Raw genomic sequence first — 264,032 nt, 5'->3', positions numbered from 1 at the left:
GAAAATGGTTGTGCTGTCTCCTCTAATAGAATTTAAGCTCTTTGAGAATAGGCAGGGGCTGTTTCATTGTCCCCTTTGTATTCCTGATGCCATGATGAGGGCACACCATGCTGGGCAGTTCTGTGCCAGTGTCTTTCATGTCATATAATCGATTCTAAAGTTCTTAATAGAGAGCTTGAGAGTTCTTGTATTGCCTTTTCTGACCACCTTGTGAATGCTTGCCCTGTGTGAGTCCTTGATTAAATTTTTTGGGGCAAGTATACATTTGACATTAGAACACTATGGCATTAGTCTGCCTCATACACTTACTAGCTGTGTGACTCTAGACAAGTCACAGAATTTCAGAATCAGAATTTGCCAGTTGGAAGAGATCTTAGCAGCCATCCAACCCAAATCATACACAGATTCCCATATAAGATACCTTGACAAATTCAGAATACTATTCATGAAAAATTCAAAGGAGCACAATAACAAGCATTTATTAAGTACATTAAAGATAAGATGTTATATTATATACATTATATATATATATATATATGTATATATATATATATATATATATTTATAAATAAATAAATAAACAAAACAAAAAATAAGATAAGCCACCATGTAAATGGCTTAGTGGCTAATGTTAATGAGATTTCAACTCAAAAAGATGTGTATTTAAATCTTGCTTCAGATGTGTGACCCTGGAAAGTCAGTTTCCTCTTTGATAAAATGGGTGCTTTAATTATCATCTATCTCACAGGATATATGGAGTGTTCATGGAGGACCGTCACCTCTGGGATAAGGACTGATGAGCCCTTTTCAAGACTCATCTACCTTTGGTGTCTTTCATTATGACCTGTAACTTCAAGAAGCAGTCACATCACAGTGAAACTGATTCTGCATATCGGCTAAACCAGATAGAGGGTAACTAATGGACATCAAAGCCACCAGTAAGTAAAGAGAATGTCTACTCCAAACATGTGAAGATTTCCCCTGGTGCAATGGTAGGAGGAGAATAATTTGGTCCAATGGCCTCGAAGGTGGTTGAAACAGGTGCTGTGAAGTGCTTAGAGTTTGGTCAGACATTGAAGACGCCAAGGTCTTCCACTGCATCCTGGACCATCATCCCAGTCATGTTGTTGGCCCTCTACAAAAATGAGAGCTGAACAACAACTTCACAGCATTTTCGAGAGGCTCAAATGAGCCTCTTTTCAACACATGAAGTACCAGCTATTATGATGATAGTTGATTAATTGCCATGACTGGGCGTTCTCAAGCCAGGATTTCTCTTTGGAATAGTTAATAACAAAGAGAGCGTGTTCAACTTGGCCCACATTTCCTGGCAAAGCAATTCAGGCTCAAGGTTAGTTTTCTTGAAGAAAGATGTCCTGCATATTGTCTTCTCTCTCTCTTTTTGCAAGGCAATTGGGATTAAGTGACTTGCCCAGGGTCACACAGCTAATAAGTGTTAAGTGTCTGAGGCTGGATTTAAATTCAAGTTTTACTGCCTCCAGGGCCGCAGCTCTATCCACTGTGCCACTAGCTGCCCTGATGTCCTGCATTTTCAAAGTCACCACTGCAGTCCCACATTGGCGGAGAGCTCTCTGCACCCAGGGGGTTGGAGCTGGGGGCAGGAGGCTACGAGATCTCCGGCAACATATCAATAATCTAGAAATCAGGAACGAAGGGCAGGGGACAGCAAACCAGCAGCCACCCGGCAGCAGAGCTCCGCCTATTTCATCCGAGCTGGAGACAATGAAGTCTTCCTGCAAACCAATCAACAGCCAAGCAGCATGTTCCCCAAACCCAGGCAGAAGCCCACAGCAAAACTCTTCATGCAGACCTGACAAGAAGAGGAGAGATGGGGGAGGAGAATGAGAAGGCAGGGAAGGCGGAGGAGGAGGAGGAGGAGGAGGAGGGGGGGGGAAAGAGGGGAGAGGAGAAAGGGGAGGAGGGGGGGAAAAGAGAGGAGGATAGGGAGGGAGAAAGAGGGGAAAGAAGAGGAGAAGGAGGAGGAAAAGGAGAAGGAGGAGGAAGAGAGTCTAATGTGAGAGTACTTTCCTCTAAAGTGATTAATCAATCCCTTTCATGTAGAGATACTTCTTGGGATCATAATTAGAGGTGACTTTTAAAAGTCCTCAAGTCTAACATCTCCATTTATAAAAGAAGACAATGAGACCAGAGACATGAAATGATTTGCCCAGTTACTAGGCAGGAAGTTTCAAGAGGATCCTAGATCAAAGGTTTGGAGTTGGCCAGGACCTTGGACACCTTCCAGCCCAATCCCCTCGTTTTACACTGAAGAAACTGAGGCTCAAAGTGCTTAAGAATCTTACCCAGGGTCATCATAGCTAATTACTATTAAATAACTTGCCCAAGGTTATATAGCTAATAAGTTTTTGAAATGAAATTCAAACTTAGTTTGTTGTGACTCCATGTCCAGTGCCCAGTGCCATAATGCTTCCCAAGTCTAATTTAGTCCTCTCATTAAAAAATTATGCACACACACAGAGACATAGAAACACAGAGAGAGACAGAGACAGAGGGAAAGACAGAAAGACAGAGAGATAGAGACAGAGAGAGACACAGAGAGACACACAGAGACAGACAGAGACACAGAGAGACAGAGACAGAGAAAGAGACAGAGACAGAGAGACAGAGAGAGAGACAGAGAGAGATAGAGAGAGAGACAGAGACAGAGACAGACAGAGAGAGAGAAACAGAAAGACAGAGACAGAGAGACAGAGACAGACAGAGACAGAGACAAAGAGAGAAAGAAACAGAGACAGAGACAGAGACAGAGAGAAACACAGAGACAGAGACACAGAGAGACAGAGAGAGACAAAGAGACAGAGAAAGAGAGAGAAACAGAGAGAGACACAGAGAGACACACACAGAGAGAAACACAGAGACAGAGACACAGAGAGACAGAGACAGAGAAAGAGACAGAGAGAGAGAGACAGAGAGAGAGACAGAGAGAGACAGAGAGAGAGAGAGAGAGAGAGAGAGAGAGAGAGACAGAGACAGAGAGAGAGACAGAGACAGAGAGACAGAGAGAGAGACAGAGAGAGATAGAGAGACAGAGAGAGATAGAGAGAGAGACAGAGACAGAGAGAGAAACAGAAAGACAGAGACAGAGAAACAGAGAGGGAGACAGAGACAGACAGAGACAAAGAGAGAGAGAAAAAACAGAGAGACAGAGACAGAGGCAGAGAGAGACAGAGAGGCAGAGAGAGACAGAGACAGAGAGACAGAGACAGAGACAGGCAGAGAGACAGAGAGACACAGAGAGAGAGAGAGAGAAAGAGAGAGAGAGAGAGATTGTGTTTTTGTATTATCTTCCTTTCCAAACCTCTCTCTCCTATTCCTCTCTTGCCCAAAAAGCCATCTCTTGTAACAAAGAATGAAAAGAAAGAGGAAGAAGAGTAATTGAGAAAACTGTGTAACACCTCAACTATCTTACAATAAGTGTAGCATCTGTAGCACCTCCCCTCCATTAAAAAAAATCATTTGACAGATGAGGAGACTAAAGTCCCCAAATTATTTGCCTAAGGTCATCTCTGTTGTCCCTGTCAGAGGTAAGATTAGAAACCAATTCCTTGGGTTTCAAAGGCAGCATTCTTCCTCACTGTATCTCAATGAAGTTTTATGGATCATGAAGTCCAACTTTCTCATTTGACAGGGGAAGAAACTGAGCCTTGACAAGTGAAATGACTTGCCTAGAGTCACAAAGTAAGAGTTGGAATAGCAATTCAAATCCAGATTCCCTGGCCCTATCTATTAATTAAAATGATTTTTTCCCCCCTGAAGCTGGGGTTAAGTGACTTGCCCAGGGTCACACAGCTAGGACGTGTTAAGTGTCTAAGACCAGATTTGAACTCAGGTCCTCCTGAATTCAGGGCTGGTGCTCTATCCACTGCGCCACCTAGCTGCCCCCTAAAATGATCTTAAAAGAACCTTAAAACCTCCAAACCTTTGATCTATGAGAGGGAGTCATGGAAGTGATTATTATCTCCATTTGATAGATGAAGGCTCAGAGAAATGAAGTGGGATTGCCACCTCCCAATAACCTGACTTCGTGCTTTAAGTCCACACATGGGTGAGTTGGTCCCGCTGGGCTGACTCTCCTTCTGCAGCTCCCTCTCATTCGAATCATTGCCCCAGATTGAGAAGGTTCAGGTCCTCCTTGCTATTAGCCCCAAGGTCCAAATCTTAGAGCTCTCTGTTGGACTTTCTCTCCTCCTGCATTTCCTGCCCTTCCTGGATATCAATATTGCTATGTCCCTCCTTTCCTCCATTTCGAACCAAGATCCCCCGGAATCCTAGGGTGACAATTAGATACCCACACATTTCTGTATTCACGTATGCATATATGGGTACATGTACAAGTAGCTGGTGCAGTGGATACAACACTGATCTGTCCATCAAAAAACCATTTATTTAGTACCCACTGTATGTCAGGCATTGTTAATAAGTGTCTGAAGCTAAATTTGAACTCAGGTCTTCCTGACTCCAGGGGCTTGGTGCTCTGTCCACTGTAGAAAAGAAAAAAAAAAACAACAACAAACAAACAAACAAACAAAAAACAGTCTCTACCCTTAAAAGACTTACATTCTAATGGAGGAAAAAACATAAATCAAAGTATGCAAGATACATATAGAATCGGTGGCTAGTCGTTTTAGAGGAGAAGGCACTAGCGGCCGGGAGACCAGAAAATGCCTCTTCCAGGAGGTACCACTTAAAGTGAGTCTTTAATGAAAACAGAGAATCTCAGAGGCAATGGTTAGAAGGGTAAGCCCTCCCAGCCAATGGAAAGCTTGGAGATGGGAGATGGATCAACCCGTGTGATAAATAAGAGGTAAACCAGTATGGATGGATTACAGCTTCAGTGGAGGAGATCGCAGAGATAGGAAGTTGACCAGCTTGTGTCTGGATGTCAAAGGAATGGATGTTTTATCTTGAAGGCAATAGGGAGTCCCTGGAGTTTATTGAATAAAGGTTGTTCAATAACTATTTTCCGGTATTTCTGTTGGGTTGTCACTTCAAGATTTCAGGGATCTGGAGTGTCCTTAGAGTGGAGAGACCCTCCACCAACACAGATATTGCTCCTCTATGGCTCAATGGAGAGAATGGCGAATTGCCATGGCTAGGAAATTCAGGCTGCAGCCCACATGGTCACAAATCTCCCTAGACTTAGCCAGGTTGGCCCTTGGCTGATAGACACACACTTCATCACTGGCATGTGTTTGAAGCCCTCCCATGATGCTATGTCAGAATGTGGTAGTCTGGAAGAAAAACACTTGTTTGGCAGCCCAACCCTCATTCTCTGTCTCTATCTCTATCTGGCTCTGGTTCTCATTCTGTCAATAAAAATCTTTAATTAAAATTATTGTCAACTCTCAATCAATACTCCATTCATTTTCTTTTTAAAAATTAAATGTTTTATTGAGAATTAAATCCTGAAGATCAATACAATTATCTAAATTTGTTTAGTAACTATTTGGTTAAATTAATTTTAATGAATTAAATATCAACTTTTCCCTATCCCTCATGCTTTCCCCCCTTTTAAAAACAAGTCACATCGTCAATAAACAACAAAACTAGATTCAAAAACATGTCTTCTGACTACTCACCACCAGCACCACACTGCCTAGGACTCGTTGCTCCTTCTGAATTGATGATAGAGAAGCCAATTAGCCCACTTTAACCCCTCCCTATAGGACATTCGCCCCTCTTAAGAATCTGAGCTCCCCTGTTATGTTTGACTAGTCCTGATGTTCCTGCATCAAATTGGAAGAGAGGGAACAGCTGGTATAACCTGGGTCACCGATCCAGAGGGAGCCACCTCCAAGATCATCATTCCCCTTCCTCTTTCTCTGGCTAAATCAAGATTGTTCCTGATCCCTTCTGAAGTACTATTGGGTCCTTGCCTCTCAGGCTGTGATAATCCTGATGTTTCCAGTTCCCTCTTCCCTTTCTCCTTCCTCCCACCTCCAGTGACAAGTGCTTTCCTTTGCCTAGTGCCAGTAATAAAGACCTGCTGCTCTTAGCATCACTGCTCTGTTCTGCCTTGTCTGTGGCTGAGTCCCTTCAGGATAGAAAAGGGTTTTTCTGTGACATTTTCCTTGTTCCAACTGAATAAATTTTGGTCCATATGATCCAACAGCTCTCATTTTACAGGGAAGGAAACAGACCCAGAGCGGCTAAGTGAGAGAGGAATCACGGTGAAGACTAATTCTGGAGTCAGTGGAGCTGGATTCAAATTCTGCCACTGATGCTTAAAGCAAATCACCTCTCTGAGCCTCGGTTTCCCCATTTGTAAAATGAGATGGACTTAGACCAAAAGCTCTTTCCAGCTCTAAACCAGGAGATTTATGATCCTAAGACTCTCAGATATGAAGCAAACCTTCCCAAAGTAAGGAGTCAGGCGGAATGGAGCAGATTTCTGTGGAGACTATTGTTTCTGTGGACGTTCACAAAATCTAGGGGCAGCTAGGTGGCACAGTGGATAGAGCACCAGCCTTGAATTCAGGAGGACCTGAGTTCAAATCTGGTCTCAGACACTTAACACTTCCTAGCTGTGTGACCCTGGGCAAGTCACTTAACCCTAGCCTGGGGGGGGTGGGAATCTGTGAAAAAGATCACAGGACCATAGGTGGTTCAGAGGATTTGATGGAGAAAAAGTCATTTAGGGAAGAAGGGCATAACTCCAGGAGAAAACCATTGTGAAATAAATATAAAGCAAGGAGAAAATAGAAGGAATTTGGAGAGGCACAGGTGAGGAGGGCCTGAGAGACAGCCAAGACAAAGACCTGGAGAAGGAAAATGAAATATCAAATGTGAGGAAAAGCTGAATAGACCTCAGAATGCATGACTGGAAAATTTTAAAAGGGCCAGGTTGCAAAAAGCTTTAACAACAAATCAACATGCAATTATTAAACACCTACTATGTGCCAAGCACTGTGCTAAATATTGGGGATTCAAAGCAAGGCGAAACAAATCAATCCCTGCCAACAAAGAGCTCACATTCTAATGGGAAAGGGAGAAGACGACGTGCGATTGCAAATAACTATGTGCATGCAATATTTATACAGAGAAGTCTGTGATCCCAGAGTTAATAGGAAGCCACTGGAGTTTATTGACATGGGACTTGCGTTTGAGGAAAATTCATGGCAAGGACTAGCTCTGGGGGCTCAGTACTGAGGCTGGGGGGAGGGGTTCCGGAGCAACGTGAAGTCCCAGATGGATGTGTGAGGGAGGGCAGGTCAGAAATCAAATTCTCTCCCTGATTCAGAAATCCCCCCACTCTGACCCAGAAGCCCCCACGGCCAGATTAAATCACTCCAGCAGGACAAAATCCTTTTTTTTTTTTTTTTTTTTTTTTTTTTTGGTCTTTTCCAGGTTCTTCCCAGTGCAGGATCTAAGCTGATACTCTTAGTCTCCAGGAGAGGCTGAATGAAAGGTTGCAGTCTTATCAGCTTTCCTCCTCCCTTGTCTGGGAATGGGAGGAGGCAGGAGGGAGTCCACCTTCTGTCTGTTTTTCCTTTCCCACCCCCACCCCTAGTCTAACTGCCCCCTCCCCCAACTCCACCCCTCACCTGGGCTCCCCGCCCCTCCCCCCACGCCGGTCCAGGCAGGCTGGGAGAACAAAGGGGTGGCGGGGGAAGGGCTGCCTGGGCTGCAGCTGCCAGGCCCACCAAGATCGGGCGAGGGAGTGAGCCAAAGGCCGGGCATGCTGGCTGCTGCCGGCTGGCAACATGAATATTTCATCCTCCGAGAAGCGCTGGGCTCTCAGATCTGATGCCCTCCCCTGGGGTTGGGGGACAACAAAGGAGAGAAGAGAGACAGAAAGATGCAAGGGAGGGGGGGCAGTGTGTGTGTTGCGGGGAGGTTTGCAAGGTTTCTGTCTGTCTGTTCTTTGAAAGGAGCTGCCGAGGATCGGATGGAGGCCTGGCACCTGAACCCTGAAAACATGAGCCTGGAATTTCCTTGGAGTTTAGAACAGTTCAGAGGAAAAGCAGAGGCAGAGTAAGCAACCCAGCCCCGGAGAGGGAGGGCTAAGATCTTGGGCCCAGAGGCTCTGGGATACCAAAGGGCAAGTCTGAGATGGGTCTTGTCATTGCCCCCTTTAACTCCATCAGTCACCCTTCCCATCGGTCCTTTCATCTCCCTCTCAGCCCTCAATGGCCTCTCCCCCCAAAATTCCCATCTCCTGCAGTCCATGAAAGCAATCTGGTGGCGATTTGGACAGCTCCTAAAAGTCCTGCTAATGCTGCTGCTGCTGCAGGAACCTGCCCAGATTGATGAGAGGAAATCGAACCTTCTATCCTATTCCTCCTGGACACGAGCCTCCCATGACTTCTTGTTTTCTTCCCATTCCCAACTTGTGCACAGAAGAGACTCTTTAGGGCAGTGTGTGTCTGGGTATAATCTGTTAAGTCAACCATCTGTCTCTCCTGTATGCACCTATCAGGATTGCACTTCCTCTGACTGGCTGTCATTGTGACCTTGGACAGGTCCCCATCCCTGGTTTCCTTCTCTGTTAAGAGAGGAGGCTCTCAAAGAGCCCTTTAGTAGCTCTGGATCTGTGATCCTTCGATGCTTAGAACTGAAAAACCTTAATCTGCTTTCCATATCTATAAAACGAGAGATTGGACTACATGACCCCTCAAATACTTCCCAGGTCCAAAATCCGATCATCTTAAGTGTGTCTATTTCAGACTGTGAGGATTTCCCCAAGGATGGGGAACAAAGCCGTACAATTCTCTTTGTACAATGCCTTACCCAGCACCAGCTGCGATATAAAGCCCAGGAAAATTCTCTCCCCTTGGAGAGAATAACAATCCTGAAGGGACCAGGGATGGTGGCGAAGGTGGCCAGAGGAGTAGTTCTGTTGATGTCAACACTGAGAAGAGTGATGGAGGGAAGTGCTGGTAGGGATGGAGACGGAGAAAGGAATCATGGGGGTGGAAGATGGAGGTGGAAATGTTGGCAATGATGATGCTGGGGAAGGACTAGTGGACAAGTGGAAAGCACATTGAAACAGTGGGAGTTCTGACCTCAACATCCACTGGCTCTTTGACATTATTGAGCCTGTTTACACTTATAAAATAGGGATAATAATATCTGCAGATAAATAGATTTTAAAGATATTTTAACATAATCTTCATGTGCAAACATATCCCCCTTCCCCTAGCCAGTGAGCCATCCCTTGTCACAAGTATTTAAAAAAATAATAATAATTCAGCCAAACCATCAGACATGTAAATGCAATGCCTCATACCCATGATCTCCCATTTCTGCAAAGAGACTGGTATTTATAGTTGAATTTAACAAACATTTATTAAGTCCTTACTCTGTGTCCTATGCTTGGTTCTGGGCTTGCAAAGAGGGAAAAACTCTTAGTCCCCTCCCAGGATGTGGGGGAAAAAAGCATTTTGTAACTTTGAACATCTAGGTGGAGCTGCAGTGGACAGCATGCAACACCTGGCTTCCGGAGACCTGAGTTCGAATACAGCCTCAGACATTTACTAGCTGGATCACCCTGGGCAAATCCTTCACTCTGTTTGCCTTAGTTTTCTCATATGTAAAAGGATCTGGGAAAAAAAATGTAAAACTACTCCAGTATTTTTGCAAAGACAATCCCAAATGGGGTCATAAAAAATCAAACATGACGGAAAATGACTGAGAAACAACAACAAAAGCCTCAGAATCCTGTAAACTTAAAATAGGTGTGTGACCTGAATATTAAAGATTACATCATTTTTAAGAATTAGAAAATTAGAAAAAAATAAAAATTTAAAAATTAGAAAAGCTCCAAATCATGTGTGGGTAGGGAATGACTTCTTGATCAAACAAGGTCTAGAAGAAAGAACAAAAGATAAAACATAGTTTTGGATATATAAAATTGACAAGTTTTAGCGCCAACAAATTAATGCAACAAGAATATGAAACAATATGTCAGGGAATTGAGTCAAATATTTCCACTAATGGTCTAGTGTCCAAGATATATAGGTAACTAATAAATTTATATAAGACCAAAGCCATTCCCTTCTAGATAAGTGATCAAAGAAAATGAATAAACAGCAAACAAAAATTACAAAATACCAACAGTCACACGAAACATTGTTTCTAATACTAATTATAACAGAAATAATAGTAACAACAATTTTGAGATTTTATCCCACTTCCAGAAAGTTGGCGAGAATAACTAAAGATGGGAATAGACAATGTTGGAAGGTCTTTGGAAAGACAGAACACTGGTGCACTATTGGTGGAGCTGTTCACAGCCTAAACATTGTGGAAAAAGATTTTGAAATAGACTTTAAAAGTGCCCAGAGAGCCTACCATCAAGTATGGACTCCCAAGGAGGTCAATTATTTTTTTAATGTCCCTATATGCACCAAACTATTTATAGCAGCACTTTTGCAATAGCAAAGTAATTATTTATCTATTTGGGGAACGTTTAAATGAGTTGTACATGAATGTAAAGCAATATTGCTACATAAGTATAAGTAAGATATGATGAATGCAGATAAGTAGGAGGTGACATATGAACTGAGACAAAGCAAAGTAAGAACTAGGAAAACAATATACACAAGCACGTAAATAAACCAACAAAACAATCACAACTGATTATTGTGGAATTATAAGGAATCCCAATAAGAGATATATGAAGATACTTTCCCTCCTCCTTTGAAGAAATAGGAAATTCTGGGTAGGAACCATTACATATAATGTCAAACTTTTTAAAGGTGTTAGATTTGTTGAATTCTTTTTTTCTTATTTGTTTTAAGGAATGACTCTTTGAGGAGAGAAGGGGAGAAGGATATACTTTGGGATTTTCAGCTGAAATAAAAACAGAACCTATTAAATACAATTTTATTTTTAAAAAAAGCAATTTTCAAGATGTTATCAGTCAACCTGTATTTTAACAAAACCCTTCTCTGGAGACTCTACAAGTGTCCCTCCAACACCTTTCTGAAACAGCATTCTGTACTCTAAGCTCTAATTAGAAAGTGTTTCTTTATGTCAAGACCAAATGTGTTTCTCTTTAATTTTGATTTTAGTTCTGTCCAAATAGAATCTAATCCTCCTTCAACATGATGGTCTTCAAATACTTGAAGACAATAATCATGTGCCCCATTTACCCCTTCAAATCTCTTTTCCAGCTCAAACATCTCAGGTTCCTTGAGCTACTACTATTTTCAGTTCCATTTTTTCTGAGCTCCAAATCTGCACCTTTGAGTAATCATGTGATTTCTCCACTTGGCTGTCTCACCACCACTTAAAATTCAATATCCCAAACTGAACTTAATATCTTTCCCCCTAAACTTTATCCTTCTGGTTTCACTGTTTCTGCTGATGGTTCCAAAATTTACCTAGTCTTCCAAATAGCCAACATTGGTATGATATTTTCCCATCTATCACTTGTTAAATCCAATCAGTTATAATACTTTGTCAAATCTCTTGCCACGATGTCTCTACCTTTCTATTCCTGCTGCCATCTTGTTAGCTCTCATTACAAGGCATCTGAATACAGTGATAGTCTCCTGAAATACTTGTTTGATCTCTAGTCTTTCTTTCAAATCTATCTTTCATATATGACTGCCATTGTAATCTTACTTAAACATATCATTCTTCTACTAAAAATTCTCTTTATGATATTCATTGCATGGATTCCTATTTGTTCACTTTATATTTATGATGTATGCGTTCATTCATCATGCATATACCTACATGTGTATATATCCATTGCCTCTTCATTAGAATATACACTCCTTGCCGGTAAGAATTGTTTCATTCTCTTTATTTGTAGCCCCAGTGCCCAGCAAAGTCCCTGGCACATATTAGGTGCCTAATAAATGCTTGTTGATTGATTGAGTCAAATTTCTCCACAATCTAGTCTCATCCTCCTTTCTAGCATTTCTCCCATTCACATGCTCCAACTAAAAGGAACTATTCTCCCTCCCTTAAACTTGACTTGTATTTTCCCATGTTTGTGTTTTCATTCACTTTGTTCCCTGGAATGTCTTCAGTTCGCCCTTTTGCCTGTTGGATTTCTACTCAACCTATGAAATCCAACTCAAACATCACATCATATATGAAACCTTCCCTGATTCCTTCCTTGTTACTATGTGTTTATGTAATCTATGTAATTATGTGTAATGCCTCCCATATTGATGGATTTATGTTTCAAGGTCATGACCACCCTATGTTCTAAATCAAAAGAAAGGGGGAGATGTTAGGTTCTTACTAAGTGCTAAGCCGGTACTTGACAATTTTCTAGTTCCAGCCTTTATTGAGAGTTTTACTTGTGAATTCCTGGGGAAGAGCTTGGATGCTTAGGAAGAGCAAGTTCATTGGTTGAAGTAATTTTTCCCAGAAGCCTTTGCATTATCCCACGCCCATTCTCTAGGAGGATAAAAGAGGGCGGCACTCCAGAGAGAGAGAGTGTCTTGTTTGGACCAGACTTGAGGCGGCTCTCTGGAGGAAGAAGTCTCTCCTCTAGACCAGAGAATGATCAGCAGCTTCTGGAGACAACAGCACGTTACACTTCCTTTTCCTCAAAAAGTAATTATTGTCCCCCTTGGCCTTCCTACAACATTTTGGCCTATATTCATACTTATCAGGAAGAGTTGTATATTATAATTTTGTCCTACCCTCCAATGGATTATGAACTCTAGGAACATGTGCCTATTTTATTGAAAATGTGTTCTCCCCCAGTGGCTCTGCACATAGTAGATGCTTAATGAATATTTGTTATACAGAGAACAGTGAGGTTTGGATTGCTGAAGAAAGAAGGACAAAGGATGCCAGTTTCCCTAGTTCCAGTCAGTTCCTTTCAAGTCTTGCTCCTGAGATAATTTTCATTGACCAGACACCACAATATTTGAAAGTCAATTCCTCACCACTGTTCAATCCAGCTCCTTCACAGTTTGCTAAGTAGAATTCCCCAAATGATTTTCAGGGACCCAGGCTAGCAACCAAGAATAGTAATTAAAAGGAAGAGTTTATATTTTACAGAGGAGTTTAGTTAAAAAACAGACTTTCATTTCATTTCAACAGGATTCTCTGGTTAGCAAGTTAGATGGAGCTTGTTGGAGTGTGGCCTGAAATCATAATAGAGCTAAATAGTACCAGGAACGATGACCTAAAAGAGCTGATAAACTCTATCTTCTTATGGGAGGAAGAAGCCACAGAGCAGATGAAGAGTGAAAGATGATAATAATAGAAAATGAGAGCAATTCAGTGGAGAAAAGATCTCACCAGAGGATTCCACTAGCTCTTTTACGGATCAAGCAATAGCGCCAGAGGCAAAGTTGATCTTGAGTGGGTATTCTTCTTTGGAAATGTGAATTCTCTGATTTTATGGAACTTTCAGCCATATGTTCCCTAGAAACCTATATCCCTTCTCTCACTATTGTCAACCTATAAAAGAGTATATTCTGTTTGTGTATGGGGAAATCTTTTTTGCTGCTTTTTTGTTGTTGTTATATTGCTTAATTAAATGTCTTTTTTTTAAACTAATGTGTCCTCTGACTGACTAGTCTTTTGTTAAAAGCCCACATCAATGGGGGCTTATGACTTATGGTTTTGAGCAGATGAGCTTTACAATGTGCCTAAATGTGGAGTATCTTCCAGAAGACCCACACACAATTATGGAGATCCACAAAGTGCTGCATTTGTTGAAGCTCTTGTATTGCAAGATACAAGATTTTTTTCCCCTGAGACTGGGGTTAAGTGACTTGCCCAAGGTCACACAGCTAGGAAGTGTTAAGTGTCTGAGATCAGATTTGAACTCGGGTCCTCCTGAATTCAAGGTGGTGCTCTATCCACTGTGCCACCTAGCTGCCCCTCAAGATACAAAACTTTTATTTTAATATTTTATCCTTGTCTGATTGGACAGCACAACTTTTGGTATGTTTTTTACAGATGCAATCCGTTGCTTTGAAATAATTATGTATTACTGCGGGTCAAGGTTAAACAACATTGTTGTTTATAGGTATTATGGCTGTGTTGAGACAACTAGCACTATGGATGTTCAGCCATTGGGAAAATGGTAGGGATGGACCTTCATTGAAGATCTGGGAGTATTTAATGATGATTAAGGGATTGAAAATATTTTGGTAATACCGAGATTAAATGGGGAGAAATATTTGGCACTGTTTGTGGCAAAACTTGATCTGTATTATACAAACAATCTGAAACAGAGTTATATATTAGCATCCGTAAAGAGATAAGTGTTGTTGATGGCTGGAAACCAGTTAGTAAATCCACTACAGTGGATTAGGACATAATAAGAAGGTTCAAGGCAGTCGTAAGAAAGAAACATGGACTGAACATAAATGGAGGATCGTAGTAGGGCAGGTGGCACTTACAACTCAGATTGTGGTAGTGAGTGTTAGGGATAGAGAAAAGACCACCAGCTTAAAAATACAAACTGTGTGGTCTTAGACAAAGCTTGTGACCCCAGGGTCTCAGTTTCCTCATCAAATGAAAGTCTTATTCTCTGAAGTCCCTTTCAGCTGTAGGTCTGTATTACTAGGATTCTAATACATAAAAATATGGTCATCTTTAAGGAAAAATTGCTGCCCACCAAATGAAAAACTTTTTGAATTCTGATTAGTTTGCAACATTAGACTATCTATGCCAATGGCAGGAAATCAATGCAGAGAAATGGAGGAACTAAAGGAAACTCTCAGGGGACCCACTTTTGATCTCCTAAGCTCCATGAAATTGCCATGGCCCAAGGTCATGGTGCTGAAGTTCTTGGGAAGCCTGGGGGTATGTATGCAGGAGAAATCCTGGTCCAATTTTTCCATACCTTTCAACTGGAGAGAGTGAATCCTTCCACTGGCTTAGGGGTGGAAAGGCTAGTCCAGAGAGTGGTAGTCAAAGGATTTATTGATACAAAATCAATGAGTGGTCTCAGACAGGCTCACATAGCTAGTAGGCTGGTGTATGTCGGAGATGGATTAGGGGGACATCTATCGCTCCTTGATCAGCAAGGATGATTCCCTGAGTATGTGGAGTGAAAAGATATTTAAGGCAAAAATGAAAGTCAGAGAGAGGTTAGAAATGAACAAAACCCGCCCTAACTTGGTCTCATGCAGAGACCACTGAGATCAAAAGAAAGTCTCCCATAGACCACCTCGCCCTCCATATAGAAGCCTAAGGCAAATCTATGGGGGTATGGAAACAGTGGGCAGCCATGATTCTCCCAGAGCAACAAAGAATATGTGTGGAGGGTGTGTGTGAAGAGGGATGTGCATATGGGGGAGCAGAATTAGAGATCAATATTGGCTGCTTAGTTCTCATGGCTCATCAGTTTGCCTTTTCTATTGGGAGGAGAACAGCCGTTCCTTCAATCCAGTCCCAAAGTTACAAGAAGCCATTTAGAGGGTTGAAGGAAGAGAGGGGCTTAGAGTGGAGCCACTTCCTTTTGAAGTGTCTCTGGAGGGCTGGCTCTTCCTATTCAATGGTTATTATGGAAATATTTTGTCAAGTGGCAAGAGGGCTGAGTCACACATGAAGTAGCCAATGTATCTGTCATTTGCAAAGCATCAGGGTACTCCTCAGTGACGAGTGAGGGTGTCCTAGCATGGGGAGCCGTCTGTTCAGATATATGGAAGCAAGGGAGGCCAGAAAGAGATGGGGAAAGTTGTTGGATAAAAGTAGAAGCAAAGTGCAAGAAGGCAGGAAACAGATTGAAGCCAGACTATTCAAAATTCTCTCAGAAATTGGAAGAAATCTAGTGTTTACCTGCTCCTAAAGATGGCAAGTTTGGTCATCAGGATAGAGAATAATACATTAAGGTTCAATATTACCTATCGTCAAGTAAAATCCAATTTCATGATTACTTCTTCCTCATAATTAAGCACCCACTAAGTGACTAAAATTGTAAGGCTTTAGGAGATTAAATGAGGGAGAGACCATCATAGGTTGAAGTCCTCAAGGCAGCTCCTTGGAAGAGATGAGAAAACAGCTGCAGTTAGTAAAGGATTAGGGTTTGGGAGATCAAAAAAAAAAAAAGAAAAGAAAAACAGGGATAGACAGAGACAGAAAAAAGAGAGACAGAAACAGAGGGATACAGAGAAATTGGGAGACCTAGATAGACATATTAATAGAGACAAAGAAAGAGATAGAAAAAGGGAGATAGAGAAACAGAGAGGAAGAAGGATACAGACAGAAGCAAAGGGAGATAAAAACAGAGAAGAGATACAGAAACAACAGAAAGATGCAGAGAGACTAGGGGAGGGGAAACAGAGAGAGAGAGAAGCAGAGACAGAGACAGAGAGACAAAGAGAGAGACAGAAAAGGTAAAATGTATAGGATCAAAAGATTTGGAAGTTAAAGGGGCTTTAGAAATTTCTTTTTTTAAAAAATCTTTTTTTAAAGAGAGTACTAAAGCCTAGATCACTATGGTTACTTAACTTACTTCATGTCATTCAGGGAATAAGTTAGTTGGAACCTAGGTTTCCCAACTTCAAATTCAGCATTCTCTCCACCTGGTTGACATCAGGAATAGCAATGCTCTCCCCTGAATTCTAGCTGGGTACCTCCAGCTGCCTGGGTAGAGGATCGTTGTGCTAGATTTTGGGTTTTTGAGTTGAGTCTGTGGAAATTTGTAAATCTAGGAATCTAAATGGGTAAAAATCATCTTTGTTTTCACTCATCTCTAATTGCAATTCAATATTGCTTTCAATTATGAATTTAAAAAAATTATTCTGAGGAATTTGTAGGTTTCACCAGACCACCAAAGGGGTTCATAATTCCAAAGGCTTAAAACCTTGCTCTAGAGTCAGCCTCAGAGGTTATCTCTCTTAATATTTTATGAGTAAGGAAACTGAGGCCTTGGGAAATTAAGCAGCTTCTTCAAGTGTCTTTGGCAGGATTCAAATCCAGGACTTCTAACTGCAAAGCTGATGCTGACTTTGCCTCATCTCTACCTGCTTTATCTATCTTTGAGGGAAACATAGCATCTTCACCTTTTTCAGCTTCTCTCTACCATTACTATTTCCTCTCCTATTCATTTGTTTCCATCTTTTTTTCTCTTTTTCCATCTCTCTCTGATCTTTCTTTTTTCTCCCTCCTTGAACCTACCCCAGTATTATGTTCATTGATGATACTCAATTTATGCCTATGACTGACTCTCTTTGAGGGTCTTTCTATGCATTTTCCTGCTCGAGTGCACACACACACACACACACACACACACACACACACACACACTGCCTAATGAGGGTCTCCTCTTTATTTCACTTTCTTTCCTTCTCTCCCAACCCCTCCCCCTCCATCCACACCACCCGACACCATACAACTGTTTCTATAGAGGCTGGGAAATTGTCCCTCGTGACAGATCGACCTTGAAACAGCTGTTTAATAAAATATGAGATCAGGAGGAGACAGCCGGCAACCAGTCCTCCCTCTCCTCCCTGCCTTTCCTTCCTCTCTCTTCTTCAGCCAGAACAGGAAGCCACCAGCCCCAGAGACAGTGTCGTCGTTGTTGCTATTGTTCAATCATTTAGTTGTGTCCAATTCTTTGACTCCATATGAGGTTTTCTTGGCAGAGATACTGCAGGGGTTTACCATTTCCTTCTCCAGTGGGTTAAGGCAAATGGAAGCTAAGTAACTTGCCCAGCATCACACAGTAAGTGTCTGAGGCCAGATTTGCATTAAGGTCCTCTTGACTCAAGGTTCAGAACTCTAACCACTGAGTTACCTAGCTGCCCAGAGGTAGTAGGAGCTTCATAAATCCAGGCTTCTCCCAAACTTCTAGACTAAAGTTTGATATCGGGAGGAAATTGCCCTTATCTCATAGTAATGCTGGAAGCCTTGCCAACAGCAACACATTTCTTAGGGCTCAGGATTTTTTTAGATTAAATCCCCTTTGAGTAGAGAATAATATGAGGTGTAAGGAGGCAGAAAGTGTGCCATAATCAGCCCCTAACCCTACATTAGAATTTGAGATTCAGAGTTGGAGGGTATATCAGACACTAACTGGTCAATTCTTCTCATCTTACAGGTGTTAAAAGATTTGTCAGAAGATAATTTGAACCCAGTTCTCCTGATTCCAGGGCCACCAATAAGAAAACTGAAGCTCAGAGAAGGGAAAGCCTATATTACAGTATATTTCCATTAGGAAAAAAAAGTGGAAGAAGAAGAAGATGAGAGGAGGAGGAGGAGGGAAGAAAGAAAAGGTGGATGAGGAAGAAGAGGAGGAGGAGGAAGAGGAAAAAAGGAGAAAGAGGAGATAGAGAAAAAGAAGGAGGAGGAGGAGAAAAAGGAGGAGGAGGAAGAAAAGAAAGAGGAGAAGAGGAAGAAGAAGAAGTGAAAGAAAGAAAAAGAAAGAAAGAAAGAAAGAAAGAAAGAAAGAAAGAAAGAAAGAAAGAAAGAAAGAAAGAAAGAAACAAAGAAGGAAGGAAGGAAGGAAGGAAGGAAGGAAGGAAGAAAGAAAGAAAGAAAGGAAGGAAGGAAGGAAGGAAGGAAGGAAGGAAGGAAGGAAGGAAGGAAGGAAGGAAGGAAGGAAGGAAGGAAGAAAAAGAAAGAAGAGGAGGAGGAGAAGGAGGAAGAAGAAAAGGAGGAGAAGGAAAGGCTAAAATAATATGTTTGAAGTCCTTCTCCAAACAGCCCAGCATCCATAAACTCAGACCATAAACAGAAACCTTTCCTCTGCACCTTTCTGGTAACTTTTCAGCAAGAATAAGTTTATTAGATACAACACTGGAGAGAACACTGAAATTGGGATTAGGAACCTCCTTTTTGAGTTCAGGCTCTGCTACTTACTTGCTATGTGACTTTCAGCAAGTCCTTAGTGAGTTCTTTATATAGCCTATTAAAGAAAGAATACCCTAAGATAGGGGCAGCTGGATGGCACAGTGGATAGAGTGATGGGCATGGAGTTACCAAGACTCATCTTCCTGAGTTCAAATATGTACTCAGACACTTCTAGCTGTGTGACCGTGGACAAGTCACTGGACTTTATTTACCTCAGTTTCCTTATCTGAAAAATGAGCCAGCAAAGAAAATGGTAAACTACTCCAGGAGCTTTGCTAGAAAAACCCTAAATGGAGTAATGAAGAGTCAGAAATGGCTGAACAGCTATAGTACAAACTTTACTTTCTTCCTTGAATTTCTGTGGCACTTGAATCCCATTCATTCATTAATCCTTAATACAGATAGCTTTGTTTCAACATCTCTGTTTCTTCAGATTCAATATGGGTGTTAGAGGACCATAGATATATAGTTCGAAGGGACCTTCAAGACCATTGAGGAAATCTCTCCCATTTTATAAATAAGCAAATGGGGATTAGCAAGTGAAGTGACTTACCAAAGATTTCACAGAAAGTGAATAGAAGAGTGATTTGAACCTTGCTCTCCACCAGTATTCCAGTATTCTCTCCACCAGTAATCCAGTATTCTGCAATGAATGCCATCTCTCCCTATCTCAATCAAGCTCTTTGAAGGCAGGCACCATGTTTTGTCCTTCTCTTCCTTACATGGGAAGTAGGTCTTAAGATGTGTTTGGTCAATGAATGAATATTTTTTAAAAGTATACAGAATTACACCAGGAACTGACCAGGGAGACAAAGGGCAATCTCCTCTCTAGGATCCTTGCTTCTTATTCCAGTTCATATTGGCCAATCATCATGTCTCTGGAGCAAGGATTCCTTTAAGTTGGAACCAGGGAATAGGGCTAGGAGAGTGGGGAGGGCTCAAAATAGAGTCGGAGTCTGGGTGGAGGTAGAGAAGGAACTGAATGAGGATATAATCCAGACAAGGAGATTAAAGGCAAGAATTTAGGTTCAAAACTTTCTTCACAGTTCATTGCTGAAAACAGACAGCATCACTTTTCAAAAAGATGCTAGAAAGTAATTCTAGTCGAATGTTCCTCTTTCTTTAAGATTTGTATGCACTAAGGTTAAAAACCTTTGAATGAAAAAGCTAGAATGTTTATTAAAGACGTACCATGTGCTAGGCGCTGTCCTAGGTGCTAAGGAGAGAAAGAAAATGATTCTATCTCTGCCCTCAAGGAACTGATCTTTTACTGAGAAGGAAAGTTGGTACACAGACACATGTACTGTAGAGGTTGAAGGCAGCATGAAGTACTTTTAAAGTACTAAAAGTCAGGAAGAAGATGGACAACCTTAAGCAGAAGACTGTGAAAGAAGGATAAATGCTGTGATGGAGGACAGGGGAAAAACAGTCAAGAAGAGGAAAGAGGAGGAAAGACAAGAACTAAAGCTGAAGCCATGGTTGGGAAGTAGGAGGGCCAAGACTGAGGGTTGTATCTGCACCCCTATCCCAGCTGCCGTGCCCTGGAGCCATCATCATACCGACCCTGCCCTAGTTATGCCACTACCTATACCCATCTCCTTCCACTTGGATGCTGATCTTGCCTGATTGTTGTTCTGTACTCCCTGCTCTTGCTGTTCACTCCCAGGGGAACCCTTTCAACCTGTCACTGGCCCTGATACCTGAGCTAGATGAAGCATGAGAGAGAGACAGAGACAGAAAGAGAGGCAAGACAGAGACAGAGAGAGAGACAGACAGGCAGAGAGAGAGATAGACAGAGACACAGACAGAGACAGTACAGAGGCAGGGACAGACAAAGAAAAACAGAAACAGAGAAAGACAAGGAGGCAGAGAAAGAGAGAGAGAGAGAGAGACAAAGAAGAGAGAGAGAGAGAGAAGAGAGAGAGAGAGAGAGAGAGAGAGAGAGAGAGAGAGAGAGAGAGAGAGAGAGAGAGAGAGAGAAGGCTTAAAGAGGTTTCACCTGGTTGCTAGGTGTGTTTTAACTAAAAAAAAGCACAAAGAATTGTGTATGGATAAGAGAGACAGAGGGAGGGAGGAAGAGAAACAGAGACACAGGGAGAGGGGGGAGAAAGAGATGAGAGTTGATATGAGAGAAAATAAAAATGGAAGAAAAAAGAGTGAATGAGAAAGAGGGGAAATGAAAAATAAGAGGAGTAAAATACTAAGAATTGGAGAGAAAATGAGAGAATGAGAAAAGAGAAACAATGAAAGTAGGAATAAAACAGAGAAGGGTGAAAGAGAATAAGATAAATGGAATGAAACATAATTAGAAAGATAGCTGAGAAGAAATCTGAGAGACAAAGCCAGAGAAAGGAAAGTAGGTTAAAATTGAGAGAAGGTGGACGAAAGAGAGAATGAAAGGGGAAAAAAGATGAGAGAAAGGGAATAAGAAAGAATTATAAAGAGTAGTGAGAAAGAAAAAGTAGAAAAAGAGTATATGAGAGGAAAATAGATATGTAGGGAGAGAGAAAGGGAAAAACAGAGACAGAGAGAGAGGAGAGAAAGGAGAAAAAAAGGAGGGAGGGAAGGGGGAGAGAGAGAGAGAAACAGAAGCAAAAGCAGAGAGAGAGGAGGAGAAAGGAGAGAGGAAGAAGAGAGGAAGGAAGAGAGAGGGAGGGAGGGAGGGGGAGAGAGAGAGAGAGAGAGAGAGAGAGAGAGAGAGAGAGAGAGACAGAGAGACAGAGACAGAGAGAGAGACAGAGACAGAGAGAGAGAGAGAGAGAGAGAGAGAGAGAGAGAGAGAGAGAGAGACAGAGACAGAGAGACAGAGACAGAGAGAGAGACAGAGACAGAGAGAGAGAGAGAGAGAGAGAGAGAGAGAGAGAGATACAGAGGTGAAGAGAGAAGAGAAACAGAAACAGAAAACAGAGAGGGACTGAGAGAAGGGAAGAGAGAGACAGAGAGAGCAAGCTTTCAGGCAGGTGCTGAGGCCCAGATGTCAGACTGATACTGCCAGTGATGCTCTGCCCCAGTTTCTCTTCCTCTGCTGTCAAGCTGTCAACTGAAAAGATCCAGTTCACCTGAGCTGAGCGTGCACCCACTCTACACATGTATTCACAGACACATATATGTGCACCTACAGACTTAGAGGGACCGAAATACAGATTCACAGTTACTGACTTATGCAAACACAATGGAATGCACACACACACACACACACACACACACACACCAGCACCCAAAGCCCCAGAAATCCAGAGGGTGGAGAATTGGGTCACCAACTCAGGTTGCTAAAACCTGCCCCTCCTCCTCCACGAGGCCTGCCCTGACTGCTCCAGCCCACGCTGACTGAGTCCCCCCTCCTCTGAACTGAGAATCCATAATTGGAGCAATAACTCAAAGTCATTTTAATGTGTGCAAAGTAAATAATCCAGTAAAGGACAAAAAGCCCCAGATAAGTTGCCAGTGATGTATGATTGCCTTTTCTAGGGCGGTAAATCAAGTCAGTTTCAATTGAATTCAGCAAGTCTCTCCCAAGTGATCCCTGGGTGGTGGGCCCTAGGCTCAGTGGGGTTAGTGGGATAGAGATGGAGAGAATAAGGAGACACTCTAGCCTTTTTGCTTATATTTCGACCAAATGAAACCTATGGAAACAAACAAAACAGCTAAGTTTGGGATTTTCAGACCCGCTCCCACCACAAGTTATTACCAGGGAAACTGGCAATGAGATTAATCTCAGCTTTGGGAGGAAAGGCTGAGAGGCAAAAGGAGGTAACTGGACTAGAAATCTATGGGTCCAAATTCTAGACCTCAGTCTCAGTTTTCTCAACTGTCAAATACACTCATGCTATCAGTCTTACAGGGTTTCGTCTGGGAAAGAATTAACTGAGCTGGTCATGTCTTCTGAGCTTATATGAGACCATTGAGCTAGTTGGGATCAGGGATTCAAATAGATGAGAAGTTTGGAGAGAAGTGCTCCAATCTAAGCCTTGAGAAGGAATCACTTGCAGAGGAATAAAAGCATTTCAGTCCCAACCTCAGACTCCTCAGACTCTATTCCCCTTGATCAGAAGGGAACTTCAGATAACTGGATTTAGTTCGCGCCCTAGGCATCTTAGCATGTACCTGGGACAGCTGGCAATATGTTCCTCCAGAAAGACTGGAGGAAGATTCAACATCCTATAAAGAACCCAGAAAAAAAACCAGGGTAACTATACATGACAAGAGGGAACAACTTAGGACTCTAGTGAAAAGATTTACAAAAGCTATGAGTTGTGCATTTTCTATATATACTCTCTAAGCTTGAGGCCATGTTTCTCTGGGCTCTGTATGTGGTTATAGAAGAATGGACCACATACTTTTAGAGGAATGTTTTTTTTAACTAACTGTTCTTATTATATCACCGTAGTAAATATCCCTTCCTAAAAATTATTTGTTTGACTAATTGTTACCAACAGAAAATCATGGTGGGAAGCATAACAGTGGGGGCTCATGAACATTAGATATTCAATCCTCATACTACCCAAGGGAAACAGTAAATATCCTTCTCTGAGTATTAGACTTGTAAGTTCAAATAAGGGTTAGGAAGGTAAATCCAGAGCTTAATTGTGCTACATTATGTATGTGGTTTTGGGTTAGATACTTCCCCTTGGGGGGGATTGGGGCAAAAGCAGTTTGAACTAGATTGTTTAAAAAAATTTTTTTTATATTATGCTATTATTCCCTCCACTTACCCAACCAGCCATTCTGCTTACTATGCCGTATCATTTACTGTATAAATATAGTTCCTATAGAAAATTAGTGCCCTGTTTAGTGATATGTTACAATGAATGACTAGGATTGATAGGAATATGAGACAACATCAAGAAGGACCTTTTAAGTGGTTTCAATTCCATGAAACTTTCTTTTAAAAAAAAAAGTGACCACTATTTACATGGAACATTCTATACACCTAGTTCTCTCTCCCCCTCAACCTTTCTATTGAAAGGAGAGAGGTGTTCTTCCCCTTCTCCATGGCCAAGATTGGTCATTATAATTTTATAGTGTCAGTTTTATTTTCTTGTTCTTTTTATTTACATTATCAACTTAGTATACATTTTTCTGCTTCTGTTTATTCCCCGGTTCCTTTGAATTCTTTGTTTTTTTGTTTGTTTGTTTCTTATGTTTTAATAATATTCAAAAAGGGGAGACTTGCTAGGGGATCAGTACAAAAGGTTCAGGGTAGAGAAGCCCAGAACATCAAAAAATGAATAGATCTAGCTTCAGTCTTTGGAGCTCAGCATTGAAGAGAGGAGACAGGATGATGGAGGGAGGTAGTTTGGTGTTGTGGGGAGAGAGTGTCTGAGGATACGTACGGTGTAGCCCTGAGCAACTCTATGATCCTATGTGTGACCTTGATCATTTAACTTCATGAGAGGTTTCCCCATCTGTAAAATGAAGGAGTTGGATTAAATAATCTTTGAGATTCTTTCCAGAATAATAATCCTACAATATATCTGTTCTGTGATGTGATGAGGGACCCCAGAATGCCCCAGATCTTCACCATTAGAAACTCTGAGGTTTAGCACCGCTCTCTCTCTGGGTTCAACTTTTAAAGTGTAAACAATTCTGGGAGAGATCCCATTTTCATCACTCATCATTCAGTGAGAACAAGGTTATCAGATACTCTCCAACTGCCAGGAAGACATTGTGGAAGGTGCTGAGCTAAAGAGAAGAAGGGGGTAAAGAGAGAGAGCAAACAAGGACAAGCTTCTTTGGCTTTTTGGGAAGGTCTGGGCCTTGTTTTCTTGGCTTTCTGCCCTGTCCCTTTCCCAGTTACAGCTGGCCTGGCCTATTTGCAATACTTAATGTCTCTGGACAGTCCTTTGGAAGGGAGGAAACAGCACTGGACAGAAGGACAGAGCAGCTGTCTTCGGCTTCTGACCACAGCAGGGTTTCTCAATCCAGGACAAATAAAGAAAGAATAATGAAAATTGCTCCAACAGCTTTGCTGGAGATGGCTAGAGGAGCAAGGGAGTCTCTAGGGGAATTGAGAGGAAGGGAAGAAGGGAAGAAAGGGATATTGGCCCAAGAGGTAGAGGTGGGGGAAAGGGAGGCAGAAGAATGTGGGGATGAAAAAGCATAGAAGTCTTGAAAGTATGATGACAGAGCCACAGGGGGTGGAGGAAGGGAGGGGACATCCTTCCAGTCATTTACCTCCTCTTTTTCCAAATCCCCCTCTTCAAATCCTTCCTTCAGTAAGATGGCAGGAGAGGCATTGTACCATTCTCCTCTAGTACACGTCTGGAAGCAGAGGCTTGGGAAGAAAATATCCAGCCTGGATCTAGAAATTCTTCTCTGACCTTTTCCCACTTCTCTCTTTTTCTTCATTAGCTGTGGGGATGGGAAGGACCAAGTTCTTCGGTTTCAGGTGAGGACTCAGACCTGGAGACTATCGACCTAGTCCTAGACCCACTTGTCTTCACCCTCCAAGCATTCATCCCCATTCCACTGTGAGCAATTATCCCATAAAGAGGTGAATCCAAAGATGAAGCTGGGCAGGTGTAAGATTAATCCAGATTTGAAATTTACATTTCAACAGGCATAATCTTAAATAAAGTGGGTACAAGTTTATTACTGCTCAGAATCTTGATTTAAATAAGACATAAGAAAACAGGAAATTCATAGTACAAAAGTAACAAACACAAGTAACAAACACAGTGGCCATTATAACAAACAAACAACATACAGCATACATCATCGCCACTCAGAGGAAGCGCCAATATCTGAATTCCTTGGCTAAGAGGATGGTCACAGCTATTCAGAGTCTCTAGTGGAAGTCATTGCTATGCAAGGTGTCCAAGTACTTTCTAGCCCAAATTCTCAAAGTCCCTTTTCACTGAGGAGTTTTTATAGGCTGAGAACAAAGAAGACACTATGCTAAGTATTCTCATTTGATACATGACTCTTGAGACATAGCAGCCTCCCACGCACAGGATGCTCCATCACAAGAGGCCCACCAAGGAGAATATTTGTTCATTCCTTTAGGAGGATCATGTTTACTCCAGGAACTGGCCAAGTTTCCTGGATAAACACAGGCCTGCAATGAAGAATATTCATTAATTAAGGCACCAAAGGATGGCTGACCCTTCTTGTATTCTTCCTTGGCATTCCATCAGATAACTGCATGTCTGTTCTCATGTTGTCAGAAAAAAAAATAAATTCCACAAAAGACATGGCTGAGACTTATTTAAGATTCCTTTCTCACTAGGATTCCTTACAGCAGGGTAAATCCCAAAGGTTTAGTTTCTGGGCTAAGAGTGGTTGGTTAAGGGATAGGAGCCAATAATTTTGAAAATGAGTAAAAATTTCTCCAGAATCCAATCAATTACTTATTAGGCAACTATGATGTGCCAGGTACTATGCCAAGGAAAACACAAACAAAAATCAGTCTCTGACCTCCATGAGCTTCCTTTTGGAGAATGGATCCCTCAGTATCTTCCCAGACAACAATTTAAAATGCTCCCAATCCCTAGGGTGTGAGCTAACTATAAGAGGAAGGACCCATGTCTGAGTATTTTGGGGGCATTCAGAAATCCAGGTAGGAGAATGAAAGGGGAAGAGAAAGAGGGAAAAGAGAAAAGAGAATGAAGAACAAAGGAAGAGGGGGAGAAGAAAGATCCTGGAAGCCACTCCCTTTGTTCTTCTCATCTCCTTTCAGAATCCCACCCTGCCCTCTGCTTCCACCCAAAAGCAATCTTAGTTTCTTAAGAATCTGAACGGTGTTATCTTAAACCTTTGTCTGTGTCCAGTACCTGATACAGTGATATGCACTCATAAATGTTCTTGAGCTGAGAAATGAGAGACTGGAAGAGACAAGAAAAGAGAAAGAAAAAGGGGATAAGATAGAGTGATAGAAGCAAAGAGAAAGGAGTTAAAAAAAAAAGAGAGAAAAGAGACAGGAGAAAGGGAGATAGATGAGGTTGTATAGAGATGAGACTGAGAAAATAATAAATGGAAAACAAAGGAAAAGGTGAAGGGGAGGTGATAGAGGAGAGAGATCTAAGAGGACAAGAAGAAAAGCAGAAGAGAGGCGGAGGGAGGAGGAAAGAAAGGAGAAGAGAAGAGAAAGATGAAGGAAGACAATAGCTTGAAGGAAATCAGGAGAAGCATGAAGGCTGAAGGAATTGAAAGTCTGTTGGGAGAAAGACAAATCCTCTAAGCTCCCCCTCTGTTTCCCTTACTTCCCTCAATCCAGAGTACTTTTTACAATTGACTTGAGAGGAGAGAAAGGTTACTGAACCTGCCTTGTTGGTTGCCCTGGGGATGTCTGTTTGTTTCTGCAGGGAAAGGTAATATTGGGAGCTATCTTTTGACAGGAAGCTCAAATCCCTGTGATAAACCAATGAGAGCAAAGTGAAGACCCAGAGATGTTCCATCTCCCTTACCCCCACCCCTGGGCTAACCATGGTTTCCAGCCAGGGAGGGGGGAGGTAGCTTCCAATTTTCTAAACCCAAGTTCCTCTTTTTTCAATCCTATCCAGCTTTCAAGAGCCAGATCAGTCTTTCCCTTTGTTTCTGGTGAATGGCCAGAAAGTTATTTTGAGTCTGCATCATTCAGGACTTTGAATACTAGACCAAAATTTGAACCCAGATCCTTTGTCCCTGGAGTCATTATTCCCAGTGCTGCAGGAGCTCTTACTCAAGATGAACTTATTGGCAAACATCTGCTTTGGGCCTCTGAGGCTTATCTAAGCAATACTACAGTGGAGTTTCACAATAAATGAATTAAAATCTTTATTAACCATTTAATAATCAAACAATCAAGCACTAATCTAAAGCTGGAGGTCTGTAAACAACACTGAGATGGTTGCTACTTTCATGGAGCTTACATTCCAATGGGAGAGAGGACACATAGTAGAGGGGAGCGGTAGCCGGGGAAGGGAGTTTGGTCTAGGAAGCCACAAGGATAATTGAGGTGAATGGATATTAACATAATTAGCATCCACTTATTAATGCCTAATGCTATGCCAGAGACAGTTTATATTGCTAATTAATAATGTTTTCCCCAAAAAATTGTTGGGTAGACATCCTCACTCTTTCTAAACCAGTTACTCTCTCCTTTCGGTGAAATTCAATTAACAAACATTTATTTAGTTCCTTAATTAGTGTGCTAAGGACTGAGGATAAAGCAAAGATAAGAAGGGGGGAGGTCAGGAAATAGTCTCCATTCTCAAAGATCTAACTTCCCCACTGAAAGAATACATCATGGAACTGGAGAAGTAAATATAAGAGAATTTGAGGAAAGGATCAAGATGGCACCCAAACAGACTTGAGGGAAGTGAAGAGTCCAAAGGGAAAAAGGAATAAGCATTAATAAAGTGCCTACTATGCACCAGTACTTTACAAGTATGAAATCGTTTAAGCTTCACAACTCTATTAACAAGGTGGCATTTCTATGTTTGAAGTAACTGAGGCAAAACATGGTTAAGGGATTTGTTCAGGACCGTAGAGGCTGGATTTGAATTCAGATTTCTTGACTGTGAACTCAGTACTCTATTCACCTTGATATGTAGCTACTGAGTAAAGAAGCATCAAAGACAGCTTATATAAAGGCCTGGATGGGCGGGAGAGAGGAATTTCCCAAATTTGGGGAATGGCTATTACACTCATCTAGATAGAATATAGAGAGATGCAAAATCAGCCTGGAAAGGGGAGCTAGAGTCAGATTCCTGATCTGAAGATTGACATTGCCAGACCTACGACTTAGGGAAACTATTTAGGGAGTTGTGTGGTGAGGAGAGAGGCTGGAAGCAGGACACTAATTAGCAGGCTAGTGCAATAATCCAAAGAGAGATGATAAGGTCCCGAAGTTGAATAGTAATTGTGAAGAGAAAGAAGACGATAGGAGGGATGTGATCCAAATGTGATTGAAAAGTCTTGGAGAATTTGGAATAAAGGGATGGAGAAAAGGAAGGCGTCAAGAATGGTTATGAGGTTGGGAACCTGGGTAACTGAAAAACAATCTTTAGCAAAAGTGGAAAAGCATGGAGGATGGTGGTAAGGTGGAAGACAATTGGGGACTGTTGAGTTTGAGATATCTGTGGGGCATTCAAGTAGTGATATCCAGTTGACTGGAAATAAAGCTTTGGTCATTATCTGTGTTGAGGTGACACTGGAAAAGATGGCAATTCATGAGATTATTATGGGAGGGAACAAAGAAAAAGAATAGAATAAGACTCAGGGAAAAGCCTTGCAGGAAAAACATGGATGAGTGGATGACAATGCAGTTAATGAGTGTATCTGAACACATCGAGAGGGAGCTAAAGGACCAATGTCAAGGAAACCTAGAGAAGAGAGAGGATTCAAGGGGGAGGGGTGGTCAGTGGTGTCAAAGTTTGCAGAATTTGGATAATTAAGAGGTAACTTTGGAGTTAGCCTTGGGCTTTAAAAGGATTGAAGATTAAGTAAGAGATGAAGAGATGGAGGTAACAAATGTATTCATGACTTTTTCTAGAAGTTTGTTAATGGGGAAAGGAAAAATAAGCAAGGCCCATCATTTGACACGGGGGGAGCTAGGTTAGATCACAAAACTGGAATACTCAGATACTTAATAGTTGGGTGATCTTGGGCAAGTCTCAATTTCCTCATCTGTAAAATGAGCTGGAGAAGGAAATGGCAAGCTACTTCAATATCTCTGCCAAGAAAACCCCAAATGGGGTCACAAAAAGTCAGACAGGACTGAAAAGTGGCTGAACAACATACCTTGAAATGATGGAAGGGGCCAGCAATAGTTTTAAAACTGTTAATGATGATATTTGTTTTTGATAGCATAGTCATTTGATCCATTCTGACATCTTCCCAGAATCCTCCCCTCTATCATAGTCATTTGCTGATATCACTGTGTCCCAACCTTCAACCCTCAGGGTTGAGCCCTCTTGTAAAAAAGAAAAATAGTCAAGCTAAACTAAAGGTCAGACTTCACATAACATCATCAGGGCACTTAGTACACGATGGATGACCATGACCAGTGCTGGTTCTTCGCTGAGAGAAAAGGGAAGAAGATGAGGGATTGATTGGGCTCAAAAAGAGAGGGGAAAGTTTGGAATTGTCCTTGTAGAGAATGTGATTGAGTCAAGAAGGAAGAATAAAGGGATTGTCATATGACAGTGAAGAACCAATTGAATTAGGAAACCTAAATCTGTAGTGGATCCGGTTTGCCTAGCTCTGTGACTTCCACAGGAGCAGAGAAGGATGCTGGGGCAGCCAAAATCTCACCTTGTGAAGACTAAGAAGTAGGAGAGGGGCAAGAGATTCAAGGATATATATCTAGTGGAACTGATCAACTATAGATTTAAGAGTGAGATCAGAGCAGCTGTGATGGAAGAGAAGGAGGGGAGAAGGACTGGAGGGGATTAGGAGACCTATTTTGAAGCGACTAAGTATGAGCTGGAGGATGGCAGGGATGGCAGGAAAACTCTGGATGGAGAGATACAGATGAGGGAGAGCTTTTCAAAGGAAGAGGTTGCTGGTTTACAGTAAGAAATATGCCTTCCTCTCTTCCTGGTCCAGGGACCAGAGGGAATCATCACCCTCTGCTGGAGGTCACCAGTATCTTACAGAGGGACTCCAGAAGGCCACAAGCTCACCCATGGAGAGCTAAAAATGATCCTCTAGCCCAAACCCCTCATCTTTACACATCAAGGAACTGAGTCCCAGACAGGTTAAGTAATTTCCCTAAGATCACACAGGTGATAAGCGTCAGAGCATTTAAATGTGCATTGAACCCTGCTGCCTCGTGGACACTTCAAGGTGACAGACTTTAGAACAAAGGGAAGTTTGTTAACAACAATGTTCAAGAGCACTTGCATTATCATAAGGGGCTTCTGGGAAACCAAAAAATCTAGTAGATACTAAGAAATAAATCTCTAATGTGAAATTTTAGGGATCAGTGAGGAAGATGTCTGGGGGCAGGAGAGCTGTCCAATGTTCTTTATATCAAACTACTCTTACCCCACCATCAGTCATCACTTTCTCCAGCCCCAGGAGGAGAGAGGGAAAGATTCTGAGCAGAGACCCCATCAGGGAAGGTCAGGGTGAGGGAAAGCATCACAATAGGAAAACCCAAAGGAACAGAAAATCGAGGATTAATAAAAGGATGGGGGTGATGGTGAAGGAAGCTCACAACCATTTATATATTGTGCTCTTTCTTCTTTTCCATCCACTGAAATGTTAGCATTTGCCAATGAGCATTTACTTCCCAATAGAAATCTGCGACGCCATTGTCCAGTAAGGAACTTCTCCCAGTGCAAATCAGCACCTTCTGTACAAAATAGAAGCTTAAGCATAATGATGATATGTCAATTGACTTGACCAGGATCACACAGCCAACACATGTTAGAGCCAGGACTTCCTGACTTCCCCCACAACTCTCTCCACTATACTTTGCTGTCTCTCATAAAAACGATATTTTTTATGAAGAATGAAATAACAAAGAATAAAACAAAAGAAAACGAGGGGCTGTGGACAGGCTCCCTTTTCTCAAGGTGCTACTAAAGGCTCTTGGAAAACCCTAAAATCAGGACAAGGGACAGGGACTGACTGAGCCAGGGTGTGTGCTCCCACACAAAGAGGCAAGTTTCTGTCACCCTCTGGCAGGATGGGCACATGCTAGCTCAGACCTTTGTCTGCACACGTGCGTTCAGGACCATCACAAACCCATCCCTGGACTAGAGAAAACCTCGAATCCCAACAAAGAGGGAGAATGGGCAGACACACCCAGAAAATCCTTTCACTCACCTCCCAGCAGTCCCCAGTGGGGCCCACAGGGCTTCAGACCTCGGCCACAAACACATCCCCCCAACAACACACACACACACATTGCTACGGCAGCCCTTGCACACCAGCCAGAAGAGAAGCTCAGAAACACAGGGTGTCCCTGGAGCGCTCACACACTCTCCAACACACTCACCAACGCACTATAAATAATGGATCATTGAACATCACCCAAAAAAGCCCCTGCAGTGCTGACAGCAGCAAGGCGGCCTCCGCTTTCTGACCCTGCCTTTAATTACTCCTCTAGGGACCTGAAAGAGGTTGATTTAGCATCCTGCAGCAAAGGCTGCGGCAGATAGAAACCTCCGGGCTGGGGCTCAGCCCAAGGCCTGCCCTGACCCACCTGTTTGTTGAAAATAATAATCAAATCACTTTATACTAATATCATATAATAGCAATAATTAAATCATCTTATACTGATCATATAATAGCTAGCATTTCTATTATGTCCTAAGTTTGCAAAGCACTTCGTGCGTCTTATCAAAATTTAATCCTCACTATAAACCTTTAAATTTCAAATCATTTTACGGATAATGACACGGCACTTAAATATCGGAGGCAGAATTCAAACTCGGGGCTTCCTTGCCAGGTCTAGGCCTCTAGTTCACTATATTACCCAGGTATCTTTTCTTTCCTTTGCCATTATTCAATTTTTATTTATTTATTTGTTTGTTTGTTTATTTATTTATTTTTTTTATTAAAAGGTTGGAGCAAAAACTGTTATGCTTGCCATTATTCAATTCTTTTTTTTATTAATTTTTATAATTATAACATTTTCTTTGGCAGTACATATGGATAGGTAATTTTTTTTACAACATTATCCCTTGTACTCCCTTCTGTTCCAAGTTTTTTCCCTCCTTCCTTCCACCCCCTCCCCTGGATGGCAGGCATTCCCATACATATTAAATATCTTATAGTATATTCAATTCTTAGTTCTAGAGAGGTGGGAAATCTGCTTCCCTCCTATGTATTTACCACCTATAATCTCAGCTCTTTCTCCCTCCCTTTCCATCCCACTGATCCTCAGATTGGGAAAAGTTCCCAGCCTCAAACCCTTTCAGGAGCTCAAGCCACGACCGCTCGGCCCTGGTCACAGATTCCCAGGCCAGGTATAAACAAAGAGCGAGTCTCTTTCCACCTGGATTTTTGTTGGGGAGTGAGACTAGTAAATCAGGTTTAAAGTATTCCAAATTTCTGGGTTGACAGGAACACTCCTATCTATTTTACGATTTATTGGTGGTTGATTTTTTTCTTCCTATGGTTGAAAATTAGCTACAGTCCAAAGGGACTCAGCTGGCTTCCTGATAGATGAAGAGCAGGCTATTGGTTGGAGATGAGGATAGACAGTGAGTGTGTGTGTGTGTGTGTGTGTGTGTGTGTGTGTGTGTGTGTGTGTGTGGCTTGGGAAGAGAAATCTAAATTAACTTGCAAGCATGCTCCTTTAATTCTGTGAGGAAGCAGGACCCTTCCAGCCTAGAGGGAATCACAGCCAAGTTTGGGTCAAGGGAACAGTAGCTGGACAGATTGGCTTAGAACCTAAGCACCAGCTAGGCTGGGAGTGGGGAGCATCTTTCAATCACTCCATCAACAAGCAATTTTAAAGCACCCATAATACATCATGCACTGTGCTAAGCACCGAAGATACAAATCCCAAAGTGAAGCCATCTTTTTTTTTTTTCAAACGAAAAGATCTTTAAACAACATCCAAATAAAGTGACAAAAAAAGAATTCCTCCTTTTCCCTTCCTACCCCATAAACATAGGGCAGCTAGGTGGTACAGTGGATAGGGCAGAGAGCTTGGAGCCTGGAAGCCCTGAGTTCAAATCTAGCTCCAGACTCTTACTAGATATGTGACCTTGGTTTCTTCAACTGTAGAAGGGGGATCATTTTAACACCCACCTCCCAGGATTGTTGTGAGGATAAAATGAGATAATATTTGTAGAATGCTTAGGACAGTGCCTAGCACATAGACAGTGAATGAATGCTTGTTCCCTTCTCTTCCACCCGCCCCATGTGGGGGCCCATAGCATCAGTGAGTGAGAGCATATGGTCAGAGAACATATATTCCCATGTGTGTGTGTGTGTGTGTGTGTGTGTGTGTGTGTATAAACCTGGAATACATATGGAAGATTCGCATTAAGGAAGTCCTTTAATTGGAGCACATGTGTAGAGGATACACACACACACACACATATATGAGACACATGTGATCCTGGCACATCCATGAGCAAACCAAGTTGCATTTTAGTGCCATTAATCAATCTTCTGATGTCATCAATCACATTGCCTTCTGTCGTTTGGTGATGGACATCAACTCTCTGATTTCCACTGGGCTCCTTGTCTCTGCTGAGGGCATCATCTCTGAGCTAGAAGGCACATCTCCGCACTGGGTATCATCCGGGTTTCTCTCATCTCGGAGCTGCTCTCTGCTACCATTTACTGGGTTTCAGTTCTTCAGGGTCTTTTTCCCATCTATTAAAGTGTAATGGCCGGAAAGCCTCTCCCTGACAAGGGAGTGCTTGACTGCTCTAGGAGCCCCCACATCTAACTAGAGAGCCAGCAAAGGTCAGCTGGAATACTTCAGGATCAATAAATCCATTGCTTTAACTTCTGAGGACTCGTGTTGATCTGAAATAGTCTCTACAACTAAAGGTCTTAGGGTTAGGAAATGCCTTGAAACTACCTTTTTAACCCTTCATGAGAATCCTGTGTCTTTCCCCATTTGAGGGATTTTTTTTAAAGCTTTTTATTTTTCAAACCATATATGTGGACAATTCTTCAACATTAGCCCTTGCAAAACCTTGTGTTCCAATTTTCCCCCCTTCCCCAGGTTCTCCCCTAGATGGCAAGTAGTCCAATATCTGTTAAATACATTAGAAATATATGTTAAATCTAATATATGCATATATATTTATAGTTATCATGATGCACAAGAGAAAAAGTGAAGCAAAATAACATGCAAGCAAACAACAAAAAGAATGAGAATGTATGTTGTGGTCCACACTCAGTTCCCACAATCCTCTCTGGGTACAGATGGCTCTCTTCATCACTGCACAATTGGAACTGATTTGAATCCTCTCCTTGTTGAAGAGAGCCACATCCATCAGAATCACCATATAGTTTGTTATTGCTGTGTACAATGATCTCCTTGTTCTGCTCACTTCACTTAGCATCAGTTCATGTAAATCATCCTGATGATTGTTTCTCACTAAACAATAATATTCCATAACATCCATAGACCATGACTTACTCAGCCATCCTCCAAATGACGGGCATCACTCAGTTTCCAGTTTCTCGCCACTACAAAGAGGGCTGCCACAAACATTTTGGCACACGTGGCTCCCTTTCTTGAGGGACTTTTTTAAACACAGAAGCATCATATAGAGACTGGAGCAATGAAGGTCCTTTCACTCTCCAAAGCCTCTCTGAAGAGGAATAAAAGCAAGTGAAAATTGAAGAACTCAATTTCCCCTTCCCTTCATGGCCCAACATCTCACATTTCTGTCCTTATGTATATTTGTCAACAACTAAGAAGCCTTGCCTTGTATTCTAGATAGAAATACTTATTTCCCACAGAGTCTACCACTTGGTCATACATCATAGTATTGTTCTCTCATTGTTTCTAAGGAGTGACTTTTATCTCTCGGATAGATTGTGCACTCCTCAGTGGCAGGGATTGTGTTGTATTTCCCTGTTTTTCCCATGACATCTAGCACAAGGCTGGACACAAATCAAGGGAGAGGGAGGGAAAAGGGAGAGGAAGGGAAAAGGGTGATACCTGTTTTTTGGTTTTTTTGGGGGGGGAGAGGGTTGGGGGGTTAAGTGACTTGCCCAGGGTCACACAGCTAGGAAGTAAGTGTCTGAGACTAGATTTGCACTCAGGTCCTCCAGACTTCAGGGCTGGTGCTCTATCCACCTAGCTGCCCCTCATTAACTATTTTCTGACATCTCCATAGCTAGAGAGCCAAAAAAATGAAAACTGCATCCTTCCTCTCTCCAAATAGCAGGATGGGGCCTGATACCTAATACTCCAAAGGGCCAGGCTCCCCTTTAACTCATCCTGTGGCCCCTCTGGACCCCTGACTTCCTTTTCTGGGTCTCTGTTTTCACACTTGTAAAATGAAAACAATTATTTCTTGCTTGCTACTTCCCCTTAGTGGCAGGGATTATGTTGTATTTCCCTGTTTTTCCCATGACAGCTAGCACAAGGCTGGACACAAATCAAGGGAGAGGGAGGGAAAAGGGTGTTACCTGTTTGGTTTTTTTTTGGGGGGGAGAGGGTTGGGGGGTTAAGTGACTTGCCCAGGATCACACAGCTAGGAAGTAAAGACTAGATTTGCACTCAGATCCTCCAGACTTCAGGGCTGGTGCTCTATCCACCTAACTGCCCCTCATTAACTGTTTTCTGACATCTCCATAGCTAGAGAGCCAAAAAAAAAAAAAAAAGAAAACTGCATCCTTCCTCTCTCCAAATAGCAGGATGGGGCCTGATACCTAATACTTCTCCAAAAGGGCCAGACTCCCCTTTAACTCATCCTGTGGCCCCTCTGGGACCCCGACTTCCTTCTCTGGGTCTATTTTCCCACTTGTAAAATGAAAACAATTATTTCTTGTGCTTGCTACCTCCCCTTGAGAACTAGAAGATGACAGAAACAAAGGGAACAGGAAATCCCTTGCCTAAATCTCCCTACTCTAAAGGGTTCATGGCAACGTCACCTAAGCTGAATTTTTATTTGGGGTGAACTGAGCAGCCCCAGAGCCTGCCTGATTGGGAGAAGGGAGGGGGGGCAGGTTAGAGACCAGGAACTGGGAGATCACAGAACTCTGAGGCATCTAGATGAGGACATTGTTAAGTGGTTGTTCAGGATCACATAGAAAGCATCCGAGTTAGAATTTGAACACAGGTCTTCCGGGCCACCAATAGGAGAAGCCACTGAGCCACTGAGCCTGGCGGGAGACACCGTCCTGGGCAGGGAGCGCCCTCAGTTCGGGGGACAGATGCCAGGCTGGTCTGCTCATTATAGCAGATCGGAGCTGTCACAACGGGGTTCTTCTCCAGACATCAAGGAGCGCCATCGCTGACTGGGGCGGTGTCAGTGGGAGTAGCCCCATAGAAATGCACTTTCTATCAGGCAAACTGATCCCATTAGGATGTTCCTTGGGACGTGGCCAGGGAGGGGGCCCTTCCAAAGCTTGACCAGATTTCCTCTGAGCTCGGGGGCTCATTAGACTGCAGCAGTTCACTGACTGGTCCCCTGAAGAGAAAGGAGAATTTCTAATAACTCCCCTTTCCTCTCAGGAGGGCAGCCCCCCGTTCCCTGGTTAACCTAATTACATGGGGCTCGAGCTTGGGATGAAAGCTATTCTCCAGCCAGGCTGGAAGAATATTAAATCTGCAGGAGGCCAGAGGGAGATGAGGGTGGCGAAGTTATTTTTAGACAATGAGGCCATGGCTGCTGGTGCTGTTTTGAAGTCTAGCTCTCGGGCTGCTGGGGAGGGGAGGCGGCGCAGGAGAAGCTTTAAAAGGGGAAGACTTGGAAGGGGGACCGTGCCGGTCAGCACTACCCCCCAAGCAGACATGGTCCAGGAACAAAGGAGGTGGAAGAGAGAACACGCTTCTTTGCTGGATTCTTCTAGGTGAGGGGAAGTCTCACTGCCACGTCTCCTTCTGCTGATTCCTCCTCCCAAAAAAAGATGGATAGAGCCCCCCACCCGACCTGAGATCCCATGGCACCTGTGTGCTGTGATGGAGGCAAATCACGCCCCATCCGAATTTCTTTTCTCTCCATCCTTTTCTCCCATCCCATCCCTTACGCACCTTAACAGGAAAGTAGAAGGAAGAAAAAGTCAGATTCTCAAAAGCTTAGTACAGTGGGAACGGCCCTGAGAGTAGCAGATCCAAGTTCAAATCTCACATCTGAAACTCCCCGAGACAACCTCCCTGAACCTCAGTTTCCCCCTTTGTAAAATGAGGGGATTGGACAAGATGCCCCTCAAGGTCCTTTCTAGCTCTCCACTCGATTCTCAGTTTGCAGACACAGTGACTCCATCTCCTGTTTCCTTTCCCTCTTCCCCTGCTGTTCTCAATAGGACAGGAGGGGCTCCTTTCCCATAAGGAGGCGGAAGCAGGGGTGGAAGGGAAAGAGCAATTATTAAACACCTACTAGATGCTGGCACTCTGTGAGATCCAAAGTTCCTCCCTGTTCCATTGTGAGAAGCAAGCCCTCATCCAATCAAATATAAATTAGACACAAATTGATTGGGGCTGGGAAAAGCTCGAATATGAAAAACAAATGAACAGAACAACAGAGAAGTGAAGAATGGGGATGGGATCTATGCAGCTCACATTTTCAGATTTGAAGTAAGGAGTGAAAGCAGATAGACCCATTGCTGGGTGAGGAAAACCATCGAGTGAGTTGTCTGGGACAGAGGAGAGGGGGTCAGATTTAGAGTCAAAAGTCCTGGTTTCAAATCCTATTTCCAAGGATTACTCGGCCTCTCCCTGCCTCCCTTTCTTAGAGGTTTCGCTGAAGGTCTCACCTGGGGAGGGACGGGGGTTCTCCCCTTTCCCCTTCCTTTGCCCTCTATTCTGTCTCCCAGTCACCCCTTCTCCCAAGCAACCCTCTTGTCCTGGAGGATGGAACAGCACAGAGCTCACATCCCCGATCCATCCGTCCCTGGACATCTCTCAAGGCTTCCTGTGTAAAGTTCTGTTGTCTCTCAATTATAATCCTTCTCTGGGAGGAGGTTTCTTTTCTGCATAATCTTTCCCTCTGTGTGCAGGTTTTTTGGGAGGCTTCTGGAGCCTTCCCCTCCGAAAGTGTGGGATTGCTGGACTTGCAAATCCACGGGACCGCTCTTCAGACTCAATGTTGCCTCTTTTTATCCTCCCAGAGAATGGGCTTGTGAGGACTCCTACAGCCAATTACAATTGAGGATTACGATTGAGAGAAGACAGAACATTCTATCCCTGGGCCTTGAGAGCACAGTTACTGTCCCAACCTGGCTGGAGGCAGCAGGAGAGGCCAAGGTTCAAGAGCAAGAATACCCAGTCATATCCTTGGGCCCAGAGTCTATCCCAGCTCAAGAGCAGGAACCCCAGTCAGCTAATCCAACCTCTTCTTTTCACAAATGAGGAAACTGAGGTAAACAGGGGGAAGTGACTTGCCCAGGATCACACAGCTAGTAGTCAGTGTCCGAGGCTGGTTTTCTACTCAGTTCTCCACATCACTAATCTACAACAATGGAGGTGATTTCATCTCTCTCTCCTTCCCCCCCCCCAGAAGCCATTGCTGTGAGAGAGAGGGCCAGGTTGGCATGAGGAATGATTATTACAAATCCACACTCTGCCACATTCTCCAGCAAAGTTAAGTGTCACTTAAAATCTCGGTCTCAGCAGGGAGCGGCAAGATCGTGTGATGATCACTTTCGTTCCTCTCAGCAATAGTGATCCAAGACAATTCCCCTAGACTTGGGGTGGAAAATGCCGTCCGAATTCAGAGAAAGAACCATGGAGACCGAATGTGGATCAAAGCCTATGATTTTCACCTTTTGTTTTATTCTTTTTCATGAATTTTTCCCTTTTAATTTTTCTTTTCCAGCATGACCCAGATGGAAATGTTCAAAATGATCACACATGTATAACCTACATCAGGTTGCTTGCTGAGACCAAAAAAAAAAAAAAAATCGCAGCTCAAAATCTTACAAAAATGAATGTTGAAATCCATTTTCACATCATTTAGAAAAATAATATGCTACTAAAATTAAAAAAAATTATTTTAAGTTGCAGGTGGGTTGCTGATCTGCCTGAAGGGGAGGGGAGAGGATGGTCCACACTCAAGAATTCCTGGAACTAATTAATTTATGTCATTTCAACCTCACAGGTAGTACAAATATTGTTGCCATTTTACAGATAAGGAAACTGAGGTGCAGAGAAGTGAATTATCCAAGGCGATACAGACAATGTGAGAAGAGACCTCTCTCCAGAGCAAGCGTGGGACCCTCCAAAAATGGAGACCGAGGCAGCCTCTTAAAGGGCCAGCCACGAGGCCATTGTCTCTGCTGGAAGGGAGACTGCAGCCCCTCTCTATTGTTCTGGGGCCAGCTGTCCTCTCCCACAGGCAGAGGCTGGAGGACTGACTGAATCTCAGCTGCTCTCTGCCCTAGGCTGGCCAGGCCACTGCTAATGAGGAGGAGGGAAGGGCAGAGACCTGGGGAGGGGAGGGAGGACAAGGCACAGACTTGGGATGTCCAGCCTGGCTCTTTGCTGGATTCAGCATCAGTCCTGAGCTGCTGGGAACATGGGGTGGGGGAGTATACAAGCCAGCCGAGAGCTCCTAAGTGGGTTAATTAAGGAGAACCTTCTGGGGCCCTCGGTAATTAGTAATGGGAGCCATCCTGAAAACCCACATCTGGAGCCCAGAGAAGAGCACGTCACCAGAGTGGGGCCTGCGGCGGAGGCTGTATTCAGGACCGGCGTGGAGGGGCTCGAATCCAGCCCCCCTCAGGAAGGCCAGGCAAGTCAAGTCAGCCATGGACCCATTGCCCGCCTCCCTGAGACCATGTCAGGGACGTCACCCTCCCCCCAAATTTACCACTGGCAGGCCTGTTTGCCAGCAAGTTTGGAGTGAGTCCATCATTCTATTGAGCCAAAGGCTGAGGCTGGTAATTACCTCAATGGAGAAATGTGCTTTGGTTTTTGTTTGTTTGTTTGTTTTTTAGGGGGGAAATCTGAGTAGCCATATGCTTTATCTTTCTTTTTCGTTCTCTCCCCCTCTTTTCTTTCTTTCTTGTTATCTATTTTTAGTGAGGAAATTGGGTTTAAGTGACTTGTCCAAGGTCACACAGCTATCGGAGGCTGGATTTGAACTCATTTCCTCCTGATTCCATAGCCAGCACTCCACTTGGCTGTCCTGTGACCATATGCTTTAAAAATTAGGTTGCCAGCCTAGGTTTCTGATGTCCAATGGTCCTATAGCTCTTGTTGCCCTTGAAAAGAGTAGGGATATTAATAATGATAATATAACACCTACTATGTGCTAGGTTCTTTGCAAGGATTACCCCATCTGTCACCGGGAGGCAGGTGCTATTATTATCCCTATTTATAGTTGAGGCAACTGAAGTAAGCAGCGATTAAGTGACCTGCCAAGACCAGAGAGTTAGTAAGCATCCCAGGATCATGGTTCTAGAATTGAAAGGGATTTTAGAATTATCATTTTCTTTTCTTTTTTAAAATTTTATTTATAATTTTTTGACATTATATATGCATGAGTAATTTTTTTTGTAACATTATCCCCTCCCTCCCTCTACTCCCTCCCCTTGATGACAGGCAATCCCATACATTTTACATGTGTTACAGTATAACCCAGATACAATATATGTGTGTAAATATCAATCATTTTCTTTTACAGAAAACTAATTTGAAAAAATGTTTAATATGATTGAACACGTATAGTTTATCATCTTGGGGAGAGAGGGAAAAGAGGAAAAAAATTGGAATTCAAAATCTTATAAAAATAAATGTTATGGGGGGGGGGAAATCTTTCAAAAAGGAAAAGAATAAAAAAGAAAACTCAGGTCCAGGAAGGTTAAGTGCCTTGAAGGGTGATGGAGAGGGAGGGAGGAGGATGGATGGGGCTCACCAAGCTAGTAAGGATCAGAATTTGAACCCAGGACCTGTGCAATTTCCCATTCTCCCATCTCCTATCGCCACGTTCTAGTCAAAGATTAAGGACAAGCAGAATAAAAGATGCTACCTAATGAATGAATAAATGAGTAGGGGAATCCTGGCTTTCCCAAATCCGGCTCCTTAATGGCTTCATCCCCAGTTTCTAGGCTCACTGACCAGGCCATTCCCTCCCTCCTTCCCTCCCTTGGTGAGTGAGAGAGAACCTCCTCGGCCCCATCCATCAGCCCCTTCTCCTTCAGCCACAAGCCTTCAGCACCCTCTCCTGGCCCCTCGAGGAGTCGCTGGGAGATACTTGGCAGCTGTGAAAGGAAAGGCCTTTTCGGGACCCAGGCTGATAACTGGGGTCTTTGTGTCACCGATAACCGCTCTGGGTCCTCGCCAAGCTACAAACCATTCGCCCCCTGCCCTTGTCTCAGCAGAAAGGGACTCAATTCCCTGCATGCCTTCTAATTATCCAACTTGGCTACGTCTGTGTCCATCACCGAAGCTGCAATTATTTTGCAGGACACGCTGTTTCACCATCTAATTATCCTGATTGCCAGAAAGCCATTTCGGCAACGTTTCCGCAGCAATCCTCGGCTTTGTTCCCTACCAGCGGGTCCTACTGTACACACGGCTTCCTCTTGATTTTTCCTAGCAAGGTTCACGGGTCATTGGTCTCAAGTCACAAATGCAGGATATTCAACCCAACTGGTTTGGGACCTTTCCCAGAGGAAGGTGGAGGCTGTAGTTAGTTTGGGGAGGTTGAAAAAGGTAGTGGGAGGGACAGCTGGGTGGTGCAGTGGATAGAGCACCAGCCCTGAATTCAGGAGGACCCGAGTTCAAATCTGGTCTCAGACACTTAACACTTCCTAGCGGTGTGACCCTGGGCAAGTCACTTAACCCCAGCCTCAGAGGGGGGAAGAAAAAAAAAAAAGGTAGTGGGGGCTGGAGAGTTTGGGGATCACAACTGAGGATGGAAAGGTCAGAGGTTTGTTTATTTTAAGGATGCTACCAAATGAATGAATAAACGAGTAGGTGAATGAAATGAATGAAAGTGCATTTAATGAGCCCTTACTATGTCCCAGGGACGGTGCCATGTTCTGGAGATACAAATACAAAGGGAAGCAGTTTCTGACCTCAGAACACTTCAAATCCAATCATGTGGAGGGGGTGATGATGAAGGCAGGGAGTTTTGGTCTAGGAAAGGCATAAAGCTGAAGAATGGAAAGATTGTTCTTGTTTTATTAGGAATCATTATATAATAACAATATTTAGGTATTTCCCCCATTTGGGGGCAGCTGGCTGGCACAGTGAATAGAACACTAGGAAAACTTGGCTTTGAACCTGGCTTCAGACACTTACTAGCTGAGTGATCCTGCGCAAGTCACTTCACTCTGCCTCAGTGAGATAAAGGAAACAGCAAACTCTGTAGAATGAGGAGGTTGGACGGAATGCTTTTAAGGTCCCTTCCAGCTCTAAATCTATGATCTTGTCATGGAAAGTGGAGGGGTGGGGCCTGGGGATCCATGGCAGGAAAGACACATGAGGACTGACTGGCGAGAGCACGAATTAAGCAATGGACAACCCTCAGGCCCCAATGGACAGAGATTGCAATCTCTATCCCCATACCCATTATTGGGGGGGGGGGATGACTACTCTGGTCCTGACAATTTACCAGGTTAATTTCCCACTAATCCCCCAAGTCCCAAGTCAGCCGGGATGATCTGTTTGTTCCTCAGCAGCAGGTGGCAGCCTCATTTCCAAAACTCGGGGCAAAGGCCAAAGCCATGCCCCTTACCCAAAAGCTGCTTTGCGCTTCCGTTTTAAGTCTTTACTCATCGACCCTTCTTCTCCAGGAGGGGCCCTTTTCTCCCTTGAGTTGCCCGACACTCCTCAGCTCTATTTCTGCCTCTTCTCTGCCGGCCTTCCCTCTGGACAGCCCATAAAGGGCACTGACCTCCAGTGGGTTAGAAGCTCCCGTGGAAGCCCCATCCGTGCCGTTCAGCAGGAGTTGAAGGAATTGTCCCTCTCTTTCTCAGTGGGATCACCTTCCTGCCCTACGCTGCAAACCGGGACGACCACCTGTCTGACCCCCAGCTCTGTAGTGCGTCCCCCACTTTTTCACAGAGCTTGCTGATGTCACACACTCCACCCAAGCTAACAGAGGCGGCTTTGGACGCGCCCACCTTCTGTGTCTGAGATCAGCCTGAGAGCAGACACAGTGGGCTATCAGAATGGCTTGGGCGTGCGGGGACAACTGGTGTTGCGGCTTAGTTTTTTCCATCCAAAATGGCTCAACACGGGACAGTGGAGAAAGTTGTGACATCACTGAGGAAGTCACAGGCTCTCATTGCACTAAACTCCCCTTCACAGGCCTGGCAGCCCAGCCCCACTGGCTGAAGCCCTCTTGGCTTTCTGGCCCACTTATCCACCCAAGTCCTCCTTTCTTATTGATGTAGGTGCAAACTGTCCCCCTTCACCAGCTTCTCGCACCCTTTATTCACTCAACATTGTTTAAGCATTTCCTTCTTTATTGGATAGCTTGTCCCAGTTGACTGGAATATTGGGGAATAGTGGGAACACAGACTGGCAGGTCAGGACAAGTCTTTTCTGACTCTCCCCAGCTGCCAGTGCCACCTCCCCCCAAAAACATACCTTGCCCGTTTTCCACATGCACGGGTCCACGGCATCTCCCCGCCAGAATACCGAGGGCATTGTCTCTGTGCCCCCAGCACCTGGCACGGTGCCCGACACTCGGCCGGCTTGCTTGACTTTAATTCTGAGGCTCATGAAGACCTCCATGAAAAGAACTTCCGTCCTCTCTTCTTTCCCGGGGCCTCACACATCAAAGGAATTTTTATCCTAAACCCCATTAGGGTCAGAAAATCCCTTCTTTGAGAGCCCAATCAGAATATTAGATTCTCCCTGTCTTTCTGGAGGCAGCAGTGGAAAGCTCCCATTATGACGGAGGCTCAGGAGGGGGGGAGCTTAATCCTTCTGCCTCCCCTCGCCAATGGGCTACCGCGTTCCCTTTATGTGCCGGGGGCCTTGGTCACCAACTAATTAGATTGCATGGAACAGGAGGCCAGCTGCCATGCTCCTGTGGAACCCAACACGACTTCCACATCGAGGTTTCTCTGTCCTCCCCACCTGCAGCTAAATAAAGCAATCCAGGGCTGCCAGAGCGTGGGTACTGTCGGTGAATGCCCAAGGCGGCGGCAGCGACCAAGGAGCATAAATGAGTCCGGGCAGCAGTGGGGGATGAGGTAAGGAAACTTCATCCCCGCCACAGCCCTGCCATTTTCTGAGAACTGGGGACCAGCAGCGGAGATGAGCCTTTCCTGCCTCCTTGGATGAAGACGACGTCCCCAGCTCTGAAAACCACAATCAACTCTACCCTTGATCCCGGACAGGGAGTGTCCCCATGGGATCTTATTTAGCGTCTGTCCATAACTTTCCTTACCAAGGTGCTCCTCCCACCCTTGTTACCACACAGGTTGTCTGAGAGCAGCAACTATCTTAGCCTCTGAATTTTTATCCCCAGTGCTTAGAACCCCAAGACTGAAGCCTGGAAGGAACCCCAGATTATCAAATATTAAATATTAACTGTTTTCTGTCACAGCCTGTGGTCTTCACTGAATCATGGACAAATTCTCATAATCACATTAGAATGTTAAGCTTCCTGGGAACAGGAATTATCTTTTTCTATTTGTGCAGTAAGTGTTTAATAAATGTATTTTTATACTCATTCGAAAAACATAGGATTGAGGGAAATTAATTTTGCTGGGATAAAGTACTTTAAAAAAAAAAAAAAAGACACTGACTCCTAGCTAAAAGTCCCTTGTCTACAATGACCCCTTCATTTTAATAGATGAAGAAACTAAGACCTAGAAAACTAATTCAGGAATCGAGGCCAAATGATACAGAACCACAGAATTTGGGCTGGCGAAGGACCTTGGAGCAGTGCAAGCTCTCTTCTTTAAGACATACAGGCCTTCGCCAGAGGTGCCATTCTGAGTCTCAGACTGTGGTAATACCGTGGCCGTTTCCCTTCTGTCTGAAGCATCACAGAGCGACGCTCACTGCCACCCTCCCTGATCATCACCATGGCCCGTAAGGGCTCACCAGAGGGGTTCCTGAGGACCCCAGGCCTTTCCTTCTCCTTAGGTCCAGCTAACTTCCTGATTTCAAGGTCGGTTCCTGGGTTGGCGTATTCTCAGGGATGCCGTGCCAAGGACCATCAGGAAAGCACCAATTTGGGAAGAACTGGATCGGCCCCAGGAGAACAGAAGGCGGCACGGGAGGTGTACGAGCACCCGCTTCCAATGCTGCCCCACCAGACCGAGTCCCCCATGACCAGTGCAGGTGGGCCGACTGTTGCCCCAGGGAGGAGTGAAATGGGAGCCTGCGGTACTTACTGAGAAGCCCCCACAGGATGCTCACCCTCCGAGGGTCAACGGCTAGAAGAAGGCCACCAGCCCTACCCCAATTCTGAAGAGCTTCTAGAGAAGGGCGCTGGGATGTCTGAATCCTGAGCGGGTCTTGGGGATGGGGGGCAGAGCAAAGAAGGCTCAGAGAAGGAACCACAGGGGAAAAAAGATGGCGGCTTTATTGAAGTGCCAACATACCAATTGACAAAATTCCTTAATACAATCGCTCTCCTCAGAGAAGACGCACTGCTTAAGAAACAACTTTCAAGTGACATGATACTTTAATAAATTAAGGAAATGGATTCCTCTTTTCACAGGACCGTTTTCTCACTTCATATTCTTCACAAAATCCTCTCCTTTCTTGATGGAAGCCTTCAGCTCGGGAATAGCCTCAGCAACCATCTTCTGCTCAAAAGGGGAGAGCTTGCCGATGCCCAGGTTCTTCTCGATGCCTTTTTTCTGTAAAGGAAAAGAAATAATTCTGGGAATTTCAGCAATTGAGCTACTACATCCAGCACTCCTCCACACCCCACGTCTGGGCCACAAAGCAAGGGCAGCAACCTCAGAATGGGATTCAAATACAACGGGGAAAGGTTTAACAAACCACAAGAAAACACAGCTCTTCATACTATGGGGTTTTCTAAATCAGAATGATGCCCCCTAGGGGAGGCGTTTCATGGTCCCTTTTCTATTTGGGTTTGACGCCCCCCTAGCCTGACCCCCACAGATATCAGCTGTAACCTCCCAAATCCCCCCCAGAGCAGAGCTTGCACTTCTTCCCTTCTTTCCAACACTAAGTAGATGACTAAGGAATGAAACTGAGCCACTTATTGCTAATTATTGTATTTACACGGCATGGTATATACAGAATGACACTCTGGAGGCTTGGCAATGCCATCCCACTGTACAGACAGGGAAACTGAGCTTCAGAAAGATTTAAGTGTTGACGGCTGGGAAGTGTTGGGACCAAAACCTCAGATTTCATTCTTTTCTCTTAATTAGACTTCATGCTGAAAACGAAAAAGCACTGACTTCTGCCCTCCTGTTTCGTGCCAAACGGGGCCTTCTGACAGAAGTCTGCTTTAGTAGGAGACCCGCTCCTGCTACATCTCAGCAGTCCTAGAGTTTGTGGAGGCCCAGGCGTCCCGGCTGCTTGAAGCTCTGCATAAAGAGCAGCTGGGACAGGGCAGCCTCACCTGTCCGGGGCCCTGAGGAATCCAGAGACCAGGGCACGGGGGAGGGGGAAGAATGGGGACCTGGAAGTGCGGGCTCCCCACCAGCAGTGGTCCAGATCTCAGAGCTCTCAAGAACTTAGGAGGTCCCTAAGCTAGACAGCCTGGCTCGGCAGGCGGCGGGTTCTCAGAGGTCTGCAAGTGAACACTGACTGCTTGTAAATGGCGGCCATGAGGCCGAACAAAGCACTGACATGTCCTTCTGGAAGGAGCTGGGCGGGGGATGACCCAAGACCCCTTCCTGATGCTACAGCACTTACACAAAGGGCTGCCGGGGGGGGGGGGGGGGGGGGGCTTTCTACTTCCAGGAAAAACAGGGGACCTTGTTTTAGCCACACCCTTCAGCCTAAGATCCTCAGGGATCAGGAACCGCTACCATTATCACACAAGGCAGAAGCTCTGCCGGACAGCGGGCCCATTTCCCGAGTCCCCAGAAACATACCCCGAGCAGCAAGGGCGTGGAAAAGTAGGTGCACTCTGTCTCTTCTGATCTGACAAAGGAGCACTCCACGACTCCCTCCTTCCCATTCATTGCATCCACAATAGAGAACACAAATCTGGCGCCGGCATAGGCCATGGACAGGGTAGCAGAACCTAGAGGATAAAATCAGGTTGGTGAGTCTGCCCAAGTCTTAATGCTCAATGGCTGAACGGCAGCACGGACTTTCAATTCCGTGGCTCCCTTTATTATCTGGTGCTTCCACTAGCCCCCATCAAGTGTCCCGAGCCATAAGCAAGCTCACTTGCCGTGGCACAGACGAGCGGAGCCCATGCCAGGGACCACCGCCATGCTGCCCGTGCCAGGGACCTCCACCACGCTGCCCGCAAGAACCCACCTGCTCCAGCTTTGGCTTTGACGACCTCCGTTCCGGCCTCCTGGATCCTTCCTGTCAGGGTTTTCAGCTGATCCTCAGGAAAATCCACCTTGGGTGTGCACTGGAAAGCAGAGGGGGGGTGGGTGATGCTACACAAGCGCTCATGTCTCTCAGAGCAGCAGACTCTGAGCTTCACCAGCACTGCCCACCCCTCAGGACACAGGGCACAACTGCCGTGACTTAGGTTTCTGAGAGTGCGGTAGAACTGGGACACATTCAGCCTGTGGCCCATCTCTAGACTTAACCAGGCTGGGGTCACAGTCCTACAGGCCATCCCAGGCCTTCCCCAACCCTCCACATGAGAGCTGGTGCCGGCCGGCTCAAGGTTCTGTGTCACAATCAGAGTAAGAAGACTTTATTGGGAGAACAGTCTTTATCAAGATAAAAAAAAGTCTTCCAATGATTCATTTATCCTGGGCTTCCTGGAGCTTCTGATAAGCCAGCTAGATGGCACAGCAGATAGAATGCTGGGCTTGGAGCCAGGAAGGCTAATCTTCCCAAGTTCAATTCTGGCCTCAAACACTTACTAGCTGGGTGACCCTGGGCAAGTCACTTCACCCTGCCTGCCTCAGTTTCCTCATCTGTAAAATGAGCTGGAGAAGGAAATAGCAAACCATTTTGGTAGCTTTGTCAAGAAAACCCTAAATGGGGTGAGAGAAATTAATATTGCATTAATAATGATTAATTTGTGACCCACTCTTTCCCTTTTCCCTTTCTTTTCTATTAAGAACTGATTTCTAAAAAGGTCAGTCAATCTCTATTTAGAACAGAGGGAGGAACCTTTGCCTGGAGGAGAAACCCTCTGGTCTTTGATCTGCTCCATCACAGTTTAGGGCAACCCAGCTCAAGAAGAATAAACTAAGTCCAAGGAAAAGAGCTCAGACCAGATGCCCTGTGGCTATAGAAACTCAATACCAAGCCATTATTTCATCAGGAGGAGCCAAAAACCTTGAGCCCACTTCCTCGTTAAATCACTAAATGTCCACTAAGCAGGGGTGAGTTCCCTTTCAGAAGGGATTTCAGGTGCTTCAGGATCTCCATTAGGAAGAGAAACCATCAATTTATTGATCACGAGCTAGCCTAATTAACAAACCAATTACAAATTACCCAGAAACTCTTTCCAGGGTTTCCTTAGTCATGGGTGTCATGAAGACTAAGCATGACTGAAAGGACTCCACAACAGGCCCCGCCTTCTAGCTCAGCTAGAAGTACAGCCCACAGACCCTTCTCTCCCACCTGTACCCAGGCAGCCATGCCCCCTTGGCAAGTGCTGTAAAGTGTTCCATATTTAGGTCTAACCAAGGCAGATTCACTGGCAAGCCTCATCACTGACACTCAGCCCAGAGCTGGCCCTGGAAGCTCAGGGCAGAAAGGACGTGGACTTTCAATCTCCCCCCTGACACTGGTTTGAGTCGGGGCAGCTCCCTCATCTCCCTGAGCCCACTTTCTCATCCACCAAAAAGGGGTGGGGAGAGGGACCCCAGGCAGCTTGGGGACCTGTCTGGTAACTCCCTTCACCTACTTCCTTTTGCTCATCTTTAAGTGTGTGGATGGACCACATGGTCTCTGAGGCTTCTTCACATTCTAGACCCAAGAACCATGATCCCTTTAGAGCATGGTCAGGAAATGGCTTTGTCAAGAGTACACTTTTTAGAGGCCGGGAGCAGATCCCTGCCAGGGAGCACATACCTGAGAGATCAGGGGGATGATGGTCTTCCCTGCATGGCCTCCAATGACGGGGACGTTGACTCGAGCTGGATCTAGGCCCTGCCAGAGTTTAAGGCTCAGTTAATTTCTAACCAGATGTTCCACATGACCTTTCCTGCAAGCCTTCTCTCCTCATCCTGATAACATCGTGGCCCCCAAACCCACAAAGCTTTATCAAAAACAAACTCAGAAGATAAAGAGCCAGGTCACAAAGCTCAGGCTGTACTACCTACAAAAGCTGGCTGGAGGTGCATGAAAGAAATTGACTTTAAGGGTTCATAATCTGTGAACTTTTTTTTTTTTTTTTTGAAATACGGTTGATAATATTTAATATGTATGGGAATGCCCGCCACCTAGGGGAGGGGGTGGAGGGAAGGAGGGGAAAATTCGGAACAGAAGGGAGTACCAGGGATAATGTTGTAAAAAATTACCTATGCGTATGTACTGTCAAAAAATGTTATAATTATAAAATAAAAAAATTTTTTTTTAAATAAAATAAAATAAAATACGGTTGATAGCCACATTTCATTATAATTGGTTTCCTCTGGAATCCGATATATTTTATTTTATACATGCAGGGACATGATTTGGAGAAGGGAAGCAGAGTTTTCACCAGAAGCCAATGGAGCCCACAACAGGCAAAAGGCCGAGAAGCCGGCTCACTCGGACCAATAAAGGTTTAAGAAAGGTTGTCTGATGCACCTGTCACCCGCCACATGGTCAGCTGGGAAAGGTTGCCCAGGCAGCCAGGAAACATGGGTGTCATGCGATACTTGCTCTGCAAAGGGCTTTGAGCTCAGCACATTTCCCTAAGCTCCAGGGCTCTCCAATACAAGCTGCCCTCGCCCGCGGCAGAGACAAGGATGACATGCAGCTCACTAGAGCTTTTGGATGCATTAGGTTAAAGTTACATGGACAAAGAGCTGTGAAATGAGCCTCCTTAATCCTCAAAGAGCCGGTGTGACCAAGGACACCAGTCGCTATTGAAGACTCCCTAAATCTGGCTAAGAGAAACGCTGGGGTGGTCGGAGCTCATGTAAGCCTTACCTTCAGTTCTGCCACAAAAGTATTTGCTCTGACGATATCCAGGGTTGTGACCCCAAAGATTTTGTTGGGGTTGTACACGCCTTGTTTCTTAAAAACTTCAGATGTGATCGGGATGGTAGAATTGACCTGGGAGGGGGAACAGACAAGACGTCACTTCCCCATTTCAGAGATGGGGGTGGGGGGGCAGTGACAAACCCTCCCGCCAGGTACCGACCAGCAAACCACCAAGTTCATCTGCTCTTAAAGCCCAAGGGGCCACATCTCTCCATGTCACACTAAAGAGAACATGCTTTGGCACAATGGGGGGCTTGTTCCAAAGCCTGAACTACTGGTGATAGGGCTGATAACCTGAGGCGCAACCTCAGATACATTTCATGGCCTCTAGAAAACTAATAGTGTCTTCATTGTAAGCTACTCGGTCTGGGTGAGTCTGAAGCTGTGGACACCACCCCAAAGCACAGCCGGGCCTTTCAAAGGCCAGCAGCTACGTGGGAAATCCTGCTAGCGAGTCCAATCCAGATCCTCAAGGAGAAATAACTTTATATAAGAGGCTGGGAAAAGAGCAAGCACCCACCATCAAGAAGCATGAGAACCACCTTTAACTACTAGATAAAGGCTGCTTTCCTTCGCTGGGCACCTTACTGTGATAAAATCCAAACTTAGCCCAAGCACTGCAAAGAGCAGAAAGCTCCTGCTCCACAAGTATCCTGGGGAAAGATATCCACATGTGCCTGGAGGCTACAGTGGGGATGAGTAGGGGCCAATCACACAGACTATTTCCACCAACAAGTCAAGGGCATCAGGGGACGGATGGGCTAAAGAGTAACGGCTAAGTATCTGGAGGAAGACCAGACAGTAACCACAGAAGGTAACCAAGAGATCTAGGAGAGAGAAAAAAGGCTGTGTGATATTGAAGGAAGAAAACCACCTAAGATAAGACCTATTATAGATGATCAAAGAATTAAAGGGAGTCTAATGCCGTAGAGAGCTGGATAAGCCAGTCTTCATTTATGGAAACTGAGTAAATGTTAGAAAACCCATTTCAAGTACCGACTCATACTGCCACATATGTCAAGCCTTCATACAGCATAAGCCCCGATATCGGAGACTTCAGAGATAGCTAGGAGCCCGCCATTGAGAGACACAGAGGGAAAAGAGCGCAGCTAAGAGACCACAACCCCGAGCAACTCCATCAGTTAAGACAAGCAAGAGCAAGAAGACTGCTGAAGGACGATGGATTACACCCTGGTCTTACTTCATCTAAGTTAAGACACACAAGCTTTCATCTTTTAGTAAACTGAAGGGTGACAACACTAAGTTAGCTGGAATCACCTTCTGGTCCTGCTTAACTCAAGATACAATCTGTTTATGTTTTTGTCAAAATAAAACTGAATTCCAAGAGAAACAAGCTCCAAAATAAAGACAATACCCAAGAGTGCCCCTCTGTGAAAGGCCTACTAAGGGACGGTGCTCACCGGGTTTGCAATAATACAGATCATGGCTTCTGGGCAATGCTTGGCACAGGCAGCAGCCAGAGTAGCTACGATTGTAGCATTGGTGTTGAAAAGGTCGTCACGAGTCATTCCTGGAAGCAAGCAAAGGAAATGGGAATCACTTCTCCTCCTCCCATTGCTGCCATCCCGGGTCCAAGTTTGGCCCTGAGGCGAGTGGGGAGGCCGTGCTGGGGGCTCAGGCAACAGCTCTACCAGACATACCTGGCTTTCTGGGGACTCCAGCAGGAATCACGACAACGTCACAGCCTTTCAAGCAATCTGGCAGCTGCTCGGGTCCCATGTAACCTAGAAAAAACACAGTTCACCGACTCAAAAAGATGCTAGCTTCTACAGGGAAAGGAAACGGGGCAAAATTCCAACAGACTCAAATATTTCAAATGAGAAAAGCGTTCGTGTTTTTACACATGGATCCCACTTAATGTTGTTTCCCAATAGTCTTTTAAGACGTTGGCACCTGCTCCATCCTATCATCCCCAACAGTGTGGCTCCAGCCTGCCCGCTTTCAACTTCTCTGTGCCAGACCAGCTCATTCTTCCTTCCCCTTTTACCTGCCTCCCCAGAAAGAGATGGGGAAAGGGGGCAAAGAGGAAGGCATCTTCTAGGACACTCTCTGCCTCTGGTGAGTAGCTTCTTTGCCTACCCATTCTTTGACAGAGTGACCGACCAATGTTACAGTATAATGTGGGTCACCAACAGCCCAGTTATTATTATTATTAACACAGATGAGGAAATTAAAAATGACCAGCAATTGGAAGATTTGCGATGCGAAATCAATTCTGATTTCAAATCAGATGTTGTTTAAAAAAAAAAAAAAAAAAAAAAATCTCAACTGTCTCCTGAGAGGCATCTATCAGCAAGCTTGCAATGGACCCAAATCTCTAAAGTCAATCATCAACAAAAATTTATTATAAAAGTCCCAGAAAGGGATGATTGGGGCTGCTTGGACTCTAACGAATTTTTCAGATCATAAGTTTTAGGAAATTAGCACAACTAGAATACGACAAAATATTTTTTAGACATTTCTGTTCAATGAGATTTCTGCCTGTTAAAACTCAAGATGGTACAAGTATCTTAAAAGTCTAAATCCATATTAACGATGAAGCTTTAGAATCATATATGTCTGATTAAAACTAAAAATAACCCACTAAAAATAGACTTAGAGCAACTCAAGTTCTGACTCGGAAGTAAAAGGATCGTTCTTTCATTCAAAATAGAAGCCAAGCACAGATTTTGTGGGCTTGCTGGCCGTACCTTTTACATTTGCTCTGGTCTCAATGTGGCTCAAATCAGCTGCTACGCCCGGGGTATGGGCAATGTCGTAGAGTGTTAGCCGGCTCACCAAAGGGCTATTCTTCAGGAGCAGCGAAAGGGGCTGTCCAATTCCTCCGGAAGCACCTAGCACAGCAACTTTTGCATTATTCTAGAACAAGGAAAAAGAAAAAGACAATGTCAACAGATTAACAGAAGGCACAAAAATCCTATAGTCGTCTGGCATGACATTCTGCAGAAAAACCCAACATTCAGGAAATGTAGGATAGCCAACTTCATTCATTAGAAAACTTTTTTGGTGCAAAGTCTTGTCAGAAAAAGAGTTGTTTTAAATAGTATCTGTCATGATCATCAAATAAATGGCTCAGTGGGATAGAGCATTGAAAAAGCCTGGGTACAGATCTAGCTGTGTGATTCTGGCCAAGTCACTTAATCCTGTTTGCCTCAGTTTCCTTATTTGTAAAATGAGATGGAGAAGGAAATGGCTAACCTGCTCTAGGATTTTTGCCTGGAAAGCCCCAAAGGGGGTTAACAAAGAGTAGGATGTGACTAAAATTATTAACACCTTCACCCCCAGTCTTGCTCAACTTGACAGTGTTTCAGTAGCATACCCAATAATTTCCATTCAATCTGGTGGTAGAAGTCTTATTGTTGATCCATAACCCAAACTGACCACTGCCCAACTACATCTATAGCGAGACAAGCCTAAGAGCCCTGGGGTCAGCAGGTCCTGACCCCCCTTTCTCCTCACATATCCTTCCCCTGCTTACAGTCTAGCCTCAATGGCCACAGTCCAGGGAAACATTCTCTTGTGAAGATGGGGCCTGGTAATTTCCTCTATTGAACCCCAACATCAGAAAAAGAAATGGCTTCATCAATGGAAATGACATTGTACCACCTGCTTTGTCAGTGTTTGTCAGAGGTTTAATTTGTACTTGAAACACAACCTATTAAATATAGAGAATCTGAACTGCTTGCAAACAGGGATGTTTTGCTTTCTATTTGTATCTCCAGTGCTCAACATAGACTGAGCCTTAAACAAATGCCTTTTTCTTTTATTCCTTCATTCATCTCCAACTAAAAACCTATCGATCAGAAACTTAAATTAAGACCAACCCCTCTGAGACAATTCTACTCCATGACAGAAGTCATTAGAGAATCGTTCTTTAGTCAACGGAGTATAAAAAGGCTTTCCACCACCAAGGCTACGCTGCACTTCCTCACCATTTCACTAATCTAACAGGTCTCAACCCACAGAATCTCCACCTGGATGATCTCAGAAGAAAAGTGAGTCTTACCTCCTTAAGGTAAGGAAGCAAATACATTTTGGTGTCTATACAATAAAAAATGAAATAAGAATCCCACAATGAGAACCCGCTAACTCAAGCTAACTGAGGCCATCTTCGCTCCAGTCTATACCTTCTTGTCAGCCACTGGAAGGACTAGGAAGGTGCCTGAAAATAAAACAAAACTAAACTTGATATGGAGACTGTTGTTAGTAAAGGGAAATCTCCCTTTTCTGGATGTAAATCATCCGCCTCTTATGTTTGAGAAGCTCGGTGACTTCCCAGGTTTCCACAATGAATTCTTCCTGCCCCCAAGGCCAGCTGCCTCTCCCGTGCCCAGCTGCTCACCCAGAGACAAGTGGCCAGAGGAACTAAGTCAAGGCAGAAAATCGGGACAGAAGTACAACTGGGCTAGTTCTGGCTGGGCGGTGCGGCCTTCTCCCTCGTTCACCATGGGCAAGCATGAAGGCCGATCAACAAGCACCGATTAAGGAGTCCCTGAGAGTAAGGCAGGCGCGGCCAGAGTGTTTGTCCTCAAGGAGCAGCCCCTGAAGTGGGAGTCCCCTGCATGGAAAGGACAATCACCTGAGGATCCGAGCAGGCTTCCCAGAGGGCAGGAGCTCTGGACTGAGAGGGAAATGGGAAAGTAGAAAGAGTGGGCGATCTGCGATTAGAGAATTTGGGTTCAAATTCCAGGTTCTGCTTTTTATTCTACTTAGAAATATTATAAAACCAGCTGCTTACACGAGGTTGAGTCAGAGGACTTAGTTGCAATTCTGCTAGTTCTCCTGCTCTCTCTGGGTCAATCGACTCAACAGTAAATTGAGGGGGCTGGGTCATGTGGCCAACAGGCCAGTGAAGGGAGAGACCATTCCACACGTGGGCACGGAGGTGGGAGATCAGGGCTGGCGTGGCTGAACTAGGATGAGGTGGAGTGTGGCGTGAAATAACTCCACAAAGGCCGGATGGTCTAGGGGAAGGTGAGCTTTAAGACACATGCAGGGGAGGAGTGTGCACTTTGGCCTAGAGCTAAAGGCCCAGAATGGGCCAGTGACTTGTCCAGCCTGACACAAGCACTTAAGTGACAACCAGGATTTGCACCCAGGCCGTCATTCTAATATCACCAAACTGTTTCTTGCAGTCAGCCAGAGCAGATGAGTTCCTGCTCCACCATGGTCAGGCTCAGAGGATACAAGTTCTATTATTCCTATTTTTCAGATGAGAAAACCGAGCCCTAACATGGAAGGGTCAGAAAGATGATTCAAAAACAAGGTTCTCACTTATTTCTAATTGGCTGAAAACATTCTCTTTCTTCACCTGCATCCTCAAGAACCAAGATTGTGGGTAGAGCCTGTTCCCCTCTTATAAACGCTTTATTACGTCAGAGTTTCAAAGTGATCTCCATTGACAATAGTGAACATCAAGGATATTTTGTCTGGCCCAGTGGCAGACGTGCAACTGCAGACTCAAGGACAGTAGTGTGGGGCCAAGGGGTTTGTGGGAGGCAAGTACAACAGACTGCCAGCCCTGTTCTCTAGCCATATCACCATTTCCTCTCTATTGCCGTTAATCAAGGAAGGGCAAACTGAGGTGACATCATCTTTCAAGTCCAAGAATTATCATTCCTGACCTCACCCCAAGAAAGAATGTGACTGGTCCGAGGTCCCACAGCTGGGGCCTGAACCTGGGACTTCTGCCCCCAAGTCACTGTCCTCCCCACTTTATTCTAGTTTCCCTATTACTGAATGTAAAAGACTTTGCTGAATGCAACACTGACGTGTCGTTTAGAATCCATACTTCACAGAAGCTATCTGGCAAATCCCCTAACAATAATGCACTTTCTTAACTAAGAGGCAAAGTTTAACAGGATTCCAAGGAATTAATGAATGAAGGAGGATGGATTAAACAAGAAAAGTCAAATTTCTAAGCTATAAATACTGGGGAGTAAAACAGAAATCCAGACAATCTCTGCCCTCAAGGACTTGCACTCTAATTGGGGGAGCCGATAAAGTTCAGTTGTCAGGAAGATGTAAAATCCTAAAGACCTAAGGATGCAGGAACGAGGTCCTTGGGTTACTTAGTTAAGATGACAGTGCAATGAGATGCAAGCACACAGACAGGACACTCCATCTCACAGAGGTTTCACTCTCATTCAAGCCTTGCGAGCAGCCAAGCGAAAGACAGTTGGAGACTAGGGCACAACCAACTGGGCCAATGCTTCCCGTGGGACCTCCAGGTGCCTCCTGGGAAACACAAGGGCAGGAGGGAGGGAAAGATACTGGAGAGGGGGGCCGGTCTCCCTCAGCGATAGCAACACCCTGGAGACAGAGATGTGTATATACCTATGTATGTACTCTGCCACCTGCCAAACTTAATATGGCCTTTAAAAGCTTTATTAAGTTTGGCAGGCAGAGGAAGGATAGTTTGTAGCCAGTCTCATGCATTTCAACTTGGCAAACATTATTAAGAAAAGTGATCCGGGAGCTGCAGGAGCACACTCCTCGATGCCAGTTACATGTTCAGAGTCCCCATTTACATTCTGAAAGGGCAGAACCAGGAGCTGCGACTTGCTTATTGAGAAGAGAACGTTTTTTATTCTTCAACTCTCATTTACATTTAAGGAAGTCCCAAAATGGGCCAAATCCTACCCACCCCTTAGGTCCAAACACAAGCTCGCGGTGAGTTCTCTCCTCTTCAAGGATCATTAGGCTAACTGATTTTCCTAGTTCCATATTATTTTTCCGGGTCCTCCTCCTCCTCCAGTGGTCCTTTCTTTCAGTTACGAGGTTCCTCACTAGAGCAGACCCTCAACCACTCTCTGATTTACTATTCATCTGCCAGGCGTGTTGGTCTCTGGTTTCTGTATTACCAGAATTTGCCTGGGGGTCTTCATCTCTTCCCTCACCCTTAGGACTTATTAGAACAGCCCTATCCCAAGTAGTGGGAGCCAAGCAAAAGACTAACTTGGGGAGGCGGGGGTGGGAGGGTTACGGGGAGAGTCCCCGTGTCTGGAAGGTGACGGGAGGTCTCCAGGACGACACCCTTTGAACCTTCACAACTGCCCCCTTCGGAAGCTACAGCATTAGACATGGAGCCGAATTCTGACATCCCTTCGTTTCCTCATGTACAAGACGCCCAGAGTGGCCGACGACTTGCCTGCTTCCAGCTGCAGTAAAAGCCAGGGAAAATGCTGGTGTTGGTGCAAGAAAGGGAGGGTGAGTATTAGCAGCAGCTCTTTGGAATGGCGGCCAAAACCTGGACACAAAGGGGATGCCCATCCACGGGGTAACGGCTATAAGGGTGCTGTAGCACAAAGACTTCAGAAAGCCCTGGAAGAGTCGGAGACGGACACCCAGTGCTGCACGCGGTGACAGCCCCCACCCCGGGATGAAGAACCGGGAAGGGCTCCGCTGTGCTCAGCACGGACACAAGGCGGATCCCCAAGGATCAGAGAACTGAGAATTTCTCACTACAGACCCAGCGAACTTCCTCTGCCTCGGACAGTGTCTTCCCGCACAAATGACTGACAGGGAGATGTTTTACACGCCGGCACCCGCACAATCTGCCTCTGGAAAGAGGGGTGAGGAGGAGGGGTAAAACTCGGACCTCAAAAAGGGTAAAAATTGCTTTTGCGTGGAACTGAGGAAGAAATAAAATGTTACTTGTATTTCCAAAAACTTTATTTATTTAATTTTTACAAAAACTTTATGCATGGGTCATTTGCAAAGCCTTTTGTTCCAACTTTCCCCTCCTTCCCCGCCCCCTCCCCCAGGTGCAAGTTACATTTGCACGTGTTTTTTAAAGCCCTGGGTTCAAATCCTTCTGGTGCTCTATCCCGGGGCCGAGGGCCCGGTGGCGCCTCGGAACTTTCCTAAGAGGTGACGCGGCCTCGTCCCCCGGACACCTTCCCGCCGTCTCCCTCGGAGAGGACGGTCCGGCGAGGCCCCGGGAGGGGCCCGCCTCCATTTTGAGGACGGGCCCGGCGCGCCACGCGCCCACCTTCCCCAGGGCCAGGGGGCGGGCACTGCACGACTTCCTAAAGTGGCTCTCCCCTCCCCGGGCCCAGTTCCCTTCCGGGCGGAGGGCTCTCTCCCCACTCCAGCTCCACTACTTTGAAATCCCCTCCCCCTCCCTACGCCCCCAGCTCCCTGTCAGTCATCCCGTGACCTTAAGAAGCTGCCGGCTCTCCGGGCTTCAGTCTCCCCCTCCGTAAAGGGCGAGGCGGGTCCGCGCGGCCTCCGCCTCCCAGCCCGGCAGGGGGCTCGGGCCTTACCTGCGCCGAGGTGCTCAGGCCGCGGCGGAGGGCGCTGCCGACGGGGCGGGCGAAGGAGGACAGCATGTCGGAGCGGACGGAGGGCTCGGGTTCGGCGCCGGGTAGGAAAAGAGCCGGTGACTCCAACGACCTCCAGCACGCACGCAACACGCAGGCACGCAATCACGCAGTAGCCCCGTTAGGCTCCCGGAATCCAACCCCGCGAGATTTGACGCCATCTCCGGGCCACGCCTCCTTTCAAACCCGACCAGTCTGAACCATGTCTAATCTCGCGAGATCAGCCTTCAAATCCCGCAAGAGTTCTGCTTTCTTGTTCTCCGCCTTTCTGCTTGCCAAGGTTGAAAGGGACGCCGCGAAGGGGATTCAAATCACGCGAGAGTTGGAAGGCGTGGTAGGATTTGGGCCCTGCCACTTTCGGCTGTATGGTCCTTAGCAACCGGTTGCTGGCGGAAACGGAGGAAGAAGCACTGTCAGAGGTGGAGGCAGGACTGAGGAAGAAGGGAGGGAGGGAGGGAGGGAGAGCCTGGGAATTACTGGCAATAACAAAAATAGTAATAACAATAACGTATTAGCTATAACGATGATGAGGATGGCAATGATAATAATAATAAATCGCCATGAAGAGTACAAAGATGGCCGGGGCCCATGCACTGTCCCTGGGCGGAGCAGGGTCCAGAGTCGGGCTGGCCAGGGGCAGTGACCGAGGTCCCTTCAGGCCCAGCGGGGCTCGCCGCAGAATCGGTTCCCCCGTTATTTTAAATCTCATGCATTTAAAGACACGAGGCTGGGAAGAAGTCCTTAGGCCAGAAGGGCTGGACACCCAAGGACAGCCCTGAAGGGTTGCCTAGAGCCCTGCCAAGTTTTACTGTTCTTAATCTAAGTCAGCCAGGATACTAGAGAGAGGACTTGAACCCACATCCTCTCAGCTTCCACGACAATTCTCTATTACACCATCGCTTTGGGTAACTAAGAAACCGTAACTGACAAGAGGTAACTAATAAAAGGTGATTAAAAGGGCCATCCCTTCATGGTAACTAACCAAGAGGTAACTAAGAAACTGTAACTGACAAGAGGGTAACTAATAAAAGGTGATTAAAAGGGCCATGTACCGTCAAGTACCGCATGGAGAGCGGCACAATATCCTGCCCGCATAACTCCTTCCACAAGACATTCCCACATCGACAATCACTTACAGAGACACAACATTAATGTAACCTGGTGAAATGGAGCATGTGCTGAGGCCCCCCCCCCCATTGTAGTATGTAGATTTTAATTTACCTGGACTCAACTGGAATGTTTGCTAGGAGAGCGCTTTTTGTTTATTTTTGAAGATTTACTAAGTGGGAGTAAATCCCGGTTTCAAAACCAGCACATGCTCCATTGCACAATCAGTTTCATTCACCAACAATGGAGCATGAGCTAGTTTTGAAATCAGGATAAACTGCCACTTACTACCTGTGTGAAATGACCTCTGGAGCCTTCGGTTTCCTTGTGTGTAAAGATGAGGATGAAAGTCCCTTTTAACTTCAAATCTCTGCCTCTGTTAGTGTGTGTGTGTGTGTGTGTGTGTGTGTGTGTGTGTGTGTGTGTGTGTATACATATCCTCTTAGGATATAGGACTAATTAGTCAATAAAGCATTTTTAAGTCCCAGGCCCTATGCTAGACCCCGAAGATAAAATGACCAAAAAGTAAAACAAACTTCTGAAGAAGCTTACATTACATAGAGAACTCTTAAGACATTTTAGTTTCATTCAGTTTGTGTTAATTAAAAAAGATATAACCTCTCTAAACTTAAATTTAGATGGCAGATGAAGTATTAAAAAGTCAAAATGTTCTGCAATAAAAGAATTAGAAATAGTGATCTTGACTTCTCATAAACCTGGCCTTTGTTTATTTTTTATTGTCTTGGTGAATAAGGATTTTTTTAATCTTTTTTTTATTGGTGCCTTTTGTTGTTATGCCTCATCAATATCCAAACATATCCCCTCTCTTTCCCCAATGCAAATATTAGAATAGAAAAAAGGAAAAAGAAGTTTAACAAAATCAATATCTTGACTATGTCTGATAGTAGTAGTCCTCAAATTTTTTAAATAGGGGCCAGTTCCCTGTCCCTCAGACTGTTGGAGGGCCGGACTATAGTAAAAACAAAAGCTCACACTCTGTCTCCGCCCCTCAGCCCATCTGCCATAACCCGGTGGGCCCCATCTGGCCCACGGAGCCGTAGCTTGAGAACCCCTGGATGCAATAAGTGGAATAAGATTTTAATAAAACTGAATTAGATTTGGATAAATGGCTTAAAAATATAATTTGTCATTTAATCTGGAGCCTCAATTGGCTTTCTGATCATTCTATAATATATCTAGCCATACATATATATATGTACTATATAGTATATATGTATACCATGCATACATACATATATATACTATATACACATATACATATAAGAATATTATGTGCATAGAACAAGTTGTTCAGTCATTTTTCAGTCTTGTCCAACTCTTCATGAACTCATTTGGAGTCTCATTGGTAAACATACTGGAGGGGTTTTGCTATTTCTTTCTGTAGTTCATTTGACAGATGAGGAAACCAAGGCAAACAGGAGTAAGTGACTTGCTCAAGGTCACATAGCTAATAAGTGAGGCCAAATTTGAATTCAGGAAGATGAGTCTTCATGCTTCCAAACCCAGTATTTTATCCACTGTTCCATTTGGCTGCCCCATAGTACAAGTGCATTTTGCTTAACATTTTTTGAAATCTTTATTCTTCACTGAAGATGCTGCATTATAAGTTTTTGACATTGTTTTTTATGAACATTCAGATGATTCTTTGCATATCTAAATAACTTAAGCACACATTACTTCCTAGAAATGATTTTAATAGTATTTATTTTTTCCAAATACATGCAAAGGTAGTTTTCAACATTCACTTTTGCAAAACCTTGTATTCCAGATTTTTTTTTTCCCTCTCCTCCCCTCTCCCCTTTCCTCAAGACAGCAATCTGATACAGGTTAAACAAGTTCAATTCTTCTAAACATATTCCCATATTCGTCATGCTATGCAAGTAAAATCAGATCAAAAATTTAAAAAATCACAAGGAAAAAACAAGCAAACAACAATAAGAAAGTTGAAAATACTATGCTTTGATCCACATTAAGTCTCCATAGTTCTCTGGATGCAGATGGTTCTCTCCATCACAAGTCTTGAATCACCTCATTGTTGAAAAGAGCCAAGTCTATCACAGTTGATCATCACATAATCTTGTTGTGTGTAATGTTCTCTTGGTTCTGTTCACTTCATTATCAGTTCATGTAAGTCTCTCCAGGCTTTTCTGAAATCATCCTCCTCATCATTTCTTACAGAACAATAATAGTTTATTACATTCACATACCATAACTTATTCAACCATTCCCCAACTGAGGGGCATCCACTCAGCTTCCAGTTCCTTGCCATTACAAAAAGAGCTGCTGCAAATATTCTTGCACATGTGGGGCCTTTTCCCCTTTTGATGGCCTCTTTGGGGTACAGCCCCAATAAAGGCACTGCTGGATGATAAGATATGCAGTTTTATCGCTCTTTAGACATAGTTCTAAATTGTTCTCCAGAATTATTGAATTGTAAATGACTTTTTTTAAGATGAAAAGAAAGAATATTTATAGAAGTTCCTTATTGTCCCTTCCCAATAGAATGGCTGGATTCCTTTTGTGTGAACCAACAACACTTTACAACATCCTGAATCAGGAAGCAAAGCATTCTAGATTAGCAGAGCCCAACTATCTCTACTTACTAGGTAAGTTAGATATTACTTTCCTATTCATTTGTTGTATAGGATGTCATTAAATATCTTGTACATGTGGGGTTCTACACATGCCCATGCTGTGGAGAATGAATTCAGAGATGGATAAAACCAGGTGCAATAATTTCTCTTCCCTGTCCAGCCTGAGCAAAGAGAGTAGAGTGGTGAAGGAACAGGTCTGGCCATAAGCTATGATAGAGATGTGTCAAGAGAGTGGTGCTGTAAATTGAGCTGGCCCAGTAGCCTGGTCTGGGCGATACAGTCTGTAAAGGTTACATGTCTGAGTGAAAGGCTAGAAGCAAGTGGGAAGTTTCTGGAGACAAGAATCAGTCCTCCTGAAGTGTTGAGCAGGTCGGTCTCGGAGGCAGAATATGGTATTGTCAGGCTCCACAGTGGGAAGCTGTTAAGTCTGGGCCAGCTCTTTAGAGGCCCCAGGATTAGCCAGAGTCAGGATAAGTAAAAGCATAGTCTCCTTAGGGGGAGAAGCAGGCAAACTTCCAGGAGTTTTGCCAAAGATCTCTTCTCAATTCTGGAGCCCAAACTCTCCACCTTCCTCCTCCTCCTCCTGCCCAAGTGAGTCTCTGGCCTCTGTTACCCCACCCTCTAATCCTTGCCTACAATTATCTTAACCCCAAACATTGAGCCAACACCAATGGTGAGAAGGGCCATTTTCCCAAATATATGCTAATAGAATCATTGTCAAATAGGCAATTAATGCCTTAAATGCTCAGTTGTTTGATTCAAGTACACCTTTTAAGAGTTTCAGCCTTTTACCGGAAGCAAAGGAAGACGGGCCATACTTAGATAAAAATCCAAAAAAGCCGGGTTTAAGTTCATGCAAAAGGTATATTTTTCTAGTTTGTTTTAAATCACAGGGGATTTGAGAAATCTCTATGAATCTTGGTTTTCGAAATGAATTTTACTTGTCAACCTGATGAGGTTTAGATTTGGGGTACCCAAATGAAATTAGGGTTACTGGTGGTCAGGGAGTTAAATGAGATCTAGTGGCGGTGCAAGGGTAGGGAATTTTGGGGAACTCCCTTTTGGCAGTGCAAGATCTTCGGTAAAGGAATTTAGAGACCTGAAAACCTAGATTGATAAAAGAGGTTTATGTTAGATTTCTTACAAGGTGCTAAGTCAGTTGTCTAATTTAGCATGGTACTTAACAGTTCTCTAGTTCAGAGTTCACACCTTTCACACCTATAAAAGAGCATATAAAAGGACAAGCCCACTGGAAGCTCCAGGAGATTCAGAGTGAAGATTCATTTTCCAACTTCCACCTTGGTGCTGGATGGAGACATTCGGACAAGAGCTCTCGGGAACCAAGGAGAGAGGAAGGTCTCCAGAAAACTAGCTGAGCCCCAAGTGAAGGAGATAAGATTTTGGATGAGACAATAAGGCAGTTGGACTTTTAACTCCTGGCTGCATTTGGGGTGATTAAACTGAACTGAAACTAAGGCTGCCTTCAGAAGCTCCCCAAGGGATCTGCTCCCAGAGAACGATTACAATTTAGAGAAGAGAACATTACAGGTTTATTATGGGGATTGGAAGTAAGGTTAAAGTCTGGTTAAGGACATAGGGGAGGATAAAGAGAAGATAGCACTGGAACCAGTATTCAGTGGGCAGAGACCCTTGGCATGCCAAGCATAGGGCTGGCATGTTGGAAACCTCTGCAAAGAGAGGGTTTTAGTTTGGCTCTTTTTATAATGAGAGACTTAGCTAAAGGGGGCCCGTGGGTAGAGTCCCAAGTTGGCTCAGATCCAGTGGGGCCTGGGACAAGCCTGGATCTCCTAATGGAATTCAAAGGGGTACTTTTGACTAGGATTTGTGAATCAAAGGCACAGGCTTAATGCATCAGCCAGGAGGGGCTGGGAGTAATCTGAATCACAAATCAATCTGAAAGGATCACAAATCAGTTTCTTAAAGGTACCTCTTCCAGCCACTGCTTGCTTGCATTTCCTAAATGGGAAACAGTAGACTTTGCAGGGCAGTAGCTATATTACAATTTATATTTTGATAAGACATACAACAGTGACAAAGTAGAGTATTGTTGATGTAAAAGTTACATTGATGTATTATTGATTTCCCACAATACATGGGACCAAAAGAGCCAAGAATCATTGGGGTAAATTTCTCATCTATTCTCTCGCTAAGTGCGTGAATGTGAACTCTTTCCACAATGATGTAATCTAGTTTGGGAAGATTTTTTTTTCCCCAAGCACTAGAGGTATTGCAATGTAGTGTGAGAGGTATAGAAAGCTAAGAGATGGAGAGGCTATAACTTAAAAGGGGCAACAGGCATGGTAGTCTCAGGTAGAGAGAGTCATTCTGGGAAGTCAACACTTATCTAGAGTCCCAACCAAAAGAAGTCATCATTCTCTAGCTTTCTGTGCCAAGAGAAGTGTTTGATCAATTGCTGTGTTAAGATTGAAAGGGCAATGATTAAGATAAACAGCTTTGAACTCCTTATTTTCAACCCTGGAACAGGGTGTGATCTGGCCATTGCTTCCTTTGAGGAAATGGAGGATTAATTAGAAAGTTAAAGAGAACCTTTCAGGATACATTTGGAGTACCTGCCAGGATAAAACATTCATTGATTTTTTTGTTTTAATTAAATTGCTTGTGCTCTGATTTCATGTATTACTTACTATAGACAGGTACATTGGTGAGGGCTCTGTAGACTGAAATAGATGATGGTTTTAACAGTATCATGAACTGGATATAGCCATGTCTTATTGGGACCCATTTGGGATCCATTTCTTTTCTTTTTTTTTAATTGAATGAGTCTAGTTTGGTCAAGCAAAGGTTTCCTGCTCTAGAACTTCAGAGCTGCTCTAGAATACTTTTTATTTTATTTTATTTTTATTTCTAGGCTTTAATTTGATAGCAAAATTTAACAGTACAACTCTTATAGACCAGACCAGTTGTTTTAAATAATTGTTATACTGTTGAATGCCAAAAAGTCAGTGGAGTTTTGCTGAAGTGACCTTGTGGAATTCTCATTCTAAATTACATTCTTGAATTATGGAATAAGCACCATGTTTATTCAGCCAGGAGAACATTTGTGCAGAACCATAGATTGGTCTCCATTGAGTACTGACACCTGACTGGGCCTTTTAGGGGGATAGAAAGTACTGCTTAAGGGAAATGAGAATAGCTAGAGTGTGTCAACTGCCTGAAAATGTAGAAAATTCCAGTATCTCTAAGGAGAATCCTGTGATTGGGACAATTTGAGAAGTAGGTATTGAACTCTCTGATGCTAACCAAGAGATGATAAGACATTTTAAATCCTTTTTGGTGAGAGAAAGATGAATTGGGAATTTATAGAAGAGCCTCCTGGGGGAAGTTGCCGTTCATGATTCGGCGGCTGTCCCCTCTTCAACATCTAGGAGTTCAGTGTCCACACCATCAGTGACCTTGTGAGTATAATTAGTCATGAAGGGCTTTTGTCACAAAGACCTCATGCCCGCTGCCCAGGAGGGGAACTGATTGAATGTGGGGCTTGGCAGGAATGAAGTGATTTATATCCCATGCAGAGGGTGAAGGTGGGAGATTGCCCAACAGCAAAAGGACAGGGATGGGCGAAGGATGCGGTTGTGTTGCTGGCCAGCCCCATGATTGGCTGTTGGAATGAGGCCAGGATCCTTCCACCCTTTGGAGAGTAGATCACCCGCCCCTAGAGTTCATGCTGAGGCCCTCACTTGGGATACCACTCTTGTGGAAGTCAAGAACTGTGACACAAACATATCATTTGTCCTAAATGTAGCTTGTTTTTACTCATATTATTGTTTTTAAAAAGTTTCTTTGGGGAGGAAGAGTCACAGAATGATAATGGTCCTCAAATCTAACCCCCTCATTCTATTGAGGAAGCTGAGGGCCATCCCCAGTCTCATCTAGCTTGTTAATGATAGGCCCAGAAGAACAGTAAACCTAAACCTTCTAATTCCTTGTCCAACAAGAACCAGGCTCCAGAAGGGTTTATTTCAGAGACAGTTTGGAAAAGTTGCAGGAAATAAATTGTGTGATGGTGAGAATGGAGGGGAGAGTTGAAACCTGGGGACCATCTCATAGAGATTCAAGCCCACTGCTTGATGGGAGGGATTCAGAGTGATCTCCCTCAACAAGAAAAGGTTAAGGCAGGCAAAAGCCAGCAGAGGAGCAAATTCATGAGAGGGTTTTCACTTTTTGCATCGAGGTGTCCTGAATTCTGATGTAGGTGAAGAAAGAAGAATATTGTGAATTCACTTCCATTCTACAAGCATCTCTTCCATTTAAGGAAACAAGCATATACTCTGTATTTTTTTTTTTAAGGAAAATGTAAACAGTCCCTGCCCTCAAGAAGCTTACACTCTGCTGAGGGAAAACCCTATGTCCACCGAGGGCAAAAGTCCCACTTTCTGGGGAGACAAACACTAGTGAATGGGATTAATGCAGGTGTAGCCCCCCTTTAAGATTCCTTTTCTGATCTCCAACTTCCTTTGGGACTGACCTTTGATTTACAAGATCTGGTCAAAACCACCCTTTTGTATTCCAAGGGGAGAGATCTGGATCTGAGCCAGTTTGGGCTGGACCCAGTCCCCATTCTAATGATCTGCTCAGGTAGCCCAACCCCCACCTGGTGGGTTCTGGCCCTCTAGGAATCATCCTGGAACTCCACCCTAGGCCCCTTCAAGCAAATAAAAGAGCCAAACTGGAATCATCTCTTGGCAAAGAGTTGAAACATGCAAGCAACATGCTTTGCATAACAGACTCTCTGTCTGCATTTCTTCCTCTATCTAATACCTTTAACTAACCAGACTTTTACCTTACTTCCAAACCCTACAATAAACCTCTTTTTATCAATCTAGGTTTTGGGTCTGTAAACTCATTTACAGGGGACTCTTTCTCTCGTGCCGCCACTAGACCTCATTTAACTTTGTATCCTTGCGCCGAATCCAAAGGGGTTGCAGGGGAGCTCCATTTGACTCCCTGTACCCCGAACCTGCCACTAGACCTCACTTAATCCTAATTTTATTTAGGTATCCCTTATGTAGACCTTAACTTTTTGGTTATACCTCAGGAGGATCCAGAAAGGCCTCATGTAGGAGGTGGTATTTGGTGCTTGAGTGAGGATTCTGATCCCCAGGGATGCGAGTGACAACGGACAGTGTTCTAGGCTAAAGAGTGTGTAGCACAAACAGCACAAAACCATTCCACCGGGAGAGCTGATGCCGAAGGCTCCAGCTCTCCAGGGTCAACCTCAGTGACTGCTTACCTGCTTTCTGTTTTCAGATGTCCGAACCAAGCGAGAGTATGATGAAAGCCACATCATCACAGCTCAGAGGATGAAACAGGTACTTTGTGGGCTGCATGATCTGACCTTGGTAGCCAGCCCTGGGTCTCCCTTTGTTTCTCCTCTCCCTTCTTATCATACCATCCTGGACAGACACCGCCCCACCTCAAGGCTTGAAATCAGAGCTGCTGCCCCACCTCACACAACTCCAGGAGCCTCAGTTTCCTCATCTATAAAATGGATACTACTTCTGTTATTTCCCTTAATACATTCTGTTCCAGTCAGACCAGCCTGAATATAATATCTCTGCCTTCCCTGTTTAGAACACACTTCTCTCTCAGTCATTTCTTAGAATCCTTAGCTTCCTTCATTTCACAAGCTCAGATGTCATCTCCTACTCAGAGTTTCTATCTTATCCCCCCACCAAAGTTGTCAATGATCTTTCCCTCTTGAAAATAAATAATTTTGTATAGACTTCTATCTATTTAGCTTGTTTCCTCCTCAGTAGAATGTCAGCCCACTGAGGACAGGAACTATTTCTTTTTTGTTTTTTAATCTCAAGGACCTAGCTCAGCCTTCCCCTCAATGCTTATGGGATTGGATTGAATTGAATTGAATTGGGATGATCTTAAAATATTGTTAGGAAATAATGGAAGTAAAGTGCTTTGTAACCACAAAGCAAATGTCAAATAATTTACTTCTAATAAGAGAGATGAATAGGAAGCTAGAAGGACAGGCACCATTGACATTTTTTTGGTGCTTCCATATTTGATTTACTAGTAAGTCTTTCACACCATTAATGATAAATTACAACATTGGAGATGAAGAAAAAAATTGTTCCCAAGGACAATCTCAGCTGAAGGCACAAGTGGGGAATTTTTCTACCTTCTCCATTTGCTGCTGGAGTTGTTTAACATTTAAGGTGATATCATGAGTGCGTTCTATCAATTTCTTTTCCTAGTTTGGGACAGAGGTCACAAAGGACTTTCGCAAACATAGTTAGCCTTTTTTTCCTTTAAATGTAGAATTGATCAGAATAAACAAAACAAAGCCAGGACCAAAGAACAAACACGACGACTACTAAAATGTCATCATACTTGCTTTCTTAATGTTTTACTTACCTGTTTCAGGCTTACTATTTATTATACTTATTTTTCATGTATATATTCATATATATGTACACTGTCATCAATAGAATATAACATCCTTGAGAACAGGGACTTTCATTTTTGAGGACAGGTTTCTCATTTTTAAACACAGGGACTCTCATTTTTGAAGATGGGGACTCATTTTTAAAGACAGGTTCTTTCATTTTTGAAGACGGGTCCTCTCGTTTTTGAGAACAGGGACTCTCATTTTTGTTTTTAAGAGAAAGAGGTTGTGATCTCACCCCCTATGGCAATCCCAGATATAGTCAACCAGATAAAATTATAATATGTGAGCAAGATGAGTTTAAGTATGAGTTGTGAGCATCTCAAGAAGGGATTTCAAATTAGCTAAAGGAATTTCAGCAGGTTGCTAAGCCAGTGGAGCAGGATTCCTAGAAGCAAAATTGCAGACCAGGGCCCTGAAAGAGAATCACTTTTGGAAGCATTTGGAGTTAAGTGACTTGTCCAGAGCCACATAGATAATAAGTATCAAGTATCTGAAGCTGGTTAAAAAAATCAGGTCTTTGTGACTCTTGGAGAGTTTCTTCTCGGTCTCCTTTATTGGGGGGATGTCACTTTATCCATGTAAGAGCAGAGAAATCCCAAAGACAGAGGGATGTGGAAGGCAGACACTTAAGAATGCCAGATGTGGGCTCCAGGAAGAATGTCTAGTGCCAGGATCCAGGAGCTTTCCTTGTGCTGCATGAATATCTCACCACTCCAAGATTGAACCCAGTCTTCCCACAGACACCATTTTATTTATGGGAAAATGTGCTCCGAGATTTTTGGGGAAATAATACCAACAATCCTTGCTAAGTGTGTGTGATGAATGCTTTTGAAGAGAGTCTTCTAGCTATTTGTAGAAATCACACAACACAAGTGTGTGATGTTGGAAGTCCAGCCTCCCGGGGTTACTCCCAAACTCTAAATATAGGGGAACCCAACATGCCAGTGAAGTTTGGGAGAATAGGGCTACACACACACACACACACACACACACACACACACACACACACACACACACGTGTATATATATCCACATATAGACACATAAACATCAATCAGGTTAAGCTCCTTGAGGACAAAAACTATTTTGTTTTTTGTTCTTTTTATCCTCAGCACTTAGTATAGTGCCTGACATGTAGTAGGTACTTGATGAATGTTTGTTGATGGATTAAATAGTCAGAGAATAGGGCACATGGGAGCATTCTGGGGCTTTGTATCACGTGTTGAAACAAGACTTGTCAATGACATTTTTAAAAGCAGAGTTGAAAGAAAGGCCGTGGTTTACCCTAGCTATTTGATGCTCTTCACTGACTTTATTTTCATCTCCCTCATCTTTCATGAAATTGGCTTTGTAAGTCTGCCTCCTGTCCCACTCCCTTTGCTCAGTCCCTGACCCATCCCCAGCTTTCCAAATGTCTGGGTAGAAGAAGAGTTTGAGAGCAGGGCCAGTGATGGTGGTCCACCACTTATGGAAAGGAAGAGAAAAGGAAAGAATTGGAGCTCTACAGCGTGGGCTCCTTTTCTCCCATTCTGACAAAGTTGAATGGTGGCACCAACCATAATTAGATGGCCCAGTAGATAGAGGGCTTGACCTGAGTTCAAATGTGGCCTCAGAAACTTCCTGACACAGAGACTCTGAGGAAGTCACTTTACCTTTATTTGCCTCAGTTCCTCATCTGTAAAATGGGGGTCCAGTGGAGAAGGAAATGAACACTTACTCCAATGTCTTTGCCGAGAAAACCCCATGGACAAACCCAAGGTGTTATGAAGAGTGGAAGGGATTGATTGACTGAACAAGCACAGCCAAGCCACCCCACCCACCTACCCAGAAGAAGGTAGAATCCTTGAAGTCCCTGGGAGGCAAGAAGGGCAGTGTCCTTGTCATTGACACAGCTCCAGCACTTACCTTAGCTCCCTCCCCATGGACACTCAGTAATTAAAAAGTGCCATCCTTCCCTTGCTTTCCCAACAAAATCTCTTTTCTTTTGAACCTACTTCCTTTTAATATCTGATGAAGACAAAACTCATTCATCTTTACTCTTTATCCATCACCAGCATTTCTTAAATATAAGACACACAGATTTTATACAAAGAAGTTACCCAGAAGGCATAGGGGAGATAAGTCTCCAAAGGGCTACATTGTAAAACTGATCACTAGGTACAAGTTTCAGGAGACTTGGTTTTGGAGAAGAATTTTCTAATAATTAGAGCTATTTGAAAATGAAATACCTGCCTTCTGAGGCCATGAGTTCTTTGGCACTCGAAGTGTGACAAGCAATTACCAGATATATTGTTAGAGGTCATTTCTGTGTTAGTTGGGGAGTTAAACAGGGTGATTGCTCAGGTCTCTTTCACTTATAGGGCCCTATCATGAATGCCACGAGCCATCCTAAGGTGACTGCTCATCTTGCAATACCTTTGATTAAGGCCTTCCAAAGCAATCTGAACAGCACATGAATTTATCAGCCCAGGAATAGGGCCGCGCCATTAGTTCCTTTCCAGGACTCCATAATGTTACCCTGCTAACCTCCTTTTCTTGTTGCTTTGTTAGAATGGAGGTGAATATGTTATTCCAGAGTCAATGGATCTGGAGTGTGTGAAATACTGCATTGTGTATGATGGAGCCACCGACTCCTTGGATGTGAAATTTGAACTCACTCTCAGAGAGATGACTGAAAGTGATGATGAAGAAGGTGGGTCTGCACAGCCCCCTTGTTGACATTCAGAAGAAGGGGGCGAGAGGCAGATAAAAATGAGGGCTGAAAAATCACTGTGACTTCTGTGTTTACTGCAACTCTGGGCTTAGAGAAGGTGGCCTGAAGGCCTGGGCCAAGTCTCTGCCAGGGCCGACATCAGTGTCCTGGGTCTGGGAACTCTGGGCAGGTGTCTCTTCTAGTCCTAGGTCTATGTATGTATTCCTAAGTCATTTAACTTTTCTGGACCTTACTATAAAATGAGATTGAATTAGATGACTTCTTGGAAGCCTTCCACCTCTCTTAGAAATTAAATTCTTTTCATTATGAATTAGAAAATCATTATTAAAGATGAATCTGTCCATATACAGTGGCCAGAAAATGATACACAAAACCAAAAAGCCATTGCATGCAACTTGTGGCAGTATTGACATTGCCCTGCTTGTCCATGGTCCCCTCTGAATTCCGCTCCCATCTCTTCCATATTTTTGTAATGTTTCACTGGCACTCTTTTCTTTATTTCTCTCTTTTTATTACTATTTTACCCCACCCAGTTCTCCCCATAACTTTTTCTACCCTTGTTTATAATGAAAGTATAGTCAAACAAAATAAATTGGTGATGTAATAGTATCTCATCTGTAATCCATCACTTATCTACTACAAAATAGGAAGTGTGATTTATCATCATTCTTCCAGAGATATGATTAGTTATTTCATTGACTAGAGGTCTCATCTCTTTCCATCTGGCTTTATCATTTATGTTATCATTTAGATTGTTTTCTTGGTTCTGCTCCCTTTACATTAGTATATAAGTTTTCCCAGATTTCTCTCTTTTCCATCCTTTCTTATAAAGCAATAATATTTTTATACAAGACAATTCCCAGATTAATGGGCATCCACTTTGTTTCCAGTTCTTTGCTATCGAAACAGAAGTGCCACTGTAAGCATTTTTGTACCCCTAGGTCCTTTCCTTTTTACTTTGATGTATTAGGGGCCCATTCTTCGTTTTCCTGAGTCACAGGGTGTGCAGAGCTGAATGATGCTCAGGTCATGTTCCAAACCACTTTCCAGAATGTCTAGACCAGTCCACTGTCCACCAGCAGCCATGTCTTCTCATAATTCCTTCAGCTGCTGTCTTGTTTTTATCCTCTTTGCCAGTTAGAAAATTATCAAGTGAACCCACAGAGTTGTCTTAATTTGCATTTCCCTTATTGGTGGTCCTTTAAAAGCATTTTTCATATGGGTTGGGTTTGTTTGTTTGTTTTGATAGTTTGAATTTCTTCCTTTGGGAAACTTTGTATCCTTTGACCATTCATCTACTAGAGAAGGACTTTTGGCCTTTTGATGTTTACATCAATTCTTTATGGTCTTGGAGCCAACCTTCATCAGGGAAATTTGCTGCAAAGATTTTTTTTACCCTTGTGAATTATTTCCCTTTTAACTGCATTGCTTTTGTTTGTGCAAAAGCTTTTCAGTTTTGTGTAATCAGAACTGTCAACTTTATCTCTGTGATCCTCTCTATCCTTTGTTTGGCTAAGAATTCTTCTGTTATCCAAAGGTATGTAAGGAATCTCCTTCCATGCTCTTCTTTTTTGTGTGTGACATGACCCTGTATGTCTAGGACCTTACCGCTGCAAGAATTAGGGTTAAGCGAAGCTTTATTTCCCCCAAACTGCTTTGCAGTTTTACTTCTCTTGATTTTCAATCCTGTACCCCCGGCCTCAGACACCTACTTGCTGTATGGGCCTGGACAAGTCACTTATTCTTGTCTGCCTCAGTTTCCTCAAATGTAAATGAGCTGGAGAAGGAAGTGGCAAACTGTTTGCTCCAGTATCTTTGCCAAGAAAAATCACAAATGAGGGCACACAGAGGCAGGCGTGAGTGAAAAACCACTCACCAACAACGAACTTTAATAAAACCTCTTCCTCCTGTGTCTTTGTCTGTGAAGGACACTCTACCCTGCTAGTCTCCTTTGATTCTCACCTCTTCCAGACCGATCGAGTCATCTCCAACCCACCTCCAAGGCTCTTCTGTGGCCACCCTCCTCATTCAGACTCTTATTACCACAGCCAATGGACTATGGCTCTAGCCGCTAGTCAGGCTCTGTACTCCCTCCCAAAATGGTCTTTCTTATGCAGAACTCTACCCCTGCTATCTCTGGGATGAAATAGAAATTCCTCAATACGGGGGCATCAAAAGCCTTTGGCAGTCTTGGGCGGCCTGTGGAGGACAATTGCTGGTTTCCAGGCAAACCGGTCAAACCAGGCCTTCACCAGCTCACAGTTCACGTTTTTGTCCCAGCACTGGTTGAGGAGCTAGGAGCTGGAGACCGGCTCCTCAGGGCTTCTGTTGTAAAAGTTAACAGTCTTTACGGGCCTGAGTCTGCCCAGCAGTGCTGTTTGGGGCCCCCATCTCTGCCTGCAGCCACCTGGCCAGGGGTTGCCCAATCCCCCACCCCTGCCAGTGCAGCTGGAGCACGTGGACAGTGATCCTTTGGTGCAGGTGCCAGCCTGGGGCCATGACTCCCCTCCACCCCACCCCTCTAATTTTCCTTTCCTCACTTGAAGGAACATTGGAATAGAGGGCAGCCCAGTCTGTTGGGAAGTGCGGAGCCACTCAGGCCTCGGATTTATAGATACCATTTTTACACAAACAGCTGACATTCCGGGGTTGTCCTTTCATTGATGGATTAAGTCAGTAGGCCTCCCTTTTTAATTTCTCTAGAAAAGTTAAGCAGTAACAGTTCTCCAGCCTAAAACTCTTTCCAGATTTTCTCTTTTATAAAGTGAGCTCAGCAAAAGCCAGGGGCTTTCTGAGGGAAATAGATTAAGAGTGCTAAGTACATTTACCTTCCCCACCAAGGGAGAATCCTTTTTATTTGAAGGGGAGGCACCTTCTCCCCGGGCTGCCTCAGTTCAGAAGAGATTCTGATAAAGGGCTCTGTAGTGGTCCTGGAGGAAGGAGAAGGTGATTTGGTTGCTCAATCCTTCTGAATGTTAACTCAGAACTGTATTGTTTCTGTCTTGATTTCCTTCCCTAGATTTCTATAAATGTTACCTAGAATTATGTTGGATGGGCGTAGGGAAACAGCCATTTTTGAAATCTCTGTAAGCCAGAAATAAGAGAAGCCTAAACAAAATGAAATTAAGTCATTTCTAGCAGACATGTGCCCAAAGGCAGAGCATATATGGTTTTCTCTTCAACACTGCCCTCTGATCCCTGAAATTATGTGACCAAATAAAAGAAATACATAATCAAATCCCTGGCCAGTTTGGTGGGGCAACAGAGAGGGCACAGAATCAGGAAGACAAAAGTTCAAGCCCATCATCTGACACATACTAGCTGTGAGAAAATTAGTTAATTTCTGTTTGCCTCAGTTTCCTTAACTGGCGCATAGTTGGCACAGTAATAAATGCTTACTGCCTTCTATAATAATTATGTACCTTATTAAAAATGGGTCAGATATACTTTGTGGTTAAATTGTATTTGATTGTAACACTGAATCATTCATATACACTCAGTCTTTTTTAGCTATTTTAAAATTTATTATCACTCACACATGAACCAATTGAACAATAAAAAGAAAATCAAAACCAAAAATCCTCAGAACCAGTTTGTGTGGCCCAGTAAAATAAATCCCTACATTGACATATCCAAAAATGTCCGCCTTGTTCTGCATCCTGAGGTCAGACCTCTGTCAGGAAGCCGGTGAGTTGTTCTCTCCTGAGCCTTCGCTTTGTATTGGTCAGATTTTTTTTTCCTTTGGCTTGACTTTAAAATGTTGTCTTTTCATAAATCATTCTCCTGGTTCTGCTCATGTTGCTCTGCATCAGTTCATAGGAGTCCCCCAATTTCCTCCAACATCATTCATTTCATCCTTTCTTGTGTCCACTGCATTCACATAGGATTATTAGTTTTGTCATTTCCTAGTGGGGGGCACCCCTTAGTTTCCAGTTTGGGAGCTACTATAGAAAATGAGACTAGAAATATTTTTGGTCATGTAGGTCCTTTTCTTCTTCCTTTGATCTCTTTAGGTTAGTAATAACATTTACATGTGCAGTTTTACAGTGCACTTTTCAACTATTTTATGCTCACGTGGGAGGAAACTGAGGCAGGCAGAGATTAAGTGACTCATCAAGGCTGGGCAGTGAGTAAGAGGCCAGATTTGACCCACTGTGGCACTGTCAGAGGCTTCCAGAAATAGGCCTCTTAGGAGCTGTGTGGGCCCAGGACAGTAATCAGGAAGGCCCCACTGGGCCCGGTTTTTCCGCAGCAGGCTGCCTTACACATTCCCTATTCCCTCTCTTTCTTCTTTACCAGGCTACCCGATGCCAGGTAGAACCTCAGAGTTGCTTGAGTTTGCATTTAGCTCCTTACGTAGGCTCAGGCTTTATAGCTTAGGGCTCTTGGATCACCCTCCCCTATTTGTGACCTGTACAAGAATGGGGTAAAATCGGGTGGAATTGATTCTTGCTTTGGGTCTTTGTTCATTCAGACAATGTTGTGATGGGGGCTGCCATAGAGGGTGCCAAGGTCTTGGCAGAGCACACGCGCCACCCTGTCTACATCCTGAATGGAGGTTACGAGCGGTTCTCAGCTTGCTATCATTTCTTCAGGACTCAGAAGATTTTCTCAATGCCTCAGGTAAGGTCGGAACGGGGGAGCTTTCCCATAATAAGCTAGTTCTTAGAATCAGAAGTTTTGCATCCCAAGTCAGTATACCTGGGTTCGAGCCCCAGTTTTGTTACCTGGGTGACCTCACTTCTTAGCTTCCTCCTTGGAAAGTGTGGGGGCTGGATGAGGTGGCCTCCAAGCCCTTCTTCCTCCAAATCTATAAAGATCCAGGGGATCTTGTCATTAATGGTACAGAGGAAACCAAGCTCTCCAGAGCAGAAGGGGTTTGACATGGGAGTCAAGACCAGAGCTGGGGCAGAGAATGCCGAGGTCTTTATAAACATCTCAGTGGAGGGGCTTGGTTATGGTGGTGGTTATGGGGCTTTTCCCCTTGTCTCGGTCATCGTGTTCCCTAATTGGAGCCATCTGACATAGCGTCATCCTTTTGAGGATATCATTACAAGAGAGGGGCTTTTCCAGTAGCGATGCTTTGGGGCCAGTGGAAGCTTTGTGCTTGGGACCACTTTATCCTCGCCTTTGGCAGACGGGGAGCAGGGATTTAAAAGGGGCTCCTCAGATGAGGGAGATGCACCAGCCTGTGCTGACAACCATAGACCCTTTATGGCTAAATGTACTCTGGCACTGGGGATACAAAGAGGAAAGTGGGGTGCTCCCGATCACAGTCTAATAGAGAGGACACAGCTGCAGTCAGGCAGAAAAGCCCCATGATCCTTAGGGTGCAGCAGATCCTGAAGAAGAAGGGTTAGTCCACTGGTAAAATCCTATCATTTTCTTATGCTGAGCCACTGCATAGGGCCAAGGCCTTTGGGAACAAGACCTTTCCTCAGTGGGTCCTCAGTGGCTATGGTCCTACAGGAGTAGGTCCAGGCTGCATTTCCACAGGGCAATTTCTCAGAATAATGGCTGAGGACACTGGGCTGAAAATATGGCTATTCCCAAGGCTCCAGGGCTATCTCCACTAAGATCTGAGGGGGAGAGCAGTCGTTGTGGTGGTGATTTGGCTTGCCTGACCCTGGAATGGTAGCTAGTTGGCAGTTGGTGGGGATGGCTGGCTCCTATTCCACAGGAGTCACTTTATTTAAATACCCATCTATCTGTTTATTCTTTTACTCATATTTATTAGTATATATGCATATATATATATATATTTGTGTATGTATGTATTTTTGGTACATTGATAACTGCATAACTTAATAGAAAACACTTGAGGAAAAAAGAAGGGGAGCAAAGGTCATCATGAGCTGCATCCAACCCCTAAACTGGAGCAGAAGTTGACAAATCTACCAGAGCAGCAGTGTACAAGCCCTAACGGCAGCAGTCCCACTTCCACAGGAGAAACAAGGCAGAGAAAGAATACAGGCAGGGTGTGGCCAGAGGGCCTGCGGGCCCACAAGGGGCTTCTCCTAGGATTTGGCTAATAGTGACACAAGTTCTCAATATGTAACATCGGGGTCCTTTGCTCTCCATGTCTCACAGCAGCTCAGAGATGTCCAAGAGGGTTGGTTTTCTCCAATATATGCCTGATTCTGCCTCTGATGTCATGGGTAGAGGCGTCAGTAAGGTTGCATGGGAAATGGAGTTCAAAAAAGATCCCAAACATCATTCATGTGTAGAACCTAAGATCTGTACATGAGACATGTGTGCATGGGTGTATATATATGCATGTATGCCTATGTGTTCATGAGTGTGCATATAAACACATCTGTAGGTTTTACTTGATTCATGCATTTTGCATCCACTTTGTTTTGTAAGTGTGAATGGCTGAAGTAAACTTCTGTAATGTAACATCAAAAGTAAATATAACAAAATTAAAAAGATCAGATGGGATTCAAATAAAAAATATGAGAAGATACCCCATTGTGGTCTGAAGCCAAGAAAGATCTTTGATACAGATTGGAGCCTTCTAGACAATGAAGACGGGAAGATTGAAACTAGGAAATACCTGTGCAGGGATGTGATTGTAAATGTTTAAAAACCAGCTTTCTGAAAAAAAAAAATATATGACATATTTTTAAGCTTAACCTACATCATTAACATTTTCTGTCACTTTAAGTTTAGACCAATGGTCCTCAAACTTTTTAAATAGGGGGCCAGTTCACTGTCCCTCAGACTGTGGGAGGGCCGGACTAGAGTAAAAACAAAAGCTCACACTCTGTCTCTGCTCCTCACCCCATGTGCCATAACCCGGCGGGGGCATAAACGTTCTCAGTGGGCCACATCTGGCCAGCAGGCCGTAGTTTGATAACCCTTGGTTTGACTATCTGCAAAGTAGTAAATTAAGCCCCAAGTTAATAGTTTTTGATGATTTTTCAAGGTGTAAGTGGAAATTGGAAATTTTAAAAATCTGTTCTCTCTGTGAAAGATACCATCTAGGGGTTAGAATGATTATGCAACAAGCTAGCCAGTAACCAGGATAGTTTGCCAAGTCAAGAGTCCAGAAGCAAAAGAGGTGGTTCCAAGACCAGGCAATAAGCAGAGATTTGTATTGGAAATAAACATTAGTTAAGCCAATCTGCTATAGGCAACTGCCCTTTGGGTACTTCCTCCCCAGCCTTCTTAATTCTCTGAGGATGGACAGCTTCCCTGGCCATTCTATGGCTTTCTTTTGGTCTCTGAGCTACTGAAGATAGGTTTAAGGGTTTTCTTACAAGAGACAGGCTCAAGCACTGAGAAGAAAGGAGATATTCATCTAGAGTACCACCTCACACTTATTAGATTGGTTAAAATAACATGAAAAAATAACTGTTGGAGAGGGTGTGGAACACTAATGCATTGTTGGTGGAGTTGAGGAATGATCCAACCAATCTAGAGAGCAATTTGGAGCTATGCTCAAAGGTGTATAAACACTGCATACCCTGTGATCAAACAGTCTCAAAAAAAGGGAAAAGGATCCATATGTGCAAAAATGTTTGTGGCAGCTCTTTTTGTAGTGACAAATTGGAAACTGAGTTGGTGAATGGCTGAATAAGTTATGTAATGGAATATTACTGTTATATAAGAAATGAGCAGACTGATTTCAGAAAAGCCTAAAAAGACTTACATGAATTGATGCTAAGTGAAGTGAACGGAACCAGAAGTACATTGTACACAATAACAATATGTGATGATCAACTATGATGGACTTGGCTTTTTTCAACATTGCGGTGACTCAAGGCAATTCCGAAAGACTTGGAATGGAAAATGCCAGCTGTATCCTTAGAGAAATTTATGAATGTGGATCGTAGCATAGTATTTTCATCTATTTTTGCTCATTTTTTCCTTTCTCCTGTTTTTTTTTTCCCTTTTGGTCTAATCTTTCTTGTATAAATGAAGAATACAGAAAAATGTTTAAAAGGATTATACATATTTAACCTATATCAAATTGCCTGCTGCCTTGGTAAGGGGAAGGTAAAGGAGGGAGAGAGAAAAATTTGGAACACAAAGTCTTACAAAAATGAATGTGGAAAACTATATGTGTATTTAGAAAAATAAAATACTATTGAGGAAAAAATAAAAATTAGTTTCAAATAAAAAGCGTTTTTCTGTTAAGTTTCATGAAAACAAATGGAAAGACTGTGGTTCACTAACAAGTCAGTCCTTTCCTTCTCCCTCTACAGGAGCTGGATGCATTTGAGCCATATCCTATAGAGATAGTGCCTGGGGAAGTCTACCTGGGAACTTCTGCACAGGCTTGCAGTTCTCAAATTCATAAACATCTGAAAATCAAAGCTCATGTCAATGTCTGCTTTGAAACAACACCCTTGTAAGTAATGGGACTTCTGTGTGCTTGGTGGGAAACTGAGTCTTTTAAATTTATAACATGATTAGCAAAATATGCATATGCCCCTCAGAATTACAGAATCTAAGAGTTTCAAAGCCTTAGAGAACTCATTTAGCACAACTTCATCCCTAGTGCAGTACGTTGAGGTCATCTGAAGAGGCATCAGTGAATAAACATTTATTTATTGTTTATTAACAATTTGTTGATTGAGGTTTGCATTTGACAGTAAAGCTTTTTTGTAACATCATTTTGCCAAGGCCAAATATCCATAGAATTGACTGATGCCCATTGGTATATCCCCTGTCTAGATTTAAAAAAAAAAAAGAAAGAAAGAAAATTGGTCAATTTGTTAAATAATTCATTCAATCTAATTTTCTAAATTCCTTCTCTTACTAAGAAAACTCAGGAGAGTTATACTCAATCTATAATCCAGATATCAATTTCAGTTAGCACATATGTTCATATCTTTTCAAAAGCTGCAATTCTGTCCTGAAACTCATCCTCCCTGGGATTTTTAGCACTGGACAATTCCCTCAGTTGGTATTACTTGTAATTATAATAGCCTAGGGAAACACTTTAATCCAATTAATGGTACTTTTGTTGGTATCCAGAGAGCTTCAAGGGAAGTGTGGATTTAATTTTTTCTCTCTCCATTGTCATGTTTGAAATATTACACCTGTCTCTCAATGAGATGTGGACTCTACTATAGTTTTACGGGAGCAATTTTGAAAGATCCAATTTAATAATAGGAAGCAGACTCATCAATTGGAAAGCTTTCCCCCTCTAGTTAAAGTATAGTATCCTTCTAAAAGGCATTATTAGAAAAGAGAAGTGTTGGACTGAACTTTCTAAATCTTACCATATAAATATATAATCTTCTAAAAATGTTTTTGAAATCATTTCTGGAGGCCTTCAAAACAAAATATGCCAAATAAAGAGTGTCCCAAAAGTCTTAGTGTGATTTAAAGCTTATTAAAGCTAAAGAAGGAAAAGAAAGAAAGAAAGAAAGGGAAGAAGGAAGGGAAGTAAAGAAAAAAGGAAAGAAAGAAGGAAGGGAAGTAAAGAAAAAAGGAAAGAAAGAAGGAAGGAAGGAAGGAAAGAAAGAAAGAAAAGAAAGAAAGAGAAAGAAAGAAAAAAAGAAAGAAGGAAAGAGAAAGAAAGAAAGAAAAAGAAAGCAAGAAAGAAAAGGAAAGAAAAAGAAAGAAAAAAAAGAAAGAAAGAAAGAGAAAAAAGAAATGAAGGAAGGAAGAAAGAAAAGGAAGGAAGGAAAGAAGAGAAAGAAAGGAATGAAGAAAGAAAGAAAAAAGGAAGAAAGGAAGTTTTGTGAAAGCTGTAAATTGCATTAAGATTTTTGAGATACTTGGTATAGCTTAGCCTTTTCATGCTTACTCAGGTAGGTCAATCAAAAGTTATCTACCTAAGTTGAGCTCCATTGAAGCTCATGATGCTGTCAAGGTCCCAGACATGTATAATTTTTTTAGTTCTTGAGTTACCAAGATGGGAGGAGAGAGATAAAAATACTAAAAATCATAACTGGAATTTTAGATTTCTATAGTGCTTTCTATTTATCATCTCACTGGATTTTTACAATAACCCTGCGAGTTGTGCTGTAAGGTGTTATAATTGCCTATGAAAAGTTATGGGATCACCTGGCCAGTGTCAGAAGTGGGGTAGGAGGCCAAATCTTCCTGATCCCAAATCTGGAAGGCTTTATGGCAGAGGTGGCATCTGAGTTAGGCTTTAAGAGTTAAGGATACAAGAAGCAGAAGTTTATTGAGAAAATATGGAAGCGTGAAAGACCCAATGTGTCCAGGAGCCAGTAACTCTCCTCCCCGCCTGCCCGTGTCCTGTCTCTCAGAGGCTAGACTGTAACCCCTGCAAAGAAAGGATTAGGTATGCCTTGAATCTCCTGTGTCTGGCCCTGAAGGACCTCACAGACCTAGGCGGACTCCCTCCCATTTTATTTGGGGAGCTAGAGGAAGCACAGCATTGGTCAGAGTGCCCTGTCCGTGGTTACTCAGTAATAAGTGACTGAGTCAGGATTTGAATTTAGGTTTTCTGAAGTCAGATTCTTTGGTCTTTTCATAAAAAAAAAAAAAAAGTTTGCTGAGCTGAATTGGTTGTAATGAAGAGACTGTAGAGATTATGATCAGCTGTGGCTAAAGAGAAGAGGTTACGACCATAGTCTATGCCCAGAACGTGGGAAAATTGTTGTTCCGGTTATGGATCTCCTGGAAGCCAGTAAGGCATGTGCTAAAAGGTGGGCAAAGTTTCAAGACCAGCTGGTCCCCATCCTGAATGGGGGTGGCCTGCCCCTGCCCCCACTGCCACATGAGAAGAAGGTTCTCCCACCAAAATCTGTGGCTCCATTGGACAGTTCAGCAGCAGAAACAGATACGGTTTTATCTGTGGGAATGACATTAAAGATGAGTTTTTATGTTAGGATGATCTCCCCTCTCTACTCCAGCCAGACTGAAATATCTACTAACCAAACTTGTGCATCTTCCAGTTTTGCCTAACAATAAGTGAATATGATGAGGATCAGGCTGGTGGTGGGCAGCAGGTCAGTTCTGTGGCCATTGCTTCTGTACCTTCAGCCTGAGGACTTCTCAGGAAGAGTTCCCTATTCCTCTCCCTTCCTGATTTCTACTCCCTGCTGTGGCCTGTGTGAAGCTGGGCCTCAGGGCAGAAGTACAGCTGCCGCTCTAAGACACTGTCCCCTTGAAAGAGTCCCCCATGGATATGAACAGACAATTCTCAGATGATGAAATTGAAACTATTTCCACTCATATGAAAGTGTGTTCCAAATCACTACTGATCAGAGAAATGGAAATTAAGACAACTCTGAGATACCACTACACACCTGTCAGATTGGCTAAGATGACAGGAACAAATAATGATGAATGTTGGAGGGGATGTGGGAAAACTGGGACACTGATGCATCGTTGGTGGAGTTGTGAAAGAATCCAGCCATTCTGGAGAGCAATCTGGAATTATGCCCAAAAAGTTGTCAAACTGTGCATACCCTTTGACCCAGCATTGCTGTTATTGGGATTATATCCCAAAGAAATACTAAAGAGGGGAAAGGGACCTGTATGTGCCAAAATGTTTGTGGCAGCCCTTTTCATAGTGGCTAGAAACTGGAAGATGAATGGATGTCCATCAGTTGGAGAATGGTTGGGTAAATTGTGGTATATGAAGGTTATGGAATATTATTGCTCTGTAAGAAATGACCAGCAGGAGGAATACAGAGAGGCCTGGAGAGACTTAAATCAACTGATGCTGAGTGAAATGAGCAGAACCAGAAGATCACTGTACACTTCAACAACAATACTGTATGAGGATGTATTCTGATGGAAGTGGAAATCTTCAACATAAAGAAGAGCCAACTCACTTCTAGTTGTTCAATGATGGACAGAAATAACTACACCCAGAGAAGGAACACTGGGAAGTGAATGGAAATTGTTAGCACTACTGTCTATCTACCCAGGTTACTTATACCTTCGGAAGCTAATACTTAACGTGCAACAAGAAAATGGTATTTACACACATATATTGTATCTAGGTTATATTGTAACACATGTAAAATGTATGGGATTACCTGCCATCGGGGGGATGGAGTGGAGGGAGGGAGGGGATAATTTGGAAAAATGAATAAAAAAAAAAAAAAAAAAAGAAAGAAAGAGTCCCCCATGTCGACCATATCTGAATCAAAGAAAATAAGCTTAAAAAGTGCTTGATTAAGTTAATAAGCATTTAGTAAGTACCAAACAATATGCCAGATACCATTCTTGTTCTCAAGAAATAAATGGGGTGGTGGGGGGGAACATGCAAACAACTTATATATAAGATAATAACAATAATAGTTATATTATTATATTATAATATATTATGTTATAAAATAACATAATAGTATTTATGTGCACTTTAGGGTTGCCAGAGCACTTTACAAGTATTATCTCATTTGATCCTCACAGCAACTCAGCAGGTTAGGGGCTATTAACTGCATTTTCCAAGGAGGAAATGGAGGCAAACCTGAGTTGAGGAGCTTGCACAAAGTTGCACAACTAGTAAAGTGTCTGAGGTCCAGATTTGAAATCAAATCTTATTGGCTCCAGGCCTATCATTCCATCTATTGCCCCACCCAGCTGGAGATAATCTCAGAGGGAAGACACTAGTGATAAGGGGGATCAGTTAATGACAAGGTGTGTCACAAAGTCCATACTCAAAGCTCTTGCATCTTATTCATAGGAAAGACCTTCTCTCTCATTCACAGCCTGCTTGCTCTTTCACTTCTTTATAAAATACTACAATCTCCAAAGCCTGCCGGTTCCCCATAAGCCAGTTGAGAGACAGACCTAGGACCCAACAACGCCAAGATGACCTACATACGTTGTGTAAACCATCATCAGGGGAAAATGTAATTGTGAGAAGAGCTAGGCTGGTCCTATAACCAGACTGAGGGAGTGAAGAATGGCAGGCTGGTCAGAGGCAACCTAAAACAACTCCAAGGCCTAAAGGCAGGCCTCCAGCACATTGGACAGCTCCTCTTTGAAGGCTCTTTGATGGGGAATGAAGATAAATATTAAAGACAGCAAGGGATGGTGTGGCAGGTGAAAGGGGAAATCCAGTGGAATTTGGCCTCTGGGAGACAATCCTCCACAAAGAAGTCTCAAAGAGAAAAGGGAGTTTTTCTGAAAGACTTTTCCTGGGAATCACAGTGCTGAGTCAACCTGTCTGGCTCCACCAGAAACCGGTGGATGAAAGATGAAATGGCTGAGGAAACAAAGGTCCCAGCTTCTGAGCATATTGATTTACTAAGCAATGAGGGCCAATAACATAATAGATTGGGACCAGACCGCCTCAGCTTGGCACCGGACCCCTAATCCAGGGAGAGACAGATGTTTATGCATTAAGAGAAAATAATGAACAGGCTATACACCTGGATACAAGATTAGGCAACCTGATTTCTAAATGGAGGCAAGATTAGGGGCTTTTTGAGTTGGGAGAGGAAGAGTGAACAGGTGTAGTTCACTGAGGTGTCCCACTCCCCTCCCCCAAGAATCCAATCAAAGAAACAAGGAAATAGCAGCTGATCGACCAGTACAGGGCCAGTTTCCAGGTAAAATATATGGGTTGCTTGAGATGTATAATTGTGAGAAAACTCTTTGAATCTATCTTGGGATCTGCCTGGCTTTCTGGTCAGCGTAAGTTAAGTCCTTAATGAAGGGGTCTCTAAGCAACAAGTAGAGGTGGTCCAACTTCCCAGTCATGCAGGGCCAGGTTGAAACCATGCAGTAAAGTTTTTATACAAGACAGAAATTGGAGCAGACCCATTATTGAATAGAGAGGGAACTGAGTGGCTCCAGAGTTGTCACTAGGTGGAGGCAGTATGGTTTACCAGTTTCCACAATGACAAGTGAGGGATTGGGGTTGTAATCTGCACCTTCTGAAGGGGAAAACTTAAGCACTTGTGTTAAAGGGATACCCTGTCTGCCAACCAGAAAACCCAACTATCGAAAAGAATTCATTCTGTAAGGGTTCTGAGGACAGAAGTTTTGCCATATCTTAACAATCATCATGAAAGGAACGGCAGTGTGGTGGGTGGGGTAGATTGCTAGATTTATAGGAAGGAGGACTAGGGTTCAAACTTTGCCTCTGACCCATGATTCTGTAACTACTGGATGATGACTGTTAGTTCCAACAACTTTCTGTGACTATAAACTGAGTTGTGTCAGTCATCAGTCAAATCCCCTAACGTCTCCCAGTGTCAGGGAAAGAGCTCTGGGATCCAAGTCCATATCCTCCCTCTAACACTTCATGAGTGGCCTTGAACAAGTTCCTTCAACTTTCAGGGCCTCAGTTTCTTCATCTGTCAAATAAGTGGGTAGACTAGATGTCCTCTTTCCACTTCCTTATGGTTCTAAATCTTGCTTCTATGATCCACAGTAATAAAGAATTAGGGAGTTCTAAGTAGTCATTGTAGCCTTAGCAAGCCAAAAGCTGGGTTCCAGTTCCCCACTAGGATTTACATTGTGGTTCCACGTCATTCATCGGGCATATCTGACAATAGCAACCTAAGCTCTCCAAAGGCTCCCTGGGGAAGTGATGGGAGGGTGTTGGATGTTCCCTTCCAGTCCCTCCTGAGAGATGCAGTGATTTTCATACTCAACAGATATTTCTCACTGGCTCAAAGGTTTTGAAAAAAGTAAAAGCCAATTCCCCGCAACATTGTTTTGTGGAGATTTTCCTCTTAACCAGTCGTGAAAGTCTGAAGGTGGATTTAAAAAAAAAAAAAAAAAGAACCTAAATTAGATTCTGCCCACACAATAGCTTTGTGAGCTTAGGAAACTCAATTTCTGGGCCTCAGTTTCCCCCTCTGGAAAATAGAGATGACAATCCCTCCCATATTTCCTAGGTTTGTTGAATGAGAGTGTAGGTGGAAGTCAGCACTATGGGAATGAGTATTGCGAACTAAGAGCCAATTCTGGGCCCACTTTTTAATTCCTTGGCCCATCTAAACCTACCAGGAAGCCAAGGAGTTGACCTGGTGATTTTTCTTCGTCTGTCAGGGTCCTTGGCCAGGGAGGGAGTTGTGAAGAATTTGCTGTGGGAGGGCAGAAGATGAGAGATCTGAGTCAGCTTCCTAAGCCTCCTAATTAAACCACAATCCCTGCCCTCCAGTTATAGCAGAGACGAGAGGGCAGGAGGCAGATGCTTCTGGCTCTCTCTGGCTGTACAAGTCACGTCCAGGGGTCTGCCTACCGTGGAAGCAGATGCTTTCATAAGGGCCGATGATGCTGGTGAGATGAAGCAGAGAGGCCGCCGGAGACCCTCAGACTGACCCCAGGAAGGAATGACTGAGTTAACAGACTGGACAGAAGGTGGGGATCGGCTGTTCTCTGCCTGCAGAGACTTGGATAAGAGAAAACAGAGTTATGTGCAGCGGGAGGCGTTTGTCCATGGAGGTCAGGGTACAAGAACGGTCCCGGGCTTTCCCATCTCTTCTCACCTCAATGGAAATCTGAGAAGTGCTGGAAGCGGCCCCCAGAGGTGGGGGGACAAACGGAAGGGGATTTGTGAGATAGCACTGGACACTGAAGCACAGTGCACAAGGATGTGAAGAGAGCTTCCCCCTGGGAGACTTTTCTTCTTCCATGACCCTGGACCAAGGCTTCTGGCGACCACACAGGGCACAGAAAAGGGACAGCCTCCGGGATGGGACTGAGTGCTGGAGACCCAACTTCGGCTTAAATCGAGGTGCTCAGCGGCTGCTTTTCGGGCCTCCACTTCCAGAAGAGCAGTCATAACTGAGACGGGGGATTGTGGATGACTCTGAGAGTCCATGAGCTGATGACCAGGAGCCAAGGCAAGGGGCCCAGACCAGGAGTCAATATCCTTCTGAATCTCCCTGGTGCCTGGAGACGAAGAGGAGAGGGCCTGGCACCCACCGAATATCACCTCGGCTAGTGAGCTGCGGGCGAAGAGAGCCCTCCCCTCTTTTACCCTGGGGGCCCAGACATTAAGTCTTCCTTAATCCTCTCCACAACCTGTGGAAATAAGCGAATCGGCACTAGACTTCCCTTCACTGTCACTATCTTCAATAAATTGTATGTTCAGTCAACCACCAGACATTTATTAAGCGCCTACTGTGTGCCAGACATTCGGGGGACACAGACAAAGGCTAAAGATGGCCTCTTTCCTCAAGGACATCACACTTAAATGAGAGGAGAAAACAAGTCAATATATACCATCATATACCAGCCATACCCCGGCTAACTAGGAAATAATCCTAGGAGAGAAGGCCATAGAATTGGGAAAGACTTCTTATAGAATGTGGGACTGACCTGGGATTCCAAGTGGGCTGAGGAGATTCCAGATTCAGGTTTGGGGGGAGATCTGTAGATTTCCAATTTTTAATCTCATCCCCTAGTGTAAATTCCAAACCATTCAGGGAAATGGCCTGAATACTTTCAGGCTGAGCTCCCTCTAGTGGCCACTGTGGAGACGGCAGCCTTTTGGAAGATGACCATGTTACACCAGAGCAGCAGCAGTGGCTACTGGGAGAGTGGCTCCTGGTCTGGAGATTCTATTTGCTGAATAAGTGAACAGCGTGGGCTCACACTGTCTTCCTCCAGCAGGGAAGTGCCCGGGAATCCCGAGGCAAGGCGCTTCCTTTCCACGGGGAGCCTTACGCACGCGTATTTGTTGTTATATATACGTATATATTATACGTTATACGTATATGTTATATACGTACGCGTATTTGTTGTTATTTTTCAGCTGCATGTGACTCTCTGTGATCCCATTGGAGGTTTTCTTGGCAAAGGTAGTGGAGTTAATGGAGTGCTTGGCCATTTTCTCCTCCAACTCATTTGACAGGAAAGGAAACGGAGGCAAACAGGGTTAAGTGACTTGCCCAGGGTCACCCAGATAGTGAGTGTCTGAGGCCGGATTTGAACTCAGGAAGAGGAGACTTCCTGATTTCAGGCCCGGGATTCTATCCACCCTATTCCTAGCTGCCCAGATACACATATAAGTAGATATAAAAGTATGTCTGTCTTTACAAGTACATAATAAGTAGTTACAAAATATATCCATGTATACAAGTAAATACAGCTTCTGAAAGGATCCGGGAAAGGCTCATGTTGGAGGATCATCCAAGCTGAGCTTTGGAGGAGACCAGGGGTTGGTTCTAAGAGGTCAGAGGTGAGGAGGGGCTGCTTCTAGACTGGAGGCAGAGCCTGGACAAAGGTGGGGAGATTGCAGATGTGGAGCATGAAGGAATGTCAGGGAGCCCGGGTGCACCAAGCCTGGAAAGCTGAGCAGAAGCGCCACTCGCAGGGCTCTGAATGCCGGGCAGACAAGTTTGCTCGGAGGCCGTGGGGAGAGGAGTCACTGAGTGAGAGAATGAAGACGTATAACGAGGAGTCCCTTTCTATAGCAAGGCTCCAAACAAAACTTACATCTCGGTGACCAGTTTGTCCTACTCACCTTCCCCAGACCATCTCAGGGGCCTGTCATGGGTCCACAGGGAAAGTTCTGCTTTCAGGTGCTTGTTAAATGATCCACAAAATAGACTACTCCATTTGCTTAGAGATTCTCTGTCGGAGAGGGGCAGCTAGGTGGCGCAGTGGATAGAGCACCAGCCTTGAATTCAGGAGGACCCGAGTTCAAATCTCGTCTCAGACACTTAACACTTCCTAGCTGTGTGACCCTGGGCAAGTCACTTAACCCCAGCCTCAGGGGAAAAAAAAAAAAAAAAGATTCTCTATCCAAGGTCCAAGAACTAGGGTGGTCAGGCCAAAGCCAGGGAAAGTACCAGTGGAGCCATCCCACTGTACTATGCCCCAAATAAAGGGCATAAGGAAATATACCTCTCTGATCCAACCACCAATATTTATAGGAAAAACAACTATAACTGATGGAGGGATTATATTCAATTGTATTGTTGTAGAACCAGAAGGGACCCAGAGGTCGTAACAGATGGGGAAGCTGAGACTCAGAAAGGTTAAGCCATCTCTTCAGCTCACACAGCCCGGGAGAATCAAAGATTGGATTTTAATTCAGCTTTCTACCTCCAAGCTCAGTGCCCACTTTACCACAAATGCACCTTGTTCCTGCCCAAAAACATTCAGTTTTGACCCATTGCCTCTCAGGAGCTTAACTTGATATTCAAAGCTCTCTACAATCTGGACCTAACTGAGCCTCTCTGGCCTTCCAGTCCATCATGTCCCTCTCAGTCCTGCTAGGGCCATTCTCTGTTCACCAAACCCATCCAGCAGTTCCCATGTCTCATGCTCCCCAGTTGAAATTGCTCTCAGTTCTGACCCCATTGCCAAATCTAGTGATCTCTTATTAGTCATCTTGCTCCATCTTTTGGTAACATTGCACTTCTCCCTCTTCCATCTTGTCTCTTCCCTTGATTTTGTTTTCACTCTTCCCTTCTGGTCTTCCTCCTACCTCTCTGATGCTCCTGTCTCTTTTCTAGTTCCCCTTCCTTCTCCCACTTTGAGTCTGTCTCACCCACCTCTTTTTCTTTCTTGGCTAACTTCCTAATTTCTTTGTTTCTCTTAATGGTGCCCATCAAATCTGCCATCAAAATCCCCAAGACATTTTTGATTCCCCCTCCCCCACCTCTGTTTCCTCCGTATGTCCAGCAGCCTGCTTCCTGCATCTCCCTATTGTGGCTTTCCATGTTTTGGAGTAAAACGGAATGTGTTTGAATAGCTCCATCATGTCCACAAAGCACCAGCTTTAGGATGATCGCTGTGCTGAATTGTCAAGTTGACTTTCCTGATAACAGCTGAGCAATGCAACACTGTGAGCAGGTACTAAATTTGGAGCTAGGGGTCCTGATTTTGAATCCCTTCTGTCACTTCCCGCTTATTTTGAACAAGTCACAATCTTTCTGAGCCTCAGTTATCTTATCTGAAAAAGAAGTGAGTTGAATTAAATCTCCCCGTGGTTGTTTCTAGTTGTAATCTGTGGCCCTAAACTGCTGAGCTGAAATAAAGCTGTTTGCTATGTAAAACATTACTCAGATCAAAATCTTGAATATAAATCACTTTATATTCAAAAGGCCACATCCCACTCTTTTCCTGTCCACATTATGCTTTCTGAAGTCAACTTCTCCTTCCCCCTCTTCAAATATTACTCAAATTATCAATCTAAATTATAATCTGTCTGGTATAACCCTACGTGTGCTCAGTCCAAGCTCCAGGGAGTAAGCTCATCTATCTGTCCACCTAATAATGATCGACTTGTACTTTGATATCAGTTCATTTCTTTGTTACTCTGCCCTGCTCCCTGCTGCTTTGGCATTTCTTCGGCCTTCTGGAGTATGGACAGTCTCTTCCCGTTGATGTCTAGTAAAACCATGCCAGGGAAGCATTCTGTGTCTTATACATCAACAGATAAAATATTTGGAGAAAAATAAACTAGTCATTTCTAAAGATAAATGAAAACTAGCAATTTCTTTGTTCACTCATGAGTAACTCTTCATAATCCCCTTTGTATTTTCTGGACAAGAAACTAGAGTAACTTGCCATTTCCTTCTCTTGCTCATTTTCCAGATGAGGAGACTGAGGCAAAAGGGGGTTAAATGACTTGCCCAGGATCACACAGCTAGTTTGTGTCTGAGGTCAGATTTGCATTCAGGTCCTCCTGACTCTAGGGCCCTACACTCTGTACATTACAGTACCATATTGCTGCCTGAAATTCTAGCAAAAGGGCCCAGTTGCTATTCAAGACTTCAGATATCTTTGATCCTGTCTTTTCTTTCTCCTGGCTTCAGCTGGTCAACTCTGCTGACATAACCACTGTCAAGTCCTGTCCATTATTCACTTGTAATCCTTCCTCTTTACTTTCAGTGCTATCATGTTCAGACTCCCACCATCTTTTTCCGCCTGGCTTAATATAGCACCCTTCTGACTGATCTCTTTACCTCCACTTCTTCTCTTTATAACCTAATAGTTCAAAATGCTGTCAGAGTAATCTCTCTCATACACAGGGCTGATCCCCATTATAGCCCTGTTCAAAGCCCCCTTTTTTTTGGCTTTCCACTTACTTCAGAATAAAAGGCCTTGACTGGTACTTAAGGCCCTTTACCAGTTAGCTTTAACCTATTGGACTAGATCAGAAGAAAACAAAAAAAGTTATTATAGAGAGTCAAGTCCAAAGACAAACGAGGCGCTAGGAAGCTAGGGGAATCTAGAGGCCCTTGTTGAGTTAAAAGTCAGCCTGAATAAAGCACATCCATGCTTGAAACACCTGCCAGATGTGATGGCAGGGCTCTGTCAGCAATCAGTAAAAGGCCACAGGAATGGTAGCTGGGCCATGGGACTAGAAAGGGCCAGTGCTGAACTCATGCTTCAAAAAAGAAAAAAGAAAAAAAAAAAGAAAAAAAGAATAGAATTTGGCAGCCATAATTTGGTAAGCTTAACCTCAGCTCTTGGAAAGATTCTAGAAGGTATTATCAAATGGGGTCATTTGTGAACAACTCTTCAATGGTAGACATTTAAAAAAGGAAACGCCAGCATGATTTAATCAAGAATGAGTCAAACCAGACTAACTTTATTTCCTTTTTTGGACAGGTCATTAGCCTCCAAAAAGACTTCAACAAGCTAGATCTAGGAGACCAAGAGCATGACATTTAATAGAGATAAATATAAAGGCGTACACTCAAGTGCAGACGTACACATGCAGGATGATGGAGACACAGCCAGCTAGCATCTCAGTGAAGATGATCTGGGATTTCAGTACAGTGATTCTAAATGCTCAGACTGTCAGCAGGGTGATCATAGCAACCAAAAGTCGTATTCAATCTTGGTCAACCTTGAGTGTGATGGGATGTGAAACCCTCACAGATCACATAGAGAGTGTTATATTCAGTTCTGGTGCCATATATTGGGAAGGAGGTTGATCATGTGGAACATATTCAGAGAAGGAGAACCAGGAGGATGATGGGGGTCAAGACCATGCCATAGTAAGATGGGAGAAAAAAAGGCTTGGGAAATGGGAGATAGGAGATTGAGTTATCTTTCAGATCCTATGAGATGAGGAAGAGGGACTTAATCTGTTTTGATTGATCCCCCCAAGTTTAAGAAAGAAAAAGTTTCAGAGAAACATATTTTGTTAAGTAAAGGAAAAACTGTGTCACAGTTGCTTGAATTGAAGGAGAATGAGCTGACTTGAATTGTAGTCACCACAGTTCAGTGGAGAGAGAGAGAGATCAACTGTGGAGCCAGAGAACAAGCTCTGACTTCTCCTAGCAGGTAATTTCTTGGCCCTGGGCTGCAGTTTCTTCAGCTATCACTGAAGAGGTTAGACTCATCGACTACCAAGGACTCTTCTAGATCCCAGGAAGCAAAGGTTGGATGACCCTCTTGTTAAAGAGAAATTCCTGAACAGCTCTGGTCACTGAGGTCTCTTCCAGCTCCGAGACTCTGTGGTTTGACAACTTTTTAGCTTGAATGAATGTATGTCCTCAGCTCTTCAGCCATTCTGAACACCTCACTGGTCTCCAGTTTTGTTCTGATCTCTCTCACTTCTTGTCCTTGTGCATGTAAGGAAACATAGTGGATAAAAGATGAACCTGAGTTCAAATCCAGCTTCAGACACTTAACTAACTATGGGATTCTGAGCAAATCATTTAACCACTGCCCGCTTTAATTTCCTCATCTGTAAAATGGGATAATAGCATTTGTCTCCCACGATTGTTGGAAGGAACAAATGAGATATTTATAAAGCACTTTACAAATTCTTCAGTGTTATATGAAAGGTTGCTATTGTTATGATCGTTGTGTTGCCCACTGTCAGTAGAATGTGCTGACTTCTCTCGCTATTGGCATCCTTTCACTGCCCAGCTCATATCCCATTTGCTCTAGGAAGTCTTTCTGGATCCCTCAGCTAATTTTTCTTAGCAAGTCATCCCTTTCTAGCTGATATTATAGTTGCCTGGATATTCAGAGGGTCCCAAAAATCTTAGTGCAATTTGAAAGCTTTTAAAACTATTCAGAGGGGGCAGCTGGGTGGCACAGTGGATAGGGCACCAGCCCTGAAGTCAGGAGGACCTGAGTTCAAATATGGCCTCATAACACTTGTAGCTCTGTGACCCTGGATAAGTCAATTAACCTCAATTGTCTCAGAAAAAAAATATAGCTAAAACTATACAGAGACTTGTGGATCACCCTGTAGATCTCACTGTATTCCCTATGTCTAGCCCAGTGCCATACAGACACGAAACTCGTGGTGATTATTGAAATAACCTTGAAATAATCATTGGAATCCGGACCCTCCAGAGCCCAAGTCAAAAAGCAGCCTCTCTTTGTTGACACATGTGAATGTCCCTTTTTTGAATTCCCATTACACTTGGGACTGTTCCTCTCTCAGGCACTCTCACACTCTTTGTAATATTATTTTAACTTACATATAATCTTCTCTCCCTTCTATTAGACTGTGTGAGAACACAGCCCTTCCCGTTCAGCCTTAGATCAGGGGTTCTTGCCGTGGGATCCACAGTCCATGAATAGATTTTAGGGAGTCTATGAATTTGTTATTGTTGTTTTGATATTTTGGTTACTTTATTTCAATAGAATTGGGTTTTTTGTGTGTGATCTTATATATTTTATGCATTTAAAAAGATGATTCTTAGAAGGGGTCCAGAGACTTCACCAGCCTGCCTAAGGGGTCCAGAATCCAAGATTGCTGAAGAACCTGAGCTAGATAGATGGTGAGACAGACAGACAAACATATGCTAAGTGTTGCAGTTACAAATAAAACCAAACTGGTCCCTCTCCTCAAGGACATAAGACAAGACATAAAGAAGAGTTGGGAAGCTGCTTGGAGAAGAGCCCTGGAGAAGGAGGAAGAGGTCAGACAGGACTGAACGTGCCTGAACTCCTTCCTAAATTAGGGATCTCAGGGAAGGAAAGGAGAAAGGGCCCAGACAAGAGGTTTCTCCAGGGCGATGTGGTGATGGGTGAGGAGAAACAGGAGTCAATGGATCAATCAGTATTCAGTAAGGGCCTACTATGTGCAAAATACTATGCTAAGCTAAGAGTCCAGAGCAGAAGTCCACATCCTATCTACATTTTGCAGGGGATGGGGGCAGGAGGGAATGAGGGGATAGGGGAGTAAGACCGGACCCATGATCTCATTGGCAAAGGAAACTCAGGGAGAAAAAACTGCCACTGCAGCCTGCCTCCTGCAGTCTAGAGCATCGTGCAGCTTCTGGGGCCCAGGACAGTCTCCCTCTGAGAGCAGCTTTCTCTTCTAGAAACCACGCTGCCTCTCCCATGCGGCCAGAGTGCGGCCGAACTTACAGTTGCTGACCCCCTTCCTGTGTGTATCTACTTTAGCTTTCAGGGCGATAAGAATAAACTTCTTCAAATAGAAGTGACGGACTCCCCCGAAGAGGATCTTTTGTCTCACTTCCGGCATACCTCTCACTTCATAGGTAAGCATGGCCATGCTTGGGGGGCCCACAAGCAGAGAGAAGTCATTCAGGGGAGCAGTGTGCTCTCTGGCTGTGGTGGATGTGGCCTCCGACACAGCAGATGAGGAGTGTCAGCGTATCAGAAGGCCGGAGGCCGTGTCCCTAGGCTTCCCTTCACTAGGTCCCCAGTGGTTCTCCTTGATGGATAAGCTCCCTTTTCCCATTCTTGGAAAAAGACTGATCAAGGAATCTCTTCAATGGAGTGCAGCTGGAGGGAGGTATATCAGATAGATTGAATGTGATGGGCCCGGGAGGGGGGAGTAGCCACTGAGCACCTGGTACCCATAATTCAGGCAGTGCTTTGCCAGGGACGCAGAGCCAGTGTTACGAGAGCATGTTCAGCAGCACGTCTGGGTCCGTGAGCAGCACCTGCCATATGACAAGTGTCAGAGAATCATGAGGAGGGAAAGTCATGACCTGTCCGCCCCAAGGCTGGAGAGCACCCCCCCCCAGTCCTTGGTGCCCTGCTCCCTCTCCCTCTTCCCCATCCCTGAGTCTTCAGGGTTGCTGTTGGTTCTGAAATAGTTTCCTCTAAGGTAAAGTGGTTGACTCCTGTCTTCCTGCTCTTTGCATATGTCTTGCACAAATGCACCACAAGAGGAGGCAAAAGAATGAAAATACATAGGGAAAGAGAGAAAGAGTCTTTTAAATGGGTCCCCCCTTTCACAGGGGCTTAGGGCAAACAAAAGAGAACAACTGAGCTATATTTCATGTACAGCAGCTAGGAAAACAGCAGTTAAACTACCAGGCCTGGAGTCAGCAAGACCTGAGTTCAAATCCAGCCTCAGATACCTCCTAGCTGTGTGACTGTGGGCAAGTCACCTCACCCCGTCTACCTCAGCTTCCTCATTAGTCAAATGACTTGGAGAAGGAAATGGCCAAGAAAACCTTAAAAGACTCATGAAGAGTCAGGTAAGACTGAAAACAAGAAGTGACCCAAGTCCCAAAGCCCTTTGAAATGATACTCTGCTCATTGGTGGAAGTCAGTCCCCCATGTAAGGAGCAGGATAGAGCTGACAAGAGTGGAGAGAAGACAGTTCCCTCTCTTGGTCTCTTCTGCAGCCTCAAGATCATCTTTTTCTTTCTTTTTTGAAATTGTATTTTCTTGGGGCAGCTGGGTGGTGCAGTAGATAGAGCACCAGCCCTGAAGTCAGAAGGACCTGAGTTCAAATGGCCTGGCTGTGTGACCTTGGGCAAGTCACTTAACCCCAAATATCTCAGCCCCAAAAAAAAGAGAGAGAGAGAGAAAAATTGTATTTTACTTTCCCCCCAATTACATATCAATTAAATTTTTAGCTCATTTTTAGAAGATTTTGAGTTCCAAAAATTTGCTCCCTCTCTCCCCTCCCCTCCCACTTCTGAAAATTTGACATAGATTAAACACATGTTATCAGCATAACATGTCCATATTGGTCATAGTTTTGAAAGAAGAAACAAATCAAAAGGGAAAAAAGCACAAAAAAGAATAAAGTTAAATGAAAAAAGTCTGCTTCACTCTGTATCCTGAGTCCATCAACTCTTTCTCTGGATGTGGAGAGCATTTTCCTTCCTGAAGCTTTGGTACTTGTCTTGAATCACTGTGTTCTTGAGAAGAGCAGAGTCATTCAGAGGTGATCGGGGCACAGTCTTGCTGTTACTGTGTACAGTGATCTCCTGGTTCTGCTCATTCCACTCAGCATCATTTCATGTAAGTCTTTCCAGGTTTTTCTGAAATCCATTCACTCATCATTTCTTAGAGCACAAAACATTACATTTATATATCATAGCTAGTTGAGCCATTCCCCACTTGTGCCTCATCCTCTTAATTTCCAATAGTTTGCCTCCACAAAAGATGTACTATGAATATTTTTGCATGTGTAGGGCCTTTTCCCTTTTTTATGATCTCTTTGTAGTGGTATTGCTGGATCAAAGGGCAGGCCATGTACAGTTTCATTGCCCTTTGGGCATAGCTCCAAGGTGCTCTCCAGAATGGTTGAATCAGTTTACAACTCCACAGCACATTAGTGTCCCAATTTTCCCACATCCTCTCCAACATTTTCCTTTTTTGTCATATTAACCCATCTGATGGGTATGAGGTGAGATGTTTTAATTTGCATCAGAAAGCCAAGTTACAATGTCAGACTATAAAAGATCTGCTCATTCTATAGCTCCTTCCTAACTCCTTTTTAGGGTTAGCCCATATATGTACTTCTAAAGTTCGCAAGGTCACTTAGACTTGCTCTCATAGGCTAATCCATTCCCATTAAGCTATGAAACAATATGGTTCTTTTCTTCTTGTGCAAAGATGATGGCAAAGAGTTGGAAAAGAATTATACAGTGTATAGAAAATATGTAAAGATTGCAAGATAACTTTATTCAATATCAATATTAGTAAATATAGTATTGGAGAACCTGAGTTATATTCATCCTGACATTCTTGATATAAAATAAACCAGAAGGCAGAAACAAATATCATCAAAATGGTAGGACTGGTCACAGGTGGGTTTTTTTTTTATTTTTTTTTTCACTATTTTTTTTATTTTTATAATTATAACATTTTCTTTGACAGTACATATGCATAGGCATTTTTTTTTACAACATTATCCCTTGTACTCTCTTCTGTTCTGAGTTTTTCCCCTCCTTCCCTCCACCCCCTCCCCTAGATGGCAGGCATTCCCATACATATTAAATATCTTATAGTATATCCTAGTGGGTTTTTTTTTAAATCAAACTTGACTAGTTTTTAATTTTCTGTTTCCACAACAGAATGGAATTATGTACTTTGAGAAATATGTGTTCAAACAGAAATGTATATAAGAGACAGAGAAAAACATATGTATATATATATATATATGTATGTATATATGAATATAGGAAAAGTAACTAAAAAGTAAAACAAATATTATACATATAAATCTATTATTATATTACAATACAAAATTGTAGGACATCATATTGTACCAAAATGATGTTCTGTTCAAAGGTACATATTTAGTTCCCACCCCAATGTGGCCATAAAATCATTGTACCAGATCTTCTCCCTCAGGGAAATCATTTTTAGGTAAAGTCATTTAGGTTTTGGGGCAGCTTGGTGGCACAGTGGATAAAGCACCAGCCCTGAAGTCAGGAGGATCTGAGTTCAAATTTGACATCAGACACTTAACACTTCCTAGCTGTGTGACCCTGGGCAAGTCACTTAACCCCAGTTGCCACAGCAAAAAAAAAAAAAAAAAAAAAAAAAAAAAAAAAAATATATATATATATATATATATATATATATATATATATATATATATATATAATTTGTTTCAAGTATCAAATGCTGGTGTAAAATCAGTGTCAAAAAACCCTGAAGTAACATAATTCGAAGAGGAGGATGTGGATGATTTTCGTTTTAAATCATTTTCACAAATAACTAGAAACTTGCTCATTTCATAGAAGTATCAATAGAAGTGGGCAATTTCCCTCCTCACCACAGGCAGTTCATCAGTCATTCACTCACCCAACAAGCGTTTGTTATGAGAAGATACCCAAACCAATAGTTGATATATAATAATCATACACATATTTTGTCAACTTTCATAACCCACAATGACCAAGTAAATAGTTGACACCTATGATCTGTATAGGTGGTTCTTGTGAGACAAATAAAGTGATTGGTTAGAGTTGATTTTATTGTGTACCAAAGGCAAGAAGAAATATTCTTTTGGAGGACATGTGTTCATCTTGTATAGCAGTGCTCGTGACAGGGATTTGAAAAGAAAACCACTATAAAATTAATTGCAGGTTAGGCACTTTCATCTGTAACAAAGGATAAGAGAAGAATTTATATCAAGGATTCGGTCACACTCTTCCCTATTAAATTAAAAAAAAAACAACTTTGTTTAGTGAGAATAGGTAAGGATAGTAATGAACACACTGGAAAATATGCAATCGCATTTTAAGTGATGTGAATGACTCATTACTTCTATGAGGGTCATCTCTCATCAGCTGATGGGACCCAGACCACCAATTTGTTAAGAGCAAATTTTGAAATTAATACAAGGCTTAGAGAATACATATAAGGGACAAACAAGAAAAAGAAAACTGAGGAAAAGATGTAGCATCATCCATCTGGACCCCTGCTGCATCGGACTCTACAGACTCTTCCTGGATGTTTCCTTCTCACTGGGTTTTGGTGATGTGGCTATCATCTTATACTCTTCCTATCCATTTGACTGCTCATTTTCAGTTTCCTTTGATGACTCGCATTGAGGAAATCACATGTAATATTTCATTCCTATAGACTCCTACTTTTTCAAAAGAATGGGGGTGGATGTTGGACTTTATCAAGGATTGTTGAGATTATCTCATTGATTATCAAACTTGTTGAACTCAAACCAGCCTCCTAATTTCCCTCTATAAACACAAAACCTTTAAGGAGCTGAAGATGCAGTTCAATGCTGGGCTCTACACTTTTTTTTTTTTTTTTTTTTTTTTTTTTTTTTTTTTTGCTATTTTTGCCTGGAAGCTCCCGGTCTTCAGCTAAAAAGCTTGTTTGGGTGTTCAGGTTCTAGAGACAGGGCCATTTGACAGGCAGAGGTCTTTAGCCAGACCTCCGGCACTTACCTTGAATTCATAAAATTCATGTAGGGTATCCTAAGCTCTGGCAGAGCTTAGATTTTAAGTATCACATGCTTTCAGCTTTTGCCCATCACTCAGCCCCCTGAACTTATCATTGAAGTGGATGCTAAACAAGTGTAGGCCCCTCCTCTCCACATCATCTGCTCATCAGAGAGGAATCACAATAGAATTCGTTATGGGGAAAGTTCATAGGCCATTTCTCAGGATGGAAAGGAAATGCCATTTCTCAGAATCAACACAGATCATCCATTCATTTCATTCAACAAAGACTCTCTCTGCTTAATAAATACAATGCTAAGTTCTTAAAAAAAAAAAAAAAAAAGGTACAAAGTTTAGATAAGATATCATTCTCTCTTGGAGCTGATAGCCTCAGAGACTGATAAGACTGTGGGAGGACCGTGGTTCAATTCTGCCTCTGATATTTGATACTTATGTGACCTTGGATAAACTGGGCCTCAGTTTCCTGCACTGTAAAATGAAGGGATTGAATTAGATGGTTTCTGATGTCTTTTTTCATCTCTAGATATATTTTCCCATCAGGCTCTAATCATACATGTACATGACATGGGAAGGACAATTTGCAAAACCAAAGTGAATGAAATTCAACTAACAACTTTTGTTTGTTTGTTTCAGATGCCCATGTTAGCCATGGCTCTGTCATCCTCGTTTTCTCTACTTTGGGAATAAGTCGAGGTTCTACAGTGATTTTGGCTTATCTCATGCATCGGAATAGAGAATCCTTAAGGGTATGTAGACCCACATGGCTTTTTTCTTCCTTCATTTCCTTGGAGTACAGGCTGGGCATCTATGGACCTTCAAAGAGATAATGGAGCTAAAGCACTTTGCAAATCTTAAATAGATGTAATAATGATGATAATGATCACCACCAAATTATATTATTACCCTCTAGGACTGGGACAACTCCTACTCATGAGCCTCCCAGTAATCTCATGCTGAGCTTAAGCAGTGTTTGTAGGGCAATACAGGGGTGTGCTGATAAATGTTTAAATCAGGCTTTCAGAATAAAAAAATACATGCACACGCTTCATTTAATCTGCATAATTAATACTTTCCTAAGCCTAGATAATCCATAAAACTAGGAACCAAGCTAGTTTCTCAGATGCATTTGATCACACTGAAATTTTTAAATTGATTCTTCACAAGCTGGCTCCAGCATACCCCTATGTTGACATCTATCTCATTATCTATTTCATTTTTATCTGTGTTTGCTATATACCTGACTTCAGTCTGTTGATTCTGCCAATCAGGCCGGTCAATCAGGTCCATAGCAAGCACAGATAGAAATGATATAAGATCTTATTGTATCTTAGTCCAACACTTTTTCTTCATGAAATCAGAGGAACAAGAAAATTACTTAAAAGATTGGGAAAATTCTCTCTTCCCCAAACTAGCTAAAATCTATATAACTATAGACTCATGTAACTCCTGGTTCACAATACTGTGTGGGTAAGGTTCACTCAGGATGAATAAAGTTTGGGTCCTTCTGATGTGTTTACTTTTATCATCTAGCCAAAGGATATATTAGTTCAAGCAAAAGATAGTAAATATCATATTAAATAAATTTTCTTTAAAACATATATATATATATATATATATATATATATATGCAAGGGGAGTATCGCACAATCACCATTCAGAATGCACATACAAAGAATATCTGCCTAAGATACATTTGACCAGATTAATGCCCCAGTTCTTGCCAAGATTACCTCTCTGGGTGTGTCATCTCTGAAGGACAGGGCTCCAGGGGGTTGTTTGCTGTTATCTTGGTCATTGAGCTTTTCTCAGTTAGCATTTTCTTATCTTCTCTTGAGGGTCAGTAGCCAGCTATCACTGTTTCCATCTGCTAGGATGTACTGACTAGAAAGCCCCTCCCCAATAAAAGCTAGCTCTTTAGTCTTGGATAGAAGCTGTGAGAGGCCATATCCAATTAAAGGGGAACTAAATAAAAGCTAGGCTAGGTACCCTTCCACAATTTTTTTTTTTTCCTGAGGCTGGGGTTAAGAGACTTGCCCAGGGTCACACAGCCAGGAAGTGTTAAGTGTCTGAGACCAGATTTGAACTCAGGTCCTCCTGAATTCAAGGCTGGTGCTCTATCCACTGTACCACCTAGCTGCCCCCTTCTGCAAAAATGTAAATGGTTTTTAACCTCTGTTGAAGGCTAAGTCATAGTCCTTGAAACCAAACAAGTGTCTGACTTAGAGTTGGAAATTTCTGATACTTCCCACTTAAGCCCTTAAGGGGGGGAGATGGTGCCTCCAAAATCCATTTTAAAGGTTTATGTCAAAAATATCCACAAAAACTTTGTGGAAGGTAGGAGAGCAAAGCCCACTTTCCTCCCAAGATCTTTTCTGGGTTGACAAGCAAATGAATTTAAAGCTAAACAAAGCAATTATGGCTATTGTCCTTTACAATTCAGGCCCATATTCCTGACTTTATTATACATATAATATCAGCAAATTCAACGTAGAGTTGTTATATGTTGGACAGTGAAAAACTCCATGGTCCTCCTACTTAGTCTGAATCTTAGTCACTGTATCACACATTAGGAAAGACATGTCAGTCCAACCCATTGGAACATGAGCCCTTGTCTCGGCAATCATGGGATAAAGTTTGTCTATTAAACAATAGCATCTGTTGATTTGCTACTTTGAAGTCTTTTTTGACTCTGCCCTCCTCAGCCCATGGCTAGTAACTGTCTCCCTTGAGATTACTTTGTATTGACTTCTTGGGAACATGTAGAATCCTCCCACCCCAGGCCTGTTACCAAGAATCAAAGAAACAGAGGAGCATGGGATGTGGGCTGACCCCTTAGGACACTGCTCAGTCGCCAGCCTAGCACAAGATAGTCAACTCAGTGTCTCTCTGACTGCAAGAAAAAAAGGACCCAGGAAAATCTGAAATATCAAAATTCCACCTCCTGGCAATGTTTCAGTGCCCCGTGCTGAATGCCAAGGGGGCAGGCGAGAGAGGAGGAAGGGGAAAGGAAGGAGGAAAAGCCTCTTATTAAGCATTTATTGTGTTGCACGGTGCCAACCTTTGGGGATACAAATAGAAAAGTAATACGGTTGTATTCTGAATGAGCATATTCTATTTGGGAAGGTAACACACATATAGATGATTTCATCTGCCCAGTAGAAAAGCCATGAGGACTCATGAACTGGACTAAAGACACAAAGACTTTCTTAGATCAGCCACATTCAAAACAGTTATAGAAAAGGACTTCCTACGGCTTTTTGTCAACATATTCTCAGCTCCAAGTCACAAAATAAATCAACCAATATAAGGCAAAAGCAAAAACCAAAAAACTTTACCCTTTAACCTAGAGTAGATGAAATAAGAGACAATTTGTGAAGTTGCTGATGTCTAAAGAGGGGAAAGGTTCAGAAATTGAAACCACTGGAAATCCAAATTTTGGAAATTATATATTAAAACCAAACAGATGACAAAAACAAAACTAGTGTCTTTTGAAAAGGAGAAGAGCATACTTAGAATTTCAAAGAGCTATTCTTCAGCATAACCATTAAATCTAACTAAAAGATCTGAGGTACCAAAACAGAATAATCGCATGAAAATTTCCTATGTCACCATGAGTGAATGCATTTTTCCATAAAAGAATATGAACATTTGAGGACAGCGCAACAGTATATGTGCAGTAGACATTGCTATGGATAAGGCTAAGGAGGACATTCAATGCCATCAAGAAATGCTGGTAGAGGCAAGATAAACAGCACTGTGGCATTAGCAATTTGAGAGACTCCTGGAGGTCTGGAAATGGGCTTTGGAAAATTAGGTTCCTATATATTATATTCACATATGTTATATGTTCACATATGTAATTCATACATGTGGTAGAAAACATGAAGGCGGTACTGCCCAAATCAGGTAACATGAAAGTAATCTACAAAATGGATCTTGGAAAATAAAAGTATAACAGAAATTCTGTATTTTTTAAATTAGAAATAGAAAGAAAAAAAAGTTAAGGTGATACAAGGAGTCAAAGCTAGGATAAATAATCCAATATTAAGTGAAAAACTTTTCCTACAGTAAATGTAGAGAGATTCCTTCCCCTCCTCCCCAAGAAGGAGTAGGGAAAGCATTTCTAATTTCCAAATGGTCCCAAGAACTCAATACCACAAAACATTATCAAATGATCAACAGAAATCATGTGAAGGGAATTGACAAACTCCAGGTGTTCTGCTCTCCTGCAATGGGGTAAAGGGCAGGAGAGATCTGGGGCTATGGCTCATGTACATGACAGCAATCTCTGATTGACTAGCAAATGACTATCTTCACCAACAGAAAGCATCCCATTCATTCCCAGAAGATGAGATGACCAGAGAGCTCCCCAAACACAGAGGGGGTTCCAGAAGTCTTGGTGCAGCCCTATGCTTTTAGAGATCAGTGTTGGCCATTAGCATGTTTGTGTTTTTTATGCAAAGCATATACAGTTTTTAATCCCTCAAATCTCTAACACTTAAAAAAGAACCATATATTGACTAAAGAGCAAAAGGGGTTAGGTCCAGGTGACAACAAGAGAAACTCTCTACTTGGTAGTATTGAATTAGCTGTCCCAAAGGGCCATAACATCTGCCTTTGACTCTGTCTCACACTCATGGCTTGTTCATGTCATGCCTGTGACTTGTCCACTTACTGGGATTAAGCAAAATAAATCCAATTACGGCAATAGCACTAAAGAGCACTTGATATGCATACTGGAAAACTAGTTTGTATTTAAAACAAGCTAATAATAATAACAACATAATAGCACAACATAATAATAATAATACATAATATATAATAACACCAAGAGTAATTGATAGGGGCAGCTAGGTGGCGCAGTGGATAGAGCACCAGCCCTAAAGTCAGGAGGACCCAAGTTCAAATATGGTCTCAGACACTTAACACCTCCTAGAAGTGTGACCCTGGACAAGTCATTTAACCCCAACCTCAGGGAAAAAAAAAAAAAGTAATTGATATAAATCATGACTTATCTTCAGAGAAAACCTATTATGGTTCTGCCTGAAATCACTCTTCAATAGAAGTAAGCCAGAGTTCCAAATCAAAGAGAGAGAGTCAAGCCCAGACATCTTATTAATCATTTGAATGACATAGAGAAGGTCAATTTTTAAGACTTCACCAAAGAGCTTCTTCCTTTTGGAAATTCCTTCTCCAACAATATCAAAAGAGTATTTGGACTCAACCAGTATAATGTCCTTAAGGTATGCTGAGGAAAAGTAGGCACTGAAAGCTTTGAGCTTGAATTTGGAAGTCACATTGAACCAAATGAATAAAGATAACATAGACACATAACTGAACATAAAGGAAATGGAAGCCTAAATATCCAAGAGATTTATTGGCAGCCTGAAATCATCAAACCTGAATGGAAAGTTTATAGAATGAGAACTCACCAATGGCAGTCTTATTGTCTATTTTCAGAAGTATAAAATAGCTTATAACAGATTTGAAAAGTAGCCTAGAAAAAATCCATCCAATATTCCTGAAACATGGGTTCTTGCACTGTGAGTGGTCTATAGGGAAAAAAAATGAATATTATCAAAAAGAAGGAAGCAGATTAATAACAGTTTTTAAAAAATCGAAATCAGAAATATTTTTGGAATAAGCAGACATCAAACCCTGCACAGTAGTTAAGACTAATAATTGGGGAGTCAGCTAGGTGGCATGGTGGATAGAGCATCAGCCTTGAATTCAGGAGGACCTGAGTTCAAATCTAACCTCACACACTTAACACTTCCTAGCTGTGTGACCCTGGGCAAGTCACTTAACCCCAGCCTCAGGGGGAAAAAAAAAAAAAAAGACTAATAGTAGGGTTTCTCTCAGAAAACTGAAAATGGTTTACCTCTGGATAGAGCCTGTAGAATGGCTGGGTTCCAAGAATGGACTCAAGAGACATTGCTTGGGAAATGTCTACATATTGATAAACATGGAGCAAATGACTTTTTTTTTTGGAAATGAGGGACTTTGGATGACAACACCAGACCATCAACCAGAGATTACAAAGAAATATTCTTTAAGGAGTCCAGACTTAGTGATCAAGGTTAATTTTGCAAAGAAATGTCAGAAACACTTAACTCCAGGCTATCATTATCACCTATGGAATACTTAGAATACTTAGTAAGATGTGACCTGTGGCAAGAATCAGATCAGAAACCTGCTAACTTTCACAGACTGACAGATTTTAAAATAACAGCTAACTCAAACAGTAAACTTGTACAGAAACTGAACCCGTTTTGTTGTTAGTCATTTCTGGTCATGTCTAACTCTTCAAGAGAGCTTTGGCACTGATGCTATTTCCTTCTCACTGAGGCAAATAACTTGCCTGGGGTCATATAATAAATGTCTGAGGCCAGATAATAAACTTCCTGATTTCCTGGGCCACCTATCTGCCCTCACTGAACCCTCATCATAGGTCAAACTGGTGCCCATAATTGCCTGTACATTATATTGACCCATAGAAATTTTGAATATTGTTCTTTTTTAAATTTTTAAAAAAATTTTATTTTTTTTATTATTGCTTTTTTATTTACAAAATATATGTGTGGGCAATTTTTCAGCATTGACAGAATTTTGTTCGAAATTTTTTGTTCCAATTTTTTCCCACCTACTCCCCACCCCCTTCCCCAAATGGCAGGTAGATCAATACATGTTAAATATATTAAAGTATATGTTAAATACAAAATATGTATGAATGTCCAAACAGTTATTTTGCTGCACAAAAAGAATCGGATTTTGAAACAGTGTACGATTAACCAGTGAAGGAAATTAGAAATGCAGGCGGACAAAAATAGAGGGATTGGGAATTCTATGTAGTTTGAACATTGTTTTTAAGGGATGTCACCTTACCAGAACTTTATAATCTCAACAAAGTAGGATGTCAAAATTATATGGAAACAGGTTACCCATTATATTTGTTATTCCGGTTACTACTGGAGTTGTATCAGAGATGCTTTGCATGGGCCTACAGAGGAAGAGATTGTATCCAAATATGGTTATTCAACTGCAAAAAAAAAAAAAAAAAAAAAAAAAAAAGAAAGCATTTATTGTATCTGCATGTAAAGTAGTTCACAGAACATTTAATATAAAAGAATAATTTCAGGACACCAACTTGTCCCAGGACCATTTGTTATTGAAAAAGATGAAAAGAATAAGAAGCTTGATAGCTACTATCAGAAGAAAAAAAAAATAAAACAGGTTACATGTTTACTTTTGAAAAGGCTTTTCCAAAAGAAAATGCTTTTCCAGAAAGAAAGACTTTTCCAAAAGAAATACCTTTTGGGGAAAAAAAAAAAACAAAAAACCAGCCCTTAATTCACAAAGGCCTTTCCCAAGCACGTCATACCACTGGGGTTTGTCAAATGGAAGTCAAAATGATTTGTTCTTGGATGGAACTCCTTAAGATCCAAGGATGGAATCAAAATGCCTTTCGTGGGTGACATCTGCATGAACTCTGAACTCGAGCAACAAGATGTTAAAAAAAAAAGCAGCAGTCAACAAATGATTGCTGCTGAGTGAAGTGAGCAGAGCTAGCAGAACAAGTTATGCGATAACAACATCAGGAAGACAATAAAGCCCTTGAAAGAACTCTGGCCAATGTAACGGCCATCTGTGATTCCAGGTGACCAAGGAAGGCGCACACTGCACACTTTGTGAAAGGTGATGGATTGAAGATGCAGAGCAAGACATGGCCAGGGTGGGGATGTGCCTTGTTTACACATGTATATTTGTTGCAAAGATTTTTTTTTCCTCTTAAATTGGGGTAGGGGAAGGAATTTGAGAGGGAAAGGAAATAAATGCTTGTTAATTGAATAAAAAGCGAAAGATTGAAAACAAATATTAGCAGGGAATATTATCTCACTGGTTCTAACAGAGGAGGATATTATCACAAGCTGCTCCACCCTCTTGATAAAAACTTGGCTTTCTTCTTCCTGTATTTGCAGAGAGCCTGGATTCATGTGCAGAACTGTAAAAACAACATTCGACCTAACAGAGGCTTTGTGAAGCAGCTGGTGGAATGGGAGAAAGTGATCCATGGAGCTCCTGTCACTGACATTTCGGATCCTCTTTACTGACCCTTCCCCGAAGCTTCCCAGAAAAACAAAGCCTTCTATTTCTTCACTTCAGCTGAGGTCCACTCTTTGACCAGCTTGGGCCAGGACGGAGGGAGGGGATGCTTGTGGTTTACCTCCTCATCCTTGGATTCCAGAATTTCCAAGTGGTTTTGGCTTCCAAGCAGTGGTTAGGATCAGATGATCTCTCAGATCGCTTCCATTTCCCAGTCTTATGATGTGAATCTTCATGTATTTGCATCCTTGGCCCAACTAGAACACATCTGAAAATGGCTCTCCAACCTGACTGAAAAGGTGTCCTGTCCCTCAGTCCCACCCCCACCCCACCCCCGACCGAGCCAAAGTCAAAATTTATACTTTCATAACAATTAGGTGGATACCCTTTAGTTCCTTGCACTGAAGGGATACACCAGGGCACACGCAGCTTATCCCATGCATCAATGAAGCTCCAAGGATCCTGAAGCTTCCTGACCTATGGGACCCAGCACAGCCCAAGGCTGACCCAAGAGTTTCAGCAGTGATTTGGAACTTTGGAGTTGGAGTGGGGGAGATTGGATTTGGAAAAACAAATATTCTTCCAAGAGTGCTCTCCACCAACCAAAATCCAACCATTTCTGAATCTCCCAAGCTTTGAAGCCTCAATGATTACCCAGATTCCAAATAGGAGAGGGAGGAGGAGGAGGGATCAAATGTTATCAGTCCTCAGGACAACCACAAGCTTCTGCCTGTGGATCCTGACCAATGAGAACCACTCCTTCAGTGAGCCCAGAGCTAGGGGTCTCCAGAAGCATCTCATTATTCCCAGTTCACTTTTCCCTGCTGCCTGCCTTGGTTATCTCTGCTGCTCACAGAAAGATGCCCACATTTCTAGAGCTGTTAGAACTCGACATAATCTCCTAGGGTTTGATTTAAGTTCCTTTAGACCATAGTAGATTCCTCTGATGGCCAGTGGTTAATATAAGGGATCAGTTGTATTATGGAAAGACTACTGGGTCTAGATTCAAACCGGGCTTCTGCTACTTGACAGGGGACTACAGGCAAGTCACTTAATCCCCTGAGCTGAAGGGTCTCCATCTGTAAATAAGAGAGCTAAGCTGCACATTTTTTGCAATCAAAATTTTATGAAATAACCTCAGAGAAGATCGGCACAGAGAATATCCCATTTTATGAGGAAACTGAAAAGGAAAAGGTAAAGACGGTGACAACGGTCATAGCCAGGTCATTCCTGACTGCATGTCTGGCATTCTTTCGACCCTACAAATCTGCCTCTCAGAAGAAACAGTGATAATCCAAAACATAGAGAATTTAGGATATTTAAGACCTTATCTGAGGGACAGAGGAGCAGTGGGAAGAGACAAGCCCTGCCTTTGGCTTACACTGGCTGAATGACTGTGGACGAGTCACAGTGACCTTTCAGGGCAAGCAATTCTCTAAGACTGTATGCTGCAAAGCAGTCACTGAATTATATGAGAGTTTGTCCACTGAGAGTTCCCTATAATGAATCGTAGATCCATTCAAAATAAACTTACTGAAGCAGCCACTAGCTGTTGTACAATTAAGGCCTTTCTGTACTTCCCAGATCTCGGGTATCAGAGATGGATGTGTGGAGGTGGAGATGGGGAGGGATGGGGAGAGCACAGGAATCCCTCATAAAAGTCAACTTCCGAAAGGAACCCGACATGCACATTTGGAGACCATATTCCTTTATGGCTTCTGGAATGCATCTTCTGATTGGAAGAGATGCAGAGAAGATTAGGACTCTTGGGGGCCTCCAGGTTTCCTCTTGGGGCAAGCAGGCAGGGACCCCAAGACAAGCTGTTACATGCATGTGGCAAAATGGCCCAAAACCAGAGGGTATGCGCTGCTTGTGGTCAGCAGGGTTTTACTCCCATTAACCTTGAGGAATTCTTTACCTTTTGGGGGGGCCCCAGGCCCTCTGGTGAAGTCTGTAGACCCTGTCTCAGATGTTTTTAAATGAGTAAAATAAAAATAGGATTATAAAGGATGCCTATTATGTTGAAATAGTGATCAAATTTTTTTTTTTAATTCATGAACCTCCATGTTAAAAACACCTGCTTTAGACAACGTTTGGTGGCACTCCTCTGTCCCTAGAAAGGTTTGTGGGTGGGTCTGTCCCCAGAGAAAGGATAGAAAGGGGAGAAAGAATCAAGTCCACAAGCTTTTGCTTGTTGGGCAGTGTGCTAAACTCTAGGGCTACAAATACAAGCAAAAAGATAATTTCTGTTCTCCAAGGAGGGCTGGAAGGTGGGACATAGTGATGGAGTCTGGAGAATTGGAAACAAAAGACCTAAGAGCCGTTGATGAGAACTCATCAGTGAAAGAAAGGAGCCTTGAGGTTCCAGAGTGGAAAAGCTCTGGCTGATGAGGGTGACCAAGCAAAGAGTGAGACATTTGCTCTAGTGGCACTGGTCTGTTCAGTCCTTCAGCTCTAAGTATGCTAGTGACACTGTGAACTTGATGCAGCATTTTGGAGAGTAATCTGGAAATAAGCCCAAAGAGTTATAAAACTGCCTATACCCTTTGACCCACCAATACCACTGTAAGGGCTGTTTCCCAAGAGGATTATGGAAAAAGGAAAAGGAACTTTGTTGTATGTTCTAAAATATAGGAGCTCTCTTTGTGGTGGCAAAGAATTGGAAATGGAGGGAATGCCCAGCATTTGGGGAATGGCTGAATAAGATTGGATATAGGATTGTGATGGAATACTATTTCACTGTAAGAAATGAGCTGGACTGTCTATCTACCCAGGTTACTTATACCTTCGTAATCTAATACTTAACGTGCAACAAGAAAATTGGATTTACATATGTTGTATCTAGGTTACACTGTAACACATGTAAAATGTATAGGATTGCCTGTCATCTAGGGGAGGGAATAGAGGGAGAGGGGAAAATTTGGAAAAATGAATACAAGGGATAATGTTATAAAAAAATTACTCATGCATATATAATGTCAAAAATTTTATAATAAAGTGACTTTGTTTTCAATAAAAAAAAAAAGAAATGAGCTGGGTGATTTTAGAGAAAGGTGTATAAAATAATGAAAAGTGAAATGAACAATACCAAGAGAATATTGTATGCAATAACAGCAATATTATTTGCAGAAGAATTGTAAATGACTTATGAAGGAAAATACTATCCACCTCTAAAAGAACTGATAAATGGAAATAATATGGTTTTATACATATACACATGCATGTGTGTGTGTATGTGTGTGTGTGTGTGTATGTGTTTTGGTGGTCTCTAGTAGGATGGGTAGGAAGATAGTTGGATTTTAAAATGCAACAAAAACAATATTTAAAAAGATATGATACAAGTGAAAAAAATGTAACAGCCCTTTTTATAGTAGCAAGGAACTGGAAACTGAGTAGATGCCCATCAGTTGGGGAATGGCTAAATTATAGTACATGAATGTGATGGAATAGTATTTTCTATGAAATAAGCAGGTTGATTTCCAAAAATCCTGGAAAGACACGAGCTGATGCTAAGTAGAACCTCGTACACAGCCACAATAAAATGTGATGATCTTGGCTCTTCTCAACAATGAAGTGATTCAAAGCAATTCCAGTAGACTTGTGATGGAAAAAGAGGACTATGAAGACTGAATGTGGATCACAACATAGTATTTTCACCTTTTTTGTTGTTTGCTTGTTCTTATTTCCCCTTTTGATCTGATTTTTCTTGTGCAGCATGATGTACGTGGAAATGTGTTTAGAAGAATTGCACATGTGTAATTTAGATCGGATTAATTGCTATCTAGGGGAGAGGGAAGGTGGGGAAGGAGGGAGACAAATTTGGAACACAAAGTTTTGCAAGGATGGATGTTGGAAACTTTGTATTTTGAAAAATAAACTATTAAAACATTATGGGGGGAAGATGTGATCATTTACTTTTGACTTCTCTTTGGTGTAAAGGGCTGAAACTCTTGAGTTAATGCACTGAAGTCGGATAATTGAGCACTTGAGGCTAATTACCGATTGGACAATATAAGAATATGCTTGGAAAATGGCCCTTCCCACTATCCTGTGCTGGCCCAACCGTTTGGTGTATGCGGAGAGGAGGGACAAGGGGATGGAGTGAGACTAGCCAGGCACTTCTGGGCGGAAGAAAGAGGTGAGGTCGAGGAGATTCTGACTTCTCCGCTAAGGACCAAGAACAAAGACCAAGGACTTTTGCCTATCCTGATCCCTCTGATTCTAAGGTATCCAGGGAGCTAACACGGTCTCCACACTTTGAGAGCAGGTTGGGAAGCCCCTACAAGTGGAAGCCAAACCCATTCTGATAAATTGTTTCTATGAGAGCTAACATAAGCCTCCAATTTTAGATACAGACTCAGAAAGTTGGGAAGGAATCGAGGAGGGCTTCAAGGACTTAGAAGGACCTATGGAAGTCTTCCACTATTCTGGTTTCCCCCAGGGAGGGGAGACAGAAGGAACCCTAAGACTCGATTTCAAGACCCATTCACTCTGTGATGGGCGGAGTCTCAGGACCTGTTAAGGCAAGATGGAGTCTAGTGAAATCAACAAACATTTACTTGTTGAGCACGTCCTGTGCCAGACGCCAAGTTAAACTGCTAGAGATAGAGATGGGCAGAAGACAGCTGCTGTTCTCCCGGGCTCACCCCAGCGAAGCTGTTTTCTCAGTCACATCCAACGTTTCCTGAGTTTAATCCATTCACTGCCGGTCCTATCGCTCCTTATGACCAAAGGAAAGGGAAGGCCGCTAGTCAAATAGGAAACAGCGCAGCACCTCCTCTGTCCCAACGCCTTTATTGAGTTCTTTCAGCCTCATCCAGCTCTCTCGTGAGCCCACGTGAGGTGTTCTCGGCGAGACAGCAGAGAGGTTTGCCTGCGGTTCATGCTCCATCCATCCATTTCACAGATGAGGAAACTGAGGCAGAGCTAAGTGACTTGCCCAAGGTCACACAACTAGGAAACATCTGGAACTCGGGAGGATGAGTCTTTCTGACCGCCTCACCACCTAGCGGCCCAGACAGGCTCTAGACCAGGTAAATCGGAGCTGATGAGAGAAAGTGCTAGAATTAAGGGGAGTGGGGCGTTCTTGTAGAAGGGGGACTTTAGCTGGGATTTGAAGGAAGCCAGAAAAACCGAGATTGGATTGGAGAGGAGACCAAGGGCAGCGAGGGGCCCGAAGGCCGGCGGGAGTGTTCTCATTGATGCTGGGAGGCTGGGGGATGGGGGCGCCGGCGTGGTCAGAGACCGCGGAGGAGCCTGGTTTGATGGAGGACGGGTGGAACGGGGAGGCCCGGCGGGGCTACTGCTGCTCCAGGAGAGAGGCCGAGGAAGATGACGGCACTTGCCCTTCCGGGGCGTGGGGGCGCGGAGGGAACAAGCTCTGCACAGTTGTTGGAGCACTCTACAAGCATCCTGGTTTTAACCTCCAAACGCCCTTGGGAGGTAGGGGCTATCACCCCCATTTCACAGATAGAAACTGAGGCAGAGAGGCGTTAGGTGAGCTGCCCGGGGTCCCCACCGGGGTCCCGCGTGGTCTTCCCGGCTGCCCTTCCCGGGTGAGCCGCCGAGGCTTCGAGAGCGGCACCGGCCGCGGCAGGTGAGTCCGGCCGGGGCGGGAACCCCGCCTCCCCGCTTGCTTGGGCTGGGGTCCAGGTCGCGTGCGCAGGAGGCGCGTGGGCGGGGTCCGCTGCAGGGTTTGGGTCCGAGGGGAGCAGGGGATTAGTCCAGGCCGGGCACTTCCCTCCTCCTCAGGCTCAGCCCCAGGAAAGCATCCCTGCAGGCTCCGCCGCCGGCGGGCGGGGGCAGGGGCGGGCCTGCACGTGCGCCCCGCCTCCCCGGACCCGGGCCCGGATTGGCCCAGGCGGCGGGGGCGGGGCCTCCGGGCTCGAGGCCCCGCCCCCTCCCATTGGCCAGCGGCGGCGGCGGCGGACCCCGGAAGTGGACGGCGGGGACGGCGGCGGCGCCGGCGGCGGGAGCGGGAGCGGCGGCTGGAGAAGAGGGCGAGGGGCGCGGGGCTCAGCGGGCGCGGGGAGCGGCGGGGCCGTCATGGAGGGGCCCCCCGCCCCCTCGGTGAGCGCCTGCCTGCGGGACTGGGACGAACTGCAGCAGGACTTCCAGAGCATCCAGGTGAGTGGTCGGGGCCCGCCCCTGCAGCCGATTGGCAGAACCGGGCAGGTGCGGGCCGCGATTGGGCGGCGCGGGCTGTCCGTCCCGGGGGTCGGGACCCTCCGCAGCTGCCCGCGGGCTTCCGCCGGCCGGGCGCACAAGAGGGGGAGCTGCCGCGTGGAGGGAGGGAGCCCGGGGGGAGTGAGGGGGAGCGCGGGCCGCCGAGGTCCCTGCCCGGCTCCCCGCCCGTCCGGCTGGGAACGCCCCAGTATGTGGGGTGACGGACCCCGAGAGCCACGGCTGGCGGGACCATCGCACGTGACGGAGGAGGAAACTGAGGCCCGGGGAGGGGGCACCTGCCCAAGGTCACCTGGGAGCGAAGCCGAGAGCTCCGACCAACTCCTCGGCGGCTCTGTGCCCGCGGGGGAGTCCGGAGTTCCTGCTGCGCCCCCCTCCCCCCCTACCTTTCCGGCCTTTGTAGTTAGTTGCGGCCCCCCTCCCGCGCGCACGCAGGCGCTCCTTGGGCAGCACGGCGGGGGGCGCCCCTCGGGGCGGGCCAGGCTTGTCCCTCAGCCCCCCCCAGGCCGGCTGGGGCCCCGGGGAGATTTCCAAGTTGTGGCTCTTCGCTGGGACGCCGGCTGGGTCGCCACCTCCTCCGCCCTCCTCGGAAACTTGGTTTCTGACACACTTGGATGGCCCGGGCTGCGAGCTAACCTTCCCCGCGCGTCCTTCCTGACCCACTACCGGGCGCCGCGCCAAGTAGCCATTGGCCAGCTCCACAGCCCTGGCACGGGGCCAGAAACCCGGGGAGGCGGCCTCGAGGGCCCCCGGCCATCCGGCTGTCCCCTCGCCAGTGCCTTACCCCCGCTGCCAGCCGCCCACCGGAGAGCCTCCCGCCAGCTGCGGGCGCAGCGCCCCCCTCCCCGGCGCTCCCTGAGTGCTCCTTGCCCCGAGTTTCCGTCCTGACCCCTGCCCGCGATGTACCCACTTGCATTTGGGTGTGGCTGGACGCAGAGACATGGAGGCTCTCCAATGGAGGGCTGGTTTTGTCGGGTCCGCTACCCCGGCACCCAAGAGAGTTTCCTCACACTGCCCATTTCCCAATCCCAGGAACCGAGAGTCTCTTCTGAGTCCCACCTCCAAGGGCAAAGGGCCCCGCGGCAGGAAATTGGGTGAAGGTCACCCAGGGCCCGTGCCCAGGGTACGCCGGGGCTCAGCCTCCGATGTGGCCCGAGGACCGAAGGTTGGCCAGCTTGGCCCCAAGGGCCGGGAGCGCTGCAGAAGAGCCCGAAAGCTTGCTTCCCCAGCTGTCCGTCCTGCCCCAGCTCCCCCCATTCCCTAAAAGCCAGGGCACCGGGGCCCTAGAAGTGGTGGGAGGGGAGGCCACGGGCCGAAAGCCGCCATCGGCGCTCCTCGTGGCCTAGCTGGCACCGGCCCTCTCACTCGCCATGGTAGGGGAAGGCCCACTGGGCACTGGAGGGGCACCTAAAGGAAGAAGCTTCTTTTTCATCCACAACCCCTGGTTGTGTTGACAGAAGACACGCCCCCTGCCCGCCCCTCCCCCAACTTGTCTGCCCTGAAATCATTAGCTCTTTCAAACTTGGGGCAGAATAGGCAGGGGTATCCCCGCTGCTGGGAGGCTGGCAGGGACTCTAGCTCAGTGACAGGAGGCACACCGGGATGGCTTCCTCTGGATCCCTGGATCGCCCGGCCAATGGGAGGAGCTGTCTCCTTGGAGGAGGTGGCCCTCTTGGCCAATGGGCTGGTTTCCATGTTACTCAGCACAGACAGATTTGAGATGCAGGAGGCCAGACAAGGGGCAGAGATTTGTGTTTACACCATCTGGAAGGGGAGAGGTGCCCCGTGGGTCAGTGGGCTGCTGCCATCCATGGGGGGATGCCCCCTTCTGCCCGCCCTGAGATCCCTTGTTTTGTGCTTGCCCGGGTTTCCAGTGCGCCCCCCCCCCCCCCAAGGAAGTGGCGGGAGAAGTCTGTGCTCCTGAGTTCAGTGAAATGGCCACGGGGACTCCTCTCACTCAAAAAGGGCCAAGGGCCCTTTGCCCGCGGGCTGGGACTCCTGGAAGAGTTTCTCCATTACTGGCATTGGTGAACGGTCAGCATGGCGATGGTGGGCCAGCGAAAGCCGTCACCCAAACTGGGGAGCCTCCATGTTTCTGGAGGCTCAGGCTCCTTTTCCCCTACCCTGGAAGGCCACCTTCTCCTCCAGCAGCACCTCCTCCCTCTGGTGGCCAAAGGGGATGTTGCTTGATGCTCCACAGTGGGCATGGGAACCACCTTGGGGCCCGCCCATCTAAAGCAGCTTAGCCAGGATGGTTGTGGCTTGATGTGATCCTTCTGGGCACCAGATGTCTGCAGCCCTCCGCCCCTGGTTCAGGAGGGTCCTTCGGGAACCTTCCCCTTTCACCTCACCCGTGGTCCCCGAGCCTCATCATGGCTTCTCCCTTGCCCGCAGGAGACCCACCGAGAGTACCGCCTGCAGCTTGAGGCCTTGACCAAGCTGCAGAGTAGCTGCTCTACCTCCATTGCCCGGCAGAAGAAGAAGCTCAAAGAGTTAGCCTTGACCCTGAAGAAGTACGTGCTGGGGGTATTGGGGGTCACCAGCCCACTGATCCATGGGGAGAGGGAGAGCAATGGAACCTGCGGCCGCCAGCCCTTGGGAGGGCCAGGGGCCTCTGGGGCTCCAGAATTGGCCTTCCTAAGGCCAGGCCGGGCCAGGGCAGGCACAAAGAACCAGCTGTGGCTGGGCAAGGCTAGGCAGCCTGACCTGGCTGTTTGCTCATCTGTAAAATAGGAAATGTTGGCCCAGAACAGAGAGGGCTAAGTGACGTCCAGCGCCTTGAGAAACCTGAAGCCAGCTTGGAGGTCCTGAGCTGGTTGGGGTGTTCTGCTGTAGCAGCAGCAGCCCTTTGGGCTGGGGTAGGGTGGAGTGCTGAGGTAAAGCTCCTGCCTTTCCAGGCCCTGGGATGGCCAGAGCTTCTCCGGCAGCTGGGCCAGTCCCTCTTTTCCCACCATGCCCTGCAGATGCAAAGCCTCCATTCCATCCGACAAGGAGGAGATGCTGCAAGAGATTGAGAACCTTATCAAAGAGCGTCAGGGGATCTTCTTTGACATGGAGGCTTATTTGCCCAAGAAAAATGGGTGAGGAGACGGGCCGGTGCCAGACAAGCGGCTCCTCCATAGTGTGGGCCGCTCTGGGCTCAGCCGGCTGCTGGGGATGAGGGGGGTTTCTTGGAACCCTCTTCATCCAGACTCAGGGCTGGGCCGCCAGAGGGGAGGGAAGAGGATGGCTCCCATGTCCTGAAGGGCCCTAGGGTTGGAGGACATGACCAGGGCCTCCTCACCCCACTCCTCCTCGTCTCTCCCTCCAGGATCTACCTGAGTCTCGTCCTGGGAAGCGTCAACGTCACCCTCCTCAGCAAGCAGGCTAAGTAATCTTTCCCAGCCCCGGGTGCCTCTCCTCCCCTTCCCTGCCCCCGCTCCCTAGCCCCCTCGGTAGCTGGCCTTGGGGTCCGGTTCTGCTGCTCCCACCTAGTGGCTGAGCAAACCCCTCACCCTTTCTGGGTCTCCATGTCCCCCATGTGAAATGATGCTCTTTCCAGCTCCAACTGAGCAGCACAGGCTTGGGAGGGCATCCAGGCGTCCCAGCCCATCCCCGGGGCCACCCCCCGATGGGGGGCTCAGCCTGGTGTGAGACTCAGGGAGTGTGGCCTGACCTCCTGCCCGCAGGTTTGCCTACAAGGACGAATATGAGAAGTTCAAGCTTTATCTCACCATCATCCTCATCATCATCTCCTTCACCTGCCGCTTCCTCCTCAATTCCAGGTGGGCCCTTGGACGGCACTGGGCGGACTGAAAACTTCTGGGGCTGATGGGTGGGGCCGGGGAACTCCTGCTCCCAGGTTCCCACTCCTGTCCCCACTGCCCCAAGTTGCAGTTCCTCTTTGTCATCCTCAGGGTGACAGATGCAACTTTCAACTTCCTGTTGGTATGGTACTACTGCACGCTGACCATCCGGGAAAGCATCCTCATCAACAATGGGTCCCGGTGAGCTCCCCCAAACACACCTGTGGCCTGGCCCGTCTCCCCTGGGGGGGGGGGCAGTGTGTGTACAACTTCCTTTCCTCCCATGCCCTCAGTGGAATCCCTTTATGAGGAGGGTGGGAGTGGGAATGATCCTGCCCTGTCACCAGGAGCAGCTGGAAGGGTGGGGGAGGTGGAGGGGCAGGAAGGCTTCTGGGAAGGGAAGTAGAGCCCTCCCTCTCCCCTGTCTCAGGATCAAAGGCTGGTGGGTGTTTCATCATTACATCTCTACGTTCCTGTCTGGAGTCATGCTGACATGGTGAGCCCCATTTCTCAGCTCCATCCTCGCCTCCCCCGGAGCCCACACAGATGCTCTCAGCCACAGGTGTCAGCCAGTGGGGAGTTCTGGGGCCTCTCATCTGGAGCTCACGTTTTATAGAAAGAGACGGGTGAAGAGAAGAGGGGGTGAGCTGCAGCCCCGGGTCCCGGCACTCACACCCTGAACCTGGGGTCACAGGAAGAGGAAGGGGAGACTCCTCCTCACAGCTTCTCTTCCTGTCCCCAGGCCTGATGGACTCATGTACCAGAAGTTTCGAAACCAGTTCTTGTCCTTTTCTATGTACCAGAGTGAGTCTCAGATTGTGGATCCACTTCCAGCAAAGGCCTTCCCTGCCCCTTATCACCACCTCTGGGATGGCCTTGGGGATTGCCTTACCACTTGCTCCTTGGGGTGTTGAGGGAGGCCTGGGGCTGGGGTGAAGGGTAATGACCCTTGGCCCTCCTAAGTGGGAAAGGGCTCAGAAAAGGAGCCTTCCCCCATCTCTGGCTCTCCTCTGGAAGGGCCTCCTTAACAGGGCCTCCCTCGGCCTTCTCCGGCAGGCTTTGTACAGTTCCTCCAATACTACTACCAGAGCGGCTGCCTGTACCGCCTGCGGGCCCTGGGCGAGAGGCACAACATGGACCTCACTGTGGGTGAGTGGAGCCTCTCCTTCGTCCCGGGAAGGGGCGGGGAGAGCTCTGGCTCCCAGCAACCTTCACCCTGGGACTCTGCTCCTAATGCTGGCTCTCCTTTCCTTTGCTCCTTCTGCCAGAGGGCTTCCAGTCCTGGATGTGGAGGGGTCTCACCTTCCTTCTCCCCTTCCTCTTCTTTGGCCACGTGAGTTTGCAGGCCCCTTACTCTCCTGCTCCCTGGTGCCCCTAATGCTAGGCCCAAAGCTGGGAAAATCCAGGACACCCCCCGGACAGCCAGGACCCCTTTTGAGGGGCAGCCCTGGCCAAGGCTTCTTCCTGGGATCAGGCCCAGCCCTGCCATGAGCCTCAAATTCGTTTTATCCTTTAGTTTTGGCAACTGTTTAACGCGGTGACCCTGTTCCAGCTGGCCCGGGAGCCCCAGTGTAAGGAGTGGCAGGTGAGTGCTGCCCAGGGAGGCAGGGAAGACCACCTCGGTGCCCAGTGAGAGGGCTGACATCTGCCATCCTGCCCTTTTCCCTCCAGGTGCTCATGTGTGGCCTCCCTTTCCTGTTCCTCTTCCTCGGTAACTTCTTCACTACTCTCAGGGTGGTTCACCAGAAATTCCACAGCCAACACGGAAACAAGAAGGACTGATGCCGGGGCCAGGCGCGGGACGAGCTCTGCCCCGATCCCTCAGCCTTGCCTTGAGCTGAGACCATGGCAGCCGCCACTTTCTCTCCTTGCCCAGAAAAATCGGTGACTGGCTGAGCCCCAGGAGCTGTCCCTCCTCCATCCCACCCCCAGTCAGTCACCTGCCCAAGCCAGTGGGCCACAGGGACGATGGATTGTTGGGTAAGGGCAGGTACCCTACCTGAACTGGGATCCTCTGCCCGAAGCCAGCTCCCACTCCCTAAGTGAACCCTGCACTTGTGGGGTCCAAGGAAAAATCCTCCCATTCCCCCCGGTTCCTCTTGTTCCGGGCCCCCCACCTCATACCCTCAGGCCCTTTGTGAGCCTCGGTGCTGAAGCTATGGCAGTGAGAAGCGTGGCCATAATAAAGGGATTGGTGGGGGCCGGAGGTGGCTGGAGTGGAAGCCTTTTCTTACTGGCCCCAAGGGCAGTTCTGTGAAAGCATTGCCCAGAGCTGCTGGTGGTCACACCCCAAGGTGGGCCTGCTCATCCCCAGCCACAGGTACAGGGCCTGCCACAGGCAGCCCTTGGGGAGCTGGAGACATTCTCCCAGCAGCTGGATGGGAGGCCTGGGCTTGCAAGGAACATCTCCCAGACTCCTCTGGGTTCAGCACATCATTGGATGGAACCAGTAAATTCTCAGGAGGGAGGGGCCACTAGGGAAATTTTGCCTGTTTTCACAGTGAACAAATTGACACAAGGCTATTTGGTACAATTTTCACATTTAATATCGGGGAGACAATATCACTAACAAAGTCCTCTGGGAACCCTATTCACATGGGGAGGAACAGCTGGTCTGGATGAGGTTCTAGAACTCACTCAAGCAAAAACTGCTCACACAATTACAAGCTACTCCAAGGGCAGATACAGAAAAAAAAAAATTTTATTCCAAGATCAAAGAATATTTCAAAATAATTATTTACACTCATTGGACATTCTGGGGGTCGCACCCAGCGCTCTCCTTCCAAAGACTGCTTCCTGGTTGGGCCCATGCCAACGGGAAGGAGACTCGGGGAACAGGAGGAAGGGGGAGCCATGGAGGCATGGGAGGGTGTGCGAGGGCCACAGGCCCAGGCTTTGAGACTGCTCCCTCCTCTCCTACTCTTTGAGCAGCAGCTTTCAAGGCCTTGGCCAAAGGCCACAGGACACCGACACCCCCCCCACTGGGGGGGAAAGAGGTGGGCATTTTGGCACAGGAGAGCCCTGGCCGGAGGCACCCTGGACTCCAGGCACTGGGGAAGGGACCGACTGGTCCCTTAACTCCTCTTCCACAAGGAAGGGGAGCAGGGCTCCCCGCTCTAATCCCAGTAGCACTTGGGAACTGAGGTAGAGGGCCCTGGGTTGGGGATGGGAGGCAGGCTTGGCCTGACCCCCAGCCCCTCACTCGATCCCAAACTCCTGACCTCAAGAGCCAGGAAGCAGCCGAGTGGTCCCCATGCCTCTCTGGGGCATGGAAAGGGTGACCATGGTGGCCAATGGGGCAGGCTTCCCCCAGAACCCCCCTCCCCCACGGCCAGGCCAAGTGGAAACAACCTAGTAAGAGTGAGAAGGCAGAGAAAAGGGCTGATTACAGAACAACGGGCTGGGCCGAGGCCGCCCCTGACCCTTGCCCTCTCAGTCCCCAGGGCGGCCCGGGCGCCCCTAGCTCCACACATCCAGGGAGTAGCGGCCCTTCGCCATCAGCTTCTTGATGAAGTCCACGGCCTGGGACTGGCTCATGCCCCCGAACTCGGCGGCGATCTCACACAGCACGTTCTGCACGTCCCGGGCCATGTTCCGGGCATCCCTGGAGGCCGAAGTCCAAGGGGGTTAGACAGGGAGGCCGTTCCCCGAGGCCCCTCCCCCTGCAGAGACCCCCAGTCCCGCCCGCCCCCACTCACCCACACACGTAGATGTGCCCGCTGCCCTCCTGGATCAGTTTCCAGAGATGCTCCTTGTTCTGCTTCATCAGGTGCTGCACGTAAACCTGGGGGGGGGGGGGGGGGGCGGGGCGGGTTGGGGGCCGGCTCAGCCTCGGGCTCGCGGCCCCGCCTCCCTCCCCGCAGCTCCGCCCCCTCCCGCTCGCGGCCTCACCTTCTGGGCCTGCTCTCGGGAGAAGGCCACGTGGAGCTGGGAGAGGACTCCGTCCTTGTGGAAGCGCGCCAGCTCCTCCCGGTACAAGTAGTCCTCCTCCTCCCGGCGGCAGCCGTAGTACAGCACGGTCTCCCCCACTTCCTTACCTGGGGACACGGAGAGGGGGGTGAGCGCGGGAGGGGGAGGGGAGGGGCCCGAGCCCGGGAGGGGGAGGGGCCGGGGGCCCGCCTTACCCTGCTCTTTCAGCCATGCCCGCTCCTGGATGAAGCCCATGAAGGGGGCGATGCCGGTGCCCGGGCCGATCATGATGACGGGCGTGGTGGGCTTGAAGGGCAGTCGGAACTGTGATTTGCGCACATACATGGGCACGGTGGCCTTGTGCCCGTTCTCCTGGGCGGGCTCCTTGGCCCGGAGCCAGTTGGTGGCCACGCCCTTGTTGATCCGGCCCGCCTTGGTCTCGTACTCCACCACCACGGCACAGATGTGAATGGAGTGGGGGTGAACCTGGAGGGGCGGCAGCGAGGGGGCCGTCAGGGGGCGAGGGCCCCGGCCCTTGGCTAGGAATCTGCTACTTTGAGTAGACGGAGGCCCGGGCCCTTCCCTCCTGTAGCACTTCCCTCCCGCTGAAAGGAGGCGGCAGAGCAGCAATCACTGCTCCCCTAACTGCCCAGGGCACCCCCCGCTCCCCACCCCCCATCTCTAACCAGCTTTCACATGGACCCCCACGTGGGAACACAGCCACCCTCAGAGTTCAGAGCCCCCTTCGGCCTCTTCTGGGCCTCTCTGCCTCCAGGCTACCCTCCACACTGGCCAGAAGCATCTTCTTCCACTCCAGGCCCGCCCCCATACGTCCCCTTCCTCCTTTGGCCTTTAAAACCCTTCACCTCCCAGGCCGGGCTGAGCAGCCTGCAGACCACCCCCTCCCCCGTGGGCCCTTCTGCCTTTCCTGATTGCCCCATCCCAGCAGCCGCCTCCCAAGGGGCCCCAGGTGAGAATGGAGGCCAGACGCCCTCGCAGGTCATTCCATCCCTCTCATGCTCCAGGAGCTGGGGGAAGGTGCCGCTGGCCCAAGAAAAACACTTGTGATCGGGCAAGGGCATCCCCTAGAGGCGCTTCCGCCACTTTACTTTTAAGAAGCCAGGAGTGAAGGGCAGGGCAGCCATGGAGGGCTTCACTGGCCCAGATGCCAAGGAGCTCCGTGCCTTCTGACTTAGGCCCAGCCCAAAGGATTATCTTGGGGGGGGATGGCACTGGGCTCCCCGCATCCACCTCTCCCCTCCTCCTCTGCTGCCCTCCGGACAGCAGTGTCCCTGGACACTGATTGGCTGCCCAAGAGTTGGGGCACTGGGTCGGGCCACTTCTGAAGGGGCAAGAAAATGAAGCAAGAGGCGCTGGGAGCGGGGCCAGGGCAGTGCTAAAATCTGAGGCATCTGAGGCTCTCTGTGCAGCCCCTCACCTGGAGAGGGAGCCACCACTAGTATTCCTGTCATTCCCATTTTACAGATTAGGAAGGGGCTCTCTGCTGAGCAATATTGACTGTTAGGGGAGCGGACCTTCGGGGGACCTCGGCTTCCTGTGCGGGGCTGCGGAGACCCCTCTCAAACCCACCTTGGAGGAGGAGGCGATGGAGTAGTAGCGGGCCTGCAGGCGGGGCAGCAGCTCACACAGGTGGTCAATGGGGGGCCGGAGAGAGGGGTAGTCCTGAAGAATGGCCAGGATGTTCCTCCTGGCTTCCACGACCCAGCTCAGGTACAGCTCCTACAGAGGGAAGCGAGAGAAAGACCGACGGTGAAGCTACCAGTGGGACCAAGGCAGCGGGGGAATGAGCCGGGCCCGGGGAAAGGGCTCACCTTGCCCTCGCCTGACGAGGACGCCATCTTGCGGAGTTGCTCCTGTTCGGCCGGCTCCCCAGCGTACTGTGCCAGCTCATAGAGGACGTTGGTTCGGGGGGGATTGGTGATGTCCAGGTAGTAGGTGAGCGCCGTGCGGTAAGTGGTGGGACAGGGGAATGGATGCTTCTTGTTGGACTCCTCTGCAAGGCAGACAGGCAACTGACTGGGGGATGCACATCTGAGCCTGTGAGCACCTGAGTTTGTGTGCACCTGCCTGTACACACCTGGGCCTGTGCACACCTGGGCCTGTGCACACCTGAGCCTGTGACCTCTCCCAGATCAGCCTAATCAGGATCTGGCCAAAACCAAGGCCCTTAAGAGCCCTGGGCACTGGGGAAAGATGGAGGCTGGCTTACCCAGCATGTGTGCACACATCTATGCGCTCATTCACATATGTACTCATACACCTGCTATGGATACACTCACAAACACACACTGCCCCCCCCCCAACCATACCACAATGACCCGGCACCTGACTACCCCGCAGCTCTGCTACAAAGCCCACCCTGGAATAAAGTAACCCCCGGTTTTCTCAGCCTCTGTCCCCAAACCGGTCACTCCCTCTGCTCTCCGTCACCTCTCTCCTTACGCAGTGGAAAACTTCTGGGGATCTGGGGGGATCCTCAGGGTCTAAGAGAACAGCCTTCGCCTGCCCAGGTTAGCGGCCCAACAATTGAGCCAATAAGGAAAGTAGAAATGGAGGCTGGAGAATGCCTGTGACTTGAAGTAATCACTTTCCATCTCGGGGCCTTGGGTCTCTCTGATCAATTAGGAAGCTCAGTCCCAAAGGGCTTCTGAGTCAGCAACACACTTTTAGGAACAGGCTGAAAAATCCCTATAAAACCCCACGGGGGGGCCTGGCCCAGGCTGTTTATGGGCTTCCCCAAAGCAGTTCTGTGATGTCTCACAAAGGGGGAGACGTGGGAGGCGAGCCCGGCCAGCTGGCCGCCGGGGAGGGCAGACTCACCATCCAGGTTGTTCAGAGACATGACCACATCCAGGTCGGCACCCAGGATCTCTCCGAGCTGGTTAACAATCGATGTATCGTTGGCCGGGTACACAGCAACATGGTCCCCGGACTCATACCTGGAGATGGAAAGCAAAGTTACAGGCCTAGACTTCGACCTGGCTAGGACTCCCACAGTCACCTATGAATCACCCATTCGTGTTTTCAGATGAGAAACAGGCCCAGCAGCGCAATGGCTGTGTGAGGTCCTCTGACTGGTAAGAACCCCGATCCAGCCCGTTTCTGTGCGGTGCATTTGGGCTGCCTGGGGTGGGGCAGGAGGGCCCACCTGCTCCAGAAGGCCCAGGGGAGTCGGGCTCTCCTACCTGATTTTGGAGTTTGAGATGTCTAGCTCCAGATGCATGAGATGGCGTTCTCCTCCCTGGTTCAGCTTCCGATTTGTGGTCACGGTAGCCAGGAAAGGATTCTTGGCATCGAAAGGCCTGCGAAGGAGAACTCTGTTGGCATTCAGATGTCCTGAAGCACGAGGACATGGCAGGGATGCTAGAGGCCGTGACCCACATGGAACCTGAGGGAACGGCCAATGATCCCTCTGGGCCTCGTCCAGGGCAGCACCAACCACAGGCCAGAGCCAGGGTTGACTGCAAACGCCGGGATTCTTGGGCCAGCCCAATCCATGCCAAGGTGGCTCCGCTCTCCCCCCTCAGGCAGGTGCTCTGGACAAACTCAGTGGCAGCTCACGCTTATGTTGCCCACTTAAGGCCTGTTCCTCAGTGGGAGGGGGAACAAATGAAGGTCCGAGGTCCTCAGAGAAAAAGCTTACTTAGTCCTAGGCACCCGGAGGCAACACCTGTCAGACTCTGAGCCCGAGACCCTGATCTTTTCCCTCTGCTTTGGGGAGGATGGGGAGAGGGTGGGCAGTCACAGGCTCATAAAAAACCAATTTCCTTGCTATGGGGCCAAGTCTTCTTCCCTCTTGTGGATGCAAAGTGGGGGAGTGCACAGAGTTCGGGGCCTGGAAAATCGAGTTTAAATCCGACCTCAGGCACTTAAGAGTTGTGTGACACAGGGTCAAGTCATTTGCCTCAGTTTTCTCATCTGCAAAATGGGTGCTATTGTTATAGCATCTACCTGCCAGAAATGTTGTGAGGAGTCAATGAGATCCCATTTCCCAGGGCTTAGCTTGGGCCTCATATATCCAAGACTCTGAATAAATGCTTCTTTCCTTCCTTCCTTCTCTCTCTCCGAACCCACTCCACTTCCTCTCCATGGAGCTCAGTTTGGAGGGGAGTGCCTATCCCCCAAAAGAGTGAATCTCCTACCAATTCTCCTTTTAGTTTGGGGGAAAAATCTACTCCATAGAAAGGCTTTTTCAAAACCCAAATAAGAATAACCAAAATACTAGTGACTGAACTGCAATATCCCTTTCATAATCAAACTGAGTGCTCTTCTGTCCCATTGGGTAATGACTAGGTGGAGGCAGCAGCAAAAGGGCTCAGTCAGCAATCCCTTGGAAGGGGCCGGGCACCTGAGAGGTCAGAGGGCAGGCCTTGTAGTCCTGGCTGCGGCCTATGCTCTGAACCCAGCTGTCCTCGCTTTGTAGACTCCAAAGTTCATCCCAGGCCAGCTGCCTCTGCAGAGGGGAGGGTAGCGTGACGTGCTGCCGTGTCAGTAATTCGGCACGGACACGGAGTCCAAGAACAAGAACATTTTTAGCAGATGAATGTTTTGATCAGACTGTGATTAGGAAACCAACTCCCTTAACACAGATCTTTGCCCCTGCTATCATTTGCTGGACTCCACTCAAACTCTTTAGGGACATAATTCCAGGTACAAGGGGTTGCCCTGATCTCACACACACAGACTGCAATTAATGGGACTTTGAACCTGGAAAGAAAAAAAGACCATGGGGCATGTGACTTACTGTTGCACTGGGCCACAGGCCCACGGTCAGAACCCCTGAACCAAACCCTTCATGTTCACCAGAGGATTCTTAGTCTTTCTTACACTTGATGAGCATCCCTCCTCCAGGTCCCCACTGCCTCCCAGTGAGGGAGGAATAAACGTGAACCTGGGACAGAAGGGACTTGGGGGTCTTTCACAGAAAGACACGTGGGTGCAGATGTGATCATTTCCAAAGGCAGAAGCTGAAAGGGTTTCAATGTAAATAGAGGTTATCTTTCCTTGACCATTTGGGCTGGCTAGGAAAGAGACAAATGCCTTAGTTTGGGGGCTTCTGGGAAGTGCTCGTTCACGTGTACACACTTAACTGCACAGACATGCACGTGCAGCCCGAGGTCAGGCAGAGCGTTAGGGGCAGTCCCCTTCCCCGCCGCTTCCAGGCCACCGCCTTGCCCTGACTTACGGTTTCTGGTTCTCATAGCTCTTCAGGCGGCCCATTTCCCCAGTGTACACTTTGTTCATGTTTTCATCAGTGTGAACCACCAGCTCGTACTGACGAATGCTGAAAGGCAGGATTGAAAAGTCGGTGAGCTGGGTCCACGACCCTGCCCGAACTCCAACAGAACCAGATATTTGGGTGAGAGAAGCTAGGGGCTGGGCAAGCCCATTGAGGCTTTGGGGTCTACTCAAGAAGAAAGCACATGTGAGGCAAAAGAGGAATTCCCATGTGCAAAAAACAAATACCAGTAAACACGAGGTTGAGGGCCGAGGACTTGCGGAAAAAGTGAAAGCTGGTGGAATCAACGGCCTGCAGCTTCCTTTAAAAATAAGACAAGGCTTAATGTAAAAGAAAAGGGGAAAAAAGTTTGACATTCAAAATGTGGAGGCCATTATCCCAAATAGTTAAGGCCAAAGCCCAATAGGTAAGTGGTCAATGGGCATGAACTGTTCTCAAAACAAGTGCAGGTGATGAAGAAGGGCATAAAAAAACTAGCCCCCCCCCAAAGTGGCTCCTACCACAGGGCAGTCTCTGCAGTAGTATCTGAGGAGCTGCAGAAAGCTGGGCCCGCTGTGACCTCCTGGCTCCTCACTCTCAAAAGCAACGTCAATACTGACCATGGGGAAGAGAGGACTGGAACCCAGAGGGGCCCCCTGAGTGGGTTTTCCCTTTGTTACCAGGGCATGCTCCCTTGGAAAGAGGGGAAGGGGAGAAGGCAAGGGGATGAATCCTGTGATGGAAGATAGGAGGAGGCAAGGGGCTCGCAAGGTCTGGAGCCAGGAGAGCTTGGAGTTTTCATGTGGGGAAAGCCACACAAAGTGGTGTGGCCCAGATCACTGGTGATCAACGAAAGGCTGACGTTTAATCGGGATCTTCCCAACTGAGTGCTGCTGCCCCGGGGGGGGGGGGGGGGGGGGGGGGTCTCAGGGAGACACTGGCAGCAGATGAAATCTGGAGCCTCCAAACCCAGAGGCCATTCTACAGGAGGAGCTGGCAGAAGCAGCGCTGCCTGGGGGAGGAGCTACCCGCCAGGAGCCAGACAATTCCCCCTTCACTGCTCCGGTCCTCCCAGAGAAAGGGCCTGGAGGCCTCCTCCCAAGTCCCAGGCTCACTGCTGAGGGGCTCTCCAAACCATGCAAGAAATCGCTTCAGAGGACAAGGAGGCCGGTCATTTGAGGCCAGGCCTTAGTCATAGCCTGCTTAGATTTTAATAGTCTCTCACAATACCTGGATTTCAAAACAGTTTTGTCTTCATGGACGACCCTAAGAGAGCCATGCTGACTGCAGCAGGGAGATGGATGGGGAACTGCCGGGGATGGGGACTAACGGAGCCATGTTAACATGGTGGAGGGCACTGGGCCGTGTCCACGTCGTCACTAACGATGAAATGCGCATTCATAGTTCAGAAGACACAGGGAAGAATGGCTCTCATCAGATGACACAATGTTTAAAAAACCCCAAAGAACTTGCAAAAGCTCCCTTCGGAGCATTTGGGAGTGACCCCAAATGAAAGAGGTTTAACAGGGTCACCTGGGACATCATGTATATCTGGGACATGCATATTTGAAAAAAAATCTGGGCAGCCGGGTGGCGCAGTGGATAGAGCCCCAGCCCTGAATTCAGGAGGACCCGAGTTCAAATCTGGTCTCAGACACTTAACACTTCCTGGCTGTGTGATCCTGGGTAAGGTATTTAACCCCAATTGCTTCAGCCAAAAAAAGAAAAAGAAAAAAATTTCACAGCATAAACAGAGGTTGGAGGCAAAACTCTGGCTTTCCTGTATGTGGTTCATGCCAAAAAGAGGTCAAAGGCCCTTACGCCCTCTTAAGCCTTATGATGGTATCCCTGGTCACTGTGAGGAGGACCTGGGTACAGCGGGACCGTGGGATTATGGGATCAGGCCATGGGGGATCAAGAGACTGTAGGATCAGGTTGTGGTGGGATCCACCACAGGATCATGGGACCATCGTGTCTAGAACAAACAAGCTGACAGTCCTCTGGACTCTGCACTGGCCAAAGGCCATCTGGAATGCTGTATTTGGTTCTGGGAACATCTGGAGAAACAATGACAGAGCGTCCCAGCAGAGGGCGATCAGAAAGGGAGGAGCCCAGGGTTAATGAGGGGCAGCTGCTGAAGGCAGCGAAGCAGGGATGTGGCAAAGGCTGAGGCAGCAGGACCTCTGGGAAGTGGGAGGGCAGACACTCTTGCCTCAGAGAAGCGGGGACTGGGCTAAATTCCATGAGGCCCTTTCCTTCTAGGGCTTCCTGGGAGTGATCCGCTCCTGCCCAGGGGGTGACCCGCTCAAGGACAATGGGGCGCGAGAAAAGGATCTGGTTTTCTTTAAGGGCTTGAACTGTTCATACTGGGGATATTTTAAGAATACAGACCAGCGTGGGCAGGGACAAAAAGGTGTCTCCCCAGGCCTGTGGGAGGCCCACGCTCTCAGCGCTTCTCTCGGACCCAGGCTCACCCCATCAAAGTCTTTCCAGGCTGAGCAGAACCACAGGCCCGGAGAAGCCCAAAACATAACCAGGCAAAGTCTTGGTGCTGACCAATGGCCCCTGAATCCGGGGCCTGACACTGTGCCACAAAAGATGAAAGGAGAACCCACTTCCCAGGGCTGATCCTTGCTGTCCCAACTGTCCCGGCCCTCTCGCTGTCCCATCCTGTGGTATGTACCAGGCTCTGCGTCTTGTGCCCATACCTACCTGGACTCCTCCCCAGTAGCTTCCACTCCAAAATGTTCACAAACGGCTGGCCAAAACTGCTCTCTCCAGGTGATAAAATCTTCCTCCAAGCTGTGAAAAAGCCAGAGACAAAAGAAAAAGGTCATTGCCAAGGAAAGGGAGAGGAGAAAGACAAGGGAGGGAGGAGGGAAGAAAGATGGGAAGGAATGGAGAGAAAAGGAAGAAAGGAGAGAGTATGAGAGGAAGGGGAAGGGAAGGAGAGAGGTCTTGGGCTGCCAGGCTCTGTTCCACAAAGACACCAGACTAAGGACAGCAGGTTAAAGGGCTGTAGGAAGCCACATTTACTTTTGTTGCTGTTGTTGTTTTTTAACAGAACAACAAAATAATCTGAGGCAATGATAGCAAAGACCAAAGGAGAAAAAACATGGAGGGCTTTTGTCTCGGCAGCCCAAAGAGCGCTGCCCAGGTTGGCGGTTACTTCCCAGTTCTTGGTCTGCCCAGATAAAAGAGGCAGCTGGTGGCTATGCTCAAGCCTCCACTTTCCCGTCAAAATCTCTGGCTCTCAGAAAGCCAAGAAGAAGGGAGGGAGAGGGGGAAGCCCTTAGGAGGAGGAGACCACCCTGAAGCAGACAAGAGACCCTGAAGCACGCCACTAGTAGCGGAGCTAGTGCCCACCCTCACGGGTTCCCACTCCTAAGAAGGCTCCTATCTCGGCCAGGCCCAGGCCACAGGCTTCCCCGAGCTCACTCACTTCCCATCATCATCTCCCAGGCCGAGTTCAAATATTCGCTGAGCCCCCAGCTGGTCCAGCCTGTTGTCCACATATTTCCCCATCGCGTTGAAGTGTTCATAGGTCTTGTTCCCAAGACCAAACACCTGCAGAAAGGAAAAGGAGCAATAATGCCTCATCCTGGCGCCATCTTGGTTTTGTGGGAAAAGATGGATGGCGGTTAAGGGTGGACTTCAACCAGTAGCTCAGGCCCTTTCCAATCTGAACCTCCATGATAAGATTCTGGGCTATGACCTAACATATCTGGACTGATAAGACCAGCCTATCATGTCTGTGTGAAACTTAATGGAAGAGGAAATGAATCATCATGGAGATCACTTTGGGTCCCACCCAACTTGACCAGGAATTTAGAGTTGAAGGCAGGACCATAACACATGCTTTGCTTCCCAGGAGTCCCTGGATCAGAGCAGAGAAAAGGTGGTTCCTACTTTGCTTGCCCTCCAACTGTTTCCACAGTAACTGAAGTATCCCTTGCGGCTTGAAGCCCAGCCCCCTTGTAGTGCTCCTCCTCCTGCAGGTCTCATGTCCCAGGGAACCCCTCTTCTCTCGGGACCTCCAGAGTCTATGAGCTGACAGGATCATAGAAGCCCAGCCCCTCCCTCCCCAGGGTCCCAACACTAAGCGTCTGTACCAGCTGGAGTGAAACCTTGCACAACTTTGACTTGTTCCCCCCATGACCTGAGAGGCTTCTTTTTGCCTTCAATTCAAAATGGACCATGTTCTAAAATACAATCCAAGGGAGCTACAGGAGAGGCTGCTCCAGGTGCCCCTCCAGAAGCTCCCCAAGATCAAGAGCCTGCTGTAAACAAACTTCTCACTGGCTTTTCTTCTTCCCTTCCCCCGGCCCTCTATGATGTCCCTCTCACCTATGGTGGGTGACTCCCTCCAGGAGGAAACAGATAGGGTACCACTCAGCTCCTTTCCAGGCACTGGCCTAAGCTACAGGAAGGACCTCAGAGCCCCTTCTGCCTACTGTCCATCAATGACAAGGGAATGAGAAGCAATTACCTTCCAAACAATGATGGCCAGCTGTGGTGGGACAAGGCCCAGCAGCCTATGCCTGGCACACAGAGCCAAGGGTCCTAGAGCACCTCAGATCCAGCTCAAAAGCCCTCGGGGAATCATGGGAATGAAGGGGCAGACAACTCACCGCAAATCTGACACCAGAGAGATCCGCATCTGTCTCTTGCAGCCAATCATAGAAGTCCTGAGCATTGTCTGTGGGGTCTCCCTCACCATAGGTGGCCATGCAGAACACGGCCAGGGAATTGTCTATTTCTGGAAGACTGCTCAAATCCGCCTAAGAAAGGAAGAAGAGTCAGAGCCAGGAGGAAAGCACAACTCTCGCCCAGTCCATACCCCTACCAACTGAGAGAGGAAAGAGTCTACATCCAAAGGAATGACGCCCTCCAAAGCAGTCACCTCAGAAGGCCAGACACTCACTCGGAGGATGCTGAGCCCTCTCCCAGAATTCCTCCCACAGCCAGTTTTTTGGTTCACACAAGAAAGGCCATTTTGAATGCAGGTTATCAGCATCCTGAGCTCAGCAGACCTGGTTCCTCCTAATGTCTGGCTCAAAATCCAAAAGACTGACTTTCAACCTGGCCAGCACCGAGAATACTCAAAGCGAGGTTCTGAGAGCAGGGATTCTGAACCAGGTCTGACAATATACTGTCAGAGACAAGCTGATCTGATGCCGACTCAAAATGGAGGGAGACGGAGAAAACCGCAGGTATAATGATCCAATGGGCCCCTGAGGAGAGCGATGGATGTGAGACACAGGGGAGAGGGGCTTAGCAATGCAGAGGAAACGATGATGATGAAAGAGGCAGAAATGACACTTGTGGCTTCGTAGGTTAATAGAAGAATGACATATATATTGGCACTAAATCCAGCGATGTGGGGAGCCTATGGGAAAGAGGCTGATAGGTTCCGGCAGGTGTGATCCCTGAGACTGGATGGGTGCCTAGAAAACTTCTGGGAAACGGGACAGGCTAACGGAACAAGCCTGCAGACCGGAGACAGGCCCTCTGCTATGGAAATCTATAAAGGGCAAGGAGCAAGCACAGCAGAAAACATGAGGAGGAGATGGTAGGAAAGAGAAAAAGCTCCTGTTTTCAGCAGAGACCAGTCAGCCCAGAGAACACTGGAGCTCATGAAGAAGACAAAAGTGGCTAGAGGCAGGTGGCAGGTGTGATAGAGATGACAACCACCTAGAAGCTACAGCCGTGACTCAGAGCACTTTTAGGGACATAAGATGCTTTTCTTGCTCAGTAGCTCTTTACTAAAAGCAAAGCACCTGATAAACTTTCTGACTTGCCTTGCTCAGAAGAGAGCCAGCCTCACCTGGGCTGAAGTTCTCCTCGGGCCCATCCTGGGCAAGTCATTGGTCCCTCAGAGTCCCAAGCCGCTCTCTGTAAGTAGAAGTTCTGAGAAGGTGCCAAGCTGCACTGGTGAAGGGAACTTCCTTCCCCGAGAGTTCTCTTATCTCAGAGGCCCTCTACCTGGCTAAGGGACTTTCCTCTTTCAGAAGGCTGAGGAAGCCGAAGGAACGCCACCCAGGGCTGTGGTGCCCACCCCTCTCTTTAGAGCTCATGACGCTTAAAGGAGGATGCACTGGGCACAATCTCAGTAGAAGCCTAGATTTTAAGAAAATTAATTTAATAGTTTTCAGAAAAATTGTTCAATGAATATGAACAAATTTTTTTTTTTTTTAAAGGAGAACTGCACATGTTAAACTTCATTCAGACTGTTTGCTGTCTTGGAGAGGGAGAAAAATTTGGAACACAAGACTTTGCAAAGGTGAATGTTGAAAACTATCTTTGCATTTTATTTGGAAAAATAAAATACTATTAAAACAACAATAAAAAAGAAGTTGTCCAAGACCCCATGACCTGAAATTAAAAAAAAAAAAAAAAAAATTCAAAGCTTCTCAAGAGCCATGGGAAGCACTTATGAATGAAATCCTACTGTTCAAGTAAAGAAGGAAGGGGCAGGGGGAGGGGGGGGGGGGAAGGGGAGAAGAGGAAGAGGAGAGTGGGGATAGCTAAGTGGTGCAGTGGACAGAGCACCAGCCCTGAAGTCAGGAAGACCTGAGTTCAAATCTGGCCTCACACACTTAACATTTCCTAGCTGTGTGACCCTGGGCAAGTCACTTAACCCAATTGCCTCAGCAAAAATAAATAAATATAAATAAAGAAGAAAGGGGAAAGTGCCTAGAAAAAATAAATATAAATAAAGAAGAAAGGGGAAAGTGCCTAGAAAATCTGATGTGGCTGCAAGAAGAGTCCTTTCAGAAACATGGTTTTGATCTGATTTGACTTTTTAAAAAAATTATTCTTTTTAGTTCCATATTTTCTCTCTTCTTCCTTCCCCCATTGAGAAGGCAAAAAAAATGCAATCTTCATACCTATGAAGTCGTGTAAAATATTTCCATGTTTGCCATGTTGCCCCCAAAAAAAAGGTGTGGGGGAGGAGCAAAAAAAAGAAATAAAAACCATCTGCTTCCATTTGCACTCAGAATCCACCCGCTCTCTGGAGAGGGATAGCATTTTTCATGAGGAGTTCTTTGGAATTATTGTGGATCGTTGTTTAATCAGCGGCTAAAACTTAGTTTCACAGTTGATCCTGTTATGATATTGCTGTTACTATAAAGACTATTCTCTTGGTTCTGCTCAATTCACTCTTCCTAATCTAGGTCTTCCCAGATTTTTCTGAAACCACCCCCCTTTGCCATTTCTCATAGCACAATAGGATTCCATCACAAACATTTGCCACAGCTTGTTCGGCGATTCTCCAATGAATGGAGAAGCATCCCTTCAGTTTCCAATTCTTTGCCACTAGAAAAAAAAGAGCTGCTATATCTTGGTACATATGGGTCAGCAAGGTGGCTCAGCAGATAGAGCCCTGGGCCTGGAGTCACAAAGACCACACTTTAAGTGCAGCCTCAGACACTTACTAATCATGGGAGCCTAAGGAAGCCACTTAACTACTGATCACCTTCAGACCCTCAAGAAGAAAATGGCGAACTATTCCAGTGTCTTTGCCAAGAAAACTCCATGGGCACACTGGCTACCGTGGTCTACAAGATCATGAAGAGTTGGATGTGGTTGAACAACATGAAGTCTTTACCTTTTTCTTTGAAGTCTTGGGGAAATCCAGATTTTAAAGAAGACACATATGAAAGATGACAGGATTTTTTGCTTTTGTTTTTGAAGAGTGCCATGGTTCTCTAAGAATAGGTAGGAATATTCTAGAGAGTATTATAAACTGAGGTGAGCAAAAAAGGATTAGGAACAAAAATGGGCTTTTGTGAGCATTTAGAAAGCAGAATGGCGATTGATCACTGTGGTTCCATAAGAACAAGTCATGTTAGACCAACCTCATTTCCTTTTCGGAAAGGATTATTAGAATATAAATTTAAAAATTTCCACAGATCCTACTTGGTTTGATTTCAGAAAAATCTAACAAAGTTGCTTATATTATTGACAGGATCAAAAGGCCGGTAGTGAATAGTTACACAGACTTCGAACCAATTAAACAATGATATCCAAAAAACGATCAGCAATGACAACTCCCAGGGAGAAAAATAAGGAGCAGAAAGGAGAGACCAATATTATATGTGGACCAAAGGGCATAAGTTAATGAAATTTAAGGATAATGTAAAACTGGTATTATAAAATGAAACACTGGCTGACAGAATAAGGATTTTAAAAGCTCTCAACAGGCTACAATTATGAGCCAAAGCTAATAATTTTAAATTGAATAGGGATAAGGTCATCTTACCCTATTGCCAAGAGCTGTGGGAAAATGAAAATATGTTCTCAGAGAAAGAAGACAGGAGAAGTCCTCCTCTGGTAAGGAAGAAATATTGCTGATGTCTATTATCTACTGGAACTGATATTAAAAAGGACATTTCCTTCCTTCTTCCCTTCCTCCTTTCTTTCTTCCCCACTTCATCTTTTCTTCCTTCCTCCCTCCTTCCCTTCCTTCATCTCTCCTTTATTTCTTTCCTCCCATGTTTTCTTCCTTCCTCCCTTCCATCCTTTCTCCCTTTCTCCCTCCTTCCCTTCCTTCATCTCATCTTTTCTTCCTTCCTCCCTTCCATCCTTTCTCCCTCCTTCCCTTCCTTCCTCTCATCTTTTCTTCCTTCCTCCCTTCCATCCTTTCTATATTTATTCAGCACCTACTGTGTATCTAGCCCTAAGCTGGGGATAAAAATGCCTTAAGAGACCCTCTACCTTCGAGGAGTTTAAAATTGAGTTGAGCAGCAGTAAGGAGACCAGTCTGCCAGGACAATGTATTTGTGCTTGGTAGTCATGGCAGCTAAAGCCACAAGAGTGGGCTAGGCCAGAAGGAGCACAAAGCTAAGGAAGTTAGATGTGCCTCTGGGAGCGGGTGGGGGCCTCTTCAGGTTTCTGGGCAAGGGAAGGCACATGATCAGGAATGTGTCTGGAAGATTCATTTGACAGCGATAGTCTTAGACTCTTAAATATATTCAGAAATCTGAAAAAATAATGGCAAATGAATATGACATAATGCTATTTATTATGCCATAAGAAGTGATGAAAGGGGGGGTTTCAGAGAAAACTGGCAAGACCTGTATGCATCGAGCAGAAGCAGGAAAACAATTTATACAATAACAGTAAGCTCAAGACAAAAGCTTTGAAAGATTTCTGAACTAGAATTTGAATACAGATGAAAACAAACTTTTTTTGGGAGGGGGAGGGGTCGTCCTGTTTTTCCTTTCACAACCTAACATGGAAATACATTTTGCCTGACTGCACATGAATAATCAATATCAAATTGTTTGCCTTCTCATTGAGCTGAGAGGGAAGGGAGGGGGAGTATTTGGAAATTTTTAATTTTGTAAAAATTGTTATAAGGATGTTGAAATTTCTATATAGTTGGAAAAAAAAGATTAAAAAGAAAGAACAATTTCAGAACTCCGATCAATCCCAATCACTATACCAGAATACTGATGATGAAGAATGCTTCCAACTTCTGGGCAAAAAGGATATGGACTCAAGGTACAGAATAACAAATACATTTGGAGCACGGCCAATGGGGGGATGTTGGGGTATTTGTTACAGAGGCCTCCCTCCCCCACAGTGGGGGCCTAGGCTGTTACCCCCTCCTTTTTCCACCTCCACTCCCCCCCCAAAAAAGAAGGAATCACAATTGTAAAGAGGACAGTTGAGAAATTTACAGATTGAACTGATCATACACTAAGGAAAAACAAACTACAAAAAGAGACTCAGATTTCTTCATAATCTTCTTCTGCTCTCCACATGTGGGAAACAGAATAAAAGCTGCCTGGCAGACCTCCCCTTGTGGGCAGCTTCCCCATCCAGAGGCTGCAGGCCGAGGGCAAAGAGCATGCGTGGGATTCGGAGGGGAGGACCAAGGCTCAGATTCAGCTGTGACTGTCACAGGTTTGGGGCCTTCCAGTTCTCTGTCCTCTAGCTCCTCCTGGTACAAACTTAGGCTTGTCTAGCTTCCACTGCTTCCCCTCGGGCTGGGAGTGGGACATCTCAGCCTCCTCCCCCAACCTTATTGGAAACCTTCACGGAGACCATGCAGACAAGAGCTGATGGCTCTCCTTGGTTTCCTCTGCTCTAGCTATTGGGCAAAATGCTATGCTGCTCACTTCCTGGGCCCTTTCAACACGGAGAGTGCCAAAGCCCAGGCACCGAGGGGTGACAAGAATGCTTCCTTGGCCTTCCAGTGCAATTCTGGTCCTTTGAGCATTAAGGGGATTTGTCCTTAATGTTCTCATGAATGAGAAAGGTTTTATGCTAAAAAGGAAAACAATTAAAAACCCATCCTTCTGTTTCTTAGTCTCACCCTCTGGAGCTCACTAAGGCCCATGGCTGTTCTCCCGAGACCTTAGCATGCAAGGCCCCCCTGTTCATTTTCAAAGAATCTGGTCATGGGTTGAAGGCGAGGCTGTTGCTCAGCTTACCAAGTCATACTCTTCGGGGTCCGCAGCCATGCCCCGCATTCCATAACGGTGGGCGTCTTTGGAGAGCCGGTTAGCAAATTCTTCAGCTGTGCCCGTCTGGGAGCCATAAAACACAACGATGTTCCTACCCTTTGGGAAGGCACATGAACACATATTAGACAGAAAGCCAACGGGACAATCCCTGACCATTAACTGAGGATTAAGCAAAGACTAATGGGAACAGTTCAGGCACTGAGGAACACCCTCTTTCCCTTCTCTCCTCATGTTCTCCCCCAAATCACCAAGGAAATGAAGTACTCTTGTGTGAGAGAACTAAGCCACACAAAAGCAGTCAAGTGTGTAAGCAAAGAACCTATCAAAAAATCTCCAACAACAACAAAATTCCCCCGGCTTAATGAGCTGAGCAATTATGTGGAGACTCAGAGGAGAGGAAGTCAGCTAAATAAAATGGAGAACACCAAAAGACACAACACAAGCTCCAAGCTTAGCATGAGGGCCACTGGGAGGCAAAATGTCACTAAACCTGTCTCCCCATCTGCTGAAGACAGTCCCTAACAGAGACCACACTCAACCTTTCCTTGAGCTTTCTCCTAGCATAGCAAATACCCAAAAAGGTCTAAATTAAAAATCAAGAAACAAAAGAAAGAAGTCTTACCGTTTTCTTCATCTTCTCCACAAAGCTACTTTCTTTGACAGATGAGGTTCTGAAAAAAGACAAATTTTAACAATAAGCATAGGATGAATTACCAAATCCTCAGTTCATCCTTGTATTTGCTGTCCTTTCCAATTGGTTAGCGTTGAGAGAGACACAGTATTCAGTTAGTCACTGAACATTTATTAAGCACTTAGTATGTACCAGTCATTGTGGACTAGGGATACAAAGAAAGGCAAGAGACAATGTCTGCTCTCAAGGAGTCCACAATCTAATAGAACTCTCACAGAGTATCCAGAATGAAGAACTTGCTAGTCTGTTGCTCATTTCTCTGACCGAGCTACATCTGGGCCTCCATGTTCACAAGTGAACTTCACACTTTATGAAGATGATCAACAACCTGGCCCCCATTCAGGCAAGTGGCCAGGATGGTGGGAGGACCAAGCCATGCAAGGGTCAATTTAAGGAATGGCGGTACTCAGATTGGAGAAGAAGTGATTCAAGCAGGGCATCAGGGCTATCATGTGGAAGGAGATGGAAGAGGCTGGTTCTGCTTGGTTCTAGTGGGTAGATTGAGGGGCAAATTGTTGAAGTAGCACGTAGAGTCAATGTAAAGAAGAGCTTCCTTGCTCCCAAGAGTAGCTAACAAAAGATGTCCAAGAGTGAAGTAAGTGTCCTTTATCCCTATTAGAGAGGGGAGTCATCAGACACCCAAGGCTGGGTCCAGCCCCCCATCCTGTTTCAGCCTCTGTTTTTCCTATAATTCAATTCACTGACAAAGATCTGAGAGAAACATGGGTTTGATCACTTTAACATTCCATGAAAACTCCAACAATCAAAAGTGATGTAAAAAACAAAGTAAAAGCCCAACACTTTTAGGAAGAGGAAAAAGAGGCAAGGTACAAACTCATGTTCATAACCATGACTCAAGGACATCAGGAAGACATTAAATTATGTTCATTAAATTATACTGAAAAATGGAGGCAGCGAGGTGGTGCAGTGGATAGAGCACCAGCCTTGAATTCAGGAGGACCGGAGTTCAAATCTGCCAAATCTGCGCTCGGACACTTAACACTTCCTAGCTGTGTGACCCTGGGCAAGTCACTTAACCCCAGACTCAGGGGGGAAAAAAAAGAAAAAAAAAAGATTATACTGAAAAAAAGAGGTAAGTATGAAGTTTAACCAACACAAGGGTTATTTTTTCCCCACAGAACCACAGAATTGAAGAATCTGAATGGGCCTGGTTCTCTAATCCAATCTCCCACCCAAAGCTAGAATTGTCATTATCATATTATACATGGTCTTCTAGCTTAAACCTTCCCAAAGACCAAGAACTCATTATCTCACAAAGCAATCTAACCAGTTCCATTTTTCTCAAGCTTTCCAGTAAAAAGGTATTTCTTCTGATCCCAAACTTCCCTCCCTAGGACTTCCTACTTTTGCTTCCTGGGGCCATTCAGAAAAAGATGAGTACTTCTGTAACATGACAGATGCTCTAAGAGAGAAGCCACATCTCCACCTAATTTCTCTTTTCTTCAAGGGCAAGTTCCTCTGATTCCCTTGCTGCCCAAGTCTTTCCATCATTCCCTTAATAAGACAGACTTTCAAGGCACCATCCCACCATCCTACTCTCAACACATTCCAAATTGCAGCCCATTTTGACAAGTGGGGACCAGAAGGTATTCCTCCTAACTCATCTGACAGTCCACTAATAATCTAACAGAAGTGCTCTTCTTTCTGGATTTGTGAACTGCACACAGCTTACTCGAGTCCAATAGGACCAATAAGTGCTAGCGTGGTTAGCACCTTTTCTACCTTGATGTGCCCTGATCCCGGGGTCTTTCAGTGCCTCAGTGCCTCCTCCAGCCTCAGGTTTTGCGAGTTGAAGGAGGATATGAAATGGTAGCTCTTGTGGTTATCACCCACCAAAGACTTCCTGGTAACCTAACTCAGCACAAAATCAGTGCTCTACCTGCCATAAAGGGCAGAATTCTCTGGCAGTGCTGGAGGCTCCTTTTTTTTTTGCAGGAACTAATGTATAAAGAGTATATATATTTGTAAAGCACTTAGCATAAGTGATTTGTAATTGTAATTGTTGTTAGTTTTCCTCCTCCTCCTCCTCCTCCTCCTCCTCCTCCTCCTCCTCCTCCTCCTCTTCCTCTTAGATAAGGTTCATTTGGCATAATTTGTTCTTGGGGAAGCCACTGACATCTTGCGATCATCACTCTGTGAGTATTCATGTGGAATGCCTCATCCTCAGATACCAACGCTGCAAAGTCCGACGCTGGTCCACTCACAAAGTGATTCTTTGCTGGGTCATCATAATTTCCAAATTAAAAGGGTCTAAATTAAGAAGGTTCAAATGTTGATTTCCTATAATTAAGAGAGCAGTGAGGAGATGATGCAGTAGAGACATCTGAAGGCAGTCCATCCTCTAGCCAGCAGTCCTCAAACTTTGGGATCCAGGTTGCATTAATGGGAAGGTGAATAAGAAGCTAAGACTACAGATTTGGTCTTTGAAAGAGACAGTTAAGCTCCTTTCTGTTTCCAGACCAACAGAAGTGTGTTTCATAAGGCAAATTGGGGGCAAAATGGCAGACAGCTCAGCCCAAATCCATTTTCCAAGCTAGGGGGGGGAAACAAAACACTATTGGTATGCTCTGAGTCAATTGGCAGCATCATTTTCATAAACAAAGGCCTGAACATGAATTAGTGACCTAAAGTAAATTAGTTTCTCCGCTTAAAGAGAAAGGATAAAAACTCGTTATTCCTTAAACTCTCCAATTTCATATTCTCCACTGGAGCTCCCAGGGAAGAAAATCAGAAGGAGAAAGACAAAGTTTCCAAAGTGACGGGTCCTAATCTCACATTTTTCAAATAAATCTTATAAACATGGAAAAAATAGGATACAGTCCCCAAGAGAATATGGATGCTAGTCTAGAAACTCTGACTCCATTCATGAGGGGATAATTATAGGGACACAAATAGACTCCAAGTCTCCAAAGTGAAATGCCGACATTTTTTTCAATAAGATTAGCAGCTATCAATGCTATTTTAAGGTTTTTAGATTTAAGTAACTCTACAAAATCCCCAGAGAGGAAAAGAGAGGACATTATCCAGTGCGGAAACACTTACTCACTAAGCTTTGCTCAACTGGATAGTATCCAGGGAATCAAATGCTGCAGATCTGTGGAAGCATGATGCAAGGTCCCAGTGGCCATTTTTCTCTCAGCACTGGAGATGGCAGGGAGAATTGGGATTGCTCTCCATTTTTTCCTATATGCTCATTTCTGTACTAGCTTGGGATCCTGCCAATGTCATCAAAAACTGACATCGTTTCCGATGTCACCATTTCTGTGAAAGGTACAATTTCCCTGGAGATCCAGGCTTGAAAGCTTGAGGCCAGCTTTGATTTTTCTCTTTTCCTCACCCTTCCAAACATCTGGTCGGACACCAAAAACCTGTGAATTTTTCCTTTAAAAGGTTCTGATAAAGGCCTCATCTCCAAAATATACAGAGTGACTTTAATTTATAAGAAATCAAGCCATTCTCCAATTGATAAATGGTCAAAGGATATGAACAGACAATTTTCAGATGATGAAATTAAAACTATTTCCACTCATATGAAAGAGTGTTCCAAATCACTATTGATCAGAGAAATGCAAATTAAGACAACTCTGAGGTATCATTACACACCTGTCAGATTGGCTAAAATGACAGGAACAAATAACGTGAATGTTGGAGGGGCTGTAGGAAAACTGGGACACTGATGCATTGTTGGTGGAGTTGTGAAAGAATCCAACCATTCTGGAGAGCAATCTGGAATTATGCCCAAAAAGTTATCAAAATGTGCATACCCTTTGACCCAGCCATACTACTACTGGGCTTATACCCCAAGGAACTACTAGAGAAGGGAAAGGGTCCTGTATGTGCCAAAATGTTTGTGGCAGCCCTTTTCATAGTGGCTAGAAGCTGGAAGATGAATGGATGTCCATCAATTGGAGAATGGTTGGGTAAACTATGGTATATGAATGTTATGGAATATTACTGTTCTATAAGAAATGACCAACAGGAGAAATACAGAGAGGCTTGGAGAGACTTACATCAACTGATGCTGAGTGAAACAAGCAGAACCAGAAGATCATTATACACTTCAACAATGATACTGTACGAGGATGTATGCTGATGGAAGTGGATTTCTTCAACATAGAGAAGAGCTAATCCAATTCCAATTGATTAATGATGGACAGAACCAGCTACATCCAGAAAAGGACTGGGAAATGAATGTAAACTGTTATTTTTACCTTCTGAATCCAATTCTTCCTGTGCAACAAAAAAATTCGGTTCTACACACATATATTGTATCTAAATTATACTGTAATATATTTAACATATATAAGACTGCTTGCCATCAGGGGGAGGGGGTTGGGGGAGGAAGGGAAAAAATCTGAATAGAAGTAAGTGCAAGGGATAATGTTGTAAAAAAAATTACCCATGCATATGTACTGTCAAAAAATGTTATAATTATAAAATAAAATAAAAAATTAAAAAAAAAAAAAAAAAAAAAAAAAGAATTTTTCCTTTAAAATATCCTATTTCTAGTCACCTCTTTCTTTCAATTTCCACGATTACAACCTTGGTTTATGCACTCGGCTTCCATTCCGAATTGTTGAAATGACCTCAGGCATTTTCTTATCTTCCGCCTTCATGGCACCAAGGGCCTAGACAATGGTGGCCTAAGTCATCTGCCAGCAGAGTCTGGATCTCAATGCTTTTAAATTTAATTCAATAATGAATGAAAATGGCCCCTGTCCTTAGTCAGTTTATATACACACACACATATGGAAAGAAAAAGGAATTGCATTGATTTATGGATATGGAAACTGCCTTTTTATTATGGCATGGTTGTACTAAAAAGGTCCTTTCAAATTCAAGTCAACAAACACTTTTTAAGTACCTACTATGTACTAGGCACAAGGGGAAGATGGAGCATAAGACATGACTAGAATCAACTGGACATTAAGCTGACGATGTCTGAAGCTGAGAGAGGTTCAGGGTCACACTTGGCCAGGGTTAAGAGAAGCACAGAATGGCTGCTGAGTCTTCCCTACCCCCTATTCACCTTTAACCTCCACCCAGAGGAAGACTATGGAAGTTGACTGCTAGCATGGTTAGCACCTTTTCTATCTAGATGCGCCCTGACCCCTGGGTCTTTCAGTCCCTCAGCCTCCAGCCTCCAGCCTCAGGTTTTGCATATTGAGGGAGGATATGAAATGGTTAACACTTGTGATTATCATCCACCAAAGACTTCCTGGTAACCTAACACAAAATCAGTGTTCTCTTGCCATACAGGGCAGAATTCTCCAGCATTAGAAACAGATAAAGGTAATATGAAAAAGGGACCCTTGAAAATTCCCTGAGTATTATACGAGACAGTCCCCTCATTCCAGCTTTAAACAAGCAGCTCATCTTATAGCAGTCAAGGTGAAGCAAGTTCCCTGCACTCCAATAGGTCCAATTTCTGGGTTTACCACCATCGAGCACAGGTAACATTCAGCACAGCAAAGGCCCTGTCCACTTAAAACAACTTCAAGGAAAGAGAACAAAGTACTTTAAGCAAAAAGAGGATTCCTTCGGGGAGGTCACCCTAGTGAATGGAGCTTTTCCTTTTTTTTTTTTTTTTTTCCCTTGAGACTGGGGTTAAGTGACTTACCCAGGGTCACACAGCTAGGAAGCATTAAATGAATGGAGCTTTTAAATGCGACTCATCATTCCTACAAAAACACACAGGGAGAATCCTGGCAAGCAGTTCTCGGGGAGCTGAACTCAGAAGGGTCTGCTTTACACACTTCAGCTCCAAGGGTGAGCACATCATTCTTTTGGGGTCCGAGGTGGCCATACTGTGGTGACTGCCCTCCAATGAACATGGGCACTTTGTCTGTGACACAGTCTTAGAGAAAGTGGCTCAAGAACACTGAGAAGTTCAGTGATTACCCAGGATATCTAGGACCCAGGTCTCCTAAGCTCAAGACTAGCTCATAGTCACTATAGATAACACACTGTCTCTCATTGTTAGATCCAAGAAAAAAAGTTCAGAAGGAACAGAAGAATAAGAAAACTCCTTGTTCCCATCTTGTTAAAAGTTTATATATAATACATAAACACAGAGTTTGTTTCTTTAGGATGTCGCTAAGTTTACAGTTTCTTGCCCAATCCCTTTTTATTCTTGTTTGTTTACAATTCAGTGGTCCTCAAACTTTTTAAATAGGGGGCCAGTTCCTTGTCCCTCAGACTGTGGGAGACTGGACTATAGTAAAAACAAAAGCTCACACTCTGTCTCTGCCCCTCAGCCCATTTGCCACAACCCGGCGGGCCCATAAACGTCCTCAGCAATCTGGCTCATGGGCTGTAGTTTGAGAATCCCTGGTACATGAACGTTTTTATTGATACTTACACCAAGTTTAGAATAAGACAAAAAGGCAGGTCCTCTGGGTATTACAACTCATGTTCAGCCAATCCTGGTGCTCTGACTCAAAAGGGTTTTCTCTGACATTGTACCAACCAGTCATGTCTGACTATCTAAGTACCTCTTTCATTTATTTACATATATTTATATCAGTTTTCTCAGTTTTATTTTGATAGCCATGTGGGCTGAGGAAGAGAATAGTACCTCGCTGTTAAAATGTGACTTCCTGGGTATTACTATTCTAAGTGGCTAGCTCTACAGTGGGCATAAGGGTGATGAGAAAGGGAAATGGAGGAGTTACTTTCTGAAAGGATCCTAGATAAGATCACAGATAAGAAGGGTCATTAGAAGACACAAGGCTCAGTTCCTTTAACTTTACAGATGAGGAAACTGAGGCCATGGAGGCTAAGTGGCTTGTCTGGGTTAACAGGATGCAGGGCTCCTTTTCTACTGTACCTTGGGTAAAAAGCTAATTAAAGAGACCAGAACCCTTTTTCTTAAAGGAAAGCTTCAGAGAAGCTTAAATTGAGTAAAAAGAAAAAAATGAATTCTAGCCCTCACTGGTTCTTTCTCTCATTAGGAGGCAAAAACAATTTCCTTCATTTCCAAAAGAAATTTAAAGTTCTATTTCTTGGTGTCATAGAAAGACGAAGCATTTATTAAATGCTTACTATATACCAGGCACATAATTGACAAGAAGGTCTCTGCTCTAAAAGAGGTCACATTCTAATACAAGAAGACAGACCATAAAGAAAAGCAGGAAATTTATGAACAGTGGATTATCTAGAGCTGAAAAGGAACTTGGTGGCTACCCGGTCCAACTTATCTTACAGACAAGGAGAACAAAGCTCAGAAAAGCTGAGTAGCTTGCCTACGGTTAAATAAATAGAGTCAAAATTTGCATCCAAGTCATGAGGCTCTGAAGCCAAGGCTATTTCCATCGCAACAGGCCACCACCAATACCATTTCGGGCTCCAGAACATCACTGTAGCTGCCAACAGTGACTGGGCATCTGTGGCACTCAAAGCCTTTGTAGGCCCACACACAGGGTAAGACACAGCCCAGGCCCACGAGTGTCTGACAGTCTGGCTGAAGAAGAGGGGATGTATACATAAAAGAAACTAAGGAGTAGGAAGGATGTAAAGGGAGGAATAATCATGTGAGAAACAGGAAATCTGGGCTCAGTTTTCTGCTCTGCCAAAGGATGAAACTTAAACTTGGAAGTAGGAAGCAATATACTTCAGATATTCACCACCTTGGTGATAAGGGCCAAGTCATATAATCTGTCAATGTCTCAGTTTCTTCATCTGTGAAATGGGTAAAATGGATGAGATTAATTTTAAGATTCCTTCCAGTTCTGATATATTTTCAATTCCAATTTTCAAAATAATTTTTTTTTAAAGACCATAGATGGATGTTTAGTTGGAGGAGATGACAAAAATCATCTGGTTTGACCTCATTTTGCAGAGAGTATCAAACAATCAGTTCAAGATCAGACAGGCAGGATCAGTCTCAGACTCTCCACTGGACCATACAGCCTCAATGTCTGGAAGTGTTCTGTAAAACCTTAAAGAGATTTTTTTAAACAAGCGATTAACATTACTTTATTCAAGGTCACATAAGGACAGAGATATCTAGTATCTCCCAGTTAGGCTAGGACTGTCCCTACCACATTATGCTGCCCCCTACAAGAAACTGACTTTTATTGAGAAATTTAAAGTTTGAAAACACTTTACACAAACCATCTACTTTGAGGTTCATAAGAATAACTTGAGGTCAGAAGTATAAGTATCATTCCTATCTGTGGGTGAAGAAAGTGACTCAGAATGAAGTCATTTTTCCTGATAACAATTGTTAGAGGGAGGATTTGAATCCAGATCTCCCTGATTCCAAGGACAACATTCTACTACCAAACTCAGCTGCTGTCACACACTGAATGTGGGCAATAAACGGAGGCAGAAGAAAACATCAGACAAAGTGACTGAGACCAGCAGGAAGGTCAGAACACCAGCCGATCGGCACCGTCTCTTAGCTGGGAGTCACATCACTGTCTGCAGCTGCTCGCTGGGCAATCAAAACTCAGAGGAGAGCCCAAAACAGGAAATGCCATTATATTGCTTCTTACCACATCTTCTCAAAGTAGGCATTCCAGGCTCCAGAATGGAGCTGCCAGGAGCAGAAACCCTCCAACCGCCAGATGAAGAGAGTTTTTAGTATTGGAAAGGCCCCTAGAGAGCACTTAAGTCACTTCTTTCATTTTTCAAAAGAAAGAAAGAAAGAGAGAGAGAGAGAGAGAGAGAGAGAGAGAGAGAGAGAGAGAGAGAGAGAGAGAGAGAGAGAGAGAGAGAGAGAGAGAGAGAGAGAGAAAGAAAAAAGAAAGAGAGGAAGGAAAAGAAAGGGAGAAAGGAATAGGAAAGAAGGAAGGAAGGAAGGAAGGAAGGAAGGAAGGAAGGAAGGAAGGAAGGAAGGAAGGAAGGAAGGAAGGAAGGAAGGAAGGAAGGAAGGAGAAAGGGCCTTATAGTAATGGGGTTAAAAATGGGGTCTGCCAAAAACAGAAGAAATGGAACAAACCCCAGGGCCACTCCATTCCTTTCCTGCCCTTCCAAGTCTGCCTTAGCCGATGCCTATCTCCGTATTCTAGAGCAAAGCCGTTGGCCTGCAGAGCCCCTTGACAAGTCACTACACAGAACAAGAGCCCAGGGCAATCCTCATCCCAGCCTGGCCATGTTGCTTTTTCATGTCTCTCACTCCTGTTTCTCAAAGCAAAGTAAGAACTCTCAGACCCATCACTTTGGTTCTCTAAACACAGCACATTCTTTGAGTCTGTGGACAATTGCTTCCAATCAAGGAAGTTTAGCAGCATATTTGAATGGGCCTTCCAAGTCTGGGTTTAACTAAAGACCGTAAGGAATAGGGGGATGTGGAACTGACCTTCCCAGGCTAGAATCCTCCTGCGGAACAGAGTACGTGCATCCCATGTCTGCAAGCACACCACTCCACACGCCAAAGAAAAAGGGATGCTACAGCTCGTGAAAAGGGCCCAAGAAGGAGTGATCAGAAACTTCAACTTTGTCTCCTGACCTCTCCATACTTGCTGCTGATTCTAGAAGGAAACTGGCTGGCGAGTTCCATCATGAGTTCTGTCATGAGTCCCAAGAGCAATCCTCTCCGAAGTCTCGGAAGTACTCAGAGCTCTGACACGGATCCCTACAAGCCTTCAGAACATGGAAACACTCTGGCAGCTCCAACAGAAAGGACTCAGGAGTCAAGAATGAAATCTCCCATGATTCCAGCAGTTTGCACATATCCCTCCCCCCCCAAACCCCAATCCCTCCCTTTCTTTCAGCTGTATGGAACAAGAGAAAGGAGAAGTATTTTCCTCCCCCTATTCAGGTCGCCTTGGCAACAGTTTATATCATTGACACTGCCCCCCCCAATTTTTTTTTTTTTTTTTAAAGAAAACCATGTAGGCTGAATGAAGCTATTGCAAACACTAAAAAGGCAGTCTCTCCCCATGTTGCTATGGCACTGCTGCCCTTCATGAAGAAAGCCTGTATTGATCGCAGTCACTGGGGCTCCTTGGAATCATATTAAATTAGGCCAATTCCAATCTTCCCCAACACAAAAGGCCAGAGGAAGGAACTGATGAAATTTGGGTGGGAGGGCAGGATGGAGGGAAGAGGCAGAGTGTTGAGGGCAAGCCCAGAGGTAGAGCTAGAGCCCTTTCCAAGATCATCAATCTTAGGAGCAAAAGTCACAAACCCCTCCCTCAAGCCTACCAAACAAGAGCTGAGGTCTGGGAAAAAAGCACGACCCCCCCACCTCCCACTCCTCACCCCTGCCCCTGCCAAGCAGGGTCCCAAGAGCTCTATCCAATGATGCTTTTGCCATGGGACAGCTGATTCAGCCCTCCAGAAAAGCTCTGCCACAGTCGAGGCTACCTGAATCTGCAGTCAGTGCCCCAAGTGACCCCACACCAAGCCAGCAGTCTGCAACGAGCTCCGCATCCCAAATGCTTGCCAAGCAAACACAAAAGTTTCCAATTAGAATTTCTGAGTTGGGATTGGAATCCTCCCTGGTTCAACATTTTTTAAAAAGTTCAGCTTTGTCCAATATCTAAGCAGATGCTATTATGGATACAGCTGACTAAAAGGAGGCCACAAAATCTTAATGAGGCACTTGGATAAAGTTCAACCACAAGGCCTGGTTTTTGACCCGCTTTTTCAAGCTTTCAACAATGGAGAAAGTTGCTAAAAGCTGCTAACACTCTCCTGGTTTCAGTGCCGGGAAACAGATTTCCTCCCCCTGGACTTTGCCTTCCCTTTCCCAATTCAGATGAGGAATGCATACTTCTCAAAAAGCCCTGGATCTGAAATGGAACAAGCTTTCTCAATTTCCAAATCCTTCCTCAGAGGTTCATGAATAGCAGATAAGGAGTTTGGTGCAACAGTCACAAAAAGTCAATCCATTTTAAAGAAAAGACTCTAAGGAACCTCTCAAATGCCCTCGGACCTCCAGACCTTGCACCCTGAGCAAAGGAATCTCCCATCTTAGGGAAAGGAAGTACCCCAAAAGATTTATCTGGTTTTGCTCCCTGACTTCAGGCAAGTTAGACATTATTAGCCCTATTTTATAGCTCCATAACAACAACCCCTCAGTCAGAAGGCTGGGCGCCTGGATTCGAATGCAGAATCTCAATCTTCTAACTATGACTTGATTGCCAGGCAGGAGTTAAAAGCCCTAAACATAATCTGGCTGTACACATGAATCCGAAAGCCTCTCTTAAAAGGGAACAGTAGCTATACCTCACAGACACTTTAGGAAGCCATGATTTTGTATAGTGGATACGGTATTGGCACTGGGAAAACCCTGAGTTCAAATCTAGCTTCTATTAGTTGTGTGATCTTAGGCAAGTTATTCAACTTCTATATGCTCAGTTTTCTCAACTATAAAATAGGGGAAATAACAGCACTTACCTCACAGAGCTGTGAGGAACAAATGAAATGATAATTGTGATGGGCTTAGCCCAGGGAATACATAAACTTAGCTTGGTATATAACTGGTATTACATTAATAGTAGATGTTATTATGATTATTACTTTGCCAGCCATCCTGGCTGTGGCAACCAAACTTCTCGAGTTGCTAGGACTAAAAGCCTACTGTTAGGATTACAAGGTGAGAACTCCAGCTGTCTGGACAGTGACAAGGTGAGAACTCAGGTTGACTTGACAGTTCTCTGGCTCAGTCCTTTCGGGTCTCTGTCTCTCTGTGCTTGTCTCTCTCTCTCTGTTTCTGCTTGTCTCTGTCTGAGAGACTCTTTCCCCGACTTTGTATCGGCCCCACCTTGGGCACCAATTTGTAAAGTTCTTGAATTGTGAGGGTCCGGTCGTCTGCTCAATTATAATCCTTCTCTGGGAGGAGATGTGTAAAACCTTTTCCTCTGTGCGCAGGTTTCTTGGGAGCTCTGAATCTCCTCCAACTCTTGTCCTTCCTCAAATCAGACTGGTCTCCTTTCAGTTTGCCTGGAATCAAAACTCTATCCCAGAGTCAATTCTCTCAAGCCCAATGCTGCCCTTCTTTTATCCTCCCAGAGAATAGGCATGTGAGAACTCAATGGGGCGTGGGGAAATACTTCCACCAATGAATTTGCTCCTCTTAGAATTCCTAAGGTGTAAACTCCCTTTAAAGGCCCGAACCAAAGGTCTGAGCCAGAGAACTGTCAAGTCAACCTGAGTTCTCACCTTGTCACTGTCCAGACAACCTGAGTTCTCACCTTGTAATCCTAACAGCCTACTTCCCATCATTCGATCAGCAGAAATGGCAAGTCTCATGCTTAGTCTTTCCAGTTTGAAAGGATGTGACCTAACTCAAGACTATTCAAGTGTTACCTTTGAGGTCTTAGAGTCACTCAGTAAACAAGCATTTATCAAATGCTTCCTATGTGCCAGGCAATATGTTAAGTGCTAGGGATATAATAAAGGGTCAAAGTACAGTCAGTCTGCTTTCAAGGGCCTCCCAGATGATGTGCAAAAAATAAATAAATAAAATAAATCACATATTCCAGAACCCATGTAGTATAAATGGGATGTGATATATGTAATGTACTCTCATTGTGGATGTGTGGATGTGCTTGTGCACACACTACAGGTACTAAAGGGCTGGAAAAGGCCTTCTGTCAAGGGTGGAATATGAGCTGAGGCTTGAAGGAAACCAGGGAAGCCCGGAGTTGAAGACCAAGAAAAGAGTGTTCCAAGCCTGGGGGGCTAGCCAATCAGTCAGGGGAAAGGGGGATGAAATGTAATATATGTATGTAATATATTGTATTAAATTTATACTTTAACATATTTAACATGTATTGATCAACCTGCCATCTGCGGGGGGGAGGGAAAGGAGAGGAAACATTAGAACAAAAAGTTTGGCAATTGTCAATGTTGTAAAATTGCCCATGTATATATCTGGTAAATAAAAATTATTAAAATAAAAAAAAAATTTTTAAAAAGAGCAGCATGTAGGCCAGCATCACTGGAAAGGTAGGAAGAAGACAGCTTATAAAAATGGCAAATAGAGGTTTTTACATTGTATTCTAGAGGAAGCCACTGAATTTTACCAAGAAGATTGGGTGACATGGTCATAGCAGAAATTTAAGAAAATCACTTTGGAAGTTGAGGAGTCTAGGCTGGAGTAGGAATCATTTCATTTTCACTATATAAGTGATTGAAGGCTTTAGAAAAGAAGGCATACATAAACTTGGGGAAAGAATGATAGCTCTAAGTCAGAAAAATACTAAATAAAGGGAATAGCATACACATTCATATAGAAATCTATCTTACTGACAAAAGGAAGGGTAAATTAAGGAAGGCAGTGATTATAAAATAAGGGTGAGGAGGGAAAAGGTGAGCAATTGGGGGGGGTGAAATAAATAAGTGAAAATAGCATGGAGGGGAATAAGATAGTTGTCATAACTATAAATGTAAATGGGACGAACTTACCTATAAAATAGAAGCAGAGAGCAGAATGGATTAAAAAATAGATATATTTTCTAAAATAGGGTGTTTCTATTTTAAAGTCTGATTCTTTTTGTACAGCAAAAATAACTGTATGGACATGTATACATATGTTGTATTTAACTTATACATTAACATATTTAACATGTAATGGTCAACCTGCCATCTGGGGGAGGGAGTGGGGGGAAGAAGGGAAAAATTGGAATAAAAAATTTTGCAATTGTCAATGCTGAAAAATTACCCATGCATATATCTTGTAAATAAAAATTAAATTATGGTATATAAAGGTAATGAAATATTATTGTTCTATAAGAAATGATCAATAGGATGATTTCAAAGAGGCTTGAAAAGACTTAGATAAACTGATGCTAAGTGATACTTCCCAGAATCAAGAGAACATTATATACGGCAACAAGATTATGTGATGATCAATTCTGATAGATTTGACACTTTTCAACAATCAACAATGATTCAAGGCAATTCCAATAGACTTGTGATGGAGAGAGCCATCTGCATCCAAAGAGAGAACTGACCGTGAATCAAACATAATATTGTCACCTTTGTTGTTGTTGTTTGTTTGTTTCTTCTTGTGGCTTTTTCCCTTTTGTTCATCATGATGAATATGGAAATGTTTAGAAGAATTGCACATGTTTAGCATATATTGGATTACTTGCTGTCTAGGAGAGGGAAAAAAGGGGAGAGAAGGAGGAATATTTGGAAGACAAGGTTCTGCAAAAGTGAGTGTTAAAAACTATCTTTGCATGTATTTGGAAAAATAAAAAGCTATTAATTTAAAAGATGAGATCTCTAGGTATGGAATGCTGCAGGTACTGTCAGACAATAATTATTTGTCAGAAATGTCATAGAGGGAGTTTCTCTTCAGAGATGGATCGGATAGAGGTCCTTTTCAACAACTCTGAGACTCTGGGCTTCCAAAATCTGTGATATTCGGTTCTGTTTTTATGTTTGTTAAGAGGGAAAGCTAACAGAGAGGAGGGAGAAGCAAATATAGAGAAAGACTGTGATGTATTTTATTTAAAAGAAACATCAATAAAACTGCTTACCAATAAAATTCACTACAGGGAGACAGATGATGTGTACACCGTGTTTCTAAAAATCAAACTTATAGCTGAAAATGAAAGGGAAAGGAAGATAGAATAAGTATTTATTATTAAGCACCTACTATGTGCCAGGAACAGTGCTAAGTGCTTTACAAATATCATCTCATTTAATCCTCACAACAATTCAACTTGTAAACATCTGAGCCTGGATTTGAATTCAGTTCTTGACTCCAGGATCAGAGTTCTGCCATTAGTTGCCTCAAAATGGCATCGAAAGATCAACTATTGGTAAAAGCCAAGAATCTCTGGTAAGGGATCTCCATGATCATCCAGTTCCATTCATCTCTTCATGAAGGGAATGCCTCAGTTCTGAATTCTCCTGAGCAGCTCTAGGGAGAAAGGCTTACTCAACACCAAGGCCTAGCAAGAGCCTACTCCCGATGCTGTGAAGATAACTTCGGATGTGGCTCTGTACTGACCTTGCCATTTCACTATCTATTCTAAGAGAAGGTATTTACGTTTCCTTCCTTCCGTACAGGCCTTTCTCATTCTCACAAAAGTGATCTTGACCTGGATGTGCTGTCCTGTGTCTCAGCACTGCAGGAAACTGACGTCTGGCCAAGAAAGGGTTCTCATACTGTTAACTTAAAGTTAGCCTCCTACCAAGAAAAAAACAGAGAGAGTGCTGGAAAAAAAAGTCATTCGTCCTCTCTCCTGGAGTCAATCTTTTAGAACAGGAATAATGTCTCAGAAGCAGTTGTGAATATAGATTTAAATGAAGGCTAATATCCCTTCTGTTAGGAAAGGATCATAGCATGGAATGGTCTGGTCCCATAATCATGGAAGACGAGTTGTTTTTTCAAGAGAGCTCTACTGAAAGTAGTTTTTCCCAAAGCAAAATGTTCGCTTTCAAAAAGGATAATTAAGAAGTTGATTAATTCAAAAAAGCCTCCAGAAATAATCTCTAGGCTCTGTTATTCCACTCATATCTTCCCCAAACGGGGAATAGTTATGGGGCAAGAGAGGGATAAATTGCATCCCAACTCTTATTAAATGAGCTCAATCTCACTCATTCACTATAACTGGCATTTCCCTTACTTCCTTCAAATATAGTTAGGCATCCTCTATCCTGAAAAATATTTGCTTAACTCTGCCCACTTTCTCCACCTGTCCTGTGGGTTGAGAGCCTATATGGGGGTCTCATAACTGAAGGTAGGGGTTATGATTTATTATCAGCAAATGTCTTATGGTTTATATTCCCATTTTATAGACATATGTGCCCAAGGTCATATAAAAATTTCTCAGGCAAAAAGGGGGTTGCAAGTGGTAAAATTTATGAAGGCCTGGTCTATGAGTATTAATGCTCTATTTCTTCAACATCCATTTCCTCTTTTATCCCCAGAAATTTGTCTCTATCTCCAACTTTACTAAAACCACACTAATCTAACTACATGATCCTTGACCTCTGCCATTTAATTCAACAAACATTTAATGGATGCTAAGTGTTTTAAGAGGAACAATGGACCTTACAATCCAGTAAAGTAAGACATATACTTTTTAGTATTTGATGGTTATCTAGTAATCATTTTTCTTGTGGCTGTGCTTTCCAATGCTGGAATATGATACCTGTCATCTAAAATGATATTAATAATTTGCCATTGCTTGTGTCACAATGTGTCTAAATAGTTCACACCATGTGCTGACTTAGAGAATGTCACTTTATTTCTTTGGGTCTCAGTTTATTTGTAAATTTGAAATCTAGAATTTCATCATTTAAATATCATCAAATAAAAGGAAAAAACTCTTAAAAAAAAAAAAAAAAAGTAAGACATATATACAAATAAAAAGACAAAGTGCATGAAAATTCCCAGGTGGACTTTCAACTTAAAGCTACACATACTAGGTGTCACTAGAGCCAGGCATGAAGATTTCCCTTGCCTTCTCTACCCATAGGCCACTTCTCCAATCAAATGCCACAATTTCTGTCAATAGTTCTACCATTTTCCCAATCGCCCAAGGTGAAAACTGTGATCTGTAATCTGCATTGGGGGGGGATGCTGCGATGCGGTCTCTAATCAGTTCCGAACTGCCCTGAGCACCTCTGGGGAAGAAGGCCTAGTCAACACCCAGGCCTATGAAGACTCTACTCCCAGTGCAATGATGGTGACCTTGGAGGAGACCTCTATATTGGGCTTTCCCTCAGTGTCTGTGGCATTTCACTGTCTATATTAAGAGAAAGTATTCTCTTAATAGGTCTCCAAATTTCCCAACCATTCAGTGGATACTCTCAGCTACCTGATCTCATCCTATGAATCCAACTTTATTTTCTGCTACTCTTCAATGAGAATCCCCGTGTCAGCCAAGTGAGTGTCCTTGCCATCTATCCCATGTGCTAAGAGCACCTCTCATCCAAATTCCTTGGTGAGGCTATCAGTAACTGCCTGGAATGACTAGGCCTCTCCCCATTCTACAGCTCAATCTTGGAAATGTCTTTTTGTCTATTCCAGTGCACAACATTCCTCCCTAAATGTTCTGAAACATAACCTGCATCTATCTGCTCCACACATTTGACATTCGATCACTTTCAATTACCTATATCGTTCTTAACTGGTTCCTATAGGTAAATCTGGTTTTGTCAACCAGACAGGAACTTTTATCTCCCATTTCTTATTTATAACTTCTGTGTGGTTAGCAGAATGCTGCTTAGAGACAAAGAAACTCAAATGACAAATGAATATAAGAGGATGGGGGGGAATAATGTGAGGAGGAAAGAAGGAAAGAGTAAGACCACTCCAGAGCATCAGCTAGTCTTTCAGCTGATCCTTAGTGGACTCCTCAGCAGCTCAAAGGCCACACTAAGTTGGAGCTTCAGCTCTCAGCAGTTCATTGTGCTCTGTTCTGTGCTGGGCTCTGCTGGCTGTGTCTTGGCAGTGAGTCATTGGAGCCACTACTACTGGGACACTTGAATGAATGGAGGATCATTAAAAAAAAAAAAAAAAAAAAAAAAAAGAATGAGTTCACTTTCACCTCATTCCAGGAGGGCAGGACTTTCCACAGGCCTCTGTTTGATTTCAAGAAGGAAGAATGTCCCATGATGTGGCCACAGGGAGCAATTGTTCATCAGCCACATTCTTATCTGTCATTATGTCAGCAGACACCCCAGGAAAACTTCAAGTACAAGGCCAAAGTACAGAGAAGACCAAAGACAATATAAACACACCACTAAGGTCAGCAGCATCCCAGCTCTCAGAACAAACTCCCCCTCAATCTGGATGAAAACTCCAAGGAAGGTATCAGAAGATGGTGATGCAGGGAAGAATGCAGATGTTCTGCATCTGGGAACTGAGGCCTAGGGAGGGAGTGAAGGGGGGCAGAGATAAGGGAGCAAACACACTTACTCCTATGACAGCATGGGTCCGAACTAAGGAATGCTGTGGGGTGAGGGAGGTAATGGAGGAGATATAACCCTTGCAACCATACAAAAAATCCCAACAGTCACATTTCAAGGCTAATTTCCTTGGTTTAGCTGACATAGGAATTTGGTTGTTTGCAGAAGGGAAAGAAGGAGAAAAAAACCTCAGAGTCTGGGAGTTGTAAAAAGGTTCTAACTGCTCAACCAAAAGTCAGTCAACTTTGAACCTCATGAAGAGCTGACTCAGCCACAGCGTCTACAACAAGGATCTGAAGAGATACGAAGGATGGAGTCAAACATTTCTGCCGCTGCCTAATTAATGTCTCACCTTTTTTAAGGAGAAAGTACAGGAAAACATCTAGGAAGAAAAATTAGTTGGAATTCTCTAGCTCAAGGAGACAATTCCATGAAGAGGATGTACACCCTCCCACATTTCAATCTCCTCTACCCAAAGCCAAATGAATAGTCCTGCATGCCAAGTGACAGGAAACGTGCTTGATCTGACAGAGGAATCAATCCTAAGGGAGATAATCCGAGTTACAGGTTTTTACTCAATGCCAGATTACCTCTTCTCCCAGATGCAACAAGGCTTCAGACTGTCACCAAAAATCAGAGACTTACTTCAGGATTGAAAGCTGTAATCCTGAAAGATCCAAGACTTGGACTATTTTTATGGTCAACTGGAAAGCTCAAAATATTCTGATTGTGATTATCAAGTCCCAAACAAGCACATCCATTTCTAATTGGGTAAATAAGGCTGATCTTTAGTTGGGTCTTGATCCTATAGTAGACTGAAATCAATGATTTCAAGAGAGGAGTTTTAGTTTTGTTGTTGTTAACACATTCTTACATCAAGCTAAGAAACACTTAAAAGAAGGTAGTTCTAGATAATGGGCAGGAGATTATCCACAATAAGACAAGGGGAATTATAACTTCTAAGGACATCATCTTTAAGGTAATATATTGAAATAACTTGTAGAAACGATTACAAACTAAACTCAACAAGCTACCTATCAGCTTGTTCCTTACCAATATCTTCAATGCAATGTATCAAAGGCAGTAATTAAGTAGAGAAGAAGAGCTGGCCATGATCTGGGCCACAACTCTCCTTACACAACACTGACAAGAAATTTCAGGGTTAAATCCAAGAATTCCATGCGTTGATAAGGCTTGGCCAGGGCTTACTTCAGACCCAACTGCAAAAACACATCAGTGAATCAATAAACAAAACAAGTAGTCTCAGAAGACCTTAACGTCAAGGACATTTCTGAAACAATCAACTTTGAACAAGAGTAGACCGTTCAACAAATATACAAGTAAATAAGGCTGAGCAAGTTAAGTAAGGGCCAAACATATAATAATAATAATATAATAATAAGCTTAGGTTTGAACCAAGATTTTCTGACTCCAATCCAGCACTTTTCAGATTTGTTATAAATGAAAAAGTTATCTTAGGGAAAAAATAAAATAAGAAAGCTTTTTCCAAGTTCAAAGACAATGGAATAACATAGCAATGATGAGTTACAACTGACAAGAGTAAATGAAAAATCCAAATGAAAAGTTAGGTCCTGAAGGGCCACAAGTGGCTAAAGAGAGATGTTCTGATGAATGGACAGATCAATACAGTGAGCATGGAACCATCCAAACTGGACTTTGGGAGCTGCACTCATCTCTATTCCCTAACATGCCTTCTTGATCATGTTCTCCCCCACCACACTCCAAAATCCCTGTGGCTCTACATTACCTCTAGGGCCATGTAAAAAAGTCTTCCCAATTGGCATTTAAAGCTTTTCCTACATTTCCAATCTTCCTCCTGTCTCTCCCTCTCCACACCCTCTTCAACCTGACATACTAGAGTACCTGCTACCTCTCACAGATTCCATCTCCTATCATCAAGACTTGCACTGGCTCTTCCCCATGCTAGGAATACTTTCCTTCCTAAATTCCATCCAATTCCTAGAATCCCTGGCTGTCTTTAAGACTCAGTTTAAGCATTACTTCCTTTGGTAGGCCTTTCCTGATCTCCCCACTCAGTGTCATCCCCTTTAAGGTAACTTTCCATCTTTGCTATATTTATCAGAATTTCTGATTTATGTTATTTTCCTTATTAGAAAGTAAACACTTTGAGGACAGGAACTGCTTTTTATTTTTTATTTTTGTATCTCTAGTGCTTAGCACAGAGCCTGGAACTAAGTATTTCAATATACACTTAACAGGTGCTCAAAGGAATCCTTTAAGACAAAGATGAAGATTTGGTAAGATCGATTAAAAATCTACACATAATCTTTTATAAACCCTTCACTTCACATAAATCTAGATAAGTTAAAGACCTAAGAGTTCCCTAAGAGATCCTTAGACCCTTCTACTCTGTCTTGGATTCCATTTCTCTGGAAAAAACCTAGGTCTGCATCTCTGTTCAGTCACTTACTCCTAACCCTGGCCAAGTCACTGCCCTCTATGGATCTCTATTACCTCATCTGTAAAATGAGGACCTTGGTCTAGAGGATTTTTCAGGTTCTCTCCGACTCTAAATTTTGGTCCCTTTAATCATTAACTTCTGGTTGCCTACTCCCCACAACACCTTATTTCATCATATGACCTTTTACAAACTCTATGCTCCAACCTTCCCTTTCTCCTCTCTGCCAAGCTTTCATGACTCTATTCCATGAATCATACTATATTTTTATGTGCTTCTTGAACTATTACCATTCCCCTGCCTTTCTTTAAAGCCTTGTCTCCTTCCCCACATATCTCCATTTGATCTGACATAGCATGTTGTTTCACAATTTCTAAATACACTTAACCATAATATACATATAATTGTAGGAAATCCCAGTTTGTCTCCTTCTCTCTGTTAACCCCCAAAAAGGGAAGAGACTGTCTTATGTGAACTGTTTCTCTCTTTCAGTCACTTTTCAGTACAGTGCTCTGATGGCGCAGGTGTTTAATCAATGCTCTTGATTAATGCTTATCTTGTTTTGTTTTGTTTTTTTAATCTTTGTTATGGCCTCTGAATTATGCTATAAAATACAAATATGCTACAATAATGTAAGCTGACATTTTTTACTTTACAGTGTAGGGGTGTGTTCCAGATGATTGCTTAAAACAGTAGAAAAAAAATAACGCCAGAAAACTGATACTCAGTGCAATAAAGATACTTTACCTCCTTATACCTTTACCAGTATCTGCTTAAATTCACTTTGGTAAATAAATAACTCAGCAATCACAATTACAAAGTTAATCTATTCAATGTAAGATAGAGCAATAATGCTTAAACAACAATTTTCAAATTTTCAAAGCCTAGAAGCTGGAAAATGAATGGATGTCCAGCAATTGGAGAATGGTTGGGTAAATTATGGTATATGAAGGTTATAGAATATTATTGTTCTGTAAGAAATGACCAGCAGGAGGAAGACAGAGAGGCTTGGAGAGACTTACATCAACTGATGCTGAGTGAAACGAGCAGAACCAGAAGATCATTATACACTTCAACAATGATACTGTACGAGGATGTATTCTGATGGAAGTGGATATCTTCAACATAGAGAAGAGCTAATCCAATTCCAATTGATCAATGATGGACAGAATCAGCTACATCCAGAAAAGGAACACTGGGAAATGAGTGTAAACTGTGAACATTGTTTTTTGTTTTGTTTTGTTTTTCTTCCCAGATTATTTTTACCTGGTGAATACAATCCTTCCTTTGCAACAACAACAACAAAATTCGGTTCTGCACATATATATTGCACTTAAGATAGACTATAAGATATTTAATATGTATGGGAATGCCCACCATCCAGGGGAGGGGGTGGAAGGAAGGAGGGGAAAAACTCGGAACAGAAGGGAGTACAAGGGATAATGTTGTAAAAAAAAAAAAAAAAAAAAAAAAAAAATTACCTATGCATATGTACTGCCAAAGAAAATGTTATAATTTAAAAAATTAATTAAAAAAAAAAAAAAAAAAAAAAAAAAAAACCCAAAACAAATCAAAACAAAAAAAATAAATAAATAAATAAATAAATAAATGAATAAATAAATAAATAAATATTCAAAGCCTTTGATTCAAGAGGGATCTAGCCCTGGCAATCAGAGGCTGGCCCCAGTGTGGGGATGCCTTCCTCACTTAATTAAATGTGGGTGAGTGAGGTACCTCGTTGCTTAATTCTTCAAGCATCTCTGTAGAACAGTGAAGGGGCTGGAAGAGTGGATTTTTCATGAGGGTTCGCTAGACTAATAAAATATGGATCTAAAAATATATCCAAAAATACAAAATGAGTGTGAAGTACACACTTTAGAATATTTCTTGGATCCTTTTTAGAAATGAAAGCCATTTCCACCTCTGGTTTCATTCATTTCACAAATGACTACCACAACCAGAGGCCAGAGCTAGGGGAGCCCCAAAGTTTAACTAAAACAAAGTTGTTATCCCTCTGCTCCCATGGAATTCACAATCTGCTCAGGGAAAGGAAAGAGATCCCACAATCTCACAGATCTCATGGATACCCTCATCGGTTTGGCTATATCCCCAACAAGAAGGCAACCTTGCTATGACCCCCCCTGTTCTTGTCCTCCCTTATGTTTGATACCAGAGATTTATCCACCCGAGATGCTGGTGGCTGGCTCAAGCATCCCAAGGAACACTCACCCACGGGCTGTCCACAGGCTCTCAGGCCTCAGCCTCATCCATGGTCAGGCCATCTTTTCCCATAACACATTTCCCTGCTAATATCTTGGATGCCTGCTCTTCTTTAAAGTTTCCTATTTGTGGTGACTCATGAAACAGATGTAGATGAAAACATGATATTGCACATGCGGGATAAAGTGATGGCAGGAGAGAAGGGGATGGGTAGCACTATCGATGTTAAGATTTTATCAAACAAATACAATGTCTTTTAAAGAAAGAAAAATGTTGTCTTTCAGAAGAATTTAAAGCAATGTGATTTTTAAAAAATAAAACACACTTTACTATTTTCTGAGCTGTCTATCATTTTACTCTTTGCCCATCATGTCCTCACTGATTTGCTCTCAGGCTGGAAGTTCTATAAGCCGAGGGTGAATGGGAGCCCTCTGCGGACAGCCTCCTTCATCAAGGCCTTTGGGTTTGAACAATGAAAGTGGTGGCCAAAAGCATACATCAAGAAAGGATTCTAATTGGAAAATATGCTATGACATCAAGTAGCAAGAAAAATGATTTGCATGTGTGACTTGCAGAAATCCATCTTGTCTCTTAAAAGTGACAAACTTCTTGCTCTGGTAGCAAAGTAAAGCAAGATTCGGCCTAGGATAGCATCAGAAAGCTGAATCAGAACTAGATGAAGGAGGCCAGGGCTAAGAGGGTAGGGGAGGGCAGGAAAAGGAAGGGGAAGACTTGAATCACTTACACAGGCTGAATTTTAGTGAACTCGGGGATTTCTTCCTTTTTCTTTCTGAAGAAGAACCAGTAGGTCAGGAGCCCCACAATAAGTGAAAAGAGAAACATGTCTGTCATGCTGAAAAGGGAAACATCCTCCGCTCCAGCCTCCGATGCGGTGGCGCTGGTGTCCACGTCTGCCATGTTGATCTGTTTTACTGAGGAGAAAAACAAGACCCAAAGTCACAAGAAGCAAACACCAAAGTCTGAAAGTCTACGCCCATGAGGCCTAACCCTAAACCATAAGTAAAGGCCCCTCAATTCCCCAAGTCAGGCCAAGGTGATCCCACAATATGTAAACTGAGCTGTTCAATTCACTTTCTGTAGCACTATACTGTGTCCAGCTCCACGAAGACAGCTCCAGGGCTGGTTACATACTGCAAACTGAAGGACCCTTACAGAAAGGAACAAAGCTGGCTGCCTTCTGGCCCAACATAGTGCCAGAACTGGCTTTTCCACCTTCTCAAACCTGGCAGGCAGGTGAGGCTGCCATGAGTCAGCAAAACACGAAAACGCAATGTATGGAACCTCCAAAACTCCATTTACTTGGCACTTCTACCCGCTAAGACTTACACTTACCCAGTTACTGATGTCAATCTCTATAACGAAATCAAAGAGGAAATGTCTCACGCCAGAGGAATTTCCTTGTACCAAAGAGTGTGTATTACACAAACTCAAAGGACCTCAGAATCTTAAACTGGGACATAAAAGGGCTATCAGGAGTCATCAAATCCAACCTCCTTATTTTAAAGATGAGAAAACAGAAGCCCCCAGAGTTGAAGAGACCAGGAGAACAGCCAGAATTTGAACCTGGGGCCTTTAAGGATTCTGCTGTACCACATTGCTTTTTTGGTATGGTAGCCAACAGCCTTTTCACAACTTCTTTTACCCCTTTGCCTCTCCTACGTCCACTTGCCTGGAGAGATCAAATTGGGGAAAGTCTATCAGGGCTTGAACTTCCAACTCAGAGGATTTTTAGAAATAATTCTCCAAGTCTATACTACTTCTCTTAGTATTAGATCATGAAAGTCTGAACCTTTACCCTCTCAATAACAAATATTAAAAGTGTGTTTCTAAGTACATTTTGGGGGTCGACTTACACTATTACTAGTACTAGAAAAAAGGAGGTAAGTGAGAACTGCTAAAATCTAAAAAAAAGATACAGGAAGGATCTCAAGGTCAATGGAAGGAGGGGGAACTGGCAACCTTCAACCAGCTGCTCTTTTCACTAAATGTTCTTTTTGATATGTCACAAATTCAAACCCAATCACCACGCAGTGTTCACATCAGTTTACACCAGTGATATGAAACTGCTTGCTAGATAGGGACAGGTTATCTTGCAAAACAACCCACAGATAGCTAGTTAATAAGTGATTTTGATAGTGAAGGATTTTTTTCAAAAGGTATTTATCTCAAAGAAACTCAAGTTCTTTAGAGATAACTCACTTTTATTAATACTACACTCAAAAGAGGAAAAAATAATAATTTTCCTGATTTTTTTTTAAGTAAAGAAATTCAAGAAATGGATATCTTAAAGCAGCGTGGTCTGTTACACCCCAAAACAAGCCTGAGGTTTGTCAGCATCGGTTTTTCTTCTGTTGTCATTATAATATTCACAAGGGATAAATCCATAGGTACAAAACTATCTGCAGCAACACTTTTTGTTGTAGCAAAGAATCGGACACAATGTAGATGCCCAGATATCAGAGGATAACGGAACAAGTTCTGAAAAGTAATTGTAACAGAACATTAGAAATGAGCCAGTCCACCAGCATTTATTAAGCCTTTTAAGGCAAGAAGCACCAATGATCTTGCCCTCATGGAACTCACACTTTAATGGGAGACACAAATGCACACCAAGTCATATGTACAAACAAGATGGAGAAGAGAAACTGGAGGTAATCAACAGAAGAAAGGCCCTAAGATTAAGGAGGCCTGGGAAAGGCTTCTTGGAGGTAGTAGAAAATCTACGCATGTGATTTAAACCATAAGAAAAGTACTTCAGGCTTAGAAAACCATTTCTAAAAAACTTTGGAAGTGTGAGTTCTGACAGACTTTTCGACACTTCTAGAAGGTGGGACTTGAATTAGAACTAGAAGACAGTTAGAAGCCAGAGCACTATTACTGAAGCCTAAAGAAGAGAGAAAATAACAGGCACGGGGAACGACTAGTGAACCTGGGGTCAGGAAATGGGGTGTCAGAGGACTAGCAAAGGGTCTGGTGTCACTGATCACAGAGTACAAGCGGCAAGTGTTATGAAAAAAAAGCCAGAAAAAGGAAGAAGAAAGGGGTCAAAGGGCTTTAAAGGCCAGAACAACTTATCTTTGATTCTGGGAAGGGATAAAGATTCACTAAGAGTTTGGAAAATGGCCTGAAGTGGCGAGAGGCTTAAGGCAGGCCAACCCCCCAGCAGCTATTACAACAGTCCACACATGAGGGGCGGGGCCTGTGGTGACTGGGATAGGACATTCAGGGGATGGAACAAAGGTGAACTCCATGGGCCTGGGCAACAGATTGACTGAGGGATGAGATGGTGAGGAACTGGGAGGGTGGGGGTATGCTCTACAGTAATAAGAAGGTGAGAACAGAGGAGAGTTTGGGGGCCAAGATAATGGCCATGATGTGGGACATCTGATTAAGGCAGCTGAAGATGTGAGACTGGAAGGAGAGGACAGGGATGGTGCAAAGGGATGAACATGGAAGCCATAGGAGCTACTGAGATCACCCAAAGAAATTATCTAGAGAGAGAAGGAAAGAGGCCCCAGAGAGTCCTTTGGGATACCACAACGTAGTCATTGTGATCTGGAAGAAGATCCAGCAAAGAAGCCTGCGGTAGAATGGTGGGACAGGGAGGGAGAGAGCAAGTCATGTGCCATAAAAAGCCTAGAAAAGTTTGGAGAAGAGGCGTCGAGGACAAAGACTGGGAAAAAGTCATTAAAGCCTTAGTAACTTTGGAGAGAACTGTTTCACTTGAATGACAAGCCTGGAAACCAGACCATGGAGAATTAAGAAGAGAGGGAAGGAAGTAGAGGCTTCAGTGACAGAAGCCTTCTCCAGTTCAGCCTCAAAAAGATGGCAAGATACGGAATGAGAACCAGGATCAGGGGAAGGTTTTTCAAGGATAGGGGAGACGTAGGCTTGTCTGTAGTGGGGAAGCAGTCAGGAGTTGGGAAGAAATTGAACACGAGCGAGAAAGCGATGGTGATAGGACAATATGCAGGGATGGAACGGCATTACTTGTGCAAGTACAGATGTCTGCCTTGGCGAGGAAATCTGAGACGGGCTAAAGAAGCAGACAGGGCAGAACGCATCCGTAGAGGTGAGCTAACTCAGCCGGGGATCAAGATGGAAGGGAGGGGAGGTAGCCAATGTAGCACCCCATCAACATATCCCCCTTCTCCCCCCCCCCACACCTCACATACTGATTCTCCTTTCAGAATTAAGGTGATGAGAAAAGAAAGGTGAGACCTCAACTTAGGTCCAGACAAGGAAAAATTGGGTAGAGGGAGGGAACACGTGGGGAGGTGCACCTGGAGGAAAACTGACACAAGCAGTGTCAGTAGCTAATCTCTCCAGGGTCGATGTGAGCGCAGCGCACTCTGAGCTAGATCAGATAATCTTGAGGTGATCTGGCACAGGTGGGAATCTGGTAAAGATTTCTAAACTCAGGACTGAGCCAAGCCCTCTGGAGGAGCAGGGGCCCAGTGAGAGGCCCTCCTGACCCAAAGGAAGAAAGCAGGCTTACCTTCAAAGCCCAAGGAATAGGCAAGACTGATTTCAGGGCACTAGCTGAGCTGCCAGGGAAAAAGAGGCAGCAGCACAGGCCAGAGAACACTCCCCACACTTAATGTCTGTCCTTTCTCCTTCAACTTCAGGGAACAAAAAGAACTAGTATCTGCAGGTTACCTGCTCCAAGGATTGTAGGAAGGGCTGGGTCTCTGCCTGGCCCCCATGCCCACTTCCTCCTCACACACATGCCCTTTTCTCATTGCAAGGGAACTACTGAGTCACTTATCTCAAACAAAATCCTCTGTGCCAGAAAGGAGCAAAGTGAGGGAGGTGCTGGGGGAGGAGGGGGGGGAAAAGCTGCACAGGTTTCCAGGAAGGAAATGGCAGCACTGATGCTGAATTTAAGTTTGGCCCTGAGGTCCAGAGCTCTTTGCACCTCATCAAGCCTGGGCACATGGGCATCAGGCACAGGCTCACAGGCAAAAGATGTTCACAGGCTCATTCATTCTCTCTGTCTCTGTCTCTCTCGCTCTCGTTCTCTGTCTCTTTCACACGCACACATATGAATACAGGTCACACACACACACACACCCATAGGTGTACATGGGTCCCCTCACAGATGCACATACACAAAGGCCTACCTGTACAGATGTGCACAGGCTTGCATAGGCCTGCATACAGACACACATACACACACAGATACACATCTACACACAGGCCTCCCTACACATACACCCCAAAAAAAAAACAACAGGCGCACACAGACATATACAGGCTTGCATAGGTGTGCACACATACAAATACACACCAGTACAGGTCACACAGCCCACCCGCGCAGGTACACACCAACCCAAGAGGGATATTTTAGGTTCTCTTTTAGCCGCTGTCTTTTAACACTACTTTTATTAAATAACAGAAAGAAAAAGTTTCTCCCCCCCTCCAATCCCCCATATGCAAACACCCCCAGCTCCCCAGCAGGAATCCACCTAGAATCTAGACCAGCTAGCTCAGAGGCTGAAACTGCTGCTTCTTCCGGTTGCTTTCCCCTAGAAGAAAGTGGCTGCTCTGTTTTGCATATAATTTGCTCTAAGTCCAATTCAGTTTGGGAAAAGAAAGTCATCCTCTAGGAGTGGGAAAGCCCCCAGGAAGTTGCAGGCCTGATTTTATCTGCTCCACAGATGAGCCTGGTCCTGTTTTCTGGATCATTCTGGCTTCTAAATGACTACAATTACATCCTTTTAGTCCCCTTCTCCCCAAATGCCTCTGCCATCCACCTGTTCCCCATAAGCAAGGCAAGGAGTAATCAGATTTAGACCAAGATGGAAAATCCGCTTTGAAAAGAATCAGTGTTTACCTATAAACTCTCAAGTAAAGTGAATTCGGGTTATTTGAACAGGTAGATAATCTTTCCTCCCCGCCCACCCCCCAGTGATATGAATCACTGGAGCTACCACACCAATTATCTCTGGCTTCTAGCAAAGACGCCTTTCTTGTTCCCTTTCTTGCTAATAAACACAAGCTCTCTTCCCAAAGGCCAGGGTTTAACTCTTATTAATTTAAATCAATCAGTAGTAGACTCAAAAGCTTTTCACCAAAGAGAATCCACAATGACAGAAGCCATCAACAAGTAGTCCTGAAGCTCTCCACACCCCCTTCCTTCATCAAGGCTCACAGGTTGTTTCACAAAGGTCAGCTCTTGCATCTTCTGTCAGCCAATCAAAACGCATTCTGTCAGCCAATCAAAAGAAACCGCCGCCCACCGTGCTGGGGCAACAAGGGCTGCCCCATTCATTGAGACTCTGGCCCGCCCTGTTCCATATCTGGGACACATGATGACAGGATGGACAGGTGGCCCATATATCCTATCCACCAATAACCCAAAGCTAATGGTGATAGCTAAGTCTGGAAGGCAAATTCCCAAAGAGCACAACGGGCTGACGCAGAGGGAGAGGCTGACAAGAAAATGAACAGGTGTAAATACAATTCTGAATTAGGATTACAACACACATACACAGGCAGATGTTAACAACAGTTTATTTAAAAGTCAGTGATCCAAACAAAGAAAAATTTAAGCAATCACCAGGGACTATAAAGCAGGAAAGTGACACAAGCTCAGATTTCAGATAAAGCTATAAAATTAAAATAACCTAATGTCTTAAAACATCTAGTGCTTTAAGATTTGCCAAGTATACTATCATATCTAATCCTCACAACAACTAAATTATAATCATTTTACAAACAAGGAAACTAAGGTCCAGAAGGTTAATGGCTTGTTTCAGGTCATAAAGCAAGTGAAGATTCAAGGCAGGACTCAAACTCAGCTCTTCCTGACTCCCATGTTCCCTCCACCAGACCAAGACCAATCCAGTATGTGCCCAAGGACTTCAGTCTAGTAGGGAGAATTAGAAATGGGACACACAATTCCAATGGACTCGTAATGGAGAGAGCCACCTACATCCAGAAAGAGAGCCATGGGAACAGAATGTGGATCACAACATAGTATTTTCACTTTTGTTGTTGTTGTTTGCTTACTTTTTGTTTTCTTTCTCACTTTTTTTTTCCTTTTTGATCTGATTTTTCTTATGCAGAATGATAAATGTGGAAATATGTATAGAAGAACTGTACATGTTTAACCTATCCTAGGGGAGGAAGGTAGAAAAACTTAAAACACAAGATTATGCAAGGGTGAATGCTGAAAACTATCTGTATGTATTTCAAAAATAAAAAGCTATTATCTGAAAAAGAAAAAAGGGGGCACAAATAACTTGGTTGCAAGGTTGTAAAAGATTAAATGCAGATTGCTTTTAGTTTAGAGGATGGAATCAGAGCAGGCTAAAGGAAAGAAGTAACCTAAGCTGGGCCTTGAAAGGAGGAGTAAAGGATATTAGCAAGTAAATCCCTATAATCCAGGTGGAAGAGGAAGGAATATTTTGGGTTGAGGGGATAAGGGATACCTTTCAGAATGATAGGAATGGAGTGGGGAAAGAGCACAGAGTGGCTGGGGTACAAATTTTGTAAAAAAGACAAGCATCAAATACCACTGGAAAGCTAAATTGGAGTAAATTGCTCAAGGCTTTCAATGCCAGACTACAGAGCTTATATTTTATCCTACAGGTAATATGGATACATCACAGGTTTTTTCAAAAGGTGTAAGCCAATCAGACCTGGGCACCAGAAGGTTACTTTGGCAACAATGAAATAGAGAAGGGAAAGGCCAGAAGGAGCCCATTTAAAGATGTAAGGAATTGTTCAAATGGTAGATGAGGGCCTGGACTCTGGGAATGGAAATAAGGGTTGGAAATGAAAGGTCCTGAGGATGTGAGATTGAGAGGATTTGATGAATGACTAGATTTGGGAGGAAAAGAATCAAAAATCCAGCAAAAAATGAAATCACCACTCTTGAAAGAAATTAAGAAGACTAATAATCGGAGAGTAATATAACAATAGTACTCCCTAAACTAATTTATAGATCTAGTACTCTAAAAAACTGCCAAAAATTCACTTCATATAATTGGGCAAAATCATAATAAAATTAATATGGAGAAACAAAAGGTTAAAAATCTCAAGAAAAAGTTTTAAAAGAAAGAGGGGGGTTAGCATAGAAAACCTAAAATTAGGTTTTAGAGAATAGAAATCATCATCATAACTATTCAGTGTTCATTAAAAAAGATAAAAAGTTAATCAATGGAATAGATCAGCTAATACAAAAAAAAAAAAAAAAAAAAAAAAAAAAAAGCCCAGAAAAATAGGGCTCAATTAATCTCAATACACAAGCTGTTGGAGTAGACAAAAAACACTTTAAAAAAAAAAAAGGAAAGCCCTCTAGGAGAAATTTGCCACAGCGAGATCAATATCGCACACCACATACCACAATAAACTCTATTCAGATATATGCCCAAGACATAAAAAAAAAAAAATCACATTATAAACAAATTAGAGGAAAAAGGAAGGAGACATTATTTTGCAACTGTAGAAAAGGGGAAACATTCTTGACCCAATATAGGGTCAAGAGAGGATCATGGGACGGAAAATAGACACTTGGAACTGCATAAAACTGCAATGTTTTTGTGTCTTCTCTACCCCGCAAAAGCTGTATAGTTAGAATTGGAAGAGAAATAGTTAAGTGGAAGTAAAATCTTTGCTATTTTTCTTCTTATATCCTAAGATATAATGGGAATTGATACAAGTACCAAAGCAACCACCATTCCAACAGATAAATGGCCAAGGATAAGTAGATGCAATCTTCCTTTTGTCCCTGTACTTCCTCTCTTCTCTCTCCTCAGCTCTTTGCTATCAGACTCCCCATCTCATCATTCCACTAAAACTGCTCTCTCCCGAGTTACTAGCAATCTCTTAGATATGAATGACAATGGCTTTTTCTTCCTTGACCTCTTGGAAACCTCTGACACTTTGGGTCAGCCTCTAACCTCATTCCATCTCTTCTCTCCAATGCTTTCTTCAGCTTCTCCTTCTATCTCTCTGATCATCTCAGTCTCCTTTATGAGCTCTTCATGCAGGCCCTGCTCATTAACCTTCTGTGCCCTCTACCCCCAACTCTCTGCTCTGGGCCCTCATTTTTTCTCCGCCAACCAATTTTCTTTGGAATTTCCAGTTCCCAGGAATTTAATTATCATGTCTACACTAATAATTCTCAGGTGTAGTCCAAGTCCTTAAGATCCAGAAAAATCCAGTCTTTCCTCAAATCCTGCTGGCTTTCCATTAGACCACAAAACAGTTGAACCAGTAGGGTTGGGGCCCTTCAGGGAGAAGTACCGGTCAAAGAGAGATTTGATATTATTCTCTGGGGAAGATGAATGAAGTCACCATGAAAGAAAATGAGATTGCCAACAAAGAGAAAAGGGAAAAGCAAAGAACGAACTAAGAGTCTTGAGAGATACTTACATTGAAGGGCTAAAAGAAAGACAAACCAAAAGAAGCTTCTGATTAAGGGCCACACTGCTCTTCCCTAAGTGACTCTTTATCAAACTTCCTACCACATGGGAGGCAATTATAATAGTCATCAATTAGGTGAGAGGTCCAAGGGCTGGGAGTGGAAAAAAGATGGCAGAAACAGAATTGATGATACTTGACAGATGACTGAATACAAAGGGAGGGGCTATTCAAAACTCACAAATAATTCCAAATTTATGACTTAGATGATAACCATCTATTTAATTACTTTGTAATTATGAATATTTATTCTTTATACTTAAGAGATGTGTTGCTTCTTCCCCATTAGGATGTAAGCTTTTTGTGAGTAGATTCTGCTGCATTTTTTCTTTTTGTATCTGTAAGCCTAGAATGACATCTGACATGCAGTAATTAATTAATACCTAATGACTTAATGATTGATGGGGAAGACAGTGGTGCCCTAGACTGAAGGATCTTAGAGAAAGGGTAGATAGTTTTAAGAGGGAAAATTATCAGTTCTATTTTAGACATGATGAATTTGACATGCTGAAGGACAGATAGACAGTGGCTAATAGGCACTTGTTAATGAAGCACTGGATTTCAGATGAGAAAATATAGGATGTATAAATTTGGGAGTTATCTGCAGACAGGTAATAATTAAATCTATGGGAAATGATTACATCAGCAAAGGAAAGAGGGTAAAAAGAGAAAAGGGGAAGGCTGGGAATAAAGTCTTGGAGGCACTGAAGCTTGAAATGCAGAATATAATCAGATCAGCAAAGATTACGGAAAAGGTCATAGAGATATGAGAAGAAGCAGAAACCTAAGGAAGCAAATATGTCTGAGGAGAGGATGCAAACTCTTGAAGATGATAGCTACATACATTAGTAAGGAGATGATTTACAGTAGGCTCTTTTTTAAAAGTAGATTTTAGGGGCATATTTTGTTGTATTTCTCTTTATCTCCCGCTGCCACATCCCTTAGAGAGCCATCCTTTAAAACCAAGAGAAAAAAGAGAAAGAAATCTGTTTGGTGGTGTCCGTTTTGTGGTTTATATCGTTGAAGCCACTTTTTGGCTTTTCTTACTTCACTTTGTATCAGTTCATTTATCTTTTCATACTTTTCTTCTTTTACATGTTCATCACTTCTTGTGACACAGTAAAAGTTCATTAAATTAATGTATCTTACTTAATTTAATCATTCCATCATTGATGGGAACAAGATCCTTTCACTTCTTAGTGCCACAAACAGAGCTGCTATAAATCTTGTGGGATACATACAGCCTTCCTTGTCAGTGACTTCTGGGTCCTGTGGTCTTTTTTTCTTTTTATTCTCAAAAAAAATTTTTTTTTTTTGCAAATACATGTAAAGATAGTATTGAACACCCCCCCCCCCTTCCAAGACATAAAGCAATCTGATAAAGGTTTCCTGTGGTCTTTCTTAAGAAGAGGTTAAGGATTGGGACATTTGTTTAGCCAGATGGGTGCAGAAACATGCTGACTCATCTAGGGATCTGTTTCCCTTAGTCATTCTGTCTCAGGGACCATATCTTCTCTTGGGGGCTGCCTTCCTCTTTCTGATCCTTTGGGTCAGACACAGAAATCATGTGCCTCTCACTACAACTAGTTCATCTGGCCTGTTTTATGGAGAAAAGATCCATGGGCAGGAAGTGCTTAAAGATAAGATTAAGGGAAATATTCCCTAATGCACATTGTCCTATATATGTCCCTGCTGACTACATATATATATACATCTATATCATTATTGATAACTGAGCAGACAGAAAAACAAGGAAAATGAAAATCTCTTACCTAAAAACCCCACTATCAATAGTCAAGTATACAATCTGCACATACACATTTTTGACTTCTAGCTCTTTGGCTGGAGACCAACTCAAGGAGCCACTTCCTTCTTGCTCAACTACTACTTCTTTAGGGTGGATACAGGCTGCATTTTCAAAGCTCCTTCATTAAATATCCTGTCACATAGAATTCTTGTCATCATTTTTGAGTTGCCATTCAGTAAAAGGAAAAGTAATTCCCTTTCCAGCTCTACAGTTTCCTCAGCAATGTTAATTATTAAGCACAATGTGTTCAGACACTAGATACTGTCTGTTTCTCTAGGTTAAAGTGCTCTGTGCCTCAAAGTAACTTTCAAAGAAACTAGAAAGACAAAGGCAGGGAAAACAGAATCGCAGTTAGGTACAAGTTAGTTCTCATTCTAGTTTCTTTAATCAGCAAATAGAACCATAAATCAAAGAATAAATTTTAGTATCCAGAGTAAAAGAGCTGATACGAGAGCCCCACACCCTTCTGACATCCTCACCAACTCCACACATAGAAATATAAATGTCAATATCATCAGTTTTCTTTCTATATTTAATAGGCTGCTCTAAGGAATCCTTTTTAGATAGCTAATTTTTTTAAAAAATGTAAAAGTCAAGCTTTTATATCATACCATGTGGCCAAAATACAATTCAGCTTATCAAAGAATCCAAGAACTAGAAGTGACTGTAGAAATCACCCGGTCCTATCACTTTGCAAATGAGCGATGAAGCCCAGGCAAGTTCAACCTTGTCCAAGATCCAACTGCAGCAGGTCCAAGGTTCTTTCCAGTTTTAAGAGTAGAGAATTCTGTGATTCCCTATGCAGTTCTCTTTGGACTAACTAATCCAATCTCTTTTGGCATGTCCAGTGAAAACTTCAAAGCATGCTTTTTTGTAAGTCTATTCCAAGTAGGAATAGGTCTATTTTGGCAGATTCTTTGACAGCTCCCTTCTGAGAAGCCTAAGAGGCAGCAGGGACTGGATTTGGAAACAACAAAGTCAAGGCTCCCAAGTCAGCCTCGGATATTTTACTACCTGCCTCAGTTAATCTCCTTGAGTTTCAATTATGACCTCCACAAAATGCAGATTATCCCTGAAATACATACTGCAGAGTTGTTCTGAGGATCCAAGGATAAAATACGGGCAACCAGAAAGAGCTATGCCAATCTCAGCCAGGCAATCAAATTGACTTCTAGTTAAGATATCCTTACCCTGGGATCTGTGAAAAGATTTCAAGATGAAATCAAAAGATTTCATTGATTCATGAAGTTGAATAGAGGAAGGGAAGGAATTACATCTTTATTTTCACTAGCTTCAAATTAAATTTAACACTTCTTTCAATTATAAATGTTGGCAGCAAACAACTATTCTGAGAAGGGGTTAATAGGGGTCATAAGACAACCAAAATGGTCCATGACACAAAAGAGAAGTCCTGGACTTAGATGCTCACATCTTCTCTCACTATGGATCCTTCTTCTTGTGCATCCACACCAATTTCCTGACAACCTCATCATAGGGTTGCCCTCCCTGCCTTCCACACCTTAAAAGTTCTCTTGGACCTTGCCCATTCTCTGATGAAATAACTCTTCCTCTCATAGTCTTTATTCTATCTTCTCATTTCCTCCAAGAACATTCTCCCTAGGGTGCAGCTAGCTGGTGCAGTGGAGAGAGCATCAACCTTGAATTCAGGAGGACCCGAGTTCAAACCCGATCTCAGACACTTAACACTTCCTAGCTGTGTGACCCTGGGCAAGTCACTTAACCCCAGCCTCAGGAAAAAAAAAAAAAAAAAAAAAAAAAAAAACATGCTCCCTGAAATCATCCCCTCTTCCATGTTTGAGCTCTTCTTATCTGCTGTTTCCTTGTCTGTAACCTATGAACATGCCCAAGTTTCCATCCTATTTGAGAAAATTTTATAGAATCATATAATTCTAGAGAATTGGAACCTCATGGGCATCTAGTTCAGAGGTATCAAGTATGCAGCCTGTAGACACATGTGGTCCATAACACTCCCAAGTGCAGTCAGTCCAAACTAGTTTAAAATGCTAGTTGATGTAATGGATAGAGCACCAGCCCTGAAGTCAGGAGGACCTGAGTTAAAATCTAGTCTTAGACACTTAATATATCCAGGCTGTGTGACCCTGGGCAAGTCACTTAATCCCAACTGCCTCAGGGGAAAAAAAGCAATGGGAAATGACTAACAAAATAATAAAAGTATAATAAAGTATTGATACCATTACACTTTGACAGACTTAAACATGTTTATCCTGGCTTTCCTGAGTCTTTTTCCAAGGATAACTGTCATTTGGTCAATAAGCCTCTACTATGTGGCAGTCATTGTGCTGTAACCCATTCCTTTAATTGATCCGAATGTGTCATGAATTCAAGGCTCTTCATCTTCTTGGTGGCCTTTCTCCTGCAATCCCCTCTGCCTTTTAATTGTTCTAGACTTCTTTTTTCCTTTCATAGTGAAACTTCTGAAGGTTTTTGCCCACTGTTTACCAGGCCTGACTTCTATCCTATTCTTGGACTCAAACTGCCTTCTACAAAGTTCCCAGTGGTCTCTCTCAACTGCTAAATCCACGGGCCTTTCCTCAGAATGGATTCTCCTTGACCTTGAATCACTGTTTGACCCTAACCATTGCTTTTCTCTTCCCTTGGCTCTGATGCTCCTTTTTTGGTTCTCCTACCTTTGTTTTTACTCTTTTTCAACCTACTTCATCTAATTCCCATTCCCTAAATGTGGGCCTCCTCCAAGGCTCAGTCCTGGCTGCTTTTCTCTTCCTTGATGACCATCCTTAGTTTCCATAGGTTCAATAATCATCTCTATGCTGTTGTCATCTAAAATCGATCCTATTCTGTCTTCTGAGACCTAGTCCTGCATTGCCAATATTGGGCTAGAAATCTATATTTGAACGTCTTACAGATATCTCAGTCTTAACATTTCCAAAATGAAATGCAATACTCCCTCCCAACTCCGTCTCCTTCCACTATTTCACAGTCATTCTTGAGCCTTTCCTCTTTTTTCAGCTCTCATGTCCAAACGTGGCCACATCTTCATGACCTTCTCTCTACTGCATCTCTTGTATTGATAACTTCTCCACTTATACAGCTCCCTCCTCCCTCCAGTTCAGGTCTGCAAAAATCACCACCCCTCTGGATCTCTGCATAGTCTCTTAATTGATTACTCCCCCTTTCCAAATCAACCTTCATCCAGTTGCCAAACTAATATTCCTAACAACACAGATTTGACCATGTTACTTCCTATTCAAAAATTTTTAATTCTTCCCCTCTGATTCTAGCAGAAAATTAAAACTCCTCAACCTGGCATGGAAAGTTTGTATCACCTGATCCCATCTACCTTTCCAAAATAGTTGCATAAGCCTCTTCTTTCCATATTCTCACTTTCTATCAAACTGACTTATTTACTTTCCCATGTACAGGATGGTCTTTTCTCTGCCTCGGTATAGTCTTCCACACCTGAAATGAATACCACTTATAAACCTAAAATCTCTTGCTTCTCTGGAAGCTCAGGTGTCACCTTCCCTAAGAAGCACTTCCTGATTCCCACCGAAAACTTCATAATCTCCAGAAACTCTCCATTCCAAAGGATGAAAGCACTTCTAAGTCTCACACTCCTCAACACAGCCAAAGTTTAGAGGGGGGGATTGGAGAGCTCCTCCCAAATACTCCACTCTGAGTAGGCACTCAAAGAATTCACCTCATTTCCCACCCTACTACATCCTTAAACTTCATTTATCTTCAGAAATTCACCATTCCAGGGGCAGCTGGGTGGTGCAGTGGATAGAGCACCGGCCCTGAAGTCAGGAGGACCTGAGTTTAAATCTGATCTCAGACACTTCCTAGCTGTGTGACCCTGGGCAAGTCACTTACCCCCAATTGCCTCAGAAGAAAAAAGAAATTCACCATTCCACAAGATGACTGCAACTCACACTTCCTCTGTACACTGTCCCTGAGGTCTCTCACTGGAGAGGGCCGAGGGTGGACAATGACTGACTAGAGAGGGTAGCTGGGTATTGAAGAGCTCCTTCCAGATTCTCCACCATTTAAAGAAGGCACCATTCACTGCATCATTTTCCACTTGGCTATTTTTCTGGACTTCCTCATCTCCAGAAACTCATTCTTCAGCAAGCTGAAATCAACTCTGAAACTCACTTCCTCAGCTTCTTCTCCAGCTGCAAGCCTGCACAATGCCAGTTTTTCAGCCTTGTATGGGGAATTCTTCATCCACTGGACTGGGAACCTCCTAAGGGCAGTGGATTCCCAGCACTTCGCATCCGGACTGACACAAAGTTAGGCACTAACTAAATATTGACTGACTCTGTTTTGTCAATATTACTCTTGAAATTACTCTGTGTTGCTTTGTAATCTCTTTATATTTACTTATATGTAAATCTCCCAGTAGATTTCAGTTCCCTTAGGGAAGCACCAGTTTAGTTTGCCTTGTGTTTAACCCAGTGCTTGCCACAAAGCAGACCTTAAGAAATATTTCTCACATTGAACTGAATCTTTCTTATTCCTATTTCCCATTCCCTCAGGGAAAAACTCTGGTAAAAGACAAGGGCCAATAATGGGTTATTATACCAGATAAACCAGTATAGATTAATGTGCTAGTTGAATCCATATTAAAATCCATGCAAATGGGGAGGAAGAGCAAAATGTAGAAGGGGAGGCGTATCAGGAAATGACTCTGGTGCGAATATAATAATAAATATAAATTATAATAATATGTAATATATACATATGATTGTTATATGATAACAAAATGCATGTCTTCTCAAATTTGCCTTTAACAAGCCAGTAAACATTTCATTGAATTTAGATCAGTGGTCTGAGTACTGTCTGGAATACAGCTAAGACAGGGTCTCTGAATTCAAGGGACTTAAAAACTAGTTGGGGAATAATACATATGAGCATGAAATAAAGAATAAAACAGTAAATGGGCTATATATATAAGTCTGATGCCACATAAGGAGGATGAGTCCTGAAATAAAGCATTGAAATTAGTAATAGATATAGTATTATAGGAGCTGGAAATGGGTATGACCACTGTGTCCCTGTTCAAATGGGGCAGTGAGTGACTACTGGGGAAAGTTGGTAGTGGGGAAGGGAGTAGCAGCAGCAGGAAGCCATTTCTGCTTTAAAACCAGGGACAGCTTATTGCTTAGAAGAAGCCTCCCTCCCTAGTGACTGTGACCTTCTGGGCCTGGCTAGTCCAAGCCTTTCATTTTATAGACCCAAGCCCAGAGAGATGCCCAAAATGACAGAATTTCTCAAGGCTGGAGCTGGGATTTAGGATTCTTTCACTAATACAAGCTCCTTCCTTAAGTCTTATTTTGGAAGAACAAAACAGATAATGAATAAATAAAATATGGCAGGTAGCTATCGTGGGTTCTAGGAAAGAGACAATGAAGAAAAGCTGAAGGGAGGGCCAGTAGACAAATGTAATCATCTGTACCTACCATTTGTGGGAGTTTCAGTTTGCCTCACATCACAGAAGTCATATATTATGACACAAAGCCAGGCACATGGGATACAGATCCAAACCTTGGGGCCAAGTTGGTGCATATCCTTCCTTAAATTCTCACAGGAAATCTGTCCAAAATGCTGAAGGCATTCCTGCAGATCTGACAGCACACAAAGAACTAGGCTCTCATCCCGGGTGACCTCCCATTCTCATTGCATGGCCTCCGTCCCTTTTCCTATCTCAGGATAAATAAATCAACAGTATAGGAAATTTATGTTTTAACCTTAACATCATCATGTATTTCTCTCTCCCTTACCCTCCCATGGCCAATTGTTGGCTCTCAAAAAGTACTTTCTTAACAAAAAACCCTATGAAATAGGCACTCAGACTTGACAAAGGTCACAGGATTATTAAGAAGAAAAGCTGGCCCTCAACCCAAATCTTTTAAAGGGTCCCATGGTGCTCTCATGATCCCATGACTTTACTAGTGATAAAGGGCCTGGGCAATAGTGTTAGCAGTAGGAAAAGAACACAAGGGGCAGCAAGAGAAGAATTCAAAAGCAAAGCATCAACTCTGTGATTGAACGATGATGAAAAATGAACAAGCCAAAGGAATGCCAAGATTCCCAGCCTGAAGAACTGGTTGTTAGGGGAGATATCCTGGGGTGAAGATGTACTTGTGGCACCCCTCAAAACACATCACAGAGACAGCTAATTGACACTTCCCTGGTTAGGAGCTACCTGTTCAGGAGCCCCGGAAAGATCCCAATTTAAAGTACCATGGCTCCAAGCAAGGGTTACCCCTTTTTCCAAGTTTCTTAAGACAGTGCTCAACAAATCTTGGATCCCAGATTACCATGACACCTGGCAATTCCATCAAGGTTACTTTAGAAAGAACAGAGACTAGAGATAGGTAAGATAGGCAGATTTTGCTTATGCCAAAAGCTTCTCTCTGGGACATGTAGCTCTTTATTGAGTGAAAATTCAAAGTGGATTGTGAGAGCCAAAATTCAGTCTGTCTGAGGGAGAGTAACAACGGAACAAAGAGGACAATGTTTAAATCTTGCACCTGTTTGGGGGGCACAATCTTAGCAGACCCTGCATTTTGTTCCTCTTCACAATGCATCTGGGGTTTGCTCTAACTTAAAAGGAAGCTGCAGTCCCACCCAGTGGGGCCCCAGGCTTAGAATCCTGAGGTTTTAGATCTGCCAGCTTCACTTAGATGGCAGAACTCAAAAGGAGGGGAAAGAGAGGCAGGGAGAGGGCTTATTCAGGACCAGGATTTCTGCTGGGACCTTATATATGGCCCTGGAAGCACCCTGGTCAGAAATACTCTCTAATGTTTTCCAAAAGACCTTCTGAAAGATTCTTGATTCACTACTGATACGGCTGTGATCTGATCCAACTGTTTTGCAGAGCAATCTGGAATTATGCCCAAAAAATTATAAAACTGCCTATACCCTTTGACCCAGTAATCCCATTAGTAGGTCTCTTTCCCAAGATGATTAGGGTGAAAGAAAAAGAACCTCTTTGTTTTAAAATATTTATAGCAGCTACTTTTGTAGTGGCAAAGCCCTGGAAATCGAGAAGGTGTCCATCAATTGGGGAATGGCTAAACAAGTTGTGGTGTATGATTGTGATAGAATGCTACTATGCTATAAGAAATGGACATAGAGCTCGATGATCTTAGAAAAATATGGACAGACTTGCAGAAAATAATGAAAAGGAAAATGAGCAAAACTAAGAGAACAATGTATACGGTAACAACAATATTGTTTTAAGAACAAGTTTGAGGGGCAATTAAGTGGTACAGTGAATAAAACACAGGCTCTGGGATTAGGAGGATTTGGGTTCAAATTTAGCCTCAGACACTTGATACTTACAAGCTGTCACTTAATCTTAACTGCACCCCCCTCCACACCACACAGAACCATGGAGAAGTCATTTTGACAATTTAATAAATACCCAAATTAAATACAAAGGACATATGGAGAAAGATGCGATCTGCACCCAGAGAAAAAATGGACAAATCGAAGTATGTGTAGTTTTACATTCACACACATACACATATATACACACACATATACATTAACACATATATTTATGCTTAGTGGCATCTGGGGAAGGGAGAGGGAAAAAAAAAAGAAAATTACATGATAACTTTATTATATATTTTCAAGGAATATCAAATTGTATATAATAGATTTGCAGTTTCATGTACAATCCTTTTATATATATTCTATTGTGGAAATGTTTGTTTTATTTCTTAAGTTCAGAATAAAATAAATAAAAACTTGTTTTTTATAAAATATTATTTTATAAGTATTATATTTATTTTCTCCTAGAAATTCTACTAAGAGAACCTGGATAGCCCTAGTTGGAAGTACAATATGAGGAGAATCAACACTCTTCCCCCACATCTTTCCTTCAAAGCTGAAGTTTTTCTTGCTCCCAGATTCAAGAGCTATTTTCAAAGAAAACTCTCTGAAGAAAACCTCTAGCACTATATCTAACCTCTGAGTTGTCCTGTGTTAACCTGAATCTCATCTGAAAAAAAGCCAGCTCTTCTCTCCTTGAGTATGGTACCTCAACCACCTTGTCTGTTGTTTTTCAAGGTAGATCCTCAGCCCTCACAGAACTGCAGATTTTGAATAGGCTGATAAAGACAAGATTACTAGGGAGTTCATGTAACAGCACAAAAGTGTCCGGAGGACGCATGTGAAATGCATCATCACACTTGCAGCTCTCAGAGCTGAGAGGAAATATAAAAATCTCAAAGCCCAGCAATGTCACTTTGTAGGTAAGGACCCTACAGAGAAAGAACCTTTGCACAGATCTGATTACATAACTCAAGTAGCTTCTGATAGGCCCATTTCAGAGCCAAGTTTCATATCTTGATGTTATTTTATGGCCACTTACATAAACCATTAGGTTTAGCAATTCCATGAGAGGTTATATTCTAAAAACAGAATAAAAGCAGTTGACTAAGATCAAGTTCTACTCACGGATTAATAAATGGAAGAGCTGAAAACAAAAATACCAACTGATTCAACAACTACACAGCTCATCTGTTGCATTGGTATCCTTGCAACATCAAGGGCTCCGAAACCCTCAGCACCAGGAGCTGGGCTCCTAGCAAAGTCTGCGGCCTAGAATATTGGAGGAAAACCATTTGTAGGAGTTTCAGTTTGCCCCACATCACAGAATTCAAAGCGTCATGTTATATGTACCTCTGTACTTAAAAGGAAAATTCTATATGCCTTTTGTTTTATGCTTTTCTTGGAATAAGTAAAAAGAAAATGTCCTGCTAGAGACCTGTAATGGAAGTAATGAGTGCTATTAGAAAGCCATGAGAATCCTTACTAAATATGGGCTTCTAAATGTTAAGAGATTTAACACTCACTTCTCGAAAATGTAAAATATATCCTATAGAACCCCAAAATGCTTCTTTATATGTCTTTACTTGGCTACAAGTTACTTTGAAATAAAAATGTAAACAGCAATAATTCTCTTTAGCCACTAACCTAGAAAATATAACAGGGTAGCTATAATAGTGAATATTTCTTTCCTAATTCGTTACTTTCCCTCATTTTAAATGAAAATGGACTTTAAGTCATTAAAATGTCTAACTAAAAAGATTTTTGGATTTGCCATTTTGTTTCCAATTTCTTGTGATTCTATAACAATCTAATTCAGCAATTCTCCAAGTATGATCTGAGGTCAAAATTATTTTCATGATAATTCTAGGATGTTTTCATTTCTAACTTGGTAGCTATTGATAGATATAATCCACATAAACAAAAACTCTTTGGAGAGTCATCAATAATTTCTGAGGATGTGAAACTGAAAGGTTTGAGGAGCACTGAGAGTCTGATTCAATTTTACAGGTATGGAAATGAACACTGTTCAAAGTTCCACAGCTATGTGATGCTGAAGCCCAGAAAAACCTGATTTCTTAACTCCCGGTCTTTCCCTTACACCACAGGCCAGTCCACTTGTAAATTCTCCTGTGACTCAAAACGGAATGACAACGGAAAGGGCTCTTTAGGAGGAAAGAAAATTCCCAATTATCAAAAAAATCAATTATTAACAGGAAGTAATCTATAATATGCCTTAATAAATTCAGTTCCAGGAATAGGAAAAGGACCTTATTTATCTCTATATCTACCTTTGGGCTACCTAGCAGAGTATTTACTATACAAATAAGGATTGAGTGAATCAATGAATGGATAAATAAACTGTAACATAGGTCAGGAGATGGTCCTAAGCCAAACCAGCCTGGATCAGTTTTTGGATAGCTGAAGAGCCAAGAACCAGTTTGTTACTAGATCTGGCCCTAGTTTATCCTAGGCAGCCTGCATTTGGTACATGGATACAGTGATAGACTTATGAGTCAGGAAGTCCTGGATTTAAATTCTGCTTCTCCTATTTTGTAGCAGTGTGATCACAAACCAAGCACTTATTTCATAACTTTCCTGTAATGCTGACTGAATGATAATTCTTCACAGTGTTGTGAGCTTCCAGTGAGACTGTAGTACAGCCAAGTATTGTGCAAACTTGAAATTAGGACTGGGATCAATTATAAGTTTTATAAAAAACTCAAAATCTATGTCTACCAAATCTCACAATTTTCCCATGACACTCTGATAACCTTCTTTTTTCACCTTTTATTCAAATTCATTTAGGAGCTTCAGCCAATTTTTTTTCAAGCAGTAAATATGGGCAAATGTGGAACATTTTTTCTCTCAATAGGGTTTTATTTTTCCATTTACTTGCAAAGATAATTTTCATTTTTGTAAGATCTTGAGTTCCAAATTTTTCTCCTCCATTCCTTTTCCACCATCCTCCCCAAGACGACAAGCAATCTGATATACGTTATACATGTACAATCATTTTAAAGATATTTCCATATTTGTCATGTTGTGAAAGGAAAATCAGAACCAAAGGTGGAAAAAACAAGAGAAAAAAAGGCAAATCTACCCCCCAAAAGGTGGCATGTTTTGATTGCATAGTACCATAGTTATGTAAATTTCCTAGTAATTCCACAGAACAATTAAGATTTAGGTCAGTCCTCCAAGGACCTACCAATCCAATCAACCTGTTTGAAAAGCGTATACAGCCCGGGTGCTGCCAGGGAGCTCTTTGTCTCTTCGGTTTGTTTTGGAAGCATGGAGTTATGGGCTCTGCCCAGAGTCACACAGCCACTAATGTCTGAGGTCACACCTGAACGCTGCTCTCTGGAATCAAGCCCCAGTACTTCCCACTAGCCATCTAGCTGCTCGGCTTTTTGTTTCTTCATTAGAAGCTCACTTTTTAACTTTATCCCCTCTTCTTAAAAGCTGAATTCTCCAGTAATTCCTCAATTTAAGTGGCAAGTACTCGAGTCCCACCGATTCATTAGTGACTCGGAGACTTCTTTCCAAGAAAAGAAAGGAGCATCTCCTTGACTTTCCCACCCATTGCTTGTGACCTTGGATTGTGCTCAAAGACTCACACAACCAGAGAACAAAGTACAGAAGGTCATCCTAGAACCAGCCATCTCACTGAAGAGAAGAAAGCGAGGAGACCCAAAGATTAATGATAACCTTACGCGGTTCCAAACACTTCTCCAATAAAACCATTTGGCAGGTGCGTGCTGTTTCCCAGTGTGCTAAACACTCTCACCTACAGGACTTCGTGTAACAGGTTATCCCCATTTTCTAGGTGAGGAAACAAAAGTTCAAGTTCAGTGACTAAGCTAGGGACACAAGTGGCAGAACCAGAATCTGGCCTTGCAAGCCACCCTCCCGAGGTTGCCAAACTGATATTCCCAATCCACCAGTACAACCGTGGGGCCCTTCCTCCAGAAACATCTATGACTGCTGCCTTTTCTCCAGTCTCACCCACCTTTCCAGGCGGTCACGTTAAGGCACCGTCTCCTTTCCACCTACAGGAGGCGCCTTTCAATTCCCTGTCCCGCACCGAGTCTTTCTGTGCACAATACGTCTGTGGCCCATATCACGCTCAATCAGACCAAAACTTAAAACCCACACGCCAAGCCGCAGGTGTTCCAGGCCAAAACAAAGCAAATACACAACCTGCGGTGGGTGACGCGTAGTGGAGTCACTTGGGAGTGACTCGTGTGTGATTTGTGTTGTGAGCGGCGGGCGTGGTGGAGCCCTCTTGGGGGACCCGCATGTCGCCGGTGTGTGGGGGAGCCACAAGAATGAGACTTTTATGTGATGTGTGACTGTGAGTTTGGCCGCTCATGGGTGACTGTTGTGGTCACTCCAGTGGGACTTGTGTGGGACGTGTGTCTGTGCCAAGAAACTCACCAAGTTCAAGCCCAGACCCCGTCCCCCATCCCTCGGGGTCTGTGTCCGGGCAGAGGAGCACGCCCAACCCCCCCGCAGAGACCCGCGGGGTCCACAAGAGTCAGAGGTGTCCAGATCCTCGAATGCCCCAGAAGGGAAACTGAGTTCCTGGATCGCAAGCGGTCGGACCCGAACCTGGTCGTGCAGCCCTAACATTTGGGGCCGGGGAAGGGCTCCGCCGCGGTCTAGTCCGACCCTTCATTTTACAGACGGGGAAACTGAGGCCCGGGTGGGGACCGGAAGGGTCCTCGGAAGCCACCTAATCCCCATCCCTCATACGATCAGGGTGGGAAGCAGCGTCAGCGGAGGGGAAGTGAGGAGCCCAGAGGCACTCTCCCCGGCAGGAGTCGCTGTCCGGGCCGGGCCTCAGTTTCCCCGTCGGGGCCTCAGGCCTGCTCGACCCCTCCCCACCCAAGCATCCGAACCTGTCGGGGTTCCAGCGGAGCAAGGCCTGGCTCGGTCTCCCCGGCCCCTGAAGCCTTGCGGCTGCCTTCGCCTCTTGTGGTACCCTCTCCCGGGCCGGGCTCCGGCCCCGGCCCTGCCCCGATTCCAGCCCGCCTACCCAAACTCACCGGCTGCAGCAGTCAGATCTCCCTCAGTCCCTCCGCGGGCCCAGCTCTGGACCAGCTCCCCTGGGCGCTACCACTCGCGGGGGTGGTCGGGGCCGGATGACGCGGCAGCCGCCCGCTCCCTCCCGGCTAAAAGGACGGATCCCCCTCTCACTCTGGGAGTTTGGTTCGGCCCAACTCCGCCCACGCGCCACTCGTCCGAGCCGTCAGCTGGACTGGAAGAACGCGTGGGGGCGGGGCGAAGGCGGAGTTAAAGTGCCGGCTGGGGGAGGAGGCGGGGCATGGCAGGAAATGGGTGGGAGGCGAGGCTGAGGGTGCCTAGGTTCGGAGGGAGGAGGAGGAGGAGCGGGTGTTCTATCTCTGCCGGTGCCAGCTAGGCTTCGCTTGCGAAGTCACTCCACAAACATGAAGTGCTCGCCGAGTTCCTGGCACTGCGCCAAGAGCCGGGAACACAGAGAGGGGACCGAGCTGCCCTCGAGTTCACGGCCTGACGTTGGACACGGACACGATCAATAACTCCTAGTCTCCCTTAGAAGAAGCGCCCGAGTTTAACCTCATCGGACTGCTTGGGGAGGCGGAAGGAGGGAGAAAACCTGGGACACAGGTTCCGCAAAGGGGATGAGCTCCCCGCGTGTTTGGAAAAGCACAAAAAAAGGATAACATTTCAGTCACATGCATGGAACAGCTACCAGGCGAGGCGCCGATCGATGGAAATCGCCCTCGCGGAGTTTGTGACCCCTCGCGTCTCACACATTCACTACTGACAAGGATGTGCCGAAGTTCTCCGCTCTTCTGGAGGGGGGTGACGTCAGGGAGGTGACGGACCCGGGACGCGCGAGTGAATGGGACTGAGGGGGAGGGCAGTGCGGGCCCCGGCCCCGCTTTCTCCTCAGAGCATCCGGGTCCCGTGGCCAGACACGGAACAGGAGACCGGTCACGGCCCCGGGGGGCCCTTTGCGAGCGAAGGCCCGGGCTGACCCGACGCCCGCTCGGGGGTTAGGGACAGGTCAACTCGCTGGGCGGTCTCGGGAAAGGCCCAGAGAGAGAGAGAGAGAGAGAGGAAGCCGGGAAGGTTCCGAGATTCTATCCCAAAGCCCCGGAGGGGAAGGCGAGCTGAGAGGAAACTCTCCGGGCTTGGGGGACGGCCCAAGAAAATACCGAGACTCTGGGTAGAGAGGGCGGCCAGAAGGCCTTATACGTGTATATTTCTATGTGAAGTTTTGGTGCCGTGAATAAAACCGAAATTTCCTACTTTCTAGAAGCTTACATGCCAGCCTGCCCCCCACACTTATTAAAGTGGATAGTACCGGGTCCCCCCCCTTATTAAAATGGATAGTGCTGTGTCTCCCCCCACTCTCCAGAAAGCGGGAAGGACGTCGGAAGGCGGGACAGTTTCTCACCAATGTCTATAAAAGGCGCTTGTAAACTTTTACACCCCCATAAAAAGGCCTCACTTTGTGTCTCAGCTGCTGACATTGTCTAATAATGACTGCTCACTTCGCGTAGCAGCCCAACGCTCAGAAACGAGGAGTGAAAGTTAGGATGACGTCACCTCTTCCCTACGGGAGAGACGCGGGGATTAACCGCGCCGGACGACCGCGGGCTAGAGTCATTCCATGAGGGGCTTAAGCCCCGCCCCTTGTGAGCGGTGTGACTGTGGGCCGGTCCTTTATCTCCGCCCAGTCACCAAACACTTTCTTTGTTTTTTTTTTAAATTCATGAACCCCCAGGTGAAGAGCTGCTGACCCGGGTTAACTGGAGTTCACTGAATGGGAGAGGAAAATGAATAAATGAATAAGCAAGTGAGTGAAAAGCATTCTCTGAATGTTTAGTGCACCTCCTGCGCGGCGCTAAGTGCCGGGGGTGGGAGACCGAGCGGGAGGGCGCACGAGGCCGGCTCCGCCTCCCAGAAATTTACAATCTAATGAAAGTCTATTTACCATGGGACAAATGAGCTGCATGCAAGCTATGCAAGAAATAGTTAAAAGAGCGCAGGTGCTAGAATTAAAGGGGTTTAGGGAAGTCTTCCTGAAGAAGGTGGGAGTTTAGCTGGGATTTGAAGGAAGCCAGATGAAGAGGAAGAACTTTTCAAGCAAGGGGGAAATGGAGCGCAGAACGGCCAGGAGGTCCCGGTCCCTGGATCAAACTCTACGTGGTGAGAAGGTGGGAAAGGTCTAGCCCAGTGGCCCTCGAACTTTTAAAATAGGGGCCAGTTCCCTGTCCCTCAGACGGTGGGAGGGCCGGACTGGAGTAAAAACAAAAGCTCACACTGTCTCCGCCCCTCGGCCCATTGCCACATAAAAGTCCTCAGCAGGGGGGGAGGGGGCCCAAGTTTGAGAACCCTTGCTGGGTTGTAAAGGGACTGAAAGCAGGAAGAATATTCCAGCAGGAATCTGAATTAGAAGAGTGATTATAGCAGTGGAAAGGTGAGAAAGGACCAAGATATGTTAATGGTGGGGGGCAAAAAGAGAGAAAAGGAAGGGTTAAGGATGACCCAAGTTTACAGACTTGGGGGGATTATTATTATTACCATATTATGCTCTTGTAGCCATTCCTTCCCTGCACCTTTGTTCCTGCTCCTTCTTGCTTCTCTCCCCCTCCCACCCAGATGCCTTCCTTTCCCCCTGTCCAAATGCTCTTCATCCTGCAGGGCACAATGTTAGCCTGCCTTCCCCTTGAAGCTCTGTCCAGCACTTCCAACACTGAGCTTTCCTTCACTGACACAAGCCAAATGCTCCTCCCTCCCCCTCCCCACCACGGAGTCACAGATGTAGAGCTGGAAACAGCCTTATCCACTCAACTCCTCCATTCTACAGAGGAGCAAACTGAGGCTCAGCAAGGTGAGTGACTTGTTCCAGGGCACACATGTAGGCGTAGTGCACGTTGTAATGAAGCCGAACTCTCACCATTCTCCTTGCTGCTTTCAGCTCTGGAACTCGTCCCTGGTAGCCAGTCCTGACTCCAGGCTGCCTCCCGGGGCTCTCCATCTCCGGGCTGGCTCCAGTAATCTTTCTGTTTCTCTCATTAGCATCACAAACAGACGCTCTGCTCACCCCACCCTCCTCTAATACCCTTCACTTTCTGCTTCTGGAACCATAAATCAAAAGGGATTGTTCTCGAAGGGTGTGTCAAACGAGTCCTTTGGGCTCCCCTCTCGTGTCTTTGTAATCTGTGCTTAGTAAAGTGCTACATAGAACTTGGTAAATGCTTATTCATTCATCCAATGGGATGTAAGCTCCTTGGGGACAGAAATGATTTCACTTTTACCTTTGCATTCTCAGCACCCTGGACAATTTCTGACACATCTTAGCAGCTTAATAAATGGTTATTGATGGGTGGATTGTAGATTCATGTTCCCTTCCAAATGCCTTTTGCTATTCTATGAAACAATCTTCTGATATCCCCTCTATATATTTGTTTAATAAATTAACATTGCCCCTAGGTACCATTGATGAGGTCCTGAATAGTTATTGGACAGAGAGAAGCTAAAGAATTGGTCCCTGACCTGTATGTGCAAGAATGTCTGTGGCAGCCTCTTTGTGGTGGCCAGAGGCTGGAAACTATGTGGATGCCCATCAATTGGAGAGAGGAAGAATAAGTTGTGGTATATGAATATAATGGAATATTATTGTTCTGTAAGAAATGACCAGCAGGAGGATTTCAGAGAGGCCTGGAGAGACTGACATCATGCTGAGTGAGATGAGCAGGACCAGGAGATTGTTGTATATTTCAACAACAAGACTATATGATGATCAATTCTGATGGACATGGCCATTTTCAACAATGAGATGAACCAAATCAGCTCCAATAGAGCAGTAATGAACTGAGCCAGCGACACCCAGCGAAAGAACTCTGGGAAATGACTGTGAACCACTACATAGAATTCCCAATCCCTCTATTTTTGTCTGCTTGCATTTTGGATTTCCGTCACAGGCTAATTGTACACTATTTCAAAGTCCAATTCTTTTTGTACAGCAAAACAACTGTTTGGGCATGTATACATATATTATATTTAATTTATACTTTAACATATTGAACATGTATTGGTCAACCTGCCATCTTGGGGGGGAGGAAGGGAGGGGAAAAATTAGAACAAAAGGTTTGGCAATTGTCAATGTTGTAGAGTTGCTCATGCATACATCTGGTAAATAAAAACTATTAAAAATTAAAAAAAAAAAAAAAAAGAATTGGTCCCTGAAGCAAGCAGGGAGAAGGTGCTGATAAAAATCAGTTGTTGTCTAGTCTAAAATCCATGTCAAACTCCTAAGACCCACCCTCTCCTTGCCTCATCCTATCAGAAATCCCACTCAAGTCCCTCAGATTAAATTTTCCCTATAAAATCTACTTATGGGTAGACTCCCTTGGGTCAGCCCACAGCAGCAGTCTACTTTGTCTTTTCCCCTTTCCCTTCCCCCATGCCACGTGGTTTCTCTCCTCACTCCCCTATGCTTCTCAACTCCCCTTCTCCTCCTTGCAACTAACTAACTCTTTTGGGGGCCAAGTCCCTTTCAAGATTTAGCCTGCCAGCTAAGGGCATGCTCCAGCCTCATGGGTGCCTCCTCTCTACTGAGTAACTGAGTTCCACTGAGGAACTTGGCTTTCATGTGCTCTCCTACTTTATTTCCTATTTGCCATTCCCAGTGTCTATTGTACCCCTTCATTTTGTCTGTAAGCTCTTCGCTAAATAAATCTACCTTCCGCCAAAGAAAATGGCCATTGGGGGCTCTTCACATGACCGAACTCCAACTTTTGGTGCCTGCCATCACCTGGTGTCTACATCACCCACATCACCATATTTCCCTGAGAAGATGAATTTTCTCTAGAAAGTAAAGCTGATCATTCCCAGGCAAATGGTCCAGATACAGACAGTCACTTAGGAACAAGGCAGGATGGGATGAGCCAGTATTGGGGGAATAGTGGGAAGCCACTGACCCCTCTCACTCCTGCAGTGTTATAAGGGAAGGAGAAGAGGGAAGACATTTTCCCCTGGAGGGGACCTAGGGGACTGGATTTTCTTGGAATCAGAGGACGAGGGAGAGGGGGGGAAGCATTAATTATGTGTTTAATGATGAATCCCAGAAACAGCAGCAATTAAATGAAGTAATAAAAAATCCTTACATTATTATCTAGAATCCAGTGGAGATGCCCCAGAAGGGAATACAGTCTATTTCCTCAATTTAGCAGCACCCCCCACGGGTGGGAGAAAAAATTGCATTTAAGCTTTTGGAATTGACAGCAGATTATTCTCCCCTATGTCTCTAGTTACAAGGAGGGGAGAATAATAAACTACAATCCTGATGTTCAGGGAGAAGACAGAGAAATCCTTTCATCTTTACCAGTGGTGAAAGATCCGGGGGAAATTTGACCTGGTGAACCGGAATGAAAATGGAACAGAAGTGGTAGAGGATGCAGTATCACAGGATAAAAGAATAACTATTTGTTGGAAAGAATTGATCGAACCAAGCCTAATTATCGAGCTTCACACTGACACTCCAAGTACAGAACAGGCCTGACCTTTATCATCCCACCCAGTGTATGAAAGGCTAAATATATAATTTCAAATAGTTTATATATTTTTTTGTTTGCTTTATGACCTTGTCAAAATGACTATAGGTTGGACCTTTTCTAACTAAAGTATTTCAACAACAACAAAAAGAAAAAGAAAAGGAAGCTGATCAGAGGTAATGTCTTTACTTTTATCCATTTCCCATTTTTAGTGACCAGCAGCTCATTAAAACTCATGTTACATTATCAGCTATGATCAAATGCAGTTGTCTTCTCCCCTTTATCTTTTCTTCTAAACTGGCTATTATTTTGTAAAAAACAGAAAGGAACTGTCCAGGGCTGAGATGTGATTTATATTTTTAAAAATTTATTTCTTTGTTTATTCATAGCCAAAAAAAAAAAAAATCACCAGTTAGCTTAGACTCTTGAGAAACCTCTCAGCCTTTCCAGTTTAGTAAAGTCTGCCACCAGGAGGCATCAGAGGAGAATTATTATAATAAGCGATGGTGTATTGAACATGTCACTGAATCTTATATAATGAAATGAGCTTTGATTTTAGACTCAGGGGACCTAACTGATCCCTTGATTGGTGTTGGTTATTTATATGACCTTAGGCAATTCCCTTCTCTTTGAACCTGAACTTCCTCACGTGTAAAAAGGAAGAATTAGACTAGATGATTTCTGAGGTACCCTCTGATTCCAAATAGGGGAGAAGGGAGGGGAAAAGGAGGGGAAGAAGGAGAAAGCATTTATTATATGCCAGATGAAACTGAGGATACAAGTGTAAAAATCAAGGCAGTCCCCGACCTCAAAGAGCTCACCTTCTAAGAGAGGAAGGTAACATACATGAAAAATAAGGAGTCAAATGGTTTGGTCCAGGAATAAATGCTCTGTGATCTTGTTTCTTTCATACACATTGCCTGGCTCATTGTAGATGCGTTATAATTGCTTGTGTGTTTGAATGATTATTTTGAAATGCTTGAAGGCACATAATTAATTAGTCCCTGAGCTAGAACTAGAATCTAGGTTTCCTTAGTTACCTGCTGGTTAAAACACACACACACACACACACACACACACACACACACACACACACACACACACACACACATATATATATATATACCCTGACTAGTCCTGTTGAATCGGTACAGTTCTCACTTTAAATTCAACATCATCATCCTCCACCCACCCACCCCGTATGCCCAATCAGAGGCCCTAGATTAAAATCTCTTTGTAAAGGTATCAGAGGCACTTCAAATTTCTATTTGATACCCAGCCAAATTCCTGACAATCCTGTTCTGACTGTTGCACTGGCCAGAGGATGGATCAACTAAGTCCCTAGACTAACAATACAGATTTACGCTTCATAGCTTCCGCCCTAGGCATTGACATTGACCAAGGAGGAAAGGAAAAAGAGAAATACGATTCTTGTGTCTGCAGAAAATCAAACATGCTTTCATTTCCCTTTCCCCCTTTCCCTAACACCTAGTACAACTGCCTAGCACAGATGTGATGAAACTCTCTTGAACTAACTTTGAACTTGAGTGATTCCATCTTGATTCTAAATCATTCCAGTTGGCTAAGAAAGTGTAATACACCATAATGTGTGTGAAGGAAAAGCTCAAGTTCCTGTTCCTTTTCCAAAAGCACTGTTTTCTCCCTACAGTTAACTGTCAGTATTGTATTTTACCTCTCTACTATTTGTGTCCCTGTCTCCTTAACAACAGGTACCTGTCTCTGTGGTGGTTCAGTTTTTTTCAGTCCTATTTAACTCTGAGTAAACCCATTTAGTTTTCTTAGCAGAAATACTAACATTGTTTGCCATTTCATTCTCCAGATCATTTTATCGATGAGGAAACTGAGACAAAACAGGGTTAACTGACTTGCTCAGGATCACATAGCTAGGAAGTATTTGAGGTCAGATCTGAACTCAGGAAAATGACTCCTGACTCCAGGTGTGGCACTTTATCCTTTGTACTACCCAGATGCCCTGCACCTATCTCTACCATATATCAATTATATCTTTAAAAATGTATTTGGAGGGAGGGGGCGGCTAGGTGATGCAGTGGATAAAGCACTAGCCTTGAAGTCAAGAGGACCTAAGTTTAAATCTGGTCTCAGACACTTAACACTTCCTAGCTGTGTGACCCTGGGCAAGTCACTTAGCCCCAATTACCTCAGAAAAAAAATAAAAAATATATGGGGGGGACAGATTCCCCTCCTCCCTGGTGAGTAGAACTCATGGGGCTAGGAAATAGTAGAAAAGGGGGGGACAAAATGTATTTATTTTTGCATGAAATCATAATATGCCCCCCATTTATCAATGACAAATGAAAAACTAAACTTTGATCAACATTCATAATCCTACAAAACAAATTCTAATGTTGACCATACCTGACCATGCACATCTCTCACTTCGTTTTAAGCTCCTGTGTTCTCTGAAGGAGGTGAGCGACATGTTTCATCTTCAGGATTCCTGTCTCCTGGTTTATTTTTGTATTGATCAGAGTTCTAAAGTCTCTCAAAGTTGTTTTTATTTTCCTATTCCCATGTATAAAATAAAGAATAACATTCACTTTCCTGGGCTAGGGTAAGAATGAAATGGATTTCCAAGGCAATCCCAACAGAAAAAGAACTATGGAGATTGAATGTGAATCAACACACGATATGTTCACTTCTTTTTTCATTTTTGGGGTTTTTTTTTTGTTTTTTTCCCCCCTCTTTCCCATGGTTTTTGCCTTTGGTTCTGATTTTTCTCTCCCAACATGTTTCATTAAGCAGTGTGCATTAAAACTAAATTAATAAATAATAAAAGAGTGAAATTAGATAACACAGAAAATTTTTTGCAAACCCCAAAGTGCTATTTGCAGGCTATGATGATGGTAGTGGTGTTCATAGTACCCTCTGGTCTCCTGCTTCTGCTTTTCATTCTACCTGAGCTTATACAAGTTGTTTACATCTTTTTAAATCTTTTACGAGGAGATTCAGGTTTTTAGCATTTTTCTAGCTTTATTGTGCCAGGGGTTCTCAAACTACGGCTAGGGCCACTGGCCAGATGCGGCCCACTGAGGATGTTTATGCAGGCTGAAGGGTTATGGCAAATGGGCTGAGGGGCAGAGATAGAATGTGAGTTTTTGTTTTTACTATAGTCCAGCCTCCAACAGTCTGAGAGACAGTAAACTGGCCCCCTATTTAAAAAGTTTGAGGACCACTGTGACACTCAGATTACAGGTAGCATTAACCTTGATCATCAGCCTTTTCTGTATAAAAGTTCTTACCCTGGAATCCCTGAATTTGTTGTAAAAACTTTTTGATAGCCATATTTTAAAATGGTTGATTTTCTTTGTAATCTTATGATTTTGTTCATTTAAAAATAGACTTCTGAGAAGGGGGGTTTATAGGCTTCCCTTTTTTTCTAAAGAGATCCAGGATGTAAAAAAAAAAAAAAAAAGCGAGCCCCTGGAAGAACAGAAGCAAAAAAACAAAATCTAATAGTACCTCCCTCCCAAGGTTGTTGGAAGAATCAAATGAGGTAATATTTGTAAAGTGTTTAACATAATGCTTATCACACAGTAGATGCTTAATGAATATTTTTAGTGCCAGGTTTTGCACTATAGTCAGATGGGTTGGTCTGTGTGTATCTCCCATGCTTTCTAAATTAAAAGGTTGTTAGCTAGTAGCTGCATGTAGGAATTTTCTTGGTAAGTATCACAGCTGTGCTTAATAAACGTTTCTTTGCTTGTTTGCTTAGAGCTAACTCATCCACATAGAAACTAGTAAAACATGCCCAGAAAAAGGATTTCTCAGGCAAAAGCTTGGCAGGGCTGAATTAATCTAAGCTGGGGAAAGCTTGAGGGAGGGATGTATGTGGAGTGTACAGGGAGGGCAGTTTTGCCTGGCATCAGGCCCAGCGGGTAAGTGGAAGAACAACTCTGTATGCTAGAAGGGAATTAGGAGTATGGAGGCGGAGGGTGATACAGTGTAATCTGGAGAGAACAAAGCAAACAAGGCAAGGCAGAAAGGGCCATGACATTTGAGGACTGAGCATCTAAAACATTCCAGGCTGTGGGGCCCAGGGAAATTACATAATTTCCTCTGAATCCCATAGTTAGGGAAAGCTCTGGGGGTTTAAACTTTCCTTCCTTGCCAGGATAAACTGTGCAAGCACCTGCCCAACCCCTCCCTCCTGGAAAGGATCAGGAGTCTTTCTTTCTAAAGATTATCACTCTTTTCACTAGTTCTTGTCTCCTTTTCTTTTATTTCTTCCTTTCCTCTAAGTTTCTCTTTCTTCTCCTCCTCCTCTCAGATTTTTTTCCATGCATTTCACTTGCCTGACTCTCTTTCCCTTAGTCTCTTTGTCCCCCTCCTACCCAGTCTTCCTCTTCACTAATCTGGGGGCGAGGGGTATTTTGACTTTCCCAACTATCTTGTCTCCCTTTTCCTGTCCTTTGCTCATCCCCTTTTCCCTTTTCCTCTTTTTCTCTCTCTTCCTCTCCTCTCCTTCTTCTTTTCTCACTCCTTCTTCCTTTTCCCTTCTTTTCTTCTCCGTCCTCATCCTTTCCTCCTCTTTCATTTCCTCTCCTTTCACCTTTCTTTCCTTTTTCTTTCCCTTTCTTCTTTACCCTTCTTTTCCTTCTCCTTCTCTTTGCTTTTTCCTCATTTTCTTCTTTCCTTCCTTCCTTCCTTCCTTCCTTTCTTTCTTCTTCCTTCCTTCTTTCTTTCTTTCTTTCTTTCTTTCTTTCTTTCTTTCTTTCTTTCTTTCTTTCTTTCTTTCTTTCTTTCTTTCTTTCTTTCTTTCTTTCTTTCTTTCTTTCTTTCTTTCTTTCTTTCTTTCTTTCTTTCTTTCTTTCTTTCTTTCTTTCTCTTTCTGTCTCCTTCATTTCCTCTTACCCCTTTTCCTCCTCTTTTCCCTTTTCTCATTCTCTCTTTCCCCCCTCACATCTCTTCCCTTCCCTTTTGTCTCTTTTCTCCCAAACCTCTTTCTTCAGGTTCTGTGTTACAAACACAATTAAAAATGACTTTTCATGATTTAGCTGTTGGGGGTGGGACACAGTTGATTTCAGGACAACAGCCTTCCCTTCATTGTCTCCCTCCCCTGCATTGTCCCAAGGATCCAATCCCTGAGTAAGTAACTGGTCCAGCTCCATTAATATTTGCTGCTATTCTACCATCACACTATACGATGGCCAGAAAAGCAATCATTTATTTTTATAAAGCCTCATGCTGCTTTGCATTTGCTTCCAGTTTGCTGGAGGAAACTGGTTTAGCCACTGTGAAAGAGAATTTGCTTTGTAGATAAAGAATGAGCCCTTGAAGGGTGCTGGAGGGGCCTGATGTCTGCCCTGGGGAGATTTCTCTTTGCCCTGTCCAATGATCGTGGAATCCTAGATTTCTGAATGCATGGGGCCCTCGGTGTTATCAAGTCTAACTTCTCCTCCTTTGAAAGATCATGAAACAGGGGCCCATGAAAGTTAAGAGAATTGCCTAGCATCAAATAGGTAGTGTCTTTATAATATAGTTTTAGGTCTAGTGAAGCTAGGCCATCTTCATTTGCATTTTTTTTCATTAATTCCCTTGAAATTCTTGATCTTTTGTGGTTCCAGATGAACTTTGCTATTTTCCCTAGTTCTGTAAAAAAATTTCTTGGGAGTTTGATTGTTTTGGCACTGAATAAGTAGATTAATTTAGGTAGAATTATCATTTTTATTGTATTAGCTCAGTCTACCCATGAGCACTTGATGTTCTTCCAGTTGATTACATCTGATTTTGTTTCTGTGAAAGTGTTTTGTAATTGTGTTCGTATAGTTCCAGACTTTGTCTTGTCAAATAGACTCCCAAATATTTTACATTATTTATTTTAAATGGAATTTCTCTTTGTATCTCTTGTATCTGGACTTTGTAATAACAAATAGAAATACTGATTTATGAGGATTTATTTTGTATCCTGCAACTTTGCTGAAGTTGTGAATTGTTTCTAGTAGTTTTTTAGTTGATTCTCTGGATTCTCTAAGTACACCTATTCTAATTCCTTGATTTTTTTTCTTCTCTTATTGCTAAAGCTAACCTTTCTAATACAATATTGAATAGTAATGGTGATAGTGAGCAACTTTGTGTCACCCCTGATCTTATCAGGAATGATTCTAGTTTATCCCCATTACATATGTTGCTTGCTAATGATTTTGAATAGATGCTATTGATCATTTTAAGGAAAACTCCATTTATTCCTATACTCTCTAGTGTTTTAACAGGTGTTGGCTTTTTTCAAATGCCTTTTCTGCATCAGTATTCATTAGGGAAATTGATCTATAAGTTTCTTTCTCTATTTTGACCCTACCCGATTTAGGTATCAGCGCTGGATCTGTGTCATAAAAGTAATTTGGTAGAACTTCTTATTTCTCTATTTTTCCACATAGCTTGCCCATTATTTGAATTAATTGTTCTTTATGTGTTTGGTAAAATTCACATATAAATCCATCTGACCCACAAAGGTAATGTCAAAATCAGAGTTGGAAATCAAGGTCTATGACTGGACAGCCCAGCCCATACTCTTTCTTCCCAGCCTTATTGTGCTTTACTTTCCTTATTTATAAAATCAGAATAATACTAGATAATATGAAATAGGATCACTGGACTCAGAAAGGCCTGAGTTCAAATCCCAACGCAAGCCTTTATTTGCCTGGGCACATCACTGATTGTATTTCAGATGCATCCTCATCCATGAAAGGGGGATAACAGCTTCTTTACCTCCCAAGATTGTTATAAGGATCAAGTAAGATATCATATGTAAAGTTCTTTGAAAATCTTAAAGCACTATATAAACCCTAACTATTCTTGTTATTGTTATTATTACCTGGAGTGACTCAAGTTCAGTCTCCCTCTGAAATTTCCCAATCATCACCACATGTGTTTCTACAAGGCAGAAGATATGTTCATTGTGTCTTTTGTTCCTGGACATAGTAGGCCCTTAACAAATTGAAGTCAATCTGTGCCTGAAATTTCATTTTCTCATCTGTAATACTTATAGGAGAACTGAATCTTGGTTCAGATGAGAAAACCCCCTCTCCTAGTTCAAGCCAGCATTTTCTCTTAAGGAGAGCAGCTTGTCTAGAGTCATAATGAGGCAGGATACTAGGTCTTCCTGGTTCTGGAGTCAATTCTCTATCCATTAAAGAGATTAAGGCTAGGCTTTTCATAACACCTCCAAATTCTTAGCTAAAGTCTGAGAAATGAGATAATATACATAGAGTATTGTGCAGGGCACACTCAGGAGGATGGTTTTTTGTTTGTTTGTTTTACAATAAATAACATTGTAAAGACAAGTTATGAAAGACTTTGGAACTCCGATCAGTGCAATGACTCACCATGATTTTGGAAGTCCCATGATGAAAGATGCTGGCTTGAAGAGGGATGCATTCAAGATACAGAAGGAGAAACAGATTTATAGATATGACCGGTGTGGGAATTTGTGTTATTACATTTGGTTTGATTTTTCCCCCCCACTAGGGGGGAACGAAAAAAAATTGTTAGTTGAAAAATTAAATTAAATTGCAACACATAAAGTGTGCCATAAACCTCAAAGCATCTTATCAATCAAGTTGTAATGAAAATCATCTTTTTTCTACCTTTAAGTTCAATGTTAAATGATTTATTAGACCATAGTGAAATGGGGGAATAGTGGGAAGGAAAAAGAAAGAGACATAGATTTTCATGAATTACTTCAGTTCTTTAAAGAACACTTAAATTATCTCAATTAATTCTATATAATGTGACAAATGCTTTGAAGGGGGAATATGTTTTAAAAGTCAGTACACAGGAGCATAGACAGACTCATTCTTCAAAATCTTTTAATTGCCCAGAAAGTATTTTAAGAGAGAGAACTGGAAAAAAATGTCTCTTTAAAAAGGAGGGCAGTTGTGGGGTCAGGAGGGTTCCTAAAAGTACAAATGAGGGCCAATGATTTGCTTGTTTTTTGTTTTATTTTACTTTATGATACTCAGTTGCATTATCGATCCAGGGAGTGTTATTGATGAAGAACTTCTCAAATAAAAGGGGAAAAACAAGTGAAGATTCAGTTGGCAGGAGAACTGATGATAAGAGGCCAAAAATAATCTTGCAAACACGTGATAGCATGTAACTGGTCAGGAGAGGGTGACCTCTCACCTTGGGGACAGAAGACCAAAGGTCACCATGGACAAGAAAAGGGCCTTTCCTCATAACCAAGGAGTCCAGAAATAGACTGGTTGGGAATGTGATGGAGAAGAGATGCTAGGATTCTCCTTGGTGTACTAGGAGACTCTCATTGAAAGGCCCTGGGGGATAAGGGAAGACCAAAAAACATCTCAAGCGCACTCCTGAGCATCCTCTGGGGGCATATATCTCCAACCTCCAATTGTTGTTTGTTTCCATTTTTACTGAGCACCTAAAGTTGGGTTATGTAAGCCAGACTACCATTTAAGTGTCAACAGATCCAAAGAAAAGAGAAGGGATTATTTGGGCTGGGAAAGACCAAAGGAGACCTAATCCTTTGCCTCCACCTACTACTGATCCCCCATTCTATGGATACTTTTTTTTAGACTTGTGATTTTATTGGTGCAAAGACAAGATCATGAAAAATCCCCCTCCACCAAGGCAGGCCAGCCCTGGCTCTTGCCAAAGCACTAAGAGATGAAATGATTTACTTAGGGTCATTTGGACAGTATATGTCATTGATGGCATTTGAATCTAAGTCTTTCTGACTGAGAAGGGAAGTCTTAGAACTTAGAACTTACAAATAACTACCTCTTAACATCTACTTCATTTCCCAGGTATAGAAGAATTGCACATGTTTAGCCTATATTGGATTACTCGCCATCTAGGGGAGGGGATAAGGGGAAGAGAGGTAGAAAAAAATCAGAACACAAGATTTGCAAGGGTGGAGGTTGAAAACTTTCTGTGCCTATGTTTTGAAGATTAAAAAAAAAAACTTTCCAAAAAAATCTTCATTTTCTCCTTGTGATGTCCTACAAATAGCGCTGGGCTCAAAGACCTGATGCTAGCTGTGAGGTCTTATATAAAACACTCTGTTTCTCAGCTTCCTACTCTGTCAAATATGACTATTGGACTCATGGGCTCTAACATCTCGACTGGTTCCAATATTCTCTTTCCCCCTGTCTTTATACCATTCCCTGTGAGGCAAGGGAAGAAGCAGAGATTGTTTTCCTCAGTTTACATATGGAGAACATGGAAAAGTTGGGAAGAAAGATCAATTTAAATTTAATGGAAAAAAATATACATGGTAGAATACAAGCTCCTTGAGGGCAGGAACTATGTGACTTTTGTCTAAGTCCCAACACCAATATAGTTCCTGGTACATAGTAGACAGTTAATGCGAAATGACTGATTAATTGGGTGATCTTGACTGGATCAGCACTAGGGCTGAAATACATTTTCACGAGAGAATCTCACCAGTTTCCTCACCTGAAAAAGAAGTGGTTCTAGATAGTCTCTCAGATCCTTTCTGGATCTAGATCTATAATTGGGCTGGCTCTGACCATCTTCTAGAGTTCCAGGAAAAGACAAATGTCACTCAGTCAACCAAGACGGAGCCAATAACCCCGTCCCTCTGTATTGTCCAGAACATGAGCCTCGTTTTACCTCAAGCCCATCATATCATTGATTTTATCCCTTTTTAGCCCACATATATTCATAGAAAAACAGCTGGCTTCCTCCCCTTGCTCTGCAAAGTCCTAGTCTCTGTTCCTTTACAGGCATGGCAAGCCAGCCTCTCTCCATCCCTCTCTCTTTGCTTTGGAATTTTAAATTGTCCTGGGGGCAAGAGGTGAACCTCAAAATTTGATAGCTGTGGTCCTGGGCTTCCTCTTCAGTCCGGGATGGTGGGAAAAGTCGGGGATGGAGCAGAGGAAGCTTTGGGTCTGACTTTGGCTCTGCCATTTACTAACTGTTGACCTTGGAGCCAATTGCTTCCCCAGTCTGAGCCTCTGCCCTCCTCCCTCTTGTGTCTCTCAGTCTCTCATTTTAGCTAGCATCCCCAGTGGTGGTCCTACGTCAAGCTTGCTTGTCCGTTCTTGCTCAGGACAAATGGATCTAAATGGTCTCTAAGCTCGGAGATCTAAGACCTTTGACAGGAAAGGTTTGCTTTCCACCTTCTACTTCCTATTCAGCTACTCAGGGTCCTGGGGCTAGCTCTGTCTCTGTGTGCTCTTATATAACATACTCTCTTCTGCCTCTCACCTTCCCTTCCTCCCGGCTTCTTCACCTTTCTTTGTCTGTGGCCACCAATTTCTCCCCAAACTGGCTTTTCCAACAGGGGATTTCATTACACAAACATACGACAGTGATTGCGATGTCGTCCCAAGTCTTACAGAAATCTGGAATAACTCCTGCTTTTCCCTTCTATGGCCTGGAAACTGATGTTTTATAACCATCCATAGGTCCAAGATTGTAGCTGTCTGGGGGCATCATAATTGCTGTTCTACCCCAGCCTTGACCAATGGCTGGACTTGAGAGAAGGAGAGGAAGGGTTGGAATGAGGAGGGAAGTCAGCGCTGGGCACAGAACTAAACAAAAATGTGTGGCTCATAGACTTAGAGCAAGGGACCTCAGACTATCTAAGCCTGCTTCTCCTGTTTTACAAATGAGAAACCTTAAGAGCTAGGGAGGTTAGATAGACATGTTAGCCCATTACTAAAATAATCTGGGCAGGATTTGAACACAGGTCCTCTGAAACCTCAATTGGCAGACATTTCAAACTACCACAAGGTCTCTTCCCTCCTTTTTTGTTTTCCCTGGGAAGAAATCCTTCTTTGTCACCAACCACTAGTGGAAATTTAACATTTTCCACTAGCGGTTGATGAAAATTTAACGTTTCCCCAGACAGCCAAAGAAAATGATTGCCGATGACCTCGGATTCCTAGAACGGAGTTGTCAGCGCTAGGAAGAGAGGAGTAGTAGTAGTAGATCAAGAAGATGGGCTTCCAGAATCCAGAATGCAGAAGCTCCAACTCAGAAGGAGCTCTCTGGAAAGGGGGCAGGGGAAGTGAGGGGAAGCCAGGAACTACATACCCTTTTCCCAGTTTTCATGTGTGAAAAAGCAGGAGAATCATATAGAAGCAGCCCTTAAAAGATCTGATTCTATCATTACTTGGATCACTGCAATATTTGCATGCAAGAGGGCATGTTTTGTGTGTGTGTGTGTGTGTGTGTGTGTGTGTGTGAGTGTGTGTGTGTGTGTGTGTGAGCGTGTGTGTGTGTGTGTGTGTCTGTGTGTGTGTGTGAATAAGAGCTAGGAAAGGAAGCACTTTATATCCAATCAACATCTTTATTAAACATTTATCACCCACCAGATACTGAGGCTCAGGAGTCTAAGTGGGCTCCCTATTGGTCAGAGGAGTAGAATTTAAATCTCGGTTCAGCTACCAATTTGTGTGATTTTGGCCAAATCACTGGCCTTCCTTGACCCTCTGTTTTTTCATCTGTAAAATAGGGGCTTTGGATGACATCAGGAGTTCTTAACCTGGGTGCCACACACCCCTTGAACTAATGGATAAATTTCAGCGTACATGAATGCCAAAGGTCAAAAATAAGACCAGAGCCATCTTTTTCACTAACCTTTCACTGAAATCTAGCATTTCTTTCAATTATGAATAAGAATAACTAAAAAGGGGGTCCACAGTGGATCATGACACTAAAAAAGGTTAAAAGCCTCGGTGGTCTTGGGAACTGGACATCATGAACACCAAACATCCCTGGCAGGGTCTAGCCCCTTGCTTCTCCCATCCCCCTCACTGTACTCCCCTGCCCACAGCAGCATTGGACATCATGGGAGGAAACACAGGGGCAGTCACCCCTCCAGTGATGATGGAGAGCAAAGTGTGGGAAGAAGGGACCGGAGGGCTGACTGAGCAAGTCACTCACCTGGGATCTTCTTGGAGTAGAGGCTCAGGAAGACTTTCCGGAGGTGGGGGGGAGCTGCACTTGAACCAGGAGTGTCCAGAAAGCTGAAGCAATCTCCCCAGCCTTCTCAGGGCTGCCGGGGGCTGGGGTGACTGTGGCGGTGCCTAAGAGAGTGCCCAGGGGGTGCTCCACTGCCTTTTCCTGTCTTTTCCAATCTCTGAACCTCTGACTGCGTTTTTATGGGAGGAGAAGAGGAGGGGCTACAGAGATTATGCTTCCCAGGCCAGCCCCCATCTCCTCCCTCTTCCTCTTCCAGGAGCTGCCAGTTTCCCTAGAGCCAGCAGCCTGTTGCGCCCCTGAATTGACGCACAACAATAACAACCCCTGAGTTCCAGGGACATTGACTGCCCAGGGATGGCCAATCAGCAGTCCCCTTTTTCCTCCTCCCTTTACTCCAGCCCCTTGGAAAGCTCAGGGAATTGAAATGGGAAGAGCTGGGAAGTGTTCCTCTGGATCAAGGGGGAGGCAGCTAGGAGATTCAACAGGAGCTGAGGCTTTCTCTCTCCCGAGAACGATGGGCTGAGTGCCCCACAGGTGGGAGATGGGGGCCACAGTGGGAAAAGCAGTAGGTGCTTGGGAGAATCCTTCCAGCTTGCTTCCTTCCTGTGTGACCGTTGGTGAGCCAATTCAGTCCTTTTCACCTCAAAGAATCTAGAGCAGGACAGGACTCCCTCTAGTCCTACCCCAGCATTCTATAGGGGGGGACACTGAATCCTAGAGAGACTAAGGGACTGAAAGAGACTTTATACAGGGGAAGAAACTGAGTCCAGAGAGATTAAGGGACCAAAGACCATAGATTTAGGACTGAAAGAGACTTTATACAGGGGAAGAAACTGAGTCCAGAGAGATTAAGGGACCAAGAGTATAGCTTTAGGACTGAAAGAGACTTTATACAGAGAAGGATACTGAGTCCCAGAGAGATTAAGGGACCAAAGACCATAGCTTTAGGACTGAAAGAGACTTTATACAGGGGAGGACACTGAATCCCAGAGAGATTAAGAGACCAAAGACCATAGATTTAGGATTGAAAGAGACTTTATACAGGGGAAGAAACTGAGTCCAGAGAGATTAAGGGACCAAGAGTATAGCTTTAGGACTGAAAGAGACTTTATACAGGGGAAGAAACTGAGTCCAGAGAGATTAAGGGACCAAAGACCATAGCTTTAGGACTGAAAGAGACTTTATACAGAGGACACTGAATCCCAGAGAGATTAAGAGACCAAAGACCATAGATTTAGGATTGAAAGAGACTTTATACAGGGGAAGAAACTGAGTCCAGAGAGATTAAGGGACCAAAGACCATAGATTTAGGACTGAAAGAGACTTTATACAGGGGAGGACACTGAATCCCAGAGAGATTAAGAGACCAAAAGTATAGCTTTAGGACTGAAAGAGACTTTATACAGAGGACACTGAATCCCAGAGAGATTAAGGGACCAAAGACCATAGATTTAGGACTGAAAGAGACTTTAAAGACCATCCAGTCCATCCCCTCATTTTACAAATGGGAAAATGGAGGTTTATAGAGAATGTCCAAACCACAGGGTCTCACAGCCCAGGATTCAGGAGACCTTTTAGTCCAAACTGAATCTGAGCAGGAATTTCCTCCTTAAGATACCTGAGGAGGCCCTGCTTAACGCCTGCCAGTGAGGGAGAGTCAGCTACTGTTGAAAACAGCCCATTCCATGGATGAGAGACTCTGCCAGGGATGGTTGGGACTTGTGACATCCAGTTCCCAAGACCACTGAGGCTTTTAACCTTCCTTCATGTCATGATCCACTCTGACAGTTGTATGAAACCTGTGGCCCCCTTTTTAGTAATTCTTATTTTTAAATTCATAATTATACACAGTGACTTGGCCACTGTTAGAGGAGTAGGAAGTGTCAGAGGCAGTATTTGAACCTAGGACTTTTAACTCCCAATCCAGTGCTCTTTCCATCATACTATGTCTCTTATAGCCCAGCTGCCATCTATTTATTCACTTCAGTGATCTAAGTCCAGGAAACCAGGGCCTAACAACATGGAAAACATGAGTTTGTTTGGGATACCTTGCCCTCTCCTGACTCCCTTCCTCCCCTCCCTTTATCTCAAGTGTTTTCACAATTGGTCTTCTCTCCCCAAATCAGACCATTCTCCACAATTTTCTCCCTTCTTTCCTTCAGATCAACTCCCCTCCCCCCATTCCAGTATGACAATGGTGTTATGCAATTTAAGTAGGTTGAGATAGAAGTGACCAACTGGTAAACAGATGAAAGGCAATAGATGGGACCCCTGCCTTTCCTTGCTCCAGGAGTCCCAACTGCTCTTTTTTTCCCCTGAGGCAATTGGGGTTAAGTGACAAGGTCACACAGCCAGGGAGTGTTAAGTGTCTGAGTCAGATTTGAACTCAGGTTCTCCTGACTTCATGGTTGGTGCTCTATCTACTGCGCTCCCTAGCTGCCCCCCAACTGCTCTAAGAAAGAGTCCAATTCCTAACCCTGAGGATCTGGAAGAGAAACAACTTTACTCTCAAGCAATCCCCAAAGTCCCTTCTGGCATCTTGTTGCTTCAAAGTCCTGAGTAGAAATGTTGGGGTGTTTCATAAATGTTGGGGTATTCCATAGATTCTGGGATACGGGGCATCATCTCTGAAAGAATTCAGGTTCAAACTGTCTCCAAATCAAACATGGGAACTTATTTGGGCATTTACTTGGAGGAAGGGGTGACCCTCTCTGTGGGCTTTCTTCTGAAGGGAGAGGGGGCAACTTAGCAGAGTGTGGTGAGGGTTTATGTAGAGAAGGGAAAGAACGGGCAAAAGGGGGAAAGGGACAGAAGAGGACTCGGGGAGAGCAGGGAAATTGGATGATCCTCGAGGAGATTTTGCAAAAATTGGGACAGTCTCAAATAAGATATACATGAGAAAAGTGAGAGCATAAGAGAAAGAGAAGGAAAAGGAGAGAGAGAGAGACAGAGAGAGAGAGAGAGAGAGAGAGAGAGAGAGAGAGAGAGAGAGAGAGAGAGAGACAGAGAGAGAGACAGAGAGACAGAGAGAGACAGAGACAGAGAGAGAAAGGAGAGAGAGAGACAGAAAGGGGGGAGAGAGACAGAGAGAAAGAGAAAGGAGAGAGAGAGACAGAGAAAGAGAAAGAGAGAGAGAGAGAGAGAGAGAGAGAGAGAGAGAGAGAGAGAGAAAGGAGAGAGAGACAAAGACAGAGACAGAGAGAGACAGAGACAGAGAAAGAGAAAGGAGAGAGAGAGTGAGAGAGAGAGAGAGAGAGAGAGAGAGAGAGAGAGAGAGAGAGAGAAAGAAAAAAAGGAAGAAAGAAAGAAGAAAGAAAAAGAAAGAAAGAAAGAAAAGAAGAAAGAAAGAAAGAAAGAAAGAAAGAAAGAAAGAAAGAAAGAAAGAAAGAAAGAAAGAAAGAAAGAAAGAAAGAAAGAAAGAAAGAAAGAAAGAAAGAAAGAAAGAAAGAAAGAAAGAAAGAGGAGAGAGAGAGAGAAGGAGGGAGTGAGGAGGAGGGAGGGAGGAGGAGGGAGAGGATTATTGGAGCTGAGACAAAAGCTAAGCAGCTAAGATTCCAGCAAGAAGAGAGGGAATGCAATCTCTTGTAGCAAAGACAGGGCTGAATTCAGAATTAGAAAGACCTGACTTCTACTCCCAACTCCAACCCTTACTAGCTAGGGAACTTTTTAAACTCAGCCTCTCTGGTCTTCAGTTTCCTCCGCTGTAAAATGGGCATAGTAGTAGCAACACCTACAATCCTTTTGATGATAGGATGAGCCAACAGATAAGGTAAATCTTAAACATCATTTCATTTAAAGTGCTTTGTAAACCTTAAAGCCCTCTAGAAATGTTCCAGGTAAGGACTGGCCTCTGATTTCCTTGATACCAGAAACTCCTTCCTTCAACCAACACCTTCTTTGCAGTGCAGAGAATTGCCTAGAGTGCCAGATCGTTAAGGGACTCACCCAGGGTCTTCCAGCCAATGTCAAAGGAGGAATGGAAAATCCAGATCAGAGCCATGATGGGCCAGAATCATGCTCCGTTGGGAAGCCTACAATATTGAGAGCTCTGGTAGATGCTTAGGGATGGTTTATGGGAGGATCCCGATAATAGTTTCTGAGGATAAAATGACTGCCCCGTTGGGGAAAGGAACCACATCAATGAGATCACAGACACGGTGAACACTAAAAGGATGATCGCCCTGGTTCTCCTGGTTCTGGAGGTGAGGAAGTCCTAAGCTGGGGCTCCAAGACTGTCCTGAGAGGCAGAACAGTCCACTCTCAGCATCAAGGCCGTGAACGAAAAACATCCAGTCCAGGACTGAACCGGGATTAGAGGCACCTCCAACAAGGACTCAGACAATGGCTTTTGGGTGTCATGTCCAGCCAGAATGAAACTGGATGTGTGAGTTGTGGAGGGGAGAGGAGAAGAGGGAAGGGAACAACAGGGCAGGGCAAAGGAAAGAAAAAGAGGACCGAGAGTGGGACCAGGTTTTCTGCTTCCAGTTGATCCCTTCCCCTCTCTGGGTCATAGTTCCCTCTGAAAAAATGGAAAGATTGGACTAGATGTCCTCCAGGTATTTCTAGTGTCCCCCTACCATCATTCAGCACAGAGACTCGGGAACTTCTGATTCTCAGAACAGCAAAGAGGAATTCCGGTACAAGGGAAAACAGTTGGGTTGGGAATCAAAGGATGTGAGTTCAAACTCTACCTCTGACTCTTATTTTTTCTGTGACAAGCCCCTTAATTCATCTTTGATTGATTTTCCCCATCTGTAAAATGGGGATCAAAACAGCACCTTCCTCCAGGCTCCAGGGGTATTGTAAAGATCAAAGGAGATAAAAATTGTAAAGTGTCTCCTGCATATTAACTATTATTAATTAATGCTTGTTGGCTTGAATCAATGCAAGCTCTTTCTAAAAAAAAAAATTGATATATTATTTTTTCAATTACAAGTAAAGATGGTTTTCAACATTCATTTTTATAAGATTTTGAGTTCCAATTTCTTCTCTCACTCTCCCTTACCTTCCCCCTCTCCAAGGCAGCAAGCAAATGGATATAGATTATACATATACAATCAATTCTCTTTTTTTTGATAACTTTTTTTTGACAATACATATGCATGGGTAATTTTTTTTTTTTTTTTTTTTTTTTACATTATCCCTTGCACTCCCTTCTGTTCTGGTTTTTCCCTTCCCTCCCTCCACCCCCTCCCCTAGATGATAGGCAGTCTTATACATGTTAAATGTTATAGTATATCCTAGATATGATATATATGTGCAGAACCGAACAGTTCTCTTGTTGCACAAGAAGAATTGGATTCAGAAGGTAAAAATAAACTGGGAAGAAAAACAAAAATGCAAACAGTTTACACTCATTTCCCAGTGTTCCTTTTCTGGGTGTAGCTGATTCTGTCCATCACTGATCAATTGGAATTGAATTAGAGCTTCTCTTTGTCAAAGATATCCACTTCCATCAGACTATATCCTCATACAGTATTGTTGTTTTTTTTTTTTATTAATATTTTAATTACAAAATTTTTTTTGACAGTACATATGCATGAATATTTTTTTTAATAACATTATCCCTTGTATTCATTTTTCCAAATTTTCTCCTCCCTCCCTCTACTCCCTCCCCTAGATAACAGGCAATCCCATACATATTAAATGTGTTACAGTATAACCTAGATACAATATATGTGTGTAAAACCGAATTTCTTGTTGCACAGGAAGAATTGGATTCTGGGGGCAGCTAGGTGGCGCAGTGGATAGAGCACTAGCCCTGAATTCAGGAGGACCCGAGTTCAAATCTGGTCTCAGACACTTAACACTTCCTGCCTGTGTGACCCTGGGCAAGTCACTTAACCCCAGCCTCGGGGGGTGGGGGGGGGAAGTTATAAGAAAATTGGATTCCGAAGGTATAAGTAACCTGGGTAGAAAGACAATAGTGCAAATAGTTTATATTCAATTCCCAGTGTTCCTTCTCTGGGTGTAGCTGATTCTGTCCATCACTGATCATTTGGAATTGGATTAGCTCTTCTTTATGTTGAAGATATCCACTTCCATCAGAATCCATCCTCATACAGTATCATTGTTGAAGTGTATAATGATCCCCTGGTTCTGCTCATTTCACTCAGCATCAGTTGATGTAAGTCTCTCCAAGCCTCTCTGAAATCCTCCTGCTGGTCATTTCTTACAGAACAATAATATTCCATAATATTCATATACACACTTTATTCAGGTATTCTCCAGTTGATGGGCATCCGTTCATTTTCCAGTTTCTAGCTACAACAAAAAGGGCTGCCACAAACATTTTGGCACATACAGGTCCCTCTCCCTTCTTTAGTATTTCCTTGGGATATAAGCCCAATAGTAACGCTGCTGGATCAAAGGGTATGCACAGTTTGATAATTTTTTGGGGCATAGTTCCAGATGTACAATCAATTCTTAACACATCTCTAGGAGTTATGTTGGGAAAGAAAAATCAGAAGGAAGGGAGAAAACTATGAAAAAACAACAAAACAAAAGGGGAAAATAGGAAGCTTTGGTCTGCGTTCTCTCTCTGGACACGAATGGCATTTTCCATGGCAAGCCTGTTGGAATTGTCTTGGATCCCTGGGAAGAGCCAGGTGCGTCCCAGCCGATCATCGCACACCGTTGCTGTTACCGTGGACATCGTTCTCCTGGTTCTGTTCACTTCCCTCAGCATCAGTTCATGCAATGTAACGATCGGGTTATATTTTATCTTTCTATTTCTATAAGATTATAGCATGTAGTTAGACGGGCACCCTGTTGAGCTGGCCCGTCAGTGGATACACCCCCCCCCCATCCCCTCAATCTATAGTTATCTGTATGTGTTTGTGTAGACTAGAACTGAAAGCTCTCTCGGGAGTCACGTAGACCAAACTTCTCAAATTATAGCTGAGAAAAGGGGCTCAGGAAGGCTGAGAGGGCCTGTTTGTCTGCTGTCCCTGCTTCACACTCAGCCCCCTCCCTTCTTGGGGCTTTGGTCCCCTGACGATGTCCTTGGTAGGGCTTCTCACACCTGAAGTTGTCATTAATATTTGGGTCACTTGTCACTCAGGGGAGGACACAACAATATTGCCATTAGATAAATAAATCCGATCCGACAGGAGGGGCGGAGATGGGGCCTGGCCCTAGGGGCCTTGACAGGACAACAGTGGTTTCCCCCGTGATCCTAAGGAACAAATTGTTCTTCCCCCTCCCACTCTCCATTTCCCCCCTACTCATACACAGGTGATAGTCAGGGGAAAAGAATGTTATAAAGGAAGCTCTTGCTAGGCAGACAAGGTAGAAAGGAGGGGGTGGGAGGTGGGCAGCCACTCAGTGCTAGAACACTGGGAAGAAGGGAGACAGGCCTCCAGACCTCCCCCAGGAAGGGAATGCATCCAAGTCTCACAGAATGGGCAGGAATAGATGGGCTGCCATGAGAGGGAACTTCCCAGTGGAGGATTTCATCGGAATCCTGACCTAGCACAGGTCTTTGTCCAGAACAGGCTCTCAGTCCAGGGAAGAATGAATGAGGGGGGAGGTAACTTTTCGGCCCAGGTCTCGCCCTTCGAACCCAGACATTCCACATGGGTGAAGCATCCACTTAAGCATTCCGGAGGCAGGCCGCAGCATTCCACCTTCCGCCATTATAAACCTGGGAGTCTCCCGTGGGCTCCCTCTCCCTCTTTGAAACTCCCTTGCTGTTCCTCCTCTGCCTTGCCCTGGCTCTCCTCCCCCTCCCCTACTGGTTACCCTCCAAATGAATCCATGCTGTGTTCTTCAGCCCCCTTGCTCCAGAACCAGCTTCCTTTTATCTCTTTCCAATAACTAATTCTTCTTGACCTCCCATTTTCAAGGCCTCTTGCCTTCTGAACTCCTTCAAAAGCAACTTTCTCTTTTAGTCAACAGTAATCCCAGGATTCATGAATTAACAAGCATTTATTAAGCGCCTACTACAAACCAGACCCTCCACTAGTTTTGGTGGATGCAAAAATACTAAGTGGAGCTGGAGGATTGTAGCTTTAGAGCCCAGAGCGGCCTTCTGATCATTTGGAAGGACAACCTGAGTTCTCACCTTGTCACTGTCCAGACAACCTGAGTTCTCACCTGGTAATCCGAACAGACTTCCCCATTTTATAGATGAGCAAACTGAGGCCTGGGGAAGTGAAATGACTTGTCCAGCGTGATACAGAGAACAATGGTGCAATTTATAGAAATAGAATTGCAGTCAGAATTCAAATTCCAGCTAGAAGAGAGATTTAGAGCTGAAAGAAGCCCTCTGCTCTATCCACCAGACTACTGGCCTCTAACCTATGGATGGCGGGGCTGAACAGAACAATCAGAAAACAAATAGAAGTTTCATTTTAAAATGAGGGAAATCCTTGAGGCTGCGTGTGCTGGGTCCCCATCCTCAGGAGGTATAGGGGGGTCTCAGTATGTATACAGTGGATTCATATTGAGAGATGGCCCTGACAATGACTAGCAACAGCAGCACCGAGACAAGTTTGATTCATATAGGGCTTCATGACTGGAAGGTCAGAGAGCACATGGTGTTGGTCAAAGCAATAAAATAATAAGGTGATTTTGTCAGAGGATGACATCATCCAGAGGGGAAGCACAACGGATTGTTATTATGCCAGTCTCAGGGCACAGCCCGCCTGCTGGGTTTCAGCTCTGCAAAACCAGGCATGTCCTAAAATCTCGACAGGTCTGACCTGCTTATTCCACACATGAAGACACGGAGGCTCAAAGATGAAAAAAAATTTGTCCCAGGCAACACAGGTAGCAAATCACAGAATCAGGATCTGAAATGTTTGTGTGTGAAGATGATGATGATGAAGTTCAAAATTAAAAAGGACAATTCAAAAGAAAGAAGTGGTCAGCCAGCCTCCATTGTTTCCTAGCTTACTGAAATGAAAGTTCCTTCTGTTACGGGAGTGAAAACATGGAAGTGTCTGAGATCTGTAAGAATAATGTCATGGGACCAAATATTGGCCACCTTCTCTCATTTTTACAGATGAGGAAACTGAGACCCAGAGATGTTAAGTGAAATGTCCAGACAGCAGAAGTAAGATTTGAACTCGGGTACTCTCGACTATCGATCATACTATACCTTCTTCAAGAGTTGCTGTACCTGGCTTCTCCATCCCAACCCCCAATTTTTATTGCTGTTTCCTTCCTTAAATATCTTATATTTGGAGTAAATTTCAAATAGATCCATATATAAGGTATATAGCATGTACATAGCTCAGTTTATATGTATATCCATACACTGTATATATGTGTATATGATATATATAATATCACTGTATACATGTATACATATATATGCTATATAAACACGTATATAGATATATAATATATACACTGTATAAACATGTATATATATATATATCACTGCATACATGTATACATATATATGCTAAATAAATATGTATATAGATATATAATATATACACTGTATATATGTGTATATGATATATATAATATCACTGTCTACATGTATACATACATATGCTATATAAACACGTATATAGATATATAATATATACACTGCATATACGCTGAGCTGTGTACACGTGATAGTGTATCAACAAAGTAGAGCATAAGTTACTTGAAGACAATGTCTTCTATTTTTGTTTTTATTTTCCTAGTAGGATTGTACCCAGCAGGTGCTTAATACATGTTTGTTGAATGATCAATGTTGCCATCTTCCTCGCCTGACAGAAGCTAGGGAAAGAAAGGGAGGAACAGCTCTTACAACCTTTCTTAAGCCACCAGGTGCATTGTCTGGGACGGGAGCCAGTTCTTGCCCTTGACTCCCTCAGCTCAGAAATAGTTTATTTAACCCCTTAGTGAGAGAAATGAGCTTAATGAATGTTTGTCCATAACCTTGAAGTTCACATTTGTTATGAAAACTCAGATTTAGGGCTGCTGGGAGAAAAGGGCTCTTGCTATTCTCAATCCTCATGTAGGACCGACTGGCACCAGAATGCCAATTTAGTCATTGATATAGAGAAAAAGTCCTAATAAATAAACTAGATATTCATGTTGGCCTTGACAGGATCGGGCCCTGTCTATGTAAGAGATGGAAGAACAGATAGTTGCCTGGTAAATATAAGTAGATGGCTCTGGCTCAGCTTACAGAGAACATTTTTAAATTTTTTCTTCTTTCTTTTTTATTTTCAATTACTTAGTATTTTATTTTCCCTCAATTACAAGTAAAAACAATTTTAAACAGTCATTTTAAAAATTTTGAATTCCAAATTCAAAGAAAGCACTTTTATTACAAATTGCTGTACAACCCTTTCTCTGACACTTGTGGTTTGGAAAAACTACTCCCAACAAATGGGAGGGGCAAGAATTATTGAACCTATTTTGTAGATGGAGAAACTGAGGATGAGAGTGGAGACTGAATTCAGAAAGCTAATAGAAATCCTGACTCCCAAGTTCAGCCCACTCATCACTAATGTCACTTGAGCTTTCCTGGGGACAATCTGGGGACAAAGGTGAGATTCAGTCAGCTCTCCCACTTCTACCTCTGACCTGAGTTCAGCAGGTGAGTCCATTTTTTTTTTTTTTTCATTTGCTTGGTCAACTCGGTTTATACATTGAAAATCAGGTTTTTCTACTCTTCTCCCAAGTATTAAAGAAAACCTGATATGGATGATTTCAATGATCCTAATTGACCTCCACCATCAAGCCTTTCCCTTCTCCAATTCATCCTTCACACAGCTGCAGAAACAATTTTTCTAAAAAATATTTCTGACCATGTTACTCCCCTACTCAAGAACCTTCTAGGGAGCAGTTAGGTGGCGCAGTGGATAGAGCACCAGCCCTGAGTTCAGGGCTAGTTTCAGACACTTAACACTTCCTAGCTGTGTGACCCTGGGCAAGTCACTTAACCCCAGCCTCAGAAGAAAAAAAAAGAAAAAAAAAAAAGAACCTTCTATTATTTCAAGGATCAAATACTATTTGATATTTACTGTCCTTTGCAATGTGGTCCCAGTTTATCTTTCCACATTTGCTCTACTCTTCTCCCTCGATGCATTCTACAATTCAGTCAAGGTAGCATTCTTAGTATCCCTCATGGATGACATTCTGTTTTAACCTGTGTCTTCAGAGAGTCTGTCTCTCATGACTGAAATGCCCTTTTATCTCTCCTATATCATCTATGTCCCTAATTTCCTTTGGGGCACAATTCAAGCTCCATCTTTGAGATGATTGCCAATCCTGATCTCTGGAGATGTCATCTATTTTGTATCCAGTGATATATATATATATATATAGATAGATAGATAGATAGATAGATAGATAGATAGATAGATATAGAGATAGATAGATAGATAGATATAGATATATATACATATATATATATCTATATATATGTATATATATCTATCTATATATATGTAACCCCAGGGCTCAAGTTCACTGCATAAGACTTCTTACTGATGGAAAAAGATTACTCAATGCTCCCTGTCTATGTAAAGGGGGGAACTAATTAAGAACTTGGGAGAAGAGATCCTTGCTCATCTAACTTCCTAGTTTCAAGAACTCCTCCCAGGTTCTCTCTTAAAGAGATCTATCTCTGCAGTGAAAGATTTCAGGAAGAAGCATGGAGAGGAGCTGACATATCAGTTGTGTCTCTGTTCCCATCTTAGCACACTAGAGACTTCAGGGAATTTCCCTTGGATGAAATCAATAATCCGCTTCCTTGACTTGAGATCATAATTGAGGTTTGACTTACTGAGGAGCCTTTTATTTGTTTAAAATTATTATTATTTTTTAATTTGGAAAACAATCATCAACAAATGAAAGAAACTTCAACAAGCAAAGCAATAAGAATTTTATATGAAATTGTGAATTTTCATGTATAGTTTTTTAAAAGATACAGACTAAATATAAAAGGTAAAACCCCACTTGTTCTATTTGTTTATGTCCCCTAATTTAATATCTTATTGGATCTCTTCTTGTGATGGTTTGCTTCTTTTTATTTATTTATTTATTTATTCATTTATTTATTTATTTATTTATTTATTTATTTATTTATTTATTTATTTATTTGTTTATTTATTTATTTATTTATTTTTTTGCTGAGGCAATTGGGGTTAAGTGACTTGCCCAGGGTCACACAGGGTTTGCTTCTTTTTTAGAAAGGTATTCTATGAATAGTTAGTCCTCTTCATCATAAGTGCATTCTTCTTATCTGCAGTGATAGAAGTTGACCATTCCTGATCTTGTCCCTGGGTATGGGTGTAGGGGATTATGATTGGAGCAGTATTCTCTAGGGACCTGCCATATAGGCTCACCTAACTTTTCTTGGGGTCCTTGTTCCTGCAGACTTGGATAGATTTTCCTAAATAGGAATTTATATTTGATTCACTAGAGGACTAAAATTTAAGTTGTTGATGGCGTTTCCAGGTGACTTGAATACAAAAAAGCTGGGACAGGAAGGACTGGACTTCCAGGCCCCTTATATCTCCCCGATGAAGTTCTAGAGTAATTTTGAACACTTCGAAAGTAGGCCTTTCTTTTCCCTTCCATCAGTTCAAGCCCCCATTGCTGTGTTCTCTCTACTTTGGGCCAGTGATCAGCATCTCCAGTTCTGTTTAACTCACTTAACATTGGATTTGTTTTACTAAATCATATTCATTTCAAACATATATAAAGAACTAACTTTTTCTCAGCACCTCAGGAGCATAATTCTCCCCAAGCCATATTGGTTTTTTTTTTTTTTTGTTTGTTTGTTTTGTTTTGTTTTTGTTTGTTTATTTTTGAGGGGGAAGGGTGAAGATGGGAATTAGGCTCAAAACTCAGCACAGTTCCTGCCCAGCCTTGCTCCCACCAAGTGGTAGGAGTGCTGGGAGAACCTATGACTGGTGTCATTGGCTACCATTGAACTGGGCTCCCAAGAATCAGACACTGGTGCTGTAATAACTGCAAACCTGAGCTCTCTAATGATAGCATGCTGAGGAGCTTTCTCACAGAGTCATGGGCTTTATTTACTACTTTCAATGGTCATTGAGTGTCTTCTGGAGCAGAGACCAGAGGCTGAAACTCTAAATTCTTTTTGAATGACTGGCCAGTCACAAAGTCTCTCTTTATCAGATGGTTAACTAATCAGAACCTATCAGAGGAGGTCTCTGCATGTTCGTAGGCTGTCTCTTGAAGATGTGTCCCTTACATATCATTACCATTTTCCTAGATGCAACAACCTACAATCCTTCAGTATCTTTGCCAAGAAAACCTCAAATGGGGTCACAGAGAGTCAGACAAGACTTAAATGACTCAAAAGCAACTTGTGTAACAAGTTTGAAATGTTTAGGCAATTGATGATGCAGGATTAAAATCTAGGAGAGAGGCTAGGGCTGTATATTTAGGTGTGTAAATCATCTGCAGAGAGGATAATGAAATCTCATTGTAGCTGATGTGGTTACTGAGAGATATAAAGTGAAAAGAGAAGAGAGACTAGATCAATCTTAGGGAGTTCCCATAGTTAGGGAACATGATGATGAATGATGAGTCAGCAAGCGATGCTGAAAAGGAACAATCAGACAGGTAGGGAGAACCAGGAGCAAATAATCCCATGAAAACCCGCAAATCAAGAATATGGAGGAGAGCATGCTCAAAGTATTGATGGTACTAGAGAGGTCAAGAAGAATGAGTCTTGAGAAAAGACCATCAGATCTATCAATTAAGAAAGCTCTGGGATTTTTGTAGAGAATCTCATCTAACTTCCTAGTTTCAAGAACTCCTCCCAGGTTCTCTCTTAAAGAGATCTATCTCTGCAGTGAAAGATTTCAGGAAGAAGCATGGAGAGGAGCTGACATATCAGTTGTGTCTCTGTTCCCATCTTAGCACACTAGAGATTTCAGGGAATTTCCCTTGGATGAAATCAGTAATCCGCTTCCTTGACTTGAGATCATAATTGAGGTTTGACTTACTGAGGAGCCTTTTATTTGTTTAAAATTATTATTATTTTTTAATTTGGAAAACAATCATCAACAAATGAAAGAAACTTCAACAAGCAAAGGCAATAAGAATTTTATATGAAATTGTGAATTTTCATGTATAGTTTGTTTTTAAAAGATACAGATTAAATATAAAAGGTAAAACCCCACTTGTTCTATTTGTTTATGTCCCCTAATTTAATATCTTATTGGATCTCTTCTTGTGATGGTTTGCTTCTTTTTATTTATTTATTTATTTATTTATTTATTTGTTTATTTGTTTGTTTGTTTGTTTGTTTATTTATTTATTTTTTGCTGAGGCAATTGGGGTTAAGTGACTTGCCCAGGGTCACACAGGGTTTGCTTCTTTTTTAGAAAGGTATTCTATGAATAGTTAGTCCTCTTCATCATAAGTGCATTCTTCTTATCTGCAGTGATAGAAGTTGACCATTCCTGATCTTGTCCCTGGGTATGGGTGTAGGGGATTATGATTGGAGCAGTATTCTCTAGGGACCTGCCATGTAGGCTCACCTAACTTTTCTTGGGGTCCTTGTTCCTGCAGACTTGGATAGATTTTCCTAAATAGGAATTTATATTTGATTCACTAGAGGACTAAAATTTAAGTTGTTGATGGCGTTTCCAGGTGACTTGAATACAAAAAAGCTGGGACAGGTAGGACTGGACTTCCAGGCCCCTTATATCTCCCCGATGAAGTTCTAGAGTAATTTTGAATACTTCGAAAGTGGGCATTTCTTTTCCCTTCCATCAGTTCAAGCCCCCATTGCTGTGTTCTCTCTACTTTGGGCCAGTGATCAGCATCTCCAGTTCTGTTTAACTCACTTAACATTGGATTTGTTTTACAAAATCATATTCATTTCAAACATATATAAAGAACTAACTTTTTCTCAGCACCTCAGGAGCATAATTCTCCCCAAGCCATATTGGTTTTTTTTGTTTGTTTGTTTGTTTGTTTTGTTTTGTTTTTGTTTGTTTATTTTTGAGGGGGGAAGGGTGAAGATGGGAATTAGGTTCAAAACTCAGCACAGTTCCTGCCCAGCCTTGGTCCCACCAAGTGGTAGGAGTGCTGGAAGAACCTATGACTGGTGTCATTGGCTACCATTGAACTGGGCTCCCAAGAATCAGACACTGGTGCTGTAATAACTGCAAACCTGAGCTCTCTAATGATAGCATGCTGAGGAGCTTTCTCACAGAGTCATGGGCTTTATTTACTACTTTCAATGGTCATTGAGTGTCTTCTGGAGCAGAGACCAGAGGCTGAAACTCTAAATTCTTTTTGAATGACTGGCCAGTCACAAAGTCTCTCTTTATCAGATGGTTAACTAATCAGAACCTATCAGAGGAGGTCTCTGCATGTTCGTAGGCTGTCTCTTGAAGATGTGTCCCTTACATATCATTACCATTTTCCTAGATGCAACAACCTACAATCCTTCAGTATCTTTGCCAAGAAAACCTCAAATGGGGTCACAGAGAGTCAGACAAGACTTAAATGACTCAAAAGCAACTTGTGTAACAAGTTTGAAATGTTTAGTCAATTGATGATGCAGGATTAAAATCTAGGAGAGAGGCTAGGGCTGTATATTTAGGTGTGTGAATCATCTGCAGAGAGGATAATAAAATCTCATTGTAGCTGATGTGGTTACTGAGAGATATAAAGTGAAAAGAGAAGAGAGACTAGATCGATCTTAGGGAGTTCCCATAGTTAGGGAACATGATGATGAATGATGAGTCAGCAAGCGATGCTGAAAAGGAACAATCAGACAGGTAGGGAGAACCAGGAGCAAACAATCCCATGAAAACCCCGCAAATCAAGAATATGGAGGAGAGCATGCTCAAAGTATTGATGGTACTAGAGAGGTCAAGAAGAATGAGTCTTGAGAAAAGACCATCAGATCTATCAATTAAGAGAGCTCTGGGATTTTTGTAGAGAATCGTTTCCATTGAATGATTTGGCTGCTGAGGAATGAGTTACAGAAGAGAAAGTGACAGAAGACAGTTTTGCTTTTTCTAGGAATTTGGTTGAGAAAGGAAAGAGAGATATTAGACGATAGCTTGAGAGGATGTTGGAGTCAACTGGAGCCAACGGAACCAGCTGAGCAATTATTATGTTTTTAGTGTGAACTTTTTACCTCAGAAATCAGCAAATGCCACAAATCGAGGCATGATTTTCTAGACTTGGGAAAAATGATAAAGAAAATTTTAATAATATACATTAAACCTAAAAATGTGTCCATTGTATACTAGCCATTTGTTTAATAATTCTTAGCATACCACAGGAGCTTGTAAAGGTTATCTTAAGGATGGGAGAGACTTGAGTGTGTTGGAGGCCATAGGAAAGGAGTCAGGAGATAAGAATGATTCGCTCATGGTCACACAGCTTATTGTTATCATTTTCTTTCATGAAATTATCTGTTGCTTCTATGATTTATTCTTTGACCCATCCACTCTTAAGGGTTGCTATTTAATTTACGATTAATGGTTTTTTCTAGCAACTATTTGTTGAATATGTTTTTATTGCATGGTGCCCTATCACAATGTGTTTAATAGCTCTACCTTTTTATATGGGTTTATAAGGTTTTTATGGTCTTAATTTTTGGTTTTTGTTTTACGTTTATATGATCCTATTAAGCAAGTGTGCTTCCTACAAACAACATGTTACTGGCTTCTGCTTTTTAATCTTGTCTGCTACCTTCTTTTGTTTTGTGAGTTCATTCCATTCATATTTTCAGTTATGATTGTTAAATATTTTCCTCTATCCTCTTTTCCTCTACAATCAATCCTCAACATTTGTGCATTTAACTCTCAAAGCTTCAAGTATTCATGTGACTTTTATTTTGACTTGGCAATAGTACATAGTTAGTCTATGTAGAGAAAAAAAATGAGAAGCACAGGGCCCTCCAATTTGTAGAGTTACCTTCTTGGCGCTTCATGCGTCTTATTCACTTACTATTGTAAAGAGTTCCCCGTGCATTCATTCTATCTTTTCCACTGTTTGCCTTTAAAACTCAAGTTTTGTGTTACAATTATACCCCCAAAGCATAAGGTAAATCTTTTGGACTTTAAGCCCAAGCACGCAGAGTCAGTGATGCAGCTTATCAAGAAAATAAAAATTAGATGAACTTTGTACCAGAATATCTACAACTACTGTTGCAGCAAGTTTGGTGCTAATGAATGGAAGACTTGTTATATCTGGTGAAGGAGTGGTAAATCAGAAGTCAGGAGGACGTGAATTCAAATTCAGCCTCAGCCACTTACTAGCAGTGTAACCCTATGCAAGTCGCTTAACCAACTACGTTTGCCTCAATTTCTTCATTTGCCAAATGGCTGCCCACTCCAGTATCTTTGCCAAGAAACCCCAAATGGGATCATGAACTGAAAAATAACTAAACTGCATCTGCTAAAAAGAGGACAAGTATTTATGGTACGATAGATTTCATGTTTTCTGAAAAGCAAATATTGTCTGAAATCAATGTTTTGTTTTGGTTTTGAGAAGTTCAAAAGGTCACTGAATTCTAGGGAATTACTAGCAAGGAAAAAACCTGCTGTTACCAGTTTTATTTTGTATATTGTATTTTAAGGTTTATTTCATGATTACTGCGTTAGAAGAAATGCCTAGTATCAGAATTGAGGTTTTGTTACAAAGAACTATATGCAGAAAAGGGTATTTTCATCAATCTCTAAGGAAAAATTCATTTTTGATGGTTGCAAGAACCTAAGCCTATTTCTCATAGGTTTAATGTATCAAGATTCACATTTTTTACTTTGAAATCATTTTCTAGGAACATTGTCTACAAAAGTTGAGGACTTCGTTTCCTTGTTCTTTTTTTTTCCCTATCCCCTTTTTACCAAGAAGAGTGGTGAGTGAAGAGTGCACTGATGCCTTAGGTTTGATGCAATCTCTGTTTCCTGGCTTCTCCTCTCTTTCTCTCACCCAGAAGTGATCAAATATTCTTATCCCACCTTGCATCTTAAACATCTCTTTTTGCTCTACCCCCCACTTTTGTTTCAGTTATGACCAATTCTTCCCTCAATCTACCTTTCTTACATCTCCTCTTTCTTTCCAGTTCTCCCATTGAGTGAAATGCATTTTTGTAGCCAACTATGTATGTGTGTTCTTTCCTTCTTTAACCAGTTCAGATGACAGAGAGGTTTAAGTGTCACTGGTTTCCCTTTTTCTTTATTTCATATTCTCTATATAGTCTTCTATTTTCATACCCTGATTATGTGAGATAATTTCCTCCACCCTCCTCTTACAGAATTCCCTCCCTTTTCTCTCATTCATTTTTCCCTCCCTCCTTTCTTTTTTTAAGATGTCAAAACAACAAAACTACTACCAGCGTCTCTCTATATTTTTTCTGAGACTGATGAGATTAGAATTCTAAAGGCACATTTATGTGTCTCCACTTGATACTTGTTCAGTCTCTTGTAGTCTTCTGTTTTTGCTAAATTGTTTCATTCATGTCTTACTCTTGGTAATCTTCTCGTTTGGGGTTTTCTTAAGATTCTGGAGTAGTTTGCCATTTCCCTCTCCAGTTCATTTGAAGAAACTGAGTCAGACAGGGTGAAGTGGCTTGCCCAAGGTCACATAGCTAATAGGAGTCTGAAGCTGGATTTGAACTCAGGTCTTCCTGACTGCAGGCGGGTGCTCTATCCTACTAGCTATCTTGGTAATTGCTTGCTTTTCTTTGCCTTTTCCACCAGTTTTCTTGATTCCTAAATTTGTATTTCAGCATTTCTATTCAACTCTGCTTTTCCTTTCATCGGGAATGTTTTGAAGTCCTCTATTTATTTGAAGTTATGCCTTATATTTTCTTCTACTTTTTCAGTCTTACGACTTTGTTTTAATATTTCTCTCTTTTTTTCATGGAATCACTCACTTCCATTTATTCTGTTCTACTTATAAAAGTCTTTTCCTCAGGGGATATTTTGTGCCTTTTGTGCTAAACTGTTAATCCTCTTTCCAAGTCTTTCCTCCATATCTATCATTCCTTTTCCAGTTCTTTCTTCTGGTGATCTCTTTTAATTTATAAAATGAGTTTTAATTCTTGTTTCATTTCTTCTAGGAATTCTAGTTACACTTGAATCTGTGATTTTTCTTTGAGGCTTTTTTTAGTAGAAGCTTTGGAATCATTTTCCTTTACTGGGTTAGTGTCTTCCATGTGTCTAGTACTTTAATAGCACTTTATGATAGGTTTTCTTTTTCTTCCAACTTTACTTTCCAAATTCAAATTTTGCACTACAGTCAGGTTCTATGTACTTCTGGAGGTACTTGAACCTTATTTTGTATTATCCTGAATAGAATTTACTTTTTCCAGGTAATGAATGCTGTAATCTTCAAGGGTCTCAAGGACAGCTCATGTTGGGGACATGGAAGCTATCAGTGTACCCCAAGTGGTCTGTTTTAGTCTGATTGCTGCCTTCCTGTCTAACTTTTACAGGCTCTTCACCTGGATTGGGGACTGTCACATACAACTGTGAGCTTGCCCCTCGTGACAATTCTATTCTACTGCTACTAATTAGCAATCTAGAAGTCTCTAGAAATTCAGAAAGAAAAGACTGCAAGCCCCAGAGCTCCCTGACCCTTCTCTATTTTCAGGGTCAGAGCCAAACAGCTGGTTTTTATTTCTGTTCCTTTTTTTTTTTTTCAGAAAAGCAGAATTATTTATTAGAATCTCGAGAAGCAGACCCATCTTGGTCTGTGAGCTAGATTCACAGCAGGAGAGAGCCCATTTCTGTTCCTTCTTGACAACTCACAGACATACAACTTTTTGCCTTGGTCAACCATCCTTAGACAGTAATCTCCTCAGTCTACCTTAAATACGTGACCCAACTCTAGGCTATGAGCAACAGAACCATCAGGGACTTCTCCTCCTGGTCCCTACAGAGTCAGGCCCCTCTGTACGACATAGTAAACTTTTTCTTGCCTGAGTCCACACCCTCAGGACCCAGTTCATGCCCCATTTTGGAAGACTCCCTCTAAGTGCCCTCCTGATTAGATCTCATCCCCAGTGTTTAAAAATCCTTGCCTGTCTTTCTATACCAGAAAGATAGAAAAATAACCTGATTTTCTTGACTTTTCTCATCAGAACTCAATCTGGTTCATCTTCTGGGCCTTTGTGGAGTAGTTGTGTTGGAGGGTTGGGCTGGAGTGCATTCACCTACTGTGTCATATTGGCTGATCTCCTGAATGACTCTTGTTTTTATAAATTTAAGTTAGTTACTTATATTTCTTTATTTTTAATTTTTTAAATTTTATTTATAATTTTTTTGACATTATCTATGCATGAATAATTTTTTTATAACATTATCCCTTGTATTCATTTTTCCAAATTATCTCCTCCCTCCCTCTACTCCCTCCCCTTGATGAAGGCAATCCCATATATTTTACATGTGTTACAGTATAACCTAGATACAATATATGTGTGTAAATACCATTTTCTTGTTGCACATTAAGTATTAGATTCCGAAGGTATAAGTAACCTGGGTAGACAGACAGTAGTGCTAACAATTTACATTCGCTTCCCAGTGTTCCTCCTCTGGGTGTAGTGTTTCTGTCCATCATTGATCAACTGGAAGTGAGTTGGATCTTCTTTATGTTGAAGATATCCACTTCCATCAGAATACATCTTCATACAATATTGAAGTGTACAGAAATCTTCTGGTTCTATTCATTTCACTCAGCATCAGTTGATAGTTACTAATATTTCTTGAAAATGAGACTTTAAACAGTTAAACTTGTTGCAGAAAGTTTTCCCCTTACTTATTTTGTTCATCTTCAAATGTTAATTTCATTGATTTTGTTGGTGAAAAATTTAATATGATCAAAATCGTTCATTTTTTCTTGGGTGACTCTCTCTAGCCCTTGTCTGGTCATGAACTTTCCCCCTATCCAGGGTAGAGAGAGAATACACATTTATATAGCACCTATTATGTGCCTAACACTGCACTAAGTACTTTACAAATATTATCTCATTGGATTCTAACAACAACCTTTGAGATAGGTGCTATTGTTATCCCCACTTTATAGATGAGGGAAATGAGGCAGACAAAGGTAAATAACCAGTTACAGCTCCTAAGTGGAACTCAGGTCTTCCTGATTGCAGGCCCAGCATTCTATCCATTATACCAACCTAACTCTCTTTATCCATAGTTGCAAAAGCTATTTTCTTCCTTGCTCCTCTAAATTTGTTTAGGATGAAAGCCTACCACTCATGCTCAGGGATGATGGGTAGAAAGGCATACTTTGGTTTTGCCCAAAGACAAAGAAGTGACTTAATAGAACATAACCAAGGAAGAGAAAATGGTAATCCAATTTGGTAGAACAGAGTTTGCACAAATGGGAGTGGTGTGAAATCAAGCTGGTTGGAGCCAGATTCTGAGGAGGATTTTGAAGTCAACTGTAAAATGTTGGCATTTTATCAAGACAAGAAGGAAGCACAGTTCATAAGGGATGTCAACTTGTCAGCTGTGTGGAGGAAGAACTGGAGGCACTAGAAGCAGGGAGAGCAGTTGGGAAGCAGTTGTCCTGCTCCAGGCAAGAAGTGATGGGGATATAAAGTAGGCAATGGAGATGAAAAGTAAAATCTAGATTCAGGAAATATTCATCATTCAAGTGAGATGACTCCAATGTTGCCAATGATTTCTTTCATTTGTTTATTTGTTTTAAATAATAGCTTTTTATTTTTTAAAATGCATGCAAAGATAGTTTTCAATATTCACCTTTGCAAAACCTAGTGTTCCAAATTTTTCTCCCTCCCTTCTTTTCATTTACTTCTTTAGATAGCCAGCAAATTTAATATAGGTTAAATGTGCAATTCTTCCAAATATATTTCCATGTTTAAAATATTATGCAAGAAAAATCAGGTCAAAGGGGAAAAAACATGAGAAAGAAAAAAAAAAGCAAGCAAAAAACAAACAAAAAAGGTGAAAATATTGTACTTTGATCCACATTCAGTCTCCATAGTTCTCTCTCTGGATGTGAATGTCATTTTCCATCACAAGTCTTTTGGAATTATCTTGAACACCTCTAAAAGATTTCTTTCTGTTTTGTTTGGTTTTGTTGAGGCAATTGGGGTAAAGTGACTTACCTGGGGTCACACAACTAGGAAATATTAAGTGTCTGAGGTCAAATTTGAACTCAAGTCTATCTAATTTCAGGGCCCATCCACTGCACCATCTAGCTGCCCCCCCCCCATGCTTTTTTTTTTTACTTTAAAAAAAAATCTTAGGCTTATTTTATTTCTTTAGCATTCATTGATAAGCATATTTTTTCTTTTCTTTTTAAAACATTTCTAATATGCTAAGTGAAACGAGCAGAATCAGAAGATCATTGTACATGGCAATAACAACATTATATGAAAATTAATTCTGATGGACATGGCTCTCTTCAACAATGAGATGATTGAGGCCAGTTTCAATGATCTTGTGACAAAGAGAGCCATCTACTCCCAGAGAGAGGATTGTGGGAACTGAGCGTGGCTCATAACATGACATTCTCACTCTTTTTGTTGTTGTTGGTTCGCATTTTGTTTTCTTATTCATTTCCTTTTTGATCTGATCTTCTTGTGCAGCAAGATAATTGTACAACTATGTTTACATATATTGGATTTAACATATATTTTAACATATATAATATGTATTAGATTACTTGCTGTTTAGGGGAGGGAGTGGAGTGAAGGAAGGGAAAATTTGGAACACAAGGTTATGAAAGGGTCACTGTTGAAAAATTATCCGTGCATATGTTTTGAAAATAAAAAGCTTTAATAGTAATTTAAAAAATGAAAAGGAGAAAAAATTCTAATAATAGCTCTTTATTTTCAAAATCCAGGCACAGATAGTTTTCAGCATTCACCCTTGCAAAACCTTGCATTCCAGATTTTTTCCCTCCCCTCCTCACACCCTCCTCCCCTATTCAGCAAGTAATCCAATATAAGTTAAGCACATGCCATTCTTCTAAACATATTTCCACAATTATCATGCGGTACAGAAAAAAAAAATCAGATCAAAAGAGAAAAAGAATGAGAATTTTTTTTAAAGCAAACAAACAACAATAAAAAAAGTGAAAATACTATGTTGTGATTCACATTTAGTCCCCAGTGTTCTCCTTTTGGATGCAGATGGCTCTCTCCATCACAAGTCCATTGGAATTGATCTGAATCACATCTAATAATTTCTTAAAGTCAAATCCAGTGGCCTAATCTCATTCTCATCCTTCTTGACTTCTCTAAAGCATTCTCTGAAGATTAGTTTCCTTTGCAATCAATCCAATGTTTCATTTATCTTATGCATTTAAAAACTTTAATTCTGAGAAAAGATCCATAGTTTCAGCAAAATGCCAAAGGGATCCATGACCCAAGAAAGGTTTAAGAATTCCTCACTTAGGGAAATCAAACTATCACTTTTTGCAGATGACATGATGGTATACTTAGAGAACCCCAAAGACTCTGCTAAAAAGCTATTAGAAATAATTCAAAATTTCAGCAAAGTGGCAGGATACAAAATAAATCCACATAAATCCTCGGCATTTTTATATATCATTAACAAAATGCAACAGCAAGAGGTACAAAGAGAAATTCCATTCCAAACAAATGTTGAGAGTATAAAGTATTTGGGAATCCATCTACCAAAGAAAAGTCAGGAATTATATGAGAAAAATTACAAAACACTTGCCACAAAAATAAAGTCAGATTTAAATAATTGGAAAGACATTCAGTGCTCTTGGATAGGCCAAGCGAATATAATAAAGATGACAATACTCCCCAAACTAATCTATTTATTTAGTGCTATACCAATCAGACTCCCAAGAAACTATTTCAATGACCTAGAAAAAAATAACAACAAAATTCATATGGAAGAATAAAAGGTCGAGAATTGCAAGGGAACTAATGAAAAAAAACTCAGAGGAAGGTGGTCTAAGTGTACCTGATCTAAAGCTATATTATATAGCAGCAGTCACCAAAACCATTTGGTATTGGCTAAGAAATAGACCGGTAGATCAGGGGAACAGATTAGATACAAAGGACAAAAAAGGGTACATCTATAGCAATCTAATCTTTGACAAACCCAAAGATACCAACATTAGGGATAAAAATTCATTATTCGGAAGAAACTGTTGGGAAAACTGGAAATTAGTATGGCAGAAATTAGATATGGATCCACACTTAACACCATATACCAAGATAAGATCAAAATGGGTCCATGATTTAGGCATAAAGAGGGAGATAATAAATAGATTAGAGGAACAGAGGATAATCTACCTCTCAGACTTGTGGAGGAGGAAGGAATTTATGACAAGAGGAGAACTAGAGATCATTATTGATCACAAAATAGAAGATTTTGATTACATCAAACTAAAAAGTTTCTGTACAAACAATACTAATGCAAACAAGATTAGAAGGGAAGTAACAAATTGGGAAAATATTTTTAAAGTTAAAGGTTCTGACAAAGGTCTCATTTCCAAAATATATAGAGAACTGACCCTAATTTATAAGAAACCGAACCATTCTCCAATTGATAAATGGTCAAAGGATATGAACAGACAATTCTCAGAGGAAGAAATTGAAACTATATCCACTCACATGAAAGAGTGTTCCAAATCACTACTGATCAGAGAAATGCAAATTAAGACAACTCTGAGATACCACTACACACCTGTCAGATTGGCTAAGATGACAGGAACAAATAATGATGAATGTTGGAGGGGATGTGGGAAAACTGGGACACTAATACATTGTTGGTGGAGTTGTGAAAGAATCCAGCCATTCTGGAGAGCAATTTGGAACTATGCCCAAAAAGTTATCAAACTGTGCATACCTTTGGATCCAGCAGTGCTACTACTGGGCTTATATCCCAAAGGAAATACTAAAGAAGGGAAAGGGACCTGTATGTGCCAAAATGTTTGTGGCAGCTCTTTTCGTAGTGGCTAGAAACTGGAAGATGAATGGATGTCCATCAATTGGAGAATGGTTGGGTAAATTGTGGTATATGAAGGTTATGGAATATTATTGCTCTGTAAGAAATGACCAGCAGGAGGAATACAGAGAGGCTTGGAGAGACTTACATCAACTGATGCTGAGTGAAACGAGCAGAACCAGAAGATCACTGTACACTTCAACAACAATACTGTATGAGGATGTATTCTGATGGAAGTGGAAATCTTCAACATAAAGAAGATCCAACTCACTTCCAGTTGATCAATGATGGACAGAGGTAGTTACACCCAGAGAAGAAACACTGGGAAGTGAATGTAAATTGTTATCACTAATGTCTGTCTGCCCAGGTTACATGTACCTCCGGAATCTAATGCTTATTGTGCAACAAGAAAATAGTATTTACACACATGTATTGTATCTGGGTTATATTGTAACACATGTAAAATGTATGGGATTGCCTGTCATCGGAGGGAGGGAGAGAGGGAGGGGGGATAATTTGGAAAAATGAATACAAGGGATAATATTATAAAAAATATATATAATATAAAAAAAATAAAATTAAAAAAAAAAAAAAAAAAGAATTCCTCACTTAGGACAGCTAGTGGCGCAGTGGTTAGAGCATCAGCCCTGAAGTCAGAAGGGCCTGAGTTCAAAGCTGTCCTCATACACTTCCTAGCTGTGTGACTCTGAGCAAGTCACTTAAGCCCAATTGCCTCAAAAAAAAAAAAAAAAGAATTCCTCACTTGTTCCTCTCATCAGCTCCCACCATTCCAATGATTATTCTAGGTAGATGATTCCCAGTTCTGCATATCCAACTCTAGTGTTTCTCTAATCTCTCATCATTAACTATATATATTATATATATATATATATATATATATATATATATATATATATATATATATATATATATATATGTAAAATTAACATTAACTGTCTATTACACAGGTTGAACTAGATTATACCTCAAATTCACCATGTCCAAAAAACCCAGAAACTTAATATCTTTCCCTCCAAACTCCCCTTCTTCTGAATTTCCCTAGCACTATGGAGGATACAGCCATCCTTCTAGTCACTGAGTTTCAGAACATCTCTGACATCCACGGCTCCACACTCCCAGTGACTCCACATAACTGATCACTGGCCAAAGTCTTCTTGTTTCTCTGTCCACAACGTAGTTCGTATGAGTTCCCTAATCTCCACTTGTAACAGTCACCACCCAAGTTAATGCCCTTATTACTTTTCTATTGTCATGTTGCAATAATCCAATTCGATAAACATTTATTAAGCTCATGTATCAGGCACTGAGCTAAAGATGGAGACTATAAAATGAAAAAAAAAAAAACTAGAGAGAGCTTGCCCTCAAGAAGTTCAAAATCTAACAGGGGAAAAATAACACACAAGAGGAAGCTGCAAAGATGAGGAGGATAGCCATCCAGGCTAACCAGAGGGGTAACCATCCAGGTGAGGGGCCACGATGTTCCTTACAGTTAATACCAAGAAAGGAAGCAGAGTAGCTGAGAGAAAATGGAGCATTTAAGGCTCCTCCCTCTAGCCATCCAATCAGAGTAGAGAGACAACTGAAAAAATGGAACCTGTATTGAGTATCAAAAGCTGATTTCCGTTATCAGCTTATCCTGGGGAAGACTTAAGCACTTGGAGGGTAGAGTTGAAGCCAAGCAGAACCCCCAATGGAAACAACTCTTGAATTGGGCTGCGAACCTCAAGCTCTCCCCACTGCAGTCCACCCTCCACTCCACTTTTTCCCAAAGCAGAGATCTAAGTTACCTCCCTCACCACGGTCAGCTCAGGAAAGCCCAATGGCTCCTTGTTTTTAATTGGATCAAATTATAAACTCCCTTGTTTGGCATTAAACACAACCTGGCCCCTTTGCTATGTTGCCAGTCTTCTTATAATCTGCTGCCCATTACCCACATATCCACAATCCAGCCACAATGGCTTGCTTGCTGTTCTACAGCCTTACACATTACAAATAAGGAAACAGAGGCCCACGGAGATTAAATTAATTTCTAGATGTCAGACAACTTGGATCAGAGGCAGGTTTGGAACTCATTTTCTAGGACTCCAGTATTATCACTCTTCCCTCTGCCTCTGACTTGGTCTCCTCTGCACAGACTTCAAATGCCCAAGCATATAAACATCAATCTCCTGAAGATGGAGGCAACAACCTTTACCTCCATTCTACCCTCGCTTGGAGGGAAGGTGCAGGAGGGAGGATGCAGCAGCTCTGATCTCCTGTCCATGGAGGCATTTAAAAAAACCATACCATGACCCCATTGGCTAGTTCCATTCTTTGTCCACAGTGTATGCACACCTGGTTCAGCCCGGCAGCTTGGGACCGGGAGTCCCTTGTTGCCCAGCCTAGGGTGGGGCCGATTCCACCTCCAGAGATGAACACAATCCCGAGGGCCTTGTGTTGTTCCTAGGGAAACCGGGGAGCACCGTAACAAGGGGATCGAGGGCCCAGAAGGGAGAATCCTCAGGCTTCTATTCCGGAGAGCGGCACCCCTCGGAAAAGTAAGTTACAAATGGAAGAGATGGGCTTGGGGAGCAATTACTAGGCCCTCTCCCCACCTCTACCAATTGGAGCTTCCAGGTTCCATTGTCAGAGAACAGTATCTTTGGGAGGAACTGGAGAATAATCTCTGAGGGCATGGCATCCTTTGGGTTCAGGGCCAAAGGGATGGATCAAAGGACCGTAATTCAGAGGAAATTACAAGTTACTAGAGTAGACATTGCTTAGTAAGCCCACTCATTTTTCAGAGAAGGAAACTGAGGCCCAGAGAGTGCAAGTGGCTTGCCTAAAATCATCCCTTTGTTAATAGCAAAGCCAGGATTCCAAATCAGCTCCTTTAACGTCCATCCCAGCAGACTTTTGACCTCATCCATGTCTCAGGATTAGTGATGGCTGCTTGGTGCTGGGGCTCAGGGCTGGAGCTGAGAGCCCAGGTCTGGGGAAGTTGAGAGACTCTGCATGGGATGAGTGCCCAGTGTTAGGATTGGGAAGGAGGCTGGGGACTGGGGTGAGGAGGACTGAGTCAAGAACTGTCTGGCGAGCACTACCCTGCCCACAACTCTTGGGAATCACTCAACCCTCAAGATCACCCCCTCCTCAGCTACACCCAGAGAGAGAACACTGGGAAATGAGTGTGGACCACAACATAGCATTTCCACTCTTGCTATTATTGTCCACTTGCATTTTTGTTTTTCTTCCCAGGTTATTTTTACCTTCTTTCTAAATCCAATTTTTCTCATGCAGCAAAATAACTATATAAATATGTATACATATATTGGATTTAATATATACTTTACCATATCTAACTTGTGTTGGACTACCTGCCATCTAGAGGAGGGAAAGAGGGAAGGAGGGGAAAAGTTGGAACAGAAGGTTTTGCAAGGGTCAGTGTTGGAAAATTACCCATGCATATGTTTTGTCAATAAAAAGCTACAATTTCTTTCAAAAAAAATAACCCCTTCCTGGCTAGGGAAATGACCTTGATCATGAGATTTACCACTGGTGTAGTGGGTAATATGCTAAACCTGAAGTTAGGAAAACCACAAGTTGGAATCCTAACTCAGTCACTCATTAGCTTTTGACTCTGGTCAAGTCAGTTTGCTTGTTTCTACCTCAGTTTCCCATTTGCAGAATGAGGATAATAATAGCACTTAGCTATTATTGTAAAGACCAAATGAGATAACACATGGAAAGCACTTCATAATTTTTAAAGAATGATATAAATGCTAGTTATTATTATTGCCATTGTAGCTGTTGTTTCTTGGGACCCCCACATCACTCTGCTACTCTGACCTCCTCTCCTTCGGCTTATTATGTCAACCCTGTTTCTCTGTAAGTACAAGTCACCCCCCTCACTGGCTTTTTCTCCCAGAGGATAGAAACAAACATCTGGAACACTCAATCCATCCAGGATGGGCTCAGGATTATCCCAGAAGGGAAGTCCAAAAGTTGAATCTGGGTTTGTTGGCCATTCTCCTTGGAAATGAGGACCTGAGGGACTTTTGACAAAGTTCAGACCAAAGGTCCAAAAGAACAGGAAGGGAGAAAAAGTTGGGAAGGGGAGAGGAAAAAGGGGAGGTGAGGGGCTGACTGGGCACAATATTAATCTCTGGGACTTGTTTTGTTTTGTTTTGTTTTGTTTTCCCCATCCATACAGTGGGATTAACAAAATCAGTTCCTCTCAGAACACCTCCCTTAATGTAAATCTTGGGCTTGGCAGCTGGGCTCCAAAGGACACTAAGGGCTCGGCCAGTTTCCTGCTCCCGGTCACAGTTGTACGTTAGCAATTATCAGCTCTTCTTTCCTAAAGGTGTTCTGTCTGGAGTGGAGAGAGGGATATGTAGGAGAAGGAGCAACAGTGTGGTTGAGGAGTTTTGGAGAGACAAGAACCATGTAAAAAATAACCCAACAAGGCAGAATTGTTCAGTTATTAAGTCTTAGATGGGGCCAAAATGTAGGATCCTCCCTCTCTTCCTTCCCCAACAAGCAATCTGATATTTTATACATATTTATTATTTTAAACTTATTTCCATATTTGTAATGTTGTATAACAAAAAAAAAAAAAAAAAAACAGAGCAAAAGGGAAAAATACAGGAGAAAGAAAGAGCAAACAAATAAACAAACAAAAAAAAATGGAAAATATTTTGCTTCGATCCACATTCAATCCTCATAGTAATCTCTCTGGATGAGGATGGCGTTTTCCACCCCATTCTATCGGAATTATATCACCACAATACTGCCCTTTTGGCCATTCCTTAAACACCCCTCAAACATCTGCCCCCCCTTCGTTTTCCTCATCTCCACCTCCTGGCTTTCTTCAGCCCAAGTCCCACTTTCCACATGGAGCCTTCCCCAGTCTCTTCTCTCTATGAGGACTTTCTATTTACACCATAAATCTCTTGTATACATCCATTAGATTGTACTATTGGATTGAAAACTCCTCGAGAGCAGGGATTATTATTGCCTTTCTCCAGCACCTAACATACATGTTAGCACTTACACAATAGGTGCTTAATAAATGCTCTTTGATTGATGGACTCATTTCTTTTTTTTTTTTATAATTATAAAATTTTTTGACAGTATATATGCATGAGTAATTTTTTTATAACATTATCCCTTGTATTCATTTTTCCAAATTATCCCCTCCCTCCCTCTACTCCCTCCCCTAGATGACAGGCAATCCCATACGTCTTACATGTGTTACAATATAACCTAGATACAATATATGTGTGTAAATCCCATTTTCTTGTTGCACATTAATTATTGGATTCCGAAGGTGTAAGTAACCTGGGTAGCTAACATTTACATTCACTTCCCAGTGTTCCTTCTTTGGGTGTAGTTGTTTCTGTCCTTGATGGACTCATTTCTGAAGGAGCAATTACTCCCTGTCCTCTCCACTCTGCCATTCCACTTTCCTTCCTTTATCTCCCACCTCCAAACCCTTTCTTGCACAGAGGGGATTTCCCTCCTTTACTCTCACCTCTCGGGGAGTGTCCCAATCTTAGCTCATTCACCACCATCTTCAAGAGTTTGTTTTTTCTTAGCCCTTCAGCTTTAGTGCTTTTTCTCCTTTAGTCCTCATCTTGCATCTATCCCCAATGCCTGATAATAATAATAGTAATAACAAAAATAATTGGTAATAATATCTAAAAATAGCAATATTTACATATGCAAATAGCATCTCATTTGATTCTCACAGCAACTTGGGAGGGAGGTGCTATTATTATCCTTATTTTGCAGAAGAGGAAACTGAGGCAAACAGGGCTAAGTAACTTGCCCAGGATCACATAGCTAATAAGTGTCTGAGGATGGATTTGAAGTCAGGAAGATGAGGCTTCCTAACTTCCGGCTCAGGGTTCTATCCACTGTGGCGCCCCCTAATTGCCCCTCTCCATCTTTATCCCAGGGACTAATAATATGTCAATTGTTATATCCAACAGGCAAGTCCCCCATGGCATCATCAGAGACCCTGGAGACCTCCAGCAATAAAGAACTCCTTTCCCCAAAGGTAACCCTTCCCCCTTCCCTACGTTGGCCCTAAAGAGTTGGGGTTTGAGAAGGAGGACCTGGAAATTTGAAAATATACGTGAGAATTTCTTCCGAATCTCAAGATTCAATGGTAGTTTTATTTTTGTTAATTATGATTTTGTTAGAGGGAGCCTTAAATCCCCTCCCTCCTTCCAGTTCAGATTCAAGTGTGGGAATTCTGTTCCAAGGTCTACAAGAATCAGGACCGGGAGCTCAGTTCCAGGTGGGAACCAGGATGGTTCAGGGGCAAGGATGGTGGTCCGGGCTGGTGATGGGAACTGAGGAGGAGGATTAATTGATGTCAGTGGTGGGGTCACAGGGTATGGCGTGAGGTTTCAGCCCTAGGCTTGGGATTTCAGTGAGAGGGATGCAGAGTTCCCAGGAGGAATGCTGTTTCACAAAATGGGAGGGCAGTTTCAGGGAGGAGGGCTCAGTGTCAGGAATGGGAGAGCGGACATTAATCTCCAAGAGTTCAGGAATCCTTCCTCCTCCAGGTCAGGGAAGGCCCAGTTGCCTTATAACATCCTACGTGGCCCATGCAGGCCCCTCCCTGTTCTGTTGTCCATTCTTTCCCACCTGTCTGGTCTCTGGTCCTTTTAGGGACACTGTAATTTTCCACTCATCTTTTCAATTTCTCATCTCGTTCCTAAAGCACAAATGACAAGGGTCACTAATTGCCACGCATTTATTAGGTTCCTACTGTATACCAGAAATGATGCTGGCCCATTTCCCACAGGAAGCTAAATGAGGACACTGAGGAAGCCAATTTGACTCCCAGCCCAGTCCTTCATAATGAGGATTAAGGCTGGGCTGGTCCCTTTGCTCCTGTTTACCCCCCAGACTGGGCCCTCTAGGCCGGGTAAGATGAAATGATTATCCAACTTTGGCCAACCCAGCCCTGGGAACCACCCAGAGATCTGCCAGGCCAGGAATCCGAGCCTTGCCACCCTCACCCCCTCCTATTAAGCAACTCAATCTCCTGGGTGAGGCTGGCCACAGGAAACCCGAGCCAGCTGTGGGAGAAGTAGGGGCGGGCTGGCTAATCCCTACAGGTGGTTAGATAACCAAAGCTGACTCAGTAAAAGGGCCAGGAGACCAGGGTGGGGAGCCTGGCATGGGGGCTCAGGGGAAGGGAGGGGGAACGGCAGGGAGGGCTTTAGGCTACACACAGTCCCTGGTGCTGCCGTGGAGCTGAGGAAGGCTGGGGACCTATGGGAGGTGGACTTGCCCAGGGGCACACAGCCAGGAGGTGTTAAGTGTCTGAGGCCAGATTTGAACTTGGGTCCTCCTGACTTCAGGGCTGGAGTCTTCTTGACTCCAGGCCCTGCACCATAACCTGCACACACATGTACACACACTCAAGGCCAGACACATACATAATGGCTCATGTGATCACATACAGAAGCTCACAACACACAAGTACAGGTACACATGACATGGACACACATTCTAGCTCATGCATGTGCTCACGTGTTCAAGGACACACATTCTAGCTCATACATGTCCCCATGTGTTCAAGGACACACATACATCTTCTCACATGTTCACAGAACATAGAGGGGAGACTCACAGAGAGCCACTCACATGTGACACATGAATGCACATAAGTTTACACAAACACCCACAGGTACATGTGAATCTACCTGGAAGCCCAGATAAACAAGGTGGCCCAAAGACAGCTGCCCAAGCTCACATGATCACAAACACATACAAGTTCGCACAGGCCCCTGGGACCCCCCTCCAGTGTCTTACTCTTCCATGGCCCTGTCAGTACCCAAGTGAGGGGAGCATGGGGGCACGAGAAGCTGGTTGGGGACGGCTCCGCCCAAGAGCTTCCCATTCTGCCTCCAAGAGGCCGGGGTAAGCCCCTGGTGCTGTGCTAAGAGGCCCCAAAGGTGGGAGCCCCCTCCTGACCCCCTCTGACCCCTTCCTCATTCTCATTTGCCAGGACCTCCTCCACCCCACCCCACTCTTTCCCTAAGGAGCCAGACTGGCACCTGCACGTTATTGCAAATTGTCCCTTTTCATGCCAGAGGCCAGGCTGGGGCTCAGCTTTCAACACGTTCCCCCTCCCTCCTCTCTCCTCCCTCTCCATATTCCTGTCCTCACCAAGGGCGGGCCAGGACTCTTTACTCTGGCTGACTCTCAGGGAGACTGCTGGAGGCTCCTATAATTTTGATGTCACCTGGTTCAAGCACGCATTTTGTAGATGGAGAAACCGAGCCTTGGGAGCTCAATGGGCCACAGGGGTGGGAATTCGAACAGGGATCCTCTGATTTCAGATCTCCCTTTTCCTTTTTTTTTTTTTAAATTTTTAAAATTTATTTTTATTTTTATTTTTAAAATTTCATAATTATAAATGTTTTTGACAGTACATATGCATGAGTAATTTTTTTTATAACATTATCCCTTGTATTCATTTTTCTAAATTATCCCCTCCCTCCCTCTACTCCCTCCCCTAGATGACAGGCAATCCCATACATTTTACATGTGTTACAGTATAACCTAGATACAACATATGTGTGTAAATCCCATTTTTTTGTTGCACGTTAAGTATTGGATTCCGAAGGTATAAGTAACCTGGGTAGATAGACAGTAGTGCTAACAGTTTACATTCGCTTCCCAGTGTTCCTTCTCTGGGTGTAGTTATTTCTGTCCATCATTGATCAACTGGAAGTGAGTTGGATCTTCTTTATGTTGAAGATTTCCACTTCCATCAGAATACATCTTCATACAGTATTGTTGTTGACGTGTACAACACAGATCCCCCTTTTCCATAGACCATATTGCTTCCCTGGTCAATCAAGTATCCATCGAGCACCTACTATGCGCCGGGCATTGTGATAAATCCTAGGGAAGTGCAGGAAGGGAAATGTAATCCTTGCCTCAAAATGCTCATTCTGTTGGGAGGAGACAAATTTCACGGTACATTCAGAGACACACAAACAGATGGGAGGCAACCTCTCCGGAGGAGGCACTCAGTAGCTAGAGGCCCAGGAAAGCCCTTCTGCAGAAAGGGACATTTGGACTGACACTTGGAAGGAGCCAAGGGTCAGAGGTGAGGAGGAACACTCCGGTGGGAGAAGGATTAAAGAGGCCATTGAGGAAAATACTGGAAAGGCAGGGAAAGGAGAGTTGTGGAGAACTTGAACCAAGGGAGGTAATAGGGAGCCACTGGAGTTTATTAAGGAGAGGAGCACCGTTATGAGGTCTGCACTTGGGAAAATCATGTTGGCAGCTGTCTAGGGCAGGGGTTCTCAAACTACAGCCTGCGGGCCAGGACGTTTATGTGGCTCTCCGGCTTATGGCAAATGGGCTGAGGGGCGGAGACAGAGTGTGAGGTTTTATTTTTACTCTAGTCCGACCCTCCCACAGTCTGAGGGACAGCGAACTGGCCCCTATTTTAAAAGTTTGAGGGCCACTGGTCCAGGGGATGATTGGGAGGGGAGAGGCTTGGGGCAGGGTGACAGAAAGCTATTTCAAACAACTGAGCAAGAGGGGCGGAAGGTCTGAATCAGGGGAATGGCGTGTGAAGGCAGAGGAAGGGCCTTGTCGACAAATGTCAGGAGGGTGGAAATGACAAAGTCTGGCAAAGGAGCGAGTGAGAAGGAAAAATCAAGAACAACGCACCCCGAGTTCTAGAGCCGGAGTCACTAGGAATCTGGGGGTTCCCTGCACAGGAAGAGGGAAGTCAGGAAGGGACAGGGGAAGGGTTTCGGGGGGATGGAGGAAGACCCTGAGTTCTGCTGGGGCTCTGGGGAGTTTGGGATGCACCCTGCACGTCCAGTTTAAAGGACAACCAAAATATAGTTGGTTCAGGAGACAGACCAGCAGAGAGACTGCAGTTGTACCCAAGAGAACTGATGAGATTAAGTGAGAGAGGAGAGGGAAAGAGGGCCCAGGCCAGAGTCTTTGAGGCACCCACTGTGAGAGTCTGCACCAAGACTGAGGAGGGGATGTGGGATGGGGGGTGGGTGGAGGACCCTGATGGGTGACTGACAAATCAACGAGGAATTGGGGGCAGGGGGGTAACAGGAAGGGGCGTAATAGTTGGGGTGTGAGACTTCTGGGGGGATCAGGCCTGCTGTCCTAGGAACTGGCAGTTCTGGCTCCTCTCTGCCTCCAGCTCACAGGGTCTCCATGGTGTTCCGTGCACGTGTGCGTGTGCGTGTGTACACATGTACTCTAAGTGAAAAGGAACCTTGAGAACAACAAATAAATAGAAGGATCAAGAGCTTTAGCTAATGACAGAGAGCCACAGGAATGCTCCAGATTTTGTGAAGAAATGGGGAGTGACGGGCCGGTCACGTGTCAGTCACTTCTACACCCCCCCCCCTCCCCTGGGTTCTCAGAGAAAGCCAGGATTAACCTTTATACCTGCATTTCAGGCTCAGAAAGGGAACCTGTTCTCTGTCATTGAGTGGCTGAGCAACAATGGCCAAGTTTCCTTGCTGTAAGAACTCTCCTTAGTGGAGGAGCAGGCGGAGGCTCTTGCGAACTCCTTCATTCCCAGACCCATCCCCCCCTGTCACCCTTGATCCTATCATTGTGACCCCCGCCCCAAGATGCTAGGAAGGTACCTTAAAGTCTCCCAGTCCGTGCAGGTCGGGGCTGTGGCTAAGGGTTCAAATGGCTGGGAGTGGCAGTGGACATAGGGGCCCTGTAGATTGATGTATGAGACAAGGCGAATATGGCTCCTTCCACAAAATGTCCTGATTCAGTAAGAGCCAAGGACTGTGCCAGGCTTTAGCTTGCCCACTCCAACCGAGAGCTCTCCCCGTTCTTATCTCCAGGACTGGTGATTTTCTTCACCCTGAGATGTTCAGAGCTTTCTTTAAGCCACAACACTCCTAGAAGTATGGAACCCCCTTTCCTCCTCCCCCTAGAATTCCCTTGACCCTCCCTGATGAGGAGATTCTGGTGCTGGACTAGGAAATGCTCATTGTGACCGGGGTCTTTCCCCTTCTTCCTACTTGTGGGTTTCTAGCATTAAGGGCCTTGAGAGTTCAGTGAGCCTTCCCACCCCCACTAGGCCCAAGACTGCCCCTCCCTGCACTCCCAGAGATCCCCGAGATCTCGGAGATGAGAGCCCTGGCTCTTTGTGGTCAGGACAACTAGGCCATATTCTTCTTACTCTGCCTCCCTGAGGAAGGCCTTCCCTTCTCTGGCCTAGATGGTGTCAAAGGTTCTGATATTTGCCTCCCTCCCGTCTTCATGGCTCCTCACCAAGGACACCCCCGAGGCTCACCCTCTGCCCCCTAACTTCCTAGCTTTGTTTGCTTTGTCTCTGGTCGCTTCATCTCTCCTAGGACTCTCTTCCTAATTCTCCTGCCCGTCTCCCTGGGCATGGCCCATGTGATTGAAACTAGGCAAGCGCCAAGACTGCCTCCCTGCCTTGTCTGGGCAGCCCTTCCTCAAGGCTTTTTTCTTCCTCACAACAAGGTTAGGGCTACAAGGAACATTAGAATAAATGAATGAATGAAAAAAATGTAGTAAGTTCTCGCTACAGGCTACATACAAATACAAAACAAGACTTGCTTCAGAGACAGCATATAAAGGGGAGAATGTTACACAACATACACACGCACGAGCACACATGTGTCATGTATTGGATATGTCTATGCATGCACAATGCATCCATACATACATCCGTGCCAGGGACTGGGGGTTTGGATGGGGAAGTCATGGGGATGGTGAGCGACAGGGCAGTTGATTGTTATGTCCTTCCTGGGAATGATATTATCCGTCTGTTCCACTTCTTAGAGATAGAAAGTTGAGTGAGAGATGGGGATTAGAATTAGAGCGGCTCCAATAAAAGAATGGGGCAGAGCTCTAAACCGATGGCACTCAATAATTAAAAAGTCCACAGTTCCCTTTAAGATGTGAGATCCCTTCTCCTTCTAGGGCCCTGTTTTTATAGGATTAAATGTCCAGTTATTCAAGAGCATCTGTACCAAACACAGGAGGATTCTATTGATCGACATGTGACGCAGCAGCTAAAATAAGCAAAAGAACATGTCAGCAGGATCACAGGAATATTTCACACAAGACGGAAGGCTTCTCCTTAGCTGGGCAGGATGGTACAAGCCGTCACAAGCGGGGACCAAAGGGATCAGAAGTTGGTCACTCGCTCCTATCAGACAAGGGATTGATCTGGAGGCACAGAAATGTTTGGGGGCCTTTCTATGTAGTTATCACCTCCACCACACTGGGCTGGATCACCGGGAGAGGCTGGGCTTGATTACCAGGAAAAGGAAAGCTCACTGGGGCCTCAGATGCAGGACTTTGATCTGATTCTATCAAACTGATTAATACTGATTGGGACAGAGTAGGGAAATCATCTTTCATCCAGGGGATGATTCCCCTATAGCATTGAGAAAGGAATATGGGCAGGGAGAAAAGGAAAAACAAGGGTGGAGAACAGGGTCAAAGCCTTCTTTCCTCAGCTAGACCTTGGGCCCCAGGGGCAGGGAAGGGAGTATTTTGTCTCCTTTCCCATTACCTACAGTGTGGGGCCCAAGTAAAGAAGCACTTAATAAATTCTCTGTCTCTCTCTGTATCTCTGTCTCTCTCTCTTTTTTTGCTGAGGCAATTGGGGTTAAGTGACTTGCCCAGGGTCACACAGTCAGGAAGTGTTAAGTGCCTGAGGCCAGATTTGAACTCAGGTTCTCAATAAATTCTCAAAGGATCGTCCAATGAAATGCTGCAAGGCAGTGTGTGTCCGAATGTCCTGGGTTCAAATCCTGACCACCACTGACTCTGGGTCATCTTTACCAAACTTGCTCCTCTTTCAATGTAATTTTCCTCTTCTGTCAAATGTAGGTCTTGAACTGGATTCCTTTCCTCTCTCCTTTCCTCCCCTTTCTTCCCCTATCCCTTTCCCTTTCCCTTTCCTTCCTTCCACAATCACACCCCTTACCAGGCACTTGGGCCAGGCGCTGTGATGGAAGGAGCCAAACTCCCTGGCTCTGGGCTTGCGTTCTCTGGCATGACCCGGCATGCACACAGACCACGTGAAGTTCAGAAGGGAGAGAGCAGCTGTGGGGATCAGGATAGGCTTCTTGAAGGAGGTGGTACTGATGAGCACAAAAAATGACGAGTGGGGGAGGCTAAAGAAGATGGGGCACTGAAAAGCACAGAGATGGCCTGAGCAGTCATGGAGGGGGGATATGGAGAGCCAAGTTTGGGGAACAGGAAGATCATTGTGCTGGATGGCGATGCTTCCGAAGGGGCCTGAGATGAACTAAATCTGGAAGGGTCAACTGGCTCGAGAATGGCTGGACATTGTATTTTTTCCTGGAGATTGCCACAGAAGATTCTTGGGCAGAGGAGTGACACAGTCGTGCTTTAGAGGGACTCTTTTAGATGGACTGGAAGGGGAGGGGGCAGGGAGACTAATTAGGAAGCTCTTAGTCCAGGCAGGAGATGAGGAGGCCCTGAATTTAGGTGGGAGGCTGTGTGAGTGGAGAGGAGGGAGATTGGGGTGGGGGAAACTAATCATTTGGCTCTGAGGATGGAGGATGAGAAAGGAAAAGTCCACGACGATTCTGAGCTCGTGAATCTGAGTGACTGGAACGGTGGTGGGGCCTTCACAAGAAATGTGGGACTTTGGAGGATGGTGGGATGTCGGTGGAGATAAGGCTTCTAATGTTGGATGTGTGGGGTTTGAGACATCTAAGGGACAGTCAGATGGAAATACCCAATAGGCAGTTAGTGATACAGGATTGAGGCTCAGGACAAAGATGAAGGTGCATATGTAGATTGAATCATTTCTATATATATCACTGAGAGACACTGATTCCTTTCCTTTCCTCTTTTCCCTTCCTCCTTTTTTCCTCCTTTCCTTTTTCTTTCCCTTTCTTCCTTTTTCCTTCCCTTCCTTTCTTTCTTTCACTTCCCTTCCCTTCCTTTCCCCTTCCTCCTTTCCTCTCCTTCCCTTTTCCTTCTCTCCCTTTCTTTTTCCTCTTCCTTCCCCTTCCATTTCTTTTCCTCTTCCTTTTTCTTTCCCTTCCCTTCCTTTCCTCTTCCTCCTTTTTCTTTCCCTTCTCTTCCCTTCCTTTCCTCTTCCTCCCTTTTCCTTCTCTTCCTTTCATTTTTCTTTTCCCTTCCCTTTCCCTCTTCAGCACAGTAGAATAGTTTAGAGGGACAAGTGAAGAGACCAGAAAGCAGAAGTCCAGTTAGCAGGCCCTGGAAAATTCAGTGGATTCCCATCTCTTGAGGATTGTCCCCTGAGGAGGCTTTGTGTCCGTAGGCCACAAGGTACACTCCTGGCTGCAGATGCTGCTGCTGTTTCTTGGAGGTCCTGAGTGGGGCCTGTCTGCTGCTGCTGGTGACCACCCTCATCACTCTGCTCAGGTATTTCCTAGGTAAGGATCACAGCGGGGCTCAAAGTGGGGGATGTCAACGTAAAGGGGAAGGTGGCTAGTCCCAGAGCTGGAAATGTGGAAAAGGAGCATCTTTGGGCCTTCTGTGGCCCTGTGGCTATGAATCTGATGTCCCTGTCCTTTAGTATGGAGAGTCAGTATTTGGAAATGAGTGTTCAGTGTTGGGACTGGGGCTTTGGTGTCTGTGATTGGGGACCTAGTGCCAGGTTGGGAGATGGGGTCTTAGAATCGGAGCTGCCGGCTCAGTCTCCCTGTTGCTCACGTTCCTCAGAGAGCTCCCTCGGAGAATAATGGGGCGTGAGAGTTGGGGGAAAGAACGGAGATCTTCAGCTCCCCACCTTAGACTCCTGGGTATAGACCTCAGATCACTTTCCCCGGCCTTTCTCTTTGACCAAAGCCTTCTGGTTTCTTTCTCAGAGTTTCCTGCCATCATGGAAGGATTTAGCATTCTCCAAAGTGCCAACAGCACTTCTGTCCCTAGGGAGTCCTGAGCCTAGAAGGGGACAGCAGACAGCTCTGACTCTGGAGCTGGACCAGCAGCCCCTTGCCCCCTGCAGACAGCAGGATCACAGGCGAGCCACACCCTGAACCCAGCAGCAGCCTCAGTGCCCCTGCAGTCCCTGGACCTTTGCCATTCACATGTGCTATCCATCAAGCCAGAGCTGTGGAACAAAGCTGAGTTTAATAGCCTGTGTGCTGGCCCGCCAATGGGGTAACTCTGATATTTACTGGATGACCTTGGTGAAGTAATTTTGTTTCTGAGCCTCAGTTTCCTACTCTGTGGAATAAGGGGGTGAGACTTGATGGACCAGACCAAGCTGCGACTTTCTGCTGTCAGACACGGGCCATGAGGGCTAAGCTAAGCAGGCCTAGGAGACTGAAAATCAGAGGCCTTTCTGAGGGATCAGGCCACAAACATTAAGGGCATACTATGTGCCAGGGATTGTACCAAGATCTAATTTTGGCCTTTAGGACTAATGTTCCCCCTACATCCTACAAGGGACCTGGCAATTCTTTGCATATCTGAAATAGTGAAAGGGAACTGAGGGATCACTTCTCCTTACTCCAGAACCTGCTCTTTAAGCCACAGGTTCTACAGTCCTGCTCTCAGGAGCCCCTAGTTTGAGGGGGGCCTTCAGAGACAGGGCTTGGCACTTTATTAATGGGGGAAATATAAAGGACACAAGTTGATGGCTCCTGTCTGACAGGAGGAAGGTCCAAAGGCCACAGTCCCCAGATGCTGCCAAAGCCAGAAAAAATCCAGCAATAGCCTCCCGCCACAAGTCACTGAACGCACTGCATTTTGAAAGTAGCCCAAAGCCCCAGGGCCAGATGGGAGCAGCCCTCCATAGTCGAGGGCATTCATGGCCATCTTGCCCATTTGCTCAGCGCTTTCAGACGTGTATTATTAAGAACAGGTTATTTTATTTTCAACCAGGCCGGATGGAGTGTGATCCACTCTGCTAGACATCAGGGCGGGCTGAGCAGAACCTCCTCCTACCTTTAACAACTAGGATTGGTCCGGGCGGTGAACTTCCTCAAACTGGGCTGGCTAAGCATCGTCTCAAACACAAACATGTCAGAACGTTCAGAACTTAAAGGTAGCAGACTTCCAAAAATGGAAGAAAAGGGATCATTCTGCCCTCCTCCCATTTTCTGTGACTCTGATTTTCCAAAAAAAATCAACAGCAGAAATGAGATCAGACACTTCAGTTCTCAAGTGATTCTGAAGCAATAGGAAGGGTTGGGGGGACTGGGAAGGGAGATGGAGGGAAGGTATATTAGTAATATGATCAAGGTCATTCCTACCTGAACAGTTTTTGAAAACTCCCATTGGTCAACTGAAGACAAAAATGGTAAACACAGGGTGCTCTGTGAGAAACAGGAATACCCATGCACTGTTGGGAGAGTGGACTGGCCCATATAAGAAAACTTATACTTCTAGGTAGCCAAAGACAGAGGAAAGGTGATAGCTTGACATAGTGCCTGGCACATAGTAGGCACACAGAAATATATCAGCATCTATTTCCCCTCCCTCATTTATTAAGTAAGCACCGGCCCTGACAAAGGAGAGGAAAAGGAAGAAGGGTTGATTGCCCAAAGGCGGAATAAATTTGGTGTACGATTGTGATAGAATATTGCATCAGAGGAAATCTGAAAAATCTGGAGAAGTTTGGGAAGATTTTCAAGCAAGCAAAACCAGGAGAACGATGTCACATGCACAGTAATGTCAAGGAAACCAATGCTGAAAAGCTTCAGAACTGGGATCCAAGTCAGGGACCGGTGCTGGCTGGGAAAGCGTCCCTCAGTAGAGAGAAAGAGCAGACATTTCACAAGGGGCCAAAGGGTTGAGTTGCTTCATTCTAATTATTTGTTACAAGGGAAGGTTCTCCTGGGGGCAAACAGGCACATGATGTGGTTTAAAAAGCAAGAATACAATAAAGGAAAAAAAGATTCACTGTTTTTACTTGAGTCAAACAGTACTTTCTTGTTTCTGAGTCCTATCTTTTCCTGAACCCCTAAACCGGCATCACTCTTGGTTATGGGGTATTAAGGGTGAGAAGGGGACCGTGTCAGACAACCTCTCTTTCATAGGGCGCTTTCCCTCACTTCGAATGGGTCAATCTGTTTCTCTAGGGGCCCCTAATGCACCCACAAGCCCCCACTAATATTTCTTTTTTGGAGAGCCATTCTTTGGCAGAACTCGGGTCTTTCCTCAGATTTCTGGGAAGAAGTAGCCCCATATACAACTAGACCAGAAAGTCTCCACGCTGAGCCAGATTCAGAGAGACTGGTTTCTTCTCCCCACGGTGGCTACTTTCCACGTCATCTCTATCAATACAACCATCAGCCCACAAAGGAACGCAGATAGGGATGACCAGGAACCAGGATTGAGTCAGAGATCTACCCAGAAGGCCCTCTTTCACATGTCCTTGGTAGACAGGACAGAACCCGCAGCAAGATGGGGATGGAAGCCCCTCTTCTCCTTTGGCAGGGGTCTCAGCTATTAGCCTTCACTGCCCAATTAGTTTGTAGTTTCATCTCTCTACCTCTCCCCCCAACGCTGAAAGGAATGCTCTCTAGAGAAAAATGTCAATAAGACAAACGAGTCTGAATTAATCAAAGCAAAGTCCCCTACATGGATCTCTGGTATTCTCGGTCTTTCCCTGAAGATAAAACTGCAGTTAGCAAAGCCTCGAGAGCACCAAGAACCATCCATTGCCTTCTGAGGGTTTTGGCCTTTACTGGTACTGGTGCAGTAATGGTATGGATGCCAGTCCCGCCCACAGCAGCCTCCACTCTCCGAGTGCTTTCAAAGCAGGCTGTGCCCACTGGACGGAGCTCAGTGTCCCAGCCCTCTTCTCAACTAAAAAACAAAGCAAGTGTCAAGTACTTGTGGTGGATCTTTACATTTTTAATAAAAAATAATTAACACAGTACATTGGTCCAAACTCCCAGGGATCATGCTTTACTATAAAATGTATGTTGGCCTAGCTCATTAGCTCTAGGCCAGAAGAGGTTGGGAGAACATGGTGTGGCGATCTGGGGAATGAAGGGCAAAGTACACACATACACACACACACACTCACGGGCTATTACACAAAACATCAAAGAGGAAAGCTAATGAGAAGCAGCCAGTGGCCACACAGGAGTTTCAGCCCTGAAGGGACAGGTGGCTGTGGTGGCTTGACCCACGAAGTCTCCTTGTGGAAAGGGCAAGGACTCAGACGTGGTGAGTCGAGGCTGCTCTCCTCGAGAGTCCGTCATTGCCTCTGGACCCTTGACCCCTCCGTGGGCGCTGGGGTTGCGCTGTTGCCCAGGGTCGGCTGCCCTGGCCCTTGGCAGACTGGAGGCTGTGGCGGGCAGCTCCCCTGGGAAGGGCAGGAGACAGCGGGGTAGAAGTTAGAGGAGGCAGGAGCAAAGCCGAAGGGGTTCTGCACATAAAACTGGCCAGAAGCTGGGTGGTAGGGAGGTGGGGCAGGTGGGCTCCTAGGTTCATTGTTTGGCCAGGATGCCAATCTCTGGCTGTTGTCATGTTGCTGCATCTGAATGACCTGGAGGGTCGGCATGGGGTAAGAGTGATAATTCTGTGTAGGGTAGGATCCTGGGACTGGATTAATCCTAAAATGGGCCAAGAGAAAGAAGTAGTCATTACATTTGACACTGATAAGTACAAACAGCTCCAAAAAGAAAAGGGGAAAAAACCCTTTGGTACTAGTATATATATTTGGGCTTGATACACACATACACATATACATACACACATATATATGCCAGTACCCAAGGGCTTTTTATGTAAATATATAGGCATAGATATACATAAGTATATCTATGTCTATATAATGGTTTGCTGAATACAGTTAGTCATTTTTAGTGACTACTCATTGCCAAATGTAGACAACAGGTGGTCTCCATAAGGGGAGAGAGGCCCAGAGAAGGTAATGACTTCCTCAAGATCCCATGAATCTGTGGGGGAACTAGCAGGTCCATGACTAAGCTGATGAGCCCCAATACCTTCTGAGGGTTGAAAATGGAACCTGAGGCCATTCGGAGGCTCAACCTACTCATGCGCAGCCAGGGTTTCCGGTGGTGGAAAAAGGAAGAGCAGGAACAAAAATTCAGCTACAAACCTAAAATGGAGCTGGCCATTTTTATGGTCTCTTCCCTCCAGGGCCATTCCTAGAGTTAGGAACCAGAAGTAAAATGGGCAAGTCTGCTCTGCCCTTCTTATTCTCCTCCCCAGCCCCTAGAGGGAGATGGTCTCATGGCTCACAGCCAGGTAAGGGCTCGAGGAGCTGCCAAAGCCCGTGGGGGAATGAGGCGTCCCGACCTCAGCCGGGGCCTCAAGAGTCCAGGCTCCACTAGTGGGCTATGCGCCCCCAGGTGGCTCACAATGGTGAACTTATAATGGGCACCCACTTGGCTCTTTTGACAGGATTTGAAAAAAGGGTTGTTGCTGGGGAGAGACAGAAGAAACAGTCTCCACATATTCTAGTCTTGTCTAGAGAGGATCCAAACAGGGAAAGAAGTAGTTGGGAAATCATTTTGTACCTTGTCCCCACTTCTTGGTGTCCACATTGCTAAGCAACTCACCTGCCTCCTGTTGGTTCTCCTCCTCAGCCAGCCCAGCCTGGCTGTAGGGGCTGGAGGCAGCTTCGGAGGCAGACTGACACTCCCAAACGTCATGCTGGCCTTTTCCTACTTCGTCACCCCAACATTTGTTTCCGATCACACTCAAGCACTTCTGCATTCCCCCCTTTTCATCCCAGGATAATTTCATGAAACTCATCCAAGACTACGACATCCTTGCCCAGGTTTCCCAAAGACCCCAATCCTAGAGCTGGGCCCCTGTATTCTCCATCCATTTCCACTCCCCTAGCCAGAGGTCACAACCTCCCACTCCCAGGAAAGCCGTGACCGCAGCGGTGCCTCTGGGAAAAGCGTGGGAAGGTCCGGTACTTACTTCCTGGTCTGGATAGCTCTTCTTTCAACTGAAGATCCTGAAACATAGTTGAGCACCGTGGCCCGCCTCAACAGACTGAAGGGGAACTTGTGGTCTAGTTTCAGTGCAACTGACTCGGAGAGATCAAGGCACGAGCAGTAACCAAGACCATCTGAAGCAACGGGTTAAGAACAATGGAAGCATCTCGTGGAGGCTCTAAAATGTTCCCCATCCCACGACTCGCACGGATCGGGGTTTTCAAGTTTACTGAAAAAGCAGACCTAGGGCTAAGCCATGATTGAAGTCAGCAAGACCTAGGAGTTCATATGTCACCCGATTCTCACCATCTCCTGGCGCCTCAGGCGCTCCTTTAAGACTTATCATGTTTGTTCCAAGGATCTCCATGGCACACAATGCAATTACAGACCTTTGAACATACTGACTTACAGGCTTACCAAGTGCTGACTCCTGAGTCACAAGCAATGTCTCCTCTCAATAGTAACTGGCCCAGTGTGGCTCACGATGGCCCACCAATGTATCTGGGTCCAATACCCTCTCACCAGATCATACCATGAAGCCGTTAGGTGAAAGAATCACTTTTATGGGAGCAAAAGTGGAACAGGAAAGTATCCATTGCTTTCCAAAGGGCCTTGAAACTCTTCCTTTTTAAAATTTTTTTTTCTGGATGAGGCAATGGGGGTTAAGTGACTTGCCCAGGATCATACAGCTAGAAAGTGTTAAGTGTCTGAGGCTGGATTTGAACTCAGGTCCTCCTGACTCCAGGACCAGCACTCTATCCCCTTTACCATCTAGCTGCTTCCAAACTCTTCTATCTTTAAGCAGTCTTGAACCATTCCAGAATGTATCAGAACCTCCTCTGGATGCTGACCAGGCAGGTGCTCCTCTGAACTCCCACCTGTGTATTTTTAAAATGTTTTGTTGATGAAGAATAAACTTTCTAATGATTCTAATTACTCATTAATATGCATTAGCTCTTTCCAATTACCTAGGAAATAGAGCCTAAAGGCTCAGCATTATAGGCCTTCCCAAAGGGTTTCCAGGCTTCTCTGTTTCCCCTTCCCCTTTAGCCCCTCCTGCCAAATGACACAGCTCGCAGTCCCTGGCACTTGCCTTGACCTTCCCAATTTGCACAATTTCTGAGGCTTGAGGTTGCACATCTGCTATTCTCTTTTCCATATCTACAGCTAGATATGTGCTTTCTCTGGTTTTGTCTCTCAGAATGCCATTTCTCTCTCCCATATCCTCCAGACAGGGCCTAGACCTGAGATGGAGTGCTTCCAGATAAAGATCAGGCTGGTAACTTCTCTGCAACTTTCATGGCTGAGCATCTCAATATGATGATGAAAAGAGCTGATTTGGGGACCTCAAAGGGTTCCCACAACACCCTTGGAGAACAACCTCCATAGAGGTCTGTTTCCTAATCAGTCCTTCTTTTAGAGAGGAAAAGTCAAGATCAGGAATAAATGACCCGAACATCATTTGGTAGTTCAGTCAGGTTTCCCTAAGGGCACCTTAATGCCTAAAAGAGAGGAATGGGGGAGATCTGGCCGAGTTGTCCTGCTGGTTCCTTTTTTCTTTCTAGGAGGTCTCTTAGCAGGACAACTCGGCCAGATCTCCCCCATTCCTCTCTTTTAGGCATTAAGGTGCCCTTAGGGAAACCTGACTGAACTACCAAATGATGTTCAGGTCATTTATTCCTGATCTTGACTTTTCCTCTCTAAAAGAAGGACTGATTAGGAAAAGGACCTACTCTATCCTTGACTATGCAATAAGCTCTGAAGAAGTCCAGTGTGAGGAAAGGCCTTGAAAAAAAAACAAGTTCATAGAAAGATTCCATCTCATTTTCTCTGAAATGTCCCCATAATCTTTCTCTTGCTAATCACTTCCTCTATCCTTGAAGCCTATAAATACACCCTTCTCCCTCCATCCTTCAAAAATCCTCTTTTGGTCTGCCAGTGCTTTTCCTCCTCAGCCACATTTTTAGAAAAAGCAATTTATACTTGTTGCTTGCTAGCTTTTCTCTCATTTGCACTCAGAGGCTTTGACTCCCACCTTTTACTTAGTTTAAATTGCTTTAGCAAAGGTTACCAAGGATCTCTTTCCTCCCAAAGCCAGTGCTTTTCTCAGGCCTTATGTTTCCTCTCCCCCATCTTTGACTGCATTTTTTAACTCATTAAATATCCCAATTACTTTTTGATCTGATGGGGAGGGGGGAAAAGAGTAATGGGAAAATAAGTCCCCTAGAAAGTTGCAGACAAAAGTCTGGCACTTCCGATTTTGGGAATTCCCAGCTAGCAAAGACCTTCTATCAAAGCAGGTCTGTCATGGTTCTGTAATTTATGGTCTTAGAGAACTGCCTGGGGTATTGAGAAGTTATTTTGTGGAGGGCCACAGAGCCAATTTGTGGGAGAAAATAGGACTTGAGCTGAGTGAGACCTTCAAGATTTCAAAAGCTAGACGTCTATCTTAACATCCCATGTTCCCTTAAAAGAAATCAAATACTAAGTACAAGTAAAAGAAAAATGATTTTATGGCTTTTACAAATTGTGTGAAGCCTTCTTTCTCAGCACCACTGTAAAATCCTATGGCATTTGATTTTGTTAAAATGGTATGGAGTAAACAGGCTTGCTAAATATTTCTTATTAACTTATAATGACAAATATTAATACATTCATTATCGAAGGAAATAGTTTCTACTCAGAATTTCTAGATTCTAGGCACTTACTGTTTACTGAATTAAAACTGTTTAAAAATTATTTTTGCATTTTCTACCCCCTGTGCGGCTTCTACTCTGCCGACTCTCCTCTGTCTCTCGGACAAGCTCCTCTGAGATCTGGAGCATCTGCTCTCTAGGTTCTTCCTATCTGGCCACTTCTTCTTTCTCCTTTTCTGGATCATCATTTGGATCTCGGCAGCTACTTGTAGGTATGGAGGAAGGCTTTGTCCTGGCTCCTCTTCTCTCTTGACCTACTCTGTCATTTCATCAGCTCCCAGGGCTTCAATTATCTTCTCCCTAGAAAAGACTCTCAGATCTAGGCAGCCAGCTCTGCACAGCCACCTACCTAATAAACCCTTCAAATCGCATTTTCCAGAAGAAGTGAAAAACTCCATATGTCCAAAACAGAACTCATTTTAACTTTCCTAATTTCTGCTTTATTCTACCATCCTTCCAGTCCCTCAGATTTGAAATTTCAGTGCCATCTTCAATTGTCTTCTTTCCAACCACATCCATCTAACTATAAATTTTTCTCATCTGTCCTTTTATTTCCAATTCCCTCCCAGCACCCCAATTTAGGCTACTCATCACCTCTCACTTGGATTATCTGAACAGTTTCCTAAACAATTTCCCTGAATAAAGTCTCTTCCTTTGCAATTTACACTCCTCATCCTAGGGACTTCAAATACTCCCTCAAATATTCTAACTTTCCAAGTCAATCAGAACTCATTTCCCACGACCCACTCCTTCAGCCTACTACAACTTGACAGAGATGGCAAACCACACCATAAATGTTCACATTCATCTTCACGGGCTTTGAAATTCCTTTATCTAATTGCATTATCCTACTTTTCTCCTATCCTTTCCATCATGTCTTCTCTCCCACTACTCCTTGTCTGCTGATGCATCCCTGCCTACAAGTATGCTCAATTTTCCCCAGCCTTGAAAAATCTGCATCTGGTCCACCCGTCCCCATTATCGCTCTCCTTTTTGCAGCTATATTCTCTGCAAAGGCCATCTACAATAGGTGCCTTCACTTTCTTTCTTCTCACTCTCTTTGTAACTCTCTGGCTTCTGATCTCATTAACCTCTTTCTACTATTCCTCATCGCTATTCTTCCTAAAGTTACCAACAATCTTTTAATCAAATCCATGGCCTTTTCTCTGAAGCTTGTCTCTGCCAAGAACCATTTGGATATTTACTAATCACTTGCAGGCCACATAAAATCGTCAATTTATAGCACTCAAGCAGTGGATGGTCGTTGTGCCTAGCTTTCACTTCATCTTGGCAGGGCCAAACCAAATGATATTCCTCACCTCTGCTCTATGATCTCTGACATGGTCAGTTGTCCTTTTTCTTGACACTCTTTTCTTTCTGGGTTTCCATGGCACCACTCCCTCCTGATTCTCCTCTCCTAAGTCACAACCCATGAACCTGGAGAATTCCCAGGGCTTTCTTTTTCCTTCTCCCTCATACTATTTCATTTGTCAATCTTATCTCCCATAGATTCAACGATTACTTCTATGCTGATAATTCTCAAATCTGGATCCAACTGGATGTTACTCTCTCTCCTGACATCTAGTTTTAGATCACTAACTGCCAAGACTGAATGTAAAGTAGACCTCAAACTCAACACTGCCAAACTGAACTTGAAGCTTTTCTCCTCACACCCTCCCCTCTCCCTAACTTCTCTATTTGTTGAAATCACCAGCACCTTCTTGGACACTCGCTCTTGAACCCAAATGCAGTCTTCTGCTGCTCCCTCTCCCACTGACCACATTATCTATTCAGTTATCAAGGGCTGTCACTTCTCCCTTTGTCACTTTTCTCACATAGGCCCCCTTTTCTCCTCAGAGGCTGCCCCCACCCTGGTGAGGGCTCCCAATCTCTTAAATCTTAAATCTGCTGGCCAGTCTCCCTGCCTCAAGCCTGTTCCCACTCAGATCCCTCCTCTACATCACTGGTAATCCCATCTTGGTAACAACATGTAAGTCTTCTCACATCCTCTCAGCTCCAATTGATTAACTCCAGCAGTTCCCTATTATTCTTACCTGGTTTATAAGCATGTGTTTTACCCCATGCTCAGCAGATGCCTGGCACACAGAGGCACTTAATAAATGCTAGCTGACTGAGCTGCCAAAGGGATCATCTTGGGAGTATAGGTTTGAAACTGATCCACTGGCTTCCTGCTGCCTCTAGGGCCAAATGCAAACTCTTGCTTGGCATTCAAGGCCCATCACACTCTGACTCCAGAGACTTTTGGAGACCGATTGCAAACACATTCTATGTCCAGTCCAACTGGGCTCCTGCCATCCACAGGCACGTTCTCTCTCCTGTCTCTAAACCTCTGCACGGGCTGCCCTCTATCCTGGGAAGGTCCTCCTTACTCACTGGGTTCCCTTCCTGCTGCCTCTGACCGATGGTAGTTACCTTTTTGGACTCGTGTTGTCTCTCATTAGAACAGAACTTCCTTGAGATTGGAATCGTTTCATTCTTGTCAGTCTTCAGGGCCTAGAACAACAGCTGATATTTAAGGGGTGAAACGGGGAAGAATTTCCTTAAAACCTCTAAAGGCCCTCCCTCAGATCTGCCTCACAGTTTTCTTCTTAAAACGAGCCCCTTCTTCAATTCCCCATAAGGCAGGAAGGAAGGTGGCTATATTGTGATCTTTCAGGGGGGAAGCTACAGGATTTCCACCCAGTGTCAATCAATGAGTCCAGCCCCCTCTCTCAGGCTCCACTGCCCACTTTTCACTAAGCCCCCCTTTTATAAGGATACAAACAAAGCCAATGAAGAGTCCACAGATGTTGCTGAGGAAAGAGGTTTGGGGAATAAACCAGGAGGCAAATAACAGGAGCCAAGGTATCACTGAGGCCGAAACGGGGACCCCAAAGAATAAAGTTCTTCTCATTCGAGTTCGGATGGAGCTGACGCCCAGCATGGCAAAGGCCACTGGAGTAAAACCCCTGGGGTCTTCTACTCCTCCGAAGCCAGCCAGAGCCCAGAGGGTTTCCAGCAGGACGAAGAGAAGGGCAGAAAAGAAAGCGAAGACCAAGGTGAAGAAGCTGTGGCGCACAGTGCCCACGCTCTTCTCAAAGCTGCCAGCGAAGCGCCAGATGATGACGAGCCCAGAGAGCAAGGAGAGGGGATGCTCATAGACCAGAATGTAGGTTATCAGCCTGTAAACTGAGAAGGCCACGGGTTTAGAAGACAAGGGCGGGGCTGTCTGGGAGTGGGTGAGCCGGGTCACAGCCCACCCAGGTCCCTGGGCCCGGAGGACGTTCCGGTCCAAGGGTGGGAGCGGTGCGAGGCTCCCGGGCCCTGCCAGGCTTTCTTTCCTAAGCACCTCAAATGAGCCAAAGCAGGCTTAGAGCGGGCCGTCTCTTTCCCCTTAGGTTCTGAGGCCGCCCCAGCTCCCAGGGCCTGACACTGAGTGCACCTAATCCCTCCGCTGAGGTCATGGGACCTCTCCTCATACAGCAGCCGTTTAAGGAAGGAAAAAAAGGGGCCACGAAAACCACGGCTGGAGAAAGACTCATGGCTGACAAAGCGGAGCCCCCCGAAACCTTTCTGCGGTCCTTGGGCCGCTGAGGGCCTGGCGAGGACAAGGGGCAGCGAACGTCCTTCTCCAAAGCAGGAGCTTAAAACCCCCAAGAAGCCCCTACGTTCTGGACATTTCTATTCCTTCCAACAAGCCCGGCCAGGGGACTGTCCTCGAGCCGGGCTCCGCTTCCTCTCCCCAGCGGAGGGGAAAGGCCGGGGCCGGGCACCTGTCCGAGGTGGTGCCGCCTACCTCCGGCGTCTGGGCAGGAAGGGAGGATGAAGGTGGACTCCTGCTCAGTCAGTCCTTTCAGAGCAGAGGATGGGCAAGAGAATGGAAGGGGCAGTGGAGCCCTCCGGAGAGGCGGGGATGAGGTGGGCTTCCTGGGGAGACAGGCGCGCGGGATTGGAGGGACGCGGACACGAGGGTGGGAGGAGGGAAGAGGAGGGGGGGAGGGGCGGGATGCAGCGGGAATGAATGAAATGAATGACAGGGTGGGCGGGGGGCGGCAAGGGCCAAAGAAGGGGTTAAAACCAATGGGAGAAGGACAAAGACCAAGGGGTTTCGGGGCGAAGACGTGCAAGGGGTGGGATGGGGGAGGGGCATGGTCGCGAGGATGCGCGGGTGTCCTATGGTGGGATGGAGGAGGGGTGAGGCAGTGGCGGGTGGGGTCCGGGAGGCGGGGCAAGGATGTGCGGCGGCGGAGGGGGGAGGGGCGGAGCTGGGAGGTAGGGCGGGGTGCGGGAAGGGGGAGGGGGGTCACGGGTCCTCCCGGGGACCGGAGCCCGGCCAGGGGCGACAGCTCTCTCACCTTCCCAGTCTCGCCGCAAGGCCGCAGGCCGCAGGGCTAAACCCGAGGGGGGCAGCGGCACCTCCGGTTCCCCGGGCGGCGGCGGCGGGGGCGGCAGCAGGAGTCGGGGCGCGGACACGAGCAGGGACAGTAGCGCCGTGAGGAAGGAGGCGGACGGTACCTCGGGGCACCGGCCTCCCCCGGCAGCCGCCCCCGCCGCCGCCGCCCCCGCCGCCATTCTCCCCCAGCTCGCGCCGCGACCACTTCCGCCTTCGGCTCCAAGTCCTTTAATCTGCTTCCGGGCAGCCGGGCCCGTTGCCCCGGCAACCGGAGCGGGGAAGCTACCCTGAAGCCCCGCCCCCTAGCAGCCGGAACGACGCGCTAAGCAGGCTGGGGCGCCTGCGCACGGACAGCTTTTGCGAGCCGCCCGGACAGCGTAGCCTGGTGCCCATGCGCAGGGCTGGGCTGGGGGCTGGACGTGAAGCGCAGCTGCTGTTGGCTAAGAGAGCTAGTTTCTGCGCGAAGAGGTGGGGGCGGGGGAGCAGGTTTTGTGGCCCAGATTCAAGAGAAGTCTGAGAGAGACACCCGCCTTGGAGCGGGTTACGAGTCCCTCCCAGCACGAGCGGCGCCCTCTGGCGGCAGACACGGAGCCGGCCTCGCAAGCAGTGATTTTCTCAAAGCTCATTTTCTTCTCCCGCGTCCTTGGTCCAATAAATCAGAACCAATCCCGCTTGGAGGGCGGGTATCTGTCCTCTTTGGGGGGGGGGAAAGTGTTTGAGGAGCGCTCCCTCCTCTGAAGAGAGGGCCGTTATAGAGGCAGTGATTGGATACTGGGGTGAGGATGAGAAATCCAGAATAACGGCAAGATCAGGAACACCAGGAGGATGACGTCACCTTTAACAGAAATAAGCTAATTTAGAAAAGTGGAGAATGCGGGGAAAAGAACAGCTTTTTCCTCTTTTTGTATCCCCAGTACTTAACTCCACGAGGGGCACACAAGCGCTTAAAAATGCTATTAAATGACACACAGTATGAGGATGGCTTCTGATGGAGTGGAACCTTCGACATAGACAAGAGCTAACTCAGATGCAATTCATCCATGATGGACAGAATCGGCTGCACCCAGAGAAGGGGCGCTGGGAAATAAGTATAAACCTGTTTGCATTTTTGTTTTTTTCCCCAGGTTATTTTTACCTTCCGAATCCAATTCTTCTGGTACAACAACAACAACAAAATTCGGTTCTGCACACAGAGATTGTACCTAGGATATACATTTAACATGTATGGGAATGCCTGCCATCTAGGGGAGGGGGAGGAGGGAAGGAGGGGAAATTAGGAACAGAGGGGAGTGCAAGGGATAATGTTGTAAAAATTACCCATGCATATGAACTGTCAAAAATGTTATAATTATAAAATTAATAAAAAAAAACAAAAAAAGCTTGATTAAGATATAAAGGGATCCGCAAACTTCAAAGCATCAGATCAATGGTATCACTACTGCAAACTGCTGCTTCTGCTGCCCCCGCCGCCATTACTACTGTATCTCTATCCATGAGCATTTTTTCTAAGTCAAATTGAATCTGTTCCTCTGACGCTCCGCCCCTTTAATCCCACTGTTACCCTCAGAGACCACGAATGATACATGTAAGAGAGCTATTTACATGTAACCACCAGGCAGCTTTGTGGGTTGGTGACATTGCCTGCCCCTCCCACTCAGGCCCAGGCCGCGTGGGGTCACTCCACATCGGCCCGGGGCTGGGAATGAGAGCGCAGCTAGAGCAGAAACGCCCGAGTTTTCTGTGTCATGGAGTCCTGGGGGGGGGGGTCCATTTTTTTCAATGTTTGCTGAAGCCCATGATAGATCCCCTTCTCAGAATCGTGTTTTTACATAGAATTAGAGAAAATCAATTACATCAACGCACAGTTTTCACACCAAAAATGCTTTTAAGTTCATACAAGCAGGTAAGGTTCTGGAAGCCGCACTGTGATTTTCTTGGCTCAGACTAACTACTGGTGTCATAAAAGAAAAAAAAGAATGAAAAAGAATAAAAAGAATGAAAAAAATGAAAAAAGAATGAAAAAACAGAGAAAGGAGGGTTGGGGGGTTTCCAGCTGAGATGGAGAGTTTTTTTTTTATTTTAATTTTATTTTATAATTATAACTTTTTTTGGACAGTACATATGCATGGGTAATTTTTTACAACATTATCCCTTGCACTTACTTCTGTTCAGATTTTTTCCTTTCCTCCCCCAACCCCCTCCCCCAGATGGCAGGCAGTCTTATACATGTTAAATATATTACAGTATAATTCTAGATACAATATATGTGTGTAGAACCGAATTTCTTGTTGCACAGGAAGAATTGGATTCAGAAGGTAAAAATAACAGTTTACACTCATTTCCCAGTGTTCCTTCTTCTGGGTGTAGCTGATTCTGTTCATCATTGATCAGTTGGAATTGGATTAGCTCTTCTCTATGTTGAAGATCTCCACTTCCATCAGCATACATCCTCGTACAGTATCATTGTTGAAGTGTATAATGATTTTCTGGTTCTGCTCGTTTCACTCAGCATCAGTTGATGTGAGTCTCTCCAAGCCTCTCTGTATTCCTCCTGCTGGTCATTTCTTACAGAACAATAATGTTCCATAACCTTCATATACCATAATTTACCCAACCATTCTCCAATTGATGGACATCCATTCATCTTTCAGTTTCTGGCCACTACAAAAAGAGCTGCCACAAACATTTTGGCACATACAGGACCCTTTCCCTTCTTTAGTATTTCCTTGGGATATAAGCCCAGTAGTAGTATGGCTGGGTCAAAGGGTATGCACAGTTTGATAACTTTTTGGTCGAGAGTTTTTGTTTGTTTGTTTTTACAACGTTTGGCCACACAGGAAGGGCCCTTTTGTGTGCCTGGAGAAGTGTGGTTGTGAACGGGATTTCCTTAATATCTTAACCAGGGCTGATCAGTAAGAGAAGCCCCACAAAGAAAGCAAAATAGCTGGATGGGGCCAGCAGATGGCAGCAGGGGTCAGAGGAACAGCAGTGAACAGCATCTGAACAGCCACTTCTCAGGCAGGGAGGACCCAACAGCGGGGGCTCAGAAAGCTCCGCTATAGCCCCCGAGGGCAAGTGCTCTCTTCCCCGCTGGAGTGAGAGTTGTGGAGAATTGTTGTGTCCTGTGATCCATGGAGTAGGGAGGAGAGCTTTGTTATTCCCTTAATAATTATATATATTTATAATATTCATATATAATATTCCCTTAATATTTATAATGTCACAATGGAGATGCCTTTGGGGTCAGGAAGTCCTAAGTTTATATTCTTACCAGATCTATGATTCTTGGCAACTCATTTAACCTCTTTCCACCTTATTTTCCAGATCTGCAAAATGGGTATCCTAATAGCACCTATCACCCAGGGTGGTGGTAAGGATACAGTGAGGTAATATTTCATGGGTAATTTTTCAACGCTGACTCTTGCAAAACCTTCTATTCCAAATTCTTCCTTCCCCCACCCCCTCCCCTAGATAGCAGGTAGTCTAATACATGTTAAATAGGTTAAAATATATATTAAATCCAATATATGTATACATATTTATAGAGTTATCTTGCCGCAGAAGAAAAATCAGATCAAGAAAAGAAAATAAAAATTGAGAAAGAAAACAAAATGCAAGCAAAGAACAACAAAAAGAGTGAAAGTGCTACGTTGTGATCCACACTCAGTTCCCACAGTCTCTCTCTGGGTGTAGATGCTCTCTTCCTCACTGAGCAATTGGTTTGAATCATTTCATTGTTGAAGAGAGCCATGTCCATCAGAATTGATTATCATATGGTCTTGTTGTTACCGTGTATAATGACCTCCTGGTTCTGTTCCTGTAAGTCTCTCCAGGCCTCTCTGCAATCCTCCGGCTGGTCGATTCTTACAGAACAATAATATCCCATAACATTCATAAAACATAACTTATTCGGCCATTCCCCAGCTGATGGGCATCTACTCAGCTTCCAGTTTCTTGCCCCTATAAAGAGGGCTGCCACAAACATTTCTGCACATATGGATTCCTTTTCTCTCTTTAAGATCTCCCTGGAATATAAGCTCAGTGGGGTCAAACCCTTCGCAAATCTTAAAGCACTCTACAAATACTAATAATTGATATTATTGTTTTTTATGTTTTTTTTTTGTTTGTTTGTTTTTGAGGCTGGGGTTAAGTGACTTGCCCAGGGTCACACAGCTAGGAAGTGTTAAGATTTGAACTCGGGTCCTCCTGAATTCAAGGCTGCTTTGTTTCTAATTAAAAGCTTTGCTGTTTTGATTTATGGCCCCTATCTGGCCCATTGGTAGAAAATTTCCTAAAATGGGAGCTTTATCTATATTTGAATTGCCAATTGTCTTAACTTTTGACTGAGCACTGGACTTCCATGGCTCTGTAGGAGATACTAAGGTGAATGACCCTCACTTAAAATCCAATTCACTGGCAAGTCAAGATGTCACCCTCATAATGTCACTGGGCCTCTTTGAGAATGAAGGAAGAACAATTACTATTACAGTTGTAGAGATATCTTCATATTTTACCTGGTATGACAAGGCAATCCAGAGACCCATGGAACCCTATGCTACATAAATACTACACATATATTGAGTTCCTTCTATGTTCTCAATGATTCCATGTGTGTGTGTGTGTGTGTGTGTGTGTGTGTGTGTGTGTTTTATAAAGATTGAACCCTTTCCTAGAGAAAGTGAAAGAATTGGAGGAACACTCTCTAATTGGAACCAGTTATTTACCAGAAAGAAGTATATCTTCAAAGAATAAGAGTAGTTCAAGAAAAGAGGGGAAAGAATTTAAAGGAGCAAGGAATAGTCTTCACCTGTGTCAAGAAATTGAAGGGTCATTAAAAGAAAAAAAAAGAATATAAAGGCCATGGAACTCATAGTAGATATGAAACTCTTTCCATAAAAGAAGAAATGAGATGCTTTGAGGAAGAAAGAGTTTTTGTGCTAATCGATGAATTTTTTTTCTAGAGCAGTTTTATTTCCAAATATATATCTTTATATGAGTTATCCTTTATAATGATCCATTATAAAGAAAATGCATGAAAAAGGGAAAAAGCAACTTGGCAAAGATAAGCAACACATTGACAATGTCTGACGGTATGTGCAATGTACTCTCATTTCTTATGGCAGGACACTATTGCATGACATTCATGCACAGGAGGCAGGGTAGTGCCCTCCAAGGACATGGGTTGGAATGGCTCTGCCATTTACTATCTGTGGGATTGAGCAAATCCCATAACCCCAGTTCTGTCCTCTATAAAATGAGGGGGTTGATTTCATTGATTTCTGAGTTGTTTGCAACTCTAAATCTAAGATACTATGATCTGCCTAAATTTCTTTAGTTACTCCCTAACCATTGGACACAGTGGTTTCCCCTCAAGTTCTACCAAAAAATTATACTGACATGACTATTTTTGTATGAATCAGACCTTTCGGTTTTTGACTTTTTTGGGTTATATGCCTACTAGTATTATGGCTGAGTCAATGGGTATTTATAGACTATTGATTTTTTTCTTAATATAACTCCAGATTGTTTTCCAGGATTGTTAATTAGTTCCAGAACTCTTGATTCACAGCACTAAACATGGTGGAATCTAGTTGTCTTTTCACAGTGTTGCTAATATCTACCATTTTCATCTTTTGTCATCCTTCCCAAACTCAGTAAAACAGTGTGAGATAGTGGATAACCGGCAGGATCATCTGGCTGGAAATACTGCCTCACCGAGGCAACGGTAGCAACTCATTCCATCTATCTGGGCTTAAACAGGTTGGCTTGATGATCTCTAAGGTCTCTGCCAGCTTGAAATCTCTAATCCTACCATGGGCATAAAGTAAAACGTAGAATTTCTTTTTTTATTTCTGCTGTCATTAGTGAATTGGAGTATTAAATATGGTTATCAATCAGTTGGAATTCTTTTTTTTGTTCATAGATTTTGATCACTTTTTTTTTGGGGAATGGACCTTGGTCTTATAAATTTAGATCAATTTTTTGCACCTCATGGACATTAAAAATTCACTATTTTCCTGAGGTAACTACCCAAAATGAAAGGCATAATGGTTAGAGGCTTATAAGAGGGATTTAGAGTTATAAAGACATTTATTCAAACCCTCCCTCTGACATTTATCAGCTGTGTGACATTTTGATTACTATGTCAACATAATTAATTTCCTTTATAATGCTATTTGAAAGAGGTCCATAGATTTCACCAGACTGCCAAAAAAATCCATGCCATAAAAATGGTTGAAAAGCCTGTTAGTCTGAAGGACCTACTCCCTTGTGAAGTGGTTGTGGTTTCATAGTTCAAGGTCAAGAATCTCTTGGGAAAAGAACTTAGCCTCACTGTCACCTGGTTCAAGTCATGCTGATTTTCTATGAATGTTTTCTTCCAGCTGCAGGAAGGGAAAGGGGAATGTGTACAAAACTCTGGAAGTTGCGATAGCTCCCAGCCTGCGCCTACATCCAGAGACCCCGATGGCATCATCTTTTTCCTTGACTAAAAGCATCGACTTCTCCAACTAATTTTTAATATGTCATTGGTCATTTTGGTAATGTCCAACCCTTCATGACCCCATTTGGAGTTTTCTCAGCAAAGACGCCAGAGAGATTTGTCATTTCCTCCTCCAGTTCATTTTACAGATAAGGAAAGCAAGGCAAACTCGGTTAAATGCCTTGCCTAGGGTCACACTGTATGTCTGAGATCAGATTTGTACTCAAGTCTTCCTGACCCTAGACCTGGTACTCTATCCATTGTACCACCTAGTTGCTCCTATTTTCATGTATAATGCTATGAAAAAGGAAGGCATTGTTATTATTCCTGATGTTGTTACTAGTTTAACAGAAGAAATCACCTTCATCCCCTCTGTCTCTAATCTCTGTTTTTGTCTCTTTTTCTCTATCTCTCATTCTCTCTAACTCCTTCTCTCTCTTTCTTTGTTTCTCTTCCTAATTTTTTTTATAAAAGGGTAAGACTTCTTTGTTTATTATTCCAAATAATTTATTTAAATTTGAAATTGATTGATTTTTAAATGTATGGTAGTTTTCACTTGTAAATCCATTTAATCCTAGTGCTTTTTCTTAGGAAGTTCACTTATGGCTTGTTCAATTTTTAAAAAATATAAATAGGTTTACTGAGATTTTTTTTCCCTGTTAATTTGGGCATTTTTAGAAGTTTTTTTTTTTTCATTTTTATTGGCATAGAATTGGGCAAAATAACTTCTAAAATTACTTTAATTTTATCTGCCTTAGTCATGTTTTTGCCCTTTTCATTTTTGATACTAGTGACTCTTTTTTAAAAAAAATCATATTAACTATTTATTTTACTGTGGCTTTTTAAAATAAAACCAGTGCTTGTTCTATTTATCAATTCAATGATTTTCTTACATTTCTTTTCATTTATCTCACTTTTAGTTTTCAGGATTTTTAATTTGCTATTTAATTGGAGAGTTTAACATTTTTCTTCTTTTTAGTTTTTAAAATTGCATACCCAATTCATTGATCTGGAAAACATGTATTTAATATTTCTGCTTTTCTGCATTTGACTATAATTATGCCCTAATATGCAGTCAGTTTTTAATGTAGGTCCCATGTCCAGCTGAGAAAAAATATATATTTCTTGCAATTCCTATTCAGTTCTCTAGAAGTCTCTCTTATCTAGCCTAAGATTCTATCAATCTCTTTGAGTTCTTTTCTTATTTATTTTTGTTAGTTTTATCTAGTTTTGAGAGGGTAAAGTTGAAATCCTCCACTATAATTGTTTTGCTATTTATTTCTACTTACAATTCAATTACCTTTTTCTTTATTAATCTGTATGCAATAGAATTTGGTACATATATACATGATATATATTTTGCTTCATTATCAATTGTATTTTCAACATAATTTAAGTTCCTTATTTATCTCTTAATTAAATCTATTTTAGCTTTTACTTTATTTGATTTCATCATTGCTATTCCTGCTTTTTTATACATCAGCTGAAATAGCCCTTTATTTTTACTCTATGTGTGGCTCTCATTTTGAAATGTGTTTTATAAACCACATGTTGTCAAGTTCTGATTTTTGATCTATTTTACTATTCATTTTTATTTTATGGAAGAATTAATTTCATCCACTTTAAAAGTTACAGTTGCTAATTGTGTATTTTCCTCTATTCTATTCTTCTTCTCCATCTCCGCTGCTTATCCTTCTATCTTTTTAAAATCCCTCCTCAGAAATCTAATTTACTTTTGACCATTGCTTCCCTAATAAGCACATTTTTCTAAGAATCCCTCCTTTATTCTGTCCCTTGGTCTTCCTATTTCTCTTTATATTAATACAACTTTTATATACAATTAGATTTCTATCTTACTCCTTTTTTAACCCAGCTCAAATGAGAATAGGTACCTGCACTGCCTATCCTCTACCCCTTCTTCTCCTCCCTATAAATAGTCTTCAATTCACATTTCCTTTGTATGAGATGATAGTCTGCTCCATTTTACTCTTCCCAATCCAATTTTATTTTTTAGGATCATCCCATCATAATCACCTCAACCTCAATATCTAAGTATACTTTTTCTAACTACTCTAATAGTGGAACATTCTTAAGAATTAACAAATATTTTCCCACGTAAGACAGTTTAACCTTATTACGATTAGTTTGTTGAGTTTACTTTTGTCTCTCTTGATTCTTATTTTTGACAGTCAAATTTTCTGTTCTGATCTGTTTTCTTTTTGGAATGTCTGAAAATCCTTTAATTCATTAAATATCCATTTTCCCTTGCATGATTATACTCAACTTTATGGAATAACCCTAAATTCTTGGTTGGAAATCCAGCTCCTTTACTCTTTAGAATCTTATTCCATGTCCTTCAGTCTTTTCATGTAGGTGTTGCTAAATTTTGTGTTTTATTACTTGTAGCTTCACAATATTTGAATTGTTTCTTTAGTTGTTTGTAATATTTTCTCCTTGACCTGAGGGCTTTGAAACTTAATTATACCGTTTCTGTGAGTTCAGGCAGTGTATAGTGGGTGTTTTTTTCAATTTCTATTTTACCTTGTGTTTCTAAAATTTCTGGGAAGTTTTCCATAATAATTTCTTGAAGTATAATATCTAGACTTTTTATTATGCCTTTCAATAGATCAAGAATTCTTATATTTTCTCTCCTTAATCTGTCTTTTCTAAAACATGATGCCTAGAACATTGCTTCAGGTATAGTTGAACGAGGGCAGAGTACTCCAGGACTATCACTTCCTTTTTGTAGAAGCAATGTCTCTTAATGCAGTCAAAGATTTTATTAATTGTGTTTTTCTTTTTCTTTTTCTTTTTTTTTCCCTCTGAGGCTGGGGTTAGGTGACTTGCCCAGGGCCACACAGCTAGGAAGTGTTAAGTGTCTGAGACCACATTTGAACTCGGGTCCTCCTGAATTCAAGGCTGGTGCTCTATCCACTGTGCCACCTAGCTGCCCCCATTAGTTGTGTTTTTTGCCATCTCACATTTTTTATTCATATTTGCAGTGTCTCTTAATGCTATCCTAACCTTGCAGCTCCCCTTAGAGTAGCATTAAGCTACTCTTAATGCCCATCCCTCAACGCCACACTTACACGTCTTTGGGCACCAATCTAGATCCCACAGAGACAGACTGACCAGGAGGGAGGGATGAAGCGAAAGAACTTTATTCTTAGGTAGCACATATAGATATACACCTCCCTGAAGATCCATGGGGAAAGGGAAGTCTTCTAGGAACCTAGACAGGCAGGTCATAACAGGATTGGCCTGAGAAGGAGGAAGGCATGCTAGGCTTTGAGAGCACTAAGGAGGGAGATGTGGTACCTGGGTCAGACACTGCCTCTTGGGGGCTATGCCCTACCTCCTTGTAGAACTCACCTGTGCCTTGGTACCTCTCATCTCTCAAATGAGTCAGGTCCTCCCACATGCCTTGAACTGCATTCTTTGCTCCTAGAGGCTTATTAACCTTACAATATTGAGTTCACAGTCCAAGGAAACCCCATGATGTTTTCCAGATGAACTATTGTCAACTATCATCTTGTACATATGAAGGTAATTTTTTAAACTTGTGCAAGACTTTCAATTTGTCCCTATGAAATTTCATCTTATTAGATTCAGTCCAATGATCTGACCTAAAGTCTATTTCAATCTTGTCATCTAGTGAGTCATTCCCTCCCAGATTGTAATTTGCATAATAAAGAAGCAAATTACATAAGCATTAATGCAAACCACTGATTAAAAAAAAAAAAAAAAACATAAGTGGAAAAGGGCCAAAGACAGATCTCCAGGACTCCCCAGTGGAGAGCTCCCTCCAACTTAACATTTAACAAATTTTTGCTGTTCTGAAATTTTTTTTAGCATTCTTTTCT

At 43.9% G+C, this 264,032-nt stretch overlaps 5 protein-coding genes across 17 annotated transcripts; 2 read left to right on the top strand and 3 right to left on the bottom strand.

Annotated features, from left to right (window-relative positions):
* Window positions 1-45,814: 45,814 nt before the first annotated feature.
* On the bottom strand, window positions 45,815-59,093 carry MDH2 (malate dehydrogenase 2). Its single transcript, XM_074264124.1, has 9 exons — window positions 58,864-59,093; window positions 53,287-53,455; window positions 52,237-52,320; window positions 51,997-52,106; window positions 50,522-50,647; window positions 49,457-49,534; window positions 47,729-47,828; window positions 47,335-47,486; window positions 45,815-46,119 (listed from the first exon to the last, which is right to left on the bottom strand). The coding sequence occupies exons 1-9, from the start codon at window positions 58,927-58,929 to the stop codon at window positions 45,988-45,990; spliced, it is 1,017 nt and encodes a 338-aa protein (XP_074120225.1). The 5' UTR covers window positions 58,930-59,093; the 3' UTR covers window positions 45,815-45,987.
* Window positions 59,094-59,134: 41 nt separating this feature from the next.
* STYXL1 (serine/threonine/tyrosine interacting like 1) lies at window positions 59,135-107,936 on the top strand. Of its 3 annotated transcripts, none has more exons than XM_074264127.1 (9): window positions 59,135-59,254; window positions 62,551-62,654; window positions 67,932-67,993; window positions 71,638-71,779; window positions 76,275-76,423; window positions 80,011-80,156; window positions 95,036-95,133; window positions 100,408-100,520; window positions 107,754-107,936. In XM_074264127.1, exons 2-9 carry the CDS (start codon window positions 62,552-62,554, stop codon window positions 107,883-107,885), a joined length of 945 nt encoding a protein of 314 aa, XP_074120228.1. In that variant the 5' UTR covers window positions 59,135-59,254; window position 62,551; the 3' UTR covers window positions 107,886-107,936. The 3 variants fall into 3 exon arrangements, with proteins under 3 accessions (XP_074120228.1, XP_074120227.1, XP_074120229.1); XM_074264126.1 differs by having other exon boundaries at window positions 59,161-59,339; XM_074264128.1 differs by lacking the exon at window positions 59,135-59,254 and adding an exon at window positions 59,782-59,853.
* A 5,885-nt stretch (window positions 107,937-113,821) lies between these two features.
* Window positions 113,822-120,051, top strand: TMEM120A (transmembrane protein 120A). The gene is made up of 12 exons (XM_074264123.1): window positions 113,822-114,003; window positions 116,455-116,573; window positions 117,024-117,140; window positions 117,371-117,430; window positions 117,729-117,824; window positions 117,957-118,046; window positions 118,276-118,341; window positions 118,588-118,649; window positions 118,902-118,994; window positions 119,114-119,178; window positions 119,362-119,430; window positions 119,517-120,051. The coding sequence occupies exons 1-12, from the start codon at window positions 113,923-113,925 to the stop codon at window positions 119,625-119,627; spliced, it is 1,029 nt and encodes a 342-aa protein (XP_074120224.1). The 5' UTR covers window positions 113,822-113,922; the 3' UTR covers window positions 119,628-120,051.
* A 317-nt stretch (window positions 120,052-120,368) lies between these two features.
* Window positions 120,369-201,931, bottom strand: POR (cytochrome p450 oxidoreductase). Of its 9 annotated transcripts, none has more exons than XR_012481517.1 (17): window positions 201,740-201,930; window positions 161,415-161,601; window positions 138,094-138,142; window positions 137,439-137,567; window positions 131,625-131,774; window positions 130,436-130,560; window positions 129,706-129,795; window positions 126,961-127,059; window positions 124,961-125,077; window positions 124,596-124,714; window positions 123,587-123,768; window positions 123,345-123,494; window positions 121,970-122,240; window positions 121,737-121,882; window positions 121,544-121,629; window positions 120,936-121,449; window positions 120,369-120,895 (listed from the first exon to the last, which is right to left on the bottom strand). XR_012481517.1 is itself a non-coding variant. In XM_074264119.1 (16 exons), the coding sequence occupies exons 2-16, from the start codon at window positions 161,585-161,587 to the stop codon at window positions 121,305-121,307; spliced, it is 2,031 nt and encodes a 676-aa protein (XP_074120220.1). In that variant the 5' UTR covers window positions 161,588-161,601; window positions 201,740-201,931; the 3' UTR covers window positions 120,369-121,304. The 9 variants fall into 9 exon arrangements, 7 of the variants coding, with proteins under 7 accessions (XP_074120220.1, XP_074120219.1, XP_074120222.1 ...); XR_012481518.1 differs by lacking the exon at window positions 201,740-201,930 and adding an exon at window positions 184,322-184,457; XM_074264119.1 differs by having other exon boundaries at window positions 120,369-121,449; window positions 201,740-201,931.
* Window positions 201,932-244,512: 42,581 nt separating this feature from the next.
* RHBDD2 (rhomboid domain containing 2) lies at window positions 244,513-253,896 on the bottom strand. Of its 3 annotated transcripts, XM_074264112.1 has the most exons (5): window positions 253,651-253,888; window positions 253,092-253,222; window positions 252,077-252,484; window positions 246,583-246,733; window positions 244,513-245,240 (listed from the first exon to the last, which is right to left on the bottom strand). In XM_074264112.1, exons 3-5 carry the CDS (start codon window positions 252,237-252,239, stop codon window positions 244,883-244,885), a joined length of 672 nt encoding a protein of 223 aa, XP_074120213.1. In that variant the 5' UTR covers window positions 252,240-252,484; window positions 253,092-253,222; window positions 253,651-253,888; the 3' UTR covers window positions 244,513-244,882. The 3 variants fall into 3 exon arrangements, with proteins under 3 accessions (XP_074120213.1, XP_074120212.1, XP_074120214.1); XM_074264111.1 differs by lacking the exon at window positions 253,092-253,222 and having other exon boundaries at window positions 244,513-244,990; window positions 253,651-253,896; XM_074264113.1 differs by lacking the exon at window positions 253,092-253,222 and having other exon boundaries at window positions 253,651-253,882.
* Between the last annotated feature and the right edge of the window lie 10,136 nt (window positions 253,897-264,032).

Source organism: Sminthopsis crassicaudata, chromosome 4 (assembly GCF_048593235.1).
Source record: "Sminthopsis crassicaudata isolate SCR6 chromosome 4, ASM4859323v1, whole genome shotgun sequence".
Taxonomy (NCBI): Eukaryota; Metazoa; Chordata; class Mammalia; order Dasyuromorphia; family Dasyuridae; genus Sminthopsis; species Sminthopsis crassicaudata.
Note: the sequence above shows the minus strand (reverse complement) of the source record. Positions and strands in the feature narration are given on the sequence as shown.

What these genes read in the sequence shown, in the direction of transcription:
- MDH2 (XM_074264124.1), bottom strand. Translation starts at nt 58,929, where the DNA reads ATGCTGTCCTCCTTCGCCCGCCCCGTCGGCAGCGCCCTCCGCCGCGGC. An exon ending in TGGAGTCCCCAGAAAGCCAG is followed by an intron (nt 52,107 to 52,236) that starts GTATGTCTGGTA and finishes GCTTGCTTCCAG; the next exon opens with GAATGACTCGTGACGACCTT. An exon ending in CCACGCCCTTGCTGCTCGGG is followed by an intron (nt 46,120 to 47,334) that starts GTATGTTTCTGG and finishes TTTCCTTTACAG; the next exon opens with AAAAAAGGCATCGAGAAGAA.
- STYXL1 (XM_074264127.1), top strand. Translation starts at nt 62,552, where the DNA reads ATGGCTGGATTCCTTTTGTGTGAACCAACAACACTTTACAACATCCTG. An exon ending in CAGCTCAGAGGATGAAACAG is followed by an intron (nt 67,994 to 71,637) that starts GTACTTTGTGGG and finishes TTGCTTTGTTAG; the next exon opens with AATGGAGGTGAATATGTTAT. An exon ending in TGCTTTGAAACAACACCCTT is followed by an intron (nt 80,157 to 95,035) that starts GTAAGTAATGGG and finishes TATCTACTTTAG; the next exon opens with CTTTCAGGGCGATAAGAATA.
- POR (XM_074264114.1), bottom strand. Translation starts at nt 177,497, where the DNA reads ATGCACCAACTTGGCCCCAAGGTTTGGATCTGTATCCCATGTGCCTGG. An exon ending in GCTACTGGGGAGGAGTCCAG is followed by an intron (nt 127,060 to 129,705) that starts GTAGGTATGGGC and finishes CCTGCCTTTCAG; the next exon opens with CATTCGTCAGTACGAGCTGG. An exon ending in CCTCGTCAGGCGAGGGCAAG is followed by an intron (nt 123,495 to 123,586) that starts GTGAGCCCTTTC and finishes TTCCCTCTGTAG; the next exon opens with GAGCTGTACCTGAGCTGGGT.
- TMEM120A (XM_074264123.1), top strand. Translation starts at nt 113,923, where the DNA reads ATGGAGGGGCCCCCCGCCCCCTCGGTGAGCGCCTGCCTGCGGGACTGG. An exon ending in TTAGCCTTGACCCTGAAGAA is followed by an intron (nt 116,574 to 117,023) that starts GTACGTGCTGGG and finishes CATGCCCTGCAG; the next exon opens with ATGCAAAGCCTCCATTCCAT. An exon ending in CGCTTCCTCCTCAATTCCAG is followed by an intron (nt 117,825 to 117,956) that starts GTGGGCCCTTGG and finishes TGTCATCCTCAG; the next exon opens with GGTGACAGATGCAACTTTCA.
- RHBDD2 (XM_074264113.1), bottom strand. Translation starts at nt 253,867, where the DNA reads ATGGCGGCGGGGGCGGCGGCGGCGGGGGCGGCTGCCGGGGGAGGCCGG. An exon ending in CTTGCGGCGAGACTGGGAAG is followed by an intron (nt 252,485 to 253,650) that starts GTGAGAGAGCTG and finishes TGGCCTTCTCAG; the next exon opens with TTTACAGGCTGATAACCTAC. An exon ending in ACTCTTCATTGGCTTTGTTT is followed by an intron (nt 246,734 to 252,076) that starts GTATCCTTATAA and finishes CCGTTGCTTCAG; the next exon opens with ATGGTCTTGGTTACTGCTCG.